The sequence below is a fragment of the Neofelis nebulosa genome, chromosome 1, assembly GCF_028018385.1.
Source record: "Neofelis nebulosa isolate mNeoNeb1 chromosome 1, mNeoNeb1.pri, whole genome shotgun sequence".
Classification (NCBI taxonomy): domain Eukaryota; kingdom Metazoa; phylum Chordata; class Mammalia; order Carnivora; family Felidae; genus Neofelis; species Neofelis nebulosa.
Window position 1 is genome coordinate 37,662,270 of NC_080782.1, and position 288,358 is coordinate 37,950,627.

The 288,358-nt window shown below is 38.2% G+C and overlaps 1 protein-coding gene and 2 long non-coding RNA genes across 4 annotated transcripts; 2 read left to right on the plus strand and 1 right to left on the minus strand.

Annotated features, from left to right (window-relative positions):
- Positions 1-2,589: 2,589 nt before the first annotated feature.
- LOC131509632 (uncharacterized) lies at positions 2,590-9,508 on the minus strand. Its single transcript, XR_009260624.1, has 3 exons — positions 9,373-9,508; positions 5,882-5,969; positions 2,590-2,968 (listed from the first exon to the last, which is right to left on the minus strand). It is a non-coding gene; the product is annotated as an uncharacterized LOC131509632 (long non-coding RNA).
- A 16,086-nt stretch (positions 9,509-25,594) lies between these two features.
- On the plus strand, positions 25,595-26,446 carry LOC131509652 (uncharacterized). The gene is made up of 2 exons (XR_009260645.1): positions 25,595-25,714; positions 25,966-26,446. It is a non-coding gene; the product is annotated as an uncharacterized LOC131509652 (long non-coding RNA).
- A 35,705-nt stretch (positions 26,447-62,151) lies between these two features.
- On the plus strand, positions 62,152-242,377 carry PARP8 (poly(ADP-ribose) polymerase family member 8). Of its 2 annotated transcripts, none has more exons than XM_058719380.1 (27): positions 62,152-62,396; positions 62,484-62,585; positions 63,537-63,591; positions 159,903-159,940; positions 167,495-167,584; positions 168,178-168,248; positions 170,361-170,438; positions 172,448-172,542; positions 182,309-182,369; positions 182,876-182,966; positions 188,567-188,633; positions 194,789-194,914; positions 195,444-196,008; positions 197,740-197,790; positions 197,893-197,988; positions 207,769-207,861; positions 214,765-214,890; positions 216,163-216,228; positions 218,763-218,830; positions 220,570-220,618; positions 221,712-221,824; positions 222,060-222,132; positions 223,362-223,431; positions 223,981-224,054; positions 225,212-225,281; positions 226,139-226,223; positions 237,728-242,377. In XM_058719380.1, the coding sequence occupies exons 1-27, from the start codon at positions 62,294-62,296 to the stop codon at positions 237,828-237,830; spliced, it is 2,679 nt and encodes an 892-aa protein (XP_058575363.1). In that variant the 5' UTR covers positions 62,152-62,293; the 3' UTR covers positions 237,831-242,377. The 2 variants fall into 2 exon arrangements, with proteins under 2 accessions (XP_058575363.1, XP_058575371.1); XM_058719388.1 differs by lacking the exon at positions 62,152-62,396 and adding an exon at positions 158,327-158,363 and having other exon boundaries at positions 62,557-62,585.
- Positions 242,378-288,358: the final 45,981 nt, after the last annotated feature.

Consider the following 288,358-nt stretch of genomic DNA (forward strand, 5'->3'; position numbering starts at 1 on the left):
AGTAAATATACATTATAAATATTTTTATTTCTATATCACAGTGGGACCATGAGTCCCTTATTCCTAGCATGAATACTACTTGTCTTCAATCAACAGACTGCTGAGTGTACAGTGTTTGCTAAACTAACTGAGCACTTAAATTTGCAGTGCTTTTAAAGTGATTTTTTTGTTTATTTTTGAGAGTGAGAGAAGGGGGAGAAAGAGAGAGAGAGAGAGAGAGAGAGAGAGAGAGAGAGAGAGAGAGAGAGAACAGGAGCGGGGAGGGGCAGAAAGAGAGGGAGGGGGACAGAGGATCTGAAGTGGCCTCTGAGCTGACAGCGGAGAGCCTAAATGCAGGGCTTGAACTCACAAACCAGTCTGAGAGATCATGACCTGAGCTGAAGTCAGATGCTTAACCAACTGAGCCCCCAGGCATCCCTACTTGCAATACTCTTAACCTGTAAGGTGTAACTGACCCACTGAGGATATTGTTAAACTGCTCTTTCTAATTTTCAGATCCAGTAGGTCTTGGGCAGACCCCAAAATTCTGCAATTCTAGGGATGATACTCATGTTACTGGCCCAGACCACACTTTGAGGAATGAGGCTCCAAAAGGTCCAAGAGACCTATTTCTTTTAAAAATCTGGAAAACTGAAATTACTAAAAGAACATTTCTATCCTATTATGGGTGCTTGGGGGATTAATGAGGTTACATCGGTAAAGCAACTGGCACAAGAGTTTAAAAACAATGAAACCTATTAATTGGATAAACAAAGACATCGTCTTTTATGGTGAATTTTATGTTGCTGAATTTACTTAGAGCAGAGAATTTGAAGGGTTTGTTATGGTAGCATGGGCACGTTGGTATGAGTTTATTGAAAACATTAAACTCTAGGGGCACCTGGGTGGCTCAGTTAGTTAAGTGTGTGACTCTTGATTTTGATTCAGGTCATGATCTCATGGTTTGTGAGTTCGAGCTCTGTGTTGGGAGCCTGCTTGGGATTCTCTTTGCCCCTCCCCACCCCAATCAATCAATCGATAAATGTATAAATAAATAAATATATAAAAAAGAAAATATTAAACTCTAGAGATATGAGACTTCATTCCAAAAGTGAGAGTAAACTTATCAGTGGCTTTCAGTCATGGTAATGACAAAGTAAAAGCAATAATTTCATTCCGTGAAACTAAAGTTTTGGAAACCAAAACATTTGTGCAGTAATATGGACTAGACTTGATAAGGCATGCAGGTTAATGGTGGAAATAATGAAAATGTGGAAAATGAGAGGCCAACAGATATTGAGTGCCTACTCTCAACCAGGCAACATGCTCTACAGGACGCTGGCTGTATGGAAAACCATGTGGGAGACTTTCAGAATGTATGCATACACGTTCAGTCTCATTTCTCACCAGAATCTCTGCAGGAAGGTCCAAGCAAATCTTTTTAAATGCTCTTTACAGCCTCTCTTTCTCATGACAGGTATACCAGTTCGCCCACCAGACTTCTCCCCTAAACTCCTATGAGGAGACCACCATTCTTTTCCTTCACCAGTTCTCCTCCTCAAGGCTGGCCATCTTCTTGTCCTATCTCTCAGGGAAGAGGCAAATGGTTATGGCCAATATCCTGCCCTCTGCTCCTCTGACAGCCTTCTCTTTTTATTCTCAAAAGTCTAGGTTGAAAGTAAAAGATATTTTTAAATTAGCTGTGTTTCCTCTTTACCTCTCTGTTCAACCTAAATCCTGTAAGGCAGTTAAAATTCCCCAGAGGTGTGGACAAGAAAGAGGTGCACACAGTTTAATATTTCAGGGTCCTTTCTCACTACAACAAATGGCCTGAGTCAGGGTGTGATTCTAGGACTGACTGAGTCCCAAGTACTTATTTATTATTCCTACTATGCCCTGCTGCCAAGCATTCCAAGCTATCTAGGAAAAAGCAATTAAATTAATAATAACTTTTGCTTTTCCTTTTCTAAGAAAGGGAAGAAATAGCAGCCTATATTTCATCTCCCCAGAAATATACCTTGAAACATTAGGAAATACAGTGCCATAACCAGAGCAACATCTTTACCTCGAGCTACGAAGGTCTCACCACTGGTTCCATCTCATCTCCAACTCCTTGGTTCATAATATTTTTGGCCCAACTCAGATTTTTAAAACTGAACATCACCTTTCCTCTAGATCTTTCTCTCCTACTTCTGCCTTTTCAAAGTTTCTCTTGTGTCACTTATCTGCCTTGACTGGATCAGATCTCCCTTCTATCAGAGCACAGTTTGTAAAGTTTGTTTACTTTCAGCTTTGCTGAACAGGAGAGTCGAGTACACCCAGTTTAAGATCCATGCATTAATAGTCCTATCACAATCCTGAATCCCTTTTCATAATTGGCATTTCATCAGTATGTATGTTCTCTTAATATATATTCTTTTAATGTTTTAAAAGCATATAGTATTGCATTGCCCTCTGATCTTTTCTTTAGACCTTCTCTAAAATATGTCTATGATGATTGCCTGGGAACAGTGATTCTCAGCTCTAGCTACACATTGGAATCTTTTGAGAGCTTAAAAAAAATATTGTTCCTTGGGCCTAATTCAATCAGAATCTCGGGTGGGACCGAGTATGAGTTTATTTTTAAATATCAAGATTGAGAATTGCTACTTTAGATCATACATTAATTCAAAAATGTCCCTTCTTTTCCCCCCAAAACACAAAAGCGAAACAAACAAAAAACAGCCTCAGGGCATAGGTTTAGCTAAAGGTTTAGCCCTAGAAGTGTTTGGAGGCCTCGATGTTGGAGGGCTCCCAAGAGAAAAATTGGAAAGTCACAGAATTGGAAGACATAATTCAACCAAGGGTATTTACTCAGCTACTAGATACTGTATTTATATTCCTCATTTCAGCTAAATCTTGTCAGCCTGGAGGAAGTACCTTTTGCTCAAAATCAATCTTTTAGTTGATTGAAGATCAATGACTTGTGTTTCTCAGGTCTGCAAGAAGGCTGTGGGGAGAAGAGCAGGATGAGGCACACCTCAGTTATAGGGTCTTCTCACTCTGTCATTCACGTGGCCCCTGAACTTTTCAGGGTAAAGATGTCCTTTTCAGGTTTATTAATCAAGGGCCCAGAATCTCTACATAAGCCCCTGTCCCAGAGGCCCTGGCATAGGAACCTCATGAGGTAGCCTATAGTTCAGAATTTGGGATTTGGCACTAGGAAGCTACTCCTAACATTGCTCTTTATTTTGAGCACATCACTAACCGATATGTGCCTCCATTTCCTCACAGATCAAAGGGAGGGGGGATCAAGTGCCATATGTACCTCAAAGGTTTTTGGGAAATGAGACAATCATATGGCTAAGTGCTGGAAAACCTCCTAAGTACAATTCAAACCAAAAAAGTGATTTGTATCACTGTGATTATTTATGAATGATGAATTTGGCCATGTTGTTCTATTTTTTGCCAACTTTTGAGACACAATGGAATTTAAAAAGTAAAAATGAGGGGGAAAAAAGGCTCATTGCAGTACATTTAATGATACGAATGCAATGAAAACAAAAATAATAAGTTGCTTTATAGGAAAAGAAAAGAAAGACATCCTGAGTATTTGTGATGACAATGAAAATTTGAGGGCAGGAGAAACTCTTTTTTTATTTTGCCTTATTTACAATAAGACAAAATATTTCTCCTGCTGAAATGTACCTGTTCTCCCCTTAGCAACCTAAGCATTGTTTAGGGAAGAAATGGCTGACATTTAATTTAAATTGAATTCTCAAAACTCCAGAAGGAACTTTTGTCGCTTCTTAAGCCAAAATAAAAACTCAGTCTTTATCCTTATTACATTCTCCAGGGAAATTTTAGCTCCTTGGCGTAGCCCCTGGGACGTGATGCTGAATAGCTGTTTGGCTGCTTTGGAGAAAAAGATCTCAAACTTCCCCTGAGATACTTCCCCTGAGATACTGCTCATTTCAGATATTTATACACAGAATGACTTTATTCACAGAATAATTTTTCAAAAACGTGTTTTCCAAGTGATCGATAGTATTAAAATTCTGTATCAGAAATTACTTACTGCTAAAGAAATCGACTTCATAACAGACCAGGAAGATTGTAAAATGTTTTATAAATATCTAAGGCTTTCATCACAAACAAGAAAATAATACACAAGGGAAAATGTGTTCCAAAGCCACCAGGAAAAATTGTGTTCCATTAATTCCTATCATGGTTCCTCCTCTATTCTGTTTGCCCCCAACATTTATAAAATTAGTCAATACTATATGATTTTACTTTTATGATTAACTTTGGATGAGTATTTATAAAGATCAATGAAAACTTTCCTCCTTAAAGGTAAAATTGCACATTATTCTATATGCACTCAATAAATACTTGTAAATCACCTACTCATTTGAATCACATGAAATTACCATTTTCATGAGTCAAATATAATTCAGTAGCAGCAATCTTATATGCCTAATCTCCCACAGACTAACTCTTGTCAACCACTTTTTCAAATATCAGGTTGTTTGCATTTAACTTTTAAATATCTAAAAAATGTTTTCTCATCTATGTCAAAAGTTTAGCTAAGTTTTTTTTCTTCTCTCTGCTTAGAGTAGACATTTCTACTATATGGCAATTAAGTAATATTTCTTCATGACTATTTCAATGACTATTTCGAGTATTTAAAATTTTTTTCTTTTATAATTAAAATTTTTTTCCTTATAAGTCTTAATACTCTTCTTTACAACCTGTTGATTTTAATTACAGTCCTTTGGTGTTAAAGAGAAATATCTTGAAGATAGGTAAATTGAACCAGAATGTTTCAGATTTACTTTTTTCTTGGATTCCATATATAATCTATACACATGTAAGTCACAAATTAGCTAACAACATTCTTAATTCTCTAATCTCATTTTCCAACCCTGTTCATGCAAACTTGAAAAAGCAAATTTCCTAAATTCACACTACAACAGGTGCTTAGTCAAGTATTTTTACCATTCAGTTAGTCAATCCTACTCTTTTCCTTCCCCTCCCCCCACAACAGAAAAAAAAATATTGGAAAATGTTTATTTCACAATAAGAAGTATATGGATTTTCCTTTCAGTCACTACCAGAAATCACAGAGGTTTTAATAATGTCTAACAAAGATATACTTAAGGTCTTTGAGCATCTTTCATCATGGATTAGTTCAACTTTCATGATTTTCTTCTCACCATCAAACCAACAGAACCTCCCCAAACACTAAACAGGAAAACATTACAAAGATGTACGTTCAAATTGTCCTTGCTTTCCCTCCACTGCCTTTTCCATTCTATGTTCTATTGTGTAGTTCACATTCTAAGACCATTTGTCTACCAAATTATGCTTTCAAAATGTTGATATCCTAGACAGCCTGTATTTCCCAGAGGGTAATTCTAGCGCTTTCCCTTTACATTTACTAAAGATTCTTTGCCAATATCATGAGCCCACTCCTCCCTGTCCAATTTTCTGCCCTTTAGTTTTGGTTTAGACATACTTAGAGATTGTTTCTTCATTCTCCCTACTCTCCTCTTGGGCAAATGTTTTTCCTTCCCTAGAAGTTTTATGTGGACTTTATCTAACAGCTATGCTGACACTTTAAACATGCAGTTCTGCATGGCCCTAGTTCTAATGTCAGCAGCTGCTTATGGATGCTCGTCCACAGATATAACCATTTCTCTCTTACGTAGCCAAATCACCCTTGATATTTCTTTGCATGTATTTACTTCCCACTCTTTCCCCCAAGGGAAGGGGGACAGGGGAGAGTAAGTGGGAATGTAGCTTAGAGCAGGGAAGAGGGAGGGGAGAGGGCTGAGAAGGGGAGGCCAGAATGGAAGGATGAGAGAGAGGACAGTGGGACAAAAGTAGAGAGTTAATTGCTTCCTCTGAGTCTGTTACTTACAAGGAGTGCCCCCTTTCCAAAGGTTCTTAAGGCCAAGGAAGCATTGTGACAGTGGTGACAGAAAGATCAGTGCTGCTCCAACAACCAGCTGTGGAAATGAGGTAGTGAAAGAAGAACATGATATTCAATGTTTAGTTCTTCACCCTTTTAGGGGTTCTTTCTCACCCACTCCCCCATGGCCCAGCTCCAACTAATGCAAATACCCTCGCTGCATAATCTGATCAGCTCTTGGAATTCACCTCCAATGTTTTCATATACTCTTCATACTGAAACTCATATCCTTTACATTGAAACTCAACACCAAAATTGATAACATTCTTACACTGAATATTCTTGTCATTAATCCACGTCTTCAATAGCATAATTTTGAATAACAGCCGCATAAATTCACACTAGTTTTCTGTTGGATTGTCAAAATAAAGTTGGATATCAATAGTTATATAGCTATTTTTAAGAGCTATATAACAAACAGGAGAATTAAATTCGAATAGCGTCTGTAGACGTGAAAGAGTAAAATCTGTCTGGAACAGAAAAACTGAAAATTAGCTTAGATTGGAAAAAAAAAAAAAAGTATCCTTGCTGTTAATCAAGCTGGGAGGACACAGATGAAGCCCTGCTTTCTGAAAGAACAGGAAACTTTTTTCCAAGGTCAAGCAATCCCTATAAACTGCTATCATGATCTCTTCTTTCTGTGACCGCTGCTTTGTTACCAATGAGGCTCTCGGACTTGCTTTGCTATCCCCACCCACTATTACTGGGGACACCCAATTGCTAAATGCCCTTGCATCATGACAGCACCCAAGCCCTAGTTAATTCCTCCTTCTCCTAATCCTGCTTCAGAAACAGCATCTAAGGGAGACTCCAAGGTCTTCCTTCCCTTCAAGCTTCCTCAGAATCCTTCAGCAGGAATCTAAGCCTTTCCAAAGACAGTGCCATCATCTCCCCCTAGAATTTTTTTGGGGGGATGGCATATAAATTGTCAGAAAAAAATGTCTTTTAAAACAATCAAAACCCTTTGAGACATAATCAAATAAGTATCTGAGGCTTCGTAACTTCATCCAAAACTGACAACTTTCAATAATAAGTAATAAAAATTTTCCATAATAGAGACATAACTTTTCTAAAAGACTTGACAGTTTGGTTAAGAGGAAATAAATTTCCATCTAGTGTTTGATTTAATTTTTTAACAAGTTAACTCTGAGGTTTCTCTTCTGTGGAAAGCTTAGGAGCTTAGGAAGTACCCAAAACAAACATTTATTTGCCTTTACTCTTCAAATAGGTCCCATGTTGTATATATTTGATTCAGATGTATGTTCTGTGTATGGCCTATTTCTGATGTATCTATCATGTTCCATAATTTCTACCTCAGCATTATACACTGTAAATTCAGAATACATTTTATATCTGATGGGAAAACCTGTCCCTCCCTCCCATTCTAACAAATACATTTTGTTAAAACTTGGTTGAATTCCAAAAGAAAATTATGTTAGAAATGTTCCCCATTGTAACGATCAAAAATGACATTAAACTTCTAAATTAATTCTGAGATAATTGAATTCTTGAATAATTGAACAGTCTCAGGACTTCTCTTTTCCAAATATTATTTTGTTTCTCAGCAAATTTCCGTTTTTAAAGATACATATACAATATTTTTACTATTTTATTTTATTTTTTAAAAAATTGAGGAACACCTGGGTACCTCAGTCGTTTAAGTGTTGGGCCTCGGCTCAGGTCATGATATTGCAGTCTGTGAGTAGTTCAAGTCCCGCGTCAGGCTCTATGCTGACAACTCAGAGCCTGGAGCCTGCTGCAGATTCTGTGTCTCCCTCTTTCTGTGCCCCTCCCCCCACCCCTCAAAAATAAATAAATATCAAAAAAGAACTTTTTTAGGGGTGTCTGGGTGGCTCCGTCAGTTAAGCCTCCGACTTAGGCTCAGGTCATGATCTTGCAGATGGTAAGTTTGAGCCCAGCATCAGGCTCTGAGCTGTCAGCAGGAGCTCTGAGCTGTCTCCGCAGCCTGCTTCAGAGTGAGAGAGGGAGACACAGAATGTGAAACAGGTTCCAGGCTCTGAGTGTCAGCACAGAACCCATGAGATCATGACCTGAGTCCAAGTTGGATGCTTAACGGACTGAGCCACCCAGGTGCCCTTTGCTATTTTAAATACAAAATTTATTATTTTTCTCTAATAAAGATAATGTACATGATAGAAGTTGGAAAGTACAAAAAATATATGGTCATACTCCTCATGCTCCTACTCGGCCAAAGTATCAACATTATTCAGTGTTTTAAATTTATATATATATTTTCACATTTGTATTAAATTCATGTTTCACCATTATATTCAGTTATTAATTTCATTAGTATTTACAAATTTTCTTAAGCTTTCTAGCTGATCATATTATTATCTAAAAAGATTAATAATTATATCCCAGCTTCTTAAAAAATTCTATTTTATATTCCTATGTCATGTTGTGGTAAGCAGAATAATGGCCTTCCAAAGATGTCTATGTCCTAATCACTGGAACCTGTGAATATGTTATGTACGTGGCAAAAGGAGATTAAGGTTACAGATGGAATTAAGTTTCCTAATCAGCTGACCTTAAAATAAGGAAATTATCCTGATGGTCCCAATCTAATCATGAGTCCTTAAAGGAAAAAAAAAAAAATCTTTCTCAGCTTCAGTCTGAGAAGGATGTGGTGACAGTAGGTCAAAGAGATGAGTCATTCAAAGGATTCCACCAGCCATTGCTGTTTGTGGAGAAGGAGGAAGGGAGCCCTGAGCCTAAGTATGAGGGTGGCCTCTAAAAGCTGGAAAAGCCTTCTGCCCTGGAGCCTCCAGAAAGGACTGCAGCCTTCACAACACCTTGATTTCACACAGAAAGATCCGTCAGGCTTCTGATCTATGGAACTGTAAGATAATACATTTATATGCTTTATGCTACTAAGTTTGTGATCATTTGTTACTGAAGCAATAGGAAACAAATACACATGTCTTCTTACATTGATCTGAACAATGTTAAATAATAATGTCAAATTTGGGGTAGAGAAAGATATTAAAGTTGAAAAAAACAAATGAGGCCGTCCTCTCTCAGCAACAAATGATCTAAGAATTCTCTTCTACTTCATTAAATTTAATTAAATTTCTAACCTAGTTTATTGATCTGGCTTTTAATGAAACATTTTATGCTTCATATTTCATCTCTCTGGTTTACTTCATTTATTTTTATGCATTAATTTCTTGAAGTACCATTTTCAAAGGATTATACAAGAGTTTTCTTCATTCATTTTTTAAGAAACTTTTCGTTGGAATCTTCTCCAGTGGGTTTTTATGTGATATACATGAAATATTGGCCCCTTCCGGTACTTTGGTTATCGTGTCTCTCTATATTTACTATGACAAGAGTCACGTGTAACGTACATATTCTCACTTTCACGTCTTAACATCTCTCACATTTAAGCTGTCTCTAAAGTTGGAATCCATAAACAGTACCTATAGCTAATAACTTTGCCCCATCATCCTCAATTTCTTTCCCTACAGATTCCCAAGTCATGGATGCAATGAGTAGGGTACCGTCTTCTCAGTAGCCCTTCCTCTTCCTTTTTGGAATAGCACACTGCTATGTAAACCACAGTGGCCCACCCCTTCGGAACTAACAGGAGTAAATAAAGCAAGATTCTGTTTCTCCTGGGAATCTGAATCTTGAATAGAATGCCATGGCATTCTTGAAGTTGAGTTACTGGCACTCAAAAAAAACCTCAGTTTCCAACTGAGATGCCGAAAGCTGTTGTAGTTCTATTTTTTTCTGAGGCTTGGTTATCCTGTTTTTCCTTCTATTGTGTGAGCTAAGCAATATCCTTTTAAATACGTTTATTTATTTTTACCAGAGGCATTTTCTAATGTTTTCAACCAAAGACCTCCAACTGATAACTTGGACGACGTCAGGGAAGATGATATATAACATCTGACACCTATTTCTGGATGTAATGGATTATTGCAAAAGTGTTTCATTTTGTTTTGTTTTTTAATTCTTTTTAACCTTTATTTAGTTTTGAGAGAGAGACAGAGCATGAGCAAGGGAGGAGCAGAGAGAGAGGGAGACACAGAATCTGAAGCAAACTCCAGGCTCTGAGCTGTCAGCACAGAGCCGGAGGCGGAGGTGGAACTCACGAACTGCCAGATCAAGACCTGAGCCAAAGTTGGAAGCTCAACCGACTGAGCCACCCAGGCACCCCCCTTCTTTTGAATGTTATCTTAGTTAACAATCTTTGGTTCTAGTGTAAGACTGGAAATAACAAGAAGGAAGAAAATACGTCAACTAAGTAGAGAATATGTCAACTAAGGCATTAGAATAAGAAGAGATTCTAGTAGGATCTCCACAGTGACTCCAGTGTTACCAAATGTGCCTTCCAATGAACTCCTGTTTCCTCCCAGAGTAAGAGACTGCTCAATGGGGGTTGGAGTGAGATTAATGGAGTGGTATATCTTTTGCTTTCTATTTTACAGTAAGGATGTCAGCAAACCTTTCCCAAGGCAGTCCTATGCAACTCTCAAATTAAAGAAAAAGGCTGTAGCAGCCACATCTATGTCAACTCACTCCAGTCCTTGAGTGCTGAATGGTGACATATAAGTGAGGGTGACTTCCGCATGACGTAGCTTAATAGTCTACATGGCAGACAAGGCCAAGACATCCAATGGCAAGGAAATGAGTGACAATGAGGGCAGCCCTAGGGGAAAAGGCCAGAATGACATATTGGCATCAGACATGCTAAGTGATAGACATTAGGAAATAAATTAGATTTATAGTGGATCTGTTACTTTGGGTTCTTTTCGACAGAAGAGCCTCTCTCTAAACCATTAAAACACAACCACTGTCTTGCCCCCCAATGAACATTTATAAATCTGAGTTGTAAATCCCTTTTACCGAGATTAATCTATGGTAGAAAAGTTTCAGAGACAGGAAAGCAAAGGATATACAACTTCATTCATCATGAAGGGACAATAAAGCAATTTTTTTGAAATGTTACTCAGGCATCTGTGATAATCTCAGGAAAGATTGGAATATCTCATCATAAAAATGTCAGAAACCAGGATAGCTTAGAGAAACTGAACAGCTGGAGAGCTGGAGTTCATGTACCTTCCTTCTGTAGTTCTACCACAAGTTTAATTTAATTCACAAAACTACGGATATAAATATGTGAGAAATAACTGTGAAAGGCTTTAGAAGAACAATCCTACCACAGGGCTCTCATGTCTATAACACTTTCTAGTTTCAATGTTTCCTTTTTCCGTCCTTAGATTTCCCTTTTTTCCATGTAAACTACGTTACTCTTTGATTTTCATTCTCTCCCTTTAGTGTTTTTCTCTTAAAGTTTTTATCATATTTTAAATTATTTTATTATTCTTCAAAATTATTAAGGTTAACAAGTATCAATAGTTTCTTTGTTGTTATCTGTCCTTTATATACATGATAGGTGAGATGTAAAAGTAAGTTACAAAAAGTAGGGTGAGTACCTCTTATTTTTATAAAAATAGTGTGTATATATAATAAATTTATACACCAAGATCTACATTTAAATACCAGTTTGCAAAACATGTGAAGGAAAGAGGAACAGATAAGTCAAATGACATCACAAGGAAGTAATTAACCAAATTCAGAATATGGGAAATTGTTCAGAAGAATGAACCTAATTTCTTCAACAATAAATGTCATAAAAATTGGTGGAGGGAGAAATAATCGATTATAGACTTAAAAATTTGGTTTTCACAGGGGTGCCTGGGTGGCTTAGTTGGATGAATGTCTCATTCTTGATTTCCGCTCAGGTCATGACCCTAGCATTGTGTGATCGAGCACTGCATTGGGTTCCATGCAGAGTGTGCTTAAGATTCTCTTTCTCTCTCTCTCTTGATCTCTCTCTAAAATATATATAAAAAAATTTTGGTTTGTCACAAAATCCTCATAGGTATCCCTATTTGTAAAAAACAGTAACTATTAAAATACATTTTTGAGAAAATCAGGGAAATCGTATTAAGAAATAATTATTAACATTGCTATGTGTGATAATGGCATTGTGGTTGTATTTTTACATTTTATTTTATTGTTTTTTAATTTTAAGTTTTTATTTTAATTCTAGTTTGTTAATATACAGTGTTATATTAGTTTCAGGTGTACTGTATAGTGACTCAACACTTCCATACATCACCTGGTGCTCATCACAACCAGCACCGTCCTTAATCCCCATCACCTATTTAACCCACCCCTCCCCTCCCCCCCGCCACCTTCCCTCTGGTAACCATCAGTTTGTTCTCTATAATTAAGAGTCTGTTTCTAGAGTCTCTGTAATTAAGAGTCTGATTTGTCGCTCTCTCTATTTTTCCCCTTTGCTCATTTGTTTGTTTCTTAAATTCCACATATGAGTGAAATCATATGATGTTTGTCTTTCTCTATTTTGCTTGGCATTATGCTCCCTAGCTCCATCCATGTCATTGCAAATAGCAACATTTCATTCTTTTTTATGGCTGAATAATATTCCATCACATATATATGTGTGTGTATATATATACAGACACACATACATGTATATACATACACATATATGCATATATATCACATCTCCTTTATCCATTCATCAATCAATAGACACTTTAAAATCTTCCATAATTTGGCTGCTTCCATAATTTGGCTATCGTAAATAATGCTGCTATAAAATAAGGGGTTCATGTATCCCTTTGAAAAAGGTTGTTTTTTTTTTTTTTTTTGTATTCTTTGGGTAAATATCCTACTGTAGTGCCATTGCTGGATCATAGGATAGTTCTATTTTTAACTTTTTGAGGAACCTCCATATTGTTTTCCAGAGTGGCCGCACCAGTTTGCATTCCCACCAATAGGACGTAAGTGTTCCTTTTCTCTACATCCTTGCCAACATTTGTTGTTTCTTGTGTTGTTGATTTTAGCCATTCTGACAGGTGTGAGATGATATCTCACTGTATTTTTTTAAAACCCATCTGTGAGAGATGTGCACCAAAGTATTTTCTGGTAAAATGTTATGATGGGTGAAATTTGATTTAAAATATTCCAGTATCACTTGTCAAAACTGTGTGTTGAGCTGAGGGGGTGGCCATAGGTGGCAAGATTGACAGAATGTTGATGATTGTTGCACATCGATGATGGGAACAAGGAGATATGTTAATGCTCTCTATTTTTTAAATGTTGAAAATTTCCATAAAAAGGTGATGAGTTTATAGATGACTAATCTTTCCTTCTCAATATTTTCTAATTTTTTACTACAATGATGTGTTAGTTGCACAAGAAAAGTTTAAAATATTTAAAAAGTATGTCTTACATTTTAAATGTATTCCTATTTCTAATGCAATTTGTTCATCCTTTACGTGCTGCCAATTTTTCAAGTTTTGAGAAATGAATTTTGACATTTTCAGGAAAGGTGCCATCTTCCATCACAAGGGAGTTTTAAAGTTCAATTGAGATCACATTTCTGAAAATACAGTATAGCCATCACAGTATTATACAAATGTACTATAATTTGTTATCAACTTGCCTCTTGCTTTTCTTTTTTTTTTTTTTTTTTTTGTCTTTCCTTTTTTGTTATTACAATCCAGACTGTTAGCACACATATACAAGCATGTGGACTTTCATTTTATATTCCAGCATGTTGTCCGATATTATTTGGCTTCAGAAGTTGTTTTACTTACTTCTGGTTCTATTCTCTTTTCCCAGGATGCAACTTAAATCTCCTTTGATTAATTGCTGTGTGCAGGGTAATTATCCTCGGGTAACTCTTCATATTTCTCTTAAGAGTATGCCCGTTAGAAATTCTCATCTTCTCCTCTCAATATAAAGCACCACGTTCTTAAGAGGTAAATAGATGTAAGATATTTTGGAGCATGGGAAATACTGAGGTAATAATAATAATTAATCATAACAACAATAGTAGCCATTTCCACTCTGTTCAATTTCTCTCGTTCTGCTTCTTCCATTTGTGTCGGGCCCTATTGTGATTGCCTGGCTCCTATGATCCTCATTCTTCCAGGACTCATGGTTCATTCCATGGGGAATGTTAGTCTTATTTCTTGGACCCTTTTCCCCTATTGAATTATCCATCCATATACTTCTTTTCTCTCTCTGCCTTTCAACTGTTGGCATTAGACAAAACTTCTTTACTAAAAACGGCCTATTGTTAGTTGCTCTTTGCTCTGTGCATACTGTTTCATTTGCAGCCATGCTGTCTTTCTTCATGTCACCTCTATCACCAGAAACCCACCTTCTTTGTTTTCTGTTTCATTTCTGGAGCCTTGACTCACTCTGCTACATGGTTTCATGTGGCCTTTTCTTTTAACAGCTGTTGCAGTGGAAGTAGTCAATTTATTTCTTTATACTCCCATTTTATTTATTGGCTTCAGACTGGCCTGATTATGTCCCTCTCAATTTTGTTATGACCAGTTACTTAGAACCCATAGAGCCCACAAGGGGACCCTGGGGGATTGTAAATCCAACTCCTTCATTTTAATGATGAGAAACCAGAAGCTCATGCTTCCTGATTTCTGGTCCAGTACTGGAATTCTTTTCATGACACCTCAATTCATCATCCATGTGAACAGTCATATTTTATATTTGCATAATACTTTTGTCCTTGCGATGGGCTTTCACATCTATCTTTTCATTTGCCTGTAGTTTAAAAGGCACTTCTGACCACCTATTTCTAATGACAGCAGCCACAACCTTGGGATGTTTCTGCCCCGTGACTTCACATGTCTGTTCTGGGCCGTTGGGTAAGAGCACAGAATCCTGCACTGTGTTTTCTCAAATAAGTTCTTACTGTCTGGAGAACAAATTTTGTTATGTGCTCCATCATTGTAGTAATATTTGCCTTTAGTCCTATCTAGAAGCATTAAAAATGTGCATAATATATATCCTTTTAGATCTTATCTTAATAAACATCACTTGTGGTGGAGGAGAGATAGATGAATAAAAGAAGGGTTTGCTTCCTCCCAAACAAGCCCACCAAGAACCTCCTGAAAAGAACTCAGACAACAATCCAGATGAAGTAGGTTCACTTCAACACCAAAAGCAAAGCAACTGAGAAAGATATTCTTAGATGTAACCTTTCTGTAGCACTAAGGTTTTCTAAACCTTTTCACAGGTTGATCTCTTTTGTTTGTTTGTTATCTCTTTTTTCCTTCTCTGGGGTGACCCATTCTAGCCGACACGTGATTCTTTTTTCTAGAAGTTAGTTATGTCCTTTTCTTCCAAACAGGTAGTGCTTTTTGTTTTTGTTTTTTGCCTATAGCATACATCCAAAAGGATGGGAGGAAAAGAAACCTCTTTCATTCTGCTCCCCAGTCAACACAGGCAGGAACACCAGTTTTCACCCGGGCACCTGCTAAGGAGCACCTTGTACGGAGGCGCTTAGCATGTGCAGATCAATGAAGAAAGGAAAGATCTTGATGGGACTTTCGTGGCATACCCACTTTGCACAATTTCTCACACAGCCCAACTATCTCCATAATTTGTTCTACCCGTTTAAGAAATTAACCAGTTGCTGATAGACAGTTTATCATTGAGACCACATTGTCTTCACCTTGCTGCATATTGACCCTCAATACAGCCCCTTAAGGAAAGCAGGGAACTTTACAAAGAAAGTGGTTAAGAAAGAGAGAAATTAAGCCATTTGTTCAAAATCACCTAACAAGCTGGTGACAAAGCCTGAATGAGCTTGAACTCAAGTCTCTGGCTGAGAGTTCAGTGCTCTTTTCATTGAAACCACACAGCTTCTTAAAAGTAGATCAACCTTAGTAATAAAACTTGCATAGTGCAGTGTGACTGATAAGCTAGTTGGAGACCAAGATACAGCACAGGAAGCACTTGGCCTTGCATCCTCCTGGTCCCCCTCGTATCTTTTGTTTATGTACTGACTTGACTTGGGCAGCAGGCAGGTAGCACAACAGCTGTCAGAATGAATTGAGGCCACGATTTTATGTTGTTGAATGTGTTGAGTCATTTCCCTTAGTTCACACATCTGCCTCACTCTGTCTTCTAAGTTATTATCATGCCTTTAATCTCTCCTTTATTTTGACAGTTGGGATTTTTTTGGAGACATTATTCAAATGAAATATTGATTCTCATTTATGAGACCCTAATCCTTCCCCAGTGGAAATGGCTATTTCCTAGATACAATAGTTAAACCTACAGGATTAAAAATGCTTTTACAAAGACATTAAAAAGTTGTTTACAAAAAGGATGGTTAATTTAAGAAAATAGAAATTGAAACTTGAAATGACTGCCATCAGCTTTCTCTAATGTTTTTCTCTAATCTTTTTTCCTGAGATGTAAATCAAAATACTTTTTTTTTTAAAAGACTGTTTTCAGGTGAGGATAAAAACAGCCAAAACCCTGAATTCGTTAGTAGTCTTATGATTCCTAGTCACCAACTATTTTTATATTCTTTTGTGAGATGGTTGTTATCTTTCAGCCCTCTCTAATACTGTATGTAACTAATCTCCAGGTAGAGAAACTCTAATTTCTCTGTTGTTTATCATTCCTGATTTTAATCTTTTATTTATCATTCCCTGATTTTAATCTTTTATTTGATAAAAACCCAGATATTTTATATGTAAATATTAGTAGTAGTCTAAAAATGCCATTTCTCAATGAACAGGATGCATTAACTTGGAAAATAGAGAATCAGGTAATCACCATTGAGGAAATCAGCAAATCGAAGAGTCCTATCCAGCTGGAAGGAAGTCAGACTGGGCTATAGCATGAAAATATTGGAGAAGTTTGTTGGAAGGGCAAGACCTAATATAGTTTACCTTTACACTTTTAGGAGATTTTGCTTCTTGCCTCTGCTTGAATGCCCTCTGTCATTTATTATAACTGGATTTATTGTTTCAATAGTGTTGTACCTGGAGTTTTGACCACAGTCAAAACAAACAAATCACTGGATATAGCTGAAGCCATAGATAAATGACATGGCAGATATTCGTGCACAGATTTGCTCTAGTGCCCTCTCACATTCTTGTACCATCAATCTAGCTGGTGCTCTCTGAGGGTCATCAAAGGTCAACATACTTTCAATAAGGTGTTTTTTTTTTTTTTTTAATTTCAGTAAGGTTTTAACTGAAAGGTGCCCTTAACGTTCAGTAAACTTCAAGCATGTTTATAACCAAAAAGCCACTCCCCCTGTGGAATGATCACCCTCTACAGAAGTCACCCAGCCTGTGTCACATTTCCCAACAGTGCTCGTGCTCGATACATTGACCACTGATTCCCATAGGCCCAGCTGCTTCCAACGCTGATGGTCCAAATAATCTCAGTTGTCTGCCTGGCCTTGTCAAAGTCATCTCATTTCCCATCTTTGTGTTTTTGCTCACACGGTTTCTACGTGGAAAGTCCATACGCATCTACTTCATTTTCCACCTCATCATTCCACCATCCATATGCTCTCGGGACTATCCATCATCAGAACTGCTCTTAGCTGACTCTCCACCAAAAAGCTTTCCTTGAACTCATCCTGAAATAACATTTTTTTTCTGCTAAATTACCATTTGTCATATATTAGTGCATGGCATCTCTAACTATCATGAATTGGAACAGATGAGAGAAGATGGAACTGGAAAGGAAATCTGCTCTTTGAAGGTAGGCCCTGGGGAAGCAGGCCCGGCTGGAGGTGATGTACAGTCTAGATGATGTTTTCAGGATCTGAAGATGGTAACAACCAAAAAACCAGTGTGAGCCCAGACAAGCTGCCAGTGCTGGTCCTAAAACTAGGTATTTGAATGAATGGACAAATCAGGTTGGAGAATTGTGTCAGTAAATAGAGGAAGGGCAGTCAGGGGTGCAGTGCAAGACTATTGAGGGAAAATGGCTCAGAGATAGCAAGACGAGGGGTGCCTGGGTGGCTCGGTCAGTTGAGTGTCTGACTTTGACTCAGGACATGATCTCATGGCTTGTGAGTTCAAGCCCTGCGTTGGGCTGTGTGCTGACAGCTCAGAGCCCGGAGTCTGCTTCAGATTCTGTGTCTCCATCTCTCTCTCTGCTCCTCCCCTGCTTGCACTCTGTCTCTCTCCCTCTCTCTCAAAAGGAAATGAACATTAAAAAAAGAGAAAGAGAGAGATAACAAGACTAACACATTGCCTAAGTTGTTGAGAACTTAAGGCTATTACTAAATCACTGGATCAATTATATGAGCATAAGACAACACAAGAACATAGCTTAAGTCAAGATTAGCAGTAGGGTAAACTAATATTGAGTCTTAAAACACTGAGCTAGAAATATTTAAATCCTTGCCAAAGGTAAATATAAAGGGCATGTATTGGTTCAGGGTGAATTTCAGGTCTTTTGTAAAGAAGGCTAGAACAAAAATATTCTTTTCCACTGAAAGGGAACAGTGAAGCATAAAACCCCAAATTTAGCTGCAGGTTCCATCACCTGCTGATTTGTGTGTATGGAACATGAAAGGAAGGCTCAGAAACAAAAGTCTGTAGGAAAAAAATAGAAGGCAGCATTTACTCGCAAAGAAATGTGAGGAAGTCAGACTTCAGAAGAACAGGCCCAACAAATTAAAAAATAGGACAAGTATTTTTAAACAAACAAACAGTATGATGAAAGCTCAAGTTCTCATCAGTCTGTTCATGGTGGAACACAGCAATTTTATCGTGGTTACCATATTCACCAAGTTCATAACCTATCTTCAGACAACAGCATTGCGAACGTCAAGGATAAAGTCATTTTCACTTAGGAGTTAGCAACTTTCAGGGAATACTCAAGGTTTCATTTGGAGGACAGAACTAGGCAGAGAGATTCTTTTAGTTTTTATTTATGTAAGAGTGGAATGTTGAGGGATTTTTTTTTTCTTTCGTTAGTGGTGAGACATGGGGCACATGCTTACACTGCTGACAGTGCCAGGTGTCACTTTCTGTTTTTGCAGTCCTTCCTGTGGTCATGATTCCCTGCCCCCCATAGGACACATTGGTCTGCCTACATTTGCTTAGCAATTTTCTCAGTTGTTATTATTGATTTCATATTTTACTTTGACCCATTTTATTTGTGTAAATATAATGAGAAATATTGATTCACATAAAATTACCACCTTGTAATTTTTCTTAATGAAACAATACGATACTAAGACCCAAGATTCCACTTCTGGTTGTAGGTTTATAAAGTCTTTCTGGTTTTAATTTATTTCTATGTGTTTATTAGCTCAGTTGAGAGCAGACTATACAACCCAGTTCACCTCCACCCGATTGACAGCACCTGTAATTGTAAGGCTGCCCTTTTCTCAAAAGATACTCAGATTTCTCAGAATCCACACCCTGCCAAAAAGTGACATTCTTTCCCACCTATAGAGCTGAGATTCCCTAGTCCATCAGGGCAAGTACCAGGTGAGTTTCCAGAAGCATGCTATAGGCATCGCTCTATATGCAAAACAAAGAGTTGTTTTTAATTACTGAATTTGTCTCATCTACTTGAGTGTAATTTGCAGCCTGATTATGTTAAAATTTTATTTTTCCCATCATATGATGGTAGAAAAGAGGACAGATTCTTATTGAAGCAATACAAATAACTATACTCTCATTTAAAGTAAAAGTTTTTAAGGGCATCTGGGTGGCTCAGTCGGTTAAGTGTTGACTGTTTGTTTTGGCTCAGGTCATGATCTCACCATTCATGGGATTGAGCCCCCATGTTGAGTTCTGTGCTGACAGCCTGGGGCCTGCTTGGGATTCTCTCTCTCCCTCACTCTTTCAAAATAAATAAATAAATATTTAAAAACTGTTATCTTCCACTAAAAAGAAGTTTTTATTAACAGTAAATTTATATGTTTGACCATTGTAACTAATTTATACCTTTGGTATATTAATCTCAAAATTTTAAATTTCCAAATCAATTATAAACCTGTCAACCCAGAGGTATTTTTGTTGATGTCTTTCAGAACCCAGGACATAATATTCTGACTTTAAAATGTTTATTTTCTATTTAATGGTGGAAAATAATCTATATGATGACAAACCAATCTAGAAGTAGTTACTTCTATAGTGGATACAGGAAATTTTTCTATATTTATATTAAGTGCAACACTCTATTTACCTATAATTAAGGCTTTCTAAACTCCTCTTTAGAATGACTAAAAATGATATTAGAGAGGATGGTCATGTTGATGTTTAAAGCTGGTTCACCATTCTGTCTCACTCTTATACAGAAACCTGACTATTTTACCACAAAAATGCATATTTAACATTTAACATTTCTTGAAAGGATTTAGAGGATAATCCCTATTCCCTCAGATGGCAATACTGCTATGCGTGTGAAAGAATTGACTCCAGAAGGACTATTTCTAATCTGGCAGGACACTGTAAAAAAACACTAGAAAACAAAGTACATGGTGCATGTTAAGCATATTTATGATTTCAAACTGTCTAATTGCCCTAGTGTTCTGAAAAAGTAATTAGATTTCTAGTTGGTCAAGAAGCCATAACTGTCTTGACTCAGGCTTGCTAAGACTCTAAACCTAAGGAAAAAATGGGCGACAAACTCTTGGTTTCAGCTCCAGTCATGATCTCATGGTTTGTGGGGTCAAGCCCCACATTGGGCTCTACACTGACAGTGCATGGAGCCTGCTTCTGATTCTCTCTCTCCCTCTCTCTCTTCCGCTCCCCCTCTCATGCTTACTGTCTCAAAAATAAATAAATAAACTCCAAAAAATTCTAAACCTGGAGGAAAAATAATAGATTTCAAAAGAAGTATCATAGGATAGAAATATGAACATAAGTTATAAGTCCCTAAGGGCAATGGATGATAGAAGCATAAAACAAGCATAGCAATAAGAAACCCTGATCATCAGATACAATAAGATAAAATGATTATTAAAAGTGTAGAATACTTGATTAAAGAGTTATTCAAATTTATAGCAAAAGCAAAAACATTATAAGTACCACGACTAAATGAAAATCCTTCACTATCTGGAAGAGAATAATTTTTTACTACTTTTACTAACAGCAGGCTGGTATATAAAGGTTGATTTATCATTTTATCAAAAAGAAAACCCAAAACTATTGCTTTTTTTAGATCTATATAAGAAATTGCAGTAAAAGGTTCAAAAGTCTTTTTTATGTTTTATACATAAACTCATTAATATTGGATCAACTTACCGGGAAAATTATAAATATTTTATTGTTCATTTAAACTCATTTTTTTTACAGGTATTATAAACTATAGTAAGTAAAGTTTATCTCCCTCAGATATTCTATAATTATTACACACCCCCCAAATCTGTATTCTTATTTATTTATTTATTTATTTATTTATTTAGAGAGTGAAAGAGAGAAAGCGGGGGAGGGGCAGAGAGAGGGAGAGAGAGGGACGGAATCCCAAGCAGGCTTTGGGCTGCCAGTGCAGAGCCCGATGCAGGGCTTGAACTCATGAACTGTGAGATCATGACCTGAGCCAACATCGGACACTTAACAGACTGAGCCACCCTGGCACTCCCTAAATTTGTATTCTAAAGTCTAATTGCATATTCTGGCACAACAATAACAATTTTGCTTTTAGAAAAAATTACTCCCATTTTGCCCTGATAAACAGAACATATTAAGATCTTGCATGCACTTTTCCATACATTCACACGGACTTAAATTCTTAAAGAATTAAAGAATGAACATATGTAATAATAGGTGCTAAAGGTATTTGTACATACTGTTCATTTTCTTATCTGATAGTCATTCTATAATGTATAAAAATAAGGGGCATGGATGTTAAAAGTTTTGCTTGCATATACAGAGATTATTTATTAATGATCTCAGTATAATATTTATCAAAGTTCTCAAAGTTAACTAGTATAACAAAATTCCATGTAAGCTGACACATTACATAGAAACAAAAATTTATATGAAAATTTTGTCAAATATTAAATTTGAAAAGTTGTTCCCCAACAAGGTAAGAGTGATTTTACCTACACAGTATAATGATTTGTAGCCCTGTCTCAAGTTACAGGAACAAAATCTCTTAAAAGACAGTAGTTATTATAATTCAATTTAATTGAACCATAAAGCCAGTGTGGGACACTTTGAGAGCACTGATTAATTAGGGTATTTTATAAATTAGAAAAAAAAATGCTTACATTAATTCTAACATTGTGATAAAGTCTTGAAGAAAACATAATTTATTTAAACCAAAATTATTACACCATATACATTTATCCAAGGATTTCCCCTTATTAGGAATCTTACTGAACTTTATTTTAATCAAATAGAAAAATCTTTCAAATTTTGTTTTAAAGTAACAAAGTCATGGGATGCCTGGGTGGCTCAGTTGGTTGAGTGTCCAACTCGTGATTTTGGCTTAGGTCATGATCTCAGGCTTGTGAGATCGAGCCCTGCATTGGGCTCTGCACTGATGGTGTGGATCCTGCTTAGGATTCTCCCATCTCCCTCTCTGCCACTCCTTGATAGGCACACTCTCTGTCTCTGTCCCTCAAAATAAACAAACTTTAAAATAAAATAAAATAAAATAAAATAAAATAAAAAAATAACAAAGTCCTTAGAATTTTGTGGCTCTTCTCAGGCACCTGCCTTCCCTTGTTTCTTATCCTTTAGCGTAGCAACCAAATTCATTAATTCAACTCGGAATTAAACCTCAAAATTTTTGTTCTTCTGAATTCAGTTCAGCAAATCACCTGTGTTTATGTAAGTAAGCAAATGAAAACAGCTCTATCAAATTCAAGACTTGTTTAACTCACTTCTTTCATTTTCTCTAGACATAGTAAAATATATATAAGAATTTGTTCAAAAAATGTTTATATCATACAACAGGAGGTCATTATTAAATTCTGGGCCAGCGATGATTTTCTCCTTATTTTATTATATGCTTTATGCGTTGTTTATTTATAGTCCTCATCCAGTCAGATTGTGGGTCAAGTTAGGGACATAATTATTGAGGTTAAGTAATACCTTATAGTTGGTATACAGAACATTTCTTGCATCTTCTTGTGACTCACTTTTTATATAACTGTGAGATTTTCCTGGTTTTTGGGTTTTTTGGTTTTTGTATTTTTTGTGTGAGGAGAGAAAAATTTGCACACTTGAAATTCTAGAGTTTTCAGACGGGCATGCAACTCCAGATTAATCAAAAGCAACAATTTCCACTACAAATTGTATTTAGGCTCACTAATGTTTGGTTTCGGCAAATTAAGCAAAACCCTCTCAAAAGTTAGAACTCTCCAGGGTGGCTGGGTGGCTTAGTTGATTAAGCATCTGACACTTGGTTTTGGCTCAGGTCATCCGGGGTCATCCCAGGGTCATGGGATCAAGCTTTCCGAGGAGCTCCCCACCCCTGTCGAACCCCCCATCGAGCCAGGCTCTGCATTGGGCACGGAGCCTGCTTGGGATTCTCTCTCTCTCTCTCTCTCTCTCTCTCTCTCTCTCTCTCTCTCCCTTCCTTAGCTGTTGCTACAACAGTAATTTGAATTGCAAGAGCATAAGAATCACCTGGAAGGCTTATTAAAATGCACATTTCTTGGCCCTTGCTGGGCAGTATGTGCTTCAGTAGGAAAGGTCTGGGAAGTTGCATTTCCAAGTTCCCAGGTAATGTTGGTAAAGCTGGACTTGGGGACCATTTTGAGTCCAATGTTCTAGAATGTTTGCTAAACGACCAATTTCTGTGCCCAATTAATCTGCCAAAATTTCCTGAGAGGGGGAAAAAGAAATGAAGAGTAGTAACACTTAAAAACAGACAAACCGCTATAAAGTCTAATTAATCTTTCTTCGTAAGAATGGGGGAAAATTGTATTTCGTTTCACACCCACAAAAAGCTTTAAAATCTAATTCATATGTCAGAAGGAAGCATAGAATGCAAAATTTACCGACCCAGATCTCAAGGGAAGATCAGAGGCTCAGAAGCTCTCCATTCCAATGAGCACAAAAATTTTGAGCAAAAATTAAAAACAAGGAGGATGCTGGAAGTTATCAAAATTTTGGATATAAGCAGACCAAAAAAAACCATTAGAAAAGTCCTGGTGGCTCAGTCAGTGGGCATCCAACTTCAGCTCAGGTCATGATCTCGTGATCCATAAGTTCGAGTCTGTGCTAAGAGCTCAGAGCCTGGAGTCTCCTTCAGATTGTCCCACTCTCTCTCTGCCCCTCCCCGACTCATGCTCTGTCTCTCTTTGTCTCTAAAAAATGAATAAACTTAAAAAAAAAAAAAAAAGATTAACAAAAGGTATGAAAGACTATCTCTGCTAGATTCCCCAACACTTTCACTCAAGAAAGAATGTCTCTCCTAATATTACCCAACGAAGTGAAAGAATTGTGGCCTGACGATAAATTCCCAACAGGAGTCTTGGACGTGGAGGCCCCAAATCAGAACATCTAGATTATTGAGGCTTAGGTATGGGTTTTCTGCAGCTCAGTCCCCAAGCTCCAGACCATTCCAGGCTCATTGTTTTCTGTCCTTGCTATCTAAGAATTCTAATGTTTTTGAATTTCTTCCATTTCTCCTAGCAAGACATAAATACATGAATACAGTATAATTTGTCATTCCTGCTTCCTTGAAATTTTATTAAGAATTTCAGAGTAGAATAAACTGAGGGTTACTGGAGGGGAGGTGGGCAGAGGGATGGGTTCAATAGGTGGTGGGGAGGAAGGACTGTACTTGGGATGAGCACTGGGTGATGAATGTAAATGATAAATCCCTAGATTCCACACCTGAAACTAATGTTACACTGTATGTTAACTAACTGGTATTTAAATAAAAACTTGAAAGAGAAAAAAAAAAAAAGAACTCCAGAGTAAAAGAATCCTTTACTTTCCAACCTTTGTTACCTAGTGGTGTGAAAATAAGGATGAATGGTCGTGAGTTCTTTAATCGCCTCAACACAGGCTGACCCTATCAGTGGTATAATGGAGGATAAATTGGAACCAGTGTCTCTGGGGTCACAAAAATAGGCTGTGCAGAGTGGTTCACCATGGTTTGTTAACAATTTTCAAGGAATTTAGCAATTTTCAAGGAATTTATGGTTAAATCTTTGCCCTTCATAAAAACTGTGATGAATTTTATAAATGTAATTTGACTTTGCCACTTCAACTGATATAAACAAATTGCTTTACATATTATGCCATAAGAATGTTCCTCCAGGTCAAGAAACAAAAAGTTACAATTGTTGCATAACTGTGTAATTTTTACATGTAGATATAAATAATGTATATGTGTGTATATGTGTATGGGTATATGAATGTATATATGTGCATATAACTAAATTCTACAAGTAATGTAATCATTCTCCTACTGATGGAAATTTACCGTGGTCCCATATATTTTGCTGCCATAAAAAAAGCAGCAATAAACATTCTAACTTTCCAGAAGATGTGTTCTTTCACACTGGTTCTTTAATCTCCATAGGCTCAAGTCCCAAAAATGGAACTGCGAAGTCAACATGTTTTTTGTCTTTAAAAATAATAATAATAATTACTACCAGATGACTTTACAAAAAGTTTTCAATTCACATTTCCACCAACAATGTATAATGTTTGTATCCCTGAATCCTCACCAGCACTGAATTTTTTTAATATAATCTAATGGAATTAAAAAAAAAAAACATAGATTCCCTTTCAATTTGAAATTCCTTGATAATACTGAAATTAAACATCAACGTTATTCCTTTAATATTCAAATGCTGAAAATATGTATAACTACAATCAATGTCAAGAATCGAATAACCAAGAGTCCTGGTAAATTATACATCAGAATTCCTAAGCGAACACAGCACTGGATGTGGAGCTGGAAAATTCCTATATAAATCCTAGCTCTTCCATCTACCACATTGAAAATGTGGGTAACTTGTTTAACTTTTCTAAGTTTTAGTTCCTACAATATCTAAATTGGACTAAATCACCACTCCTACTTCTTGAGGCATTGTGATAATGTGGATAATGTGACGATGTTGAGGAGTATCATCTGCTGAAGTGGTTAGCACGATTCCCGGCACCTAGAGAGCAGTTAATAGACATTGTATTACATTGTATTAGTATTACAAGGATGCTTACCACCTTCTGATATGCTTTCACTCTTTTTCTCTCTAGGATCTTGAGTGAAACGTGGTTAAAGAACAAAGCGGAATGATGTCAACTTGATGACCTCAATGTATTCACATTTGAAATACCTTAAAATATTTTTCTGGCAACACAAAAGACATCTGCTGTCTTAAGTTGGCACTGACACTTTCTTTAAATTATATATGCAACAATATTACAGTGACATCGGCAGCATCAAAGAAACAAAAACCAAAACCCAAACAGAATGAAGCAAAACACAAGAAAGCACATAAACCTTAATGGTGAGTTAATTAAATTCTTAATGGTGAGATGGCAATGTTTTGAGTATTACAATGCCTTCATAAATGAATAGGTAGCCCCTGTGAAACCATGTTATTGGTTCACCCATTCACTCACTATTTTTACATCTTTGCTCTTTGTCTCTGTAAATTCACTAATTCTTTCTGATGTTATGTTCTCACACTCTGAGCCATTTTTATCAATTTATAATAAACTTGATCGAATAGTAGTTTGCATTTGTTTATCCTTGGTTGGTTCAAAGCACTTGGTATAATTTCCTTGAAATCATCTCCTCCCATTTCACAACATTGCATTCTTTTCAATTAATTCCCAATAAACTCGTAATTGTCCATGCTCTGTTAGAGCCAGCAGTTAATCTCTGTTTAAGCTAATGGGTTCAACGTCTTCAACAAACAAATCTTTCGTGAAGGCTGCTGACAACCCAGAGTATTAACTGAATCTAGTTTCATTATTTCTCACTTTCCTTGATCTTTTTCTCTCTTATTGTTTGGGAAATAGTCATGGCATTCTGGTACTAGTATATAATATGATAAGGACTAGAGAACACAGTGCAAAGAGTCAAACTATTCTCCTTAAAGCTGGTGTGACCCTTCTTGTATACCAAGCCTCAGATGACAAGCCCATAACATGGGTAGTAGTACTCTCTAAACTCATTTTCAAGCATGAAACCAAACACATCTGACAATGTATGATTTCACTTGTACCTTATACAAGTGCCAAGAATAAGAAGTACAGTTGTATCAAATAAAATTATATATTTTTCAATTAGAATTAATTTTTCAAAATGGAAAAACTTAACCACTATTTTTATTATAAAAGTAAATGTACTCATCATTTTTTAAAAGTACAAAGAAAAAGGGGAAAAAAATTACCAGCTGTCCTACATCCCAGAGACAATCACTGTTAACATTACAGATGTGAAATATCCAAACATTTGGATAAAATAGATAAAATTATTTTTTCAAAAAAAAATACTAGACATTATTTTGGATAACCTATTTTTCTAATTGTATAGAGCATAAAATAAATGTCATCACTTGACAATATAAACTAACCTATTCTTTTTTTTTTATGTCTATTCCTTTATTTGGAGAGAGAGAGAGAGAGAGAGAGAGAGAGAGAGAGAGAGAGAGAGAGCAGAGGAGGAGGAGAGTGAGAGGGAAAGAGAGAATCCCAAGCAGTCTCCGCACCATCAGCACAGAGTCTGAATTGGGGCTTGAACTCACGAACCAAGAGTCGGATGCTTAACCTACTGGGCCACCCAGGCACCCCTAATCTATTATTTTTTTAATTTTAATTTTTTTTTTAAGGAGAGAGAGAGAGACAGAGCATGAGCAGGGGAGAAGCACAGAGAGAGGGAGACACAGAATCTGAAGCAGGCTCCAAGCACTGACCTGTCAGCACAGAGCCCGTCGCGGGGCTCCAACTCACAAACCAAGAGATCATGACCTGAGCTGAAGTCGGACGCCCAACCAACTGAGCCAGGCGCCCCCCTAATCTATTCTTTTAAACAGCAAGGTACATTTCATTGTATAATATATGTAATATACCATAATGTATTCACTGAGGCCTCAGGAGGGGAATTTAAGTTGCTTATAATTTTCCTATTACAAATAAACATTATAAAAGTAATCTTTGATGGGGCACCTGGGTGGCTCAGTCTTTTGGAGTCCGACTTGGGCTCAGGGCATGATCTCGTGGTCTGTGGGTTCAAGCCACGCGTCAGGCTCTGTGCTGACAGCTCGGAGCCTGAAGCCTGCTTCAGATTCTGTGTCTCCCTCTCTCTCTCTGCCCCTCCCCTGCTCATGCTCTGTCCCTCTCTCTCTGTCAAAAATAAATAAACATTTTTAAAAAGTTTTTTTAAAAAGTAATCTTTGCAAAAATTTTTTCTATGTTATTTGTGTAGGAAAATTACTAGAAAGAGAATTGCTAGATCAAAGATTTATAACAATTTAAATTTCAAGATATTGGGACTAACTGTCCTTCAAAATATTGTACAGAACTGTATTTTTGAGTTTCTTTCCTTCATTTTCTCCATAGCCAATCATTTTAATTTTTTCCAGTCTCTGAGACAGAAAAGAAATCCAGTCCAAAAATATACAAGGGAGATGAATAGATAAAGAAGGAAACACAAATGGCCAAGAGAAATAAGAGATGGTCAAAGTCAGTCCAATCAGAAGAGCTAAACTTTAAAAAATGCAACAATATTCACTGTTAGCAAGTGTGTGAGTATTAGACATTCTCATATCCCATAGACATGGTATTGGCAGGAATACAAACTAGGGCCTTGTTTTGGAAGCATATTTGGTCACAACAAAAAATATTATTCGTATATTCATTCCACAGCAGTTTCATTGAAGAATTTATCATAGAGATAATCTTGAAAAAGTACAGAAGCCAAGATATGTTATTAATGTTATTGGTAGAAGATTATTTAAATAAATTATAACATATTCATACAGTGCAGTTTTTAAAAATAATATCTTGAAGATAAATTGAAGAACTCAACCAAGCTTTCATAATATATATGCCTATGAAATTATTATGTTGTATACCTTAAAGTTATATAATGTTATTTGTTAATTATATCTCAATAAAGCTGGGGAAAAAATGTAAAGCCTAGATTCCGAACATCCTTTTGTATAATTCCAAAAGAGTAAGTTATATTTCAGGGCACCTGGGTGGCTCAGTGGGTTAAATGTCAGACTCTTGATTTCAGCTCAGGTTGTGATCTCACGGTTCGTGGGATCATCCCTGCATCAGTCTCTGTGTGGACAGTGCAGATTGTACGTGCGTTTCTCTCTCTCCCTATCTTTCTGCTCCTCCCCTGCTCTTGCGCTCTCTCTCTCTTTCTTGGATTTAAAAAAAATTTTTTTTAATGTTTACTTATTTTTGAGAGAGAGAGAGCACAAGCCGGGGAGGGGCAGAGAGAGAGAAGGAGACACAGGATCTGAAGCAGGCTCCAGGCTGTCAGCACAGAGCCTGATGCAGGGCTTGAACTCATAAACCGTGAGATCATGACCTGAGCCAAAGCCAGACGCTTAACCAACTGAGCCACCCAGGCGCCCCAATTCTTGGATTTCTTTTACCAAGTGCATGAATTATATTTTTATGTCAGCCTGAGGTATTAACTAAATAAAATTATGAGCCATTTTTGTCATTTTCCACTTTTGTGTATAAATGAAGAAAACCGAGGCTTGTCTTTTTTAAATTTGATCGTTCTAAGTCTGTAATTTTTATGAAATCCTCTGCTAACTTCGTAAAGTTTAGTGCTCTGCTAACATCCTTTCACAAAGACTGTTTATGTTGTACAATAACTAGTTGCTCAAGACAAATCTTATAAGGTAGATACAAAATGTGGCATGCATCTTCTGGGTCAAACTAATTTCATGTAATGAACAAAATTGTGTAAATATCAAATTATAGGACCTTCATATGATCTATCAATCTACCGAGTTAAATAGCTGAAATCACTTCCAAAACAAATCCTTTTGCAGTCAGCAAAATGAAGCAATTACATGAATAAGTTTTTCCACTTGGCCTATTTTTCTGCCCATGGTTATTAATCAGTCTCACTGACTACATTTTCCATTTTACATCCACTTTCAGGCACTGCTCCAGGTGGCCAAACATTTCACATTACGTAAATAAAATAAAACAAAACCTTTGCCCATTGAGCAAATGGATGTACTTCAGATCTAATTCTTCCAGCCTTTCTCAAATCATTCAGAAAACACAATATGGATTCTATAAAAGGATACTCAATATTTTCATTTTATTTGGCTAACTGGAATTTGTTTAAGTGAAATTTTGCTCCAACCGATATTACCCAGATAGCTGAATTAATTTAGGTTGATGGCCTGTTTTATCTCATGGCTCTTTGATACCTTTGGCTCGATTGTTTGTTGCTTTGCCTTGTCTCTTCTTCCGAATTCAAAGTCTGGGAAATGCCTGTTTGGAACAGCTGTTTCACATACTGCCTCTTTCAGATGCCAGTTCTTAACCCTTGCTACATATCAGAATGACTATTACTTTATACTACTATTCTAGACGCAATCAGGTGGTGATTCAGATTTAACTGGGCCAAAGTGGGGCCAGGGCAATTTTTTAGAGCTCCAAATGTGATTCTGTTGTGCCCGTACATCCTGGCCCTCAAGCAGGGTCAAATATTACTCTATGTTAATGATAGGTCTCTTAAATTTAATCCAGGTCCTTATAGCTGATAGATTTCTGTAGGCTGATCTGCCCTGAGTGATAACATGGCTGTAACAAATCTACTCACAACATCTATGTTTTTCATAGGAATTCCAGTGTTCTAAAGATTAATGGTTTTTAGGCCTCAGAGCGTTTTGTTTTGGTTTTTTGGGTTTGGGGGTTTTTTTGAGAGCTTTAAAAAATAATAATGCTTGTACCACTCCCAAAGTCTAAAGTGTGACCTGGGCATTGAGATTCTTTAAATTTTTCCCAAGTGATACTAATGTGCAGCCAAGGTTGAGAATGACCATATAGGGCCAAGATACTTAAGAAAATTCAAGTCCTGCCTTGTCAAATGCAGTTTCCCTCTTTCCCAGAGAGATTCCCAGGGGATAACTTAACCATGGGATAATGACCACAGGAAATAATCCACAACTATTATATATATACACACATATTCTTCTTTGAACTTTGGCTTGGAAATATCTGTGTTAGAGTTCATTTCTAGAACTCTATACAGGGACAGTCCTAGGGGAAAAAAATGAGACTAGAAAATATATTTTCCATGGCCTTCTCTTAGCTTCTTTTATCAATTCTCCTCATTTCCCTACCCAGGAACTTTTCTTACATCACAGTCTCTGAGGGCTTTGCTCTCAGCTAATTAGCTAAGACATTAGCTTTCAAAAGTATAAGATGTTTTCTCACAAAGATGTAGAGTATCTGTATTTAATAGGACAGGCTATGGAAAGATTTTAATTCTTTCCAGGAACACTACATCTTCTCACCCTATTCATCAGAATAGTCAGGTTTCTAGACCAAGATTGAAATTTACTGTTAAAAAATAAATTCCTATATGACTTTTCTACAGCTCTACTATGCTCAATATTGTCTTGATTATAGCAACAAAAATTCTTGGTAAATGGGGATATCGATCACCTCTTTTCCTGTATCTCTCCCTTTCATGACTGGCTCATAACCATGGCTGCTTTGGTCTGAATGTTTGTATCCCCCAAAATTTGTCTGTTGAAATACCAACCCCCAAGGTGATGGTATAAGGAGGTGGCACATTGGGAGATGATTAGGTCATGAGGACCAAACCCTCAGGAATGGAACCAGTGACCATAGGAAAGAGACCTCAGCCATCCCTCACCTTTTCTACCATGTAAGGACACAGGGAAAAGACAGCAATCTGTGATTGAGGAAGTAATCTCTCTCCAGACACTGCATCTACCAGCACCTTGATCTTGGACTTCCTAGCCTCCAGAATGGTGAGAAATAAATTTCTGCTGTTTATAAACCACACACTGTATAGTGATTTGCTATAGCAGCCTGAGTAGACTAAGTAATGGTGAAGGTCACAATGTTGTTGTTTTTTTTTAATTGTATTTTAATGCATTACTTATTGCTGTTTCTGCATTTTTAAGTAGTTTGTATGTATTAAGAAACATTGGAAATGCAGAGAAAATAGTAAAGAATGAAACAAGAATCACTGACAGAAATGGTCACAATGAAAATCTTAACCCACTCCCTTTCAATTTGTCTCTCTGATTGATATTGACACCTATTAATGTCAAAGGAAAAAATCGGAGATTCAGTCCTGTGAACTGGCTGTAACTGTAAGACATTTGATAGTGTAAGACAAACATGAAGCTCAATTCTAGCCAGACTCCATGCAGATTAACCCTCTTCTGCTAAGACATCATTTGAGATAGAATAAATATAGTTACTAACATACAACCTTTCTTAGTTAAACCACAATTCAGTTATGCTTCCCTGACTTGTAGCAGTTGGATTTTGAATGATCACAGAACATGTCTTGAATAATTTCTAAAGATGGTTGATTATTTCTTTTGCAATTTGCTTCTTCCTTTTTAAATTCAATTCTTGGAACATCAGTATAATTTGGGGGTACTTTTCTTCTCATATTTATATTCTCTCTCTCCCAAAGTTGATGTATACTTCCATATTTATGTATTTGAACATTGTATGGAAAAATGTGTAAAACAATGAGGTTATACAGTATATGCAAGTTTTTTATACTTCTATTTTGAAAAGTAATTGAATACTGAATATATATATAAACTAATATTTATAAAATACGGATAAGATACACACATAAGTAATGAAACAATAATATATCTGCTTTGACTAGCCCCTCTCTTCCTCCTCTTCTCAGTCACTTAATGGGTCCTAAACTGGTCTGTTCTCAGACCCCTTCCAATCTACTCACCTGGTCTATTCTGTATTTAAGGAAAAAACATTTGCAGGTATATTTGACCTCCAATTCTTCATTAGGTTAGCCAGTGGGAGGTACTGGGAAAAGGCAGGGTATGATCTCCCTGTCTCCTGTGGTGTCTCCAGCAAAACTTGTCCCTCTTTTGCTGGTCTAATTCCTGACAGATACCCTCTCCTTGCATGAAGCCTGCTCTCCTAGACAATGCTGATCTTAGCTCTACTGGCTGCCAGAGATTCCAGTCTCTTGAGTCTGAGAACACTTCTCCCACTACTCTTCTGGCCCTAGGGGCATGACTGGCTTCCTGTCCCCAGTAGCTGACTCAAAATGCCTGGTTTGACTTTCATAATCTGAGTAACCAAATTACCTGTTGTAATCACCTCTGCTTGAAAGCCCAAGAAATTTCTGATTTGTAAGTGGATGCTAAAAGCTCTTCCATTTCTAGTTTGCTAGAAAAAAATTATTAAGCTTTATTACTTAATTTTATTGAATTCACTTTCAGCATTTCCGGGGATAATGATTTGCTTTTCCTTCTTTAACTTGTTAATGTGATAAATTACATCTATAGGTTTTTTCTATTGTTAAAAATCCTACATAGACCAAGTTTTCATACTACACTATGAATTTTCTAGGTCACTATAAGAAAGAAAATTTGCTGAGTTCTAATTTAGAATTTTTACCATTAGATTCATGAGGGAGATTGGTTATAATTTCTCTTTATTGTACACTTATTGTATAATGTTGGTATCAAGATTATAGGGACCTCATAAAATTAACTAAAAAGAGTTCCTTCTTTTCCCATTCTGGTATAGTTTTCGTATGACAAGAATAATACATTCCATTGACATTTGTAGAGCTCATAAGTAAATATGTCTGGGCCTTATGGCTCTCTTTTTGTGAGAAGAATTTTTAACTTCTAAATCAAATATCTTTACTGGTAAGAAAAATTTTCAAGTGCTTTATTTCATCTTGAACATTAATAAATTTGGACTATGAAAAGTCCTTAGATATTATTTCCTTGACTATAAACTTTGCTAATTTTCTTTATTTTTCTTTTGTACATCTTATCAGATATTGCCTCTATTTAGTTCTTAATCTCTACTTCACATATCCGTCTCCCCTCCCTGTGCTGTATTCAGGATAATTTCCTCATATCTAACTTCCAATTCATTATTTTATCTTTGGCTCTATCTAATCTAGTACTTAACCTCTCCATTAAGGTTTTGATGTTCATTATATTTTTTATTTCTAAAAGTTCTCTTAAATACAGTTCCAAACTTGCTTAATACATGATATATATACTGTTTCTAACTTCTGTTACCGACACATTTCATTGATTTCTTTAAACATATTAAATGTGGGTTTTATGGTTACATAATAATCCTAATATCTGAAATCTGAGTAGAGTTCCTTTATATGTTTCTGCTCAGGATGCCTATTTCCTTATGAGTTTTTTCTTTTTTAAGTTTATTTATTTTTGAGAGAGAGAGAGAGAGAGAGAGAGAGAGAGAGAGAATGAGCAGGGAAGGAGCAGAGAGAGAGGGAGAGAGAGAATCCCAAGCAGGCTTCAGACTGTCAGCACAGAGCCCAATGCAGGGCTCGAATCCACACACCATGAGATTATGACAGCCTAAATCAAGATTCTGACGCTGAACTGACTGAGCCACCCAGGCTTGCTTCCTCATGAGTTTTGTGATAGTTTATGTTTCATTCTGTATTTAATGGAATTTTGGGTGTAGTAATTCTCTGAGACCTGGAATACATGGATTTCTCCAAAGATATTTTGCTTTTGTTTTGGCTAAGTTCTTAGAAATAATACCAAACAGGGACAATTATAAAATACATTTCAGTTGAATTTTTTTTTTTTTTTTTGAATCACGGAGATCATGAGAATTTAAACTACAAATTCATGTGAAGATGTACTTATGATTTCCGCCCCCTCAACCTTGCACCAAGTTTGGGGCAGAAATATTTCCTAATGCCCTTCTGAGGGGCACTTATTTTTTCTACTTCATTCTTTCACTGAAAATATAGTCCTTTAGATTCTGGCTTTAAATAGGTTTCTCTATAAGACTGCTACCCTGAGCAGGCTCTAAGCTTTGTCTCCCACTTTCCCATATCTTGATAACCATAAAAATGGAAAGTCAGGGTTTTAAGGACAACACTGTTTCATGGAAGTCTCTGGTGATGGTGCTTTCATACCTCTCTGGATTCATGTATTCTCCTCATGATCTTCCTATAAGGTACACCTTAATACCTTGGCAAGTTACCAATACACTTTTAAAAATGGCATGTGCATTTTACCTGGTATTTGTAGGATTGTGGTACAGAAAAAGAAATCCCCTGCACCTTGAAAACATTATGTAAAATAATTTTTATTGTCATTCATATTTTTTTAGAGCTGTGCTTTTAAATGTCTGCCCAGCATTTTGTTAGATCTTTTTGGTATGTATTTAACTAATGTGCCCCTCTTCCCTTTGTGCTGTGGAAGTGAAGGTTGTACTCAACTCTCCATTTTAAATAATGTTGCAATAAATATCACTCCCTATAGCATTTATGATTATTTCCTAGGGAGTAATTAGTGAATCATGGCACATGAACAGTTTTGATGTTTGAGACACCTATTTCCAAATTACATCCCAGAAATTACAGTACCAGTTTATACTCTGATAAGCTCATGTGAAAGTGCCCATTTCACTGCACTCTTACCAAGAAAAACTATCACTATTTTTATACCTATAAATCTGACAAGGACTTTAGCAGGCATCTTATTATTTCAATTTGTATTGATTTGATTACTAAATTACTCAGCACTTACTTTATCATCCACTTTCAAACACAACATAAAGATTTTTTCTCATTGTTTTCTATGTTAATGCAAACGCTAAATCACTACTTTCTTCGTCCAAAATTATTTCCTAAGCAAATTATACATGCCTTATACGTATGTTTTCTATTAGATTATTCTCCCTTATATTTATATCCTGTAAAATCTGTTAAAATATATATTAATTATGAATGATTGATCAGAAATAATATCTTCATTTGGGAAATTTTCTCTGTAAATCTAAGTTTCCATAAATCTTCCTTTGAACAACTCTGCAGAATTTCCTCTAGTTTTAATATTTGCAGATAAACATTTCTTCCATTTCCTATTGCTTCTGGTCTGCTGCTCTCTCCTTTTTCTTTCATAAGGCAAATAAAAATTCTAGTTTCAGATTTTGTGATATATTATTTCTTACTCACAACCTCCCACAACACTTTAAGGATTCAAATTGACCTTTTCTCCCATTCTTCTTATTTCCTGCTACCGGTATGTCAATACCTAGGAAATCTCATCAAAGATGTAACTGTCCATATCCAACTGACTCATTCCTTCTTTCAAATTGGTCTTCCTTATTCTCATTCAATTTTTTTTTCAGTAATATAACTTCTTCAAGCATTTTACCCTCTAATTCATTTCTCCAAGCAACAACTGTAGCCCTTACTTGTCCTTATTCAGCAAAAACAAACAAACAAACAAACAAACAAACAAACAAACTGCACTAACCATGGAAACAAATGATTATATCAAATCTTCTATATCATATCTTCTCCCTCCTTCATATAAGTTGTATGTGACAAAATTAGTTAATCAAGTAAAAGCACCACCTTTTTTAATGAGAAGGAGCAGATACTGGCTATTATCTCCAGTGGTGAAATGGGTTATTCAGTCCCAATTAAAAATAGAGACGACAGAGACTGAGACCAAGATTTTTAATTTAAGATGTGCCTGTGATGCAGTTACATTTGCCAAAGGAAACGGCTTCAACAGTTGGATGCAGGCTTCTTCTCTCTTCTCTCTGAAAAGAAGGGAGGAAACAATAAACTTACAGAAATAAAAAAGATGCCACCTAGCTTCTTTCACCCCACCACGTTGCTTTCTTGTAAACATTGTACAGAGCAGTTAGCATTCAAAAAGTCAAGCCTCCCAGTTCTAAAAAAAATTTAAAAGACCCATTGTGATTTTATTTCAGAAGTTTTATCAAATACTATTTACAATGCTTTTCTTTTTGCTTCATTAAAATCTGATTAACAATATCTAAAAACTTCCACTTTATTAACAATCAATAACATCTCTTTTTCTGATCAGCATTTTTTTTTCCCTATTAACTTTAGAAAATGAGAGTCTGGAAAGTATACTTAACTTTTTGATCCTGAGATTTTATATTTTCAAACTGAAGTTACTTTCCTCTTGCACTACAGAAAGTACTTAAGACAGTTTAGATAATATTTAAATGCTCTTGGATGAAATGTGCTTAGTGACCAAAGCCAATCATTATACAAACCATGTGTTTTTCCATAGCAAATTAAATGAAATGAAAGAAGATGACAGTTCTAATTAGTAATCCTGCTTCAATAGTACACAAATTAGGAGCATCCGTATTCTATTATATTTATAAATTCCAGGACTTCTCTTTAATTAGAAACAAAATAATTGATAAGTAAACAAATTGTGTGTGATAATGAAAGAATGGACAGATCTAGAAACCCAAATTGCCTGAAGAGCTAACTAAGTACTTTAAGCAAGATGCATTTTTATTTCCATAACTTTGTATTAAACTTCAGTGACAAATAAGCAGAGTACACAGAACATAATGAATACTTGATGAGTCAGGGTTATCACCACACAATAACAATATGATATATAGTTTATAGTTAAAAAGTGACTGCTCCGTGACGCCTGGGTGGCTCAGTCGGGTAAGCGTCTGACTTCGGCTCAGGTCATGATCTCACAGTTCGTGGGTTTGTGCCCCGCATCGGACTCTGTGCTGACAGCTTGGAGCCTGGAGCCTGCTTTGAATTCTGTTTCTCCCTCTCTCTGTTCCTCCCCCATTCATGCTCTGTCTGTCTCTCTCTCTCCTTCAAAAATAAATAAAAACATTGATTAAAAAAAATTAAACACGTGAACTCTAAAAAAAAAAAAAAAAGTGACTGCTCCTAAGACCTATGAGATATTCAGGGAATGTAAATAGCATATGAAGAGAACAATACACCAGTAGGATTTAGTCTGCTACCTACAGGAACAGTATCTAAATTGTAAGGATTCCCTTAGCTTTTGAACAACCTCCACTCGTGTTTGGATTCACCCCATAATCACGGTCTACCTTTCTGGTAACATTGCTGAATGAAGACCCATGCTTGGGTCTAGTTTTTACTAATTTGACCCATTTAGATTTCTTTAACTGTGAATTTTCTTTTTATGTTACGGTAAACATACATTAACTAATATGCCAACGAGTAGAGTGGAGGATGGACAAACTGCCAAAGAACCATGGTGTTTTTTTGTTCTTTTCACAAACCAGACACCATAACAGAAAACAAATGTAAGAACGTGTGTGGGTCCAGTAACCTTCCGTGCAATTACACTAATTATTTCAAAGTTCGTATGAATCAATATTTTTTGAATATTTACCAGATCTGTGATGGCTTATTTGATGTGTAACTTGATGGGACTACAGGGTGCCCAAATATTTGGTGAGACATTGCTCTGGCTGTTTCTATGAGAGTGTTTTTGGATGAGATTAGATTCAAATTGGTAGATCAAGTAAAGCAAATGGTCTTCCCAAACATGAAGCCTCATCTAATCTGTTGAAGGCCTGAATGGAACAAAAAAACAGACCCTCCTCCAAGTAAGAGAGGATCAGCTTTTCTTCTGCTTTCAACCTTGAACTGAAACATCAGCTCATTTTGGTTCTTGAGCCTGCCGACCTTCTAACGGAAACTACACCATTGAGTCTCCCAGCTTGTGGACTCATTCTGCAGATCTTGGGATTTGCCAGCCTTCATAATCATGTGAGCCATTATATGTATATCTTACATATGTCATTAGTTCTCTAGAGAACCCTGAGTAATACAAGGTCACTCACAGAATGTTAGAATTTTGACTGGGAAATAATAATGAAAATGACTTTTTTACAGTGTTCTATAATCTCCTACTATTTCTTCTTCATGTGCTGTTCTGGTTTGTGTGTGTGGTTATTGTTATAAGAGCAGAGGTGAGCAGGGGTGTTTCTCACGACCTCTTTAACTTTCTCTTGTATACTCAATTTCCTGACCAGTTCATGCTTTCCTCTTGCCCGTCTCAGTAAGATCTGGAGACAAGTAATAGATTAGCTCACAGTACCTATCTATTAAAGATGAATTTATCTTCCATCAGTCCGATTTTTTGAAAAGATACTGGTGAAAGTGTTTCATATTGTAACATCAAAATCGTTAACCAGATTCCAGAGCTAGAGGACAGGTTGGCTCCCTGCATTCTCAGATGCTTATAAGGAAAGTTGTATCCACTAAAAAACCAAAAAATACAATTGAGGCAAAATCTCTTACTGCATATCCAACAGCTATTTCTCTTTTCTCCTTCATAACGGATCCTGTTATTGTTTAGGACTTTGGTCTCAAATGATGAATCATGAAGGATTTTGAGATAATATGTAATATCATTTCTCCTTTGCATGTTATTATTTTAGAGGCAAATTTGTGATGTATTTTTGACCTCTGGGGTGTAAGAGGGAATATTTTGAGGATTCTTGGAAAGATTTTACCCTTAATTTTTAAAAAAGAGGGTGGGAGGTATCTTTTCCTCCTTTCTCTACCTTCCTATTTTGGAAACTTCAAATAAATATAGGCTATCTAGAGCTGCAGCCACTGTTTACAAATGTGAGGGGACAAGCCTGATGAAGAAATTCAATATTCTGAAGAAGTCAGTTAAAGGATGGAAAGAAACTAGTTTTTTAAGATCCCACTGGGCCACCAAACCAACCCTGGGGACCAGCTACCTTAAGAATTCCTGTTAAGTAAAAATTAAATGTTGCTCTGTTAATAAGGTTTTTTACTGGTTTCAACCAAGCACAACCTAACTGGCATGATCTAACATAATTAGTTATATATGATAATGTATGGATTTGTCTTTATTTTTCAAAAGTTCTTTCTTGTTCTTAGCTTCATGCTGAGTAGCCTATCTCTTTTGCATTATAATTGCATTCTGTTGATTTATATTATGATGTTTTTATTGACATTCCCATTGATTTAATTCCCTATGGTTGCCTTTGCTTGCATAGTATAATCTCCTAACATACTTTGTTAGAAACATAAAAAAATATTTCCTTTATGCTAATGGTCTAGAGTGCTCTATAGAAGCTCACAAAAGCTTGTAGTAAAATGCTTCTTTTTTTGGCAAAATAACATGTATGTATGTGTGTGTATATATATATATATATAATAACATGGCAAAATAACATATATATAACTATATACACAAAAAATAACAAATAACATATATATGTTATTTTTCTATTTTTTTATTTTGTAAAGAAATAACTCTTGATTTGATCCTGGGCCACTATAGAGACTGAAGTCTTATCAATGGAACAAAACATGACAACATGAACTGCTTGTCATGAAATTAGTGCTACCCAGTTAACTAGTATTAACTAGGAATAATATAGATGGACTTGAGCCAAAGCAGCTCCTAAAGGCACAGAAAGCTGCATGAACTTATTCTCTGAGCTGCTGCCCCTCCTTGATCCTCATCTCTGTCTTCACGGGAAGTTCTCTATGTCCAGCTCATGAATGAGGGAAAAATTGAGACTGTTTTATAGAAACACTGCTCAATATATCAGTGCCAGCCCAAAGTTGACAGCTTAGGCATTATAGCCCACTTGAGTGTAATCTTAAGAGATACTTCAAGCTATATATTTGGTTGTCCACTGTTCCTGCAAGATGAGTTATTGATTTATGCATGGTAGCTAATAATTTAGCTAAATGATTAGGGACTTGGAAGGAACAAGATGGGAGGACTGGTAGTAATGAATTTGAGGGAAGAAATATGTGGATGAACCACTGAGAATGAGCTAGAGTATGAGAACATTTATGCTTAATATGAATGCTTACCAAACTGTCAAGAAGATTATCAATCAGATATGTAGGTGTGAAACAACCTCTTTCACCAGGCACATTGCTTGTTCAGAAAGCTTATGAACAAAGCAACCTTAGCCAAAGAAAGCTTAGCAACAAAGGCAACAGAAAACGTTCATAGGCTCAACAACATAACTTGTCCCTCACCAAGCCAATTTATCTGGCAAGACTATTACATGTCCAACATGCAAGCAATAGTGAGCAAGGCTAAGCACTCAACAGTGTATCTTGGGCAAACAAACTACTTACCTTTTGGCAGGATCATTGATAATATTTAATTCCTCTGTCACGGTGGCAACAGGGAGTTTCATAACTGGAATAGATAACTCTTCTGAGATTACATTGTCTTTATCTACACACCATGCTTCTCTGACCACCACTCCCCATGGGCATATTAAATGCCTTAAATGCTGCCACAGTCTGTGTTTCTATACCACTTGTATGCAAGGAACTCTCTTTATAACAAAATAGTAGATACACATTGAACATGCCGGTCTCACCATTTATCCTATGACCCCAAAATAACTCTTACCACTGTCTGGTGAATATTCTGTTAAAAACTCAATTCTAATTCCAGCTGAGAGACAATGGCTTGAAAAGTTGGGCTGATGTTAGAGGATGTGGTGTGTGTTCTAAACTAGTGATCAAGTATGAGCTTATGTGGGTTCCCCATAGAGCAAATACAAGAATCTTTGATTTGTGTTCTGGATGTCAGAGTGACACCTTTCACCATTACAATTACCAATCCTTTTAAAACTTTTGTCTCTTACTCCTGAGATTTTAGGCTTTACTGAATTAGTACCTGAGGGAAAATACGCAGCAAGATTCCTTTGAATTTGAGGATGAAAGCCTTTTAGGGTTCTTCATGCTTCTGGACAAACAATCAAAAGTTTAAGAGGCAGTTATATTGTTGGCTGGGGAATAAAATTTGACTCTAGAAGGGAATTGAAATGGCAATTTCTGAGAAAAATTAAAAGAACACAGAGGCAGGATGGTGCCAAGGTGGCTCATTCTGTTAAACCACTGATTCTTGGTTTCAGCTCACGTCATGATCTCATGGTTTGTGAGATCCAGCCCTGCATCAGGCTCTGCGCTGAAAGTGTGGAGCCGGCTTGGGGTTTTCTCTCTCTCTCAAAATAAATAAACATAAGAAAAAAAAAAAAAAGAACACAGGGGATCTCCTTGGATAGCTCCTAATTCTGCCAAGTCCTACGAGAAAAATCAATGAAGACCTAATGGTCGAAACTTGGAAGCAACCAAGATGTCCTTTAATTAGTGAATGCGTAAATAAACAGTGGTCCAAACACACAATGGAATATTATTCAGTGATTTCTATAAAATGAGCTATCAAGCCACAAAAAATTCTTGAAGGAAACAAATGCATTTTACTGAATGAAAGAGGCCAGTTTGAAAAGCTTATATACTGTAATATTCCAACTATATGACATTCTGGAAACCACAGAGTCAAGTAAAAGTATTAGTGGTTGCCAGGAGTTTGGGGAGGGGGAAAGATAAGCAGAACAGAGGAGATTTTAGGGTACTGAAACTATTCTGCATGACGTTGTAATGGTAGATGCATGACATTAGACGTTTGGCAAAACCCACGGATCTACACAACACAAAGAGGGAAGCTTAATGTAAAGTAGGAACTTTAGTTGATAATAACGTATCAATATTGGTTCATCAGTTTTAACAAATGTGCCATACCAGCACAAGATGCTAAAAATAACAGAAACTGGGGATTGAGGGAGATGAACAGAAAGAGAATACACAGAAATTCTGTGCGTTCTACTCAACTTTTCTATAAACCTAAAACTGCTGTAAAGAATAAAGTGTATCAATTTTGTTAAAACAAATGCCCACAGCAAACTCATGCAAGTAGATTATAAAGGATATTTATGTTAAGAATGAAGATTTGCGGGCACCTGGGTGGCTCAGTCGATTAACTGTTGGACTTTGATCTTGTCTTAGGTCATGATCTCATGGGTCTTGGGATGGAGCCCTGTGTCAGGCTCTGTGCTAACCATGTGGAGCCTGCTTGGGATTTTCTTTCTCTCTTTCTCTCTCTCTCTCTCTCTCTCTCTCTCTCTCTCTCTCTCTCCGCCCCTCCCCTGCTGGTTCTCTCTCTCTCAAAATAAATAAAACTTAAAAAAAAAAAAAAAAGGAGTCTCTTCTTTAAAAAAAAAAAAAAAAAGAGAGAGAAAAGGAAAAGAATGAAAATTGGTCACTCTACAGTGGAAAACTCTGACTATAGAGATGTTGGCAGAGGGCACACGGTCACAGCTGCCAATAATGACCTGATGATCATCCACAGAAACAAAGGCCTTAACATCCACCCACATTTCTTGCGTTGTCTGGTATATTTCTATTTTATACGTATTTTATATTTATATATCTTAACAAAATTTCCCTCTTCTTTCTTCTCTCTTTCTCCCTCTTTTTTGCGTAGGATATTTTGGGGGTGGTTAGCTTATTTTTAAAACCACGTATGACAAAATATCAAGATAGTATAGTGATTGGCTTAGAAGAGGAATGGACATCACCCAGAATTCTTGGATTTGGAATAGTTGCTGTGACCGATGAGATTTTTCGTTTGTTCCCTTGTTGAAGAGGGTGTAGCTAAATATTCAGTTGGTGAAAAAATAGTTGCATCTCTTAGTATGAAGCATGAGTTTTAGTGTCTAAAAAAGAGAAAAGTTTATGGTGATGAACAAAGCATGAAGTTTTAATTTATTATTATTATTAAAGTATAATTGACATACAATGTTATATTCATTTTAGGTGTACTACATATTAATTCGACAGTCCTACACATTACTCAATGTTCACCATGTGAGGTATAGTCACCATCTGTCATCTTACAACATTATTAAAATATTATTGACTATATTCCCTATGCTGTCCTTCTCATCTCTGACTTATTTATTTTACAACTAGAAGTTTGTACCTCTTAACCCCCTTTATCTATTTCATCCATCCCCCCACCCACTTTTTCTCTGGAAACCACTAGTTTGTTCTTTGTGTCTAACAGTCTGGGTTTTTTGTTTGTTTGTTTGGTTTTTGTTGCTGTTTTTTAGATTCCTCATATAAGTGAAATTATATAGCATTTGTCTTTGCCTGACTTATTTCACTTAGCAGAATACCTTCTAGGTCCATCGATATTGTTGCAAATGACAAGATCTCATTTTTTAATGGCTGAGTAACACTCCATTGAATAGACCACATCTTCTTTGTCCATTCATCTATCAGTGGACACTTGGGTTGAAAGCATGGATGTTCTTATTATTTGAAGCTGTTGTATTATTTGTAGCTATTGTAGAAATTCCTTAGTCTCTCAGTCTTGATGGGAGCAAGAGACCACCTCTTGCTTTAGAAGCTGAAATGTCAAATCCTCGCTTTCCTAGCCTCCTTTGCAGCTAGGGTAGCAGCATATGATTTAACTTCTGCCAATCTGTTTGCCTGCGCTGAATTTTGACACAGGAATTCATAAAAAAGAAACAGCTTTAGTTAAGCTTTCTCTGTTTCTAGTGGAGGCAATGCAGCAGCTGCTAAAGCATCTGTTGTATAGCGCACAGTGGGAGCGAGCGGGAAGGGTGGTTAAACAGGTGGCCTGGGATTGAGCAACAGGTACAATCGTGGTGTCTGCGAACTGCAGCATGAGTTCCTAGAGGTGTGCCAGTAGAACTCTGGTCAAGTTCTACAGCATGGTTGGGGCATGTTTTGTGGCTCGTTAGCTTTGAGTCTGGTTGTACAGCCTTTCAACAGTACCACAAACACCGTGATATTTCTGATCAACTTATTTACTGTTGAAGTCAGAAATATTAGGCGACTGTGGTTTATATTTTTAGAAGTCCAAGATCTACAAATGTAACAGATGCTCTGACAACATTTGTCTTTTTAAGTTAAAATACAACCTATGTCACAGAAGGTAGAATGAGCAGAAATCAGCAAGTTGAACTGAGGAGAGACCAAAAATATCCAAGCCTGTTTGGTCTTAAAAATGTAAGTGGATGAAACTTAGGCTTTTAAGTAAGTAGAAAATACTTTAGATAAAACACAAATAATAAATTAACATTCTCATTATGGATTTTTGTACTAGAATTTTTACTCTAGACTTTTTTCACTTGTTAAAATATTGACTATGTTGCAAATCCTTGAAAATGTGAAATATAAACCTCGGTATTTTCCAAATGTATTTGAACATGGACTATTTTATTTACTAAGTTAGCATGCGAGTGCACTGCTAGACAATGGCAAATACTAATATAGATCAATTATGATCTAACATTTTAGTGCTAATGTATTCTGATAATTTGGTCAGAAGGAACAAAGGCATAATTCAAACTGGCTCATATAATAAAGAGAATTTGGAAAATAGTAAAAACTCTTACTAAGTTAATGCCAAAGTTTAGTGATGACACAAAATAAATGCTTCTTGTCCTTTCTGTATCTCCACTCTACCTTATTATTACCCATCTTATTTATTGATTGAAATTCCATATCATCACTGGGTAACTACCTCATGCTTCCTCTGATATGTTTGGAGAGAAGCTATTTCCCCCTCAATCACTGAATGAAAAAAACTGTGCTCCTTTCTGATTCGATGAGCTGAAAGCACATGCCCCTTCCTGTGCCAATTGTCATGACCAAGAATTCAGCACGGGTGTCATCCCACTCAGATGTTGCCGTGGCTGAAAACTTCATCGTCTGGTTAGGAGTGTGTGCATGGGGGAGGGAGCATATTGAATGCTTGGGAGGCCACTGTATATATTTCCAACGATGTCCACCACATATATTTCCATTTCAGCAAACTTTGCCATTAGGATACTGCTCTAACAAAAATCAGAGGAGCAGAGCCTAGAGCCCCCAAGTTTTGTTGATCTGAACAAAATGAGGCTGCTTGCAACTGGATAGTTTTGAATCTCACATGTACTTTTATGCCCTAGTCCAAATTTACATTAAACAATTTCCAGACCCCTATGTTTAGCATATTCTGCTTGTTGGTCTATATATGTGTATATTTTGTATGAGATATAAGATATTTATATTTATATTTATATTTATATTTATATTTATATTTATATTTATATTTAACATGCACATGCACACACGCTCCTACATATAGTTTGGAGGGCTTCACATTATACTGTTTTTCCCAAAGAGTGAAAAAAAAGGGACGCCTGGGTGGCTCAGTCAGTTAAGCAACTGACTCTTGATTTTGGCACAGGTCATGATCTCATGATCATGAGATCAAGCCCCATACTGGGCTGTGTGTTGACAGTGCGGAGCCTGCTTGGGATTCTTTCTGTCTCTCTCTCCCTGTCTGTCCCTCTCTGCTCTCTCTTTCTCTGGAAATAAATAAAAAAATATTTTGCATTCTGGATGAATTAATATCTTCATGATTTTGTTTATTTTTTTCATAATTTTGTTTGTTTATGGCTTAAAATAATAGAAATTTATTTCTGATAGTTCTGGAGGACAGAAGTCTGATATCAAGATGTGAGCATGGCCATACCCCCTCTGAAACCCATGGGGGAGAATCCTCATGTCTTTCACCTTCTGGTGTTTGCTGGCGATCCATTAAGTTCCTTAACTAAAGATACTCCACTCTCATCTCTGGCCCTGTCATCACATGGCCTTCTTCTCCCTTTATGGGTCTGTGTCTTCACATGGTCATCTTGTATCATTTTAAACACTACTTTGAAACAAACAAATGCTTTCCCTTAAATCTGGTCAACTACAAGATATAAAAATATATTCGAGATGCAATTTGTTTCTCAGGATCCTGTACAGAAACTTAAAAGGCCCCTATATTTCAGAATGTACCTAACATGGGTAATTGCACACACACACAATGGTCTACAATTATCGACCAACCGACAGAGAGAACAACAGGGTGTTACTGAGAGATGGTAGCACCCGTGTTTGCATTAGCTTCTACTAGTTCTTTCTTCTGTATCTGACATGTTTCATGTCACTGTTACTTAGCTACTGAGCTAATGTGCCTATATCTATAAGGGGTCTCATGTGAGCCTGTAAATAATTAAAGACACATTAGCTCCCTGGAGGGCCCACATGCCTCCCTGAATAAGCCAAGATACCTAGGGACCTAATCATGCAATTTCCCTAAACCACCTAGCTTTGAGGAAGAAGTCACATCACTCAGCAGTGAGTATTATAATTATTCACAGCAGTTTGCCTGGTGCGATATAACATTCAATTTACAGAATTAAAGGTAATGCAATTCAAAAGAAAAATAGCTGGTTTTAAAAAACGAATAGCCACATCAACTACTAGAAGTGTCTTTGGGTCAGAGCCTCTATATTAGGGTTTCGGAAGGCTTATGTTTTTAATTAATATCCTATTCGGCTTGGTAAAATTTCCATTGAGCTTCCCCAAGACAAAACAAATCGGAAATTGATCTTTGATTGTAAGCCAAAAAGCAAAGAGCCAAAGAATTGAGACAAATTTTGAAGAAAGAGATTTATCGGAACTAATCATCTCAAAAGGATAAAGAGTAATCAGACAACAAAGAACCGAATATAGTACAAAAACCCTATGACATACACTGGGAAAAAAATTATTAAACTTTTTCAAGAGGAAACGTTTAACCTTCCAGAGAAAAGAATTAGCAGTTTTGACTGTAAAAGAGACAAATAAAATACCAAAGAATTACTGAAGTCTGTAAGATGAAGCTCTAAATGTTCTCAAAAAGAGATCGGATGCTAAAGGGTAGGGTTTAGTAAGAACAGGCAATAGAGGAATAGTATCTTCTAAGTTGGGAAAGAAAATAATTGTCAACCTAGAGTTTGACAACTGAGTAAACCATCATTAGATGAATAGGAATTAAGATATTACCAAATGTATATGGAGAGATTTAACTCACAAATGTCAATATAATTTGACTGTTGAAATGTAGTAAATGGACACCTGATAAGCTTCTTGGGAATTAGTTCAAAGCTCTTCAAAGCTGATGTCGTGTGTCCTCCTTGAACACGTGGAGCTTTGCACTTGATGTAGAAGCGATTCTGTTTCGTCTCCAAAGAAATCTCTGCAACTTCACTCCCCCAAGTGTAAGTGTAAGAAGTGAAGGGTTTTATTTTTGGTCTCTGTTCCCTGCTTATGAATATGCATATTCGCGTTACACTCGGGCTTCTCTTTGAGTTACTTAATTCCAGAGACCATCTCTTTCAAAAAATCATTATAGTCTCACCATCCATGTAGACTTGTGCTAGTTAACTTGGTTAGCTGTACTGACTGTATGATAGTTATTTGGTTGACACCTTTCTTTATAAAATATATATTATATATATTATATTATATTATATTATATTATATTATATTATATTATATTATATTATATTTATTATATTATTTAGATGGGGAGCCCTAGCTACACTCAAACTAAGAAAATATTTTCTTTGGTAGTTTCTGAACACTTAGACACAATGACTGTTAACTCCTCCTTCAGCAAACAAACCAGCCAAAATAAAAGTATTTATAAATATAATTTAAAAAATTTTTTAGGGGCGCCTGGGTGGCGTAGTCGGTTAAGCGTCCGACTTCAGCCAGGTCACGATCTCGCGGTCTGTGAGTTCGAGCCCCGCGTCGGGCTCTGGGCTGATGGCTCGGAGCCTGGAGCCTGTTTCCAATTCTGTGTGTCTCCCTCTCTCTCTGCCCCTTCCCCGTTCATGCTCTGTCTCTCTCTGTCCCAAAAATAAATAAAAACCGTTGAAAAAAAAAATTAAAAAAAAAAAAAATTTTTTAAGGTTTACTTATTTTCGAGAGAAAGGGACAGAGTGTAGGCAGGGGAGGGGCAGAGAGGGAGGGAGACACAGAATCCCAATCAGGCTCCAGACTCTGAGCTGTCAGCACAGAACCCGACTCAGGATTCAAACCCGCAAACCATGAGATCATGACCTGAGCCAGTCAGTCGCCCAACTGACTGAGTCATCCAGGCACCCCCATAAATATAACTATTTTAATCATACTTTCGGATGGTAAATAGGATAGCCCATGAAGGGCAAATAATATTCGGGGGGGGGGGGAATGATTATTTCTTAAAAACTGGTGCTGAGAAAGAGAAATGTGTGGTGTGGGGAATGTGAGAAAAGCCTGAGTGTAGATAAATCTTACATTTATAGAACAAGAATTCCTGATTGTGGAATGAGTAGGGCATCATGAGATGCTCTTTTTCCTCACTCAGTGTCTGGCACACCACAGTAACTTCTTACAAAAAGTTAAAGTTACATTATATGACAAGACAGAGCCCGTCGAAGAAACTGGACTTTCTGGATGGGCATGAGACAGTGTGGATCTGAAAGCGGTAGGGAAGGGAAAAGGAGATTCCAGGTGCTGCAGAAGGCTTGTGGTGCCTTTCCAGGAAAGCTGGGTTGGTGTTAAGATAAGGAAGAAGAAGGGATTTTGAGTGGGGAAACAACAGAGAGCAGGATTTCTTCATCACAGACGGGGTAGAGGGGCCTCTGAGAAAACCTGTCGGAGAAAGAAGAGTTGCTGTGGAGGAAGGATGTGGGAAGAAAACCCAGTGAGTCACGAAGAAACGATAGCATGCAGGAGGGCGGAGGCTTTGATCAGTTAAGGCTGCGGGGAAAGGAAGGGTGTGAAACTTGGTGGAACTTGTTGGCTGCATGTTTTCCAAAATAGTTAATTCCAGCAATCCCTTGGTCTTTGCCAGCTGAGGAAATAGCAGACTAGTGGATGGAAGACCTTTCTGGAAGAAAAAAGCTCGGTGCTGTCTTTTAAAAGCTAGTGCAGAAAAATAGTAATTATGAGGTCCTGCCACGTCCATTAGTTTATTAAACATACATCTCTATCTATCTACCTCTCTGTCTCTATTACCATTATTTCATTTTACTTTTTTTTCTCTCCTTCCCACCCAACCCTTTCGAGTACTTTCTAGACCTCTGTGTGCTCCTTGCTGCTGGGGAGGGACGTGAAAAGATAAAGCAGAGAAAAATGTTTTCCTGGCTTTGGTTTCCTAAGTCAGAAGCACTCGGGGTAGTTTCCTGCTAGAGAAGGATTCTGGATGGAGAGGATTCTGGACTTAACAAGATATTTAGAGACAGAGCAGAACTTACCCCAACTTCTCGTTAAAACAAAAACAAAACCCAAAATACTTTGGGTTCAAACTGGAAGAAAGAGAAGGGAAGATAATGAAAGTGGAAGGAAGTGTTAAGACCTAAAAAGAGAGATGGGGCACCTGGGTGGCTCAGTTGGTTAAGCGCCCGACTTCAGCTCAGCTCATGGTCTTGCCGTTTGTGAGTCTGAGCCCTGCATCAGGCTCTATGCCGACAGCTGGAGCCTGCTTCCGATTCTGTGTCTCCCTCTCACTCTGGCCATCCCCACCCGCATTCTGCCTCTGTCTCAAAAATAAATTAAAAAAAAAAAAATCTAGAAAGAGAGAGCCATTCCTATAGAGTCACCCTGATGGGAAGGAGGAATGTTACAGCAAAGACCTGCAAAGGGGCAGAGGGGTCGCTGGGGACCCAGGAAGTGGAAGCTGAGCCAGCAGGCTCAGCCTTCACTTGCATTAGCAGACTAGTTGCCTAAGGACAGTTGGCTGAACTTACCCCTCTGTGACCCCTGGTGCAGAGTCCACCCTTTGGTAGTGTAGTGCCTGAGATCACCGGTGACCCCTATCAGTACCCACGAGGTGGATAATCACATCTCTACCATGCCACTGGATGGAGGGTGTGGAAGGTATGGAAGGGAAAGTCTTCTTCCTGAACCCTGGTAAGACACACCTCGATGACAGAGCCTATCTACCGAATTCAGGTAAACAATATCTAGATGCATCCCTAGAAAATTGGGTTTTCCTGGAGAAGTTTGTTTTAAAAAGAAACATTTTCTTTTAGAATTGAGAAAAATAAAGTAAAATAAAGACCCCACTTATTGAAGTGTAGCAATGTTTGCTTTTCCCCTTTTTTTGTTGTTGTTAGTTTCGAAACTCCCTCTGAGAAGCAAGTGATTGTTTCAAAACCTGTAATTTGAAACGAGGCTAAATTTGTTCCCTTAAAAATAAAACAACATGTTTTGAAATTATGCCAATAAGCTATGTTATTAAAAAGTGTTTAAATAAGGCAGAAATATTCATAATACCACCATTCAGAAATAATCGCTCGTAACATTTTTCTGTGATTTCCAGGCACACTATGAAACATAACCATTCAGATTTAAAGAATCTGACTTTTCAAAAGTTTGCTTTCAAACTGTCCCTTCAACTTATAGGGAATGAGCTGAGCATGATGAAATGGGAGCCACCAGGAAGGCATGAAGACATTTTTGTATGTTTAAAATTGGTGATTGTTGGATCAGGTTTTCTTTTCAAGAAACCTGTCATTGTCTAGGTCATCCCAGCAATGGCCTGGTGGAGTGTTTGCCTCATTTTTATTGATTTATTTTGTCTTTATTGTTTCGGTCAGTCAACAATTAACACAATAATGCTGAGTAACAAAGGCACTCCAGACTCTGTGGTTTAAATTTTTTTTTTTTTTAATGTTTATTTATTTTTGAGACAGAGAGAGACAGAGCATGAACGGGGGAGGGTCGGAGAGAGAGGGAGACACAAAATCGGAAGCAGGCTCCAGGCTCTGAGCTGTCAGCACAGAGCCCAATGCGGGGCTCGAACTCACAGACCATGAGATCATGACCTGAGCCGAAGTTGGCCGCTTAACCGACTGAGCCACCCAGGCTCCCCGAGACTCTGTGGTTTAAAGCAAAAATCGTTTGTTCTTCTTCATGTGTCTGTGCCCGATCTAGGCTGGGGTAGACCGGGCTTAGCTCCAAATGGCAAGATGAATCCAGGTCTAGCTTACACGTTTCTTATCCTTCTGGGAACCCGCAGAGTACCTAGGTTTATCTTCTCATGGTGATGGCAGAAGTGTAAGAGAGCAAGTCCAAACACTAGCACATTTCCAGCCCCTGCTGGTTTCATACCTATGAACAACCTATTAACCAACACATGTCAGTGGACAAATCCAAAGGCAAAGGCAGCAATGTACATGTACTCCACTTGGCAGGAAGCCAAAGAGAGTCACCCATCCAACACACTAAGTAGACCTCTCCCCTGCAGATTAGAGGGCAGAAGGGTTTTTGAGTGAAAAATGGAATCGATCCTGTTAGATTTCAATACAAACATTGGAAATCGTAAGCTCGCTTTGTTAATTCTTGAAGTAATTGTATACTATTAATGTGAATGATACTTACATTTTGATTTACACAAATTTGCCCAGGACAACTTTTTCATGGATGACTTAATTTCATAAGACAGAAGAAGAAAAATCCATTTTTAGAATTTATTCTCACTAGGTTGTTCTGTGACCACTTTTCCATGATGGTAACTAGTGATAGCAATGCTAATTCTAATCCCTGGTTCTGTTATAAACTTTCTTTGTAAACTATAAGACTTTTAAACAGGTAGAGCAATCATTTTAAACACACAGTATTTCCCACATGGGGCAGTAGAAAGGCCAGAGACCCCAAGGGAAGAGAAGGTCAGATTCAGGGAACTAAGACTCTGTGGACTGATTCCAGGGATGAGAAGCTAGGGGAAAAGGAAGAAGGCACTTTGCTGTGATGTCAAGAAACAAATTTGCAAAAGTCTGTCCACTGGGAACACCTCATGCTTTCATTAAAGCAAAATCATAAATGAATAACAACCAAGTAACTTTCAAAGGGGAGTGCTCCAATGTACTTCCTCATTTCATCCAGCTTGCATGTGCGATGCCACCCTTTTATAAGTATCTATCTCAAGGGGGAAAAAAAAGAGAGAGGGAGGCAAACCATAAGAGGCTCTTAACTATACAGAACAAACTGACGGTTGCTGGAGGGGCGGTGGGTGGGAGATGGGCATTAAAGAGGGCACTTGTTGGGATGAGCACCGGCTGTTGTATGTAAGTGAGGAACCACTAAATTCTACTCCTACACCAATATTACCCTATCTGTTAAATAACTAGAATTTAAAGAAAAATTTGGAAAGAAAAAACAAAGCGTCCATCTCAACCACCCCAAAAGAAAACTTTTCCCTTCCAATCTCTGTATGTATATATGTATCTGTGTGTGTCTTTCTTCAATAAACTTTCCTCTCTCTCTATATTCCTAAATTTCAAAGAAATGCAAAAAGCCCACTTAGGTCAAGTCTCTACCATTAGACAAGACCACACCTGAAATAATCTAGACAGAAAAGACAAATACAACTAGAGTTGGCAACCTTTTTTGTTGGAAGCTTGCCGATGTCAACACTTCAGGAGGCTGGTGTGCCAGGAGGCAGGAGGAAACAGACTTGTATTCTGTGGGGCATATGAGCAACTATAATAGATGTAAAGTGGGGCTGCTGTTGGGACCACACCTGGTCCCGATGGAATCAAGTTTACGTTGGGCCTGGCCTAGTTCTAGGCTAAACAATTGGCTGAGGCTGATTTGATAGGACAGGGAATAACTTCCCTAGAACTGCACGCACTCAGTGCAGGGTGAGTGTTTATTGTCACCCTCTGCCAGTTTTGCCATGCAAAACCGCTGTGGAAGGGCTCTTGCCAGCAGATATCGAGCAAGTCATGTCATGTGCTTTCCTTTTCGAAGGAAAGTGTCTAAGATTTTAGTGTTTGAGATTTCTGATTTCCGTGGTAAATACCCCCCACTATGACTTGTTTCAAGCTACCGATAAGTCACTGCTTATGGAGTGAGGAAGAGATGTGTACGATGGGTTTTGCAAGCTTCTGCGAACCAACTCAGCACATCACGGGCTCCAGGGCTTCCCACTGCCTAGAGGGTCCTGTTTCACTTTCTTTACTCCTATTTATTCAGTATTCGGCATCATTGGTGCCTACAAACGTTTTCCCCTGCTTCAGTCTGAGTTATATGCCCTCTGTCTGTGTTTCTATTTTGCATCATGGAAGTGCACCGCCCTTCTTCCCTTTAGCGAGTATTCAGTGAGTGTTTTCTGTGTTTTACATAATAGCTTAAGTAGAAGAGAAACACTGTTGAACATAGCAAATTACTCACGCTCTGAGCACATTTGTTCATCCTCTCAAAAAAGGAAGACGAACAGTAGGTGTGCTAAGTACTATTACTGGGGTAAGCACAGAGGAGGGGGCACTGACTTAGTGAATAAAATGAGAAGAAATCCAAACGGTGAAGAAGAAAATAATCCATTTCTTGATATAATTCAACCCCGAAAGATGAGTGAACACTACAGATCCATCTAGAGAAATGCAGGGAACTGACGCAGTAGGTGATTTTTTTTATCAGACTAGCAAGAGATCTTAAGTGACACTGCCTTCATTCCTCCCCAAGTGCTGTCCCTGAACATGGAGTCAGTATTTGACCTGGCCTACCATATCATAGTACATCATCCGCTTAGCAACAAAAGATAGACCCTTGATCCAAGCTGGGAAGATAATTATATTGTTTTTATTATGAGGTTAATATATAGGTCCTGGAGGGAAGAAGTGATCCTTCCTCCACTGGGTTTACTATGCTGCTATGTTATAGATTTGGGATTACCATAGGGCCATTTTCCTTGTTATTGGAAAGTAAGAAAATGCCAAGCAGAAATGGAAATGGAAAGAGATAAAATTCAAGTTGAGTCCCCAGTTTGATTCCCTAAGTCACTAACTAGTTCTTCTGGTTCTTGTTTTGGTCTGGTAAGCCAACCAAGCAGCTTTTCCAGTTATTTGAGCCAACAAACCAAATCCTGCCTTTGCTAGTTGGAGTTGGAGTTCTCTTATACCATCAATAGTGACCTTGCATGTGATCTCAAAGAAGCAAGACTGGATTATAGCAATGGAAGTACCAGAAATGTACTTCCACAAGGTTGAAGCACTTGAGGAGAACTTAAAAGATCAGGGCATAAATAAAACGTTTGGGAATAATAAGAAGAGTATGGGGCTTCCCCATACTGTCTCACTCAATATTAGCAGCACGGGGGCATCTGGGTGGCTCAGTGAATTAAGCATCTGACTTCGGCTCCGGTCATGATCTTGCAGTTTATAAGTCCAAATTCCACATCAGGGTCTGCGCTGACAACTCAGAGCCTGGAGCCTGCTTCAGATTCTGTGTCTCTTTCTCTCTCTGCCCTTCCCCAGATCACACTTTGTCTCTCTCTCTCTCAGAAATAAACATTAAAAAAAAAATAAAAATATTAACAGCATGTTCCCTTTAGTGAAGAGCAAAAGAAATGGAGGAATTTGGGATGGACTTACCGCCAAAGTGGGACTCAGAAGCAACAGAGAGAGCCATGTGGTCCCTAACACAGCAAATAAGCAATGTTCTCTCAGTTGGGAGAGGCTGTGAGAGACAGGGCTTCTAGCATTGTTCTGAGTGGTCCACTGGCCAAGGAGCAGACTGGCTTCCCACGTATACCTTAACACAATGTAAGCTCTTTTAGACTTCAGTACAATCCCAGGAGAACTGGAGTAGAATTCACAAAAACTAAAGATAAATTTTTTGTCTGCTAGACATGATAGGACTAGAAATAGAACTCTATTTAAGCAATCAAAAGTAAAATATAGCTCCTCCTCCTCTTCCTTTCCTCTTCCATCACTACAATCTCTGCTTCCGTGGTCACATTGCTTCCTCCTCTTCCATCTACACGTCTCTCTAATCTCCTCTGCCTCTTGCTCGTAAGGACATTTGTGAAGGCATTTGGAGCCCAAGAATCTAGGATAAATCTCTTCATCCCCAAATCCTTAACTTAATCACATATATAAAGAGCCTTTTTCCTTAGAAGGTATTATTTACAGGTCCCAGAGATTTGGACCTCACACCTTGAAGGCCAGTAGTTGACTTGCCTATCACACTCAACGATTTGGAGGTAATGGAGCATCAGGTTGGCAGATTTCTGTTAAATATTTCAGACAAAAAAAAGTTATTTGTTCTCTACTTCCAATTTTTTATAACTTTATTTCAGAACAAAGAAACATGGATATCTTGAACAGTTGAAAGTAAAGGAAGAGAAATGTTCCTCCAGGGAAGCACTTGTTCTAGAATTCCTCCATCCTCTTCTACTACCTCAGATCTGTGCGGGTTCCCAGTTGCCACCAAGCATGAGGGGGTTACAAATATGAGGAAGAGGAAGGCCCTGCACAGAGACTTATAACTTACTTATAACAAATGCATCCCAACAATACAATAGAAATTACCAGGTAAATTGGGGAAACAAAGGAGGAATTAGTCAATTGTATATGGAAGTGAGGGAGAACATTTTTGAAAAGTGGCTCCTCAAGAGTAATTAATTCTTACTAAGCAAATTCTTTATTTTTCTTTGCATGTGCTTATCTCATCCTTTTCTTCAATCATAAAGACACAGGAGCCACTGTTCTTCTCAGTTTTTAGATGAGAAAACTGAGAGTTTAAGTAATAACAAATTGTGGTTATGTACCTTGTCCAAATTTACATCGCTAGTAAGTTGGAGTGTCAGAGTTTGATCCGAACTCTTCTACTTCAAAATCTACTTCAATCATCACAAGCCTTTCCTGGGATGAGTGTTAAAAATGCTTCACAACTGATACCACAAAGAAGAGAATGAATGCATATAGTGGAAGTTTTTACCTGACTTGAAACAGATAAACTATTGAAATTACATGAAACACAATTCACTGCCAAGAAACCAACCAATCAACAAAAACTCCACATGGTTAGCCAGCTAAAACTCTTTGGAAATTCCATATATCCTTCTTAGTTAGGTACATTACAAGCTCAAATTAGTTGGAGAGAAACCTATTTAAATTTATTTAATCCACTTTCCCCAAATTTACTTGAATCTGGAACAATTTGGAGGGAAATATCATTATATAATATGAAATTAATATCCAATGGCACACTCTTACAGAAATGCTTCTCTTTTGTGGAGATAGCATGAAATATTCAAGATCATAACAAAAAGAAAATCAATTAATCAATGCATATGTACTGAGTTTCACTAGTATATACTCAGCACTGTGCCAAAGGTTATTTAGGAGCAGTGGAAACATAGAGTAACAGGGCAATCAAATATTCAAGAAACTTAAAACAACAACAATAAAACAGAGTAATTAAGATTTCATGTCATTGAACAATTATTCATTAAACTACTTCCTTTGCATCCTATTAAAATAATTTCCATCAAAAGTTCTTCTGAAGTTATTAAGATGAGTAAAACCAGTTCCTGCCTTCAAGGAACTTACAGTCTAGAAATGGGGAATTCAGGGAAGAAGAAATATTAGTGAATTGGTGAAGTTAGGAAAGATTTTTTTGAGGAAGTAGTTTTGATCTGAAGGAGTTAGCTTTAATTTTTTTTTTAATGTTTATTTATTTTTGAGAGAGAGAGAGAGAGAGAGAGATAGAGCATGAGCAGGGGAGGGGCAGAGAGAGAGGGAGATACAGAATCCCAAGCAGGCTCTAGGCTCTGAGCTGTCAGTTACAGAGCCTGACTCTGGCTCGAACTCATGAACTGTGAGATCATGACCTGAGCCAAAGTGGGACGCTTGACTGACTGAGCCACCCAGGCACCCTTGAAAGAGTTAGCTTTAAGTTTTGTTTGTTTGTTTGTTTTTTAGAGAGAGAGAGAGAATCCCAAGCAGGCTTCATGCTCATCGTGAAGCCCAATGAAAGGCTGGATCCCATCACCCTAGGATCATGACCTGAGCCAAAATCAAGAGTCTGATGCTCAACTGAGTGAGTCACCCAGGTGCCCCTAAATTGTTTATTATTTTTAATAAATAAAAATTTAAAGTTCCTGTCTGACTAAAGCATATCTATGGCAGAAAAGTGATTGCTATCTGGAATATATAAAGGTCTCCTATAAATCAATAATAAAAAGTCAGAAAACTCAATAAGAAAATAGAGAAAGGCTATGACAGTCATACTCAATTATACTTGTACACTCAAAAGACTATACCATTTACCAACAAACACTTGAAAAGATGCCCAATATCACTAATAATCAGGGAAATGCCAACAAAATAAGATGAATATTTTTCATCCTCCCTGCTAAAAAAGATAAAGATTTGTAGTACCTATTACTGGGAATGATGCAAGAATTAGTAATCTCAAAAACAGTTGCTGGAATATAAAATAGGGTTATTTTGAGAGTAGTTTGTTTATACCTATCAAATTTTTAAATTGTCAGTTCCCTGTGATCCAGTCAGTCCACTTATACCAATCTATTCCAAAGAAACTGCTGAAATTGTGCATACAGATATACACTTATCGCAAACTGTTTTAATCAGAAAACATTTTGAAAAGCCTATCATGACTGCAGAGGCATGGTTAAAGTATATTATGGCCTGTCGGTTCAATAAAATTCTGTACGGTAGCTGAGAGAAATGAGCTAGATCTCTTTGCACTGACATAGAAAGTTCTCCAAGACAGTGGAAAAATCAAGTTGCAAAACAACACGTATTATGTGGTTCCTTTTAAATTAAGATGTATATGTATAAGCCGATGAACATATATATGTGGATATATAAATGCAAGAATGAAAAGATTCTCTTGTAACTATTAATACTAATTATCTTTGGGATCAGGAGTGGATTTAGGGGTTTAGCTATGTAGGAATTTTCAAATTTTACTCTCTGTATTAATATATGCTTAAGTAGTTTGCACTGAGAATATATCCATGCAGTATTTATGCACTTTTAAAAATAAACCAAGGGATAGGTATACAACAAAGTAGAATGAATAAGTGTGAGTACAAGCTGAGAAGTGGGAGTTTGTTTTAATGGGATGATGAGACATCTAATTTAATGAGGGCCAAGGATGCTTCTATGGTAGAAACGGGAATTAAAGTTTATGGAGAGACAAATGGGACGAAATTAAAGAGAAGTCTGGAACTAGAAAGAGCAGTTCAGTTTTTCTGGTACAGCTTTGGTGTTAGTTAAGTGTCTTAAAGTTGCTCGAAAGGGCTATCAAATCTCAACGAAACCAACACGATGCTCCATTTGACCTTAGGTTAGGCGATATGGTAAAGACCAAATTGAGACAAATTCCACATCAAACTACCTAAAATTCACTTCCATTTTGTCGAGTTTATTCAAGGGTGACTTTGTTTTGCTCATACTTTGATTGCTAGACCTACCAAATGAGGTTAGGGTAGCAGGATCAGTTTCTCCCAAAGCAATACTGCAGAAAGAATTGCCCAAATCCACTTTATTTAGGAAAGGCCAGTTGGGCCTAGCAGGCATTTTGAATTTTATGGATTTCTGTCCATTACAGAGTCACTGCAAGAAGGCCTTATAGATCGTAGGAAAGAAGTTTGAGATCCCAGTGACTTCCCATTCCTCTCATATAAAATCCCACTTCCTCCCGTTGGCTTAAAGGCTCTTGGTGATGTCTTCCCATAGCGATCCCTCACATTCTCTCTCTCCCTTTTTCACTCTCATTCTACCTCAAAAGCAAATTATCACAGTGCAGTTTCCACGGCTGACCAAGGCTGCTTTGCGTCCCCAGGGGCATTTGCTACTGATGACACCATCATGCATTTGGGAAAGGGGGCTGTTCTCTTGCTAATTCTGCCTCCCAACCTCTTTTCTTAATTCCTAAGAAATAACAGAGGTCAGGCTTTGACTTTTCTTCAGATGTAACTGAGGACTGGGATTCCTTTGGGAAAGGAAGTTCAATGCAGGAAAGGGAAAGATAACTGCCACTAGTAGAGGCTATTTTGAGAGCCTGTAGGCTCCAGGCCTGTTTCAGAATCCATTAAAGGGCTTCTTGTTGGCTTAACTCCTGGCCTGCTGCCATTGGTGAGGCCAGTTTACTCTGAAGCGAGACTTCTGAACATTTATTTTTCTCAAAGTTCAGCTCAACTGCTGAACGTTTTGGAGAAAGGAAAAAGTTAACTGCAGTCTATGTCCCTGCTTCGAGAAGTTAATCAACTCCTTTGTGCCTCAGTTTCCTCTTTTGTAAAATGTGAAGAATTATAGGTACAGCTACTATCTAGGAGTACTGTGAATATTAAATGAGTTAATCTATGTAAAGTATATAGAGCAATGTCAGGCTGTTCTCATAACCTCTGGATACGTGTGACTTATTAATAACTATGTCACAACCATTGAACTTAATGCTACATTTCCATTGCCTTATGCTTCTGGGTCTTTTAGTATAGGTGAAAAATTTACATTTTTCCTCTAATAAATTTTGTTTTTTGGCTTGCGATTGTTTTTCTAACCTGGTGGGACTTTTCTGACTAGACCCAATCATCCAACGTATTGATTATTATCTTGAATTTACTAATAGCACACTACCAGAGTTCTCTCTCATTGTGAATGATTTTTATTTATTTAACAAACTGATTAAGGGCCCTATTATGTGATGTGTTCCTGAATGCATGTGAGTATGTGTGTGCACACAGGAGTGGTTAAGGCAGGGATATAACCTCCTCATCTCAAACATGCATATAGTTTTTAATCACTGTAAAATAAGCTAAATTTTAAATGAGAGTCTGAGATGAGGTCAGGTAAATGAGATATTGGCTGTGGGCAGAGTTTGAAATAATTATGCCATAAAGATCTAGTATGGAACACTGATGCTTTGCATGGTTTTTATTGGAGAAACTTCTCTTGCAACAATGCATGCCACGAAAGTTTTTTTTTTTTAATCTTACCCTTTAACATTTAAAAATATTTAAATATATCACACCTTAAGGGCATGAACAGAGTGAGGTCAGTTTTGTTTAACAAAAACAGGGCAGCCTGTGAGGCTTGAAAAGAAAATCAAATATAGGACAAATCATAAGAAGCCCTATTTTTTGAAGGGAGTAGTAAACCAAGAAGTGATCCAGACAAAAAACATCAGGTAGGTTTAAGACTATTTCAAATTTATTTGTAGTAAGGGTTTTCCTTGGAGAATGCGAGCTTCGTGGATGAAGAGATAACCATCAAATAAATTTGGGGGAGTTGATAGATCTTAAGCTTTGTAGAGAAGTGAGAGCACAGAATGATAGGGGGAAGTACAAGTGATACCCTGTGGAAGAGAAGGAAGTGCTTTTGGTAGCCAAGGGGCCTACACGCCCAGGAAGAACATGAACCTGCCCTACCCTACCCTACGCTGGAAGTTTCAGAACAGGTCTGAGCAGAAAATGTACTGCATTGTGACTTTGACATCAAAGATGGCAGTGGTCCTGAGTGCAGAGGAACATTTCCTCTTATAATTCATGATGAATGTGATGTGTTCTAGGCTGTTTGACAAATCATTTCATGTTTTCTTTTCTGCAGGATAAAGGATTTGCAACACTGGAACATATGATTTCTCATTGCATTTGTCTCTGGAATCTTAAGGTTCTGTCAGGGGTGATAGCGATTTCTAATTCTCCTAAACATCATGTTGCCGCCTAATCAGAATCCAAATTGGACTGATTAAGGGTCTGAGGCAGTTTGTCAACTCCTGCATACTTATGCTGATAAGGAAGTTGGCTAAGATTGTGTTACACGTAAAGAAAAGAGGCTGCAAGGCACCACTGTTCATGCATTCAACCAACACTTAGGCCTGCCTCCTGTATTTCAGGCACTGCACCAGGCCCTGGGAATTCAGAACCAGCTGAGACATGGTCTGCTCAGGGAAGCCTTCTCGGTGGAGGACAAAACAACAAGAAAAGTGCCATTGGAGGCCCGTCCTAGGGCGTATGGCAATATAGAGGCAGGTCGGCTACATCAGCCCTGCCGTGTCCTTAGGTAGAACAGGGAGTAAGGATCAGAGCGGTATCTCACTTCTAAACCAGACAACAAGATTGTAGGAGCTTTCCCCCGACCGGCAAAGGAGTGGCTTTTTAAAACAAGCCAGATATCCATCTTCTAGGGAGACCCTGGCACGTGCTCGTTGCCTCTGCCAATTTTTTGTGGACGGAAATCCCTAGGAGGGAAGAGCTCGTGACTGTTTGGAAGTAGAGGAAGTCCCTCGAAAGGGGCTGCATTTCCTTAAGGGTGTCCCAAAGGGGCTGAACTATTTCCATCTGGGAGAAAAAGACTCCGGCAGGGAGGGCACGGGAAGGTGTATGTCTGGAGGCGTGTCAAGGCTTTTTCCATCTTGCCTGATGGGGCAAGAAGGAAAGATTTGTTCGTTTTATTTATTTATTTTCGATTTTTAAAGATTTTTTCTTTTCCCTTTCCCCTCCCTCCCAGCCACTCCGGTTTGGGTTTTCCATATGACTCATAATCCCTTCCGAAAGTGGAGTCGAATTCATAAAAGTGGTGGAAGGGGGGGGGCAGGCTGGGAGCCCCGGGGAGTCTTCACTACCTACATTCCCACTCAGCCCCCGGCGCGAGCGGCGGCCGGGGCGGGGACGCCCAGCCTGCGCCGGGGATGGCGGATACTATTCACACCCCGGCGGCCGGGACCCGGTGACTGGGCGCGGGAGGGTCTGCAGCGGGCGGCGCTGCAGCAGCAGCCTCGGCACGGCCGCCGCCGCCCGCGGGCGCGAGTGTGCGCGGGTGTGGAAGGCCGGCGTGCGGGCCGCGAGGGGTGTGCGCGCGTGAGGCGGAGCGGGGCTCGCCCCTCGCCGGCGCCCGCCGCCCCGCCGGTGATCGCTCTCCGGCCGTCTCCAGCACCTTCGGCCCCCCACGGCCGTTGGTCCGGGCGGGGGAGGGAGAAAGTGAGACTCGGTGTCATCACCATCCATTGTCAGGAGGGGAGGAAATTGGAATCCAGCAGTGGCGAGCAGCAGCTGGGCGGTCACATCTGGGAATGCAAAGCCGACCTCCCCCTCCTCCTCCTCCACCACCTCCTCCTCTCTCACCCAGGATCACTTCCGAAACCACTTCGCCTTCAGCCCCTGCCTCGGCCAGAGGTTTCATTTTTAACTGAATATTTGCGAAAGCTGGAAGCGTGCGAGGGGGGTGGGGTGGGGTGGAAATAGCGGCTGCTTCTTTTCCAGGGATTTATTTAATGGGGATGTGTTCAAGGCAAGAGCGAATTCAGAAGGATATCGACGTCGTGATCCAGAAGTCCAGAGCCGAGAAGGACTGCCTGTTTGCAGGTGAGTTCTCGCCTTTCCGGAGCCTCCGACCCAGAGCCAGCTTCCCTTGCCCGCCCGCCGCCCCCCTTCCCAGTTTTCTGACCGCGACGTGTGTGGCTCGGGCTGGGTTGCACGTCCCCGTTCCGGGGTTCATTTGGCAACAGCTGCTGCAGCGGAGCGGCAGCCAAAAGGGGGAGGGGGCGCCAGCCTCTCCCCTACTCCCCTCCCCCCCCCCCCCCCCCAGTCTGGGGCGCCCACCAGCTCTGGGGGCAGAACCACCGTGGCCCGAGCCGGGGTCTAGCCAGAGGGGCCGTGCGTGGTCTTTTTACCCCCTTGTGGATGCCGGAGCGTCCCAGCCCGCCTCCGGGCTTTCGGCAGCGGCGGCCGAGCCGGGAGGGGAGGACCCGCGGGTTTGCGCAATGGGCTGAGCGGCGGCGGCCGGGAATGGAGCCCGCTGCGCTGCGCTACGCTGCGCTGGCTGGCTGCGCCCGGCGCCGAGGCCCCCGGGGGGCAGCGCTGGCCGGGTCTCCCCGCCTTCAGCTCCAGCTAGTCCCCACCGACTGGCAGCGCGTTGCCCCGGAAAGAGAAGGGACTCCCGGGGTTTCCGAGGCGCCCTGCTCCCCTGCCTGGGGGTCGCCTTTCGTCCATTTTGCTCCCCCGGGAGAGGGATCGGATTTTGCTTTCTCAGCCGCGAGCTCCGCGGGGGCAGCTTCCGGCTGCCCCTACCGGGAAATTCCCGCCGTTGCCATGGCACCCGGCACTTGTTGCGGGGGGCGGCCTCCCGCGGCACCTGGCCCGGGGTGCGCAGCATCCCCTTCGGCGTGGCGCGGAGAGGGGACCGCGCGGCTCTCCAGCCCACGCCTGCCGCCCCGCCAGGCCTTCCCTTGGCTCCACTAAATAGGGGGCCCAAGTCCTGACCGGGGTTAAAAACCCAGTTAAGGGGTAGCTTTTAACAGGACTTTTCCGTTTCAGATTTCAGATACTCAGACTCCACCTTTACTTTCACCTACGTTGGCGGCCCCAAAAGGTATTTGTGTGTATAGAGTTGCTTCATTTCCTGTTCACAGGCTTGTGTTTCCTTTGTTCTTAGCATGTTCCTTGTTTGGGTATTTTTTTTTTTTTTTTTCTTGTTGCTGTCCTTTAGCCACATCCCGAACTTGAGGTCCCTCCGTTTTAAATAACAGAGGGGAAATAAATATGCCCGATTCAAGTGTGTCTAAGATCACGCCACAGGCAATGAGCAGAACTCTTGCACTGTTCATGTTCTGCTGTAGTAGCTTCTTGAGACGTTTGGGGGTTGATGGAGTTAAGCGGGTGCAGAACCGGAATACTAGGTATGAAGTGAAATACATAAAAGATGAAAGATGTCACAAAGTAGTTCGATCACGAATAATAATTTTCCTGGTGAGTTGGGGCTGCATGTTTCCATATTTTCTGAAGGTTGACATAAATATTCAGTCTCCCAATTCTCCATACCTTTTTTTTTTTTTTTTTTTAAGGAGTGGTGTTTTGTTTTTCACATTTAGTTTTGGAAAGAATTTGGAAGTTCTGTGTAGCTGGAGTGTATCACTTCTCTCTCAAGGGGGAGGTAGGACAGATGCCTATATTAGTAACAGATTGTTAACAGTGTGAGAGAAGTCCAATTCCAATTTTGTATTTAGGAAGTAGAGTTACAATGAAAGGTAGCCATTAAAATGTGACTTGCTGTCTTCACTTGTTAAGTTAGGATTTTCTGGGACACAGGTTTAAAAGAGCAGTGGCCACATGTGAGAACTGTCAGAGATTTAGCCTTGCTGTTAGGACATGACACGCAGTATCATTTGATCACATTCCAAAATGTCGCTTAGCTAATGGAAATGTTTATGAACATACAAATTGCAAAAGAAGCTTTCCTCTGTAAATACATTTTTTTGAGGTTGGAATTAATGTGAATCTTTAAAATGCTTAGGATCTGTGCTGAAGTCTAAATATCAAAAAAGCTTTAATTAAGACGGTTATCACGTTTCCCATATGTACAGCCTAAGCCTCAGGATTGGTGTATTGATTTGATTAACTAGTTGAAAATATAACACATATAACATATGTACTTACTGCGAGAGAATAAAATTACCATACTTCTTAATGTATTGGGGTGCTGTCATCTTTGTAATTATGAATAAAAAGAATAATCGAGAGGAGATTCAGCTGAATTAATGCTGCTCCTGCACTGACTGTCCCAAGGAGGTTGGTGTATATCCTTTTGGATTATTTTAGCAGTTAAAATACACTGTGTGGCCCATTGAACACATTCTCTCCCATTCTCTCCCAGATATCTATTCAGGTAGATATCTACTTGAGTAGTCAGTTTCACAGTTAGGTTGTTCACCCAGTGAGAGGTGAGGCCTGGGGAATGCTGTGGGTCGGTTTTTCAAATAACTAGCTTATTTTCAGTAAGACTTGAGTTCTTTTGGGCTCAGTTTACTTACCTGTACAATGAGGGAGTGAGCCAGACACTTAATCTCTAAGATCTGTTAGATGCTGCAGTAAGATTCTTTATCAGCAAATTATTGAACTGGTGTTAACACAGCAAGGGGTGGAAAAGGTATGAATGCCTCCAGGAGCAAAGCCAGGGGGGTTGGGATGAATAATTAACTAATTAAGATAACATCAGTTTTCACTGTAGGAACCCGTACCACGGTTGCTCTTCAAGTAAGAGAGGTTTCCTTTTCTATGTAATCCTATTAAGGGATAGTATTTTCTTCTGTCTCTGATTTAAATACCTGGGACTTGTGTCTGTATTGCAGAACATACCGTTTGTTAAAGAAGAAAAATAACTCTTTGGGACTGTTGGTTTGATTGCTTTGTCTCCCCAAAAGCTTGTTCTCCAAAACAATATATAAAAGGTTGCTTTAGTATAATAATCATAATCCCTTTCATGATAATCCTTAATGGATTTATAGCTAATGGCAAAGAAGACATTTTTTTCCTGAAGAGAAAAATGCATTGTTTTCATTAACTACATTAGAATCTGAAACTATGTATTTCTCGTTGTGGCATGTCAGTTGGGCATTTAAAATTTTTTAAATCTTGCTGTTTTGATTTAAAGTGCTTATCAACTTCTGATATTCCATTAAGAGTGTCCTTTCAGGTAAGCTAGACTTACTTCACCATGAAAGGAGGTGGGAATCTTAAGGAGAGATAGTACATGATTATCTTGAATTCTTTAACTATCATTTTCTCTAAACCATTGAGGACATATTTAAAGAATAATTTTCAGTTCAGGTTGTAGATAAATTAAGCCATTGTCTCTTTGTCACACATTCTAAGAACAAGTTACACTTTGTTCTAAAGGCAAAGGTTGACCTTACATGCTACTATTCAAATAAAGAAATACTATTGAGAACTTTTGTTACATGTGTATGTTTTATGTTTCTGTGGATAAGAGGAAATGCCCAGAGGCAGCTGTGTCTGGGCTGGCCAGTGGCCTAGTGAACTGGCCTTTTGTGTGGAGGTTGAAGTGCCCGTTAACATTTGCCCTTGTGCTGCGTCGGTGGTCGACTTTCGGTGAGGAATGAGGGAGAGCCGATGGTCAGCTGGGAGACCGAGTTCAGTTAGTTTTGCCTCATGGGAAGGTACAAGGAATTCTTCTTCTCACTTTCAGATGTACAAACTGAGGCTTAGAGAGTTTAAGAAACATGCTGAGATGTACTCAGTTTGGTGAAGAAGCTACGGAGTAAACCCTGTTCTGTCACACCAAAACCTGCGCTACAGTAGTTTTCTCGGCCTCCTTGACCATGGGGACGCTTTAACATTGAAAGATTCTGTGGATACTTATTTGCGAGTGATAGTTTTAGTGTCATTTCATTGAGAAATAATGAGAAAGGAGGTGTTAAATGTTACGAATTTGGTTATTAGAACCATCTTCAAGTGCTTGAAAACATATGGTATGTATGCAGCCTAGATCACTTTATTCTAGCAATGCTCCTTGTAACACCTCTGATTCCCGGGTTCCTTAGAGGAACTAAACAGCCGTCAGTGGTTCAGGGCCTGCCATGGGCACCTTCTCGGCACTGCTGCTGGTTTCAGGGGTGTGCCAGCGTCTGGCCTCAACTCTAGACAGTTTGGAAGTTTATGCAAAAGTCATTCCTTCCCCATACTTGTCATGCTTCTGATCTCCTGCCTCCTCCTTTCTCCCTTATCGATGGACAATAAAATCCTTAAGACCCACAAAGGTTTGGGGTTCTTCTGGTCCTTCATCTCACTTGCCATCGGTCACGCAGTTAGTGGTGGGTGACACAGAAAGGGTAAAGTGGGTAGTGACAGCTACTAGAGACGGGAGAGCAGGCTGAGTCAAGAAAGACAAGGATTGGGCAAGTGAGCCTGATGGGCCTGGCGGTGGACCCTGGGGGGTCCCTGGGGGATTCCCTGATTGTGAGCTTCCAGCAAGGAAAGTATCGTGAGGATACAACTGAGATTTTAAAAATACACAAATAGTGTTGATAGTAAAAAAAAAAAAAAAAAAAAAAAAAAAAAAAAAAATTGAAAAGAAGAGATAAGCCAACAACAACAAAAAAGAAACACACGATTTTTCCATCTTCTATTAAAGTATTAGAGTTTATTCTTTCAGAAGTTTTTATGTCTGTGTTCATGTAAAGCATATACATCCAGATTGTGTTATACTCTTTTGAGACCTCACTGTTTTTTTCACCCAAGAATGTAACAATGTCTTTCTTTTAGAAAGGACATGAGAATACAGAAATGTTTGCTAAACGGAGTTTTCTAATCAAGGAATATGACTGCAGGACAAGAAATCTAATATTAGAAATTACTAATAAGTTAGAAACTTAGTATCTGGCAGAATGTGCAGAGTGTATATACATATATATAGTGTATATATGTATATATATATACCCATATACCTTTTATTGTAGGGACAGACACTCTCTCACGTGGTCATTGGTAGAGTGGCATCTTTGGAAGTGTGTCCCGCCCCCCGCCCCATCTTTTAGGATTTTCTGTTCACGTAAATGTTTTAGAACATCACGTGTAACACTAACAATAGTGTCAGCAATCCCTCCAATCACATGCTACCTCTTCTTTCTCCTGTGCCTTTGCACGTGCTGCAGAACACCCGTCTACACCCTGTCTTCCCACCCCTTCCCCGCATTCATTGTTGGATCTTTGCTAAGCCAAATTCCCCTCTGAGAAGCCTTTCCTGGCACCCCCTTGCCTGTCCCTGTATTATTTTAGTTTTTTTGTTTTCATATTTATTTATTTATTTATTTGTTTGTTTGTTTGTTTATTTATTTATTTTGAGAGAGAGAGAGTGCGTGCATGAATAGGGGAGGGGCAGAGAGAGAGGAGGGACAGAATCTTCAGCAAGTTCTGCGCTGTCAGAGCGGAGCCCGACATGGGACTCGATTTCATGAACAGTGAGATCATGACCTGAGCCGAAGTCAAGAGTTGGGTGCTTAACTGACGGAGCCACCCAGGTGCCCCACTGCTAGATACTTCTAAAACCATGTTGTCACATTGTGTTGTTAGCACCTGAGTTTACTTGATCGTCTGTCTGACCTTGAGCCTCTGGGAGGTAGGGCCTGTCCTGTTCACTGCATTTTTCCCTTGCCCCTAGCTCACTGCTTAGTACACTATGTTTTCTGAACAAGTAGATATTGAATCAATCATTATAGGAATGCTAAAAGGTCTTTTGGCAGGTGGGGAGCAATTTCCTAACTAAATGACTAGGTATAGAGATCATCACATACTTCAAAAAGCCCCAAATCTGGTAATGTCACTTGCAGTGGACTCTCTTAAGAATCCAAAAGTTGCCTTGCCAAGTTATAAGCCCTGTGGCATGCTCAAATGCTTTCAGGGGACAGGAAGATAATGCAGTGGCTTAACATTTGAAGAGAGTTATGAAGACTGGCACACTGGAGAGTTTGGACTCTTAAAAGTATTTAATTGCAGTTTAAAAAATCAATAGCACTTTGGTGATCAAGCAAATTTTCTGGGGGCCCTAAATCACCTGGGCTCCCAGTGTTGAATTTCTTCCTCATGGGATGTCATGGAGAGAGACAAGCTACTTGATTGCAAAAGTGCATTTGTTTTGACTTTCTTAGAAAGGAGGAATGTACAAAGGTGTGCAGGAATGGGGACATTGGGAGGGTGGCAAAGTAGAAAAAGATCATCTGAAAAAGATTAATCAATTTCATTGTGAAAGAATTACATACTCACTCTAGAAATCTTGAAATATACAATTATTTTGAAACTATCAAGTGCTCCTTAAGATGTCATAAGGGAAAGAATGATCATTTTTTAAAATCAGAAATTACCACATTCCTCTTGGCAATGGGGACTCGCTTCCCATAATCTTATACTGTATCAGTTGCTATTTTTTATAGTGTGTTCCTTGGAGCCCTGAGAACAGACATTGGAAATTGGGGTGCCTGGTGGAAGGGAGTGCAAAGGAAGCCGAGTGAGGGAATGAGATCTGGGCTCTCTCATCCCTTTGTAGACTATAGCTGCTTTGGCTCTTTTCTGTGTACGGTTTTTTTGAAAAAACTTTCATTGTTAAATGAATTTCAAAACCACTGACCTAAAATAGCCACCAATTTTTAACACGAATTTAACTTCATTGAAACTTACATATTAAAATATTTAAACCCCATTTACTTCACGGGTCAAGATAATACTCTTAATCATCTTTTTGGTCACAGTCTCTGCTATGCCTTTTGCCTACTGTACATCCTATGTTTGCAACAAAGACGAGTAGGTATTTTGTCAGCTATTTTACATTTTATAGCTAAAGAAACTTAGGCTTAGGCCATTTAAATAGCCTACAGTTAGTATGAAGCAGAGTAGGGATATATTTCAGTGTAAGTCAATGTTTATGTAAGGTTGAGGGGCATTGGTTGAATTGGCATGACTAGGATAGTTGGGAATGTTTGAGGTTGGGGAAGGATTGCTTAGTGGGATGTCAGCCAGGGGCAGTACTGAACATTCCACTGGTTGGCAAGGGAAGTGCCCGAGCCCAGCGCTGGGCATTAACAGTGAGAAAATTATGTACATTGGCTGTGGAATCCTTACACAAATATTGGGCTGATCCGTTTAAATTCCCCATCATTTCTCTCGGCAGCATTTTGAAAAATACATATAAGTGAAAATTTATCAGTCCTAAAAATATTTTGTAATTCTATGCACAGATTTGCTGTTGGATAGATTGTGCTGTAGTTGATAAATCTTGCTTTAAGACAGCTGCCACTGACTTAGTGTGGAATTGTAAAGTTATTGGCGTGTAATCTTTCTTTTTCATTCTCTAAATTTTTGAAATCTTATTTTCCATGTACCCCCAGGAAATGCTAATAAGAAATAGGTTTTTATTAACAAAATAAGGCTTGTCATTCCTATTTTATTGTGACATAATTTAGGTTTTCTGTTCAATTGTCTCACTTAAATGGTGGACACTCAACCCAGCCTCTCAGAACAACTCGTGATTTCCTCGTTAAAAGAAGCTTCCCTTCCCAGCCTTTCCCTGGTATCACATCATTTGAACCTCAGGTCTCATGTGTCTCACCTTCCTCTTCATTTCTTTCCGCTTCATATGCTCCTCTGCTGACTCTTCCTTTGAAATCACTGTGGTCATCTTCATCCTTCCCAGGGTCCACATTTGGTCCCAGCTGTGATCACCTTGACTTACGTGAGTCACTTTAACCCAGTGTTTAAAAATTCTAGATTAACAGCCCCTCACCCATCCAGTTCATTGATACCTGAACTCTTTTAAGGATGAATTTAACCGTAGCATTTTTTCTGCATGGAAGCCTTCAAATGTGACCAGGGTTTTCTCCATATCCAATTTAAGCCCCCATTCTTGGCTTTCTAGGGCAACCTTCCTATCCAGTCGTATGCATTTCTTAGGCTTCCGCTGTTTGTTTATTGACCTGGTCTCTTCATTCAACAGCAGGTTGTATTTAGTGCATTAAGAATGCACAGCTGTTGAAGGTTTATTGATTGATAGATTCTGTGTCACAAAATACGCTTGCTTTGGATATCATGTTCATGATTTTTATTATCACCAATGCCAGTTCATTTAATCTTTTCTTTGACCACAGGTGGCATCTCTGTGAAAATATATGATGAATTTATGGTCAAGAAGGGGATAGAGTAAGATCATGAGTAGGACAAACAGAATAAGACAAAGTGAGATCTGAGGAGGATGGGATGAGAATATGAATAGTTCTGGGTAGTTCTCGGTTCATTACAGAGTAATGGCAACAACAAGTTTTGGATGTAGTTCATTTGCATATCAGTGACATCCCAGTTTATGGCTGACACCTTCTTGGTATTAATGGTGGTGGGAGGGGGAGGGATGCCAAAGCAGAATGTTAAATTTAAAAGGGAATCATCCACTTAAACCTTTGTGCAGTCAGATCAATTTTCTCTGTATAGGAAGTAGCAGAAAGCTAGCTGCTAACAGACTTTCCCCAAGAGGGTTTCTTTCTGAACATTTTGAAATGTAGACGGAAAAGATCTTACTCATGGCCTGCAAGTGTCCTTAGGATTTGTCAACCAACTCAGAAGTGCTGTAGTTATTTGGGTTTTCATCATTGTTTTGTTTAAAAAACAAGTATAGGTTGTTATTACAGGAATCCAAGAATCACTTATAGAATATTTACTGTACACAAAGTGTAGATTGGAGCCAGAGACTCAACGTAACTACTTTACATTTGTTAGGCTTTCACAGCTGTGAAGAAAAAAGTTCAGACAGAATTGGAAAACAACAAAAATGCTGTTAAGGACAGAGCTGTGTCAAAGAGAGAATGTAAGTCAAATAAAGAAAAAAGTCACAAAAAATCAATATTCTGTTTAAAGACTAGAATTCTGGTTCCCAGCAGAGTGCCTAGAATACAATAAATATTTCCTATTATTTCATTAAAAAAAAATGTTATTTATTTTGAGGGGAGGGGAGAGACAGAAAGAAAGGAAGTGAAAGAATCCCAAGCAGATCTGAGCTGTCAGCACAGAGCCCGGCGTGGGGCTTGATCCCACGAACCATGAGGTCATGACCTGAGCTGAAATCAAGAGTCAGACGCTTAACCAAGTGAGCCACCCAGGCGCCCCTTTCCTACTACTTCTTAAACGACAGTAATATTTTTCTTACATTATGTGATAACATTCCCAAACTGTTTAATTAGGTGTTAGGTGTATGGCCAAATATGTCTGGGAAATGCTGAGATAAACAATATTAAACCTTTCTAATGGTTGGCATTTTAGAGCTTTTTATATATTACTGTACATTATGCATATCCAAGAGGTGAATGAAGTCTTCAGGCTTTCTCAGACTTATTTGAGCACAGATCTGGAACGTCTTGAGAGAGTTGTTTTGTGGAAAACACTTTGGCAAACTCTGAGTCTTAGTCATTAAGAATAGTTTTTGAGTAAACAGCAGTATAGTAGAAATAGAAATTGCCGATTCACATTGAGCGCTGAAGAATTTATTTTCGGTGATTTTTATAAAACTTGCTTTATGACCAGGAAAGTTTTGGTTAAAGGCATTTGGCATTTCGTGCCACTCACTGTTTTGTATGAGGGTTTATTTCTCTGTGTTTGTCACTTTGTCCTCAGTCATGTTGAATCCATTTATAAGGGCTTTCAACTATTCTTCTTCACAGCCTTGAAGCCAGCAGGACCCAGTCTGGTGCAGGATTAGAAGTCAGCCTCATAAGGAAGTGTTTGAGATAAATAATGATTTTTGTGTAGCAGGAGTACTCATTATATCCTCTTGAATTCTGCCACTTTGACTGCAGTAGGGCTTCTTAGTGAGCAGTCTTTGGTGGAGTATATACTTTCGGAGAAATTCATGGTAAGGGAAATCTGGAATTTATCTAAATGTTTCTTTCTTTCTTTCTTTCTTTCTTTCTTTCTTTCTTTCTTTCTTTCTTTTTATTTTTATTTTTGATAAATTACATCTAGAAATCAATGAAAATATTTTATACAATGTCCACCCAGTGACCAAATGAGAAATTTACTGAAGGGGTTTTAAAATCTTTCTCAGAGTTTTTCCAGCATTAGTCAGGCAGCAAAGCAGACTCTTTTAATTTTTCAGACAGTGTCAGCCATTAAACTTTAGGAAGTCACCTTACTTTCGGTAATGCATGAATGGAGAATGAAGCCAATGCTTTATTTATTTTTTATTTTTTTATTTTTATTTTTATTTTTTTTAAATTTTTTTTAACGTTTATTCATCTTTGAGACAGAGAGAGACAGAGCATGAACAGGGGAGGGTCAGAGAGAGGGAGACACAGAATCTGAAACAGGCTCCAGGCTCTGAGCTGTCAGCACAGAGCCCGATGCGGGGCCCGAACCCACGGACCGCGAGATCATGACCTGAGCCGAAGTCGGCCGCTCAACCGACTGAGCCACCCAGGCGCCCCTGAAGCCAATGCTTTAAAGTGTACTCCTGTGGACTCAGGGCCAGGTGTATATTTTAAATGATGCATGTTAACAGTAGACTCATTCTTACATGAAAAGTCCATAGCTGTGGTGATTCAGGGAAGCCAGTGGAACCTCACAGATACTGGGAATCCAGTAAATTCTAGGTTTTTCGTTTGAAGTCAGTGCGCAGAATCTCAACTGAGTGAATTCATGGTTGTGATAATATGTTTGTCAGTCTGTATGTTTCTGTGGCATTGATCTTCTTAAGAACAAAGTCTTAGATATTGTTATGGTGAAGATCTAAGCAGGATGTTAAGATCCACTTCATAAGGTAGAAGCTGCTGCTGTCATCATTTCTCATTAAAATGCACCACAGCTAGATCTGAAAAAAAAAAAAAAAAAAAAAAAAGGCCCTCTAGCTGTCAAGCAGTCATCACTTTATTATCACCACAGAATTTGATATGATTTCTCTAGTGAATGGTCAAATTCATTTTTAGTTAGCTGGAAAAAAGTTTGAATAATTCACTGTGAGCCAGAATCTTTCCTGATTCTTTTTGGAGCAGTCCATCCTTATGGGAAAACCAGCCTAGAATGGTGATTTAATTAATTCAATTAATATGAGAATTGCATATTCTTGGCTGAATGTGACGCCCAAATGATAAAATTTGGACCAAGAAAGATTTTATTTTATTTTTTAAAAAGTTTATTTATTTATTTTGAGAGAGACAGAACACAAGTAGGGGAGGGGCAGAGAGAGAGGAGGACAGAGGATCCGAAGCGGGTTCTGGGCTGACAGCAAAGAGCCCAATGCAGGGCTCGAGCTCACCAACGTGAGATCGTGACCTGAGCCAAAGTCGGCCACTTAACCAGTGGAGCCACCCAGGCACCCCAACCAAGAAAGATTTTAAACTTCATTTTTTAAAAATCATACTAGTTTGGTTTTCTTTTTAAGATGAAGTATAATTGACATACAGCATCGTATTAGCTTCAGGTGTACAGCATAATGATTCGATATTTGCATGTAGTATGGAATGATCACCACAATATGCCTGATGAACATCTGTCACCACACGTAGTTACAAAATTTTCTTTCTTGTGAGAAGGACTTTTAAGATCTACTCTCCTAGCAACTTTTAAATATGCAATACAGTGTTATTAACTGTAGTCACCATGCTGTACATTATGTCCCCATGACTTAATTAGAACTAGAAATTTGTACCTTTTGATCCCCTTCACCCATTTCTTTTATCCCCATCCCCATTTTGATTTAATATGAGCTTTCTGTGTTGACTTCCTATGTCACTGATGTAAAATTTCCAGTGTTCTCGGGGCGCCTGGGTGGCTCAGTCGGTTAAGTGTCCGACTTCGGCTCAGGTCATGATCTCACGGTTTGTAAGTTTGAGCTCTGCGTCGGGCTCTGTGCTGACAGCTTGGAGCCCGGATGGACCCTGCTTCAGATTCTGTGTCTCCCCCTCTCTCTGACCCTCCCATGTTGATGCTCTGTCTCTCTCTGTCTCTCGATAATAAGTAAACGTTTAAAAAAAGTTAAATTTCCAGTATTCTCAATTCTTGATGTCCAACATACACGAAATCCTTTCCAGCTGTAGGTAATTGGCATGGAAAAATCTACTTAGGGCAGGAGTTTTGCAGAAGCTTTTTTTTAAAACAGAAGTGTGACATTTCCTGTCTTTGGGGTACATTCTCGGAAATGTTACATTTCAGACGCACTTTTAAATGAAAATACAGGTACTTACCATTACATACCTATTAGAATGGCCAAAATTCAGAACATTGAAAACACCAGATGCTGGTGAAGATGGGAAGCAACAGGAAGCCTTGATTCATTGACAGTGGAAATGCAGAATTGTCCTGTCATTAGAAGACATTTTGTCAGGGGTGCCTGGGTGGCTCAGTTAGTTAAGCATCCAACTCTTGACTTCAGTTCAGGCCATGATCTCTTGGTTTGTGAGTTCGAGCCCCGTCTCGGGCTCTGTGCCGACAGCTCAGAGCCTGGAGCCTGCTTCGGATTCTGTGACTCCCTCTCTCTCTGCCCCTCCCCAGTTCGTGCTCTCTCAAAAATAAATAGCCATTAAAAATAATAATAATAAAAAAAAGAAGACAGTTTGGCAGTTTCTTACAAGAATAAAGATGTTCTTACCACAGTGTCCAGCAGTCACACTCCTCTGTATTTACCCAAAGAGGTTGAAAACTTAAGTTTACACAAAACCCTCACATGGATATTTATAGCAGCTTTATTCAAAACTGCCAAAACCCAGAAGCATCTAAGGTGTCCTTCAGTTGGTGAATGGATAAATCAACTGTGATACATACAGACAATGGAATATTATTTAGCACTAAAAAGGAATGAGCTACCAAGCCTTGACAAGACATGGAGGAAATAATTCCTATGACTAAGTGAACAAGACCAATCCGAAAGGCTGCATACTGTATGATTCCATCTAAATGGCATGCTTGAAAAGGCAAAAATATGGAGACAGTGAAAATATCAGCGGTTGCCAGGGGTTACAGGAAATAATGAATAGGCAGAACAGAGAGTGTTTTTAGGGCACGAAAAATAACAATGGTGCATACATGTCATTATACATTTTTACAAATGCATAGAATGTACAACACCAAGAGTGAGCCCAAGGGTAAACTATGGACTCTTGGTGATAATGATCTGTCACTGTGGGTTCATCATTAGTAACAAATGTACCACCCTGGTGGGGGCTGTTGATCATGGGGGAGGCTCTGCATATGGGGGATAGAGGGTATATGGGAAATCTCTGTACACTTTGCTCAATTGTGCTGTCTCCAAACTGCTCTAAAAATGAAAGTCTATTAAATAGCCAGAAAAAAAAAAAAGTCAGGTGCTTGCCAAGACTTTTTCAACTTCTAAATAAGGATTCTGATCTGTAGAAAGTTTAAGAACTTCTTTTTACATGATACAGGCATGTAAATTTGAATTAGGAAAATATAAAATTAACGATTTTTATTAAATAAAAGTGCCTTGGCATAAAACTAAAATGCATAGCCTATATTATGGATTTAGTATGCAGCTAATTACATAGCAGACAGTCACCATTTTAAATTATGTTTCTATCAGTTTTTTCTAAGTATACTAAGCAATAAATAATCAGTATTCCAAGAAATACTAACAACTATTACAGAAATTCTATGCCTGTTAATTTTTTAGTTGCCGTAGAAATACATAATGCCGGTGAACTTTTCAAATAAAATCAAGTAGGAGTTGGTGCCATCAGATACTTCTGTGGCTGAATACTGAGCGTAAACACAAAACATATTTGAAATGTGTACGTTGTTGTCTCTCTTGCACACGTGATGCACGGATGCCCCCACAGACATTTGTGTGCACATACCTGCAACACGTTGAAGTTACAATGCGTTTTAAGTTTTCCTCCTAAACATGCAAAAATAACCTAAATTGCATTTGCAGACATTAAGAAAATAATAATATACCTATTTCTTTCTCCCTAACCACCTCCCCACCCACAACATGCACATACACATGCACAGGCACACAGTTCTCAAAGATAGAAAGTAATGAGAACTTCATCGCACTGGAAAGTTTTTGTGGGCAGGAGGAGTAGGCAGGTGAGGGACACCTCATAGTTTAAAAAACTAATGATTATGGCTTTTAGAACCACCACAGATATACATACAATTCTTGTAAGTCCAGCTTTAAATTGGACCATGTTTACAGATTAATTGTAGTCTAAATATTTTTCAGGGTTTATGAAATTGCATTTTATAGTTTCCAAAGGAAATATTTCCAGTGTTGGTTGAGTTATAAGATTATTATTTTTTTAAATGTTTATTTTTGAGAGAGAGAGAGACAGTGCACGAGCTGGGGAGGGGCAGAGAGAGAAGGAGACAACAGCAGAGATCCTGATGTGGGGGCTCGAACTCATGAACCGTGAGATCACGACCTGAGTCGAAGTTGATGCATAACCGACTGAGCCACCCAGGCACCCCAAAGTTATAAGATTATTTTAAACATTCTTTGTAACTCATAACATTACAGTGCAGTATAACAGAATGAACAGATTGATTTGGTTTCCTTTTAAATAACCAAATGACTTAACCTCTTTGAAAAGTCTTGATTTTATCATCTGTGAGATGGCGGTAATATTGCAAGGTTTTCAGGATTGAACTTGATAATATGCTTGGGTCCTGAAGACTACTGTCAGGCTCAGTGGTTTGCTAGAAGGAATCACAGGGCTCAGAAAGCTGTTATACTCACAGTTATAGTTTATTATAGCAAAAGGGTACAGAATAAAATCACCAAATGGCAAAGGCTCATCGGGCAAAGTCCAGGAGATGGGCACAAGTTTGCAGGTGTCTTGTCAGTAGAGTCCTATGGACACACTTAATTTTCCCAGCAGTGATGTGGGACAGCACAGGCAAAGTGTTGCCAACCAGAGAAGCTCACCCGAGCCTGGGTGTTCAGGGTTTTTATGAGGGATCAGTTACAAAGGCATGTTGCACCTTTATGAATTGACCTCAGCTACTCAGAATCCAGCCTCCCAGAGCAAAAATGGTTTCACCATACATCACATTTGTTAGCATAAACTGCCTGAGCAAAGTGGTATTGCATGGCCCAAGACTTAGGGCATACAGAAGCACTCTTACCAGGCAGAATATTCTAAGGGCTCAGAGCTTATTTCCTTGGAACTGGCCCAGGGCCAGTCTTGAAGACAGGCTTTTCTTGGGAATGTGCAGGCGTTGAGCAACCAAGGCTTGCATTAACCCTTTCCTGCACATACACTGATGTGTCCAGCTCAGCACCTGTCAGAGCAGGCAGTACTTGATATCATTAGTTAAGCACTAGCCCAATTCCTGGAACCAGGACCTCAGGAGTAGGCAGAGTAAGGAAAAAAAAAATTGCCCCCATTTTTTGGTAGGACAACTGCTCTGACTGGTTTGGAAATATAAAATTTTCTCCATTTCTCTACTATCATTGAATAACAATTTCTAATAAAAATTACATTAAATGTACATAAAAGTAAAAAGTAGCAATAGCATATGTTTATTTTTATAATTGCATGCTATTTTTTTTCCCCAATAAATAACAAAGCGTATGTTCACTCGTTTAATTGTGTGCTGGGTTTTTGTTTTTGTTTTTTTTTTCCAGTGTCACAAAGTGCAGGGCTAAACTTTTATCATTTTTAGAATCTAAAGGTTCTCCAGACTCACTTTTGGCCATTATCAGGTCACCACAGCATTCAGTGATAATGCTTTTCCTCTCCACTAGTCTAGATTCCTGATCTTCACCTACAGTTCTAGAATAGTTAGGATTTTTATTTATTTATTTATTTTGAGAGAGAGAGAGAAAGAGAGCGCGCGCACGTGTGTGTACATTCACAAGTGGGGGAGGGGCAGAGAGTGGGAGAAGGAGAGAATCCCAAGTAGAGAATCCACACTCGGTGCTGAGCCCAACTCGGGGCTCGATCCCATGACTGAGATCATGACCTGAGCTGAAATCAACCATCAGACGCTTAGCTGACTGAGCCACCCAGGTGCCCCTAGAATAGTTAGGATTTTTTATCTAACCTGAAAAATTTTATGTTTTTGTTTATATTCCTTATTTGCTTACCCTTGTATTTTTTTTTTCTCCATTCTTTACCTGAGTTGTGTAATACTGGAAATTAAGTAGTTTCTCTGGAAAGGCAGCTGAAATGTGTTTTAGGGCCACCACAAGAGCCTTTGTCTTGCAGGTACCTTGCAGTGTCCCAGTCTCCCTGATCCTTAGGAAGTCAGGGTATATTCTGATACATGCAGCAGTTTCTGCTGACTTTTCTTGCATTTTCTGACATGTAACAACCTTCTCTGTAGGGAAAAACCTTTTTCTGTTGTTGCTATCGTTTTTATAGGGAACAACTTTTAATTTCACGGCTGCATCATCGCTTTGCCCAATAGGCAAGTGGTGGTTCCAGGGCTGAGTGACACAGGGTAACCATGAGATGAAGTGCAATAGTCTGTTGAGGGTCAAGCTCTCGCTTTTGCTGATGCTGGCAGATAAATGTCACAACTTCCTCCTACACAGCAGTTAGCTAAAAAGTTTCTTTCAATATATGTATGTATGTATACGTAAGTGAAAAGCATGAATTTTGTTATCAAGAAATAACTGAACAAAGGCTCACTAAACAACTGATATGGGATAAACAGATCCTAATTCTTGCTTCTAAGTTACTGTCACATTTTTGTCCCAAGCAAATTTCTCATTTATTCCATGGAAAGGGTAAATGAGAAGCTGTTGGAAGGAAAAGGTGGCTAAAGCAACTTTATACACTGGATTGCCTCAACATTTACATTTTTTTAAATGTGTATTTATTTTTGAGAGAGAGAGGGGGACATTGCTGGCAGGAGCGAGGGGCAGAGAGAAAGGGAGAGAAAATCTTAACAGGCTCCATGCTCAGCGAGGAGCCTGATGTGGGACTCAATCCCACGACTGTGAAATCATGACCTGGGTGGAAATCAAGAGTCAGATCCTTAACCGACTGAGTCACCCAGGGGTCCCAACAGCATTTACATTTTTAATTAAAGTATCTGGTTGATAATTTAAATTAATTTTAGGGGCGTCTGGGTGACTCAGTTGGTTCAGCGTCTGACTTCGGCTTGGGTCATGATCTCACGGCCTGTGGGTTCGAGCCCCGTGTCGGGCTCTGTGCTGACAGTTTAGAGCCTGGAGCCTGCTTGAGATTCTGTGTCTTCTTATCTTTCTGCTCCTCTCCCACGTGCGCTCTCTCTCAAAAATAAATAAATATTAAAAAAAAAAAAGTTAATGTTAAGCCGTGTTGTAAAGGGAAAGATCCTCAGATTCTCTGGGAGAAGGTGTTCGTGACCAGATATTTACCGTAGGCTCACCGCTTCTGCCTCCTTCCTTACCCTGCACCCGTGGTCTGTAGCCTTACTTTCTGTAGCCCCCTCCCCTCTACTTCACACCCCCTCCATGTTCTCTATAAGCTCCTGGTGTTTTATCTTTTTCCACAGTGACTCTCAGGGCTCTTGGAGTTGCTATGACACGTAAGGTGGGAAACAGTGTGGCTGAGCATAGAGGTCATCTGTGAACCAGCCGTGTTCCCTTTGCTCCTCCATTCACTCTGTGTGTGTCTGTCTTTGTGGAAGTCTGTGTACGATTTCTGTGGAGCAACTATTATCACAATTAAAGCATACCGCCTGGCAAATACATGAATTGATTTCCCCCACACCCCCCAGAAAACTTGCTTAAGTGCCGCACACTCAGAAAAGAAAAACACTGTTGTCTCATAAAGTATGTTTCACTTTCATGTACCTTTCCTCTGCTAGAAACTAAGGCCGCCCTGCTTGAAGGGTTAGCCTCTCAGTAATCTGGGAGGCCATGTGTAAGAAGACAGAATTAGAAAATCAGATTTAAATTAAAAGAGTAAAATCTTCATCTGTCTGGCACAGATCCATCAGCTCTGTATGTTTTTATGACCTAAGGGCATGCCCGATTTTCATAAAAGCAATGCATTAGCATTCAAACAAACAAGCAAAAATTATTTTTGATACCCTACTTGAAAGGGTGCATGAATACTTTAAGTGTATTAAAAATTTCACAGATGGTTGAAATTGTATAAAATGCTGAGTTTTACCTTTTTTCATGCATTAAAACAGACCTTGTTTTCTTAATAATGAATTTACGTAGATACTTTCCCTAATAATAGGACATTAGTGAGTCTTAGTTCCAACTCAAAAGAATATGTATTTCCATAGGTATACTAGAACAATCAAATCTGTCTGATTCCATTAAAAATCCTACTTTTTCCTAAAATCTTAAAAGAACTTAATGTCTTAACTATTTCTTGTTTTATTAAAAACAATTGTTTTAGGGGACGCCTGGGGGCTCAAGTTGTTTAAGTATCTGGCTTTTAGTTTCCTGTAGGCTCAGGTCATGATCCCTTGGTTTATGAGTTCAGGCCCCACAACGGGCTCTGTGCTGACAGTGCGGAGCCTGCTTGATATTTTCTCTCTCTTCCCCTCCCTCTGCCCCTCACCCGCTTGTTCTAGCTCTTTCTCTCTCTCTCAAAATAAATAAATACATAAATAAACTTAAACAAACAAAAATGTTCCAGTGAAATACAATTGAGCAATTGAAATTTGTTTTCCCAATATCTACAAGCTTTTTTTTTTTTTTTTCTTTTTGGCTTTAAGTGTGTTTGGCTTTGAATTCAGTTCTTCCATTCTTGAAGGTCTGTTGTGTCACTGATCTATGAGGCAAACGCCATTTAATCATCCTGGATGTGGGTGGACGGTGACTTTTAAGCATCTTTTATTTCTTGTCCCTAAAATGGTGAGGGGGGCGGGGGTTGGCTTTGGGAAGCTGGAAAAAAGCGATAGTGAACATTCCTCTTTGATCATCTATAGTAAGTTTATTATTCTTATAGCTTCAAATAGTCTGAGAGCTTCATATAAAACTTAATTTCAGTTTCAACTAGTTGTGAAGCACTTAACCCAAAATAAAAGTCTTTGATTTTTAAGTTGTAGAGGAGACTCCAGAATCAAAACAGAAGTTTCTTTCATCCTGAAGTTCTTTAGAGTCTGTGAGAAGGCCTGAGTGAAAAAGCAAACTGTTTAGTTTGGTCATTAAGGGGGAACTAATTAATTCAGTGGTTACTGTGATTGGAAACCAAATAACCGAGCTTGTTAGAATCATTTCTAAAATGGCACAGACTTTGTTCAGGGACGAGAGGGAATGTAAAGACATGGCTTTGTTAAATACTTTGGTGGTTTAAACCTTTCTTTGTGTTTTGTTTTCTTCTGTGCTTGATTTCGTAGTTATTATTTCACATCCTCTGATTAGTGCTTTGGCTGCAAAGCAGTGTAACTGTTGCTCATGGTACCCTTGGTCATATGGGCAAATGGCAGTACTGATGGTGGGGTATTGCTGTTTGGTCAAGGCTGTGTCATTAGAAACTTGTTTTCCCAGATATTCAGTACATCCTCCTCTTCTGCTGAGTGGAGAAACCTAGATGTGAGGTGAGGCTGATTGAATACACACCGGGGTGGGGCTAACATTTAATGTCAGCTTCTTTGCTTGTCAATTGTTCGTTGCCTTTAAATATGAACAGAAAGGGTTACCACCAAGAATATGAAAGTAACATTTGCTAAGCTAAATTTTAATGAAATCATTTTGGCTTATTTATAGTCACTTAACATTTTCAGTTCATGTGTTAATATTAATTCTACTTACTGGAGAGAAAGTACAGAAAATGTTATTCAGTCTGATAACCACCTTGTTACTAGAGAAATGTAGAAGTTTGGCATTTTAAATATCGGATGTTTTAAGTTAAAAAAAATTGCCAGTGTCCTGTAGCACGGAGAGATAAATCTGTGCCTGCTTGTGTCCCTTTAATCTTTCCCTTATAAAATTAAGCCTAGAGGCCTTATACTATTTTAAATTTTCAAAATTAGGTCACATAAATGTTGTGTCAGACTTGCAATTCATAAGTAGTATCCTTATGAATAGGAATATAGGATATATTTATATCCTAATTGCTTAACTGTGGACCAGAGGTGAACTTAGAATAATGATGGTGTTTTCAAATGTTAGTAAACTGTTTTTCTGTGATCTCATATACAAGTGTGATGGCTCCCCGCCACCCCCCCCCCCTCCTCCCCAGCTAATATTAGAACATATGGTCTGATACATGTGAGTACATTTGGGGAAGGCAGGACAGAAATCAGGATTGACCTGGAAAAGACTTGGTCCCAGTATTTGTGGATTAGGAGGGGGAGGGACCAAAAAGGAACTGGAAAAGCAGTGACCAGTAGACTGAAAGGTTTAGCAGCAGAACTGGGGTAGCGGGGCAGGGGCAGGGATTTCTCCTAAAAGGTTGAAGAGAGTTCCTGTGGTCACTCCCTGCTGCAGGGCTCAGACTGAGAGCCATCCACCTAGGAAATGATTTAAACACCCTGTTTCTAGCTGGAAGGTGAATGCTTTATTTACTTTGAGGAAGATGTTTGACCCCTCAGTAGATTCCATCAATTTCAGATGTAGTGTAAATACATTTTCCCTTTGGCTATTTAACAAGGATATTGAGGATTAATTGTATTTAAAAGAAAGTAGCTCTTGAACTCCGGCATGGAACTCCCAGGAGATGAGGAGCTGTTTATCATTTCCTCCTCATTCATTCTTTATTCATTCATTTAACAAATATTTGTTGAATACCAATTACACTGAAGACACTATAACAGGTGCCCTAAATGGGAATACAAAGATGAATGATTAGGGTGACTTCTGCCCTCTTTATATTATGTGTTCATATTTTATTTTTAAAATTCCCAATATGTGTAATTGTGCTAGGATATAACATTGCCAATCTCAGCAATAGTTGATCTTTGACCAATATCACTGACATATATATTTACTTTGTAAGTTCATTTTTCCTTTCCAATTTTAGAACTACTCTAACTTCTACTGTAAAAGATGTACAACATAACTTCATGTTTTTTTCCTAAATTATAATCCGTGCTATAAGAACTGTTTTTTCTTATTTAAAAAAAAACACAAGTAATACTAGTAAACAAACAAGAAAAACAGCTCCTTACACTTTACTTCTTCCATTTAAGATACATCTATCATATATTTATTTATTTATTTTTACATGTGTCTTATTTTACATAGCACGCCTAGAATCATTTGTTACTTAATGAAAATATTACTAGGTAGAGGCTTAAAAAAGTTTCTAATATTTATATTCTTTTTAAAAAATTTTTAAAGTTTATTTATTTTGAGAGAGAGAGAGAGAGAGAGCCAGGGAGGGGCAGAGAGAGTGCGAGAGAGATAATCTCAAGCAGGCTCAGCACTAGCAGTGCAGAGCCTGATGGGAGACTTGAACTCACGAAATGTGAGATCATGGCTTGAGCTGAAATCAAGAGTCAGAGGCTAAACCAAATGAGCCACCCAGGTACCTCTCTGATATTTATATTCTTTAACTAGCATTACAAAGCATGTGTTAATCCATAGTTTGAATTAAAATATGTTAATTATCAGGGACATGAACTTAAGATATTTCCAATGAATATTGATAGGATGTTCTAGTACAAGAATGCATGCCTTTTTTGGGAAGGCTAGTGAAGATTTCCTAGCTTAGGTGATATTTATTTATTTATTTATTTATTTATTTATTTATTTATGAGAGAGGGGCAGGGGCAGAGGAAGAGAGAGTCTTAAGCAGGCCCCACGCCTGTACTCCAGAGTCCTGATCGTGGGGCTTGATCTCATAAGAGTGAGATCATGACCTGAGCTGAAATCCAGAGTTGGACACTTAACTGACTCAGCCACCCAGGAGTCCTTTAGGTGACTTGTTAGCTGGTTGGTTCTTGAAGTTCATTGAATAATGAGTGAACAGTTTTGACTACCAGCCTGAAAATGTTAATCTTTAATTTCAATCAGAGCAAGTGAAAGCAGATAAATTAATAATGTGTGCCCGATTCTCTATTTTGGGTTTGAAAAGATATAAAGACTCTACCTCCTAAATTAGGATACAAGGGAGGAGTATTTCTCTCCTTGATTATTTCTCAATTTGGAATTGTGTTTTTGGAAAAGGAAAATAATAGTGCTGATGTCAGTAGCCTTTGTCACTGCCAAATGACGTAGATACGTCAATGTTTTGGACTAGTTGTATAAAACCATAATTAAGCGTGTAGTCTCAGATGAATATCTGTAAAGATGTACGAATGCTGAGCTAACATGAAAATTATGGGTTGGAAAAACAGTGCATTGAGAATAATAAGTGGTAACTAAAGTTATATATATATATATATATATATATATATATATATATATATATATTCATTGATTCTGTTTCTCTTCAGTTTACATAATGTCATAAAACTGATAAAGTGCCTAAGTGTAGACTTGACAGAGAACCAGCATCCAACTGCTGCTTAAATCACATGAGCCTGTCAGAAACGTTATGACAGTATTTTAGGGATAACTTACTGTTATTTGTGAACCACGGTCAGGAGTGACTTCTAGGACTCATTTGACTTCATCTTTATAGCATAGACTTTTAAAAATGATTATATCCGTATGGCTGCTTTGAAAGCCAGTTTAGTAAGTGTCACAAATGGCAGATATTTCTCTTCCTGCCTGCTGTTCCTTCCCCAGAAGCAGGGTATGGGATGAGGTCTCTTTGTAGGTGGTGTGCTTGCTGGTGAATCCGGGGACTCGTGGTTCTTTTGCATTTCCATCCAGTGAAGATCAAATCTTAGCATTTCTGTTGCTTCAGCTGGTCCATTTATAGCAATTGCTCCAGACTAGTTATCTGTATGTTTCTTTTTCAGGAATGCAGGTTTTCTGATATTCCTAATCATTCTTTTTGTATTTAAAAATGTTTTTAGTTGATTAAAGAATGGGGATCAGCAATCCAGGAATTCCGGAATGCACAGCAGTCTTTCAGGGCATGGAGTACCACAGGAGAGCTGTTTGTCTTGAAATCTGCGTGTGTCAGGATGCGCTTATTTGCTAATGACAAAATACTCAACTCAGATTGGCTGAAATAAAAAAGAATTTTCTTGTTTATGTAGCTCTAGATTGGGTGGTAAACTGGGTTTCCGAGTTGACTGGATTAGGGCTTAACAGTGTCTTCAACAACTTGGTTTCTATCCAGAGGTCGACTCTTGCCTTCCATGTCGGCTAGTATCCCTTCCTCGTGGGATTGCGAGACCGCTGCTGAAAACTCCAGTGCTTTTTCCTCTTCCGTATCCAGAGAGGGGAAATGCTTTCAAAAGCTGATTATTTTAGGCCTCAATTCCATTCCCATTGCTAGAGTCAGGGGTAAAATTAGCTGTCCTCAAATTAGCTACCCTGAGGAAGATAGGATATGATGATGAATAATAGGAACATTTCTAAGAAAAAGGGATTAGATGTTGGTGTGACAACCCCGAAGTCTGCCGGAGAGAGTTTTTCCACCTCCATTTCACAGTTTATTTTTCTGTTGGGCCTTGGAAAATCTAGGGAGCAGTTGGACTTATCTTAGGCAAATAAGTGTACTGTGTGATGTGAGGATAGGCCAGTCTGACACACAGCGTCTGTAGCACAAATGAAATACCCTCCTGGATTTGAGTGTGCCGAGGGCAGACTTCTGTAACCACTATTTTTGCCATGAGCTCCAAAGAACCCTGTTGAGAGTGCATTACATAAGAAGAGGCCTCTCAGGAGATAGAGATTTACTGGGAAATAGATCAGAACATGTCATAATGATTCACCCCATTCCTGTGCAGGTGGTAGAGATCGCGTGTAAATATTTTATTCTTTTAGATAATCTTCCACAATTCATTTGAACTTGATGTGATTGCAAACCCACATAATGTGACATAAAGTATGTATTAATACTTTCAACCAATAATGATAGGAATAAATATCAGGTAATTCTCACCTCTTTATAAAATGTAATTATGAAAGTTCTCAATTAATATTTATATAACGCCTAGAAGTTAATTCTAGCTTTACTCTTCAAGTACTCATCAAGTGACATTTAAATTCTTTACAGAATTAAAACCATTATATATGATGTGTGACTAAATACATTTTATTCCTTTTATTATAGCCTTGTCAGTTAAGAAAATTAAGAACATCATGGTACATTACTGGTTGAGCTATGGTCCAAGAAAATGATCAAGAACAAGAAAATGATCACATTGGTATTCTTGATCTCGGACAAATATCATTCAGAGCTGCTTCCTTGTTTGGGCCAAAGGAATTGGGCTGGGTTTGGGAAGATGTTTAGATAGGAATAATTTTTCTTGCTGAGTTCTTCAAGGTACGCTACATTGTTCCTTTGGGCTAAGCTACTGTTTGACCCTCTGGCCTTCTAGGGAAGAGATTCTTTAGTGTACTAGATATCCGAGATCAGATTTCCTAGGAGGCTGACTTGCTTGAAACTTTAAGCTGGCTACTCTTGTCATTTTTCCCACCCTATCCACTCCTGTCAGCCATCAATCACAGCATTTGATATTCTTGGTCAATATGAAAGCTTTCTACTTTCAGTGAGCATAGCCTTCTTATGTTGCAGTAACCAAATACTTGTGAAACATGAACCACTTAATTCTGCCAAGATTTATTTTCCTGTTACTCTCTATGTTCATCTTTGGCTCATGGAAGCTCCATATCATTACCTGGGGAGCCAGATTGAAGAGCTTCCTTCTTGCATTGCATTATCTGGAAATACACCCTGCTTATTGTACATTTCAGGTAAAGAAAGAACCTGGAGAATTCTACATGGGCCTTTCATTAACTCTACCTAGAAGTGATACACATCACTTCCATTGCATATCATGGCTCACATTAGTCATGTAGACCTACCCACCTATAATGGTTACAGTGAAGAGAAGCAAAAGGAATATTGGTGAACATTGCTGTACCTGTTGTATTTTTCTATGACCTAGAAAATGTAATTTCTGCATACTTGGTGAGGTTCCTGGGGACTAATTTATCTCTTCACCTCCTGCCTCACTTGGTAGAAAGGTCTCTTGGAGTCCATAGACCTAGATAATTCCTAAATGAGGCATATGTCCCACCATGCACCTGGATTGTAGTTACTTATTGGAAGATTCTTTTGGAAACGTTCTAGCCAGCGGCTGCTGGTGCAGACTCAATAAGGCTCATCAGTTTCTAGCCGATTGGACTTTCCCTGAGGTCATCTTCTCCTTATAGTCTCACACCCTTTTGCTTTACAGTTGGGAGCTGGGGCCAGTGAATTATGTGTGATGATGGCAAAAAGATAAAAGAATTTTCATTTGATGCCTTCCGATCTTTCAGAAGGTAGAGGTAGAGGAAGAGAAATTAAGAAGGTTGGAATGGTTACTGTGAAGATGTGTGGAGAAGGGAAGAGAGATCCCCACTGCTTTCTTTTCCATCCTTTGGCTTTTGTAAAGCTGACTGTTTTTGCTGTACGCCCTTTTTCCCCCTTTTGCTGGTCTCTACCAAATGCCTGGTTATTCTCTCTTATTTACTGAGGACTTTGACACACGGTTTGCCCCTTTCCTGTCAACTCCATATTCAGCCAGCACATGAGTGACTCCAAGGATCCGTATCTATGATCTACTTGATATCCACAGGTCTCTTAATTCTTTGATGATCTCCACACTGGTATTTTCAAATCCTCCCCGTGTTAGCCACCTACTTCATGGTCACACTCTGCAACTGCTTAGCCTCTGGTGTATTTAACCCACACACCTCATTCTCTGATATTGTCAGTGTTCCATCTTTCCTGCTCTCCTATTATTACTACCCCTTAATTGAGACCTTTGATCTCATGGTCCACTTAGTTTCTAGTAACTTCCTCCTAATTCCTCCCTTCCCTTTATAGCCATGTTTCATTTCCAAAGACACATTTGGCAATATCCTCTCCTCTTTTTATGTTTCTGTGGGAAACTACATCTAGCTAAACTACTTCTAAAGACTGATCTACCTCCTCATTCCACTCCTGTGCCTGGGCTGGTTAACATTTCTTCAGGTAGATGGGGCGCCGGGGTGGCTCAGTCGGTTAAGCATCTGACATCGGCTCAGGTCATGATCTCACGGTTCTTGGGTTCAAGCCCCGCATCGGGCTCTGTGCTGACCAGCCCAGCCTGCTTCGGATTCTGTGTCTCCCTCTCTCCCTCCCGTCCTGCTCACGCTCTGTCTCTCAAAACTGAATAAATGTTAAACAAAACAAAAGAAAACATTTCTTCAGGTAGAGACTCAGGAGCGACCACTAACGTGCAATCTCTGACCTCAGTGGGCCCTCACAAATCAAGTATTGCATAAATCGTAGAAAGAATGGGGAATAGTGAGAAACAAGCACGGTCTGTTTTCCTGTTTTCCATAGTAGTTCCTCTTCCTCTTTTTACTACTCTTCTCAAAACTCTTTTTCCTCCACCTCTTCCAGAACACATTCCATCAAACTTCACATTAAAATCGATAACCAAAAGGGAGCAGTACTTTTTACTTATTTATTGCCAGGTGTCTACAACCCCGCTGTGCTCTGGAGCATCCGTTGCTCCCATTGGAAGAAGCCTGTGGCTAATATGCCAGTGCCCCCTCACCCCCGTCCCCAGTTGTGCTCTGGAACACACCCATTCCATGACTGATCCCTCTCTCACTCATCTTCTCAGTGGCTTGTTTCAACTTTAAAAAAAAAAAAAAGTTTAAAACAAGTTTACAAAGAAAACCTCCCTTCCAATTCTGTTTTTGCTCCTGGCTTCCTCCCACCCAAAGCCAGTTTTCTGATGGAAGTGTTTGTGTTCTTTTCTTTACATCCTCAGCTTGTCTCCTCAGCCTAACAGCAGTCTATATTGGTGGCAGCTATTACTTGACTTGTGCAGCTATGGCCTTCCGCAAGATTAATCATGCCTTCCATTTGGAAATGTTCTCCTGTCCAGGCCTCGGTGATGAACCCCCCGTTGTGCCCCATGTCTCTGACTTCTGCATCCTGCTAGGGACTCTTCTTCCTGTTTCCATTCCATAAATGTCAGCGTAACTGAATGTTTCCCGCCTGTTCTCCCACCTTTGTCCACTCCAGACATTCTGGGAAATCTCCATTAACCCCCTTGCATTCGGTTAATCTCTGTATTTTCGTGTCCAAAATCCTTGACTCTTTGCTTTTAAACACTATGATCTGTTTTTCAGCCCAGATCTCTCTTGTGTGTATCCCCCTCTCACAACTTGGACATTTTAAGAATCTCCACGCTAAGTATATAAAAAATGAATCTCATCTTCCGCTCCCTCCCAAGTCCTTATGCCATTGATTGACTCCACTTCTTGCCCATATTTTCCCATGTGAAAAACTTGGGTGCCATCCAAGATGCCTTTGTCTTCCATACACCCTCCATATATAATTAATCACCATATTCATACTGATTTTTAACTCCTTAGTATCTGTCAAATGGCTGATATTGAATGGCTAGTACTTTCCACCACGACTCCTCTACCTTAGCTGTGACCACTGCCCACAGTTCCTACTTTCATCATTCCAAAAGCCTTTTCCAAATCCAGCCTTGCTTTATTCCATTCCATTCCATTGCACCCACAGCAAAATAATCTTTCTTAGGTATATATCTGATCATATTACTTCCTCCTCCTAAAGCCCTTTCTAATTTGTCCACTGACCACAGAGTGAAATCTAAACTCTTCATCATGGTATTTATTTATTATTATTTTTTTAATGTTTATTTTTGGGTGAGAGAGAGAGAGAGTGAGCAGGGGAGGGGCAGAGAGAGAGAGAGAGAGAGAGAGACAGAATCTGAAACAGGCTCCAGGCTGTGAGCTGTCAGCACAAAGCCCGACACAGGGCTTGAACTCAGGAACAGCTAGATCATAACCTGAGCTGAAGTCAGACGTTTAACTGACTGAGCCACCCAGGTGCCCCTCCTTGTCATGGTATTTAAAAGCCCCTTTGTGAGCAGGCATCGGTTGACCCTCCTGGCCATAACTCCCTAGTCCCTACCACTTTACTTATTTTTGATAGTTATTTTTATTTTGCATCTTTTATTTTATTTTCCTGTTTGCTTTGATTTCAATTTAGGTGTCATTTCCTCCAAGAATTTTTCCCTGAGGCACTCAGAATTAGATTATATCTCTCCTAGATGATACTCTGCCACATGGGGATAGTGATCACATAATTAAAATTCTCTGTTTATGACTCTTATCTTTACATTCCTTAAGGGCAGGAATAGTTTCTTTTTCACCAAGCACAGTGCCCGAGTTAAAGTAGATAATGAAAACTTTTCATTGAAGGAATGAATGCTGTTGGGACATAATTAGACAGGCCTATTGATGGGAAATTCTCTTGGTTGCTTTTTCTTACTTCCATAGGATGGTAAAAATTAATACTCTTTACCCTCTAATTATTTGACTAAATCTTAATTACCTTTCAAAATTCAGCTTACCTAGTCACACCTGATCAGTCGTCACCCTGTCTTTTTTTTTTTTTTTAACGTTTTTTATTTATTTTTGGGACAGAGAGAGACAGAGCATGAACGGGGGAGGGGCAGAGAGAGAGAGGGAGACACAGAATCCGAAACAGGCTCCAGGCTCCGAGCCATCAGCCCAGAGCCTGACGCGGGGCTCGAACTCACGGACCGCGAGATCGTGACCTGGCTGAAGTCGGACGCTTAACCGACTGCACCACCCAGGCGCCCCCAGTCGTCACCCTGTCTTAAAGGCACTTACTTTGTACTCATGTGGTACCCTGTGCTTATTTGTTTTAGCACTTAAAACCATGATATATAATTACTGGTTTTTTCTGCCTGTATTTCCTTCTTTAAATTCTTTGAAGCAACAGTTTGAAGTTTTTTTAATGTTTATTTATTTTTGGGGAGACACACACACACACACACACACACACACAGAGAACAAGAGTGGGGGAGGGGCAGAGAGAAACGGAGACACAGAATCTGAAGCAGGCTCCAGGCTCTGAGCTGTCAGCTTAGAACCTGACGTGGGTCTCGAACCCACTGACTGAGCCGAAGTCCGACATTTAACTGACTGACCCACCCAGGTGCCCCTGAAGCAACACTTTATATTGTTCTTGCCTGTGTCTCTAAATGATGGGCCCAGGAAAAGGGTAGCTCTTAAAATTTTTATTGTAAGGGTATTGGAGACCGCTGTTAGGAATTTTTCACTTAAATTAAACCTAGGAGTTCTCAAGATGATTACCAAACTAAAATGCCATTGGCAGATTTTCAGCCAAATCATCGGTTGATAATAAATGAAAGAGGTATTTAAAAATTGTTTTCGTAGCCTTTAATTGTTTATCACAACTGACCGTAGATGCTACTACCAGTGGCCTCTCTCAAAGTGTGAATAAGCACAGGAAGTAGCTATTATGGCCTCGGTGTTTTCTCATCTTTTATTAATTCAACACTACAGTTGAAAGTATCCCCCAGGCATAGAATGGATTACATGTAGCCAGCATTTTGAATCTGAGCCTTTTTCTGAAGCCATTAGGAAATTAAGTCTGTCCAGGTGTTCTGATTGTTTTGACGGTCTCAGGAGGTCAGAACCGCTCTCGGGATAGAACATAACTACATTTATAGAAGAACATGTTCAGAGTCTGAAGTGATATGATAGAATTCTAAGCTTGTTTGTTTTGTTATGTTCACATCTATATTGCCCATGATTTTAGAGTTATGCCGTACTTACTCTAAAAACTTGACCATGCAGAAAGGTATGAAAAGGAAAGAAAAATTGCTTATAATCTCTGCACCCAAAGTTAATGTGTTAGCAGTTTGATATATCTCCTTTCAACTTTTTTTTTCTGTACCCATACCATGCGGCACACATGGGTGCAAGTTGCTCCTCTCCTTCTCATCTTTAATTATAAGGAAGGAATATCCTAAATTCTGAAGTGGTATTTTGCAAGTAGCCTTTTTTCATAACCTAAATCACTGTTTATAACCATTTATTTACCATACTTTGTTTGAGGCAACATTTTTGTTGCTTTCAGTAGCCTGCTGTGAACAAGGATCCTTGGACTTCTATTTTCTTGCACTTGTCGCTTTCCTCATAATATATTCCTAGAGTGACAATTCTGAGTCTTTTGATGCATGTTGTGAAATTGCCCTCATGAATGTGACACCAATTTACATGCCTGGCAGCACTCTCATGACTTAGCTCATGCAGCATGCTCGAATTCGTTTTTGGTTTTGCCAGTTACACACACACACACACACACACACACGCGCGCACACACACACACACATGCAGTTGAATCTCATTATAATTTTAATTTGCATTTATTTGATAGTAAATATATTTTCTTTAAAAGATTTTTTTAAATGTTCATTTATTTATTTTGAGAGAGAGAGAGAGAGCATGAGCAGGGGAAGGGCAGAGAGATAGAGGGAGAGAGAGAATTCCAAGCAGGGTCTATGCTGTCAGCAGATGCTTAACTGACTGAGCCCCCCAGGCGTCCCAATGGTGAATATATTTTCATGTTTAGTTTATTCTGCTAGGTTTGATCAAAGTCCACTTGAAGGGTCTCAGAACCGCATTTCCGGTGGAGGGATTTTAGCTCTGCTTATAGAAATTTTGTGTCCTTGAGGCATTTCCTCAGGGTGGCTTCAGGAACCTTATTAACTAGGAGTATGACAGTACGGCTTGAGATTATCTTCTTCTAGAAACTGGGACCATGTTGACCTGGTTATATAGACTCTCTAGAATAATCAGCTCCCTAGTGTAGAAATGTAACATCTTGACAATACTGAACTGTCAGTGTCGGGCAGGCCTGAGATTTATGTGCGACCGTGCAGTGCCTGCAATGCTTAGAAAATGAAAAAAGTCACAACCGAGTCCAGGTTCATGTTCAGTCATTCAGACCTCTTGAAGTATTAACCTAGGTTGTAAATGACTATTGGAGTCTGACTAGTTTAGCTAATTGGATATTTATTGGACACACTTCATAAAAGCAAATGGATAGATTCTGTAATCTGTTCTAGTAATATGCACTAATTAATTAATGATTACTATTGTCAATAAAAAAGCAAAATATTTCAATAAGCTTTTCTTTTATGGCTCTTTTAAAAAATGTGGTCACTTTTTTCCTTTGTTAGTGTTCAATTTTGTTCTTTTTAATTTTTGTATCCTTGCTTCATTGTAGAGTTCAGAAATGGATTATTTTCTAAACTCTTCCTAATAATAAATTATTTTGATTTAAGAATTACTCAGCAGATATGGGATCATTATTCTCAGAAGGACTGAAAGTTGATTTACTTTTGAATATGCAAAATTCAGGCTTTAGTGTACTTGAGCAATATTTTTGTGATTTAAAGCTGCTATGAGAAATATAAATTTCAGAAATTTTCACTTGGGTGAATTCTAAATTATTCCCTACCATGACATTATTTTGATATATTTCAGCTGAATATACTGTTTATTTTTGAACAAAGACATGATTCAGGTGAAAGAAATGCATGCTGTTTATTGTTACGAATTATGTAGATCTTATAAATTCAGTCTGTACATCAGTACTTAGAAGACATAATTTGATGCTTACACAGAGGAGATGGAAGATTTTGTTTTAAATGAGGATAAAGAAAAAGTTACTTTGAATTAATTTCACACAGATAATGTAGCAAAGGAATGAGTAGAATCAAACTATACCATAGCTCCTTCTGTGGGTTAATCTTTTATTACTTTATAGTCATCATTTGAGCTGCCTTACAGAAATAATAATACAAAAATTAAATTGGAATTCTTTTAAACTTTATGGTCTGAAAGCTGAAAAGTTTTAAGGTTAGTTTAAACTTGCATAACTGAAAAATTGTCCCAAATTTTAAATTCAATTTGGGCATCCAAGGTACCATATTTTAATGTATGTGGAACACCATCCTTAAATTTCTTGAATGATTAGCCCATAAGCTTCAATTTGAAAGGATGAAAACCGGAAGGCAGCTCTAATTATATTATCTAAAAACAAAGTAGCAATTCTTTCTACCCATTAGCTATTTCCCTTTCTCTTTCCCCCTGAAATAATGTTATATGCTTATTTCTCATTTACTCATTAACCCTTTGTTATTTGTCCTCTGCCCTCACTTACCTGTCTCCTTCTTTGTGTCTTCTTTATGTAAAATGTTTTTCCTCTTGATTTACAACGTTACTCCTAGTTTGTTTGTTTGTTTCTTTAATCACTTCTCAGGCTTCAGCATTTCTACATTTATACTTCATCTGCTTGCCCCTTTCATAATTGACTCTGTATCTGTTGCAGTTCCATATACTTTTGCAAACTTAGTTGGCTATCTGCCCCGGAGGAGTCAACGTTCTTATCTCTGTGCTCTTGGATTTACTGCTCTGGCCTTGGGAGTTCTTATTCTCACTTATAATAGTGACGCCCAGTTTGCCACTACAACTGTCACTCAGGACATTAAAAAGAATGGGTCATCTCCTTCTGAGTCAAAAACTGAAGGGTTTTTGGAAAGCTATTAAACAAGATGGCAGAATCTTATCTGGAAATCCTCTCTTTTATTTGAAATCCTGGCCAACAGTATCTGAAAGAAGAAAATCAGTACTTTAAGTCAAGGTGTTAGTAAATTAAAAAGACTTATTCTAGAAAAAGTTAAAAACCGAAATTTTCTTCGTGAACATGTTGGTGGTTATAGATGTTGGTGGATACTCAGAGCTGTATCTTTTAAGTAAATATTCTCGTTTGTTACCCATAATGTAGTTTAGTGTACGGCTTATTAACTATAACTAATTTTACTAATAAGGAAAATAATCACTGTGTGGGATCACTGGCACTGCTTTTCTTTTTTTTTTAAATCTCCTTTGTATGCTTCTGGTCACTGCTTTAAGTATCACACAGAAAAACCCCTCTGTTTCTCTCCCTCTCTCTCCCTCTCTTTCTCATAATTAGGTTAATTCTACTAGAGATTTCTCAGTGCATTGAAACTGCAGTTTCACATATTTGTGTGTGATTATTTGATCAAAATTTAATTTCTTTGTCTGGACCATGAATCTACAAGGGGCTTTGGGGTCATGTTTGCCTCAACTTTCCCAGGGCAGCATAATGCCTGGTACACAGTAGGTGCCCAGTGGCTCTTTCTTAGTTATTTATGTCAGTTACTTATTTCTCAATAATTGAAGGAGTTAGTGCTTCATGATTAAATTAGAGATTTAGATAAGAAAACCTCTGAGAACAAAATGTATAAATGTGTAAATGGCCGATTGATTTACTCATCTGCCACTCCAGCAGACACAGGCACCAGGGAAACAAAGATGAATTCAACATGACTCCTGCACTTTAGGTGTCTATACTAATCTAAAAGCTTCTCCTATATAGAGGGCTTTCTGGGAATCCTAGAATGTCTATGAGCATTATAACTGAAATACTATGAAATGAATTACCTTCTAGAAGGTTGTTCATATCTCCTTTTTATTCCTTAGCATCTTTTCACTTAAAAAAATTTTTTTTTTTAGTGTTCATTTATTTTTGAGAGAGAGAGAGAGAGAGAGAGAGAGAGAGAGAGAGAGAGAGAGCGAGCATGAGCAGGGTAGGGGCAGAGAGGGAGACACAGAATCCGAAGCAGGCTCCAGGCTCTGAGCTGTCCGCACAGAGCCCAACGTGGGGCTCAAACTCACGAACGTGAGATCATGATCTGAGCTGAAGTCGGATACCCAACTGACTGAGCCACCCAGGCACCCCAGCATCTTTTTGCTTCTTATCACTGTGATAAAATGACCGTTTGCCTTAGATGAAGCCAAAATTATACCTGAGAGTTTTGGGGCACCTGGGTAGCTCAGTCAGTTAAGCGTCTGATTCTCGATTTCATTTCAGGTCATGATCTCTTGGTTCATGCATTCAGGCCCCACATTGGGCTCTGTGCTGACATTGCAGAGCCTACTTGGGATTCTCTCTCCCTCTCTCTCTGCCCGTCCCCTGCTCACATGTGTGCACCCTCACGCCCACATGCTTTCACTCTCTCAAAAATAAATAAACTTTAAAAATTATACCTGAGAGTTTTACATGCAGGAGAATCTCACTAGAAATGAGATTCTTCCCCCTACAGCACAATGGAGGACAGGAAAGAGGCCAGAGACCATTTCTCAAAGACCATTCCATCAGCCTCTTATCCTGATGAGACTTTTGCTTTACCCTCTTCCTCTCTGAATGGAAGGAAAAGCCATTAGAGGAGATAAAAAGGAAGCAAAAAAAAAAAAAAAAAAAAAAAAAAAACTTGAAAAGAAGCCATGGGGTCAGGGGTTCTTTGAAAGGACTTAGGGAAGGACAAAGAAGACTAGGTGATATGTAAGATGTGCTAGCTCAGGTGATCGTCAGCTTCTATCTAGTAAGTCAAAAACGTACCAAGTGAATCTACTCAAGACATTTCCTCCTGCTAGGAAGACTTAGAAAAAGATTTTACTTAGTTTCACAGAAAAAAAAAAAGTTTCTTTGAAAAGAGTCTTCCAACTTTGCCTCCTTGGAACTATAGCGGAAAGGTTTTTCCACATCCCTGTGTTCAAGAAATGAGGACACTGTGGTGTCATTGGATCCTGTGTGTGTTTCTGGAAGCGGGTGATTAACCTACTCTAGAACCATGATCATGTCGGTTTCATAGAGTCATGTCAGTTTTATTCTTTGCTGACTGTACTCTTGCCCGTAACATGGCAGGACATGAGTAGTGTTGCGTAAGTATGTGTTAAATGGCCGACCAAAAGAATGAAAGATTGAGAAGGGCCTACAGTGCTGAAACATGGGAAGGATCGGTTGTTGACCCTTTAGATCCCTCCCTGGCCAAGCCCATTACCTAAATAACATGGATCTTGGCAGGATTGGAATCTGAAGAAAATATCACTGTACCAATGGTTTATTAAGACTTTACCAATTTCAGAGTGTCTGTTTATACATTTTCCATATAATCATTTCCATAGCTGCCTCCCAGTTTCCTAGTGGACTTGAGCACAAGGTTAAAAAGGTGTTTGGATCGGAGAAAGCATATGTTTACCCTCTTCATTAAGACATCAGCACCTGCTCAGGATTCCTCCTAAATTTGGTCCTAGGGAGACCCTTGTAGGTCAGCCAAATTATACTTCCATTTCCACTGTCAATACGACAAAAAACCAAGTGTGCTTTGCACTAAATCTTAAACAGGAGTGTTGTAGGAACCACTTGAACATCTGTTGAATGTAGGTTCAGATTCAGTAGGTCTGAGGTGGGCTAAGATGTGATATTAAACAATCTTCTAGGTGAACAGATGCTGCTGGACTGTGTAGGGACCATATTCTGAGTAGTGGCAAGTTGCTTAGGGCACTTTTGATGCCCCTTGTCTTTCTCTGGCTGATAACATTCTTGATAGGGTAACGCCACTGAGTTAAAGTGAGTGAAAGTACCGTAAAGAGACATCAATGGCTTATGGAACCTATCTTCATTGAAATTTCGTGAATTAAACCAGACTAAATTTCTGAAACCAGACATTTCTGAAAGTCTAGCTGTAGGCACTCTGGTGAGAAAAATGAGGCTTTCAGATGTGGTTACTGGTTTAAGGTCAAAAAAATGAACTAAGTCTTAAATCATCAGCATATGTCCTCTTTCTGCTCTACCAAGGGCCAGATGTGCTGGAATCAGCTTCCAGAAAAAAAGAATTACACTGGTTTAGGAGTGAAAAAAGCTGATATTTTTTTATCTTTTGCCACCATGCTGAAAAAAAATCTTTATATAGTTCCCCTCTTTAGAATTCTTTAAGACAGTAAAGCTTCTTTACAGTGAAAACCAAGTTCTATCAAACTATTGATTATTCTGTAGATTACTTCATTCAGAGTTGGTAGATAAGTTTGCACATAAAAAACTCTTTTCCTTGGGAGGCCTGTGGTTTCCAAACAAAGTTTTTTTGTTTTTTTTTTTTTTGCTTTTCTGTAACGCGGTGAAATTAAGAGACTTAATTTGATCAACTGCAAGGAAATAAAACATAACATGACCTAAATTTACTGAACAATGCTTTAAGGCAAGTATTTAAATTAGCAAGAATTGGAATATATGTTTGTTTTTCTCCCATTTTAGCAGTGTTTGTAATCTCTTGAGTGTTGCTCATACTTAGTAACTGAATATTTGTGTCAGGACATCATTTCTCAAAATTGTATTTCCCCCCTGTGGATACAATATTAAATTCATGTAGTAATGCTAATTCACTACTGTTTCATAAACTTCCATGTCCTTTTTTAATCTGGCACAAGCCTTCTCTCAGGATAATCATTACCCTCTAGCAGTTCTCACTCTCATGCTTGAAGTCGTTACTAGACAATCCTCCGAATAGTACTCCAAACCCATCTAAGTATCATTTAAACATTTTTTTTAATGGCATTGGAGTTTCTGAATTTCTGTATCTATGAGACAGTGGAAATTCCCCAGAATATGCAATGGAGAAGTTTTTACAGTTTAATTCATATCCAAGTCTGACATTGTTTGAATACCCTCATTCTCATTTTAAATGTGATTTATTTTTACTGACTGACATGGATGCAAGTCACAGATTGTAACTTTTGGAGTTCAGTTGACTCCAGCCTCTGTTGCTATCCCTTTTCTCATCTATTTTTTCCCTCAGTAGAAAGGTAAGATAGAAAGTGTTTTATATAATTATCTTTAATAGTGGATGCAGTTAATGGTAGTGGCTCCAAGGATGAGGATAAGTGGATGAACTGAAGTGAATCTCAGTGGCAGAACAGTGGGATTGATGTTGATAGTAGGTGTTGATTGGATGTGAGAGGTGTGGACTGGGGGAAGCCATTCAAATACACTCGTAAGGGTAGTGATTTGCTTATTTGGGGATAAAGCCTTTAGTTTTTCCAACAAAAAGACTACACTTTTTATCTCAGTCCTTTTTATAAATACTTACTTGCTTTTCTTTGGCATAGTTTCCATGAGTGGCATATATCATATATGACATTCTGATTATGTGATTCCACTTACAGCTTGAATCATCAGATTTGAAGTGACTGGCTACTACAATTGGGTTTTTTGAAATCTGGAAAATTTGTAAGGTCACTAAAATGATAGAAGTTTGCTTGGAAAGACCATCTAAAGCACATGTTGATTAGTGACTGCAGAATAAACTGTTTACTCTTCTGCAATATGCGGATAGAGATAGATAACCACATGTGGGAAGATCTTGTGTTGCTCAAGAGACTACAGATAGGGTACATATTGAGAATTTTTGTTTCTGTTTTTGTTTTTGTTCAGTAACACAGTTCTACACAGCATTTAGAACTTCTCTTCTTGTTTAGAAAGTTGGTACCTTTTTATGTCCTAATTTTATTTTTATTTTTTTAATTTTATTTTTTTTAACTTTATTTATTTTGAGAGACAGAGCAAGGAAGGGGCCGTGAGAGAGGGAGAGAGAGAATCCCAAGCAGGCTCCGTGCTGTCAGCACAGAGACCAATGTGGGGCTCGAACTCACAAACTGTGAGATCATAGCCTGAGCCAAAACCAAGAGTTGGATGAATGTTCAACCGACTGAGCCACCCAGGCGCCCACTAATGTTATTTATTTTTTTTTAAATTCAGCAATTTGACCTTGTTTTTATAGCTCTAACTCATGAGAACAATGGGTGTAATTATGGAGCTGTGATTGTTTTAGTTTGTTTTTTGTTTTGCCAACTAATGTTTTGAATAAAACACCATTCAGTTTTCCTGCTTTTGGAGATGAATCTGCAGCATATATGATTTGAAATCTAATGAAGATCTGTTCATCTTTAGTTGTACAATTTATGTAACTGTTCTTAAATATTGTCCTGTCAGAAATAAAATCATCTTCTGTTGATTTTTAATTAAATCTTATTTAATGTCTCTAAGAAAGGACATTAAAGTTTTAAAAAAGTAGGTAGTATACATAATCATATAACTGCCGTAATCAGACCTAGTCTTCTAGGACAATAAATAACTTGATTTGTGAACACTGATAAAACATGAAAGTAAAATAATCATTTAACTCAATAAAGTCCTACTTTATTGGCAGCCCGTAGAACAGAACCACATTTATAGTTCACAGCTGTCTGTTGAAATGAAAGCATTTTGAAGTGACAAATTTCAAGACTTCTCATTTTGTTATTTCATTCTTTAACACATTTTTATTTCTAAAAAGTATTTTAAATTCATTCTATGGCAGAAAACCCTGGTTCACTCCAAACTAAGAAGCTAGTAAATGACACCCTTCTTTCTGACATTTCTAACCTCTGTAAAAAGAAAAAGAAAAAAAAAAAAAGTATAAAACCCCAAACATCATTGTTACAGCACTGCTCTTTTCCCCCACCCACTTTCTCTCGGCTTTACTCAACAAAAGTAGTAGGAAGTGTTGTTGTTGTTGTTGAGACTGTAGTCCTGTAGAAGTAATTGAGGCATCAAATAATGCTAAGTGCATCTCAGGCTCAGTTCTCACTGCTGAGAACAAAACTGTCAAATACCTTGATCTCAGTGAGCTTGCTCTTTGTTCTCTGTTCCTTTGATGTGTCTCACCTTGGGGACATCCTCCTGGAAGTGTCCTCTCTGAAGAAAGCCTCAAGGAGAAGATGCCCTCGGGTGTGATGTTAGGGCGACATTGACATTTGTACACTCCCTTAGGATTGGGAAAGTGAAACAAAGGCATGGTCAAACAGTAGGATCTTGGAATTACTCATGTCTGGCTTCGAAATTTCAAAATCTGTCTTCCTTTTTTTCTACCCTTCAGACTTTAGCCTGTTACTTAATCTTTCACTTCCTTAGGCTCATATCTAGACTATGACAGGATGGCAGTAATAACTTTCTTAACTAGGGGAGGAGGAGGAATATCTGACTATGTTGGTGTGAACTTGTAAATATGGGAAATGAGTGTGCTTACTCAATTATTGTTACTGTGTTGATCTTAATTGGATTGAAGGGTAAAGAGGAGAGGTTGAAAATCTTATGGGATCATAGGGTTTCCCTGTCTTAAGGACAGAACGTGTCTTACCTGGTTCATTTTGTGGTAGTTGCCATAGCACCTCACATGGTGCTCTTCACCAGTGAGATGTTGGTGGATATTCAGGAACGACTACCCAATGATCAGCCCATTGATCTAGCAGCTTATGTGTTGCAAGCCTTTGAGGGGCTTTATCTTTATGCTGGACATTGGCGTTTGAATCATAGGCCTTTTCAATGGAGGCATTACTGTTGCCTTGAAAAGATACTCATCTGGAGACCTCATGAAATTTTCTTTTGAAGATTTTATGTCAAATATGGGAGGCCATTTCTGTTTTTACATTTTACTAGTTTATATTTGACTTAAGACTTTGTTTAAAATTTTTTTTAATTTTTAAAAAAATTTTTTTGCCTTAAGCCTTTGAACTTTCAGGGGCACCTGGGCGACTTAGTCAGTTGAGCGTCCGACTTCGGCTCAGGTCATGATCTTGCTGTTCGTGAGTTCGAGCCCCGAGTCGGGCTCTGTGCTAACAGCTGGGAGTCTGGAGCCTGCTTTGGATTCTGTGTCTCCCTCTCTCTCTGTTTCTCTCTCTCTCTCAAAAATAAACAAACATTAAAAAAAAAGACTTTGAACTTTCAAAATATTCTTAATGTAGGGATTGAAGTTTTTATTTTTTTAAGGAAAAATACTGTCATTTGGGGACGCTTACTAGAAAAGAATAATGGACCGCGTCTCTAATTTATTGATTCTGTAAGTTTTTATTAGCATCTCTGTGGCAGGCACTTTGCTGGCAGCTGGGAATGTAACAGCAAGCACAATGAATGGCTAGGTTTCATTATGCAGTCTGGCAAAAGATAGTCAATGAAGTTTCTAAGTACTCTTATAGAAAATGTGATATAATAGTTAACAAGATCCCTGTTTTCAACAAAACTGTAATGAAGCGGAGTTGATAAAACTTAGTTTAATGAAGAAATTTGATATAAGTAAGGTATTGTATGATATTGACTTATACGTATAGTAGTATCTCAAAGAAAGGAGAAGCTGCATGGCCCTGAGTGATGCCTTGTATTTTTAAAGTTGACTATAGTTGAGAAAAAAATCAAGAAAGTGAACAGTGACACTAAAAATGGTTAGCATTTTTCGGGCACTTACATGTTCCAGTTACACACACACACACACACACACACACACACACACACGTATGTCTCGTACATACTTTGAGTTAACATTTTCAGTTTTGAGCTTTAATTCTTTAAAATCTTGCGTTATCATTTACTAAAACATTGTAGGGAGTATTTTCCTCCTTTATCTTATCACCTCAATTATACCATAAATGTAATGATAATATTTTGAGAGACTAGGAAGCCATATGACATAAAAATGACAAAGTCTTATAGGAAACTTTTGTGTAATAAATGTAATATAAGAAAGTCCTTATTTAATAGCAGTTAGTGGAGAGAAAATGAGTTTAAAAGAATGAGCTTTTAAAAAGCTTTTGGTATTAAACACAGAGAACAAACTGGAGGTTGCAGAAGGGAGGTGGGTGGGGGGATGGGTGAAACAGAAGAGTGTGAAGAGGATGAAGAGTGCACATGATGAATGGGGCGCCTGGGTGGCTCAGTCGGTTGAGCATCCGACTTCGGCTCAGGTTATGATCTCGTGGTTCATGAGTTCGAGCCCCGCATTGGGCTCTGTGCTGACAGCTCAGAGCCTGGAGCCTGCTTCAGATTCTGTGTCTCCCTCTCTCTCTGCCCCACCCCTGCTTGTGCTCTGTCTCTCTCTGTCTTTCAAAAATGAATAAACATTAAAAAAAAAGTGTACATGATGAGCACTGAGTAATGTACTGAATCAATGTCATGTACACCTGAAACTAACATAACACTATGCTAATTATACTAGAATTTAAAAAAGGCAAAAAGCTTGTGGTAGGTATTTTAATATTGTTGGCCTTTCGTGTCAGATAATCCCTAGATCCCTCATTGTTCCAAGTGCGGTTCCAATTTTTCATTTCTCTCATCTGTCTTTGAGAGTTTGCAGTGCTGAGGAAGTAAGGCATTTGATGCCTTTTCTATTCCCGTTTATTCTTAGGGAGAAGGCACAAGCGTCCCAGATTCAGTGTCTGAGCTGGAGCAGTCTTCCGTGTCACATAGGTGGGGAACCTGAGATTTAGAGAAAGAACTTACCCCAGGTTACATAGCCCCCCAGCCCACGCAGGGCCCACACATGGTGTGCAAAGCCACCCTTTCTTACTCCATTCTCATGACTTGTTCACAGCACATGATTTTTCTTGGTGGGGAAAACAAATTTAAAAGGCAAGCCCTCCTCTCCCCACTTCTGATTTTTAGAATCCAATCTTTTTTGCTTATTGTAAAAAAACAGGTCTGAAGAAATGGACTTAGGTTTCCTAATCTTTCATGTTGGAAACCATTAAAAGGTGGGAATGAATTAAAATCGTAATCTGCTTGTTTTAGTGGTGGACTTGGTGAATACAAAACTATGGCTGTGGCAAAATATGCAGAGAGCTTGGACTTCCCTTTATTGCCAAAAGACCAGTGTCCAAAGACTAGTAGAAGAGTAGAATAAGGAAAAGCTTATTTGGTTTTGCATTTCAGCTCAGGAAATTTCTTCCTAGGGAATATAGTACTCATTTTCAGCTTCCCCAGATTTTATCCTGAAGTTCAAAGTCTACTAACTGCCTAAGCCTTATATTTACAGTGCCTCGTCCATGGCCATCCGAGTCAAACATACTGTTATCTTGGACAGCATCTTTGGAATTCTGTGTTCTTCAGCACTCTCTTGACTATTCAGAGAGTAGGACCTTATTGGTGGCATTGTACCGATTCGGCCTGCATGCGTGCTTCCCAGTTTTTAAATAATCTGATTGTTTCATTACATTTCTTACTTTTTCTCCACATCTGACTCAGACCTATTAGAATAGTGAAATCTGAGAAGAGTCTAGATCAAGCCATTTGAATTAGTTCGTTTGTTTTTTGAGTAAAGTGGGAGTGAGGAAGTAGAGGGAGGAAGATGGCCCATCCACTGCTACTTAGATAAGAAGGGTCGCATTTGCAAGGATGTTCTCCAACAGCGGCTGTGTTGGCTTTCAGGTACTCAGTCTAAAAGCTGGTTGGGTGGGTGTCACCGGGTACATTACGTGGCTTGCTAAGATGGTATGTGCCCAAAAGCTGGCATGGTAAAAACACTTACGGTTTTCAGCCCCTGTCACAGTGCTGGGGATCTAGCTCAGCCAGAAACATTCCAGTCACGGTAAGAGTAAATTCACAGTACTTTGCAATGAATTTTCAATAACAGATAACAAATTTGCAGTAACTTTGTTGATGTCCACGGATTAACGCCTCAGTATTTCACAACTTAGGCTTTTCTTGTATGAGAGTTTCTGTGTTAGATTATGTGAGGTCCCCTCAGTTTTATTCTTTGCACTTTTTTAAAGTAATCTCTGTGCCCAACGTGGTGCTCAGACTCAACAACCCCGAGATGAAGAACTGCATACTCTACCGACTGAGCCAGCCAGGCGCCCCTGAACATTGATTCTTTGAACATTAAGTTTCCATATTAAGACGTGAATTATGGGAGAAAGTATCTACTATATAAAGCAGGATTTAAGATTTAGTTGATTATGTATTGAATGAAATGATTTTGTTGTTATTTTGAACCTTATTTAACGTTTATCTGATTTGCCCTCTTAAACTTACATTAAAACTTTTCCTGTAGCCAGAAGTTGTGTTACGGGTGCATTCCACAGACAGGGTGTCAAATCTGCCTTAGGCTGAAGAGGCTGGCCTACTTCAGCCTTTGAGACTCCAGGTACCTCAAAGTCCTTCTCATTCTAGATGGGAGATCTGATATTAATTGATTCCTGCAGCCAGTTCTTATGTGTATGTATCCCAGTAATTCTCCTTGGCATATATAGATTCTGATCACCAACTGACTATCAAAAAAAGGTCATTTTAACTGTCTTTTTTCAGATCATAATCAGAAAATACTGCCTATTTTTCTCCATCTTTGAAAAACTACCCTGACCTAAGTGAGCACAGAGCCATTTACTTTATTTTAAAGTTTATTTATTTATTTTGAGAGAGAGAGTGTGTGTGTGTGAGCAGGAGAGGGGCAGAGAGAGGGAGAGAGAATCCCAAGCAGGCTCCACACTGTCAGTGCAGAGCCTGATGTGGGGCTTGAACTCATGAACCGAGAGATCATGACCTGAGCCAAAATCAAGAGTCAAACACTTAACCAACTGAGCCACCCAGGCACCCCTTACTTTATTTTAATCTTTACTCCCTAAATGCTCACCTCTAAAGGTAGCCAACAGCCAGAAGTGGCTTTTGAGCACTTGAAATGTAGTGGAATTGAGATATGCTCAAAGTATAAACTATGCACCAAATTTCAAAGATTTAGTATAATAAAAGGAATGTGAAATATCTCACAAATAATCTTCCATTGATCATATACTGGAATGACATTATTTTGGATATATTGGGCTAAATGTATTATTAAAATGGATTTTTATCTATTGTTTTTTTCTTTTTAACATGACAGTTTAAAGTTACATCTGTGGCTTGTAATATTATTTCTTTGGGACAGTGCTGCTTTAAAATAGGAGTACAAGAAGAATTGTTTTTTTAAAATGGTTTGGGGATGCTGCATCTGTTGATCTGTTTGTAGAGTTGTGGGATTATTATTTTTTTTTTTTTTAATTTTTTTTTTTTCAACGTTTTTTTAATTTATTTTTGGGACAGAGAGAGACAGAGCATGAACGGGGGAGGGGCAGAGAGAGAGGGAGACACAGAATCGGAAACAGGCTCCAGGCTCCGAGCCATCAGCCCAGAGCCTGACGCAGGGCTCGAACTCACGGACCGCGAGATCGTGACCTGGCTGAAGTCAGACACTTAACCAACTGCGCCACCCAGGCACCCCGAGTTGTGGGATTATTTTAAACCAGTGTAATTTTTAAATTTATAATTACTTAATGGATAACTTCCTTCTAAAGCAAGTGAAAGCTTTAGTATTGCCAATATTATAATCGGGCAGACCACAGATGGCCAGTACAGTCCCTTTATTGCCATTCGGATTATCTTCTCAACACACAGATTGACACTAATGCACACAGTGGAAATGTTTTGGTGGAAATTTTTGTTTTAAAAATCGAAAAATGTATACTTTGTAATTATTGTCATGACTGGTACTGTAATGAAGCTTTGCTCTGGGTTTTTTTTTTTTTTTTTTTTTTTTTATTCTTTGATGAGTTTCTAGACACCAGAGTAAATCGAGGGGTTTTCTACATGTGAGTGAGATGTAGTTTTTCTGCATCTATGTGCCTCACTTGATTATAGGAGAGCAACCACGATAGCTAATTAGCTTGCTTCTCTTTTAATTGCCATTTCCTAATGTGTGACACAAGTGAGAAAAGAAAAATAATAATTTGATAAAGATGACTGACTTATTTTTAGTTAACTGGGCTCATTTTCTTTTTAAAATCGGAAAGCTGCAATAAACCATATAAGAATTGGAAACGTAATTACGTTGAGATAAATTATTGAAAATGAAGTTTTTAAAGCAAGTACTTTATTACTTTCAGAAATAGTTCACTGATTAAGACAGTTGCTCTGTCTCATCATGGCTCAGGAGAATGTGTGATTTTAAAAGTAAAGCATGAAAAGAACATTGGTGATGCCTCTGGCCAAACATTTAGGGACTATTTTCTGTATTATCTGGCTCAGCTGTGAAGGGTAAAGGGGAGGAGTCCGTTTACTAACAGAAATGGATGAAATAAAGTGATCATCTAGGTATATTATTTCAAGGCACCAGGGTGCAAACTAATTGGAAGATAAACATAATAGAGTTTCTGTAGATACAACATAGAAAAAAGTATAGGTGATAAAGTAAGATATAAGACATATGGAGATTACCAGCTGAGGAACTAAAAAGGCATATGTTTCCAAAGAGTCAGCGGGACAGGGCTGGGACTCGATTGTCATCATAAAGTAGCTGCACGTACCTTGTTATGTGTTGTCATTTGTCTGCATTTCCTTAGTATATATTTTTAATTTGGTCTCAGGCAGTGGGTCTTACAATGTGGTTCAGGGTTTAGCTGCATCAGAATTATTGAAGTGCATGTAAAATGTGGCTTTCTAAGTCCCACTTCTAAACAATTGAATCCATTTTGCTGGGTGTGATGCCGGGAAATCTGTTTTAGCTTGAATCCCAGGAGCATGCTGAGATCACTGAAGATTAAGGTGCGATAACTTCTGTGAGGTGTCAGAGTATATATACTTGGCGAACGTTTTCCTGACACGTGAAGTATTCAGCAATAACTAAAATGACCGTGCACCACAAATGTGTTGGGATTGGTATAATATATAACTCTAGCTAGCCCTGAGCAGCATAATGCTGGGATTTACAAAGCACTTTTTGATAATGTGATTGGGGATCTGTAGTCTATATCAGTGATGACCTGTCAGTGCTCCGTTTCCTACTTCTTGGGGCTAAGAATACTCTGATTTCTCTTCAGATTGCATACCAATTCTTGGGGCTAAACAAGTCTTCTGTTGGTACAGTATTTTATACCTGTAACACAGTGGCCAGCATATGGGGCATTAATCCTAAGCAAAGTATGCTCTTTACCGTGGTGGTTGCCTGTTGTGACCATGTCAGGGATGGTATCCTTGTCTCAGCCAGGGTTACCTGTGTTACAAAGGAACATCATACACACTGCTTCTGCTGCACTTACAATATTTTTACAGCAAATAGCAAAATGCTGGGACTCAACTGGCTTAAATATGAAGGAACTTTATTATGAAATACCAGCACTACAGTAAGCTGTACTCAGGCATTAAGTGATGTCATCAAGGAACCAGTTATATAGGCTTCATCCTAAGGCTGGTTTTCCACCTGTTTTCAGGATGGCTGCCATTAACAACTGGTATTTTGCTTGCTTACTTGTTCAGATTCAACAGAAGGAGTGAGGGGGACATCTGTCATTTAAACCAGGAATTCAGATCCTTTTCCTGCATTCTTACTGGGCCAATTTGGAACTAAGGATGGGGCCATTTTACTCAACGTCTTGGAAGCAAGAGAAGTGGATACTTGAAAAAAATTAGGATTTTTTTTTTTTTCTCCACGAAGGAAGAAGGGACACTGTAAGCAACTAACATTGCCTGTTATATAGACATTTCAGTATATTTCATGACAACTATTACTGGTAACTTGTAAAGTTGGTAATGCAAACTTTACAGATAAGACAGTATAAATGTGATGATATGTAATAGTTGATGAACACTACCTGTATGTTGGGCACCATTCTAAATACTTTTAATATATTAACTCATTTAATACTGAGAGCAGTCTGCTAAATGAAATACTACTGCTATATCTATTTAATGGATCAGGAAACTGGGACATAGGGAAATTAAGTGACTTGTCCCAGGTAACTTAAGGAGGAAGCAGCAGGTAGGGATTTGAACTTTCTTTTTTTTAAAAATTTTTTCCAACGTTTTTTATTTATTTTTGGGACAGAGAGAGACAGAGCATGAACGGGGGAGGGGCAGAGAGAGAGAGGGAGACACAGAATCGGAAACAGGCTCCAGGCTCCGAGCCATCAGCCCAGAGCCTGACGCGGGGCTCGAACTCACGGTCCACGAGATCGTGACCTGGCCGAAGTCGGACGCTTAACCGACTGCGCCACCCAGGCGCCCCGGGATTTGAACTTTCAAACTGGCTCGAGCTAACTCTCCTACCTGCTACCATATGGCTGTCAGAACAGGTGCTGGATGATGTCAGTCAGCTTGCATTGAATATGGTCTTTGAGAGCTGAAGAGTCACGGTATTCATGAATCAAGGTTATTATCTTTTTTTAAAGTTTTTACTTATTTATTTTTAGAGGGAGAGAATCCCAAGCGGGCTCTGTGCTACCAGTGCAGAGCCCCACTCAGGGCTCAAACTCACAAACCGTGAGATCATAACCTGAGCCGAAATCAAGAGTCGGATGGACGCTTAACCGACTGAGCCACCCAGGAGCCCCTGAATCCAGGTTATTGTTACAACTCTACAGCTTGCTCCTGTAGGTGTTACAATAATTTCAAATTGAAATAGAGTGATTATTCAAACCAGAGGTAATAATAGTAGCAATAAAGTAATGATAATGATGATGATAATAATAAATTAACCTATGTTTCAAATATAAACCCCTCACGGTGAACTTATCTTTGATTTCACCGTTATCTGGGATAGGTGACTGTTAAATTTCCTAAAACCATGCGTTCATTTCTCCCACCTTTGCATTCATTAAGCATGATATTCATTTAGTCAACCAACATGTGCGTTTCTCCTAAGTATAATTGTCTATGTAACAGTGATTTCAAGGATAAATAGACATAGCAACTTTGCTTTTAAAAAATTGATGGTCTGATTAAAGAAAAACAACAGGTAAACACATAGATCTAAGATAGAGTAAAGATTACTGAAGTAAAAGAATGGAGAAGCTATCACAGAGACAAGAGGTCTGCAGGTTGTTGGGAAATGTCAAAAGTTTGGAAATGTTCTTGGACAAAAAAAGATTCTGGAAGATGAAGTGGGTAGACCCAATTAGGAGGATTAGAAAAAAGCATTTAAGTGAAGAGCATTTACAATGGCACTGGGAACTGAAGAGCTTCTTATTAATTTTTTGAAGTTTATTTATTTTTTGAGAGAGAGAGAGAGAGAGAGAGCGAGACCATGAGCCAGGGAGGGGTAGAGAGAGGGAGAGAGAATCCCACAGCACAGAGCTTGAACTCAGGGCTTGAACTCAAACCAGGAGATCTTGACCTGAGCTGAAACCAAGAGCTGGATGCTTAACTGATTGAGCCACCCAGGTGACCCAAACCAAAGAACTTATATGTTTGGTAAATATAAGTGAAGCGCACTGTTAGGTTCTGAAAAAAGGATTGAGAGGATGGTTGTAAGAGTTTAGGTTAGACAAGTATTTTTGGAATGTTCAAATTTTTAAGATTCATTGAATTTTATTTCATTTATTTTTATTTTTTATTTTTTTAGAAGGAAAGAGTTTGTGTGAGAGAGGGAGAGGGGCAGAGGGAGAAAGAGAGAATCTTGAGCAAGCTCCGCATTCAGCTCAGAGCCCAGCGTGGAGCTGCTTCCCATGACCTGGGATCATGACCTGAGTGAGCAGAATTCAAGAGTTGGGCACTCAACCGACTAAACCACCCAGGTGCCCCAAGATTCATTGAATTTTAAATCTTTAAGATTGGGCACCTGGATGGCTCAGTTGAGCATCTGACTCTTGATTTCGGCTCAGGTCATGATCCCAGGTTGTGGGATCGAGCCCCAAGTTGGGCTCCACGCTGAGCATGGAGCCTGCTTAATATGCTTGCGCACGTGCACGCGCTCTCCCTCTCTCTGAAATTAAATAAATAAATAAGCAAACAAATAGTTAAATCTTCAAGATACACTTGTTTCTGTATCAGTTTGTGGCTCAGAAAGTGTAAAAACACCTTTAACTTCTTGATTTTTAGTTTAGATTTAGAATCTTTATTCGTTCAAGACCACTGATATTTGGTAGAACAGATAAATTTGGGATTGTTAGCCATATTGTCACGTCTTCACTGCATGTAAGTAAAAGAATTCTTTAATATTGGATGTGTTTCAAAGTACTGAAGAAGTGTGTTATTTGAAGAAAATCATTAATAAATAATTTTATGTTCAGAGTGAAGACCCTGAATTATTCACTTTACACATATATTTTGATTACAGCATACCAGAAATTTCTTTTCCAGAAGACATGATATATATTTATTTAAAAAAAAGTTTAATGTTTATTTATTTTTGAGAGACAGAGCACAAGCAGAGAGTGGACAGAGAGAGAGGGAGACACAGAATTCGAAGCAGACTTCAGGCTCCAAGCTGTCAGCACATAGCCTGACTGGGGTTCGAACCCATGAACTGTGAGACCAGGACCTGAGCCGAAGTCAGATGCTTAGCCGACTGAGCCACGCAGGCGCCCCTATATTTACTTTTAAACCCTTGGATTACCCTATATCAATTTTGTTATAGTGGAATTATTGTATTCCAGTGTCATGTGGTTGTTTCAGATTAGTAAAGGTATTAATTTTATTGAGCATCTTTGTATGTCTCTTTATATACTTGAACTAGATTCTCTCTTGGGTATATTTTAAAAGTGGAATTGTTGGGTTAAGATTGGCTGATACTCAAAAATTGCTTTCTAAATTGGTTGTATTTAATTTATACTTCAGGTAGAATGAAAGTCACCATTTCCCTCACTCTTGCCAGTAGTTTATGTTACATTTTAAAGTCCATATCAATATTATAGTGTTGAGGTGCCTGAGTGGCTCAGTCAGTTAGGCAGCTGACTTTTGATTTCAGCTCAGGTCATGATCTAACAGTTGTGAGATCGAGCTGTGCATAGGGCTTAAGATTCCCTCTTTCCCCTCTGCCTCTCTCCCCCTCCCATTTGTGCTCTCTCTCTCTCTCTCTCTCTCTCAAAAGAAAAATTAAAAAAAAGGAGTGTTAAATCATATTCCATTGTTATTTTAATTTGCATATACTAATTATTACTGAGTTGGAACATTTGTTTTCAAGTTCATTTATTTGTTTTGAGAGAGGGAGAGAGTGAGCAAAGGAGGGGCAGAGAGAGGAGAGAGAGAATCCCAAGCAGGTTCCACACTCCCATGCAGGAGCTTGATGAGGTGCTTGATCCCTCGACCTGTGAGATCATGACCCAAGCCTAAATCAAGAGTCACTTGCTCAATCGACTGAGCCACTCAGGCACCCCAAGTTGGAACATTTCTTAAGTTTGTTGAAAGTTTAAAACTTTATTTCTGTGAAGTTTTATGTTATTTTACATATCTTTTATTGGTTTTAAGTATTTTCTTAATTATCTTTAGAAATTTTGTTCTGAATAGTTGGTTTATGGGATGGAAAACTTTTCACGTCTGGTATCAATTTTCATTTCCCTGAAAAATCTTTTAATCCTCTTCCTATCCCATTTGGTTATGTCTGGAGTCTTTTGATTGTAAACTTCTTGTGGTGGTTAATGTCAGAAACAAACCTGCTTGATAATTTCAGTGGTTAGGACCAGGGTTTCGAGTCGAAAAGTTTCAGTTTGAATATAGGCTCCTCATGATCTTGAGTAGTTAATCTCTCCGATTTCTACGTAGAAACAATAACCTGCTGTAGTAAAGTCACACAAACACAAATCCTTAATTCAGAGCTCAGAACTGTACCCGCAATAAATGGATGCGATAATAAGGAAAAACAACATCAGTACTTAAAAAAAAATTTTTTTTAACGTTTATTTATTATTGAGAGACAGAGAGACAGAGCATGAGCAGGGGAGGGGCAGAGAGAGGAGGAGACACAAAATCTGAGGCAGGCTCCAGGCTCTGAACTGTCAGCACAGAGCCCGACGCGGGGCTGGAAATCACAAACCGTGAGATCATGACCTGAGCTAAAGTTGGACGCTCAACCGACTGAGCCACCCAGGCGCGCCCATCAGTACTTTCCATTTTGTCAAATGCTTTATGCTTTCAGAGTGCTTTTATTTAAATAAAATGTGGTTAATCTGAGCATTTCCTAATTCATATTTTAATAGTCCATTGTGCTCCTAGTAGCATAGAGTGATTGATTTCTGCAGTTTCCATATACTGGAATGCATATGTCTTACTTAAGAAATCATTACTCAAGGGTTTCATAATTTACACAGAAATCTATATAGCTGCTTTTTTTACTGGGTAGTCTTTTCTAAGTGTTAGATTTGCATGTATTTATGTAGTTCACTAAGTCAGTATGTTCTTTGTGAACGGATATATAAAATCTCTTTATACACATTTATAAGAGCATTTATTGATTTAATAAATCAGACACTTGTCAACCAGGCATCAGTGTAAATTGTCGTTTATGTATAATGTAAGCATGTGCCTTAGAGTACATAATTCATCATTCAATTAACATAAATATATGAGTAGTCAGTATTTACCTCCCATGGCCCAAATCCTGCAGGAAAGAAACTTTCTTTGATATATAGAAGTTACAGTTGTTGTTCATTTGATGATGCTCTTAGTGTGTTTTTGTATTTTTTGCAGTGTTTTATTTTATTTTATTTTTTTTTAAAAAAAATTTTTTTTTTCAACGTTTTTTATTTATTTTTGGGACAGAGAGAGAGAGACAGAGCATGAACGGGGGAGGGGCAGAGAGAGAGGGAGACACAGAATCGGAAACAGGCTCCAGGCTCCGAGCCATCGGCCCAGAGCCTGACGCGGGGCTCGAACTCACGGACCGCGAGATCGTGACCTGGCTGAAGTCGGACGCTCAACCGACTGCGCCACCCAGGCGCCCCTGCAGTGTTTTAAATTTAGATTTTTTGATGCTCATTTCACCGCAATAATTAAATAGACTTAACAGCTCGTTAGAATGCATAATTTTTTCTCAAAAACAATGCAGTAATTGCTGAAGGTTTGATTAAAATTCTTGATTAAAATTCATCAAAAACCTACTTAATGTCTGAATATAATATTTGAATGATTTTAAAACTTGATCTTTGGAATGTATTCTTGGAGGGCAAGAGAGATTGATTGATTGACTGATTGATTAGGGGACATATTCTACTGCTTTTCAGGGAACAATAGCCAAGTGTAGACACCATACTACTTGCCAAGATTGTCTTCTGAAAGCAGTCTTTTGACTGCTTCTTTTGGATTTGAATGAATGGTGGTTTTATCCTGCTTTTCTTTGCTCTTATCTGTTTTTGGTATCAGTGGGGAGTTTTCTTAAAACTCTGTTTTCATTGAGGTAAATGCATATTTAATTACAAAATCAGACAGTATGAGCTCATGATCAATATGTTTACTATATTTTAAAATAATTCACTTTAACTGCTCTTTATGGATTTATCAATTTTAGATAGTTTTTGTTGAATACATGTTATATTAGTATTTATCTCTCTTTTATCTCTTTACCCTATAATCTCGATATAGCCATTTCACAATTTTTGGTTGCATGAATAATCAACATTATATTTACAGTGACTGTATCATTATAACTATATATATATAGTATATATATACACGTATATATATATACTATATATATATACGTATATATATATAACTATATAACAATTTTTTATTTTTCCTAGAGTTAAAAATTGCCTATGAATTTTTTTCCACTAGCTTTTATTTGACTATATATCAATTATTTTTTAAAAAACTATATTAGAACATTTGTCATGGCTGTCAGTAATTTTCTCAAATGGTCAAAAACATCAAATAAATTATCAGTGACTTATCCCTTCCCACTTCCTGTCTTTTCTTGAGGCCTCCTTTTTTCTTGAGTCTGACCTATATTCTCTGTAGATTTGATATGTTATTTTAGGACATATATTCTTTCAGCTGCCAGAAAAAGTTTTTGTTGAAAGTCATTTTCTTGAGTCTGGGAATGTCTAAAAAAACTTGATTTGATCCTCATTTTAATTGATAGATTTAGAAGGTATGGAATTCTGGCTTAGAACTCATTGGTCCTCATAATTTTGTGGACATTGCTCCAGAGTGTTACAGTGCCAGTGCTTTTGTGTAATTCAGTATCTTCCTGATTGTAATTTCTTTAGATGTAACCTGTCTTTGTATCTTTCTGGAAGCTTTTCAGAACTTTCTTTACCCTTAAAGTTTAGAAATTACCAATGATGTGGTTAGGAGTAGACTTTAAAAAAAAAAAAAAACTGACTTGGAATTCACAGCCAGTGTTTTTAATGTGGAGGCCCCCTTTTTTTCCTAGGAAATTGTTTTGTCTTATGTTTTTGATAATATTTCTTCACCTCCTCCAACTCCTTTTTTTAATGAGCCTCTGTGTTTCTATGTTTTCATCTTTTCCATGTCTTTATCTCTTTATTCTGCCATTTCAAGGTTTCCTCAATTTGATCTTCCGGCTCTTTTGTTGAATTTTATTTTATTTATTTATTTTTTTTTTTAAATTTTTTTTTTTAATGTTTTTTTATTTATTTTTTTGAGACAGAGAGAGACAGAGCATGAATGGGGGAGGGTCAGAGAGAGAGGGAGACACAGAATCGGAAGCAGGCTCCAGGCTCTGAGCCATCAGCCCAGAGCCTGACGCGGGGCTCGAACTCACGAACTGTGAGATCGTGACCTGAGCCGAAGTCGGACGCTCAACCGACTGAGCCACCCAGGCGCCCCACTTTTTTTGAATTTTAATTGCCAGTATATTGTTTTTATTTCCAGGGTTCTTTCTTAATTTTTTATTATTTTCCTTTTGAAAATACTAAAATATTTTCTTCTTATTTTATGTACGGATCACACTCAGTTTATAGTGGGATTACATCCCAACAAACCCATCATGAATTGAAAATATTGTAAGTTGAAAATGCATTTAATGCACCTAGCCTGCTGAACATCATTAACTTAGCTTTGCCTACCTTAAATGTGCTCAGAACACATACATTAGCCTATAGTTGGCCCAAATCATCTAACACAATGCTCTATTTTATAATAAAGTATCTTCTGTAATTTATTGGATACTGTCTGTACTGAAAGTGAAAAGCAGAATGAGAACAGATGGTTGTAAGTATTGGTTGTTTACCCAGATGATCGCATGGCTAACTGGGACTTGCAGGCTCACTGTTACTGCCCAAGCATCACGAGAGAATATCGTTCTGCATATGGTGAGCCTGGGAAAAGATCCACGTTCAAAATTCCAAGTATGGTTTCTACTGAATGCTTATCACTTTGGCACCATTATAAAGCCCCAAAATTGTAAGTAGAACCATTGTAAGTCAGAGACCATTTGTACTTAAAATCTGTATTTCTCTATATCAACTTAGTTTCTTCTACTTCCTTTACTGTTTCTGTTTTCTCCAGGTTTCCTTTTTTGTTTGTTTTGGTCTCCTACATTCCTGTTGGAGGCTTTTCTCAAATGTCTAGTGATCTTTGCCTGTTGACATTCAAGAGTAAGGCATCGGGTAGACTATAGTGATCCTATAAGCAGCATGATGGGAAGAGGCAACAATAATCCGTGTAACTCCAGCATGCAGTAGCCACATGGTTGAGAGGACTGTCATCTCAGGACTCATCCAGAAAGAACAGTGTCATTAAGCCCTACCACTGTTGCTAAATATAAAAGAAAGGGAAAAATGGAGATATAGAAAGGCCAAGAGACCAAGAGAGAGAAATGAAGACAGACTAAGAGTCAAAGATGAGTGGATGGATTGTAAGGGTTTGTGTACGAGTGTGTATACAGGAGGAGAGGGAAGTGGGAGAGAGAGAGAGAGAGAGAGAGAGAGAGAGAGAGAGAATACATGATAATGATAATATATATTCAGGGATGTTTGTGAAATGAACTTAATGACCCTTCAATAGAGATGAGCTGTGTGCAGTGTTGGTAGAAAAAGAATGGCAATGAGGGAAAAGTCACATTAGTAATTATCTGGGGTTAATTATTTATTGTGTTTTTATTTCATTACAGCATTATTCTTAAAATACTCCTTTCTCAGATATTTACAGGTGATCAAATGAGCACCTGAGGTATAAATTGAATTTTTTTTTTACATTTCATGGATTTTTGCTTAGATTCTGTCTTCTACTAATTTTTATCTCTATTTTGGGATTATTTATGAGGCAGCGGTTGCTGGTGCCTTGGTACTTTATAATAGCAATAGTAATAGAGAAGTACTCTCATACTTCTTATTTATATTCTTTTAAAAAGATTCTTCTCTTAGAAGAATCAGAGATTAGAATGGATTCAACACCCAGTGGTATCCAGATCTCATTGAGTCCTGCTAATTGTCATTTTTGTAACTACTCCTTTGTTCTGGTAAGAACCTTTTTAGAGAAAGATAAGGAACTGCTTGTTTTTGTGTGTTTTCATGTGCTCCTTAATGGCGCACAGATTCTTGGATTTCATCTTTTTCAGAATGTCAATATTTAAGTATAACGTATTTAGCAGTGTAACTCTGCTATTGACTTTTGAAACAACATAATTTTGTTTACATGTCTGTAGCCCACGTATCTGATGGAAAATTATTATATCTGAGATGTTTTGGTTTGAATGAACCTTGGTGTATCCACCTCTATCTCTTACCTTGTTTCTATCTATATATCATATATTCACATACACATATACGTGTGTGGTATATATACACTCAAATATATGTATTCAAATGTTTCCTGGCATCAGAATATATAAGTATGTGTAGCTACTTTTTAGAAAGTGAATGGTTTCTTGTTATTGATCGTCTATAAAATGGCATATTGATTCCTTCTTTGGTGAACATGGCTGTATTTATGTATCTTTCCTCCCTTATCCTGCCTCCTTAGAGCTTGGTAATTTGGCCTATAACAGAGCTAACTTTTCTGACACCATTTGTTTCTCACGTTTCGAAAATTATTGTCTATCAGACATAGATTCCTACCTTTCTCCATGCAAAGAGAAAACCAGTTTTTGTTCACAAAATCACCCTTAGTGAAAATGATTGAAAAACAAATTAGTTTAATCCAATCGTGTACCTTGCTCTTCTTGCCCACCTTCCCCCTCCTCCCTATCCTGATTGATTCACGGCTGGCTGTAGGATGCACATCTGGCCTCTAAAAGGAGTTTGCTGGAAGTGACTCCTATGCTGTTAAGAAGGAAACACACAGGAAGCCTTTAGACATTCTCATGTCTGGATGTAATGTTGGGACTGCAGCAGCCACCTTGTGCGCCACACAGGAAGTTAACCCAAAGGTGAAACTTGGTATATCCTAAGAGAGAAAAGATGGGAAAAACTTGAGTCCTTGATGACATTGTTGAGCTGCTGAATTAAACAATTAAACAGTGGTGGAGTACTTCACTCTTACCCCCCATCCCCAACACCTGTACTCCCAACATACATTTCTATACTTTTTAAATGTAAGATAATCATGGTTTTATTTTGAAAGTCAGTTCAGTTTGGACTTTTGACACTTGGCAGCCAAAAGCATCTTTGGTGAAACATTATTACTGGTTTACCTTTTATTGCTGTTTTCTGTAGTGATTATTAATAGACCTGCTAACCCTCTTTTGGCTTTAAAGACAGTGGAGTGAATGATAACCAGGTTATTATTTATCTAGCATCATTGCAATTATGATAAGCCTTTGGAGAAGTAAAAATCTAAAGGGTTTTTCTGCAAAATTGATTTATCTACTTCCCGAAGGATCTTATTACTTCTTCCGTCTCTGACAAATACATATATTACAATATGATTTTCTTCTTTATCAATTCTAAGTTGTATTAATCTTCACTTTGTGCAAGATGGTTTGAAATGGACTACAAAGTTGAATGGCAAAAACTAAATTATGTCCAAAACAATAAGAACAAACAATGCATGCTCACCTTTGGCTGTTGATTACCATTTTGTAGACTTATCCAAGCTATACATTTAGAAATAGATATTTGGCATTTCATTAAAAGCAAAGAACTTTTGGAAAAGGTTTTCTGTTTCTCCACAGTGAATATATTCTGATTTGTGAAGCACATATAAAACAACAAAATGTTCATGTTTTTCATTCTCTGATTATTGTTGATTGCAGAAACAAAATAAACAGGAACATTTTGGAATCTATTCAACCTCATATTGATTTTATGTTAATCTATGGAGATATTTTAAGAAGCATACAAAATGGTAGCAGTAATTAAAGATTCTTGGCAAAACAACTTACCAGGTTTTTAAATAACTGCCGTTTGTTACTTCTTCACTTATTCATTCAATAAGCCCCGACCGAGGACCAGGCTCTACAGGCCACCCTGAGTATGGAGAAATCCCAGGCCTCAAGACACTCACAGGTCAAGGGCCAGATAAAGAGGCAGACGTTACAGTGTATTCTGATTTTACAAGTGACAGTATGGACAAATAGGGAACCATCGGAGCATAAAGGATGGGGACCAAATACAGAGTTGGAGAAGAAGGAAAGTGTTTATACTGGTGTAAGGAATATTTAGAACTGGAAAGTGGGAGGCACAGAAAGTGTTTCTAAAGTTCTTATGTTAATATTGTGCTTGATGTTTATCATGTTTTTATGTTCATGGCAAGAGATTTATGTAATAAATTCATTGCAGTCATATCATAGTAATAACAACAGCTAAAATTTGCTGAGTGTTTACCAGAGTGGTTAAGAGCACGCGGATGGGATTTTGAATCCCCCTTCTTTTTTTTTTTTTTTTGTCTTTAATGTTTATTTTTTGAGAGAGAGAGCGCAAGCGGGAGAGGGGCAGAGAGAGAGAGACACACACACAGAATCTGAAGCAGGCTCCAGGCTCTGAGCTGTCAGCACAGAACCCAGTGCGGGGCTTGAACCCATGAACTGTGAGATCATGACCCGAACCGAAGTCAGACACTTAACCCACTGAGCCACCCAGGTGCCCCTTGAGTCCCCCTTCTGTAAGATGCGTGCTGTGTGACGTCAGGTATAGGAATTGTGCTATATGTTTCTCAAGATGGTAGTATGTGTGTCATAGGGCTGTTGTGAGGTTGTTAAATCTCTAAGGGATTAAGAAAAGTCCTTGGCATTTCTTGAGTGCTCAATAAACTTTAGCTATTATTGCTATTATTGGGATAATCTCACGTAATGTTTTCAGTAATCTGACAAGGTAATGCGGTCGAAGGAGTAATGGCCACCACATGTCCACATCCTAATCCTTGGGCCAGTGAATATGTTCCCTTACACGATATGACGTCTTTTGAGAATGTGATTAGATCAAGATTTTGAGATGGGGAGATTATCCTAGATGACCGTAGTGAGCCCAGGGTAATTACAAAGATCCTTAGAAGAAACAGGAGAGTCAGAGTAGCCGATGTAATAAAGGCAGCAGAAGGGGAGAGTCCGGGGTTTGGAGCTGCTGGGCTGTTTACTGTGAGGGTGGAAGAAAGCACCATGAGCCAAGGAACGTAGGCAGCCTCTAGTAGCTGGAAATGCAGACACCTGATTTTTGCCTCAAACCCCTAGGGGGAATGTGGCCCTGCTGACAACCCCATTTTGGCTTGGTCACACTCATTTTGAAATTGTGGCATCTGGGAATACAAGATAATAATAAATTTGTTTCAGTTCAGGCCACTGAGTTTGCGGTAGTTTGTTATGGCAGCAGTAGAAAACAAATGCAGATTTTACAGATGAAGAAACGAGCTCTGGGAAATGAAGTTTCTGGCAGGGTTCCTGGAGGCTCTGGGGTGTGAGGAGGAGGGCTTGAAGGCTGATAGGCCTTCCCATAGAAGTAGTTACCGGGGAGGGACTTGGGCCTACAGTTGTGTATAGCCTGCAGCCGGCTGGTTTTAAGCCTCCCTCCAGCTTACTGTGCCTGAGGTCCTGAACCTCTCCGGTGCCTTAAGATGGCAAACGGCCTTTCTTCTCGTGAGGTCCATTCTTGCAGGTAGCCCACTACTTACCTCTTCCACTCTCCTAATTTACTTAACTTTTTTCAAAAGTGTTGGAAAGTTTCTTTCCACTGATGGCTCTTCTTTTCTTCCTGTCCTTGTGAATTTATGCACACGCCTCCCCCTTCCTTCGCTCTCATTTTGGTAAGGGTTCATCAGGAAACCGAAATCACTGGTCAGCCAAGCACGGTCCACCCGAGCAGCATGTTAATTTTTGACCTGTGGCAGGGCCTCCTTTCCTTTCAGCTCCCTCAAAAGACTGCAAACAGTAGCATGAATTCAGCCAAGACTAGCACAGTCGAAAATGTCTCACGCGGTCTTCATGAAAGCACCCACAATTCTTGCTCTCTTTAGTAATCTTTCCATGCAGCCTTTTTTTATTCAAATACAATTAACTCCATATAATCTTAATGGTGGAACAGTGGGTAGGAGAGAAAATGCTCCTTACACACCCTGCCAAAATAGTCATAATGAATAAATTTCATAACTTTGGACAAATTTTTATGAATTCTCTTATATTTTTATGTGTTTTCTAGGAATTTACTCATAACTTCCACAAATTCCTTCTCTCTCCACGAATTCCTTCACACTTCTCTGGCTGTGTGTATATCAGTGTCCTCATATTCATCAAGACCTCTTCTAAAAATGAAACGTTGCAAATAAAGATGACCAAAATCGGTCACTTCGTGAGGAAAAAACAATGTGATTTCACCAAAATTTTTAAATGTTTCTTTTTAAACAGTTATTCAGACCACTGTGTTACATGTTACATGTAACAAGGGGACCCAGTAAATATGAACTAAGAGAATATTTTAAAAAGCTAGCATTTAAATTAAAATACACAGCATGTCTACCTCTTAACTTATATTAGCAAATTCCTGTGCTGCACGTGAGTGGAAATTGTAACCGTTAGGCCTTCACGGCACAGAAAGGACCAGGGTTGCCTTCTCATTCTCATGTAATGTATGAGACCGATTCAAGTTTTTTTCATCTGTTCTTTAAAGCTGAACACTAGATTACATCTTTATTGTAAGTTTTTGGTTCCCAGCTTTCTTCCTGTAATTCCATCCCTCTTTACCTCCTGCTTGTGAAAGTATAGTTGAATGCATGAAACCGACATTGTAGCAAGAATCTCAAATTTATCATGCCTTATAAAAAGGAGTAATTCTGTCCTGATCTTTGACACGTTTCAAAATGGCTATATATGAGACCCTTGGGCTTCCGAAACACGGAGACCAAGAATCGTCAAATTGGAGCCTTTTGTGAAGAAAAGAAGCTGTTATTCCGTACTTTATTTAGACTTCTGTGAAGTTACAAAGGAAGACAGCTTGATGATGTTGCACAGAACTTTCTAAGTGAGATAATAATTAATACGACTTAGGGTGGGTCTGATTTAATAGTTGTGTCAATACAGTGAATGTCATGGGTTTTTACTTGCTCATCAAAGAGGCTCTGCAACAGTAGATTCTCAGATTAAAGGAATTGGGTAAAATGTTCAGTTCCTTGCTACTAGGGAATGTAAGCTGTGTTTTAATAAATATATTGCAAGTTTATGGCGTGTTTTCATTACCTTTATTAGTTCATTTGACAAGTAGCAATTGCATACACTCTGCGCATCAGCCACTGTCCTTAGTGCTGTGTGCACAGCAGTGAACAACGCAAAGTAGGCAGGGGTAAGGTCATGTCAGGCATTTCTCAGGAAATTCGAATTTTATTCTGACTACAAGGGAGGCCATTGGAGAGTTTTAAGCAAGAAAGTTACATAATTTGTAAATATGTAAATGACTTACATAATTTATAAACAGAGCACTTTGGCTTCTCTGCACACCACGGGTAACTTGGGAGAAGCAAAGAGCGAGTTAGTTGGAAGATGGGATGGAGGCATTACCAACGTTCAGGGGAAAGATGATGGTAGCTTGCCTTGGGGTTAGAGAAGAGGAAGTGCAGAGCAATGGATAGCTTCCAAAAGTGGTGTCAGATGTGGGGGCAGGTGAGGGAAGGAAAGAGTAATCATGATTGCCTGGTTTTTGGCTTGAGCAAGTATTTAGATGGTAAAGATAGAGAAATCTGGAAAGGAGCAGGTTTGGGAAGTAGGGTAGGGAATCAACAGCTAGGTCAGATAGGAAGTTAGATTTTTACTGTGGAGTTTTAAGTGTGAAGTCAGGGTAAGAAGGATGGATTTGGAGTTTATTGAAATACAGGTGATATTTAAAGCCCAGGAACAGATGATGTAACATTTATGCAGATAGAAAAGAGAATGCAAGACTGAGCCCTGGCACATTCTATAATTTAGAGGTCAAGCAAGATGATGGATTCAGCAATTGATACTAAAGGAAGGAGTGTAGACATAGAAACCAAGATAGAGTATGGTGTCATGGAAGCCACGGAAGGAAGTGTGGCCCAGAAGGGAACATCATTGACTGTCCAGTGCTCATGAGAGTACAGCAGTGATATAAGTGACCATTGGATTTGGGGTTATGGAGGTCATTGATTATATTAACAAGACATTGATAGTAGCTCAGAAAAATTACAGTAGATTATACTAGAGTGTGTTTGGATGCTGATGGAAATGATCCAAGAGGTAAGGAGAATTTGATGATGACAGACAGGGCGATTTCACACATGAAGTTGTCAAATTGAGAGTATAATTTTTGAGAAATTATATAGTTGTGACCAGTGGAAATTGATTTTAACATCTGGGAGTTTGACCATCGTAAGAACGTTGGTAAAACTTGATGGATTTTCTAAATTTTGATAGTGATACACAGATAAATTTACCTTAATTACTTTTTTCTCCCAAAGAAGTAATCTTGTGTAATGTCTTTTTTTTTTTTTTAAGGATAACAGCTCTTTAAAAAAATTTTTTTGATGTTTATTCATTTTTGAGAAAAAGAAAGAGCATGAGTGGGAGAGGGGCAGAGAGAGAGGAAGACACAGAATATGAAGCAGGCTCCAGGCTCTGAGCTGTCAGCACAGAGCCAGATGTGGGGTCTGAACCCATGAACCGCAAGATCATGACCTGAGCCGAAGTCAGACACTTAACCAACTGAGCCACCCAGGTGCCCTTATGTCTTCTTGATAAAAAAACAAGAGACGTATTATTGAATAAATAGAAAATGCTTTGAAAACCATGGAGAAAGCTTATATATTTTTTTAATCTTTAAAGTATGACAACAGGACTTTGGACAGAGAATATTGTCAGTATTTTGGTTGTTTGTTGTAGACTTTAAGAAAAATCATATTAAAATGTGTATCCTTTTCCCTCTCAGAAGTTAAGTAGTTTAAAGATAAAGAGGGAAATTATGAAAATAAATACTTTCACAGCTTCTCCAGAGAAATAAAACCCCTTGGAAACAAAACATGCAAGTACATCCTCAGAAATGATTTTCATCACAAGTCAGAGTCTGCTATAGATCAGTTTCATATGCCAGCACCTGAACTTTTAAGAGACTTAACCTGTAGTGTCTTAATTTTTTGTTTAAGTTTATTTCTTTATTTTGAGAGAGAGCGAGAGCGAGTGCGCGTGCACATGTGAGTAGGGGAGGGGCAGAAAGAGAGAGGGAGAGAGAGTCCCAAGCAGGCTCTGTGCTGTCAGTGTAGAGCCCTACCTGGGGCTCAGTCCCATGAAACAGGACATCATGACTGGAGCCGAAGTCAGACACTTAACCAACGGAGCCACCCAGGCGCCCCCTGTAGTGTCTTCTCAGGTATAAGTGTTACAAACTATAAAATCATCAGGCACGTTATTTGAAAATATTTGACATATTTCTATCCTTTTTACCTTTCAAAAGGAACATGTTTAGGAAATCTTCCTTTTATTGCTCCAAAAGTGTACTTTGCATTGCTTACATTATGAGAGACATTAAGCTAACTCAGGCAGTTGTTTTGCATTCAGTAGGGATCTAGGCCATGTGTCAAGGGAAGTTACGTGTTTTGGGCCCCACTTACCCCTCTTGTTTTCAGTTCCTCAGGCTCCAAAGTCTTCACATGGCAATTTGGCTGCAATTAAGAAAAAGCCCATAATACCATTGGCTTGCATGAGAAGTTTTTTTTTTTTTCCTTCTCACGTAGGTCTTTCCCGGCTGGTCTGCTCTGGGACTCAGGCCCTTCCGGCTCGTCCCTTCCTTATGGCGCAAGGTAGTACCCCTGTTCCTGACAACAGGGAAAAATGGAGAAAGACAGCAGCAAAGGTACATATACCAGCTGCCTCTTACAGGAGGGTCCCAGACCCTGTTACCAGATACTTTTGTGTATACCATATTGACCAGAACGTGATCATATCATAATTCCTGGTTCCGGGAGAAACTGAGCACAGGGTCTTGATTTGGGGCAAGCATGTTCCAAAGCTAAGCATCAGATTTCTATAGAAAAGGGTCTGAATAAATATTGGGGCCAAAAAGCAGTATCTGGCACACCCTGACACACCAAGGTCTGTATTTCCATGAAATAGACCATGCTTTTGAGATCATCTTTCCTTTTTCCCTTCCCCTCACCCTTGCTCTTTGACATGGATCTTTGGTATTGAGAAAATGCCTTCCCTTCCTCCTAGCCGAGCTGTGCTAGGGTGCAACTCTTACTGGGCAGAGTCCGGGCTAGATCATGGCTCTCTTGGGAGCCCTTAGCCTGGAGCCCTTTTGCTGCACACAGTTTGCACAACGGTACATGGCCGTCCTGTTTCCTTGCTCTAACATCTCTTCTGTGTCCTCAGCGTCTTGTGGGGAGAAGAGCGGTGTAATGATCTAATAAAGCGATTCACCTGAGGTAAAAATAATTGGTGTTTTACCGTCTGCAGGGGTTATATATGAAATATTTTTGATTTGGAATAAAACTCTTCCGGTCCTTTAATATCCCTGTGTCCAAAACTTTTCAGTAGCAGTTTTCCTGCTCTTAAGAGAAGTCTGTCTCTGTTGTTAGCAGCAGTGGGTGCCTCCCGTGTTTCAGAAAACATGCCATTTACACACCAGTGGGGGCAGGAGGCTAAACCTGTGTGTGTGTGTGTGTGTGTGTGTGTGTGTGTGTGGTAGAGGTAGTCTTGGCTTTTGTGAAGCAGTCATACCCTGATAGATGATTTCTTGAAATATGAAAATTGGCCAGCTGTTTAAGAAGCATTAAGCTAATTGTGGCTTGTGTTACAGTCCTTGCATTCAGTAATTTATCTCAGAGTGTGTCTGAGAAATGACGTTTTGCTCCCCCAAGGAATCTCTATGCCCAATGTCAGGTTTGACCCCGAGATCAAGAGTCACATGTTCTACCGACTGAGCCAGCTAGGCACCCCCAGAACTGACATTCTTGAGAGACCATTCAGTTCACTGAATCCTCCCATTTTCCCTGAAATCCTGAAGTCAAATACCTGTGACTTCTTTTTTTTTTTTTTTTTTTTTTTTTTTTTTTTTTTTTTTTTTTTTTTTTTTTTTCAACATTTTTTATTTATTTTTGGGACAGAGAGAGACAGAGCATGAACGGGAGAGGGGCAGAGAGAGAGGGAGACACAGAATCGGAAACAGGCTCCAGGCTCCGAGCCGTCAGCCCAGAGCCTGACGCGGGGCTCGAACTCACGGACCGCGAGATCGTGACCTGGCTGAAGTCGGACGCTTAACCGACTGCGCCACCCAGGCGCCCCTACCTGTGACTTCTTAACTAGTTGTATTGTTCTGTGCCTTCCTTTGTCTGTGGTTAATTAGTTCAGACAGGGAGGAGTATAGTGGAAATAGCCTGTACTAATAGGGGGATGAGATGGATACTATCTCGTGGCTGAATCTTTCTCCCTCTTTGGTAACTTTGTAGATGTTTTTTGAACACAATAGGGTCTTAGCCAGAAGGGGTGAGTGAATTCATAGAAACGTCTTGTCCTTAATGAAAAGAAAAGTTCTTACTGGTTGATAAGAAACCACGCTTTGTATGCAACATGTAGCGATTAAATAAAAGTGCTAAAGCTGGGTTCTGATTTTTCTGCCTTTCTTTTCCAAGCAGTTCTTGGAACATACGCTTTCCTTTTTTATGTTATTTTATGTTTTCTGTTTATCTGTATCATGCTCTAAAACTTTTGTAGCTTTGTAATAGTATTAAGGAACATGACTAAGTAGATGATTCAGCTTTTATTTTTCATGTCCAAGCTGTTTCCTTTTTCATTGTGCCCAATTAAAATATGTTAACAGTTTTCATAATGAATGTTTCAGTGTAATATTTGAGGAGGAAGGACAGCTGGACTGAACAGATTTCATGAAAGTTTTAGGGATTACCGAAATCTTGAAAATTACAGGCATACCTTAAAAAAATTAAAATTACAGGCATACTTTGTTTTATGGTGCTTTGCAGATATTTCATTTTTTGCAAATTGAAGGTTTGTGGCAAGTCGGTGTTGACCAAGTCGATCGGCACCAGTTTTCCAACAGCATTTGCTCACTTTGTGTCTCTCTGTCACATTTTGGTAATTGTTGCAGTGTTTCAGACTTTTCCAGCATTATTATATTTGTTATGGTGATCTGTGATTGGTGATCTTTGATGCTGTTATTGTAATTATTTTGGGGAGCCCTGAACTGCGCCCATATAAGAGGACGAACTTTATGATAAATGTTGTGTGTGTTCTGAGTGCTCCACGGACTGACTCTTCCCCATCTCTTTTCCTCTCCTCGGGTCTCCCTATTCTCTGAGACTCAGCAATATTGAAATTAGGCCAGTTAATAACCCTGCAATGGCCTCTAAATGATTAAGTGAAAGGAAGAGTCACATGTCTCTCACTTTAAATCAAAAGCTGAAAATTATTATTAAGCTTGGTGAGAAAGGCACATTGAAAGCCGAGATAGGTCAAAAGCTAGGCCTGCTTCTTGCAACGATTAGCCAGGTTGTAAATGCAAAGGAAAGGTTCCTAAAGGAAATTAAAAGTGCTACTCCAGCGAACACACAAATGATAAGAAAGCAAAACAGCTTTATTGCTGATGTAGAGAAAGTTTGAGTGGTCTGGATAGAAGATCAAACCAGCCACAGCAGTCCCTTGAGCCAAAGCCTATACGCAGCAAGGACCTGACTCTCATCAGTTCTGTGAAGGCTGGGGAGGGTGAGGGAGCTGCAGAAGAAAAGTTTGGAGTTAGCACAGGCTGGTTTATGAGACTTAAGGAAAGAAGCTGTCTTCCTAACATAAAAGTGAAGGGTGAATGAAGCACCAAGTGCTGATGTGGAAGCTACAGTAGGTCACCCAGAACATCTAGCTAAGATAATGAAGGTGGCCACACCGTATGACAGATTTTCAGTGTAGATGAAACAGCCTCATACTGGACGAAGATGCCATTTAGGACTTTCATAGCTGAATGGGAGAAGTCAATGCCTGGATTCAAAGCTTCAAAGGACCAGCTGACCCTCTTGGTAGGGGATTAATGCAGCTGGCAACTCTAAGTTGAGGCCAGTGCTCTTTTACCATTCTGAAAATCCTAGGGTCCTAAGGAATTATGCTAAATTTATTTTGCCTGTGCTGTATACATGGAACAACAAAGCCCAGATGACTGCACATCTGTTTATAACACGGTTTACTGAATAATTTAAGCCCACTGTTGAGACCTCAGGAAAAAAGACTTCTTTCAAAATATGACTGGTCATTGACAGGGCACCTGGTCACCCAAGAGCTCTGATGGAGGCGTACAATAAGATTAATGTCGTTTTCATGCCTGCTAACACAGCATCCATTCTGCAGGAGTAATTTCAGCTTTCAAGTCTTATTATTTAAGAAATACATTTCGTAAAGCTTTAGCTGCCATAAATAGTGATTTCTCTGATGAATCCGGGCAAAGGAGATTGAAAACCTTCTGGAAAGGATTCATCATTGTAGATGGCTTTTAAAAACATTCCTGATTCAAGGGAAGAGGTCAGAGTATCAGCATTCATAGGACTGTGGAAGTTCCAGCCCTCGTGGATGACGGTGAGGGGTTCGGGACTTCAGTGGAGGAAGTCACTGCAGGTGTGGTGGAAATGGTAAGAGAACTAGAAGGAGAAGTGGAGCCTGAACATGTGACTGAGTTGCTGCAACCTCATGACAGAACTTGAATGGATGAGTTGCTGGTTCTCCTGAATGAGCAAACAAAGTGGTTTCCTGAGATGGAATCTGTTCCTGGTGAAAATGCCACAAAGACTGTTGAAATGACAGCAGAGGATTTAGCGTATTACACAAACTGAGTTGATAAATCAGTGGCACCGTTTGAGAGGACTGATTCCAATTTTGAAAGAAGTTCTCCTGCTGGTAAAATGCTATCAAACGGCATCTCATCTACAGAGAACTCATTAGTGAAAGGAAGACTCAATCATCATGGCCAACTCTTGGTTGTCTTATTTTAAGAAATTGCCACAGCCACCCTGGCCTTCGACACCCCCCACCCTGATCTGTCAGCAGCCATCAACATCGAGGCAAGACCCTCCGTCAGCAAAAGATTACCACTGGCTGAAAGCTCAGATGGTGGCTAGTGCTTTTTGACAACAAAGTATTTTTTTAATTAAGGTGTGTACATTGTTCTTTCAGACATGATGCTTTTGCACCCTTACTAGGCTACCGTGCAGTGTAAACACAACTTTATGCACTGGGAAACAAAAATTCGTGATTTGACTGGCTTTATTGCAGTACTTGCTCTCGTGCAGTAGTCTGGGCCTGAACATGCATTGTCTCCAAGTATGCCTTTGTGGATATTTGTTTTCCTCTGCCATTAATTTCTAATTAAAGGCATTGGAAAACTGGAGTTCTAAGTAATTAAATCTTACAATAAGCCCAGCGTATTAACGATGTTAAAGGATGCTGTGGTACAGACTTCTGTGTGATCACCAAATTCCTTTCTTCCTGGCCACACGGTGAGACTACATTTTTTCCGCCTCCCTGGCAGTTAGCTGTGATCATACACTTGAGTTCCAGAGAATGGAGTGTGGATGGAAATGATGTAGGTCCCTCCAAGGCTTTGCCCCTGAAACTTTTCGTCATGACTTCCATGTTTTGTTTCTTGCATGTGGATTGAATGCGGAGGAAGATGAAGCCTTTGCAGATTGTGGGGCACAATAGTTTAATAAGCCTGGGGCCCTCATTGACTGTGTGGCGCAGAATCTCCTGCTCTTCTCCATATACTGTGATATGGATGAGAAGTCGACAGCTATTGTGTTCAGCTACTGAAATTTGGTGTAAGAATCGATATCAAAAGGTATATGCTTCTCAGCCCTCTTGGGACCTTGGAATCCAGCTGTGTCTTCTGGAGGAAATAGGATGTAGTGAACACAGGACATTGCCTCTCTCAGAGAGAATTTGCCCGAATTTTCAGATATGGATGTTTTGTGTATTTAAAGATTCTACACATCTCATGTTATCCCAGACCTTTCCTAACCCTGAAGAGTAGTGTGAGTTGTGTACTCACTAGAAATGCTTGGGACGGTCCAGCATCAAGGAGGCATCTCATTTCACTTTAAGTCATGAATATTTCTGCAGCAGATAATTAACATTGGTAATTGTATTGTTTTATAGCCAGCTTACTGGAATGATCTGTAATGTGGCTTGGCAACAGTCAACAGCTATCAGATGTCATTTGAAATAATTTACTGATTAGAGATAACTTATTATTTCTTGCTCAGCCTTTTCACCGTGAATGTTAAAGTATATTTTTGCCTCTTAAATATGGTAATAGCTTTTACTTTGCATGCAAATATGGGCAATAAGCTAAAAATTCCTTTCCCTTATGAATCAACTTTCAGATGCCTGTAATGGATGATGATTTTTTTAATGTTATCATTTGGTTCTCAGATGCTTGTTTTAAAAATTTACTTCAGAGTCCTGAAGTGAAGTCCTGCGTTAGGAAGCAATGGATAGATACTAAATTTTTCCTTGTACTCTTGCCCAGGGGCTTTGAGTTCAGTGTATCCTCTACTAGGGATAGATTGTTCTGTCTCACTCCTTAGATTAAATGGTTGCCTTTTCAAGACTCTGGTGATGATGATAATCATGATGACAATGATGGTGATTTACCATTAATATGGGTTAAGTGTTTGGATAGCAAAGGCCAGGGGTCTTTCTTTTCAGAAAAAGGTGATGGTTTATTCTTGGCCGATTTGTATTTAATTTCATTTAGGTAGTTTAGGTTTGCACCAATACTGGGCTCTTGTGCTCATTCTATCACTTTCTTGCTATCTGGTATCAAATCAATCTGTTAACCTCTCTTTGCTTTCTTGTTCACTCAAACCTATAATGTGGAAAGTTACGAAGCCCTTTAAAGCTCTATGATGGTGTGATACATTGAATTTATGATTTACTTGTGGCGGGTAGTACCTTTATCCTTGGAGGGGGTAAATCCTACAATTAGAGGTAAGAATAAGTTCTTGAAGAAGGAAAAAAAGGGGTGCCTGGGTGGCTCAGTCGGTTAAGTGGCTGACTTTGGCTCAGGTCGTGATCTCGCAGTCCATGAGTTTGAGCCCCGTGTCGGGCTCTGTGCTGACAGCCCAGAGCCTGGAGCCTGTTTCGGATTCTGTGGCTCCCCCTCTCTCTGACCTTCCCCCGTTCATGCTCTGTCTCTCTCTGTCTCAAAAATAAATAAACGTTAAAAAAATTAAAAAAAAAAAAGAAGAAAAAAAAACAAAAGAGAAAACTGAATGAGAAAAATAAAGGAAACATGAGAAAAAGTATGCATTGTTGAAGAATATTTCCAGATTTCCCTAAACAGGTTTATTTCTATTCCTTATTAGATTAAAAAGCAAAACAAAACATGGGGCGCCTGGGTGGCTCAGTCGGTTAAGTGTCCGACTTCAGCTCAGGTCGTGATCTCATGGCTCTTGAGTTGGAGCCCTGCATCGGGCTTTGTGCTGATAGCTCAGAGCCCGGAGCCTGCTTCAGATTCTGTGTCTCCCTCTCTCTCTGCCCCTTTCCTGCTCACGTTCTGTCCTTTTCTCTCAAAAATAAATAAGCGTTAAAAAATTTAAAACAAAGCAAACCCTTCTTTTAGGAGGAGGGAAGGGAAATTTTTAAAAGATTTCAGAGGTTTAAGTCCTAGAGACATTGAAATATTTAAAAAAATATATTTGTGAGGAACTTAGTTCCCCTTTTAAATTTTAAGTTAGAGGATTTCAGTTTCTCCAGAAGAACTTATCTCTTTGGGTCAATCTCCATATGCACAATGACAACCAATAAATATTCTTCAAGACCAACTGTAAAAATTCTCAAAAATGTGATTGTCTATTCAGATCACATGCCTTTCCTTTCTGCTTTTGCTTTTGGAATGAACAAACAAATTTATACCATGGTGAAATTCTATCGTATGTGTGAAAATTGATTCTTTACTTTTACCTACCTTAATAAGCACACAGAGTGCTAACTTTTCAGTAGATGCATTTAAAATATATTATAGCTAATCAAATGTTAAAGTGAATTACAGCCAATCAAATGGGTTTTGTTGTTTTGTTCCCTTTTAAATGACACAGTACATGAGCCAGCACAGCAAAGGAAAAAAATCGGTTTAGTTATCCTTTAGTGAAAACAGAAGTTGATTGATTCAGAAAAGAATTTGCAGCTACATGAATTGATATTGACGATTTGATATGTTAGGTGGGTAAGAATCACAGATGTGTCCATCAGAAATGACTGTCTATGATATGTAGTGAAATGTTAGATCATTATTCCCTCTTCTATTCATCTGCCTACAATTTAATCTTTTATGATGGAAAATGTAATTAGGTGCTTTTTTTTCTAAATTTTTTTTTTGGTAAAAGCAATACATATTACAATTTTGGCTGTATATGATACTTTTATTTAAAATTTTCATTGTTATCATTGTAGGTAGAATGTCTGAAGCTCTTTGATTGGAATAGTAGCTTAATACCATTTAAATAAATGTATTTGCTCTTCATAAGGCATTTTACATCATTTATGTATGTGCATATTAGCTAGAGGTAAATGCCCACTAATGTCTAAAGTAAGAAAAACGATCAGTGAATTATTTACCTTATTTATACTTTTAACAAGATACTTACACATAGGTTCAAACAACAGTCTTATATTTGAGTCATCACTATCAATCTGGGAGAGTATCGGCCAACTCCTAAACGCTAATGGGAGCACGTGTTCAGTGAGGGCCTGTCTGTAAATTTCAAACGTAATTTCATGTGTTTACTGTTAATAATGGCTGTTAATTAAAACAAATTAGTGGTCTACATAACACAAATTAGGGAGTAATTTATTAATTCACTAAATGTTTTTTCCAGGGCAGACATTTTCAATTGTTTACACGGCATACAGCACTGGTCATAAAACAAGGGTTTACAGCTAAGTCACGATAGCGGTGAAGGTCGGTTAGGTCTTAAGCCAGTCTTTCTGATAGATGATCAGTATGTTGGTGGTTGTGTTTCAAAACAGCTCTGCTAATGTTGGCCTTATCAGTCTGCTTAGATAGTTTATATAACTCGGTGCATATATACATTCCTTCAAATTGAAGCACCCTTTAGAGCCTGAGTGGTTTCTGGTTATGCCACCTATTCCTATGGTGTTTCCATGCCTCTTTGGGGAAACCTGGAAGTTTGATTGCTTTACATGTGTTTATTTTACAGCTTACTATGTTGTTTCAAGTTGTCTCCCTCCCTACTTTTTTATTTAAAAATGTTCTTTTCGTGGTGTATCAGACAAGTCACTTTTTCTCTTAGTAGGACGTGGCATTGGGACTGTTTCAAAGCTTGAGCGTCCCTGTTTCCTCAACTACATAGTAATGGTGGATTCATGGCATCTTAAAAGATGATGTGATTATGTGTTACTTAAAAGGTGTTCAATAAAAATCTGTTGAATAACGTATGCAGAAACTTTCATTAGCTATCTTCCAAGCTTTATTCTTTTTTTTCATTTTATAAATACGTTTGTACTGATAAGAGTACCTCAGATTTGATTTCAAAATCTGAGAGGGGAGGCTGTTTCTTCTCATTTAACCACATTGATTAGCATCACCAACCACTGTAAAGCATGTTGTATATTGCCAATGCTTTCTCAATTAAAAATTCCCTTGGGAACAAAGCACCATTTAATAAAGTTGGCATAGGCTCAGAGATGATTCAGAAAGTTCCTTTTCCTAGTGCGGGAAAACTCACAAGGGAGCTGCTTTGTATGCTGGTCTCATTTAGACTTGCTGGCTCCTGAATATTCTCTCAGAAGGGCAAGACCACCAAGGATTGTACAGACAAGTCATGTGCAAGCCTGAGAGGCACAGCTCAGGGCTTGTCACTGTGGATCATCTTTGTCCCCTTGCTGTAGACCTTTCTCAAAGGGCAGATGCCAGGCACCTCTGTTTGCCCAAAAGGGCAAGACTTCTTTATCTGGAGGGGAAGGGCAGAAATGTACTAGGGAGGGAATTCACATCTTAGAATAATACATCACTCTGTGTTTTATATTTCTTTTTGTGGAAATAAACAAAAGAGTGGTCATTAGAAACTACTCTTCCATATAAAGATAAGGCATTCCCATGTTATATGGTAAGGATGGCATTTATAGTCATAAATCAAAATAATCTGGAATTTCTAAGGGCCTTTTAAGTTGGCAAGAAAACCACAGCCACGTTCTTTGTACTCATGTTTTGTGAGTGACAGAGGATCGCATTGATAGCAGTTTTGGTAATCATTTTGTCCTTAGCTCCTTATCAGCTGGGCTGTAGTATTTTTATGACCACCTCCCCTTCTTTTAATACACATCTGAGCTACTTCCTTGTACAAAGAGCTGTAGGCACATTTGGACATGTTGTGAGTCAGCCATGGCTCTTGTGTGCCAATACTCCCTTCTGTTGGAGTGTGCCCAGTGCCCAGGCCTATGGCTCCTGTTTCCCATGGGGTTTGGCTTCCTCTGGAAAAGATGGACACTGATCCCCTCAAGCTGTATCCCTCTTTTCATGGCCTTTTGTGTGTGCATACTGTGCTTTGATCAAACTTGTGGCAGGTGTTTTGGTCAAACTTGTGGCAATATATATAAATATATATATACACATATATATATATGTGTATATATATGTGTATATATATATTTTATGATTATTTATTTTTGAGAGAGTGCTACTGGGGGAGAACCAGAGAGGGGGACAGAGGATCCAAAGTGGACTTTGGGCTGACAGCAGACAGCCTGATGTGGGGCTTGAACTCAGGAACTGTGAGATCATGACCTGCGCCAAAGTCAGACGCTTAACCGACTGAGCCACCCAGGCGCCCCATTTTTTTAAGAATTTAAATACTTCGGGTAATCTACATGACTTGTAGGCTTGCTTTCCATTCTTCTCAACAGAATATGTTAAGGCAGATTATGATTTGCACCTTCCACTGTGCCACGGGCTACAGATACTGCAGATACCTAGAGGAGTAAAATATAATCTCTGCACATGGGAAGGTCTGCATTCCACATTTAGTTGGGAAGCTATAAGGTTAAAAAATGAAAATCTTGAAGAATGGGATGGTGTGTTTTAACTCCTTCACCCTTTTCCTTTTACTCATTTACAGATTTCTATGGGAAACTTGGTGTCCCTGCACCGATGGCAAGTCACATGCCCTTGTTTTATGCTCCAGTTTATGGTGTCATCCTCCTTCAGAGCATTTGTCACGGCTGTAGTTTTCATTCATTTGGGTGACATTTTTACTGTATTTTCTTTGGCCAGCCTCGAAACTTCCTGAGTCCAGGGGCTCTGTCTTTTTAAAATTCAGCTGTGTTGGTACAGAGCGGGTCTTCAAGAATCATTCACTCCATAATTGGCTGAATGATTGTATGCGTTCTGATTATTAATGAATGGTGAGAACAAATTAATTGAATATAGTTTCTTCTTTTCACTCTAAGTATGTCCTTTCTTTCAGGGGCTTAATATTTGCCATATTTATAAAACCTCTTGTGTGCTTTAAAAAAACATTTTTTTTTGTTATCTACCTATTGAGAGAGAGTGTGCACATGTGCGCATGTGGTGGGGAAGGGCTCAGGAAGAGGGAGACAGAGAATCCCAAACAGTCTCCATGAGGAACCCAATGTGGGTTCGATCTCACAACCCTGAGATCAGGACCTGAGCTGAAATCAAGAGTTGGATGCCTACTGACTGAGCCACCCAGTTGCCCCTAAAACCTCTGGTGTGCTTTTAAAAGTTCTCTTTTGTTTTGTAGCATTTTTAGTCACAGTAGAATAATCACTGTGAATTGTTTCCTCAGAGGCATGTTTGTAAGTGCTCGGGTGCGTTGAGATGGTGTGTGTTTGAGAAGGAACGTCTTGGGGAGTAGAGCTGGACAGACACGACCATTGACAGCATTCATTAGTTCTGTGTCATTTTTCTGGGTGGAAATAACTAAAGCTAAAGTATTTTCCTTCCAATTCTAATGAATATTTCTAAGCCATTATCTTGTTTCTTCTATTAAATGAAAACATCAAGTTAAGTTGTATTGATATTTGCAATTTTAGATATCACACTGTGTCTAAGTGATGAATGGCTGCTATTACAATTAGACTGACTTCAAAGAATGATCTGAATTTTGAGTTATCTATGAATCAGCTCATTAAAAAAGGTAAAAATGATTCTGTTGATCTTAACACTTTGAGTTCTGAAAAACATTTGTCATTTGATATGTTTATATAATCCTTAAATTGACATCATTTTCCTATTCTTTTTCCTCTCATATTCTGAGTGCAGTTTAATTGATGGCAATCTTACCACAAAAAAACTTTCGCTTTTTTGTCAAACTATTTTTGTGTCAGGTTCTTGTTTTTGTAGGAATCACTTTCAAAATTAAGGTCCTGCGGTTTTCCTCAGTTCTTAAAAAAACACACAGAGCTTTTTCTTTTATTCTGTGTTTTCTTTCTTTCTCTTTTTACTTTTCCTTCTTTCTCTCTTCTCTCTTTCTCTTTGTTGGTACCCACATGAGACTTTCTGCTACTCCCCTCCCAGAATTAGTTGCCTTTCTTTTCCCAAGAATGCCTGATATAAAAATGTGTCTCAAAGAGCAAGTAAAACCAATACTTCAATGTCAAGGAAGTTGAATATTTTTTGAATTGATAACCTCTGCAATAAGATTTAAAATGTTTCATAACTTATAAAGTATGATTTTTAGATCACTCAAAATGAAATTTTATACGGAGTATTCTAGAGTTTTTCCATACCCTCTCATATTGGAGCTATCTATATGTTAACTTGGAAAAATATTTAATAGTGTGATGAGAGAAAGGGAAGATCTTCACTGATACAGAAAAAGATAACCAAGAAGAGCTCATTTTTATTAAAATTGACTGAAGATTTAAAACTTTTTTTCTCATAAATATACTTAGGTATGTAGTAATTTTATGGCCCAGTCTTATGGTACATATGTAAGTGTGTAGTTGTTGAACAGTGCTCCTCTTCTAAAGTGTGAAAATTTTGGGGTGCCTGGGTGGCTTAGTCAGTGAAGCGTCCAACTTTAGCTCAGGTCATGATCTCACAGTTCATGAGTTCGAGCCCCACATTGGCCTTTCTGCTGTCAGCACAGGGCCAGCTTCGGGTCCTCTATCTCCCTCTTTCTCTGCCCCTCCCCTGATCGTGTGCATGAGCTCTCTCTCTCTCAAAGAAGAAACATAAAAAAATTAAATTGAAAATTTCATTCATTAAAAAAAAAAACAAAATGACACACGTTTTTTGCTTTCATTGCTTTGTCAACTATTAACTAAGTAAAAGTTTATTTAAAAAAAAAATTTTTTTAATGTTTATTTGTTTTTGAGACAGAGGGAGAGAGAGCACGAGTGGGGGAGGGGCAGAGAGAGAGGGAGACACAGAATCTGAAACAGGCTCCAGGCTCTGAGCTGTCAGCACAGAGCCCAATGTGGGGCTCGAACCCACGAACCGTGAGATTATGACCTGATCCGAAGTCGGACGCTTAACCGACTGAGCCACCCAGGCGCCCCTAAGTAAAAGTAGTTTAAACAGTCACCTCATCATTAAAAGAACTTTCCTCTGATAGCTAATATCAGTTTGCAAAACTGATGCCAAATAGAATTAGACATGTCTCCACTCACAAAAGCTGCTTTGCTAAGGAAACAAAATATAGAGGAAAAATAACTTTCTTCACATTTTTAAATACATTTCATGATTGGTTTAAATTGGTTGATTTCTGACTAGGAGTAACAGCTGGTGTTCTGCTGCATATACATATTAATAAATGTACTGTACAAGTTGTGGAAGTGGCAAAATTTAGTGGAAGGCCTCTAGATCAAAGGAGACCTAAGTTCTGGACCAGAACTTCCTGCTCTGTACCCAAAGACAAATTGATAGACTTCCCTGAACCTTGATTTCCTTACTATAAAATAAGAGGCCCAGATAGGATGGTCCATTTTTATTACTATAATTTTATGAGTGTTATGGGAATAAATTTTATTTCTCTTTGCAGTTCAGAAAAGTAACCCTGTTTGAATTATTTCTTTTCAGTTAGGTAGGAATATCTCCTGCAGGCATCTTCCATCCAGCTCTTCCAGATTAGCTGCCTCACATGTTTTTCTTTCCTTTTCTTACCGATAAATTTGGACTCCCTCTTGACGCCGATGACAACTTCAGCATCCTTCTTGTCACCTTGCAGACTTTAAACATAAAAATACTCATTGGTTTTAAAAGGCAAAAAAAAATGTATATATTAGGACTATTAAGCCTGGCCTTGAAACATTTCCTGTCTTGTATTAAATGTCTATTACCTGAAGAGGATTTATTTTAGGATGGAAAGTGGGAGAAGAAAGGAGCTAGACACATTTGAGAATGCAACTATGGTCATGCAAACATTTTAAAAGCCTTCTTAAAGGGAACACATGGAAATGTATTAACTAAGGTATTAAGAAGTGTTACTGCTTGTCTGATGCTCATTAAGGCAAGCATCTGGGTATATTTTCTCTTCTTAAACTGAAGTATATTTTTAAAAAAAACATAAAACTTAGAGTCATCAGTACAGATTGTATAAGAATTTTAACTGGATTTTGTTTGGTCTTAGTTTCATCCTTTTTTTCTTTGTCAGTCTATGTAATTTTATAAATGTCAAACTATTTTTATTTCTTGAAAAGCTGATATGACAGAACTGAGTCTGTGTGCTGATTATTAACCAGTACTTTAGCTGATGTAATATTTATTCAATGCCAAAAATCATTGAGATATCTTTTGTTATAGCTTAAGTGACTTCCTTTGAAAACAACTCCATACTTTTAGAATATGAATAATTTCTTTTGTTAATAATGATCGAAGGTGAAATATAATAGATGAAGAAATAACTGGGATCACCTGAGTGGCTCGGTTGGTTAAGCCACCAACTCTTGTTTTTGGCTCAGGTGATGGTCTCGTGGTTCTTGAGTTCGAGCCCCGTTTTGGGGTATGTGCTGACAGCATGGAGTCTGCTTGGGATTCTCCCTCTCTCTCTGTCTCTCTGCCCCTCCTCTGCTTTCTCTCTCTCTCTCTCAAAATAAACAAACTTAAAAAAAAAGAGAAATAACTGCGTAAACTTAAGCATATTAATTACAAGACAAGATTGTCATCTGTGGAGGAAAGGATACCTGGTGGGCTTTTACTTACTATGGGGCAGTAATGTTTCTCTGTTGTTTCTATTTTCAAAAATATTTTGAGGAAGGAAGATTAGATCTTGTTGCAAAATACTCTGAAGTTTCTTGCCATAAAGCTTACAAAGTCACAAGAGGAAAAAGTCAGAAAACTTAGCTCTGTCTCGGTTCCACATGGAAATGCACGAATCCTTATAAATTTATGTTTCTTCATCTGTAAAGTAAGAGTGTGCATTGGGCGATTAAAGACCTATATTCCTCTCTAATATTCTGTGAAATCAAGACATTATGTACATTTCCCCCCCGCCCCCATTTCTAAAACCTTTTTCCTTTGGCCTTTAGAGAGTAAAATCAAAACAAAGTCTCTCCATTTTGAATTTCTTTTTTTCAATTGATTTCTCTTTTGTTCGTCTGTCCAAAGGAATGATAATGTTTGTCTGTTGGACTTGAGTCAAATGAAAATGCAAAGTAGGAAAATCATAGCGTTGTGCCTTTGCTTGCACAGGTCTGGCTTATGTAAATCCGAGAATTCTGGTAGAGTTCTTAAAATTTATTTATATGCTAAAGAAGATGTGCTTGTTGAACCCTGAATAAAGGATCACTAGACAGCTTTTTATTCCTTCCATTGTGAAGTTATTTTCATCTGATCTTACTATGATGGGAAATGTTTGTTGTCTCCTACAGATATTTTTCTTTTCTTTTGTTTTTGGGATACAGTCATTAGGAAAGCATAAAGTATAGGCTTCAATGTTTAGGTATTTAGGTATAGATTTCTTACTATAATCAGTTAGGTATTTGCTTAATTACAGAATGTGGCCTCATGAGTCATCCTTTTAGATATTAAAAGTTAAAATATGTGTGTGTGTGTACACACAATTTATTATCCAGAATTTTTGAATCCACAAGACTCTGAATATTGAAACAAAATTACTTTGTAAGTTTGGCCCATTAGTGGCAAACTGATCTGAACTGACACAATATTATTTATAGTGGGAATGTTCATGCGTTTCTCCAGATATAGTATTGTTTTTGATGATAAGGTGTAAAATGTGCACTCTGTTACCTTTCTAAAATATGCATAACTCTGAATTTCAAAATACATCTGGCCACCGGGGGTTCAGAGAAGAGGCTGATCTTTGTCATCATTCTCAAGGGATTATTAGCATGCGAGCGTAAGAATATTGCTTTCCTATTGTTGCTGGCAGTGGAAATACAATACAGTAAATAGACAATAATTAAGTTCTTGCCCCTGGAAAAGGTTGGAACTAGAATCTGGAAAAATAAACTGCATACAATATGGGAGAGAATCTTAACAAACAGAAAACATACGATAGTACTTATCCATAAAGATTAGTACATAGTACTTACAATTTTTAAAACCAGTTTTGTGCTTGCTATAAATGCAAACAGGGTTTTATAAGATTTGCTAAACAGGGTTAAAAAGAAATTCTGAATAGAAACAGTTGATACACAGACTGATATTTGCATGAAAACAAATTTAACAGATGCTTTGGAAACATTGGATATATTGTTGAGTAAATTGGCTTTGAGGGCAAAGTAGTGAAAAAATTGTTTCTTTCAATGACAAATGCAAACAACATACAATAGTTTTTACTCAGCAGATAGTATCTTTTTTCTTTTTTGGTAACTGTGGAAATGAAACTGAATGATTCTCTCATAGCGATGCTTTTTTTTATCTGTGACCTATGGTCATAGAAGACTGATTTAAAATGGACGAAAAACTTGCTCCTGACCTAACAGATGGTGTCTTGTACTCTCTGGTGGGCAACTTGACTTTTAAAAAAGACCTGAAAATTCAAATTGCTAATATCCATACTTTATGAAAATTATTTTCTTTTGCTTGAAAAAGTCTCTTTTAATAATTCATGATGAAGCAGTTTTTTAAAAAGCTTTTAAACGATTCTGTGACTGATTGACTTGAATGTAATATTTTATAATTAGTCAATATTTGAAAGATTATATTAAGCTTTAATAGTAGTATTTATGCTTAAATTTTAGTTGAACTGTATTCAGGGATAGAAATAATGGGGTTAAATAATTTAGAAAACAACTCATCATTTATTGACTCACAGCCTCACAATTTGTTATTTGTTACTCACAAAAAAGGGTATTTTGTCAATATCCATTGTAGAATCTAATATCCTTACTATCATTTTCCATCACTTCTTACCATGTGAGGCTTCATTTTATTTTATTTTTTTAAGTTTTATTTAAGTAATCTCTACACCCAATGTTGCAGCTCGAACTCAGAACCCCAAGATCAAGATTCTCATGCTCTTCCCATTGAGGCTGCCAGGTGCCTGGAGGCTTATTTTTAATATTCAGCATGATAACTTGTTTTCCTACCAGATCGGGTGCCCTACAGTTCTCTACAGATCTGGTTCTCACACTTGTTTATCTTTTCTTTAAATCTATACTCCTCTTCAATTTCTAGTATGTTCTCAAGTATTATACACTTAACCTCCAAAAGCCATCCTTAAATGGCCTTGTCCTATTTGGGGCATTTCCTTATTTTCCTCACACTCTGTACATTAACTGATTAACTGTACATTAACTCTTCTAATGAGGAAAATGAACTTAAGTGAACTTTGTTATGAAAAGTAATTTTGGAAGCATTCGGAAAGTTGTGAGGGAACCTATCATATAATGGTATTAAATATAAAAAGACAGATACAAGTGACACAGAGGCTTTTAACATTGAATTTTATCTTCCTTAAAGAAATTTTTTTTAATGTTTATTTATTTTTGAGAGAGAGATTGAGAGAGAGAGAGAGAGAGCGGGGGAGGGGCAGAGAGAGAGAAAGATGAGGATCCAAAGTAGGCTCTGGGCTGACAGCAGAGAGGCAGTGCAGGGCTCTATCTCACAAACCATGAGACCATGACCTGAGCTGAAGTACGACGCTTAACCAACTGAGCCATCCAGGTGCCCCTATCTTCCTTTCTTTTTTAAATGGAGGTTTTATTTAAGATCCCATAAGGATATTTATGTTTTTTTTCAATTGGTATGTGTGAAATTCTTAAGAATTTATGAAGGATTTCTTTTTTTTTTTTAATTTTTTTAAATGTTTATTTATTTTTGAGACAGAGAGGGACAGAACATGAACGGGGGAGGGCCAGAGAGAGGGAGACACAGAATCCGAAGCAGGCTCCAGGCTCTGAGCTGTCAGCACAGAGCCCGACGCGGGGCTCAAACTCACAGACTGTGAGATCATGACCCGAGCCGAAGCCGGATGCTTAACCGACTGAGCCACCCAGGCGCCCCTATCAAGGATTTCTTGAGGGTAGAGATGGGGGTTTGGAAATCTCATGACGGAAATTTTATCATTTTCCTTCTTACTGTCCCTCTGAAGGAAAAGAAGGAGTGAAGAGAAGAAAAGATCTTTGTGATGGTGCAGAAATAGAGTATCCAGTTCTCCATTTGCTTTGGACTATCACTGGATGATTATAATGATGATAATCATCTATAGTCAGCCTGTACGTGATAACAGAGGGCAGCATGTACGTGAATTATTTGCTGAAAATTACATAATCATTTTAAACAAGTCACAATTTGTCAGTAGTATATTTACTGTTATATAAAATTAGGTAAAATTGATTTTTTTCTTATTTCATGTCCTTAGAAATGTGTAATTCTCAACCATATTGCAAATGTCCCCAGGATGCCTAGTATAAATTTCCATCTCGGATTGACTGAACAAAAACAGTTAATGCTCTGTATCTCTTGTTCTCTCTCTTTGCTTTTCTCTGTAACCTGAGAAATTTCTTCATTGACTTAAGTGAAGCTAAGAGGTTTACCTATTTTTAGAAACAGAGAAGTGACTTTTCCACGGGTGCTGGAGTTTTCCCGTTTTCTTCCGTGAAATTCATAGTGCCAAAATCAAGGACGCCTAGACACAGATTTAACCATGCATTGCCTAGAAAGGGAAGCTGAGACAGTGTGATATTTATGCCCACCCTAAATTCAGACTATAACAAGATTATGTATGAAGAAGCCAGTGTTAGACAAACCTATGTTCTAGAGCCTTAATATTATTAGTATCACTATAATGTATTGCTATAATAGAAATTAATCATGAACAAAAAGGTTGGTTGTGACTGGAAGAACATTTTTATAAACCAGATTGATGGCTGCCTCTCTCATGTGGTAGTGCTATAATAGGATTCAGTGTACATTTGTTTGGTGCCTGGGGAACTATCTGAACAGAATATTTTCTGTAATTTATTTAAACATATTTGCATGGCCTGCAAATATTGAAATTTCAAGACCTTCAAGTCCCCTTTATTGTTTGTTCAGATTTTATCATCAATGTTGCAAATACCAAGCGTAATATTTTCATGATTTTTGAGCATGTTGAATTACAGATGAATGTCCTTGAACCCTCTGCATATAATGTATAAACACAGACAGTATGACTTCTTTGTTTTCACTTCATAACATGATACAGTATGATAAAATTCCATTACCATGATTTGTTTAATGCAGACACATTATAGGCCAAATTATATCCCTTAAAATATTACATATGTAAAAAATCTTTTCCATGAGTGAATGGCAAATGTTACTCATCTCTCATAAAATCCGGCTTATAAAGAGACTCAAGTTAATTGGATTTAGGTGGTTTATCTTTGATACAACATACTTGTTACTCTATCATATTTTAAGAGTCATTCATTGTCCATAGCAAGGGAGCTATTTGTATATTTTGAGTACCTCTTAGGATGCAATATGCATATATTGAGTATCAGGCTCACAACAGTGGATAAGACAGAGAAATTAGGTCTAGTAGGGGAAAGAAGCATTGATTTCATATTCACCCCAGTTATAGCTATGAAAAGTTTTAGAAGGGGTTCATCTAGGGCCCTATGACGGTGTCTACTAAGGAGTGTTAAATCTTGTCTGCATCAGATTGGACAGAGTGGGGTGAAGTTGAGAGGAAGGGCTCTTGAAGGTAAAAATGTGAACTGCTCCCTGAAAGATGTGGAAGATCTAGCCAACAGATACAGAGGTATTGCTCCCATTTTATTAATGACTGTACTTTTACTTGCATTGTGAAATATAATTTATAAATTAATTCTAGTAGTTTTCCTCTATAATTATACTCGATTACTGCTAGTGAAGTTTATTCCAGGAAAATCTGGAAGAAAAGAAAGCAGACGTCATCAGCGATAACAACCATCAGTGATTCAACAAACCTTCTCCCCAGAAAGCATACCCTAATACCCTTCTCCCCGCCTCAAAAGTCCTATACAACTCGGAATAGATGTATTAATAAAGGTGTTTAAATCCAAGTTTTTTTAATCAGAAATTGGGTCACAGTATTATTAGATTGCAGTTTTACTTTTTCTAGATTTTACTTTTACTGGCTCCAGCACCTTTGCAAGAGACATACCATTATCTATTTAACCAGCCCCTACTTGTGAACCTTTTAGTTACCTTTAACTTTCTCACAGTCCCAAAAATACTTGAAGCAAAGTCTACTCTATTTATAAACTTGGTTTGGTCAGCTTAATGCCTATATTACTACGAAGTAAAGAAGGCATTCATTTGTCAATACCAGAGCTTTTCGGTGTGAATTTGCATACTAAAGATGGCTCAAATGAGAACTGGGTACACACACATTTAACTGACTGAGATATATATTCTTTACTGAAAGAAAACTCACTTGTAATGCCATAAATGGGAGTAATTTGCATTATGATCAGTCTTTTACCGCTTAGCTTTTATCCCTGCAGGGTATGAAGATCGCTGAGTTAATCAGAAACCCCTTTAGAATCAGAATCTGCAGGGTCCACTGTAGAATGAATGCTCAGTGTGCCAGTGGAAAACATTCAGGATCTTTTATGCCCATTTTCAAGTTTTTGACAGTTTTCTTTAGAGTCTTCCTCCTGAGATCACAAGTAATTTACAAAGGTAATTCTTCATCCAAAAAAAGCCCAAAAACTGCAGCTAGAGTGTTAATTGGCCATAGAGGCCTCCTCTAGATTTGCAAATGTAGAACCATGAGCTGTTGAGGTGATAGAATTAATTTCTCTCCAGAAATTTTTATTATAAACCTTGGATTGGGCTTTTAAAAGCCTCTATTATTTGCTTCTCTGAGGCTAGGAAAACAAAACCAAGAAACTCTCTCCAAGAGATTTCCTCTTTAGTACCTGTGTAACTGGGTGAATTTCCATCTGGTTGAGGCTCCCAACATTTGCTAAGGTTCCTGTTCTGACTGACAGTGACCTTTCTTACCTTCTTATAACTTCGGGAACCTATCTGCCAGCCAGGTGTGTTAGGCCAGTTTTCTTGGGGGAGATTTGTAAACTTAACCCTTGTTAAAAACTGAACTCTTATCTTTCAGTAGTTGTCACTCCTGATTATGCGAAAATCATTTTCAAATATGATATTCTCGGGGTAGCTTTGGTTACACAATTGATTTGTCCAAAGTATTCTGCCAAAAAGACAGGGCAAATTGTTACTAAACCTATGGGAAGAACTATATGGCCATGGAAAGTAAGGATGCCCATTATTCGTTTCTGAAATCTGGAGAGATCAGTGAGAATTAGATGCTCTTTTAACGTGTTTTGTTACTGGGGTGCCTGGGTGGCTCACTTGGTTAAATGGCCTACTCTTGATCTCGGCTCAGGTCATGATCTCATGGTTTGTGAGATCGAGCCTAACATCGGGCTGTGTGCTGGCAGTGTGGAGCCTGCTTGGGATTCTCTCTCTCTCTCTCTCTCTCTCTCTCTCTCTCTCTGTCTCTCTGCTCCTCCCCCACTTGCTCTCTCTGTCTCTTTCAAAAATAAATAAACATTTTTAAGTGTTTTGTTTCAATTTGAAACAGCAGTGTCCACCAAATTGAAAGGTGTAGCTTAAAAGGAAAAAAAAAAGATGAAAGTCTTACTCATATATCATTAGAAGACAGAATATTAAAAGCAACAACAGTATCTGAAAAAATATCTGCAATTAAATGGTACGCATCCATTAATTCAATCTTATGGAATTCTTATTTCCTTGTATCTAGGGTCAGTGGAGTCTGCCTTGATGAAGTCTTCTCCCATAGGAAAAATCCAGAGACTAATTTAGTGTTTAATTTAGACGTATATTCAAAACTGGCATTATTATTGTAACTGCTTTGTTCAACTGCCGTTTTCCTTTGGTAAAACCATTTGCGTGGCTATTTTTGTGTTATGTGTTTGTTACTTCGAGGTTGGCTTTTAGTTACATATTCACTGGCTTAAGAATGAATTGCATTTGTTAATTGAATATCTAGTAATCAATTAACTTTGTGGCCAAAATATGTCAGATTTAAATACAGTACCCTTGTTTTCAAATAATTATACTTTCCACATTAATCTTGCGAGAACAAATCATTTTTCAAAAGCTTAATGAGGAGTGAAAGACTAATTGATTGTAGCAAGCACTTAGACGTACTGTTCTACAGTCTACAAGTATTCCCACTCTCCTGTTGAGTTGCTAACTTCCCTAAAGGCTGTAGTCTAGAAACAAACAAGAAAAACAGTGGTTAGGACTATAGCTTTTCAAATCCCACTTTCTAGAATATATATTGAAACAAAATAACAAACCAAATGCATATGAAGGACTAAAAAAATCATTTATCCATAAGGGAAAAAAATACTGTACCTTAAAGAAAACGACCATAAAATAATAAGACCTTTGAACTCACAAATTTTGTTGTATAGTATCTAATTTATTACAATTGTTTTTGGGTCATCAATTCTATAAAATGTATGAATATTACTTAAAATCCTAAATAAATCACTAAAGTATATACTTTGTAATGATTAGGCAAAAATCACAAAATTAAATTAAGCCTATATGTCCGTTGTTTTTTAGTTTAAATAGCTTGCAGATGTTCACATTAAAGCGTCTCAACAAGCCTAATAGGTCTATGTATCAGTTAAGATGATTTTGGTTGTAAGGAACAAAGAATATTTTATGCTGGTTTAAAAGAGCAAAAGGAAAGTTATTTGTTCATTGAGAAGTTCATTGATAAGGAATTTAGGTTTAGTTTGATCAGGGCTCTGCCTCTATCTCTGAAATTACCTAAGCTCTGCCTTTCTCTGTTTACCACGGGTGTTAGGCTACCAGGGAAACTAGGCTTATCTGATTGGCTTATCCATTTGCTCAGCTCTTTTCTACCCCCGGTGAAGGGATTCTCCTCTTGCAAACCCAAGGGCTTCCCTATCCAGCCGGGAGGGGAAGGGGTAGAATGGATAGTGAAGAGCTCTACTACAGAATTATTTTGCATATTCTCATGCTTGAGTTTTGAGAAAGGAAAGGAAGTTGAGAAATATTTTCATTGATTGTCTCCTCTTATTACACAAGCCACTTTCTTACACTTATCATCTTCCATGTAATCCTCTTGACAATACTAGGAAGTAGATGTTATCTCACTTCACAAATAAGCAGAAGGTTAGCCAATTCTTTTTCTCAGGCTCACATGGCTTGTGAAGGTATATTCTAAAGTCCATGTTCTTCTGTGCTCTTCAGATTGTAAACTAAATCACATTTGCTAAGTAATTTTGTGAGGAATGTTATTCCAAGTCGGAAGATCGCAAAGGATTTAAACATTTATCAATATCCATTCATTCCACAATTACAGTGTTCCTACTGTGTACTAGGTGTATGTAGTTGCTGGGATATTATGGTTAGAAGTGCCTTCGAACCGTACAGATTTAGTAGGAGAAACAAATGTTAATGTCATGCAAATAAGTATATAATTACAAACTCTGTAACTGCTCTATAGTAAGATCTGAGTCTGGGAGAGGTGATCACAATGTTTCTTTCTAGGAGGTGACATTTCAGTTGAGATCTGAAGGCTGAGAATGAATTAACAAGACAAAAGAGGAGTGGGAGTAATGGGTTTTTGGAGTGATGGTGGGGTTCAGAGCCAACAGCCAAGATAGAATTCTTGAAGACGTCTTTGGTGCAAAAAGGTGATTTATTAAAGCTTGGTTACAGGACCCATGGGCAGAAGAGCTACAGGGGGCTGTGCAGAGTTACTGCTTAAATACTGTGGAGTTGGGGGAGGTAAAGTCAAGAGGAAGTTTCTTAAAGGGCTTTCCCTATGCTAAAGAGGATTTACAGATTGTTGGAGGCCTAGCTGTCGTTAAGCTAAGGTGGTTTTTCCCTTTCACAAAGCATTATCCTTAAGATAGTAGGGAGTTCTGGAGATTAGGCTGTTGATAAGATTGCCTTTTTCTTGTGATATTACTAAGATATTTGTAAACTGATGGAGGTTCTATCAATGTAACCGTTTGTTTTCTGTGCTTTCCTTTGTTCTTGAGCAACCAGGAGTGCCTGAGGAGTGTCAGGCACATCTCACCTCTGTTGGGTGTGGGTGTGGGGGGGGGGGGGGGGCAGGGGGAGGGGTCGTGTCTGATGCATGCCTAGAAAGTAAAGTGAGTCCTTTTTGTTGGAGCACAGAGAGAACACAGGGCAAGGCTAGGATGAGGCAAGTAGATAGATCGGATCCTGCAAGGGTCTTCAGGTGGTATTAAGAATTGTGCTGGATATTCCGCAAGAAATTATCTTGGAAGGAACCGATCTTGGAGATCTTAAGTCTTTGAGAAAGTTGGTGAGGTGGTATTTTAGTATTTATTGTCGTTATCTCTCTGAATAATTTATGGTGTTTTCTTAAAACATGTTTTTTTGCCTCAACAAAGCCATACTTCATTTTTAGAATTCTTCTATCTTATTCAGCTTTCCAGTCCTGGCATGTTGTGTAAATCATTTGTAACCACTTTAAACTTTTTATAACTGTTTATAACTTGAACCTAGATAGAAAACAGTGAAGGTGGGGGTGCCTGGGTGGCTCAGTGGGTGAACCTCCGTGCTGGGTGTGCAGCTTGCTTAAAAAAACACAAAAAAACAGTGAAGGTAAAGGTATCTACATTTATCGAATGAATATTTATCAAATAGTATTGAATTAGTTGCGAACTGCTCAGAGAACAAAAGTCTAGACATTAAACTTTGGGGAGGAAATATAGAAATAATATATATAACTAATTTAATGTTGGTGACTTGGTGTTCTCTGTTCACTGTTAAGGTCTTGTTGGAACTGCACTTGTGACCTCCCTTTTATTTTTGGTTACAATTAAAGAATAAGAGAGAAACAAGACTTTATTTAAATATGCAGTTGGCTCTTTTCATTAGACTAAGGCAGTATAAAAGGAAAATTTGCTCATACCATATGGTGTATTAATATCATAAATAAAGCATGCATCTGGGTTACAATCAAAGTTGGACTTAGGTCCTTCAAGTTCATGTCTGTTGACAAGATGGTTTACTTGGAATTCTGAGCACTTGACCTATAGTATAATATTTAAGCCTGAAGCTGCTGACTCAACCAGTTCCCTAAATGTCACACAAATGAACGCCATTACTTTAATCTTCTTACATCACTTGCTGAAAGTAAAGCTTTAAAAATTATCAAAATAAGACTTGAGAGTAGGAACATATGTATTATTGAGAAGCTAACTGAATGTGTAGTGGGCAAACATCATCATCCTTTTATCTTTGTAAAGGATAATGTAAATTGTGTTATACCAACAGTTTATTTCATTGTTGGGAAAGATGTGTCTTCTCTTCTGGAATGTAAGCTTAGTTCTCTTGTCTCCGTGTTGAAAGCTCTAGAAGAAAGGCAGGGCAGAGATATGTGCGTGGTTGTTGTTAAAATCCTTGACTAAAGCACGCTTGCTCCTGGCATGGAATATATGATGTTGAAACAAATTCCTGCTCAAACATTTTCTAGTCCGCTTTCCTCTTCTGTCTAGAACTGTCTATACTTACTTTCCCGTGTAGTTCTTTCCTGACAAGTAAAAAACTAGTAAACTACTGATCAGTTTGAAATGCTAATATTTCTACTTGTTTGTATTGAAAGTAACTGGTACTTCCTTTTTGGTGGGGGAGGGGGGGCATCTGAGAGATCTTCCCTTATTCTGGGCCATTGAATTTCAACTCATGCTATCAGGACTGATAATAATGCAAGTATCACCTTTAGTATGTAGATTTGAAAATGGCAAATACGGAGAACACATATGATCTGGGCATTCAGAACCCACTCTATTCTGTGCATCACGAAAAGCCTGCGAAGAGAATGTGAGGAAGAGCCGGACACTCACATGCATGGTGGTGTGGACCCCCAGGGTGAACTGTTGGGTACCAGCATTTGTTGATTTTCATCAAATATTTCAACACTTGCTGAAGCGATATGTTTTCTATCAAGGACTGTCATGGAATATCTAGTACTTTTGGAAAAATATATGATTTGTTCATTTATTCAGAAATTATTTATTGAGTGGTAAGACTGTGTCAAAGCTCTAGGAATTTGTGGATGAAAATGCTTGGTCCATACCTTCAGTCTATTGGATAGTTAATGCCAAGATGAAGTGGGACATAGGGGAAGAAATGCCCAATCTTCCTGGATTGTTGGAGAAGTTTCATAGGAAGTTGTCCCTGAGATTGAGCCTTGAGGAGAGAGGGGAATGTGTTCCAGAAATTAAGTCTATGTGTGGGAGTAATAATAATGATAATATTATAGAAGAGGATCACCTGGGTGGCTCAGTTGCTTGAGCATCCACTTCGGCTCAGGTCGTGATCTCACAGTTTGTGGGTTCAAGCCCAGCATTGGACTCTGTGCTCACAGCTCAGAGCCTGGAGCCTGCTTCAGATTCTGTCTGTCTGTCTGTCTCTCTGCCCCTCCCCTGATTGTTCTCTCTCCCTCTCGTTCCCTCCCCCTCTCCCCTCTCAAAAATAAATAACTAAACATTTTTTTTTAATTAAAAAAAAATTTAAAAAGGATATTATTAATGAAACAGCTAAGGTTTATTGAAAATTTTGTGATTGTTTTTTCTCTTTTCTTCTCTTCTCTTTTCTTGTCTTTTCCTTTCTTCAAAGCGTTTCACGTGTATTAACCGGTTTACTCTTCATAGCAACCCTAAGAGATAGTAGACTACAGATAGGAAACTGAGTCAAAAAGAAGTAATTCTCTAGCTCACAGTCAGTCTAGCACGCAGTCACACAGTTAATAATGACGGAACCAGATTTCACATCCAGAGTCTAGGGCAACTTTGCTTTGTGTGAATAAAATGACCTGTTTGGTAACCGTAGAACTTGAAATGGTTAGAAGTTCAGGTCGCTGGGTATTTGACAGGGTTTTGGCTGGTCAGATTGTTATGGGTTACATTGTGAACAGCCTTGGAAGACATGCTAAAGAATTAAAATTTAGAAGTAAATTAGAAATGCACATACCAGGTCCTACCTCACATCTAGTGAATCAGAATTTCCCTGCTCCAGAAAGTATCCAAGGGTTTTGTGCCCTGATATGGTCAAATAGTGAGTAGATCTATAGTTTCAAACAGCAAGTGCTGCTATTATTTGCCCCAGGTTTCTTGGTATTTCGTTTGTTGAGTTGAAAAGTAAGGTAGAGAATGCAATAAATCCTATTTTGTATGACTTGGGTTTAATTTGCTTGCAGAATATCCTATTAAAAATGTGAAAAATAAAAAGCTGCCTGCCTGATTTGGAGATAGGGAATTTTTTAGTCTCATGTATGGCTGGTAGGAGATACTCATGGATATAGTTGAGATTACTCATGTGAGAAAATAGAGCAGTCAGCATGGATAGAAAGCATTGAAATATGAAAGCAGCATGAAATTTGAAATATTGTAAATGAAGAAATTAAGAAGAGCATCTTCAAATACCAGAGGGAACCCGGGGAGAGATGGAGTTTGGGAGCTAAGGAAGGAGGGTTTCACGATATCTTTATTTTTATTAAATGCATCAGAGAATTTGCGTAAGAAAAGGACTAGGGGGAAAAAAAAGACCAGGGATGTTGTGAAGAAGCAGAATTTTGGTGGGGTGGAAGCCAGATTGGAATGTACACTTGCCAGTAGGTAGGTAGTAAAAAGGGCTTAGATGACTCTTTGCAAAAACTTGATTTTAAGAAGGAAAGTAGAGTGATAATAAGAAAAGGCTACAAGGTAAAAATTACTAGCTTTTCCCTCTTTTTATTTAATACTTTTTATAAGATTGAAACAATACAAATACAAAAGATAAAGCTCCCTTTCATCCAAACACCAAGAGATAAGAAATGTTGAAATTTGTCATTATTTTTCAAGCCATGCTTCTATGAATATGTATTTGTAGTAAATATATATCTGTGTGTTTTTAACAAAAATATGTTGTAGCTGTCTAAATTTTCATATGTACCTTAATGTACTGGAAACACGTATCTCTTTCATTACATGTTATTTTACACCATTACCTTTTCAGAGTTGCCTGGTGTTGCATTGTGTGTATAGAATAGTTTACATAATCCAATTTTTGACATTTTTGCTTCTCTGGGTACTTCTTCATTTTAACAGTGCTACCATTAATATCTTAGTGGGGAAATTGTTAACACTTTCATAATTATAGATTTTTTATTAATTTCAAATTGTGGAACAAGGTCCCAGATGGAGCCTTCATTTACGGGATCTATAAATCAAGTAGATGGACCAGTCTTAGATAAAAGCATAGACATTTCCATCTTCCTGGGTGGGAGGAGAAAAGTATTAGCTTATAGGTGGTTGGTAGGAGAAAGGATGAAATAGCCATATGATGCTCTGTTTTATCTTCATGCGGATAGTTGAAAGGGCACGTTGTTACAGGACGTTGGAAAGTTGTGAAGGTTTGAAAAAAACTACCAAAAAGAAAAAGCACAAGAGTATATGAAGGGTTACTGGGCAAAGTTGTGCAGAGCTGGCATTGAGCACTCCATATCTGCAGGGGTTCCAGATGCCTTGGTTCCACTGTCCTCTCCAGGGGCATTCAGAGCCCAGGTCTAGGGAGTTGAGAAGGCCAGACATGACTTATCTATGGTTTGGTGGTTACAGGTGTGGTAGGTGGTCGGCATGGGCAAAATAGGGGTACACCATGAAGGAGTTGAAGATGGTGTGGAGAGAGCAGTTGGGTCTCTGCAGTCACATGAAGAAGAAAAAGAAGCTTGAAGGGACCATAAAGAGCACAAAGGTGAAAGAAAGCATGGGGATTGGCGGGTGTCAGTGAGCAGGAATAAAGGACTGAGGGCTGAAAAGTTATAAAATTGTGGCCCAAAAGTGGGACACCGAGTTGAGATTTTAGAAGGAGAGCAATTACACTCCAAGTCAAGGTCCAGGGGGTAGCCATGGATCTGGTGAGCTAAAATTAAGGGAAGATGAGGTCATGGAACCATATGCAGCTCAGCGTTGCCCATATGGATGTGGGTGATGTGAGGATTTTTAAGTAAAGAGGAAAGAGGGCCCTAGAAATTCCTAATCCTGGATAAATGACAAAACAATTGGTAGCGAATAATGGTAAATAACGAAGGTGCTATAGCTGGTTGGCCTGGATATTTAGAAAATATTTATGGAAGGTAAAACTGATAATAAATGCGATAATGAATCTTTTGGGAAGCAAATGGCATCCAAGGAGCAAAATGAGCTTCTAGCATGCCAAAAGTCACCGTCTAGCTTGAGATGCAGGAGTTGGTTGAGGAGATGGATAGCTGGACGGTGTCTTTTTCACCCTGTAACACTGGACATTGGGGAAGACAGGTGCTGGAGTGAATTTTCTTCTGGCGAGCTCGCAGTAGGTCTGTGAGTGGGGTAGGGAACATAGACCCTCAGGTCTAAGCTGTTGTCTTGCAAGTGAACATACAGAGTTGAGGCCTGTACTCATAAGCATTGTAGCCAGGATGGAGGGTTGCTTGCCAGTAGCTGCAGTTTTTTGTGAGTTTCTGATTTTGCTTTTTTTCTTTTTTCCACGTAAATTTTAAAAGTGATCTAACTGGGAGGAAAAGGAGCTGTAAGGACTGGCTTCCCAGAGAAACTGTTTTAGAGAGTAAGGTAAAAGACCCGGTGAGATTCTGGGTTTTGCTTGCTCTGCCAAAACCCCCTGGGTGTAGCTGAGAAAGTATGAGCTCAGGATCCAAGATTCTTGAGTTTGAGGTATCAGAAACGTTATGGGGCCAACAATTAAAATACAGCCACTGAATCCAGTACCTCTGAGAGGTCTTCGGAATCTAAAGTCATTTTGTCTTCACACCCTTCCCTGTTATGTTAAAACTGCCCTTTTCATCATCTCCCTACTGTTCTTAAAGAATTTCCTTATATCTGTGAACTTGGGGACTAGATATAAACTCCTATTCTTAGTTCTTTGCAGGCATTTCAGGAGAAATAGGAGGGTAATGGAGTGAGTGGTGAGTTTAGATAGAAGAATGACCTTATGAATGCTTTTAATTACAGGAGTAAACAAATAGAGAAACAAAATACAGGATTAGGTAGTGAACACACATCTGGGGGCTCCCCCAGGAGCTCCCTTACAGGCTTGTGGCAACAGAGAGAGGTCTTTAGTTGGGACAGTTGCTTTCAGAGGAATAAGGGATGGAAGCCGCCATTTTATTTATGTTGCATGTAGTATTGACCACATAACGACCACCTTAAATTTCTCTGGCAAAGCACCTCGGTGTAATTGTAATTCAACATATTCTAAAATTTTGAAGCCATTTTTTCCTGAATCAGAATTCAGAGCTTGCTCCACGGTTTTCTTCCTTCTCCTGTTCGCCTTCCCCGTTCATTTCCTCATGATAATTTTGGCTGCTTTAGTATTTAGCATGTGCAGCACATGCTATGTAAGCCTATACATATACTATTATACCCTTACTCCTATATCTGTTTAAGCTTGGTTCTTTGCCTTTTTTCTCTTTTTCTGGCCCTGTGTATTAGGTCCTTTAGTTTAATCATCCGTGTCTGCTTGTACTAGATTGTTTCCCTAAGAACTCTGTAAGCCACAGAGTGAAACTGATTTGGATTTTACAGCCCTGGTGATTTTCCTTCTGGTGTACTACCAAGAAAGTGCTATAGCACAGGAGCTGATGAGTCATTTTGCTGGGCTTTTGCTTTCTATTTTGTCTTTGAAAAATCAGGTATGATCATGAACATGGAAATGTCTCCTAACATCATGAGGGTAACACTACCATAAAGTAAAAGCGTCAGTGTTAGTTTTGGTCCCCGATAAATGGAATACATTGTGATTTCAAGTAAATTGAGTTCCCCCATAAAACATTCATTCATGTAAAATTTCGTTTCTCTAAATTTTCATTGCTTGTACTGGAAGCTGACTAGAATTACTCGGCACCTGCTGGTATGTGTCTGGCGTTGTCCTGGGGGCCTCACACCTGTTAAGCCATTAAATCATCACAGCAGGTTTATATGGTAGGTCTGGATTCTCCCATTTTACTGAAAAGAGATTGAATCTGAGCGTGTTGAAATAACTTTTCTTATGCCACTCAGCTAGTAAGGCTGGTATTCAGGATCTCTGTGGCTATGACTGCAACATGCTTCCTGATTGGAGATAGACATGGGAACGTATTAAGGTTTCATTTTGGATTTATACATTCATTTGGATTAGAAATGAAGCCAACTGTTGTTGGTTGAGATGGTAGGCTGTTGGGAATTAATTCAGTTTAGTACTGAGTATAATCTCTGGCAAGATCCCAGTCTTCTGTCACATAGTACTGCCAGATGAAGGGTTACCTTGATCGTCAATAATTTCATTTCTACATAGTATAGTTTCATTATCTAAGGAGATGAATTGTGGGGCAAATAAATTCATTGAGGTCATAGTGTATATTTCCCCCAGCTTGTTTGAGGCATCACTGGTATGGTTATTTTATCTTTTAATTCTTGGCATTTGATTCAGGGCCATGATTTCCAAAGCTGGTCTCTTGGCTGGGCTCCAACATCTGCCATTTGTTCCTGCGTTTTCTCCTCCCCGTTACATACCTCCCCACTGATCGTTGCTCATATTTTGCCACTACGGTAGCTTTTGAATCCAGTCTCCCTCTTCTTCAGTCTGTCCTACATATTGCCAATCATAGCAGTTTTTTTCACAATACTCGTTTGGCCTCAAAATACTATTGTGCTTCATGGCACACTCTGTGATTCCATTTATATAATGTTCTTGAAATGACAAAATTATAGAGATGGAGAATTGATTAGTGGCTGCCTGGGGTTAAGGATGTTGAGGTGAAGGGAGATGGATTTGACTTTAATGAGGGTAGCACGAGGCAAATCCTTGAATGATCGAATAGTTCCGTAGCTTGATGTATGGTGGTACATGATGCAAATGTGATAAAATAACATAGAGCTATACTCCCTTTACCTAATGTTGATATCCTGCTTTTGATATTGTACTGTATGTATATAACATGTCATTAATGTGGTAACCTGGATGAAGGCTACATGAGTTCTCTCAACTATCTGTGCAACTTCATATGAACCTATAATTATATAAAAATGAGAAGGAAAAAATACTGTTGTGCTTTAAAATGTTTAAGTTCCCATGTCTATCATATTCCTTGTTTTATATTCTTTGTTTCCTCCTGAATTAATCATTCAAAATCATCTCCTGATTTTTTGTCTACCTAAATCGTAGTTGACGTTAACATAGTGTTTGTCTTTTATCAGGTTACCAAGAAATGCTTTTTGAATTCATTGATCAATTAAATATGCTTTATGAAAGAACCATGTATCAGTATTTGGTCTCATTACAAACCATCTTGTTTTCCTTCTCACTTCCTTATTCATTTTTGTCTCTGCCTAATCTCTTTACGGGGACTAAGCAGCAGGCCAGGGATTTGATTGGTGGAGACTTGGGCTTGCCTAGAGGGGTTGCACTGCCTCTGGCCATAGTCACATTGCCCAAAGTCCAGTCACAAATTCTAAAAGGCAGTGGCTCATTGAGGGCTTACGACTTAGTTATAAGGGCTAGATGAGTCAGGAAACCCAGGATATGGACTAGGGTGAACCACAACCATCCATTCATTCAGATTTACTAAGACTAGTTTTATGGCACAGTGTATGATCTTTTCTGGTGAACGTTCCATCCATGTGTATCTGAAAGGAAAAGGATATTCTATAGTAATTAAAATCTATTTCGGATCTTCGGTCTTCAGTGATTTGGGTGGGGGGTGTCTAGTTCTATCAATTACTCAAATTGTGATTGTGGAGTTGTGCTTTTCTCCTTTTAATTCTGTCAAGTTTTGCCTCATGTATTTTGAAGTTCTGTTATTAGGTGCATACACATTTATGATTGTTGTGTCTTCATCCTGATGAATTGACCCTTTTATCATTATGATGATCTCTCTATCTTTGTCTTGAAGTCTTCATTATTAATTTAAACACGTGAGTCTTACGCTTACCATTTGCATTGGTATAACTTTTCCCTCCTTTACTTTGAATCTGTGCCTTTATATTTAACGTGGATCTCTTAAAGACAGCATAGAATCGGATCTTGCTTTTTCAAATCCATTCTGGCTGGCTTTACCCTTTAGTCCATTCACATTTAATGCAATCCTTGCAATTGTTTTTTAAGGTTTGCTTGTTTGTTTGTTTGCTTGTTTGTTTCTTTGTTTTGTGGTTGTTCTAGAGATTACAGTGTATATCCTTAACTTTTCTTAGAAGTTATTGTTTAGGGTTAGTATTATCCCATTTTGAATAAGATAGAGGAACCTTGAAACTACATAAGAGCATTTAACCCCTCCCAGACATTATGCTATAATTGTCATGTGTATTACATTTACATATGTTATAAATCCCACAATGAAGTGTTAGAATTTTTACCTTAAACAAGTCATGTATTTTTTTTTTTTTTTTTTTTTTTTATTTATTTTTGGGACAGAGAGAGATAGAGCATGAACGGGGGAGGGGCAGAGAGAGAGGGAGACACAGAATCGGAAACAGGCTCCAGGCTCCGAGCCATCAGCTCAGAGCCTGACGCGGGGCTCGAACTCACGGACCGCGAGATCGTGACCTGGCTGAAGTCGGACGCTTAACCGACTACGCCACCCAGGCGCCCCAAGTCATGTATTTTTAAAACAGTAAGAGAAGAATCGTCTTTTATATTTACAATTTCTGGTACTCTTCATTCTCTCTGGATATTTGATTTTCTGATATCATTCACCTGGAGAACTTTGGGATTTTTTCTGCCTTAGGTTTGCTGGCACAGATGTCCACAATTTTCTTTCATCTGTAAGTTTTTAAATTTATCTTCATTTTTAAAGATCCGTGGCCTGGATGTAGAATTCGGGGTTCATAGTTCTCCCCCAGCTTTTCATCATTCTACTGTCCTCTGTCCTCTACAGTTTCTTATGAAACATTGATTCTTATTGTTTTCCTGTGTGTATTGTGTCAGTTTTTTCTCTTTAAAAATGTTTCCTTATATTTGGTTTTCAGCAGTTTGCCCACGTGCACCTGGATGTAGCTTTCTCTGCATGTAACCTGTTTGGGGTTTTCTGGGCTTCTTCAGTCTGTACATCAGTCTTTGACTCAAACTGGGAAATTGCCAGCCCCCTTTTTTTTTCCTGCAGTGTTTTCTCTCTCTTTACCTCCTGAAACTTTAGTTATACAAAATGTTTGCTCTTTTACTAGTGTCCAAAAGACCCTGATGATCTGTTTTTTCTTCTTTGGATTGGATTTTTCATTTTTACTTCCGTAAACATACTTATAATAACTTTTTTAACATCATTGTGGGCTGATTCCAGCACTTGGGTCAAACTTTCCCTTGAATATGGGTTAGATTTTCCTGTTTGTTCATATGTCAAATAATTTGAATCTTACAGGATTCACTTTGTGAATGATACTTTGCAGAGATTCTGGGTTTTTTTGTTCCTTCAAAGAGAATTGATTTGTGTTAACAGGCAGTTAATTTGGCTGAACTTAAACTAAATTTTGACTTTTCTCTGGCAGGTGGCAGTTCCACCAATCTCTTCAGAAAGCTAATATTGAATATGTTCTGTGTGTCATGCAGTAAAATAGAGGACTGTGCTAAAAATAAAATAGACACGGACCCTAACCTCAAGAGACTCACAGTCTAGCTGATAGAGGAAAGTGGAGAAGTAATCGTGATAGCTTCCCATGTGTCATTGAGGTAATACCTGAAGGCAGTAGGGTTACTGGGGAAGGAGTTGTGAAATTGTTAAAATGCAATTTAAAAATTGTTTTTAAGGCAACCCAGTCCTCCTGAGGTCTGGAGATAGTTCATTTATTCTATGTTGTGACGATGAGACATTGGCTGATGAACAACTATGAGTTACGCTGTCATCCTTTTGTTAAGTCTTTGAAGAAAAGGACATGTTTCAGAATCACAGCAGATTGTGGAGAAGCAGTATCAAAAACAAATGTTTAAATTCTGGACTGCCGTACCAAACAGAAAGAATACTTTATTTTGGGTTAAAAGAAGGTGATTTGATAAAATCTGAGCAGATGACACAAGTGATCATGGATTAGGGAATATTAGATATTGCTGAGATTAAAAAGACCTGTCTGTACTCAGAGTACCACTGTGGGAAGAACGATACTTCAAAAATCATTTACACTCACAGAAAATATATCTCAAAACTCTGTAAGTTTCTGATGTCAAAAATCAAAATATTCTTCCTAATCTGTTTTGGATGTTTGTTGTTCATCTATAAAAATGAATGGGTAATATGACGGTTTTTATTTTGTAAAAACATATATTCCTTAGCAGTAACTTGAGCCTTTCTTTTCTCTTTTTTCCTGTTTTAACAGTGTATCCTATTCAGTACATGTATCTGAAGATTACCCAGGTATGCGTTTTTTTTTCTTTCTGTTTTTATTACAAATACTTGTGTCGTGGTTTCTTTGAATATTTTTTTTTCTTTTGGAGGTGGAAAATGTATATAAATATATCTGGGAGTGAAGCGTTGGCAGGGGAAGACTTAAAGATCCAGAAAAATTCTGTTGGTGGCCTGTGAAATACATGTCTTACCCTGAGATGCAGTCCAGAATCAAAATAGTTTCCTGATGAAAAATAGTTTACTTGAGCCCATGTATAGCTTCAGCCTATATATATTTTTCTCATTGCAAGTAAAAAAAAAAAAAAAGATTCTCTGAACTGGTTCAGTCATTGGCTTTGAAACATCATTTGAATCCTCATAATGTAAAAATAATAGGTAAGGATAGCAGCTAAAATAATAGGTAAAAATAATAGTAATAGCAAAAAATAGTCCTGTCTTCATTTCTCTAAGTATATGTCTCATTAAACAATTCTGACAACGATCCTATGACATTGTTACCATAGCATCACTTTTTTCCTCATGAATGATGACACAGCTAGTAAGAGGAAGAGCTGGGTTTTGAACCCAGGAGTCCAGAGTCTGGACTGTACCACTGGACTAGGCTAGGTATCTTGTTTATGTAGTCTCACTGAGTGTCTGTTACTTGAAATATATTACTATGCCCACAAACACTTCTCCCTAGAAAACAGAATGTAAGACCACTGCAGATCCATTTTTCTATCAGTCAAACAAGGGTTTTTCTTCTAGGCCATGGTCAGTCCTGTTTTCTAGACACATGTAATCTCATCAGAGCCCAAGCTGTGTATGCCAACATTTTAGTCATGACAATTTTCAGATATGTAAACAAGATGTTTCTCTTTAGTATTTTCCTCACAAGTGATATCTATAATTTTATCTTGAATAAGAACATAAGTATTGTAGACTTAATGCAGAAAAAAATACAACTTGATTTCTTTACCTCAGAGAAAAGAGTATAATGCAAGCATCTATTGTTTATCATATTTTGTAGCAAAGAACAGCAATTTTTTTTTTTGATGTTTATTTATTTCTGAGACAGAGAGAGACAGTGCATGAGTGGGGAAGGGCAGAGAGAGAGGGAGACACAGAATCCAAAGCAGGCTCCAGGCTCCTAGCTGTATGCACAGAGCCTGATGCGGGGCTCGAACTCACAAACCGTGAGATCACGACCTGAGCCGAAGTCAGTCACTCAACCGACTGAGCCACCCAGGCGCCCCAAAGAATAGCAAATTTTAACTGCCTGTATTTCATATATGTTTTACTCCAGCATTCAGACTTAATAAAATCAGGTGGTCACCAAACTAACTGTTGAGATCTGTCAGTGTCATAAATTAGAAACCTAATTCCAATTCTTACTCAAATCTAGCCATTTTATTCACATACTCTGCATGATTTGGATCATATTTTTCTGTGTAAAATGACTAGATTGCTATAGGCAACTTTGATGATCCATACTTTGAGTACTTTTAAAAATGGTTAGTTCATAAGATAGTATGAAGATGTAAAACTTATTTCTTTAGCATTCATGCTAGTATTTTTTGTGGTTGTTTGCATCATGCATTTAATCTTTTATAAGAGGGGCGTCTGGGTGGCTCGGTCGGTTAAGCGTCCGACTTCAGCTCAGGTCATGATCTCACGGTCCGTGAGTTTGAGCCCCGCGTCGGGCTCTGTGCTGACAGCTCAGAGCCTGGAGCCTGTTTCAGATTCTGTGTCTCCCTCTCTCTCTACCCCTCCCCTGTTCATGCTCTGTCTCTGTCTCAAAAATAAATAAATGTTAAAAAAAAAAAAAAAAAAAAATTTAAAAAAAAAAAAATTAAAAAAAAAAAAAATAATAATCTTTTATAAGATCAGATGTTACATTTAAAAATAATTTTGTGAGTCATAAACTCCAGTTTCAGTTATTTTGCTATGATCTCCATATATGTTAAGCATATTAGTCTTTAAAACTTTTGTACAGTTTTACAAGGGGAATTATTCATTATTAAAGAGATGGCCTATTTTTTTTAATAGTAGTATAAAAAGAGTTCTAAACAGATTTCATTGGAAGAAGGAACACAAGAAGTATTTACAAAGAAAAATTTTTTTGTAGAAGATTTTGTAATCAGCTCTCTCCCTTATGGTATAGGATGTTTTTGATACTGAATGTTTGCTAAGTGTGTTAGGAAAATAAAAGCTCCAGTGTTGTGAATATTATAATTATTGTGCTTCTCATCTGAGGCAGCTCCTAGAGATGTCAGTCATGAGAGGACTTGAAGTCAGAGTGATAGAGGTAATGCCACAAATCAAAGCCACGTTGAAGACAGTAAGTGAATTATTCTGTAGCACAGGAAATAGGGCAGAAGATGCCCTTAGTAAACGAAGGGAGCCAAATGTTTAGCTCCCTCTTGTGGCCAAGAGGTATCACTGGCTTTTTCTCTCTGTGCGGGAGGTAGCCCCTTTAGGAAATGCAATATACAAAAATTGAAACTTAAAACACTAGTTATCATTTGTGCTTTTTAAAAATAAGTTCCCTTCTTGGAGAAAGTCTGTAGCGAATTTCCACTATAATTTCATTTCTAAAAATAAAAGGAGTGTAAATGAAACACAAGTTTTGGTGTGAGAGAGATTAATGCATTTTGGGGTAGAATTTTGAATTGGCTGATGTAACCAGTACACTGTATACCAAGTATTTTCATACACATAATAGAAGAGACTCTAAATGCCACTCTGTGTATAAGCAGAACAGAGGCTATCGTGACCATTTATAATTGAAGCAATGTGTCAAGAGAGGGTAAAGAGTATTTCCCAAGAACATGCAGTTTGGTGGTAAAACCAAGTCTGTAATTTAGTTCTGATTCCTGTCACTTGTATGAAAGAAGCAGTGGGAGTTATTTTTATGGAGTGTTCTTCAAAGTGAGTATTACTACATTAAAAAAAAAAATTCAAAGTGTTACTATGACAATATTTTACCCATTTTATTAAATTTTAATCTACATTTATTTGCATTAAAAGTTCAGTTAATACACTTGATTTCTCAGGTAGCTAATATTGCATACAAATTATGTTTGCTCTCCCTTTCCGGTATTCATCCTTGTGTCTTTTCTGCCATTACACTGCTAGAACTTCCAGAATAATTTTTAATGATGATTGTGAAAGTTGGCAGCTTTGTCCTTCTTTTCCAAAAATTAGTGAGCGTGTTTCCATCTACTTTCAGAAAACTAGTTTTCTCGTTTTACCAAGTCTTTTTTTTTTTTTTTTTTTTTAAGAATGAGTTGTAAGTCTTGATCAAATTCTTGCTTAACATCTATTGAGGTATCACGTACGCTTTCTCCTTTGAACAACAAGGTTGTTTAGCAGGCATCTTAATGTTGATCCGTAAGAACCGTATGCATCTTGCCATATATTTTGCTGTTAAAGAGTTGGCATTGCTGAAGAAATGCAGCTATTCTTTGGCATTTGCTAGAACATGCCAGCAAATCTCTCTGAGCCTGGCATCTCTTCAGGGATGGTTCTGGGGCAGTTGTTATTTTTCTGCCGTGATTATTGTCTGTTTTGTTTTTCTGTTTCTTAGTCACTTTTAAACATGAAAGCTCACTGTGTTGGTGAAATGTCCCAACTTCTGTAGCAAAAAGTTTTTTATCTTATTCGGCCTGTACATCTGAAAATCTGCCTCTTTGTGGTTATTTCTCCTGTCTCGCACCTATTGTTTCACATTTGTTCTTGTCTTTTTCTCCTTTTGGTTTTTCTTCCCCAAAGTTTACTTATTGTAAAAATCAACTCAAACAGATAGCTTTTTATGTTGTTTTTGAAAATTTCTAAGCCTTGATAGTAATTACTATCAGTAATCGTGGTAGTACTTCATTAGTTCCTTCTGCTAATGTTCCTCAGTCTTTTCCCTTCCTGCTTTCTCTGGATTATATGGTTGAATGATTAGCTCATCATCTAGCTTTGAAAATTTGGAACTTGCTTTGCCCTGTGGAAATATATGAGCATAATCCTCCAGATTCAGGATTATGGCACTTTGTTTATTTCCTTAGGAACAGATTTATCACTTCATAATTTTAATTTATTAAGTAACCTGTGCCACCTATTGAAATTCATGTCATAGTTTTGTTTTGTGTGAACAAAGAAGATCTTTATTGAGTATTAAGTATACTTTAAGTAACATGTTCATAAATGCAATGTTAAATGATATGTGGGCTTTTTTAAATGCAGCGAAGAAATAGAGCAACCTTCTGGTTTACTTGTGCTTCCTTATGGAATTTATACTGTAGACAGATTTTTGCTTTTTGAAGGCAAATATATTACAAGTCACAGATAATTGGCTCCACTGGAACAGAACAGCAGAATTTTTTCTCATCAGTTCCCACCTTTAATTAGGAGGCTCACCTACTGGTGGGTGTGAATTTTCTCATCCCTTTTTTATGTTTTACAACATATTGTGATTGTTGAGTGACAGCTTTTTAATATTAAAAAAAGCATAGCAAAGAACTAATGTCTGAATTCGGACAGTTTTACCACTTACTTGCCGTGTGTAATTTTTTTTGTTTATTTATTTTTGAGAGACAGAGAGACAGAATGAGAAAGCAGGGGAGAGACAGAGAGAGGGAGACAGGACCTGAAGTGGGGGCTCTGCGTGACAGCAGAGAGCCGATATGGGGCTCGAACTCATGAACCATGGGATCAAGACCTGAGCCCAAGTTGGACACTCTAACCGACTGTGCCACCCAGCCGCCCCTTAATTACTTAAATAATTTGGGCAAATTGTTTGATTTCTCTTAGCTTTGGCTTCCCCATCTTTAAAATAGGGATAATAGTTGATTGGTTTGAAGGTTGATATGAAATGTATAAATATTATATAATATAACACTCAGGGGAGATATCCAGATTATATTACAAAGCCAATATAATTATTATTATAATTGTATTATTTTTCTGAAGGTACATAGTAATGAATAATGGAATGACTTGGCTTAAATTATGTTGCCTTTGAAATAGAATGGAAAAATAGTTTCACAGATGCTTTCTCATAGCTCTCTACCCATCTTGCCCCAGTTGTCCATGGAAGTCCCAGTAATGGCTTGCATAGTCTGGTAGGGCAGGGAAGAGAAAATAGTCACATTGTTAACAGCCTTTAATAACGATCTATAGGTCCCTACAAAACTTACACGTTAAGGAACCTAGCTGTCCTCGGAATTTTCGGGGGCAAAAAAAAAAAAAAAAAAAAAATTGGCACCTCTGGAGTCAAGTGGGAGAATTCCAGAGAAGGAATTTGAGTTTGAAAACATTCTATTCAGTCACTGACTCATTCTGTTACCTTAAATGCATTCCTTATCCTTTTTATGTCCTACTTCCTCATGTCTAAACAAAGATGATTTTATTATTACAGATGTCAAAATAGTTTGAGGAAGGTTTAGAAATGATTATTTAAAGAACAACGAAAAGAGAAAACAGAATTCATTCATACAGCTGGGACGATCCTCAAAGAGCATCTGCAGACCTTCACTTTAGAACTAAAGCAACCATGGGTTAGTTAAAAGGGATCAATAGCTAGTTGGTAGTTGGGTCTAGATTTTATGTGCTTTGTCTACTGTCCTACGTTTCTGTTTTTCACTCAGGTATATATATCTCTTTGATCGGGCCTGTGATGTCGTAATGATGATTTAATAGATATTGGCATGAAACCTGAGAACATTTTGGCTTGGGTAAATTTAGCCAGAAACAGAAATTGAAAGTGTTCAAATGCCTAAACACTAATCAAGATACAAACTGGTAAAAAAAAAAAATCTCTTAGAAAATGATGTGTTTGACTGCATAATCCTGTCTTAAAGCATTATGCAACGTGTGTTCATTCGTTCAATTCAAATTACATTCTCTTGAATCAAAGCTGACTGCCTTGTAGTGTCAACACCACGTAAGCCATTGGATCCATTAAATTGAGTTATTCACTTCCTTGTTTTCATAAACAGAATGCCCTAATTTACTTTCCTCTTAAAGATTTAGTAAAATGCTCCCGTCCATGACACTGAGATACTGCATGATACTGTGCGCACTTTGTGGATTTTTGGGGATCTCCCCTTCTAGGTGGTGGTTAGCTATTACTTTTTTCCTTTAATGCTCATTTTTATTTTTAATACTCCTTTTCGCCGTAAGTTTGCTTCAAGGAATACATTATCTACAGGGAAAAACTAATTGAGTTGATTCAGTAGCAAATAACTTTGAATCAGTAACCCTCTGAATGAGGGTTTAAGAAATTGAAATACTGGCTTTAATAGAGGGGTTTACTCTTCACCTCAGAGTATGAGGTCATTGACAGAAGAGACTCCAGATAAACGGTCAAAGTCTCAACCAATGTGATGAAACAGTAATTAAAACAAGTTTATATTAAACCTGTTTGTTAATCTGTGGTCCCACTTGATAAACACAAAAATCTCACACCCTCCTCAATGCTACTTGAAAGTGAAACAAGGCAAAATTTGTAATTAAAACAAAGTAATGAGGCAAACCTGTTTTGTTTCAAATCTAATCCACATTCCTTTCCTCTCACCTTCCAGAATTATTAGTAAAGCCTTATGTCTATTGAGAGTCTTTGAGACTATGCTGTGAACACATCACTCTCGACTCACTGCACTCAAGGTCTAAACACAGTGCAGATGTTTCTTTGCAAATAAAGTAGTGACTTTGATATCTATCAGTTAAAGATCGTGTTCTCACTGTACTGACACAATATTATGAAAACTTGGCTCAAGATCTTTTATCGTGTATTCAGTCAGTTATCAGAATACTCATTTCCTTTTGCAGAAATTGATAACAGGTTTCTATTATTTGTTGGGAATATTTTACACTTTTTATATTTTATACAGTGTCAATGAGAGTATTATAGGACCATAATTAATGAATTGGTGAAGCGTTTGGTAACGAACAGCGGTCTCACAGATGCCCAGTAATTGTCAATGAACAAAGTAGAATAAATGGCTGTGTGTTATATTATATGCACAAAGATCTGTATTTTTAGGGAAAAATCCTAAATTTATTAAAATATTTTTTTCTGGAGAAAACAAATAATGAAGAAAAAAGCTGTGGAATAATTTAATGTTTTCTGTGCATTCAACTTGCTTAGTATTATTTAATGAAATTAATTTATGGAAGAAGAAGAATTGTGAGACTTAATGTCATTTAAAAATATACATTAGAGTAATATGGAGGTATGATTTTCAACCAAGGCTTTGGTTCAGTTTTTTTAATGACTTGATATTGAATTTTTTTATTGCACCAAATGTTCTTGTTTTAGCTTTCTCCCAGTATCTGCTTCCTGTTTGGGAACAGTCCCTATCCACAGTCTGTATTTCTCTAGGAGACACAAGTGTCTTTGAAGAGGCCATTTAAAATTAAATCACATGTAAATCTGTGATAAATCATGTATACTTAATTTTTTCTGAGATTAACCAGAGCAGTAGTATGTGCTTCCTGAGTGATGGAAGCGATGTGGATATAATTTAACTTTTTTTAATAAAGGGTTTGGTTTTTTTGGTTACCATGCCTTTAATTGCCCATATTTCTTTGCAGATAATACGTATGTGTCAAGTTCAGAAAATGATGAAGACGTATTAGTTACTACGGAGCCAATTCCGATAATTTTCCACCGGATAGCAACAGGTAATAGGAATATACTGTTTTTTTAAACTCTAGATTAATGTTTTCTTGGCTATAGGTAGCTTTATTTATTTATTTTTGTTCTTTTAGCCCATGTAGCAGATATTTATCTCCAGCATCTATAAATCTGGTGTCCCATACAAATTTTCTGTCTAACTTGCATTAGTTTGTTTTTCAACAGTTTTTTAAACACATAAATTTACACTACTTTAAAAAAGCCCTGTTTAAATGCATTGTGTTGATATTTTTTCTTATGAAAATATTCCATGCATAATGACACTGGTAGACAAAATGAATATTTAAAAAGCTTACTTAAGGCAATGTAGATCCCATGAAATACATAAATGAGAGCTGAAGGGGTCTGTGTAGTGGCACTTTGGTTTGACCGTATTTTGATGGGCAATGAAAAAATCAGAATAGCTTATGTATCATGTAACTTCCTAACATAATATAATTATAAAACATTCCTTAATCTTTTGGCAAAGAGAGAATCACCTGAGGCGTGTTTTTATACTGAAACTTATAAATATTTGATAAATAGCCTGCTGAAAACTAAAGTGATGTATTATAAATGATGTTTTATAACTTTCTTTCAGAATTAAGGAAGACAAATGACATTAACTGTTGCTTATCCATAAAATCAAAATTACAGAAGGAAAATGGAGAGGTATGGAGATTACATTTCGTATTTTATACTTTATTCAAAACAGAATACATTTTAAACTTACCTTGTATTTATAGTTAATATCATTGCTATTTAGGTTAAGACTGTAGGGGCGCCTGGGTGGCTCAGTCGGTTGAACTTCGGACTTCGGCTCAGGTCATGATCTCACTGTCCGTGAGTTCGAGCCCTGCATTGGGCTCTTTGCTGACAGCTTGGAGTTGGAGCCTGCTTCGGATTCTGTGTCTCCCTCTCTCTCTGCCCTTCCCCCATTCATGTTCTGTCTCTCTCTGTCTGAAAAATAAATTAACATTTAAAAAAATTTAAAAAAAAAGACTGCATATAGTGTATGAAGCACAGGCTTGTGGCCAAGAGACTTAAGTATAGGGAAGGGTAGTGACCTAGAATTAACCCTGAGAAGGAAGCTGCCTTTAACAGAAAGAATGTCTGGCTTAAATCTAAATCAAGTGCACACAAAGCTTAACTTATTCTCTGTATTTGGTCAAGTAATGTAGTTGACTGAGGAGCATCTTCTGTAACTTACAGTTCTAACAGCTGCATGTGGAACCCTTACCATTTCATTTGTAAAAGGTGATCTCTTTACCTAAGGTAGCAAAGAGAATGGGTATATAGTCTTATTATTAGTGGCCAATGTTAAAACAACATCAACGACAAATTCCTGCTACCCCTTCCTCACCTTTAAAAAATCTGCTAGAATCAGTCAATAAACACTGGGGTGTTAAAAAAAACAAGATGAGTGCAACAGGACTGACAATTTTTTGCTTTTCAAACTACGCACCCGGAACAAACTCCCCCCCCCCCGCCCCGCCCCTTAGTATTGTATAGTTCCCTCTACTCTCCTTCATCCACAGCGAGAACCACAGATTTAGCAATACTGGCCCCAAAACCCAAATCTGTTAGCATTTTATAAAACCCAAATTCCCTTTTGTAGGTTTTTCATTTTCCTTAAGAATTTGAAATTTGGTCTAGAAATTTAGAAACGATTCCAAAACATTGGGTTGATAGATTCCTGTGTCTAATGGGATTTGCCTTTCTCCTAATTATTTTAACAGAGCCTGCCGGGTATGGGAATATCATCATTAGTTACTTTAGGTAAAATTTTACTGTTTGAACTTCAGACACAAAGCATATGTGGTTCCATTAATTAGAAACTCAGACTTCAAGTTCAAGCATATTTAATTAAACATCCTTTTGAAATCTGAAATCTAAAGTAAATAATTTCTGTATGTAGAAAGTTCTCTTCATAATGTAATTCATATTTATTTTCATAATTTGATTTTTATATTATTGGAGTTCGAGTGTCTTTTATTTCATACCATTATGTAGAGTTGGCAGTGGAAGTGAGCACGGTCAGGGATAAATAAATAATGCTGAGGAACTTTTTTTTTTTAATGTTTATTTTTGAGGGAGAGGGAGAGAGAGAGAGAGAGAGAGACAGAGCATGAATGGGGCAGGGGCAGAGAGAGAGACACACACACAGAATCCGAAGCAGGCTCCAGGCTCTGAGCTGTCAGCACAGGGCCCGATGCACGGCTTGAACTTGAAAACCACGAGATCACGAGATCACGACCTGATCCAAACTCTGAGTCTTAACTGACTGAGCCACCCAGTCGCCCTAGGGCTGAGGAACTTTTTAGTAAACAATTGAATCAGTATGAACTCAGAAACTACGAGATCATGACCTGAGCCGAACTCTGAGTCTTAACTGACAGAGCCACCCAGGCGCCCCAATGCTGAGGAACTTTTTAATAACCAATTGAATCAGTATGAACTTGTCAGATGTTTTTATCAGAACAAAACCAAAGTTGTAGTTGATGACACATAGTTTTATGTAAACATCAAATAGTAAATTGTACAACTCAAAATCAATGAAATAGAACTTTTAAAAAAGATGTACAATAAAGCTTACTACACTGACAAAACTGTCTCTTACTGCCTTTTGTTTTTGGCTTGTACTACACCACACACGTTTTTTATATAAAATCCATGTGATAAGCAAGCACAAGACCTATCTATTATGGCCACTTGCTACTTTCTTTTCAAAAGAAGGTAAGCTAATCTGACCATTAAAATTCTTTTCTTAATCTGTTATTTAAGGAGTCAAGACAAAATAGTACGGTGGAAGAAGATTCCGAAGGTGATAATGATTCTGAAGAATTTTACTATGGAGGACAGGTAAGCACATCAGACCCATCAAATACCCACTCGCAGAGTTCGCAGTAGCCCTTACGCCCTAGTGGAAATCTGTGCTTGTGATCTGAGAGACCTGTGTGTTAGTTCTTGAGCTAACTTGGAAACCTATATAATTTCTCCGTTTCTCATTTCTACATATTTTCAGAAATCAAGGTTACTTTTGCAACTCTTTGACTGTAATCACTCACACTGAAGTTGTCTTGCTTCATCACTGAGATTTTGCAGGCAGCAGCATTGTATAATAAAATAAAAGTTTTTTGACTTTTATATTTCTTTTTTTTTTTTTTTTTTTAATGTTTTATTTATTTTTGAGACAGAGAGAGACAGAGCATGAATGGGGGAGGGGCAGAGAGAGAGGGAGACACAGAATCGGAAGCAGGCTCCAGGCTCTGAGCCATCAGCCCAGAGCCGACGCGGGGCTCGAACTCATGGACCGCGAGATTGTGACCTGAGCTGAAGTCGGACGCTCAACTGACTGAGCCACCAGGCGCCCCGACTTTTATATTTCTTAAGCATATTGGGCTCAGTCATTATTTTGAAATGATGACACTTCTAACAAAAGCATGGATGGATGGTTAGTTTTAAATAGATGATTAACCTTTATCAATGTTGATGGTCCCTCATTACTGAGCATCCTTAATGTTTGTATTCATTGTCTTTTCCTCTTACACTGTTGTAAAGTGTTTGTTGAAACATGTTGATGAAGAAACATCATAATTTATGTATATATGAGAATGGCATAGCCGCATATATAAAAGAATTCACTATTTTTCCAGGATCATGTTAAAATTTTAAACCGTGGTGTTGATTTTAGGATTTGGCTATGTAAGGCATCTTGTTCCGTTTCTGTAAACTTTTTTAAAAAATTATTTTTAAGTTTATTTATTTTGAGAGAGAGAGAGAGAGAGAGATTGAGAGATTGAGCTAGTGGGGGAAGGGCAGAGAGAGAGAGGGAGATCGAGAATCCCAAGCAGGCTCCATCTCACAAACCATGAGATAATGACCTGAGCCAAAACCAGGGGTCAGACCCTTAACAGACTGAGCCACCCAGGTGCTCCATGTTTCTGTAAATTCCTTGATCAAAAAGCTTTGTTATGTTTGTTTGTTTTTTTAATTAAAAAAAGTGTTTTTTTAATGTTTATTCATTTTTTAAGAGAGAGAGAGAGAGCTCTCTTGTGAGCAGGGGAGGGGCAGAGAGAGAGGAAGACACAGAATTTGAAGCAGGCTCCAGGCTCCGAGCTGTCAGCACAGAGCCTGATGCGGGACTCAAACCTATGAACTGTGAGATCATGACCTGAGCCGAAATTGGACACTTAATTGACTGAGCCACCCTGGCACCCCTTGATCAAATAGCTTTGTAACTTGGATAGTGTAATGGGAAGGTAGTATGTTAGAGTGGTATTTTAAAGCCAAATTTATTATTGTGTAGAAGAATGCAAGTCAGTTTACTTTTCTGGAATCAAAAACCAGTAATTTATCAATGGAGCATAAACAAGGCTGCAGAAGCGTGAACGTATACATACAACTGGGCTTCTTCTCTCCAAGAATGCCCGTCCAGCAATGGGATACTTTTCCTAATGATTCTCTAACCAGTGTTGCACTTCAACATTATGCAAAATAATCCTTCCAGTTTGGATTTTTGTTTACACAGCTAGTATTTGCAGAGGGGAAGTAAATGCTTTTTCTCAGTATAGATATTCAGTCTAGAAGTTTTCAGATTATCTGCCAGCCACTACTTCATTCTTTTTAACCTTGATCTTTTCCCCATATCAAGGTAGTCTAATTTTCCTTTCAAGCATACTAAGTTATACTAGACATAGGTGAACCTATGAACTTTAGCGAATATACTGCTGTATTCTCTGTATTTTTCAGTGAGAAATGTTTATGGCACAACCTGCAAGGTAACACCTGTCCAAGAGATGGTTTGTATTTGATTCTTTTGATTCTCTTCACCATCCCTAAGTCATTTCTAAACCTTCCCTTTCCATCAGGTGAACTATGACGGGGAACTGCACAAGCACCCACAGCTTGAAGCTGATTTGTCAGCAGTGAGAGAGATATATGGGCCACATGCAGTTTCTCTCAGGTAAATAAATACCTCTCATGAATAAAAATTGAAACAATTTGGTAAGCCAGTCATTGGGATTTTTCTGTTGCATTGTTTAAGTGGAAGTATTCTTGGGCTTAATTATATTTGAAAGTTCTGAGGACATTCTGCTGTGTTTTTACTTACACAAGATAGTATGTTTATGGCTGTAAGGATTTTTGTTTTGGGTACATGTGGTTTAAGGGTACATTGATGCATTAAAAAATTAGTTAATTTGGAGAGTTAGTTTGATAAAATATCAGTCTTAAATAGCGTCGTAATCAAATCCTGTAATAGATTTAGCCAGCTGGGTCCGTGCTGTTAATCATAAATCAAGGGCACATGCACGTGAACAATAAAAGTCAATAATGCATTAACGACTGAGGTCCAGAGATCACACTGTGATGTGATCTGACCCCAAAAAAAGAAAGGAAAAAAGGGACATAAATTTGCAGAGTGTTTGTTTGAATGATAATGTAGTTTATCTTTCAGTTACTTAATATATAATTTGGTGATAAATTTTGGACCATTATTTATTGCTTTTAATTATTCAGAAGACCCCACTATCTTTACTTTTTTTTTTCTCCTTCATTTGAAAAAGAAACTCTTTCCTGCCACTATCTTAGTTTCCCTCCATGAATCAGATCAGATTATTTCAGATTCTTTCTCTTTGCCTAAAGAGCAGCCTTCAACTTTGCAGTGGAATTCCAGAGCCCTATCCCAGCCTGCCCTGGGTTCCCACCTTGCCCACCCAAACCACAAATGTCCCCATCCTCCAGTTCTCTGTGATCCCTCTTGACCCTGGGCATTTATCTGAACTTGTTTCTTACCAAGAGGTGCTTCACTCTCAACCCCACTGCTGTTGTTATTCAAGCCACAGTCCAAAGGCCACCTACTCCTTGAGCCTTCTTTGAATCTCCACTGCAGGTTAGTTGTTCTGTCCTTCAGACTCCCATCACATTTGGCTCTATCCTCATTTATTATACTTCTCATATCCTGTCATTATTGCTTTACTTCCCCTCCTCATCCTAATTTATGTGACTACTGGGACAGTGCAGTTGGTTTTTAAAGTTTATTTATTTTGAGAGAGAGAGTGTATGCGCCGGTGCATGGGAGGTGGAGGGGGAGAGAGAGAGAATCCCAAGCAGGCTCCTTGCTGTTGGCTCCGAGTTTGGCCCAGGGCTCGATCCCACAAACCGTGAAGTCATGACCTGAGCCAAAACCAAGAGTCAGACACTCAACTGACTAAGCCACCCAGGTGCCCCTGGGACAGCGCACTTTTTGTTGTTCACTTTGTTTTGTTTTGGTTTTTAACCATGCTTGTATTTTGGTACTTAATATAGCCCAGGGGACTATGTGAAATATGGGCTGATGATTCTTGATCAGTTCCAGTGACATCCATAAAAGATGTTCACATTATCTGGTTGCATTCTCTTCCATGGACATACCCAGATTTTGAGAGAGCAAACAAATACTTTAAGTTGGAAAGTACCACACAACTAAAATTTATAATTGTCAAGTGTTTCATTTTAACTTCAGAAACAAACTCACCACCACCTGCAGCCTAAATAAGCTGGGGTTGTATGCACAGATCCACTCTTTCCCACTCCCAGAGCTCTGGTAGGTTGCAGTTGAGTGAGAATGATCGGGATTATATTTGGAAAAGCAAATATTTGCAATTTTCAAGGTTTTAGCAAATGAGCTGCAATTATATCTCAGTTGATCTCTGCTATGGCTCCAGGCTAGGGAATGTGGATATTCAGTAAGTGTGTTAGAACGAATAAATGAAGAAGGCATTAGGGATTTAATCAAAAAATAATCCAAAACAATGACTAATTTTTTAACTTGAGTCAGAATTTGCTTAACAGCTTAAAACTTTGATCACAGTGATTTAATCCCCTCCCCCACTAAAAAAATGGATACAATTAATCATAGAATACAACATGCAATTCGACTTCTTTTCATTTGAAATACGTATTTTGGGGGAGGATTACCTTAGCACATGTTGATTGCTCATATAGTGAAGGATTTTTTAAATACATATTTCCATGCTGTCTAAGCTCTAACTATACTGTTATGTGTGTGTGTGTGTGTGTGTGTGTGTGTGTGTATATATATATATATATATATATATATATATATATATATATGTGAATTTGTTTCTTCAGCAAGAATTTATTAAGTACCAATGATCATCTCTATTAGTATTTTCCATTATTAATAAAATTATTGATAATTTATCAACTCTTGAAATTGGATAAATATTTGGAATTTCATTCAAATGAAATATCTAAAGTCACAGAGTTTGATTTTGTTTCCCTCTTCCGTATTTCACTTACAAGTTTTGATTCAATTTGAATCTTCATGCATATAAGCCATGTTCCTGCCTGCTGTAGACTTACTCTATCTACAGAGGATGTTTCCCGAATATATAACCTCCCAGAGGCCTCATGGTATAAAGTATGAATCACAGCAGGACTAGTCTGATTTACTTGAAATAAATACGAATGAATTTACTGTGTAGGATGAAATACTAAGGCTTGGGCACATGGCAAAGGCAGTAGTTAGGCATAAGGTCCTGGAATCTTCTTCCTTGCAAAGTTCTTAGTCTGTTGAAAACAGACTGTTCTAATTAGCTGTTCTTTTACTTAATTGAGGTTTATAAGAACTTAATGGAGTTTGAAGAACAAAAGTACCTCTATATACATAATAGGCTATTTGGTGTCATTTTTTTTTTTTTTTTTATGTGACACCTAATGAGAAAGGCAGCTAACCACATCTAAGTTCTCTTCAAGAGATGGAAATAACTAGGATTGCTTCACTTGAGACAAAACCTCTTAAAGTCAGTTGAAGGAGGATACAGAAACAGAAACTAATGACCAGTTTATTACTTAAGTAATTTCTGCTGTACATGGCCATATCATTCAAAAGCAGAATCCTGGCTATATCAAACTGTGATTCTAAACATTGGTGACAATTCCAATCCATAGGCTCTTGTATTGGAAGTGAGTTAGGTCTCTGGGAAAAGCACGAAAAACGATTAGTTTATCAGCCTGAATGAACATGTCTCATCTTGAATAATTCAGCAAAATGAAGATATATTTATGTTTTTCATTATAAATTTTCTCCTATAGTCCTGTATTTACAAAAAAAAAAAAAGGATTTGATCAGTGCCATCTGAAAACACTTTGAGGTTAATATTTTTAGAAAGGTGAAGCGAATTACAAGTCACAAAATTCTCATTTAGTCAGGAATGAAATGATTCTGACAATTTGCTTAGGGCGCTTCAAACTTCCAGCCCCTGTGAAATAACCTTTGCTTTATAATTATACCATCTTCTGCTTTAAAAGGTGAAGCCACAGGAGTAATATAAAACCTTTTAAAAATAAAATCTTTTGATTGTGCCTGATGCTTAATGAAGGTTGGAAGATTGCAAGACTGTGACTCTTCTGTGTTTTGATTACTTTCTGGGGATGGACAGTTGTAACAGGGCCTTTGGGAATTGAGCTTCTAGAGGACAGGGCATTCTGAGGAGTTTTTAAGGTTTGAGGTGATGACACTACAGTATTCAGGCTCACATACCTCCTTAAGGGAAAAAGAGGGAGACAGAGAAAGGAGGGAGAGGGGGAGGGAAGGGGAAAAAACCCCACATAAATTGGTACAGACCACTTTCTCTGGGTTTATGTATTTCCATTTGTAGTGACCAGTAAGACCACTTACTGATCTGGTTCCTGCCCTCCGGCATGTGGCAGAATTTTATTTCCCTGCCGCTTTTCATACTACGTGTGGGCACAGCTAGTTTTGGCTAGTGAAGTGTGAGCAGAGGTACCAAAGCAGGGTTTCCTGTTTCCCCCCTGACTCCATCACTCCGGGCTCCTTGGTGACCACAGTGAAGTAGCATCTCCTCTCCGCCCTCTGGTTCCATAGTAACTATGTAGTGTGAGTGAGATACAAATCTTTTTTTGCATTAAACCACTGCCATTTGAAGAAGTTTGTTACTACAACATACTTAACCTACGTTGAAGTACGTCATTCATCAAAAGGTCTGGCGGGGACGTTTGCAGTGTCCTTTCCAGAATGTTAATTCTCCCAGCCCCACCTCTAGAGCCTTCAGAAAAATGGTCTGACTGAAAAGCAGGGAAAGTGATGACAGGAGGCACATAGAAGAAACAAAGAGGAGAGTATTTTCCAAAAACGCTGGCCATAATCTAGATGAAAAGCTTCAGAATGTCACCTCCCAGACAGTCACTTGTACTTTCTTCAAGCAAAACCAAGATTTTTTTAAGCTGAGGGGGAGTTGTAGCAACTGTAACCTCTTACACACTATCACTTTATATGGGCTTCCTTTTTTAATCTGGAGCTAGTTTTTAAATTCTCTCAGTCCTGTTGCCTTTTAGAGAAACTTCAGAACACTTTGGATACGATCTTGCAAATGCTTTCATCTGCCAGATTTCTTTCTGACTACTGAGTTTGCATATTTCTTGGCCCATTCACAAACATCTCTCCCACACTGAGCAAAAAACACACATTGAGTAGGCATGCGGAGACAGACATGCAAGCTGTTGAGTTTCAGATGTCATAAGAAGGTGTATGTTTCTTCACAAAATATGTTGCTTCTCCAAATATAACTGACCAGTCATTGGCTACAAGAATTAACTAAATAGTGGGGCGCCTGGGTGGCGCAGTCGGTTAAGCGTCCGACTTCAGCCAGGTCACGATCTCGCGGTCCGTGAGTTCGAGCCCCGCGTCAGGCTCTGGGCTGATGGCTCGGAGCCTGGAGCCTGTTTCTGATTCTGTGTCTCCCTCTCTCTCTGCCCCTCCCCCGTTCATGCTCTGTCTCTCTCTGTCCCAAAAATAAAATAAAAAACGTTGAAAAAAAAAAAAAAAAAAAAAAAGAATTAACTAAATAGTGATAGAGTTTTATTTCCCAAGGACCTGTGGTAAAGTTTCGTGTATGCATGTGTACATGTAATTCCCTTGACAGCTAAAAAGGGAAGGTTAAGATATCTAGAATATATTTTGATAACCTGCACAATCACTAATTTTGATCAAATAGTATTATAAAACATCACGACAGTATAATGAATAAGCTATATATAGTTTTACAGAGAATGAAGGACCAGCATAGACGGTCTGACATTTAATATATTGATTATGTAATGTATGTTGTATCTCATTAAAAAGGATGCTGTCTTGGTTAGTTCCATTAAAAAATAAAAGGGCGAATTGCCAAGATTTCATGTAGTGCCCTCAAAAATACACATTCATAGAAAAATGTATTTCATACATATGTTCTTAAATGAACTGTCACGTGTTAAGTACCTAACATCAAATGACCAGATTTCTGCCCAAAGAGTAGCTCAGAGGTCTGAAAAAAATTGTGGAATAGTCCTTTCTCAGTTCCAGGGTGTAACAACTACATCAGATCATTTCTGTGTTGTTCCCTTTATCTTGAAAAAGTATTCAGGTTCAATTTGATGTGATCTTTTCACAGTGAATAAATATAGGCAGTACATGAAATTATTTTTAGTTATTATAAACCCAATACAGCATTCAGGACACAATCAGATATCTGGCTTCACAATTCAAGTTGCATTCATATTTCAAGCTTTTGACTTGATTCTGCATTTGCTATTCATGAGATCCGGGGCAACTGAAAGTTATTCAGATATAGAAGCAATCCTGATGACTGGGTCGCTGCATCTGGACAAACTGTAATCACGCTTTGTCATCTCACAGCGGGAAATGTGAAATTACTGGCATTATATAAAGAGGGCATCACAACGGAAATTGGTTTGCATATATGCAGAGCTGTTGTGAATTCTCTGAAGTGTGGCATAAAAACAAAAAGCGTAACTATTTACAGATCTACACCTGCAGAATCCACTTAATTGCAAACCTTTAATGCCTCTGCCTCCTTAGAATTCTGTGTTTGTGCTCTGTGGTGGTGAGGGGAAAGCACTTGTAAACCTTTATTTCCTTCTTTTTGTTGTTGTTGAAATAAATTGATAGTATTAGACATTGGGAAGATACTAACCACAAAAGTATGGAAGAAATCATATAAAGAATATTTTAAAATTCACATATTAAAGGTTTTAAAAGAATACATGCCACTGTCTCATCATAACTGTGTGATAAATTCTGCTGAAGTCTGGAAAACTCTGAAGAAAGCAGCTGTGGGTAAGGTTCTTCCTGGTGTTTGTTGTCTGTGATTCCCTTCTCTGCCCCTGAGTGCACCAGTCTTACCATTGTAACTAAATCCAGACAGACGTTATTCTCCCTTGTGAAGATGGCAATGACGAGAGGAAACAAATGCCTGGTGATGATGAGGATGTGGGAAATGGTCACTGTGATAGCCTGCTGTGATTGCAGATGGCCATAACTTTTTAAAATAGTAATTAAATAACATACACAGTTAGTGTGTGTATAGTACTAAAAAACACATATACTTAACATATATAGTTAAATAATATATATAGTTAGTATGTTAAATAACATACATAGATATATATATATATAGTTATATATATATATTGTCATACATAGTGTATGTATATATAATTGCATAGTTTTCTATGCAATTGTATTCTGTTTTCTATTCTATTCTATATAGTTATTATATATATAGTTCTATTTGAATATACTTCTATTATTTATTTCACCCAGTAATTCTAGAAATTATTCTATGAGAATACAGATGCACATAGATTTTTATCTAGAGACTTTTTTTATCCATATTTATAGTGTAAAAAACATCAACAGCAACCGAATAATTGTATAATTGTTTTGTTATACAATTGTATTTATACAAATACAACCATTTTTTTTTTTATAATTTTGAAGAGGATTTTATCATATAGAAAAACACTCATTTTAGAAGAAGTGATAGAGAAGGACAAAAATTTTTGTATACCACATTATCCTTGTACATATATTTCCATATATATATCTTTATGGAATGAGATGTAAAAATAACTGTCTCTGAGTCGTAGTATGACACATTGCTTTTTGTTTGTTTTTCTGTTTCTGGCATTTTATGAAATGAGCCTATACTACCTTTATAATCAGAAAAAAGATATGTTTTTAGAAAACATAACATTTCTTACAAAATAAGTTTTACCCACAATCTATAGTTAACATGTAAATACTTTTTTTCTTTTCTTTTTTTTTTTTTTTTTACTTTTTTGGTATTTCGATTTTACTTAAAAACATTTTTTCATTTTGATGTATTTTTGGTAATCTGCTTGCTCCAAATAGTCCATTTTGGAACATTTCCCTCAGGGTAGGAAATATTTTTATATAAACTTCTTGAATATTGGGTAAAAAGATTGTTTTAATCATACCAGTGTGCTATAGTTTATTTCTTTCCTTATTATTCAATATTCATTTCTTACCCCAATTTCTGCACCTAACAAATATCCTCCTGGGCAAAGGTTCCCACATATTTGTTACAATTTTCACCCCACTTAAACATCTATTGAACATCATTAATAATTGATCCTCATCATTACATTTAGTGGTTCTTCCTTTTAACTTACCTAACAAAAGGTACTGGACTTTTATGTTTATGAATAATTTGCTGACGTTTAGGGTCCGCAAATTATGACCACTGGGTCAAGGGTCCTGTTTTTGAATAGCCTGTGAGCCATAGATAGTGTTTGCTTTTTAAAAGGTTTAAAGAAGAACAAAAACAAAGATGAATATGTGACAGAGATCAGAAAAGGCCTGAAAACTAAAATACTGTCATGACCTTTGCACAGAAACTTTACTGACCCCTGAACCAGAGGCATTAAAGAGATGGTTTATTTCCTTGGTCCTTATTCTTTTAAAAAAAAATTTTTTTTTAATGTTTATTTATTTTTGAGACAGAGAGAGACAGAGCATGAACAGGGGAGGGGCAGAGAGAGAGGGAGACACAGAATCTGAAATGGGCTCCAGGCTCTGAGCTGTCAGCACAGAGCCCGACGTGGGGCTCGAACTCACAGTCTGTGAGATCATGACCTGAGCCGAAGTCGGACGCTTAACCGACTGAGCCACCCAGGCGCCCCTCCTTGGTCCTTATTCTTGCCATAGTGTCTGTGTAATTTCATAAATAAATGGGTAGATCTTTGTATCTAAATGTGCATGTCAAATCATGTCCTAATTTGCATAAGGTTATATTCTTATCCTTTATGAATAACACAGATGTTTTGATCCATGCAATGTTTTTGAAAAATTAATTCCTATGTGAATCATTTTTATCCCTTTTGTTCTTTATGTAATCTAAAAATATTATATGAAAGAACAAAAAGTATAATTTCATAAACAATGAAAACGTGGTCAGGGTTTCGATATATTTTTAAGGGGGCAATGGAGAAACTACAGAGGCTAAGTTTTTATATTGTAATATGCTGCTTTTTGTGTGTCACAGACATCAAACATCACAAACCCCTTTGATTCCTTTATCCGTCAAATTACAAAAAAACATTTAATCATTAAAGATGTCTTCTCTGAACCCCATACAAGTGCCACAGTTGTGTATTATGTTAGCTTTACTTGAATATATAATACACAGAAATTGTCATTGAGTACTTACTGTGTGCCAGATACTATACACAGCTTTGAAATTGGACATGAATTCAATGCCTGACTTCCCCACTGACTCCTTATCTGCTCCTTGGTATCTGATTTCAAGACTCTAAACCTCAATGTCTTCATTTACCAATGAGGATAATAATCGTATCCTTGTCATAAGGCTTTGAGGACCTAATGAGAACATCCATTAATAATTGACTTGGTTTCCAACAGAGTGATAGTGTATTGAATATTGAACTGATTAATCACCTGCATAAATAAATAGAATATATGTGTTTAAATCTTGGCTATCTACAAAGTGATGATGGGTAAGTTAGGGACTCAGTTAATGCATATAGGAGTTAGAGGTGGTAGGTAGTATCTATAGTGCGCTATGATCACATGTAGGTAAAATCCTTAGGTTAATTTCTGGCACATAAGTGCTTAATGTTTATCATTTCAGTTATCTGTATAATTCTATCCCGCACTGTGTATAACCTTTGTGACTTTGTAATTTTATAAAAATATAAAAAATACAGATACGTGTATAGAGAGAACATGGAAAAACTATTGTTTTTATATTCTTTAATTAACTTTAAAAAACTCTGCTGGTTTCCGCACTACCTGGGCTGGAGAAAACGTAGTTTTCAGAATGTCTTCATGTGGCACATACTATTGTTACTTGCTTTAATTTTGATGTATCAGACTTTTAGAGCTGCCTGTCAGAACGTAATGACATTTAAGTGGCAGAACACCTGGGTCCGTTTCAGAACCACTGATGTTTAGCATGGAAGGAAAAAATCGTGGACATGCTGTTGTGACAGTAAATTATTTCCCCACCCCTTCAGAAACTCCTTTTTGAAGTGCCTTCGAAGCAGCTCTTCAGAGAGCACAATGAAAACCAAGTGGTCATATGAGAAGATTGCTTAATTTGCCACAGAGAAATGGGGATGTTTGAACTTATGAAGCAAACAATTCTTGAATTTATGTATGCAAGTGTTTGTACATATAAATAGAAAGATGTCTAGATGGTATAAATAGTCACAGAAGACAGCAGTCCCACTCCATGGAGTTAGTTAATTCGTGTCCCCGGTCACTTCTGAGCTGTTGGCAGAGACGAAGGATATGAGTTCTTAACTGAATTTTTGACTTAACTTTGCACACATTATCTTTTAAGGACAAGGTAAAAATTAGTGTGAATCTTTGCTTTCAGGGAATATGGAGCCATTGATGATGTAGATATTGACCTGCATATTGATGTTAGCTTTCTTGACGTAAGTATCACTTTATAGAATATGATTGGTACATTTAAACACTTATTTTTACTGTCGGAAGAAATTTAATATTTGTTTCTCTTATTAGTTACATACTGATTTTGTTAAAGTGATTATAAAGAAATACTATGGCTGAAGAAACAGATTTGGTATACACATAAATAAATAAATAAATAAATAAATAAATAAATAAATAAATAAATAAATGTTTTATATATATATAAATACATACATATATATTTCATTGTTTCTTTTAATATATTCTGAAACTTAGGGGCTCTTATTATAATATTTCATTATATCTTAAATTTTCACTTTAATTTTCAAATGTAGGAGGCAAAAATTAAGAATACTTTGACTTTCTTTTCCAAACCAATAGGTTTTGAGGTAATTTGTGAGCCTTAATGATTTATGTATTTCTTCAAAATCAAAATTTTTTTTCATTTTGGGAAAACAATTAAGAATTTTAAAAGATGACTAATTCGTCTTTTGACATATTTGCACAGGAGGAGATTGCTGTGGCTTGGGAAGTAATTCGAACAGAACCTATAATTGTCCGACTACACTGTTCACTTACACAGTATTTAAATGGTCCAGGTTAGTTTTCCTTCTATGTATTATTTTAAATATGAATTAATTGTGCATTAAGCAAAATGTTCATCTGGTAATTATGAACATAATTGGCAGCTATCTTGATAATGGTATTTAAGTATACTTGCATCCTGACAAAGGTGGTTTATTGCTTTTGTAATTTAATGGAAACAGAAACATGTAACATTTTAGTTTTAGATTTCAGAAGTTCACAAGTTGCTGTGAAACAAACACAGTAAAACCTAAAAGAGAACTTTGCATACAAGCTCAGTAAGTATATTTTGGATTGCTCTTAGATTTAATTATTTTTGCCCCTGATTCTGAGATTTAATTTTAATGTTTACTTATCCCACCTCTGATTACTGATGAATTTAGTGTAACTATAAATATAACCTACTTCTATTTTTGAAAATAGAGATCTTAGTAATATTTTTGTTTTCCATTATCTTTTTTTAAATTTTTTTAATGTTTATTTTTGAGAGAGAGAGGCCAAGCATGAGCAGGGGAGGGGCAGACACATACACACACACACACACACACACACACACACACACACAGAATCAGAAGCAGCCTGTAACCTCTGAGCTGTCAGCACAGAGCCCACCATGGGGCTTGAACCCATGAACCGTGAGATCATGACTTGAGCCGAAGTCGGACACCCAACCACCCAGGCGCCTCTTTTTTCCACTGTCTTAAGGGATGATTTCGTTCTTTCTCAAGTGATAACTATTTACAACAAAGGATGCTGTTATTAAATCTTGACAAGACTTACTAGATTAAGATATATTTCCCATACAAATACACATGCCTGTGCATGTATTCAGATGGGCGTGCACGTGTCTACACATGCATACACACACATACGCTGTATCTACTTGTGTCTTCCAGTTATATACTGCCGCACAACAAACCACCCCAAAACTTAGTGGCTTAAAACAATTTACTGTCTCTCTCTGTTGTTTGAACTCAACTGGAGTCCCTCATGCTTTTGAAGTCAGATGGTAGGTGGAGCGTATGTCCGTTGAAAGGCTCTGCTGGGTTGGATGCCCAAGATGCTGGACTTTGAGATATCTAGTAATTGATGCATGTATCATCTTGGATATCAGCTGGGGCCTCTTGACTTGAGTGTTGACCTTGCATCCACATGGCTTCTTCATGTGGTTTAGGCTTCTTGTAGCATGATGACTGGCTGTTGTCCAAAAGCAAGTGTTCCCAGAGACAGGATGTGGATGTTACCTGGAAAGAAGCACAGTGAATCTTCCACTGGATTGTATTGATCAAAGCAGTTGAAAACGCACCTAGAATCACTTCTTAAAGTCATGGCCATCTTCATGTGTACTTTACTGTGATGTTGGCACGTTTTCCTTAGGCGTATTAAAGAACTTATATCTACTGTTAGTTCTTACATAAGAAAAATATCTCACCTTTCAAGTTGATGAATATATAGGAAGGTCTCTCGTTTTGAAAAAGTTTCTGTTGAGTCACTTCTTTTCTGTTTTTGCATAATGAGACAATGATTTCTACTTCAGTAGTCAACGCTTCATGTAAATAACATGACATGATTTAACACCAGGCAAAGACAAATAGATGTTACATATTTTTATTGTGATTATTTAAAAATGTATAAAAATGTATAAAAATGTAATAAGGAAGAAAAGAAATTACTCATAATTCCTCTATACTGAGAACACTGTAAATAGTTTGGTGTTCCTCTTTTCTGTGCACACATGGTTTGTTTTCATAAAGTTAACATTGAATTGTAGAATTACGCACCTTAATGTAGTGTCATGAAACTGTCTTCAAGTCATTGAATTTCTAAAATAGAATAATTTATAATCTCTGCATAATATTCCACCTTCCAGGTGTATGTGTTTTTGCGGTTTTCCTAGATACTCTGCTGTATGGCTGTTTTTTTCCTTTCTTTAGGGATTTGATATGTGGCCACTCGATTTTATTCTGATGGTGATTAGAAGAAAAAGAAACTCTCATGTCTGACCTTTTTTTTTTTTTAATTATCAGAGTTAGAAACAAAATTGGGTCAGTTCATCTCTGCTCACCCTATTCCGTCTGTGTGAGATGAAAATGTGGCATACTTTTATGTAATCTTACCAGTGTTACTCAATTTTTAAATATAATCTTGAATTTTAGGCAGAGATTTTTCCTTCTCAGCATCTCTTTAAAAATTTGTTATGTTTGCATGGTTTTATAAATGTTCTAACAATTATATTCTAATTCCTGTTTAGATGATTTTATTGTTCAGTACCCATTCTTTGGTATTACAACTCATCTATAATTTAGTCTTCCTTTTTTCATTTTTGGCAGTTGATTTGCCTATTTAATAGTTTGTAAACCAAAGAGACATGAGGGTGATGCTTCCTTTTTTCATACCTGAGAATGACTCTCTGTTTTGTGAACAAGACAAATTTGACCTGGTAGAAGTTGACGGGGTCATAATAGTTGCCCTAAAAGAGGTAAAAATACTTCAGAGACCTCTGCCAGTTTGTGTCTCAAGTGTTTTAATTTTGTTCGTTTGTAAGACACCGGTTTTGGTGTTAAGTTTGTGTTTTGTTATGTGTACTTATTGGGCTATTTTTTTTTCTTTTTTTCCTTAATGGTATCTTTTATGTATTTCTTTTTGATTGGTACACTTCAGTCTTAACTTACCTCACGCAAGTTTTATGACTAATCCAACATGTAGACTGACCTAGTTAACAGTTCTTTTTGAAAGCATTTATTCCTAGGTTTTGGAAATGTATGAATAATACTTACTTGAGCTGTAATATTTGGCCAGGGCTAATCTGACAGTATATCTGTTCTTACACCTCCTAATCCACTCTAATATTAAGGATAAGGATTATTTTCATTGTACATGAAGAAATACACTTGAAATAAAAAGACATGAGTGCTATAATTCTTATATTATGTATTTTCTTCACAGTTATTAGTGTCTAAGTCTAGTTTCTGATCTGAAGCACAAGACTGCTTTTAGTTTAAAGTGGTAAACAGCCAACATTATTAAAACTGTTTTTCTGTGCACATCATCTCATCAATAGTACCTCTATGTTTACATGATCAGAGCGTTAGAATAATTTCCAAATATCTTAAGCAGCCCTCACTTACTGCCTTTCCAATGTAATATTTACTTTTCCGTTAAAGGAAGATTTGCTTGTTGTTTTTAGTTTTATATATCAGTATAGTTCTGTGCTTTTTGTTTTTTTTTTTTTTTCTGCCTGAGGTCACTAAGTTTAGCTAAATTTAATCATGAGTACTTGTTTGCTAATTGTTGGCTTAATGGGACTTTAATATTCCACTTTTAGTTATCAGAAGGCTATTTAAAATTTTTTATAAATATTAATCCAAAAACAATTTTAGATTTACCAAAAAATTGCAAAAGGTAGTACAGCATGCCAATACACTCCACATCCAGTTTCACGGTTTATTAACACCCACTGAACACATTAAATGCAACTAATTGTAATAGTAATGTAAGTTTTATCACTTGAATCTTGGAACATTTTTGGAAGTAACATCCTGTTGTTACTCTCTCTTTCGGTATATTCTAAAATTTTGGTCATTCAGATTTTAGATCAATTGAACCAATGTTTGTAACTTACATTTCCCTATATGATTTATCATTTTGGTAAAATGTTGACTCTTATTTTTTAAGCGTTCACGGTATGAATAAGTTTGGGTCTTTGTGTCATTAGTTTGTAGGATTAATTTATATATTCTGGATGAACATTTGTATCTATCATCTCTCTTTTCTCTATCTGTGTATCTTACACAATTTCTTCCAGTGATTATTTCAGTTCTTCTAGTGCGTTTTAGATTTTTCCACATTTTATTTTTAACCAGGTCCCTTTTGTTTGTCTGCCTCCATCTCCCCACTTTTTTCATCTGCCTGTGAAGAGATTGTGCCTTCTTAAATATTTTTTTATAAATTTTTTTAATGTTTATATATTTTTGAGACAGGGAGACAGAGCATGAGCGGGGGAGGGGCAGAGAGAGAGGAAGACAGAATCCAAAGCCGGCTCCAGGCTCCAGGCTCTGAGCTGTCGGCACAGAGCCCGACACGGGGCTCAAACTCATAGACTGTGAGATCATGACCTGAGCCGAAGTTGGACACTCAACCGACTGAGCCACCCACGCACCCCCCTTCTTAAATCTTTTAAGAGAGAGCACAGCATGTTCCAATTTTATCTTTCTCTTAAAAAAATAATTCCACCAAACTTTCAAGATGTTAGGATTTTTTATTCATTGTTGAATTTCTGTAGTCCTGGGTTTGGAACAGGGGGGATTAGAGTGTCCACTCTGTTCCTCACTCTATATATAAGGATTAGAATGCTTTCAGGAAAGGAACTGATAACACCAGTTTCTTTGATCAGTAGAGTGTTTGTGTCCCAGAATAACAGCCAACACGGGGGTGAAGCCATTGGGGATACCAGTTTGGTTTACACTGTCGAACGTGCATAGTCTGTGAATGTCCTTTTAACAAGACAGTTCACTACCTCCACTGATCCAAACCACAGCATCTCTTGTCAATTACTCTGATAAGTTCCTGAGCGATCTTGCTACTTGTACTGTGTTCTTTACAAAGATCCTACACTGCCAACCCACAGTCCTTCTCAGATCCCCTCTCCTAATGTGGTACCTTGTTCACTTCTCTCTGGCTCCACTGGTCTCCTTGCTGTTCCTAGAATATTGAAGTACATTTCTTTCTCAGGGACAGTGCCCTGGTGATTTCCTCTGGCTAGGACACTTCATCCTATCTAGTGTTGGAAACTACTATGCCCAAATAACCTTTACTCCAAGACCCTTTCCCTTTTTTCTTTTCCTCCAGAACCTTTACCACCATGGGGCATTCCGTCTATCTAGCTTTTGTCTGTCTCCTTACACTGCACCAAGGCTTCATGGGGCAAGGAGACTTGTGTGCATGTTTTTTTGTTTGTTTGTTTGTTTGTTTGTTTTTTGTTTTTTACCATTCTATCTATAGTGATTGGCAGAGTGGACACTCAGATATTCTTTAAAACCTGTGAATAATGAATGGTGAGTGACTTTCTTTGACAGTTTATTAAATTCACAAACATCATAGTTACTAGCTTACAGAAATGCATATACCTGGTAAAAATATGAAGCACATGACAGGCTACCCAGTGAAAAGAAAGTCTCCTATGCCTCGTCATACATTGTTTTATTGTAAAAACAAAAAAAGGTTGTGTATGTATAAATATGTCTCTTCTCCACTTAAAGAATCATGTACAAACTGACAAACTGTCCTACACATTGCCATTTACACTGCTGTATTTTTTGGCCATTCTTCATCATTATACATATTATACATTTATATACACATATATTATGCATTAGTACATGATATGTAATGACCATGAATGATCTCCAAAATAAATAGCAATGTATGTAGGAGTGTGTGTATGCTATTTTTAAATATGTATGTGTATATCACTATGTATTGTGTATTATATAATATATAAACATATATGTTTGTGTACATACTATAGTTTATCATATATATTACTTTGCAGTCATTCCTGGATGATGGTTCAGTTTTAACTCAACATTTTGACTGATTATTTTTTCCTTTGCAGTGCCCACTGTTGATGTCTTTCAGATTTCTACAAAAGAGCGATTTGGATTGGGACATCAGCTAAAAAAGTAAGTTTCCCAAGAATAAAAAATAAATTTCTATTTTGCTCAACCCTCTCCCCCCATTCTTATTTAATAAGAGCTTTTTGAAGTGAGTGCCTCCGGAGAGGAGTTCATCCATTACCAAGAGCTGCTTCAATAATTTAGCTGGCAGAGCTCACCTTTAGAACAAGGCTGCATTCCTTCTGTTTGCCCACCCAGGTCCACTCTTCGCCCTCCAACACCCTGCCCTCTCCTGTGGAGGCTGATCTGTGGGGGTGCAGGTTCTAATGCGTTGCTGTGTCTCAAATGTGACCAACAGAGGAGGAAGCAAGTATAAGAAGGAAGTATTTATTGCCTTTGGTTTCCACCCTAAGAGGTCCCCTTGAGTTGACTAGTCCTTCAACTGAAGCTTTCTTTTCTACTCTAGGCCACAGCCTTTGCATGACTGACTCTCTCTCTTACTGGATTCTATTACTAGTTCCCCATGCTTGCTCCTGGGGCCTAGAGGTGGGAACAATTAGTAGCCACCTGCCCTGGGCTATTGTACTGTCCTTAGTTCCTATACCTACATTCTTGAAACATTCCATCTTTAAATAAACCCTTTAGTTTCTCTTTGGACCTTGACTAAAGCAATGAATTTATAGTGTATAAACAAAATTATCCAGTCAAACTGACTTTTAAAACATACTAGCATATAGTCACAATACAAATTTGTTAAATCCTATCCTATACGTCAGCTTTAAGAATTTGTATTACTGGAGAATTCCCAAAGGATTATTTATTCTTCTGAATATACAAATTTTACATCAATTTATATTAAGAGAGATCATTAGATTATTGTTATGTTTAAACACATGGTTCACACCCTCCATAATGATGCAGTTGACGTGTTCATCTATACTTTAATGGATTTTAATTGAGCAATGTTCTAAGAGAAAGTACTTTCAAAAACTTTTTATTTCATTGACTAAATAAGGAATTTATTGTGGTCATTTTACCTGACCATTACAGATGTAAAAGGAAGCTTATGTGGGGTAGGTATTAAGGGTTGTACATATTATAGAGCTCTAGAATCGTCTAAGTTTTTATGAGTTTACATTGCTCAAATGTGAGTTATGTGTGGGTTACATTTGAAAGGAAATTAAGATAAGGGAGTATTCTCGCAAATTCTTGCAGATTCCTACTGTTAGGTTTAAATATGATCATATAAAAATTGGATAATAAACCCTTAACATTTTGAATCGTACATCTCTAAAACTAAATTCAACTTACAACATACGGTTAACACATAGAATGTGATCTCTATAAGGACTTTTGAGTCCTTATTAAAAGAAATATAAGACTGAGGAATTTTCTCAGTTTCCTGGACGGGGATGAGGTATGCTTTTCCAGTGGAACTGGTTTTGTTTTTTCAGTTAGATTTTGTTTTCTGTGTTGAGCCAGTATCTTACAGGTCTTGGAGCTAATGAGCATGGAGCCTGCCCCTGTGTTACGCCATCCAAGTTGGCACATAATTTTATTCCCCCTCCTCTGATTTTCTTCCCTCTCACCCAGTTTTCTTCCTGTTGTTAATTTTTTTTTTTCTATTTTGATTAATTTATTTTCGTAGAGCAGTTTTAGGTTCACAGCAAAACTGAGAACAAGATACAGAGATTTTCCATATGCCTCCTGCCCCCACAGGTGCATAGCCTTTCTGCTATCAGGGTATCCTAGTGGAATGATACGTGTGTTACAGCATGAACCTGTATTGACACCTGATTATCCAAAGTCCATGTTCTTAACTTTATGCACTTTTGTTATGCACTTAACCTTTTTTTTTTTTTTTTTAGTGAAATGTTGATCCAAATAAGACAAGAATTATAAAAATGCAGAATATATAACTTTATGCCCCTTAATGATGTCTGAGTATATCGTTTGGGCTCAGAAAAAGAAGTGATGTGTAAATTCCAACTCTGAAAAATTAAGGAAAGCTATGTTCTATGTTTGCTGTTTAATCACTTTGTAGAATATGTAACATTTTATTAATATTTCCATCTAAGTGGTTAACATTTTAAAAAAGGTTACTCTGTGGATAAATTTTAGTTCTATGGACAGTTTAGTATATGGACTAGAACTTTTTTTTAATGATTCCTGATAAATTTTAATCTAACGTACTTTTCCTTCATTATAAATAACAGTTTGACTGTGATCCCTTCTGGTCTAAAATTACATGATTTCAAAACATCTGAACTCATCTTCACCATAAAGTAAAAGAGGAAACTGAAATATGTTTTCCAGAAACATATAGCAAGTTAGGAAGGCAGATTCAAAATCTAGCCCCTTTCTCATTATTGCTCTGGTTTGTTCTCGGCAGATAAGGAACACATCAAACTTTTTCTGTGATTCTTTACCTGGTTTGTTTCTGGCGACTAGACCAGCGTAACAATTGCAGCAGCAATGCTAATGCAGTGCTTAATGTATGTCAGGTACTGTAGTAAGTACTTTACCTACATTAACTCACTTGATCTTCACCACAACCCTGTCCAGCAGGTACTGTCACTATCCACACTTCCTAGATAATGAAACCGAGACCCAGAGAGATTAAGCAAGGTACTTGTGTCACAGCAGTAGAGTCAGAGTTTGACATCGGATCAGTATTTTTGACCCATCCACTAATCTGGTTTTCATATATTCGTAGCTGTCCCTTCGCTTTATATTAGACTTGGGATATATTTTCAGCACAGAATGAATATAGGGAGAATGTGAAGGCATTAAAAGAGGGGCCCCTGGAAGAGGGGCGCTTGGGTGGCCCAGTTGGCTGATCTTCTGACTCTTGATTTCAGCTCAGGTTTTGATCCTAGGGTCGTGGGATCAAACCCAGTATCAGGCTCTGCTCTGATACTATACTATATCTAACAGATATACTACCCTATATCTAAGAGATATAGTATAGTGATCAGCCTCATTAGAATCTCTATCATGCAAAGGCTAAGTGTAACAGAGACCATGGAAATGATTTTAAACTGTGTATGACTTAATACTGAATTTCCATTGATCAAACTTAAGTTGTTTTTAAAAGGAAAAAAAGTGTTGCAGATATTTAAATTTAAATACATACAAACATAAAATTAGGTTCAGAGTCTTCATATGTTGTGTTTTCACTTAAAACAAAATTCAATTTATTTTTTTTTAATTTTTATTTAATTTATTTTTTAAGTTTACATCCAAGTTAGTTAGCATATAGTGCAACAATGATTTCAGGAGTCGATTCCTTAATGCCCCTTACATATTTAGCCCATCTCCCCTCTCACAAACCCTCCAGTAACCCTCTGTTTGTTCTCCATATTTAAGAGTCTCTTGTGTTTTTGTCACCCTCCCTGTTTTTATATTCTTTTTGCTTCCCTTCCCTTATGTTCATCCGTAAACCAAATTCAATTTATAACTGAGGTGCAAATCAAAATAAAGTGCTCAGATTTGGATTGTAAAATCAGTACGTTAATTTAATCTGATGCATGATACTGTTTTGCCGAAGTTGTTCTCACCACCACCGTCTGCGTGTAGTGCGGGCTCCTTGAGTGCCTATTCCTTTTGGAATCAGCACGAAGAAAGCAACAGTGTTGCCCTTGTGCACTCTCTATGCTCTATTTGAACTACCTTGGAACTTTTGTTGATGTAGCTGACTATGACATCATCTGGTGTAATTGAGCTTTGAAGTCTTTTTCTCTTTTATTACCAGCCAGTGGCAACTGTAGCAGCTCTCCGTGGTGCCAGCATAATAGTAAACACAAACACCAGTGCCAGGACTAAAATCTCATGGCGGCTCTCCATTATGCGGAGGTGGTCCTTACACCAGACGTGCTCATGTGTACATTTTGCACTACCATTAACTTTAAACACAGCATTAACTTTCCTGTAGAACAGTTAATTCCCGCCTTTTGAATCCAAGAGCATCTAGGGATCTGGGTGTCCAAGTTTAAGAATTAACTCATTTTAGATGTTGAAGTCACACTTTAGAAATGCTAATGTAATGTGAAAATTGGAACTTTAGCTACTGACTTGTTATATTTTTGTTCCAGTTAGTCTATCAAGTAAAAGAGAAACATGGACTAGGTTTCTTAGGGAATGGTACACAGGAATGGCAATTTCCCATATGAGGAAAAGAATCTGAATCTGCCTGGTACAGAGGGTGGGGTCACTGGGGATTTCAGGTTAGGTACAGGGAAAACCGAAGACCCTAATATTACTGTTACATTTAAATCTTGCTGAAATCTTGAGTGAAAAAAAAAATCTTCAAAAATTAAGTGCAAAATAAAGATTTCCATTGGTCTGAACTCTAAGGTGAATTTACTGCAAATTTGGAATCCTGCATCATTGACTGCAGTTCTGTCCCCTTCTTCCTCACTACCTCTGTGGCTTAGGAAGACCTCAACTTATTCCATAATGGCTGTTTCTTCTAAAGATCTGTGTAGGAAGTCTGAGGTTATACATTCTGATGATCTGAGTTAATTTGATAAAACCCGAAGGGTCTTGAGAAATTGTCTTAGTGCTAAGGGTCACACCTGTCCCTTTTGAGTGAGTTGTTAACATAGGTCAGTCCATATGGGATCAGCTCTGCCACTCATTAACCAGGTGAAATTGGGCAGATTTCAACCATTAGGCTTATTTATGAATAATAGCTACTACTGTCTGGGGGCGTTAAGAGTTAAAAGAGAAAAATAATCTGTGTATAAATTACTCCTTGGTATATTATACATGGTAAATATTGGTACCATTTTTTGCTCCAAAAGCAATCTGTGTTAGAAGTAACTGAGAGGAGGGGCACCTGGGTGGCTCAGTCGGTTGAGCGACCGACTTCGGCTCAGGTCATGATCTCAAGGTTTGTGAGTTCGAGCCCCGTGTCAGGCTCTGTGCTGACAGCTCAGGGCCTGGAGCCTGCTTTGGATTCTGCGTCTCCCTCTCTCTCTGCCCCTTTCCCACTCGTACTCTGTCTCTTAAAAATAAAGAAACACTAAAAAAAATAAATAAATAATAATAATAAAAAAACCCTGAGAGCTGAGAGGAACATGAAAAGTAGGCAATACTGAATTCACTTTTGAAAGAAAATCAAAATGTTTATTGTATACATAATGTTTAAAATATTATGTCTACTTTAGTATCAGCCTTAAGGGACCCTCCACCGTTTCCACCTGAAAGGTGAGATACCGAGAAGTTGTCGCAGCCTGGGAGCCTCAGAAAACAGTGCTGTGTCCACGTCCAAAATGGACGTTCCAGAATTCTTTGCCATAAAACAGTGATGTGCGGTGGTCTCAACTTAGAAAATACTGAGATCAGAGTTAGCAAATTCCTGCTTTGTGATAGTAACTAAAAGCTTTTAGAGACACACACATTTTTTTTTTAAACCACACTGTATTTAAAGGTGAATGGGCTGTGCTGAAAGATAAGATTTGCTGATTATGTATTTCTCCATAGAGTCAGTTTTGCATGATTTATTTTTACTTATGGTTTTTGCAGTTTCATTTTATTTCCCTTTTTATGAAGAAAATTGCATAAGCAAATCAAGTGAAAAGAAATTGACTTTACTTGTATCTTAATAGATAAAAGCATAATTACTATCAAACATTTTTTTAAGACTGTGTTTCTGGCACCAGCAAAAGAATTGTGAATATTCTTGTGGCTGAAGAACTTCGGCTAAAGTTGGTCCTAAAGGCTGGCATTCTAAATCTCTCTCTCTCTCTCTCTCTCTCTCTCTCTCTCTTTGAGAGAGAGATAGAGGGAGGGGCAGAGAGAGAGAGGGAGAGAGAGAATCCCAAGCAGGCTCTGCACTCACAGTGCAGAGTCTGGTGCGGGGCTTGATCCCAAGAATCACGAGATCATGACCTGGGCCAAAATCAAGAATTGGATGCTTACCCGACCAAGCCGCCCAGGAACCCCTAAATTTCTTTAAAAGAACATCCTTTTATCATTTATGTTATTAATCTTATCACAGTAATTAATGAGTTATTAACCAAAATGGCAGTCAAATCATAGAAATTTTCTGTATAATGCTTTCCTACATTTGGAGACATCTTGTATGATCCTAAATTAGAATCTCACCAATTACTGTGCATTTATTTTCCTTTGAGAAATACATGCTGTACGTAATACAGAAATCTCGTATTAAATCACCTTGGAACTGTGATAACAGACTTACTTTGGATTGACAGAATCATGCAGACATTTGTTACACAGCAGTGGAAACAGAGCAAAGAAAAATCCAATTGCCTGCACAGTAAGAAGCTGTCTGACAAGAAGGTGAAGTCCCCCCTGCATTTATTTACTACCTTGCGCAGGTAGGTAACAGATGACTTCACCATGGTCTTAACTGAATTCTGGGCGTGTGATGCTCCATGATTATTGTACTTCAAGCATTCTTTCTATAGCTGTGGCGTCTGTTTATTTTCTGTGTGACTTCAGAGAACAGACTGTTACATCCGTTCCATCAAAAACATATATTCATTTCTACATTTAGAGTTTTTGTTCTCTTAACGTGAGTTAAATATACTAAAATGGCATTCTTCGTTTTCTAGTCACATAGAGTTTTCTGTACCAAAATTGCTTCTGTATAGAGCTCTGAGATAGATAGGAGGGGGGAAAAAAAAACCCTGATAATCTTGTTTTGCTTTCCAGGAAAAAATATAATTCAGTTCAGTCCATGTGATCCCTCTACACATACTGTTGGTTTCAGTTTGAGCTGGATGGGCTGTATTTAAAGCAAGGCGGTGTTTGTAGCAGAGTTGAGGTGATAAAGCCTCACGGGTCTTTTCCATGGTGTGTTTTACTCGTGATTTGCCCTGTACTAATTGTTGTTCAATTTTGAAGGTCGCCAAGTTATCCTCCCCCTGGTTGTGGTAAAAGCAAATCCAAGCTGAAATCCGAGCAAGATGGAATCTCCAAAACACATAAGCTGCTGCGGAGGACTTGTTCCAGTACCGTCAAGGCTGACGACGTGTGCTCCAGCAAGTCGCACAGGACCTTTGGTCGCTCCCTGTCCAGCGACCCCAGGGCTGAGCAGGCGGTGACGACAATTAAGTCGCACAAACTCTTGAACCGGCCCTGCCCTGCAGCTGGCAAGCAAGAGGACTGCCTGGCGCTGAAGTCGCATAAACTGTTGGCTCGGTCTTGTTCTGGAGATCCGCGATGCGAGCACAACGCCAACCTGAAGCCCCACAAACTGTTGAGCAGGTCTTACTCCAGTAATCTCAGAATGGAAGAGTTGTACGGACTGAAAAACCACAAATTGCTCAGCAAGTCTTACTCCAGCGCTCCCAAGTCATCCAAGACGGAGCTTTTCAAGGAACCTAACGCAGAGGGCAGGAGGCTCTCTCTTACCTCAGGGCTTATTGGTATCTTAACACCCTCTTCGTCGTCATCTTCCCAGCCTGCTGTGCGTAAATACTTTCATCTTGAGTTCGTAAACGTTAGCTAGGGTGCAGGAGAGATTTTTGTTTTTGTAAGATCTGGTAGAGGAAAGAAGATGTTTTGTCGTTCTTCTTTTTTTTTTTTTTTTTTAATTTCCTCCTTTTGCTTTTTGGAAATCATTTGGCATACCAGACACGTGCAGCTGGTGCTGGAATGTTCGTTTTGATTCTGAAAAAATAAATGTAGCTGTTGATTTAAGGTCTAGTCCAAATTCCTATTATGGTCATGAATGCTGCTAAAAATGGAAGGAAGCCCGTTGGATCCACAAAGCCTATCCTTTTAAGCAAACATAGCATTTTAATGTTTTATCAAGTAGGTTTATCTGTTCTCTCGTTTTCTTACATAAGTGATGGAGGACAGAGTTTGACTAATAATTAAGTTCAGAGTAGTGTCCTTCCTGTTATATATAATATATAACATATAATTATATAATATATAATAGTATCTAATATATTTATATTTAAATTATTTGTATATAAGTAAATTTGCATATACATAAATATTATAGGGATATAAATATATAAATTAGGAAAACTTCACCTGTGAATCGTAACTTCTAAAGAAAAGAAACACTTGCATCCGTATCCCAGAGCTTCACTTAAAGCTGCTCTCAGTGTCTGCTTTATAAAACTGAAGTCACTTTATCCTGAAGTTTTTCTGGGGGAGATGGGGCCAGAAGGTAACTGTATTAACACTTAAGCCCTTTGGTGTGGAATTTATTGGGAGTCAGTCTTACACGAAATTTACCTCTAGAGTGATCAACATTACAGCTGATTTCAGATAAAGAAACAAACTTATTTTATGTATATTAATTACATAACATAGTTGATTAAAAATGTTTTCTTTTAGTAAACATGTGTGTATGTTGGGGCAAGGGTATATCTAACTCTTAACCATTAATATGGATACAGCTAGCCATAGATGAAATTGAAAACAAATAAGATACGTTTTCAGAAAGTTGTGCTGCTCTCATATAGATTTATTTCTAAAATTACATTGTAAATGATACCGTAAAATTATATTTGCGTTAATAAAATGTATTTAAGTATGCTGATAATTTTAGGTGGACATCCTTAAAAGCCCATTTCTTAACAGAAGTTAAGGGCATATAGAAAATAGAAGTAAGGGCATATAGAAATAGAAGTAAGGGCATATAGAAAATAATGTCAGAGTGGTGCATACTAGAAAGTTTCTTCCCATGGTAGTTTCACCTAAGAAAGAGAATTTCACATATTCTGTAAAAGAAAATGTCTTCCTGTCTTCCTGTATGATTAAGCTTAATACAGTACAATAGTTTAATGTTGTACCCCTTCAGCAACTGTCTAATTTTTCCTTGGAAGAATAATTCTCATTGTAAAATGAGATTAAAGTAGTCTAAATGAGGAGGTGGGAGCATTTGACGATGAGTACCAGAGGAAACGAGCTTTTGTGTACATTTAAAAATACCATTTTTACTAGAGATCAGAAATTAAGAATACTATTCATTTAGCTTAGACAAGACTTGCAGTAGTAATGGCAGAAAGTATATTATAATAAAGAAATCCTAAAGTCTTGATGTCGTAATCACTGATTTAATTCCTGTAACAGGTGATCTTAGATAACACTTGTATTCACACTGTTGCAAAAAGTCAAAGGCGTAATTTATATATGCTCCAAGTTAAAAAATTATTTTCTTCTTTTACTTTTCTTTTTATAGCCAAATGGTGCCAAATGCATTCCAATACGAGATCGCGGCTTCCTAGTGCAGGTAGGAGCCAAGCCATCCATTGCAGAAATATTTTAGCTTTTGATGGGTTTCCAAATTATTTATGAACTTGACTTCATTATTTCTCTTTATTGTTTTATCCAGACAATTGAGTTTGCTGAGCAGCGGATCCCTGTATTGAATGAATACTGTGTGGTTTGTGATGAGCCACATGTGTTTCAAAATGGCCCCATGCTTAGGGTAAGTTCTCACTGATAGAATACCATTGTTGATACAGAATATAAATGAAAAAAGGTTGAGACATAAAAATAAATAAGTAAATAACTTTATAGCAAATGCTCTCCTACTGAGGAAATTATTTAATACACATAATGGTAATAATTTTGAACAAGTGAATCACTATTTCTGAAGGAGTCTGTGAAAGAGCAAGTAGTTTCATATTAGTAAAATATTTCTTACTGTATTTCTTATATGTGCCTATCTATCATCTTTCTTTCCTTCCATCTATTTTTTATCTATCTGTATCTTTATTAATATCAATGGACATAGATCTAGATGGATAGAGAGATACATATAGATACAGGTGTATATATACAGGTGTATATATACAGGTGTAAGTTTGAAAACAGTGTTTCTTCAAACCACACAATTTCAAGATGCTTGAAGGGTAGAAGTTAGAAGAGGTATGCAGTAGTATGCATAGAGTCAGAATAAAGATTTCAAGAAATGCCAGATCACTGACACATTTGGGATGTTATTGAAGGAGTATAGAAATAAGAATCAAATGTGTGTATGTGCATTTTGGGAGGAATTATCCAATCTCAAGTGGTTTTTTTTTTTTTTTTTTGCAATTTTTAAATTGAGATAAAATCATATAACATGCAATTCACTGTTTTAATGTATACAGTTCAGTAGGTTTTGGTGTGTTCACATGTGTTGTGCAGCTATTATCACTGTCTAGTTCCAGAACATTCCATTCCCCACCCCCCCCCCCACAAAAGAAATCCATAACTGTTAGCTGTCATTCCGAATTTTTTACTCCCCTCCTCCCCTGACAACTGTGAAACTATTTTCTGTTTCTATGAATTTGCCTCCTCTGGACATTTCATATAAATGGAACCATACATTATGTGGCCTTTTGTTTTTGTCTTCTTTCACTTAATATAATGCTTTCAAGATTCATCCACGTAGTGTGTATCAATACTGTATTTCTTTTTATGGTGTAATAATTTTACATTGTATGGATGTAACTGTTTGAGGGACCGTTTGAGGGACTGCCAAACTATTTTTGACAGTGGCTATACCATTTGTATTTCTACCAGCGGTATAGGATGGTTCCAGTTTCTCCACATCTTCTCCAGCACTTGCGATTCTCCTTTTTAATCCCCCCTAATAGCCATCCTAGTGTGCGTGAAGTGGTATCTCGTTGTGGTTTGGATTTGCGCTTTCCCTAATGATTAGTGATTTCGAGCCTCTTTTCTTGTGCTTATTGGCCATTTATACATCTTTTTGGAGAAATGTCTGTTTTTATCTGTCGCCCATTTTTAATTGGACTATTTCTTTTTTGTTGTTTTTAGAGTTCTTTTTTATTTTTAAAGTTTATTGATTTATTTTGAGAGAGAGAGAGAGCATGCACTCATTCAGGAGAGGAGCAGAGAGAGAGAGGGAGAGAGAGAATCAATCCCAAGCGAGCTCCATGCTCTGCGTGAAGCCCGACGCAGGGCTCAGTCCCATGACCGTGAGATCCAGAGCTGAAATCCAGAGTCAGAATTCAACCAACTGAGCCATCCAGGCGCTTTAAGAGTTCTTTATATATTCTGAATACTAGATTTTTGTTAGATATGTGATTTGAAGATATTTTCTCCTATTTTATGGGTTTCCTTTTCACTTTCTTGATAGTGTCCTGTGACACACAAAATTTTTTAATTTTTATGTAGTCCATATTTATCAATTGAACTGTAGCCTAATTCCTTTTAAGTGTTTTATAGTTTCTATCTTACATTTAAGTCATTGATCCTGTTTGAGTTAATTTTTGTGTATCGTGAGATTGGATTTTAACTTCATGCTTTTGTATGTAGTATCCAAATGCCTCCACACAGTTTGTGGAAAAGACCTTCTTTCGCCATCGAATGATACTGACACCCTTGTGAAAATCATTTCGCTGTAGATGTGTTGGTCTCTTGTTGGACTCTTAATTTTATTCCACTGACTTGTATGTGTGTCCTTGCACCTGTACTACACTATCTTGTTTACTGTAGCTTTGCATTAAGTTTGTCAGCAAGAAGTACAAGTCCTCCAACTTTGTATTTCTTTTATAAGATTGGATTTCACTATTTGGAGTCCCTTGCATTTCTGTATGAATTCTAAGGTCAGCTTGTCCATCTCTGCCAAAAAAGGCAGTTGGAATGGCTTTGCCCTGGCTCTGTAGGTCAATTTGGGAAGTATTCCTGAGTTAACAAAAATTGTAACCCTTCCAGTCCATAAGGAACACAGGAAATTTTTCCATTTATTTAAATTATACCCTATTTTGTAGTTTTCAGTGTTCGGGTCTCACACAACCTTGGATAAGTTTATTTTTAAGTTAGTTCATTCTTTGTAATGCTCTTGTCACTTCTCATCAACATTGTGCTAGAGGTTATAGCCAGGGCGGTTAGGTAAGCAAAATTATTCGAAGGTATCCAGGCTGTAAAGGAAAAATGAAAATGATCTCTGTTTGCGGATGACATGAGCGCTGTGTGCTAGGCACTGTGTGTACATATTTTGCATATTGCTTCCTTATTTGATTTTCACAGAACTCTTGTGGTTTGTGTATTTTTGTGCTCATGGTACAAATAAGGGGATTAAGATTGAAGGAGGTTAAGCAGTTTGTTCAGCATTACTCAGCAAGTATGGGTAAAAGCTGGACTTCGAACCTGCTTCTGCCTCATTTCAAAACTGCATCATAAATGCTTATTGAAAACTCCCTAAGTATAAGGCACCATGCTAGATTCTGCTGTACTTTTTAAGAGAAATTTGTCCTGTTCTTGGGAATATGTTTGAAAAGACAAATTACAAAGCGTAGAAAGAGACAATTCTATTAGAACTTGTTTGCATTTCAAGATTTAGACTCTAAAAAAACATAGAATAGCCATTTATGATCATAATCATCTGTCAAATTGTATGATATATTTGTTTATGGGAAACCTATATAAAAAGTTTTTCTTGCTACTCATACACTATTTTTTTATCAGTTAGCTTTTCTCTTGAAGAGATACAATGTTATTCTGAAACCTAAATTAACTAAATTAGCATTTGTTTATTAAATATTTGTGCAAGTTTGTTATTTTTGTGTGATACATGGAAATGTGTAGTTACAATGAAAATAAGGAGAATGCTTTGGTCACGTTAGTTTATCCCATTCAGGAGGTCCATTTATACTTTGTTAATGTTCCTCTGTGGATCCTGGCCCATTGCTTGATCTAGGGCAATGCAATCTTCACTCCAGAAGATAATAGTAATGTTATTAATGCCACATGCTTTTGAGTGCTTTTTATGTGATCGTGTGTTGAACTTGTTTTACATGGATTATTTAATTGAATCCTCATCATAACCCTATGAGGTGGGTATTATTATTACCCCTGCTTCACAGATGAAGAAACCAGTAATTTATTTAATATCAACACTGCTGGTAAGCGATATACACAAGATTTGAGCCCCGGGACAGTGGCACCAAGCCATGGTTCTTAACCGTAATGCTATTCTTGACTCACGTATTTGAACTGACTACTTTTACATCCTGGAAATTTACTACACGTTTCACTGGGAGTTTGCTCTTTACGGTTCAGTTAATGGCAGCTCATTCCTATAGTAAGTGATAGAAATATCCTAATTGCTATTGGTATTTTCTGCACCTTGCTCCCAGTTTTGTTTTACCTATTTTATTCTGCACCAGTGAAGTTGGCTGTTTCTTTGTAGAAGTGGAAGGGCTTTTGTAAATAACGATGTTTTCTAAATAAGTATAGCTAGCTATCAGCTGGTTTTCTTTTGCTGTGATTCAGACTCATACTAAGGAAATCAGAAAACTTACTTGGGTTTTTTAAATAGTTAGGTAAATGACAGATGAAATCAGGTCAGGAAATGAAAGTCAAAGGAATATCTGATCTTCAAAGGAAGAGAAGTAAACAGAAAGAACTGCCTCTTGATTGTTTGAAAACAGATGTTGAACCTCAATCAGGCATACTCATTTATTCTGCATCTTTCTTATATTTACATTGCAGTATGTTCTACTGTAATTTTAATAGAAATGTGTAAAATTATTACAAATAAAATTTCTTATGGGGTATATATTATTAAAATGACTCATTGACCATTTATTCAGCCTAAAGGATGCATTACAAGCTGCAGTGGCTCCCAGAGATGTAAAGAGGATAAGTTATATCCCATTTGGTGATGAAACAGGTTAGATAAAACTCAGGCTTCCATAGAATTCTGTGCCTAATGTTCATTATGTTTGTTAGACTTTTCTCTTTCCGAAGCCAAACTGTGTCTTATATTTTTTTCTCTTTTCTCTAAGCATGATTATTTATCGGATTATATAAGTCCTCTTTTACTACTATTCCCCAGAAGTCCTAACATTTCGGTCACTACTTGTACTATTCTGTCACTTTACTCAGAGGTCGGGGTAAGCATGTCCTACCTTCTGCAACACAGGTAACTACACTGTTTACTTATTTAGAAATACCACAAGGCTCCACTTAACGCTTTTGTTCACGAAGGTTATAAATATCATTCCCAGGCATGAGACCTGACTTGTAATACTTTGAATCTGCTTAAAATTCATATTAACATCACAAGGATGGTCTAGTCCTAGATTTTCCTGGGTTTTTCCATTTGACAATGCAGATTGGATTATGATCAGAAAACCCAACCCAAACCAAATCATTGGTTCTCTACATTTTGAAATCAATTAGAATGTTAATGCAGCAAACTGGGAGATGCTTTAAAATGCTTTAAAAACACTTCATCAAGAGGTTTTGGAAAATGCGAAAACAAGAACTTACTGCCAGACTCACCAGTGTTTTATCAGCCTGTAACTTCCCAGTGCCCTTGTCTTTTTGTTATACTCACTCTGAACACCATGAGTCAATGCAACTGTTGGTCTTCTTTGAACCCTGCATAAGGGCTGCTGAACCCGGTGGGAGAAAACCACGTACGTGGTTGTGTGGGTTAGTGTCCCTACAGTTAGAAGTTTTTATCACTGGTACTTGGCAATCATTCTGTGTGTCCCTGCTACTAGACTTTCCCATTTCCCTGATCAACATGGGATATGAAAAGTAGGATCTCATTCTCTTCTCCTGTCATGTGAAAACGTTCCACATTGCTTGCTCTGGATGGACTGATTAGGCCCGAGATCCTGCTTCATTATTCAAGAACAACGCCCAATCCTATTAAAGCAAAGTCAGCTGAGAAACCCGACAATCTGTATTTTTGTGTATCCAACCTTGCTGTGGACCTTAGACAAATGTTTGTAGCTTAAGTTCTTATTTTCAGAATGAATGAAAAAGCACATCCTGTCCCCTCCTCACCCCATCCTCCCATCCCCCGCTCCATGTCTCAGAAATAAGATTTCAAGTTTTGAAATACAACCTAAGATAAATAACAATTATACCAAAAAAAACCTTTAATTCAGAAATATGATTTTTTTTTAACATCCAAATTGAGTAGAAGAAATTGATTTTAAAGCTCAAACAACAACTTAAGTTATATGAGACAGTGGAGAAGCTTAAACATGCATGGGCCTATCTTACTATAAATCTGTCTTGATCTCTGTGGGATTCCTGTCTTTCTTAATGGACAGTACCTCCCCCCGCCCCCAGCCCCCCACCCCGCCTTGGAATGTGTCTCTCTTCCAAACCATGAAAAGAACCTGAAGCATAAACTATAAAAGTCAGAAATACAAAGAGCTGAAGGCTTGTAGGTTTTGAGTTTCCAGTAGATATTCTTCATTATTCTCATATGTGTTCAATACTAGTTTTTTAATTTTGAATTTTTATTTGCGCTGCTCATTTCTTTTTTAGCAAGAACAGTTTTAACAATAAGTTAAGGGTTTGGATGAACTATGGATATAAAAATAAAAACACTTCTTCATAATAAGCCTCAATGAAAATTTTCATTAAAAACCTATTTTTGTACACACACTGGGTTACAACACACAGAAGACACGGCTTATCCAAGTTCCCTAATGCTGTTAATAGTGAAACAGCTCTGTATACCTCAGGGGGAGTTTATGAACCTTATCTTACTTGGTTCTCTTTCTCGGTCCTCTGCTCTACTTGATGTGCTAGGTGTGATTTTTTTTTTTTTTTTTTAAATCCCTGTTTACAGATAGGAAAACTGAACTGTGCACATGTGCCTCAACTGGAATAGTAACCAGTTTCTGGTTACTGTTCTGTATATTGGGCTTACATGAAAAACTTTGTTTAAACAGAAAGAGGATGGCAAAAAAGGGTTTGCAAACCACTCACCAACACCATGCCAAGTATAAATACGTAGCTAGATTCTCTTGAGGTTTATCATTTCTATTTTCAGTGGGAAGTGATTTAAATTCATTGAAAACACAAAGTTTCTACAATGCAGTTAGGTTCTAAAATATTCTTTAGGGCTTAACCATTCTTGAAATATGTTTTCACTGCTCACATTTAAATTGTTTTGATTCAAACAAAATTTAAAATGTATGTTAAAAACTTCTAAAATAAATCTCAGGGACACATAAAGTTCTCCATGTGTTTAAATGGTGTGTAATGAATATTATATTGCAAAAAAAATTATGTATGTGCAATGGCAAGAAGGACTTGGCATGGTTTTATAGTTTAAATTATAAGAACTAACTGCTGGAGGGCAATATAATAACATGAAGAATAGGTAATATTTTGCAAATGGAAACTTATTGATTGTAAACTCAAAAATAAACTCATAAATGTTGTACACGTTTGGTTATGTTTAGGCTTATACACTTTATTAAAGTGTATGTGTAGTAATAGCTATTAAAGGATCATGTTCTATTTTTTTAAATATATTTTTGTAAATTTGGGGGCTTATTTATTCATTCATTCATTCATTCATTCATTCGTTTAAGTAATCTCTAAACTCAGTGTGGGGCTTGAACGCACAACTTCGAGATCAAGAGTTGCATCCTCTACCAACTGAGCCAGCCAGATGCCCCAACTATGTTCTATTTTTCATTAATGCTAGAGTTTTTTGTGTAAATAGTATAGTAATAGAATTTGTTGGGGGCAGGGGATTAGCTGAGAGTCAGCTAACATGAAAGATCGCTAATCCACTATATAAATCTTATGTTTCAATAGGGAAGAATGATTTGGTTTCTCTTTCTTGAATAAGATATCCTTTCTGTGAGCAAGGAGATGTCTAATCTTGATTTACTTAATATGACTTGAGAACTTTCTTTTAGGGTGCTATGTTGTGTTGACATTTTGAACTTCTCAAATAAAATGTGGATAAACATGGGAGAAGGGAAAGTCAAAGGCTTACAAAACCTAGTTTGTAAATTTTTATCTCAAAATGAAACTGATTTATGTCTCAAATACTGTCTTAAACTTTCTAGTAAAGTGAGCAATAAATACAGAAGTGTTAGTTTAACGATTCACTAGTATTTACTTAGGTCAGTGTTAACCTATATATGTTAATCACCATATTACTACCTCTATATTTGCCATTTTACAAAAAGGGAAGATCAAATTATTTTTGTAAGAATATAATGTGCAGTTTTAATTTTTTAGTATGGTAGCAAAATTTCTTTTTTCCCCCCAAATTTTCCAGGGTACCTGATTTCCTTCTTCAGACAGTTGCAGAAACAGGATATTCCTATAAATCAGCTTCATACATTTTAATCAAAAAGATGCAAGAAGGGAAAAGAAGTGTCCATAAAGTACTCAAGCCATAGCTTTATCATCAGGATTGTAGGTTTATTATTTAAAGTAATGGGTCCATTGGTAAGTCCATGTGATTAGGAGATTTGGATATAATCATGTCTGGGAGGGGGATGAAAAGGAAATGCAAAAGACAGCATTGAAATGTTTATATATTACCCAAGATAAAAAAAAATAAGAGATCAGGGGTGGAACTGGTGAAAATTATTTGAGACACAAACCAGGGTGGCGCATGAATCTCTAGGATTGAGGACAGAGTGGGCTGATAGAGATATGGAACAATAACTATTATATTTTTTCCTTAAGTCTTTGAAATTTTTCCTAAGTTAAAATTATAAAAGTTTATCCATCCAATCTAATATAGGACGAAGTATTTTCTTTCATCTTTATTTCTGTTGTTTCAAGCAATAATCAGGTACTGAAAAAGGTAGTTTCTTTTGTTTTAAAACATTTCCTGGAATCTGTGTGTGAATACACATGTACATGCATACATACATACATACATACATACATATTTGGATGATCACAAAGTAAGTGTAATTGATTACCAAAAGTTCAAATGACAAAATAAAGCCAATTGTTACTCATATACACTAAATAAGCTTTATCCTATTTTTAGCTTTGGGATTGATGGATTTTATTCATAAAAATGTATGGTTATTTGACAAGAGTAGTATTAAAAACACCATCTGTGTCCCTGTCTACTTCCTCAGAGAACACTGTTGAGTAGCTGTTACATGAATAAATTCCTAGGGCTCTTTATGATTGCCACAGTTTTATCTTCACCCTGGACCCTCGGTGGTATACTGTTCCACTATCCTCAAACATCAGTATAGTGTTTGGCACTACACTAAATGTACAATCAGTAGTTTCTGTTACTGTTTCAGACCATATCATGCTCCTAGAAAGTGAAGAGAAGAAACAATCCAATGTCTCTGGGAAAAATTGAGTGTGAGACTTACATACACATAGATAAACACACAAAAAAATAGAAGATAAAAAATAGGTTAAACACTTAAGTAAACAAAAAATTGCGGAAATTGAACAGTCTGCTCTAAGTATATCCATCTATGTATAGCAGTGTGTATATAGCTTGAGTATGGATGAAGAACTTTCTCCAATTAATTTGCTCTCATAGGTAGTTTTTCCTGCTGTTTCTGAAATGTAATCAAACTGCACTTTTAAGGAGGACGAAGGAAATATATCAGTTCCTTTTTCCCTAAAATTCTTTGGGGAACGTCAACCAGAAATGTTTGTGATTGGTCATGCTTATGTACACAAAGCCACCACTTGGGCCCTTTTTGAATATAAAGGGTGGACCACAAAGGACCATACTTCCCACTGGATAAGCACTAGACCAAGTGGTCCTCAGAAATGAGTGAGCTTAGAAGCAGTGGCACTAACAAATGCCTTTTGTCTGCTAGGCAGCGGCACCATGGATTGTATCGTTAGGCTTCATCAGCTACCTAATGCAATGTAACTCGGGAGATAAGATAAATCAAACAGATGACACTATATTAGATTTGAAAGATGAGAACTTTTCCAAAGCAATTGCAGAGTGTATATTTCAGTGCTGTTGACTTCAGGAGGTTATTGAAGTCACAAGTCTTTGCACCAAAACCAATCTTTCAAGAGCTGGGTAACAAGTAAGCAGAGTCATGCTTATTTCTTCCAAAGAAAACTACCTAGGGAAAAGTGGAATTCTTCTCTGTATATTTATTTTACATAGCTGTTCGGTTTAACCTCATTTTTTAAGGATATCACCAGCTTAGGTGTCTGCCTTTTTTTATACATCTCAGATGCAAATGTGTATTAAGCAGGAGAGATGTATTTTCCATCTACTGCTGAAAAGTTCTGAGTGCAAGTGCCTACAACTATTTGAAATGGATTTCTTATATTGGTGACTCTGTATCACTAGGTGATTATTTACCAATTGTTACCTAAATTTAGAAATGTATTAAACCAAGTCGTAGGATTCCTTTCTTTTTAACATTCTGAAACTTTTGCATTATTTATTACATGGAATGCCATAAATTTAATTTAGGAATTGGGCAATGGAAAACAGTGGTGTAACTCATTCCCCTTTCTTTTGTAGCCCACTGTGTGTGAACGAGAGCTTTGTGTATTTGCTTTTCAAACCCTGGGAGTAATGAATGAAGCTGCTGATGAGATAGCAACTGGAGCTCAGGTAGTAACACACAATACTAATTATTCCTTACTCTGATTTGAAAAACTTGTTCTGACCTACTAGTTTCCTTCAGTCTTTTGGACAAATATTTGATAGTTTGACGTTAGATTAAAAAACAACCCGCATTTGATTTTTTTTTTTAATAGATAGAAACTCAATTTTGCTATCTTCATCTAGTGAGTGTTTTGTCATTTTGCCATTGCCAAGGGAAGAAATTAAACCCACATTCTGTTGTTTAAAAAATAATTGTGATTCTTTCACGGTGAAGTTGAAATATCGAAACACTTGCACATGTATTCTGTAAAATTCATTTGTAAAGTTATGGTACCATAAAATGGAATCTAATTTATTCCTGAAACTTAGGTGAAAAGATAAAGGGCAGAACATATAAGAAAAAGCATCCAATTTTACAATAGCAGTGTTTACGACATAGGAAGGCAAATAAATATAAAAAAAAAATGAAACAACTTGGAAGTAGAGAAGCATTCCATGTTTCCAGAAGGAAAAAAATATTATAAAGATGATAGAATTTACTTGTTGCAATTCTATCAAAATTTCAATTGATTTTTAAAATTTATTCATGGAACCTAACTTTCTAATAAATCTATAAGAAAAAAAAATCAGACAAAACATAAAAAAAATATGAATGTTAATTAAGGGAGGCTAGACCAAGCACATACAAAAAAATATTATGCAATCTTATATTTAAAAAAAAATACAGTACTGGCAAAGAATAGAATGTCAAATGATCCCCAAAACAGATCTTGTTAAAGATATACTTAATATACTTTAAAGAAGGCATCATATAAAGTTGTAAAGTAAAAATGATTTAGTAAGTGGGAACAAATGGCCTGTAATGTGGGGTGGGGGGAACAGATTAGCTCTTTACACTGTTGGTAGAAACAAATTCCCAATGGCCTAAAGAGTTTTGTTTGAAAATACCGTATACATACTAGAGGAGAGTAAACAGTGTGTCAGGTTTATTCGTTTATGCCGTTTCAGGAAAGCATAAAGGAAAACACCAGCATCGAGTCCATACATATTTCACGTTTTCTACTTGAAAGAATAGTGAACATTAAGAGATAATTATGAAAAAGTTTATTTTCCCTCAAACATAAATGTATAAAAGCACATAAAAATAGAAAACCATGAAGATCATAACGGATTATTAGAGGAAATGAACGCACGATTCACAAATATGGACCTATAGTTAGTAAAGAAACATAAGAAAATATTCAGCTGTATTTGAAATCAACAGGAAACTAAATGTGAAAAGAATTGCCAATCTGTCATTTTTAAAATTTGCAAAGATGAGTGGGAACAAATGATCATATAACAGACATTCTTTCAACAAGTACTGAATGCCTGCTATGTAACAGGCATTGCACCAGATGGAGGTACAACGGTAAATATGGATAGCACCCGCCTCATGGATTTACGTACATTCTGTTAACCTGATTATTTCACTGATTAACTAAACTGAGATATATCCACCTGAAGAAATATTAAGGAAAACAGTTGTGATGTAATGAGTTACAAATGAGAAATAAAAATACAACCAGTATAACAGTGATTGTATGTCATGTGGCAAAAAAGATTCCACGATTAAATTTCAGAAATACAGATTGATATTGCCCCTACACCCAAAATGCACATATTTGCATATTAAAGGCTCTCAGAAAAACGGAAACTAAGAAAATGAGTAGCCACTACTTTAAGGGTTTCTCGAATGTGTCTGACCATGTGGGTCTTTTTTCTTTCCTTATTATTTTTTTTAATGTGAAAGTTTTTCTTACCAACTGGAACTAATATTGCTCAAAGAAAAGATAGTTTACTATATGCTATTTATAGCTAGGTAAAGATGATTAAGCTTTACACAGGTGTGTGTGTGTGTTTGTGAATATACATGCATGTATTTTACATGAATAGTGTGTGTGCATGTGTGTGTGTATTTATATATGTATATATGTAATAGGTATATGTATGTATGTATGTATATAAAATTATTTGAGTGGTAAAATTAACATTTGTGCATTTTAGTGGATGTAAATTGTCCCTCAGACCATTTGAAAAGGGAAGGATTTAAAGCCTGGAAATAAGAAAAATGGATTAGAAAGAAAATTAACATCATGCCAGCAAGTAGGCTAGGCTGATAAAATATTAGATTAGGTGCTTTCCCCCCCTTATTATACATACATCTCAAAAAATAATGTTTGCTAAAGAGAGATTAATTTTGGATTATACATGATAGTTATAAAACACAATTACTCGGCCGTGTCAACTTAGTGGTTCTACTCCAAAGTGGAATATTCTTTTCGCTACTTTGAAGCAAGTACCCAATATTCTGTTTATAATTCCAAAGATTAGGTGGAAACAGATTCTCTTTCTAGTATATCTCAGTAGTCCTGCTGCATCAGTTGGCGCCTACATTTTAAATGGTTCTATGAGGCTGCAAGAACATTCCTTAGGGGGACACTGAAGGAGGCTATCCTGGAACGAGTGTGTTTCAGCAGCTAGGATTCCAAACACTCAAATACTGTTTCAACAAAAACAGCTCCATTTTGTGTGTGTGTGTTGGGATCTCATATAAATGATTAAGAAAAAAAGAATCCATATTGAAATGTTTGAAGGCCATCGATCTTCAATTTTCAATACGCCTCTTTTACAGAATACGTTATATATCCGTAGGCCACTCCTGTACATGCCTTTCTTGCTCACCTGGACTTGAACTTTCTCATTTGCAAGTGCTCCTAGGCCGCCTTTACCTGCGGGGGAGGGTGCAGAGTCTTGCTCTGCCAGCTGGGTTGTGTGTAATGGCCTGTGGCAGCATGTGATTCTGTAAGCCCACAGACCTCTGTTCACTCAAGAAATGGCCTAATTCCCATTGCCTGAATTCTGTATTTCTCTATCCTAAGTATCTTAGCCTCCAGATTGCCTCTTCAATTATATTATTTGGGCTAAGAGGAAAGATGTGTGTAACCTGATGGCTACGCCACTCACCATATGTGCTGAGGTCCTATTAAGAATCTCTCATTTTAAATGCTGAGAGTGGGGAAATACATGATTTGTGGTAGAAGAAATCATAGTCATTTGTTAATGTTTATTTTTTAAAGTAGACCCTTTCCTTCATTGAAAAATTAACACATGCAGACGAATACAAATCCAGTGTTATACAAACCTTTCCTTGTTCAAAAATTCTGAATGCTAACTTCTGCAACAGATAAATCATAAAATTACAGTGGTTTCGGATGATAGACATTTTTATTTCTGGCTTACGCTGCTGGCCAATTAGAATGTTTGTTAGGCAGCTTTCTGTGTGATGATTGAGGGAACTGGACCGTCTGCTCTGCTGTCTAAAGTACCTGTCCGATAGTAGAGTGGAGAGAAAAGTTGAGAAGGTGCACCTGTTGCTTCTTCAGCTCCACCCCTTCCCGCTGCCAGTCCATTGATTGAGGTGATTGAAGCTAATCATACAGCCTGACCTGGACAAAAGGGGCAGAAATGTCCCACGAAGAGCAACTGCCCCCAGTCAATAGCTCTATACCCAGGAAGCCAGGAGTAGGAGGCTTTGGTAGACCGCATGTGATTTTGCTATGGTAGTTATGCTATTTCTTGGAAGTTAGCTTAGGACATATATTAACATAAATAATTCTAATTAAATTCTCTACCCTGACATCCATTATTTCATTAGAGTTTGCTTGACTCCACTGGTGAAATTATTGGCAAAAGAATGCATATAATTTTTGGTAGTTTTGATTGTTTTGAAGCTTTCAGCACAAGATGTTTAATAAATATTTGATTGAAAGAAGGAACATTGTTCAGGTTATTAATTATTGTATCTGTTTGTATCTTTATTCTTGTGGTAAAAAACACATACCATAAAATTTACTATCATAACCATTTTTTAAGCATACAGTTCAGTAGCGTTAAGTATATTCAACTTGTTGTGAAACCGATTTCCATAACTTTTTCATCTTGCAGAACTCGAAACTATATCCATTAAAACAACTCCCCTTATGTAAACCCCCTTCGTCCAACTCTGGTAACCACCATTCTACTTTCTGTTTCTATGAATTTGACTACTTTAAATACCTCATAAGTGGATCTTAAAATATTTGTCTTTTTGTAATTTCACTTAACATAATATCCTCAAGGTTCACCCTTGTTGTAGTATGTGACAGAATTTTCTTCTTTTAGGCTGAATAATATTTCCTGTATGTATTTTCCACATTTTGTTTATACATTCAACTGTCAGTGGACATTTTGGTTGCTTCCATCTCTTGGCTATTATGAATAATGCTGCTGTGAGCATGCATATGCAAATGTGTTTAAAGTCCTTCTTTGAATTATTTTAGAAATATATCCAGAAGTGGGATTGTCACTGCCAGCAGGATCATATGGAAGTTCTGTTATTAACTTCTTGAGAGGCCTCCATACTCTTTTCCATGGTGGCTGCACCATTTTATAATTCCATCAGCAGCACACAAAGACTCCAATTTCTTCATGTGCTTAACACTTATTATTTTCTGGGTTTGTTTGTTTGTTTGTTTGTTTGTTTGATAGTAGCCATCCTAATGGTTGTGAGGTGATATCTCATTATGGTTTTGATTTGCATTTTTCTGATGATTAGTGATGGTGAGCATCTTTTCATATGCTTGTTGGCCATCTGTATGTCTTCTTTAATGAAACGTCTATCTGGGTTTTTTCCTATTTTTAAATTATGTGATTTCTTGTCGAGTTGTAAGAACTGTTTATATATTCTGGATATTAACCCCCTTTCGGATATCTTATTTGCAAATATTTTCTCCCATCCTATGCCGTTTCACTCTATTGATTGTGTCCTTTGATGCACCAACGTTTTCAAGTTAGATGCACACCCACTAGTCTGTATTTGCTTTTGTTGTCAATCCAAGTAATTGTTGCCAAGTTCAGTGTCATGAAGCTTATCTCCTATGTTTTCTTGTGGGAATTTTATAGTTTAAGGTCTTAGGTTTAGGTCTTTATTACATTTTGAGTTAATTTTTATGTATGGTATAAGGGTCCACTCCAGTTTTTTGTGGATGTAGTTTTCCCACCATCATTGTAGAAAAAAGTATCCTTTTCCATTGAGTGGTCTTAGTACCCTTGTCAAAGATCATTTGACCCTATATGCAAAGGGCGTGTACTTTTATAAAGCTTCAGTTGCAGACCGTGTCACGTAATTCTCGAAAATTTTTATAAGACAGTGCCAATTCCCTCTCCACTGCCAGAGTTTCAGAAGAAGCTATTTTATTTTACTGATTATTCTTTTTTAGGAGTTTTTATTTGTTTTTCTTTTATTGGGAGACCAGATAATGCTGAAAACAATTTGTATCTGGGTTAAAGTGCATCGCTCTGGGGTAGAAGGAATGTGAGTGTGGGTATGGAAGACAAAAAGGATTTTATTATGTCTTTATTATATCTATTGCTTGGAAATCCTATGTATACACACACCTATAAATAGAATAGTGTGTTAAAAACATACTAACAGTTTCAGTCCTACTGTTCTCTGAGTGAGTCTTGGGGGTATGTATGTCTGTGTACTTTGAGAAGTATTACTAATAGATCATATACCCAATGGAATGGTTTGAGTGTTGCTAATTATTTTAGGTCCCTGGCATTTCTGGATGCTGTGATTGGGTGGCTGTGTTTTGTGAGTATACACACAACAGAGTGAGCCCTGCCATTGTTAGGTCACAGTGCTCCTTTCATTAACCACAAGAATCAAAATTTGTCTTACTCTTTGTGTGCATTTTTAAAATGCCTGTTTAAAAACTTTCTCGAAGTATTTTTTCTCTATAAAGATTAAGCCCATTGCTTTCCTTATGATGTCCCTGTCTTCACACTGGCACACTGTCTCCATTTAGACAGTATCTGTTTTCTTAATTCCGTGGCCAGAAGCTTATTGGTTTGGGGACTGGAGAGGGGGCCTTGCCCTTAACTGTTAAATAACACTGCCTCTTAGTAAATTGTGTGAAAAGGCCATAGAAGAACATAGGAATAAAACCATCATATTTAGCATACGAAGGTCATTAATGGCCTGAGGCAAAGAGCTGGAAGAAGTCAGATGATGTCAGGAGCTTCACTCTTCTTAGAGCATGTCAGACTCATTTCCTGCATCTGCAGTTTCCATCACCCGGAACAGTTTCTCCCCAGAGTTAGGTCTCCCTCTCTATCTTTATTCTAGTCTCTGTTGAAACATCACACCTTCCTAGCCACTCAGAAACAGCACCCTCTATTGCCTTAGTCTCTAATGCCTGCTTAATTTTTACAGCATTCAACATGACCAGAAATGTATTTAAACATCTATTTTGTTTAACTGATTTGTTTTATTATGCATCTTCTCCATTAGAGTGTAAATTCCACGAGAGAAAGGACCTGTCTGTCTTGTGCACAGAGCCTAGAACAATGTTAGAGCATAATATGTGTTCATGACAAAGGGATATTAGGACATAATTGGGAGCAACTTATTTTATTTTATTTTATTTTATTTAAATGTTTATTTATTTATTTTGAGAGAGAAGGATAGAGCAGGGGAGAGGCAGAGAGAGAGAGAGAAGGAGAGAGAATCCCAAGCTAACAGCACAGAGCCCATTGTGGGGCTCAGTCCCACAAACCATGAGATCATGACCTGAGCTGAAATCAAGAGTCGGGTGCTTAACAGATGGAGCCACCCAGGCACTCCAACACATGTCAGCTGTTTTAAGTTAGTGGTCAAGTTTGTGCAGACTTGATCTGAAGCCGTAAGTTACAGATCTGAGAAGTTGATAGCAGTGCTGAGGCTTTCCTGATTAACTTATGCTAGGTACCATGACAGGAAGAAACAATGGCAGAGCACTTGATGAAACCCAAAGGATGGTAACTATCTTATGTATGTATTTCAAGGTGGTAGATCTACTAGTGTCCATGTGTAGGTCTGCATTGGAATCTCCTAGAAAAGTTGTCATTTTCGAGCCATATCCTTCTGTGGTAGATCCTAACGATCCTCAGATGCTGGCCTTCAACCCCAGGGTGAGTACTTACCCTCGCGTGCCCCTCCCGTTTCCGGTAACAGCAGCTGAAATTCTAATCTCCTTAGCTTTCCTCTTTCTATCTAAATCCCTCCCTTGGCAGGCACATCCCTGACCTGCTGTGGACTCTGGATCCATTTAGTAAATACGGTTCTTCTAACACAAACTTGGTTTCCGGCCTCCTTCGGTCTTTCCCATATCCTGTTACTTTCCCTGTCTTTCCGTCTCTTAAAATCATTTTTTAGAACTTCATCTTTATGAACCTAGACCCATTTCATCCTCTCAAATTGTGATCTTTACACATCCCATCTGCATGGAAGGCAGGTAAACAGCTATAATAAACTGGTTTGTAATGGCTGATATGATTAATTTCATTTTATATTTTTTGAGATTCTAGCTTAGTGTAACCTCATTTTCAGGGTCATGGGTAAAAGGACCGACTTGTTTTTCTTTTGTATTTTTTGCTTCCTCATCCCTTGCCTTCCCCCCCTTCCTCCCCTGTTATATGAAGGTTAGTGGAAGTTTAATTCATGTTGATCAACTAACATTTCTTCAGAAAACAATTTCACAAATATTCGTGGAGATTTGGTGGAATCCTTCTAAAATAGCAAAATCTTCAAATTGCATGAGAGCTAAAATTGCCTTAGTTTCTATCACTGTTCATCTTGAAATCATTTTCCAGAAACAATGGCTATAAAAAAATGTCCTTGGAAAAGCTTTCCCTCCTTCATAAGTGACAACGGTACACGTAGTTACAGTGTGCTTGAAGATGAATCATCAGTTAAGTGGTGTCATTTATACACCTGCTAGTCATACTCTTTTGGTAATAATCTTTCAATCAAAAGGAAATAAAAACAAAATGATTTTGTAATATTTAAAGTGGATTTTGGATTTTAGAAGGACTCTATGCTTACTTTATACATCATGGCTTAATTTTTTTAGTGAAAGTAAGAATCAGGAGCCCAATATCTTTTTTGTATTTATAGTTTTCCCCCTGCAGGCTAAACATGATTTTATGTACTTATACATAAATAGGATTGTATTGTTTAAGTAGGATTGGCATTGTTTTCTTTTTTCTTCTCTCTAACTCAGTTATATATCCTACATCCCAAAACCATCTTGTTGAAGTCTTCTCTTTTATGTACACAACAGACATTGCTTTCAAATTGGCTCTGGTGGAAAATCCACGTACAGAAATAATATGTTTCTCTAGTAATGCGCAGACTTGCAAAGGCTTATAGTGATTACTATTTTTTTTTTTCTGTTCAAACAGAAGAAGAACTATGATCGAGTAATGAAAGCACTGGATAGCATAACTTCTATTAGAGAAATGACACAAGTAAGTATATCACCTTGTGGTTTTATGCAGTTCAGTTTTGCTGGAGTAAAATCATATTTTACAAATGTCTGAGAGTATTGGCTGTGTAGTGAAATGTAGACTTTTCTATTAGATGGGAGTATAATTAAAATAATTTACAGATTAAAATTGTGTTGTATTAGGATGTTTTAATTAAATTACACCAGTGTATTGGTGGGCTACCACAGTGACTTTTGGAGGGTAATTGCATAATTATAATCCTCATTCTCTCTGCAGGAGTTTGAGCATATGGAAACGTGTCAGAATATCTTAAGGCAAAGGTTAAATCTGGTACCATCTTCCTAGACTGTCAATTTTCATTAACAGTAGCAATTTTAACACATATTTAATGGCAAAATAAAAACAAATATTCTATCAAGTGTAAATTGTGCATAAATATTTTAGAAAGAACACAGATTCTCAGAACAACTTCAGAGGACACAAGACTCCCAGAGAGCATGAGTTTATGTTTTTGGTCATTAGAGAGCCTTTGGTGAAGTTTGATGAGCAAGGATTGTGGCTTATTATGAAAGTCTAACAGATCACTGGGCTGTAGTCCAGCTCTTGGAAAAGCACATACCGTTGAATTATTGAGGCCTTTCCACTGCCAAAGATTTGGAGAGAGGCTTACAACTCATTATTATAAGTAGAAATTAATAATCCATAATTGACATCAGCACACATTATGGGTTTGGTTTGCATATGGTGGTTTCAAGGCTTGCACTGCCCTGGAGGCCTTGGAGGCTTACAATAAATACTACCCTGGGTCATTTGCTATCTTTGGGGAAAGAGTATTAGATTCCTTCAGTCTTGAGGCCCACAAAACTTCTGTGTCACTGCTCCCTTCTCCCCCACCATCACCCTTACTCTACTTGAAAATATGCTCCCAGAGTACATCGTAACATTCCCAAATTTGAGATTTCATTCTTTTGATAGTATTTATTCCATGTAGTCAAATAGGCATCAACAAACAGTGTGTGTCTGACGATGGTAAATGAGGAGATCTTCAATTCACCCGTTATAGTATTTGCTGAAAAGCCATCATGCTTTCTAGTTGTTTTTCTATGTCCATAATTTTCTGTGTTACCTGAATTCCTTTTCAAACAAATATTTATTATTTGTATAAGGCAAAGAAAACAATAAAACACATTTCCATTTAGGGAGAAAAAAGGACCTGTTCCAATATCTTACATAAAGTTCAGTAAACATTTTTGTGTCACCAAAAACTTTGGTGGTAATAGGGTATTTATACGATACCCTAGACCAGGATCATTCTTGGATAAAAATAGCTACAAAATTCTGACTCTGGGATCAGCTCTCTGCCAAAATTTGCTTCCTTTATTCTGGGTCATGTGTAAGCTATTTTAAATAGAAGGCAGTGGAGACGATCAAGAGTCAGCCTAGGAAGTCAGAGGCGTGTGTTGTATAATTCACTCATCGATGATGTGGCCTGTGACCTTGGGCAAGTTGCGTAATTGCTCGATGCCTCAGCCTCTTCACTGTCAAGGTGGTAAATAGTAAATACCAATGTGGCATCGCCTTCCAGTGTGCGCTTCCTAGGGATGCCGTCAGGGTTCACTGCGTCATATCTTTAAACCTCTCCCAATAAATATAACATAATACCGTCCTATTTTCTAGAATGTACTGACCTTATAGACAGACCTAAATTGCCACAGACAGATTGCCTCTTGTTCTCTGAAACGGTTAATTGTCTGGGTAAATTCCAGGAAATACTTTCAAAAGAAGGGCTCTTCCTATGTAAATTTTGTCCAGTTTTTTCCTGTAAAGCTCTAGACCTAAGTCAGGACCCTAGGATAGGAGCATGAGTAGTAGCTATGATACAAGGTTTGCTTTGATGTTAGTTAAAAGTTAAAAACAGTCATTTTCGAAGAGAAATGGCACCCAACACTTGTTAAAGGTGGTGAGATAGATTTTATTTGAGGACTGGAGTGGGAAAGAGAGACTTGCAGCTTGAGCGAGGTAACCTCTGAGTAGGACCAAGGTGACTGAGGTTTTTAAAGTGAGTACAGCAAGGGACCAAGAGGGGCTCGTGGAGTAGTGAAACTAGGAAGCTGTGGGGAACAGGAAAATTGCAGCAGGGGGATAAGTAGAGAATTACCGGAAGGTTGGCAGTGTAGGTTGGGACAAGATACCTCTTGTGGTTGGGCGGCATTATATTACTTTGAACAGAGACTCAGCATGATGCCCGGGATCACCTTTAGGGACATGGCCTAGTACCAGGAAGCCAGGCTAAAGCTTGATGAAACCTCTCTGGGTAACAAAATGTTGGCGCAAGTCCATTGTGCTATGTGGAAGTTCTGAGTTCACCTGGCCTTGTGGGGGGAACAAGAAGGGTAAATTGTTGCTGTTTGTTACCACTTCACAGCCACGGGCTTCCGGGTTTAACTAGATTAGGTACACCTGTTCAACCTGATTTTCCTGTTGCAAAAAGGAAAAACAAAAAGGAAGAAAGGAATTTATGAGAGAAATCACGAAGTATAATGACTTTTTTTCAGGCACCGTATCTCGAAATCAAGAAGCAGATGGATAAACAGGACCCCCTTGCTCATCCCCTGCTGCAATGGTATACAATTTTAGTTTTCCTCTTCATTAAAACGGCATCGTTTTCTACTGCCTGCTTTAAGCGGGGAGGGGGGAGGGGGAGGGCCCCATTTTACGAGGCCTGCAATGCTACAGTTCTGCAAGCCTGTGAGGCCTGGTGATTTTATAATCAGAGTCCGTAATGACTCTCACTTTAATTGAAACTTGTATATCACAAGGGGAAGAAAATGCTGTCCTACGCGCTACACAGGTATACAGTGTATTTGATGGCAGTTTGTCCGTTATTTTAAAAAATGTGATTAGCTGTATTCTAATGGTGAAGCCGTTTTGGTTCATTTAATTGTCTCGTTAAGTGAGGACTGAGTGACAATACTCACTGTTTCAAACACTCACTGAAAACCTTTCTAAAATGTATCTGTCGTACGGTTCACTCCCTTAACAAGGACAGCATAAACTTGATGAGCTCTTTGTTTGCCGGCTGCAGGTGATGCCCTGCTCAGAGTGAGCGTGGTGAGGGGCAAGGCCTTAGTCCCACAGGGATCCTAGGAGGGCTGAGCAAGAAGAGGAGAGTGGCTTGAGAGCTCCCCTCCTACCATGCCTGCCACAAAACCCTTTGCCCTCCGGTTTCTTACTTGCAAGATGAAAACAATAGTATCTACTCCCCATACCTACAAGGGTTTTATGTACAAGTCTCTTTGAAATCACTAAAAACTTAAAGACTGGAATTCATCACGACCATCATGCAGTAACACAAATGTGAAGATTATGAGAGATTGATTTGCATGAGATTGATTCTATGCTACAACCTTTTTAAAAAAATGAAAAGATGAGCAAAGGAGAAAACATGCGTCTGATTACTTAGCTTTCACTTAGAATCTTACAGTGAGCACTTACTCTAATAAGACTTTAAAAATTAGATTTGGAAGTCTTTCTTCTTTGTACCTTTTTTCATCTTATTATTAGAATTCTGATGGATCGAGTAGAATAAGACATAGTTTTCATTTTAACTTTTCAAATTCTCACATTAAGTCATATTCAAAATGAAGGTAAAAATCTCAAATACTGAATCTTTTTTTTCCACCCCCTGTAGTCAGCCTCTGATTGTCAACTTTTATTTGTGATCATTTTCTTCGGTTTGTTAGTCACTCATCTTTCAAGGAGAAGAAAATACCAAAATGTTTTAGAGTTTTCCCTATTATTATTTTCTGTACTGAAAAGCATAAAATCATCAGTTCTTTCAGATACCTGAATTGAATTTTTTTCAACCTCAGTGTCTAAATATGGTGAATAACAGCTTGTGTGTAAACCACTGTATATATCAGCACAAAGATCCTCAAATATTTAAAGAAAGAAAAAGATCTCGTAAAAACTCATTCTTAATTAGACAATGTAGGGAAGAGCCAAAGAAGCGGTTGTAGGAATCAGCTTCTAATCTTTGTATTTACGTGATCGTCATGTGAAAATATATTTAGAAATGTTCATTTTGCTGATGTCTGAGGGTGGTGATGATTAAAGATCACACTTTTAGGGTGTAAGGAACTACTTCGGCGTTCTCAGATAAAAAATATTATCTTTTTTGTTACATGAGCTCTTTCAGTTGTGTTAGGAACAAAGCAAACTGATGTAACTAAGTACAAGGATCACTCAGTTTAGTTAATGTCACAGCAAACGTTAGTTCCATTCACTTGCCAACTAAAGAAGAAAACTTTAAATATATTTGGCATGTATTTGTGACTGATGGATTATTTTAATTAATTTCAGGGTTATTTCAAGTAATAGGTCACATATTGTGAAACTGCCAGTTAACAGGGTAAGTTGTTTTTTCACATATACATACAGAAATGGGAACAGTCCTGACTAGTTGGGAGAACTGACCCTGTGATGTTTAGGCAGCCTCTCCAGGAAATGGAAGTAATCTCAGGTTAGGCCTCATTCTTCAGTTTGAAATGACCATATGGGCACAAGCTCTAGGTTTTCCCAAGAAATCAAATTCAAATTCAGGCTGCTGCCCTGAACTTTTAAGTGAGTAAAAGGGTCAATATGAAATCATTTAGTTATTCCGCAAGTGATAGGAGGAATCTGGAGATTGAGCAGAGAAAGGTATTGTGGTTTTTATTTTTATCATTGTCAGTTTCTTGTTGTCAAGAAAGATACTGCCTTATCAGCTTAATATGCTTACAAAATAAATGAAAAGCCAATGGACTGATTTCAGTTGTGATCATTACCTAAGGAGATCAGTATCCAGAATCTCAGCTCTCCTGTCTGTGAAATCTCTAAACTGCGAGATTCCTTTATATTGTATTCCTATACAAATACATTCCTAAGTGAAAGGGCAGCAATTAGAAAATTTGTCAGGCAACTAATTCAAAAGATTCTGTTTTAATTTCTTTCCATGAACAAAGGGGAAACTCTATGTGAATGTAGGCAATTTCCAGATTTATAAGCATATGCAAATAAAGCATGATGATGGTAATTTTTGCAGTTTTAAAATCTTGAACTAACTTTTCTTTTCTGCTTAGCAAACTCAGATATTTCCCCAGTTGAATAGCTAGTGGATACTTAGGGAATTCAGTAATAAAAGTCTCAAAAAGAAACATAATTAGGAAGGCAGATCTGCTTGGACACGATTACACAATGTATTCCAAAGCTAAATATAAATGACTTTGGATTGTCTGTCTCCTGTTCCTTTTCCATTAGCCTAAAGACTTACCCTTCCTATCAGCAACTCCATATGATTTATCATTTATGTAGGTTTTTTTTTTTTTTAATGAATGGTCCTGTTAGTGTAAATTCGTGTGGCTTGAATCTAGATATTTCTAAAGCCAGTAAAATTTGAAATTGTCATCAGTCTGATTCTATGTTAATTTTGACATGTTTTCATTTGTCATTATTTTAAATGGCAGCAACTGAAATTTATGCATACTCCACATCAGTTCCTTCTTCTCAGCAGTCCACCAGCCAAAGAATCTAATTTTAGAGCTGCTAAAAAACTCTTTGGAAGCACCTTTGCATTTCAGTGAGTATGGTTTAACGCTGATGGGGATATAGCTTCACCTCGGTCTTCCAGAAATGTGTGGGGAGGAAAACATTCACTTGTAGTAGTTGGCTGTGAGCACTGAGTAGTCCAGTGCCTGATACTTGACTTGGAAATTCAGGACTTTCTGAAGGTACATGATTTATCATACTGTGGCTACTTTAGAGGATTATTAATGTTTGGTTTTACCTTGTCCTTCCCCTCCTCTGTGCTTTAGTGGCTCACATATTGAAAACTGGCACTCTATTCTGAGGAATGGTCTGGTCGTTGCTTCTAATACTAGACTGCAGGTAAGGTTTCTGGATGCTTTACCAAGACCATATATACTTTTGTGTTAGAGTTCAATAAGCAGTCCTGGTGTTTTGTTCTTATGTGAAAAGGGGTAAGCAAGTGGGCTTCAAAAAATTACATAGGATTTTTAAAAGGCGTAAGTAATGTTCACAAAATAACTGAAGCAGAATTGACCTATACATCATATAGGGATGGAAAGGAAAAGAAATTGAATTCCCTATGAGAAAACAGTAAAGTCACTTTGAGCTTAAGTAGAAGAAAAATTATCATGCAGAAAGTAAAAGCGTACAAGCATTCTGTTGCTAATTCAACACAGATTTCTTGAGCACTGCCCAAGTGTGAATACTTTAAGAAAAAGTAGGGCTAAGAGTTAGCAAAATGGAGATTGGATACCAAAGCGCTATCTGTTGCCTGCTTTACCGTCTCTGGGGCAGCACTGGGAGTTAGCAGGATATCGCGGGTATAGTGCTCATCTTTATTTATTCCCTTCATCTCCAATACCCTACCTCACTCTCATTCAGCTGATTTTCATCTGAGGATGGAAAGAGGTCAGGAAATGAGACGCTCAATCCCATCACCTGTGCCAGATCTCACGCTCTGTGACAGTTGAGATGATACAGTTAAATGTAAACGTCCATAAACACACACTTATTCAATTAGTATTCAGTTCATACTAAATAGGGCACAGGGGTTCTAGAAGACAGGGATAATGAGAGAGAATTTTAATTGTTCTGAGTAGTTTCTTAGAACAGTGGAAGAGTTTCAGTTAATGAAACTGTAACCTGCAAGGTTAGAGGCGATAAGAACGGGATTACAGTGTTGTGTAATGAAAATGTCAATAGGCTCCTTTGTGGCTATACTAGCATGTGAGTCCTAATCAAAACCCTCACCATATATAATGCAGTATGGTTTGTTTTCAGTATTTTGGAGTCGAATATTTTGGGTAAAAACGTTACTTTATAATAATTCACTGACTTTGTCATAGATCAGGTGGAAAACTCTAAAATTAAAGATTTTTTTTCTCTGGCCATCACTTTTTAGGTATCAACTCACTGAATTTTGAGGACAAAGATATTAGTAGTCCTATTTTCAAATTAGTCCTTTAGGAAATAGCTTTATCATTTTCTAAGAATTTATGCTCCAACATGAGACTAATTTTTCTTATGTAAAGTATTAACCTTTGAAACCGTTGGCTGCCCACTTTCTCTCCCACTTCTTCCCCTTTTAGCTCCACGGTGCAATGTATGGAAGTGGAATCTATCTTAGTCCAATGTCAAGCATATCTTTTGGCTACTCAGGTAAGCGTGTGTTTCATTTTTACTTTTAAAATTTTTTTGAGTTTATTTATTTAATTTGAGAGAGAGAGAGCGTGCATGCATGCAGGTGAGCAGGGAAGGGGCAGGGAGAGAGGGAGGGAGAAAGAATCCCAAGCAGGCTCCATGCTGTCAGTGGCAGAGACTGACACGGGTCTCGATCTCACCAACCTTGAGATCTGACCTGAGCCAAAATCAAGAATCAGACACTTACTGAATGAGCCATCCAGGAGCCCCTTAAAACCAATTTATGAATTTTGTAACTATATCGATTTCTAAATATAGCAAGAGAATTTCCTATCCCTATTTTCCATGCAATTTTTTTTAAAAAGCTGTATTTTCTACTTCCTAACACTGTCAGGACTTCTAAACCCACTGACTTTCCACCCCAAGTCACAGGAGCTGGTCCTTCAGGAGCCCATCGTGATCATTGGTGCCCCATGCAATGAAATCTTAGGCAAAGTGTCAAGGGATTGTATTTGAGGGGCATGATACAGCTTTGTTCCTGAATTACTCTTTTCTTGGTGTCCTCAGGGATGAACAAGAAGCAGAAGGTGACAGCCAAAGACGAGCCGGCCTCAAGCAGTAAAAGCAGCAGCACATCACAGGTGTTGTAGTGACTCGAGTGGCTGATGTGATGAGTGAACGTTAGCCTCATTAGCCAGCAGGACATCAATAAGTCTGGCTTTTTAAGTCTTCAGAGTCATTGTAAATAGTCATTACGCATGAAGGAACAAAACTTACCCTCACGTGTAATAATCAAAGCGCCTTTATTCAGTAAACACTCAGCAAGTATTTATTAAGCTTCTCCTGTAATGTTTTAGAGACTGCTAAGCATTGGGCTATAGTGATAATAAAAAATAGATCGCAAAACAATAGAGAATTCCTTTGGGAGCTTACATTCTGTTGAATGGCTGTGAATGAATTAAATATAGATTTAGATAGAATGCTAGGTGGTGGAGAAAAATGGAGAAAAATCAGGGAACAGAGATGTTTAATACCGTGAGATAGAAGATGGGACCAGAGTGACTGTCCCTGGGCTGGTCAGGAAAGGGTGCTCTTTCTCAGGTTATTGTGTGGAGACCTATAGTCAGTGAGTCCATGAGCCCTATGGGAGGAAGAACATTCCAGGCAGAGAAAAGAGCAAGCACAGATCCCTTGTTGTTTCAGAGGAAACAACCATTCTGGACCAATTAAAAATCTACTTAATGAATAATGTGACTTTAAATTGAAAAAAAAAAAAAAAGGATAGCTAACTTAGTATCTAAAAACAAAGCAAAACTACAGATTTTCTACATGAGATTTTTCTGAAACGCCTGCAGCTTAAGTTAATGGTGCTGTAAGAATGGGTTGGTTTTAGGTTAGTTAGATGATCTGGAATAACTGATTTTAATGTTTAAAAAGACCATGCAATTTTAATTTTGTTTCCCTTGAAACAAGGATGCCAGGCTTCCAGTGAAAATAAATTTGAGTTCTAATTCTATGATGTGATGCTGTTAAACTTTAATTTAGCCTTTTTAGTTCACTTATCTTGAGAGTGATTTGATAATGATTATGTACAGAAATTAAATGATATAACAAATATAGCTTGACATTAAGAAAGAATTCAAGGATATTACTGCTAGTCTAGATAGCCGCCCCCCCACTTTTTTTTTTAATCTGGAGCTATCTCAGGGGCTATTATTTTTTAACGATGATGAGTTCTCTTTTCACTTGAGCAACTGCCCCATTTTCAGTCTAATTTTTAAATTCTTTTGGAATTTAGTCACAGAAAAAAGGACAACAATCCCAATTCCTGCAAAGCCGTAACCTAAAATGCATCGCCTTATGTGAAGGTACGTTGAAAGTTCTACAAACCTTGTAGCATTAATTCTCTATGTTATATGTATTTAGGAATTTGAGTATATTTACAGAATGCTCATAATGCATTAGTGACAGCATTATTCCTCGTGACCTTCTCTAAGGGCACAGATGGGAAACAGGTACAATATAGAGTGTTAAAGGTGAAAAACAAAGTGTCACTGGCAAGAGTTCAAACAGTGCTATATTTTATTCTTGGCAGATATCTCAGAATGGTAATTATATTTTCCTGATCAAGTATTACTAATCTCTTCTGTTAATATGCCACCTTCCTCTTTAAGTTGGCTTTTGAATGTATAATACCATGGAAAATTGGAAAGATGAACCAAGCACCAAAAAGAGAACCCAAATAGGTCTTCTGTTTCTACACTGAAATTATTCATTTCTTCTGAACTTGGGATAGAAAAATCGATAGGCGATTTGGAAAATCATACACTTTTCTTTGTTCTTGCTATAAAATCTGACCTTGACTAGAAAAGCATTTTTTCCTTGTGTTGAGAGTTTTCAGTAGCCACTCTTAATTGCCTTTTAAGTGTTCAACCCTTGATAGTTATATGGGAGACCAAGTTGTTTTCCACATAGTTCCCGAGTCGGGACTGTTTGCTTTTGATAATACACAAGTGATTGCTTTCCTGTTGTTACGCTGATGGTGTTTAAAACATAAAATTGTTACATGACATTTCATTGTTTTTACTACATTTTTGACAGCTAATTAGGTTAAACAATTTTTCATATGCTAGTCTGTGCATGTTCTTTTTGCTTTTAGATTCTAAGAGCCAGGTGTATAGTAACTTAGAAAAAATAGTTCTTTACTTTTATCTTCCACTTACAGTGATAACCTCACCTGACCTGCACAAACATGGAGAGATATGGGTCGTCCCCAATACTGATCATGTCTGCACACGATTCTTCTTTGTGTAAGTGTAAAGGTTCACATTTGTGTCTTACTGTCTTCTCCATGAATGAGATAGTAGTGACTACATTTCTTTCTTTTCTTTTTTTTTTTTTTTTTGGTCATTTTAGCTGCCAATATATAATAGACAGCTAATTTCTCATTATATTAATGTTTGTTTTATTTTAATGAGCTCTAAAAAACAGAGTGATATTTAAATGTTAATTTAGAAGAACTGAAGAAAAACATCCTGTCTCTTTAACCATTTATGTGTGCATGTATGCACACGTGTATATATGTGTATATATACATACACACAGATAGATGTAACATAGATATACACACACATACACACATATCTTTATCTATGGACTTAAAAATACGATAACTGGGAATGAAGAAAACAATAATGAGAATGCCCTGTCCTTATGAAAAGTTGATGCAGGACATACTGATGTGGAGTTTTTGACACAGCTGTATCAAAAGAGCTGTATGAAAATGTAATAGCATTAGTTTTCAGCCCTAAATAAATAATAAGTCCAGTAAACCGGTCTGATGTTCACCCATCTTTGTTTGACTCCCAACCCCTTCCCCTGCCTGTTTCTTCCTCATCCATGGTCCTATCACAGGAAACCCCTCGGGGAAGAATTGAGCATATCTGTTTTATACTTTTATGTAGTCTTCTAAACAGAAGATGGAAAAATGCACTGGGTCGCTTTATAAGCCATGTCAAAATGACTGCAGCAAGATTGCTTCGATGTATAATGTATCTGTAGGATGCTATGCCTACAGCATTTGATCTCTTACCTAATGGACAGGTGACAATGGAAATTTTATGAACTGCCTGGTTTTCTTTTGGATAATATGAAAACTGACTTTCTTATGATACTGATTTACATATTATGTATTTATATATCTTCTGTATTTTTGATACACATTAATACATAAGTTATGTATTGTGAGACATATATATATCTATAGATTTTTTTTCTTAATGCCAAAGCAGCCATAAGTGTTGTAGAAAAAGCCTGCTTTGGTTAGACAGTTTGTGTCCAGGCTCACCAGTTAGATGATGTTAACCATGCTGCATAACCTTCCTAAGTTTCATCAGTGGGTACAGTACAGTATCATCAGTAGATATGGTAGCACAATATATCTACCTTAAGGGGCAGAATCCCAACAGGAAACCCGTGGCCCATGAAAAATACTGTAATTTCTTTTTTTTTTTTTTTTAATAATAATATGGATTTATTTTTGAGAGAGAGAAAGAGAGAGACAGAGCCTGAGCAGGGGAGGATCAGAGAGAGAGAGAGAGAGAGGGAGACACAGAATCTGAAGCAGGCTCCAGGATTTGAGCTGTCAGCACAGAGCCTGACACGGGGCTCAAACCCACAAACCCTGAGATCATGACCTGAGCCGAAGTTGGACGCTTAACCGACTGAGCCACCCGGTCACCCCCAAAATACCATAATTTCTATCATCCACAAGTAAGTTACTTAAAAAGGTGTGGTTTATAGGGGAACCATGGTCTAGTGTAGTAACCAGGATCTAGTAACACCACAGCTGTTGTTACTACATATACTTAGGGCCAAAAGGACAAGAACAAGAAACAATTATGAGACCTGGCAGGAGAACCCTTTCTAGTTCAGCAGCTTTGAAAGTCTACACATAGCCCGAGGTGCCCTTGTGGATCTGGAGCTAAGGGAAACCTGGACTTTGTCCTCCTGCCAAGGTCCTGCTGGGACTCCCCATTTCCTCTACCAGAAAGTAGAGGGCCAGGGAGCATACTGAGAGAGTCCCTACAAATTGGTCTCCTGGGTCAGAATGCAAGGTAGACAAGGATGCCATGTGGGTCTGGAGGTTCCTAGAGAAGCTATCTGCATGCTAGCTTAAGGTTATTATGAGCACAAAGTTGGTGCTATGCAGATCTCCATTGAAAGGCACTCATTAAATACTTTTTTTCCCTCTTTTTTTTTTTTTTTTTTTTTTTTTTGCGAGAGAGAAAGAGAGAGCCTGTGCACGTGAGCAGGGGAGGGGCAGAGAGAGAGGGAGAGAGAATCCCAAAGCAGGCTCCATGCTCAGTGTGAAGCCCGACTCAGGGCTCAATCTCACAACTGAGATCATGACGTGAGCCGTAATCGAGGGTGGGATGCTTAACCCACCGAGCCACCTAGGTGCCCCTCCCCTCTTCTTTCTTTACCATCGTGACTGTTATCTTCTGTGAGAAGATTGGCTTTCCCAAAGACACATCCAGTCCTGAAGTTGTTTCATTGAGTGGCCTTAGGATTTAGAAAGTAACTCCAAAGTCCTCTCCTTAGCCTGATGTTAATTTATCCCTTTTAGTAACTTGCTAAAAGTCAAATGTATTGAGCCAAATAATCAACTTTAGATATTTAAGTATGCATTCTAGCATTATTTCTTCGAAATTTTACATAAATTATATGTAAAATAAATCTGTAGGGATATATGTGTTGGGTGTATATTATGTGTGTGTCTGGAGAGAAGGATATCTGTATTTATTAGAAGAAAAATTTGAGGAAAGACCACCTGAAGAAAAGAGAACAAAATTCTTCTAGTATATTTGGATACTTTACAAATAGTATAAAGAAAAAAAATTCTCTTAAGATAATGATTTTAATTTCTTTATAATTTTTTTTAATGTTTATTCATTTTTTTGAGAGATAGAGACAGAGAGAGAGAGAGAGAGAGAGAGAGAGAGAGAGAGAGAATGAGTGGAGGAGGAGCAGAGAGAGAGGGAGACACAGAATCTCAAGCAGGCTCCAGGCTCTGAGCTGTCAGCACAGAGCCCGACGTGGGGTTCAAACTCACAGACTGTGAGATCATGACCTGAGCTGAAGTCAGACACTTAACCCACTGAGCCACCCAGGTGCCCCCTATTTTCATTTCTTTATAAATGCAAATGTGATTTCATCCTTTTTCTCTGCACCCTCAGGAAAGAAGGGACTAATTAAGGAAAATTGATAAGATTCAAACACATCAAAAGGAGAATCCATTCACTAATTAATGTACATTCTAATTACAACCATCAGCTTCTTTATAAAGGATATAATCACAGAGTTCTGTGAGTGATGTGCCTCCCCAGTGAGTGGTAGCATCTAGGAAAAGATAAATTGAGGAGAAAGAAGTGAGTTATCACAGATATACTGTTATCAGACAGAAAATCTTATTTTCTTATTATTTTATTCTGGTTTTTTTATTAACATTATCTGATTCCTCATTCAGAAGTCTGACCTGATAGTAGGATATAAATTAGTGTTCCTTCTTTTTTATCTATTATTAAGTGAAACTACTAAAATATTTCAGTAATTTCCATGCTAATCTGATTTCTAGAATGGAGATAATAAAACACTAACTTAACATCCTATTCATACTCTTTCCAACAAGTAAACAACAACACAGAATGAAGGAAGAATTGTGGGGATATTTTAGGGAACAGACTGCTACATCAAAAAAAAATTTGAAAATAAAATTTAAAGGAAGACATCACTTAGAAAAAAAAGAATAAGTTCAAAAAAATTTTGTTGGATAATTTCAAAGTGAATGAACTTAATCAAATTTTAATGCTTTAGGCAAAATGTAATAATTAGATGTTTTGAACAGATTGTAACCAATTTTAAGTGTCTAAGGATTCCTGATAAAGTTTGATTTCTGATTGGGCTTGAGACACATGTACACAAAGGCATTAAGGCCAATATTTAGAAATATGACAGCAGTTTTTAAAAGGGGCTAGAAGCTGGGCTCGCGGAAGCAGAAGATACAAAAACCAAATGGATATATTGTACTCTAGTTATATGCAACAAACATGCCTGCTTCACAGTGAATGGGGAATTTTAGAGCAAGAGAAGGAAGATTTACTATTGGTATTTCCCATTAATAGGATTATTAAATAATAAAATTGAGGATAAGGTAAGTGATAATTTGGCAAGTAAACAGGTGTGTCCAGTGCCATGCCCCACCCCCCCCCCCACCCCCCCCCCCCCGGCTAACCCTCACCCCCACCCCATCCTGCCATAGTGACAGCTGTTAGAGGTAAGAGTATATGTCTTCTCCCTCAGCTCTCTGGGACCCAGGAAAGGTTAAGAACTGCTAGGTTTGTATATCCTGCTTATTTGATGTTACAACCTGTTTCAGGCTTTAGCGTTTCTTTGATTTAGAGCAGGTAGATCTTCAAATGAATTGTTTCCATATGTTGCCTATTAGATAAAGTTAAGGTATATACACTCCCTCCTATTTTTCAAGACATACCAATAAGTTCAGAAACTTAAGAACGGGAAGGACCAAATCAGGTAAGTCTGCAGAGAAGGGATTGGGTATTTTCAGGTTTCTGAGTCAAGCAGATCTCAGGGCTAAATACGTTTCAGGAATTCTTATCCAAAATCTATCTTCTAAGGTCTAGCACAAATATCACCTCTTCCATGCAGCTCCCAGTTAAAATTAATCTTTCTTCCTGGTGTTCTTACACCCCACATTGCAGAACTTCCATCTAAAATTCAGTTTTTTCATTGTATCTGACTTTTCCATGAGGCTATCAACTGCCAAAGGGCAGACCCCTGCTCTTGCTTTTCTTTTTTCTTTAAGATTTTTTTTTTTTAATTTTTTTTCAACGTTTTTTATTTATTTTTGGGACAGAGAGAGACAGAGCATGAACGGGGGAGGGGCAGAGAGAGAGGGAGACACAGAATCGGAAACAGGCTCCAGGCTCCGAGCCATCAGCCCAGAGCCTGACGCGGGGCTCGAACTCATGGACCACGAGATCGTGACCTGGCTGAAGTCGGATGCTTAACCGACTGCGCCACCCAGGCGCCCCTAAGATTTTTTTTTATACTTTGTTTTGAGAGAGAGAGAGAGAGAGAGAGAGAGAGATGCCTGCATGCACAAAAGGAGGGGCAGAGAGAGAGAGGGAGAGGTTGAGATTCCCAAGCAGGCTTCCACATGCAGCTCAAACTGTGAGAGATCATGACCTTAGTCAAAATCGAGACTCCAAAGCTTAACTGACTGAGCCCCCGAGGCACCCCTACTCTTGCTTTTCTTTTACTCTCCTACAGGCCCTGAAGCACTTCCCAAGGTACCCCATGCGGAGATGCCTGTCAGTACATTTTTAATGAATGAACAAAAACAGAGCTGAAAAGGACAATATTTTGGATTACTAATGTATGGTTTTTACTTTTGGTCAAAGTTTGAAATATATCTAAAGAAGATACAAGAAAAATTTGTAAAATAAGAACTGTATAATGGCCATTAAATGAAAAGAAAGAGAACTTTCATCATTATTTTGCAAAAACAAAACAAAACAAACAAAACCCACAAACAGTGTTTGAATGGGAACATAGTGAGTAGACAGACAACTTATTTGTAAAGTTGGAAGACAAACCATTTGGTCATGGCTCAGTGACACTGTGTGACATAAGCTGTGAGACATCAAGCTGATAAGATCGGGAACTTTGCTTTATCCCCAGACTGTAATAAATCCAATTTCTCTGTCTGCAACCCAGATTCCTTTCCAAGATTTAAACTGCCACATCACTCTCCTGCTTAAGATTCTTTCGGAGCTGCTTGCTTCTTATAAGACTAAATCCCGTGTCCTTTTACAAAGGGAACCACACAACTCCCCAGCCCTTTGTTCCTCCTTCAGCGCCACCGCCTTAGAAAGTCAAGGAGATCCAGTCCCCAGCCTCATGCTCCCCAGATCTCATTGCCCACAATTTCTCTCCTCCAGATGTTATGCGTCACAACCTGAACTGTGCACTACAATTCCCACACCTTCATGCTTTTCTTCTTTCCTTTCTCCATTGAGCTTGGATTCTCTCTTCCTCTCTACCCTCAAAGTAATTTATCTAATTCCTACGCATCCTTTAAATTTCAACATATGCCTTCCGTTCTTCCTAGAACTTTCCTAGACTCCTTTGTACCGTTCCTTAGTGTTACTGTGTGATGCCGTGGGCATGTTTTTGTCATTGGGTTATTCTTCCTTATGCACGGTCTTCTCCATTATTCTGTATACTTCTTGAGGTTGTGGACTGTATGGCTCATTTGTCTTTGTGTGCCCAGCACAGTGCTTAGCAGAAAAGAAGGAATGAATGAAATGCCCACATTTAACTGCTCGCTAGGTATTTCCCCTCGAGAAGTCTGCTCATACCTTAAAATCAGTGTGTACAAAGTGGACCCCATTATTGCTAAATCCCCTAATCAAGTTCTCGGCTTTCTCAATCTCTGCAGTCATTTTACATCAAAGAGACTTGAAATCTGAGCTCTTGTTCTTAATTTCTTTCTCCTTGTGCACTATAGTTATCAGCTCCCCGTATACCTTTACCGTTTTCTCCTTTCAGTACCTTTGTTTCCATGGATATATCATTCTCTGCCCCAGAGTCCACCAAAAGATTACTAGTTATTCTCCATGCTTCTCATTACCCCTAATCTATCTTGTACAATGCCAGATTTATTAAACATTAAGATGATTAGACTAGTGATACCTCTTCATTGTATAGAAACTGAAATCAAAGGCAAGCAAAGAGAAGAAAATCACCTGTAATATCCCCACTTGGAGTTAAATACAGCTAATCTTTTGGTGTATAGTCTCCATTTCTATGCATATAAAATTTTAAGGTCATACTATTTATATCACATTAATATTCCTAAAGCAGAGTGTTGATTATACCTTGTTCATACAGACTGGTAGTTTTTAACAAACAAAAACATGGTATTCTGCAACATAGATACCATTTTACTTTCCCTCAATTCTCCATACAAAACACTGATTGAATAAGATTATTATCCAAGGTGTTTCTTGAGAGCAGCTTGGAATTATTTTTCCCACTACTGTGCCTTTGTTCCGTCAGTCCAAATGATGGGCCTTCTCCCCAGCTTAGCCTTCTCTAATCTTCCAAGCCTAACTACATGGTCTTTTCCAAGGGGTCTTCTTGACATCCCAGTCAGACATGATTTCTGTCTTTAAGTTTTACTCACTCTTTTTTTTTTTTTTTAAATATTTATTTATTTTTGAGAGAGAGACACAGTGTGAGCAAGGGAGGGGCAGAGACAGAGGGAGACACAGAATCAGAAGCAGGCTCCAGGCTCCGAGCTGTCAGCCCAGAGCCTGACGCAGAGCTTGAACCCACAGACTGCTAGATCATGACATGAGCGGAAGTCGAATGCTTAACCGACTGAACCACCCAAGTGCCCCTTTACTCGTTCTTGCTCATCATAAAATTTGCTTGTCCTTGATGCCTGCCTTACAGTTATTTGCATAACTTTATTATCTCCCCTCGTAAAGTGCAAATTCTGTTCACAAGAAACAACACATAGCAAATGAAAGCAATGACAAAAGACTGCATGTTCCAACGTAATGAAGAAATTGTACGTGAGTTGTGACATAGACAATGCTGTTACAGCATCAGATATCTTTAGGAACTTTGGGGAAGTGCTGGATATCATTCGATTCACAGTGAATTTCTTCTTTTTATTGCTAATGAAAAATAGTGCTATTATTTCTGTATTCCAGATGCAGGGAGCCTGGAAACAAATTTACGTGTGCCATTCTTTAAAACTGTCGCAAAACTGCTACATCAGTTTGAGAATAGAACATGTCAATACATTCAAAAGTTTTTATCCACGAAATTTTGTAACATACCCAGAGAGTTCCAGACAGCTAAATTCCATCTGTTGTCTTATTTTCCTTCTCATAGCTTTTTAGGCAGATTGGTTTATTTTTTATTAAAATTTTAGTAATCTTCTTATACTCCTGGGAACATAAGTAATTTTAGACTTCTTTTAGATGGTTTCATTTTTCCTTCTTCAGAAAACCCTAGTCAAGTATATCATTTCCCTATGATATTATTCTTGCTCCATTTCTTTTTTCTTTTTTTTTTTTATTTAATTTGTTGCTTTCTGGGCATAAATGAACTTCACTGTTAACAACTGAGTGTTTGTCTGTAATACTAATAAATAGTTGCAAAGTATTCTGTATGCCATATTGTAATAAGTGCCCAAATGCTACTAGTATTATGTAGATATGAATTCTGCCAGTTGACCCAATCAAATGGTAGTTTGTCTTTCCTTTATTATTATATATGCTTCATAGTTTAAGACACCTGGATGCCTGGGCCAGTTTTATCCTTCCAACCCACAGCTGTTATGCTTTCTTGTGGGATTCACAGACAGTGGGAAAACATGCATTTTTCTTAATACTTTCAATCTCAGTCCCTCACTCTTGCTCTCCCCTCACCCTGTGCTCTTTGTGTCTTAAATTATTAGCATTTATTTAAAGAATGTGAGTCTCGTCTCCTTTCCACTAACTACATATGCTTTTAAAGTGTTGATGAACACATAGTATTGGGGGTAGCAGACCCTTCCATTTGGACATAGGGTGTCGGGGGAGTGGGACATGACTGGAGACAAAGTTTTGGTTTGAGTCCTGCAGGACCTGGTGTGCCATGCCAGTCTCATTGGATTTTGTCCTGCAAGTAAAGTGGAGGCCATTAGTATCACTGTAGCAGAGCAGAAAATAGTCTTAGGGGAGAGATGATGGGGTAAGTGTGGAGACAGAGAGATCAGCTATAATGTTATTATAATCATCTAGGTCAGTGTTTCTCACCACAGAAGAAAATGTGTTTGACATCGTGACTTGGGAAGAAACAATGTGTCCTTTGTGTGGTGCATTCAGTGTTCTGTATCTTATTCTACCATAATCTCATTGACAAATGCTAGCCTGGACAATCTAAGTTAATTTCGGAACCCGCTAATTGTACATAACCTGAAACTTGAAAATCCCTTATTTAGATGAATGATAATGAAGGCCTAAATGAAGGTAATGGCATCAAATGGAGAGAAGATGCAACCGGGAATAATTAAGAAAACAGAAGCAAGATAACTTGGTGACTTACTGGAATCAGGCACATGGAAGAACCAAGAAGGACTGAAGTTACCTTGTTGGGAGAGTGGGTAGACAATGGTACTCCAAATTGAGATTTTGTTAGGGTAAAAAAAAAGCAGTTTCAGGGTAAAAAAAGTTAAGTTCAGTTTTGAATACACTCTATTTGTGATTTCTGTGGGAAAATTACAGTTAGGGAAAGGTGTAAGGATTAGAGATATAGTTTAGGAATCAGCATGTGGGTGACAATTAAAGCAGTGGGAGGGATTGAAATAATTGAGATTTTGCAGATCATGAGAAGAGAAAACACTGAGAGTGAATTGTGGATAAAATCAGCATTGAAATGGGAGGCCACGGAAGAGGATGCGGTGAAGGAAATTGAGAATTAATAATCACAGGGCCGGGGCGCCTGGGTGGCTCAGTTGGTTGAATGTCCGACTTCGGCTCAGGTCATGATCTCACAGCTCATGGGTTCGAGCCCTGCATCGGGCTCTGTGCTGATGGCTCAGAGCCTGGAGCCTGCTTCGGATTCTGTGTCTCCCTCTCTCTCTGCCCCTAACCCACTCGCATTCTGTCTCTGTCTCTCTCAAAAAATAAATAAACATTGAAAAAAAATCTTTTTAAATAATAATAGTCACAGGGCCAACGAGGAAGTGAAGAGATAGTATCACTTTAGGAAAAAGAGCAGTCCACTGTATCACATACTGCACACATAGCAGGTAAAGTCTTGTGAATTCCTCACCTAGGAGGCCGTGGGCAACCATTGTCAGTACGCTCAGTAGAGTGGTAGGATCAGACGAATGACTGCAGTGGCTTGAAGACATGAGAAGTTAGAAGGTATTACAGACAAATCTCAAAGGTCAGCATTAAGTTGGAAGGAATACAGATGGTAGTAGGTAGACTGGGTCTCAGTTAAGCCAAGAATACCCTATTCAACTTTGTGTCCTGTGTACAGAGGACACATTAGGTGTCTAGACCCTACTATAGATGCCATAGAGCCAGAATAAACATAAATGCATATTGGGAAAATGAGAAGAGCTACATGTGGACTGTATGTGTAACTGGTACTATGGTTTTCTTTGTGTCTTCCCACTGTCCTTTTGGCAGTGTCTTTGCTTTCTAAAATCCGGATCCTGGAGGAACTAGCTGGATTGACTTGGTAAACACTATTATCTCCCTCAGAATGAGCCTGCCAGCCAGTTTGCCTCTCCAGCCTTGGCTCAGTATTACGGATGGCTTAATTTACCCTTAGTCCTGTGGGTAGCCGGGATTTGTGTAGAAGCCAGTAAAATGTATTTTACTTGCCCTGTAAAATATATCTTTTACATAGTTTGCCACAACGCACCAAATTTGATTTGGACAGTACTTAAAGCATTTCACTTGAACATTTTCCACTTAATTAACAGAACACTTACAGTTTGATCTCCTGACGAAATAATTATAACTGGGCTGTATACCACATACCCCTTTCTTTTCTTTGCGGTGGTGTTTCACTATGAGTGTGTGTGTGTGTGTGTGTGTGTGTGTGCGCGCGCGCATATTTATACGGAAAGAATTAAACAAGTTGATAGGCAACCGTGGGTCAGTTCTTAGGAGTCTACATTCGATATAAATACAGTTATCACTAGGTGTTTAAGCAGTGGGTTATGTAAGGACCTGGGTTCTCATTGCTGTATGCCCTCCATTTCATTTCCCTGTATTGTGCTATTTCAGGAGAATTTTTATGTGGTTAGGAAAAGACAGTGGTGCGCATAAATCTTTGAGACTGCTTACAGCCCTGGTTATCTATTTTGAAGTAATTACCACTTCTCTAAAGCTTCTGTCTTGAAGTCATTTTTATGAAATAAAATTAATTCATCACCTATTCTACTTCTGACCGTTATCATGGAAGTTTAAAAATTCATTCTTGGAAAATTCTTATTGCCCAAGTAAGTTTATTTGAGGAAATGAAGAATCATCTAAAACGCAATTATTTCTTTTTAAAGGACTTTGCAACTGCTGTCCTTTAATGTTCTATTTTCACTTCTACAGCTTAGCTACACTTGGCGCACTTGCGTTCTAATGTGAAGTACCAGCATTAAGTAAGAACGTCTTGTATAGTCCGACTACGTAGAGCAGCCAGAGATAAGAGAGAAAATGCAGCACTGATCACAACAGAGTGATGATGAGAGGGCAGGCATGGCAAAAGAGCAGCGGCAGAGAGTGAAGTCATTTCTAAGAGTGTCGCAGATGAGAAAACAAATAAATGATTGAGGCTGGAGTGGGGCTGGGAAGTTTAGAAGCTAAAGAACGCAAAGCCGAAGCTGGTGTTTCCTCCACGGTAGGCTTCGTATAACAGCCACTGTGGGAAAATGTTTGCAAGGCCAGGGACACGGGTGCTTCCAGCATCACAAGCCGTGCTTTATGTGGGGGTGAAAAAGTTGAAATTAAGAAAGGAAGGAAGGGGAAATCGGGGCCCGATTGAGCATAATCATGTGTTTAGTAATGCAGACACATTATTAAATCCAGCAGAGAAATGACTCCTTTGCTATTGATTCCCTTCAGTTGTACTTGGGGTGCCAAATAGCATTTCTAAGGTGGCTTAAGTGATTTTTGAATGTTTCGTCTTTTTAAATGTCTTATGTTTCTTTTTTGCATTTCAGCTATGAGGATGGCCAAGTCGGAGATGCAAATATTAACACGCAAGAAGGAGGCATTCACAAAGAGATCCTTCGAGTAATTGGTAATCAAACCGCTACTGGGTAAAGGACCACCATTTAATTAACGTGATTTGAAAGCCTTCCTCGGGTTCAAAGCTGGATTTTGAACTGAAGAAGATGATAAAATAATTTATTGTTATTATAAACAAAAGTAACCCTTTGAATACTGATTTTTTTCTTAGTATTTCTAAGTATCTCATTAAACATACCTAAAATGGTATACAATTTATCAATTGTAGGGTTATGGAATCTAGTAATAAAATTACAACAGCACTTAAACTTAAGTTTGGGTTGCTCACACAATAAACAGATTGAAAAAACAGTTTTGTGCTGATATTTTTATATTAAACTCTTTAATTGGAAATTTGGTATTATATACCGACATTTTAGGTTACCAAAATAGAACTGAGAACATTTTATAATGACGTCTAAATCTATACAATACTTTGCAATAAGTATGTTTGCACATTCCGATGTGCTATTTAATTAGTGTTATGAACATTCAAATGTTTGGGGAGGGGATATTTCCTATTCTCCTGTTACTTTTTTCTTAAACAAAAACAATTAGGTCTTAGATGCAGTGCTTTGCCCAAGAGTATGTAATGTACATATCTATAGATTCATGCATCAAAATGTGTGTGATGGTGCATATATGTGTGTGTATACACATATATGTGTATTGACAACAGTGATGGCATGGCTCCATGATTCCATTCCCATTTAATGAAAAGAAAATAATATTCAGTAAGCAGGAAATCTGGACATAAACCAAGATATGAGTCAAATTTATCACCATTCATTCACTGAAAATATTTACAAACAATTTTTCTATTTGTTTAAATAATTTTTCCTTCAGTTAAGATTCAACTTTTATAACGTTCTCTAACAATTATAATTTGGGGAACACAGGTGCCCCAGGTGGACTAAATCTATATTCAAATGATTATATGTTTAAAAGAAGGGCCTCAGAATTTAAACAAACAGTATATATTTTTTATTTACTACAATGGAACATTTTTACAATTTATTTATACCACACCAGCATTTTTATATTTTTTCATCTAATACCTCTGCTTATGTTTTTTCGTATTGAGAAAGAAGACAAACTTTGAAGTTTCTTTTATATTAAAAGAACACAAATAGATTTATAGAGAATAATAGCACCAGCTCTCAGCATTTTCCTTTCAAGAGTCATGTGCTCATCAAAATCATTTCTATTTCTTTGGGTCCTGAAGTTATTCTTGCTCATTATAAGTTTTAATTGACAGTGTTTTATTTCCTACGTGATATCTTTGGAAAAAGGCCATTCATGAGAGCAGTTTAATTAACAAGTCTGCCACTCTATTCAGACCCTGAATCAAGGCTCATATCTGATTCTAATTTATTTAGAAAGGAAAAAAAAGTAAAAATGTATAGTCATTTGCAAGTATAATGTTATAACTTCTGTGTTTATTTCCTTTGGCATACAAGGTGAGCAAAAAGGTCACACGCATCGCTAAGGGTTGCTACTTAAGTATTTACCTATTGTTTGTTTCCTTATATTGTAAATAATTGATAATGCCACTTATTTCTGCAAAAATAGACTTGAAGCGGTTGAGATATTAATCATTGTGATGGGATCCACTTAAAACATTGATCCATTCCGACTTGGGCCTCCAAACTCAAAGCCAGACTGAGGCATAGTAGGGCATAGATCTAGCATGTCACTTAGTACTCTGTGACCAGATATTTGAAGACTTTCCATGGGACAAGTGGACGACTTGCTTCTTTCTGCCAAGACTCCCCAAGTCTCCCAAATCCCTTTGACTGCGTTTTAAAAACATTTTTAAGCGTCAAAATTACTATTTTCCAATTAATTTTGTGGCACGTTCTATATATAATATAGTTGTGAAGACGTAATGGCAGGATTTGGAAGTTGAGGTCTTGGAACCCCGCCTGTGTGGCCACTGGCAGCACTGAGGCAACTCCAAAAACGCCCTGTAGCGCTCCCCACCAAGCATAGTTTTCGAACCGCGGACCTAATCCATTAAGGTTTTACTTAACAGTTGAGTGATCTACGAGGAGTGTAGTATCAGAATCTGAACTGGAATGGGTGGCTTGGAGGACTCAGGGGAGAGTATTTTAGGGAGGAAAAACTGGAAGAATGCAAACCTCTACCACCAGTTTAAGAATATAACTTGGATGTAAATTTTTTAAAAAATGAAAAGAAAACAATAAAAGTAGATTCACCTCTTAGAGCAGGGGAAGCAGTTGATAGTTTTAATGCCCACTAACTATTACAGACAATGGACATCTGTTATGATAATAAGATGTCTCCAAATAGTAACTAACTGAATGCTATTGCAGTGCAAAATGACAGATTTTAAGTTTGTTTTGAAAAATTAAGTGTCAGAATCTCTGTAAGCAAATATTCGAAGTATGAGAGCCAATCTTTTAATTGAACGTTTTTGATATTGGGGTTACTATAGTATACTGATACTTACCTTCATTTTTAAATAATCCAATTTCAGTATTAATTAATAATATTCATTAATATTCATCAATAAATGAATCATGCTTCCAAGTAGGTCTGTAAGATTTAGAAGTTTAAACATTATCATGCCTTGATTCAGTCACCCCATTAAGATATTACCCATTGACATATTTGATGATTCCAAACGTGATATTGTATTGTATTTATATAATATTTGAAGTCTGTTCACTGATGCTTTGTAACAGTTGTATTAATTGTGTAGTCATTACTACTTAGCATTAACCCACTGAGCAAAGGTAATCATTTATTTTCATTCTTGAAGTAGGGAAAGAAGAACCTTAATTCATTAGTTCTGCTTTTTCCTACATTACTGATTTTTGTAAACATTTCACTATGAGTGATTTGTCCTTTTCATTGTCCACTGTATTGGAAAAAAAAAAAGAAAATGAGTGAACATTTGAGAAGAGAAAAAAGTAGTAATATACTTAAAACCTAGTGCTATAGAATACATTATGGTAAGGTACCTTGGGTGCCTTAGATTGCATTATGTTGAAATGATTTTTATTTTTATTTTCTCTTCAGCAAATCTCAGTCAAATGTTGGATTTGAAGGTGGTTTTTAAATTTAAAATTTAAATGAGTGCCACCTCCTCAAACTTAGTATCATTAATGTGGTGTAAGAAACCAACCCAAAAACCATTGCTAATGTTCTGAATATTTTTCATCGAAAAATTTAAGAGTTTAAAAAAGAGATCTCTCAGTTATTCTCCACTTTGCGAAAAGAAGGGAAACTTTTAATACGCAATATCAATTTTTAGTATCATTGAAAGAATTCTAGCACTAATAACTTGCCAGAGGGCATGGTGTCGAAGAAAGTTTTAAGGAAAAATCATCATCTTTGTAAATGTCTGGATGCCTTTCATCAGATAGTAATTTAATATGTCACGAAGGGCCACTCAACCTTGGACTGTCTACCATTTAAATATGTGGATTTCATAGTAGCACTTGAAGCACATTTAAAAAATACTAGGATGTTATTCGATTGTTCCGCTGAATTCTTCATTCTAACACTACCTCAAGACAATTGACAGACCGTTTGTTAAGGTAAACTGGGTTTCCCGTATAAGGAACACATAAAATTTTGCAAATGGAAGTTATCAAGTAATTCAACAGTCAAGACTGTGCTGGACATAGATATTGTCAGTGACCTCTTGACAGTGCAGTAATACGGATATTTCAGTCACTGGTGATGAGCGACATAGCTAACTAACACCCAGTGAGTTATGTGAAGGGGTTTCAAGTTGCAAAATCTGAATATAAGTAGTCCCCTTTAAGATTGGTTTTCTCCACGGGCCAATTTTATGTCCATTCACCTAAGCCACAAACAATTGCCCACTTACAGTTAAAGGATTAAAATACTCAACTGCTTTGCCAGAGTGGCAGACTGAATATTCAATTATTTTGGCATTGAATGCCTGCTAAATTTTTGTCAGATTAAGTATAAATTTGATGTATGTTATTGTCCAGTCAATTTTTCCTGGAGATTTTGTATACACTATGATATATTAGGATAAGTTTTTGTAGGTTGAAAGAATTTCAAGTAGTTTTTAGACAAAACATATCCATGAGTGTGAAAAAGCTGTGTTGAAGAATAGATTACATTACACATTTACCAGCAAGTCAGTAAAAAAATAGTGCTTATTTACATAGTCAACATAATTTAATGTTCTAAAAATATTTTCTTCAATCTGCCCAATATTTAATGTATCATTTGAGATTTTTAAAAATGCAGCCACTCCTTTATGTAAACATTAAGATATGCCTATGTTTCTTTAACTATCCAGCCTTCTTTACAATAAATTTCTTGACTTCTGTGCACAAAATAGTATTGCAACCTGCTATTTAGCCTTTGGTGCCTTAGAGTTATTATAAATATTTAACAATATGTACATAATGTAAATACTGCCAAGAGATCACTAAGGCCAAATATTTTCTCTATTCACTTTTTATTGCACTTGCTTTCTATTGCTACTTAAGCCTCTTTTATCCAGCTTTGTAATAGTTCTAACATTGTAGCCAATGTAAATGTTTACTTTCAATAAATCTGAATTTGTTCAACAAGTACGGTATATGTGGGCACTATTTTGAAAACTCGGTGAGACCTTAGCTACTCCTCACGATGAATCTTGCTTCTGGGGACTAGATATTTGAAGTTCTCCACAAACTCTAAAAATGATGTTGCCCTTTTCACTTGTAAAGTACTTCCAAAATAGGAGGGAATAAAAGAAAAAACCCATCTTGTCAGCATTGCCCCAGATAGTCGTGATAGATTTAATTGGTCATGTTAATTTCAAATTCTGTCAAGAAACAGAGGATTGAAACAAAAGAGTTTTATACGTTTTGTATATATGCTTTGTAAACACCTCAGCATACTGTCAAAAGGAGCACTTTATGTGAACTATCTTGAATTTTCTAACCTGACTTGATTAGTAATTGGAAAATGATTTTTAAACCACTACTTTTTGTAACATACATCTCATTAACTGAGTAAGACCTTAGTCCATAAACAAATTTGGTTTTCTAAACACATTAATAGTAAATATGAGGAACTAAGTTTATATTCTCATAAGAGATAAAGTAATTTTTTTTACTCCTGTTACATTTATAGCTGAGAAACCATAGATAGCAAACTTCTGTTTATGTCAGTTACTCTAGAAATACTTAAGAGTCTGTGATGCATATTGACAGTCACGATATTCTCATATATATATATATATATATATATTCTCATATATATATATATATATATATATATATATTCTCATATATATATATATTTTTTTTAACGTTTATTTATTTTTGAGGGACAGAGACAGCGTGAGGGGGGGAGGGGTAGAGAGAGAGGGAGACACAGAATCTGAACGAGGCTTCATGCTCCAAGCTGTCAGCACAGAGCCCGACCGCGGGGCTTGAACTCATGGACCATGAGATCATGACCTGAGCCGAAGTCAGACACTCAACTGACTGAGCCACCCAGGCACCCCCACAGTCACAATATTCTTACAAGAAATAGCGTTAGAATTTGTGTTGGCCTTAAGGAGCCTTCAGTCTGTTTGTGAAAAGCAAAAACATGTTTGGAAATAATTCACGAATCACATAAAAACAACACTATTGAATGGAAAAGACCAAAATGCAAACACCGCTTAGAAGAACAGATGAACCACATCATAGCTACGGGGGAACCACCATGGGAGACCCATGGTGTTAGCTGGCCCCTCAGTATCCCATTGGCCTTCCCCAACCCGAAGCCAAGGCTTTCAAAACAAAAAGGAGAGGAACACTGGCACGTGATGAGAAGTTGGCTTACAGATGCAAGGGTCTTGAGTGAACCTACAAAAACTCCCAAATAACTTGAATCCATTCAATTAAAAACTGCAATGCAAGTGACATTTTGAATCCTTTCATTAGTGTTAACGAGTAGTGTGTTACTAATTTGTTTACTTATTCACCGGATACTCTTTGTAATCCTTTTGCAACAAAGTTATAATAATTTACTTGCATGTCTGTTTCTTCTTTGTTGTAATTAATACATGTATTAGAAAGCACTTAATTTTTTTAATTTTTAGCTTTCGATTCTTCACATTTTTGATAATCTCCTTGTGACTTCTCAGTCTTACTGACTTCTGGAGCTTCCATTCCCTCTGACACATACCTGCATTCCTCGTCACAGGAATATAGTTGGCAAGAGTGTATTTCTACATCCTAGGTTAACTTAAAGTCCCTTTAAGCCTGCTCTTTTGGAAAGTCAACGTTGAGGGTCCCTGAGGATTGTTGAGTATTTATTTGGCCTCTATTTCTGTTCCCAACCTCCAGGTCTCTCTTTTTAATTATTTCAGATAGTAGTGACTGCTAACTTGTATCTAAGAACACTGAAGATTTCAAAGCTATCAAACATACATAGTTTAAAAATCATGTATTCTTGAATTTCAGATAAGAGAAATTTTGATTACATAGGATTTGCTTTAGCACTTTATAATTTAGAAAGCACGTTCACGTAGATTGTCTCGTTTACCCTTCAGAGTAACTATGAAATGTGTTAGCAGATTTCTTTAACTCTTATAGATAAGAAATTAAATAGCCTATCAAATGGGTCACTAGGCTCCAAACCTAGGATCAGAGTTTCTGAGTCTTCCTCTCCGTGCTCTTTCTTTCTAATAAACCTTGTTTATTATTTCTGAGATCCCAGATCCGCAAAACAGAAAACAAGTGTAAGAATTTCAGTAGACCAGGGGGGGTGAGTCAATGAAGATTTAGTTCTGATTGCCTTAAAGAACTCTACCAGGGAATCATTAAAACCATTCATCGGCTAGGTGTGATCTTATTCTGGAGAGCCTGGAGGGAAAGAAGTCTGCACTTGATGTAATTGCAAATGGAAAAATCATTGTCAGCTCTGGGTGAGTGACATCATGGAGACGGGGTTTTGGAAGTATGCTGGCAGCCATGTTCGGAAGGATCTCTGAGAGAGGCAGAAAGCAAGAAGCTTTAAATTGGTTTTAGTAATTCTCACAGGTACAAGGGCCTGAGAGGAGGAACTGAGAGAAAGAATGGGTAGACAAGACATAAGACTTAGGAAAAAACAGTAAATTGGTAAACAAGAGGTTCAGTTTCCATGTTAGCATACCTTAATATAACTTGAGAATCATTTTCCTCTGAATTTTTTATTGGAGATACCAAGATTCTCCTACTCCTTTTAGTATTGGGGAAAGAGAGAAGAGGTAACTCAAGAGCGTCTCTCTACATCAAGTCTGTAAACACATATCCTGCATGTGAAGAAGGGTGTGTGTGTGGGGGGGGGAGGATGTTCTGATCCACAGGGGAGCATGTTTGTGAATGCACTTCACCCTTCACCCTTCACCTATGAAACCTATAAATACTGAGGTTTGTAAGTAGTTGCAGTAGGTTAATAAGTCCCATATCTGGTTTGGTATGATATGTCATTTCCTGGATCCATTGAATTGTGTGCATGTTGTCAAATTGCGTGTGTGTGTGTGTGTGTGTGTGTGTGTGTGTACAAAGCACTATATCCTAGGAAATACTTAAGATTCACTGCCCAAGATGATGGTACCTTCCTCTACATGCTCCGCTTGGAAGACACTGTCCACCGTGAATGGCTCCAACTCCCACCTGCAATGATGATTCCTAAGCTGCAGCTCTTGATCCTGTCTCTCTCCCGGGCTTCAAATTGGTAGGATCAAATGATGGTAAACAAACATCTCTTCCTCAGTGTTCCAGAGATAACTCACTGGTGTCCCCACCCCCCCGCCATTCTCCTCTCCTTTCAGACTTCTCTCAATGAACCAATGAATGGCCACCCCATCCACCTGTTTACTCAAGCCGGGAGACAAGTCGTTTCCTGTTACCCTCCCTTTCACTCAATCCCCACCAATTAATAGCCAAGCCATTTAATTTCTCTTTGTAAGTGTCTTGAGTGCGTTCAAGTATCTTGATCTCTCCTGTGACTTCCTTTGTTCACTTTTACGTGGGTTATATCAGTAACTTCCAGTGGCTCTCCTTCACTGAATCTGGTGCCTTCTACCCAGAACAGATATCCAGCCAGCACATATGAGTACAGCCTTATGATTGCTAGGATACTGAATACCTCTGTATGTTAGTAAATAGACACTGACTCCAGTGGCACATCTCTGGAGAAAGCAACTAAAGGGTTAACTCGGGAAACATCAGACCTTCCTGCCCTTAGATCCCTGCTAAATAGGCTACTAGATACTTTTAATATCACAACTGGCTTCAGCCCCTTTCCAAAGGCTCTAGTTAAAGTGATCTTTCTAATTTTTTTAATGTTTATTTATTTTTGAGAGAGACAGAGACAAAATGCAAACGGGTTAGGGGCAGAGAGAGAGGGAGACAGAATCCGAAGCAGGCTCCAGGCTCTGAGCCGTCAGCACAGAGCCCGACGCGGGGCTCGATCTCACGAACTGCGAGATCATGACCTGAGCCGAAGTCTGATGCTCAACCGACTGAGCCACCCAAAGTGCCCCTAAAGTGACTTTCTAAAATGCACACTTGATTTTGTAAGCCTTTTACTTAAAATCTTTCAACGTCTCCTAACATATCTCTCAAAATAAAACTTCTGGCCCCTTCTCTTTATTCCCTCTCCAGCCTCATTTTTCACCACCACCCCTGCGATGTTTATACTCAGCACTGGAGCCACACTGAATTATACGCAGTCCAGAGAACAGCCCATTTCTACTCACTTCCTCTCACATGCTTTCTTTTTGCCCAAGACCGCCCCACTCCCCATTTCCAATTTTTACCCTCTTAGCTTTAATCTCTTCTCACTTCTTTCAACACCTTCCCTCTTACTCCCAGACTGGACCAGATGATTCTTCTAAATCTCCGAGTATCTGACCAGAGCTCATCTATCTCACTTAGCACACAATGAAAAAGTTTATTGACTGCCTGCTTCTTTCTTCCCCCTAGTCACCCCTCTTCTTTGCTACCAGGCACAGATTATTTTCGGTGCCTTAGTATGTACATAAAAACTAACTTGCAAATGTCTATCTGATGAAGATCGTCTTCAAATACAGTGACCTTAAAGCCAAAAATCTTTAGAATATGTCTTATAGTTGGCACATAATATATTCATAAGTCTAAACAGCTACTCAGCAGGAGGAATCTAACAAGCCACATCACCATCACCATAATCGTTATCATCGTCATCATGGGCGCCAGCTCCAACTCCATCAGCTAAAGAAAATCTAGAAACTCCTGGATGTTGCTAACATCTACTCTCTCTTGTCACCCTTAACAAGACCCTTGGACCAAGCAATACCTGGATTGGAAGGTCATTTAGAGGCCCCAGAATGAAACAGAAGACCGGATACTTGCAGATTTATAATTTAATGTCAGTAATTTGCCTAATCAAAGGATCATTGCTTTGCTAAATAATTACCTTAAATAATGAGCTTCTTTAGCATATTTAAGAGTTCATTTACAGGTCATTAACTACTTGACATACATGGAAGAGAGATACTTTAAGCTAAAGTACTAATCCTCATTACCAATAAAAATAAATCAGTGATGGAATTAAGTACATCTATAATTATAAGGCAATGGTGAAATAAGGTTCCTTCTAAAGGAATTGCTTGCTTCTAACATGGTATAAATTGTAACGAACCTGAATTTTATTATACTTACTACTTTGTGACATCTAACTAAATTTTTGCAGCTGTGTAATTGGGAACATTTCTATTCTTTATGTGTTTCTGGGTTAACTTCTGGGATACGTATTTCTTAATAGTTGTAGGCTTATAGCATAATCAATATTCTAGTGCTGAGCTCCAGCAGCCGTAAAGCAGTGTAGCTTTCTGCAATTTATTATTATTTGGAATCTTTTCCCCTGAGTATATGCCTATTGCAAATCTATCCATAATTCAAGGCCAAACTCATGTACCCTCAAGTACATGAATACTTTCTGGATCACCCAGCCATAAATGATGTCTCCCTGCTCCAAATTCCTGCAATGCTTTATTGTTTTCTTGGAGCACTGACATAGTTAACACTGTTTCTGGTGCTTTTTGTGTAAAAAAAAACTGCATTCCTGAACATCATACTCTACCTACCACCACCATTAGTCCCTCTTTGCTAATGTTAGGTTAATTTCCTAACTTTAATCTAGTAAACATTCAGTGTTTAATTTTATAAAGCCTTGTAATTAAATAGCATTTTAAAATTTCTGCTAGCATTATTGAAGAAAGTGACAAAGAGTGAGGCCCATCACTTTGGACGGAAGGTGACCGCAGTCCCTCCCCATTTCTATCAGACCTTTGCCACTTCTGCTACCTAACCGGGATGATTTGGGAGAAGGAACAGCACAGTGTTACCATTTAGCTACGTAATATAACAATGAACAATATTGATCCACCACTTTCCATTCTCCTTATGGGAGTTTCCTTAATTTGTAGAGGGTGAAAGGGACTGGTCACACGTTGCTCATGAGGCAAGATATCAAGCTACATATAGACATTCAAAAATCATCAGACACATGCATGATTTGCTTTTTAGTAAACAAGTTTTTAAAAAGTATGTAAGCAGATAGTAAATTTCATAAACAGTGATTTTTGTTTTCTACTATTGTGTGAGTGACATCTGTTTCCAGAGATCAAGAATGCTAGTTCACCTTGCATAATTCTAAGAATGAGGGTTTGGAACGGTGCACCAGCACATTTTCCCATTTTCCCATCGAGATAGCAGTGCCAATGGCTCACTGACTACCTTATTTCTGTCCAAGGCATCTCCATTCCCGAAGTGACCACGTTGAAAACAATTTCCCTTGCCCACTACATCCACTCAGTCTCCAAGAACTGTCAAATCTCCATGCAAAATATCTCTGCTCCCCTGGAATGCAACAATATTCGTCAGTTCTAATACTTTATCTATTCAAAATGTGTACTTTTTAGCCCAGTGTGGACTCCAGTTTCTGTGACACATGTTCTCCAGATGCTTGTTTTTATCTTCAAGAGGTGGTTCCTGCCTTAAGAGTCCACAATCACTAAGAGAGTACAGATTGGGGCAGTTACAATTCAGGATGCTGCACGATGTGACAGGTGGGGACATGGAAGGAAACCTCTCATTGACTCATAGACCTCCTTGTCAAGGTCCTGTCCTGCCCTTGCCCTGCCCTGTCTGGATGTTGTAGTTTCTCGTTACTGCATGGACCACACATTCTAACACAGCATCCAAGCTCTGAAGAAACAGAACAGTTTTCCACCTGGACATATGTATCACTTCAGATGACTTTTATTTCCAGTCAAACCAGGATCCCCATTAATCCCTGAGTCCAACACACCTTGGACTTTGTTAATTCTATGTCTTTCCTCACCCCCATTTCCCTGTGACTCAAATCATTCTACCCGTTACAACCATACCATCAGTTGGTTTTAATCTCTAAAAATCTCAAAGGAGGGGTACCTGGGTGGCTCAGTTGGTTAAGCATCCAACTCTTGGTTTAGGCTCAGGTCATCATCTCATGGTTCGTGGGTTCGAGCCCCCAGTTGGACTCTGCACCGTCAGTGCTTGGAATTCTCTCTGCCCCTCCTCTTTCAAAGTAAATAAGCAAACTTTAAAAAAAATCTCAAAGGAAATCCTACCTCTTCTCTGAAGCCTGTCTCCAGATGCAATGAATCTTTTTTCTTCTAAATAACGTTACAGCCATTAGTTTGAACATTTCTTGTCATATTCTGCTATAGTTAAGAGCAACAGCCTTGCCTCATTTCTGCCACTGGACTGGAAGCTCCTCCAGATTAAAACACACACACACACACACACACACACACACACACACACACCCTGTTTATTTTTTTGGCATCCTCCAAGACCTGAATAAGTTAGCAAATATTTTTGAATGAGTAACAACATACAATTTGAAGATTCTGTGGCAGAGCAGTATTGTTGTATGCTAAGGGCACTTCCTTAACTAGTTTCTGCCCATCCATCCCAATAGCACCAAACCACGAAATGGGGATAAATTAGTATGTCTAAATCTCGTTTTACAAATTCAGTACAACAAGATGCTATTTGTGCCCCTAGCAACTAGAAATCCCCTCTAGGAAAAAGGAAAATAGTTAAACCTCAACTTGGGATCCTGGTTCTCTGTTTCCTATTCTGTCTTGAAAATACAGCTATCTTGATATCTTCCTCACCACCTGTTTTTTTGCGTCAAAGCCTGTCCAGGCGGGGTCAGGATTAGTGTGGTTGTTGGCTAGAGAAATGAAACAAAAAGGTAGGGTAAACCCGTAAGACTCTCCTTTCCCTCTGAACTGTAGCCCCCAGGCTCTGCTGTCTCTCCTCTCATTCTTTGTAGGGATAAACTTACTGTTTTGGCTTCATTTATGAAATTCCCAGGAGACACACAGAGTGAAATTTCCTTTGCCATATTAGATGAAGATACTTGATTCCTTTGATTATCCTTGGGACTACTTTTTTTTTTTTTTGCCTATGGGCAAAAAATAAAGAGGATTGGGAAGGGATCCCAAATAAGCTAAAGTCCTCTTTCCCAGTTGGGAGAGTCCTCAGAGCATCTGGGAAGATTAGCCATGCGTTTTCCTCTGTTGATGTGGGTTGAGGAGTTGGGCACCAGGAGGGAAGGTAGGAAGCTGCCTTTCATTCCTTCCATAGCCAACAGAGCAAAGGAGTCCAGGTCAAAAGCAGCAGGGAAAGTGGGGTAACAATCTTGGAGCCCTCTGATCCCAAGACGAGTCTCAAGAGAAATTGATTTCTCAGCCCCCTAGCTAGAGGCCTCATGTTAACCCTGACTCTTATTTCCCATGCTACTTTTTAGAAATGATATTCAGCTTGTTTAAATGCCCACTTAGTTGGGTTTTGCTTGTAGCAATGTCACCATCACCTCTTTCAAGTCGTCTAGCTATTCAGGTGGATATATATATATATATATATATGCATATATACATATATCTCATTTATAAATATTATAAATATATATTATATGTTACAAATTATATTATTATAAACATTATATATTATAATACTGTAAATATAAATATATGTTATATATAATATCTATCTGCTGTTTTTCATTTTATTTATCTATGCAAGTGCTTTTCTCAGCCTGACTGCAGCTGAGCTTTTACCCACACCTCCACAAGCGTCCTCCAAGCCATGTGTGCTGACATATTTTCAGAAACGTCAGTCTGGAAGGTGAGAAGGTGAAAGGCTGGCCCACACTGGGTTGTGACACTGCTGACAAGCTGTCATCCTCTTGGGGCTTGCAGGCAAACGGTGAGCGAAGTGAGCACGATTTAGGAATCTAGGAAACCACCATTTTCCACATAACCACCAGCAGACCTCACAACAGCAGAGAGATCAAAGTGAAGAGGTTTAAAAGCAGTGACAGGGACTGACATTTAATAAGATTGGCAAAGGCAAGAAGTTAAATATTAAGCCCAGGCTGTAAGATATCAATTGTTCTTCACAACAGAACTATCTAGTGTGTTTAATTGGCAAAAAAAAAAAAAAAAAAAAAAAAAAAAAAGCCTGTAATTCCTTCATCAACCCTTTGTTTTCCCAGAAAGTGCAGAATGGGGTCCTGAGCACAGAATACATAGTGGAGACTCTAATTAATTAGACTTGTTCACCCTGGGATTTTTAGGCTCTGCATAATTTGACTGTTCTCATCAATCCAACCTTATCGCCCACTAGCTGTCCTTTCCTGGCACTCGGACCATGAGCCTGTCTGCTCTCAGGTCCCAAGTTTCCATCCTTGCTCAGAAGGCCCTGGGTACCAATCCCAATCTATCTATATCTGCAAGCCCAAGCTAAGCTCTGTCTCCTCCATGAACTCCTTCCACGCTGTGATCTGCATTGTTTAGAGATACATCGTGAGGTTGTTTTGGTTTTGGTTTTGATTTGGTTTGGTTTGTTCTGCCTAATATTCTGTAAAGACCCAAGAAGAAAGGAAATATCATGTATACTTTAGCTTTCTGCAAAGTTTAACATACAGTAGGTACTCAATAAACAATTATTGAATATAATTGACCAAGATAATTGAGTGTTGCGAGAAAAGAATGAGATTTGAGGAAGACTGGATATGTAGCCAAGAAAAGTCCTGTATAGCATTACTTAGTCGTTCCTACTTTGTCTACCCAGCACCCATATGTCCTTCCGTCTAAAGTTATCTCCCTGATCCAACTATTCATTCACACTGATGTCTCCTTATGTCTTCTGAGACTGAGGCCCTGATGTTATTCATTTCCCTCATTAGCTCTAGTCCAGTGCCTGCTACAGAGTAGGCACTCAGTATGTGTTCGTGAACGTGCCGACTTCCCAGGGCCTTTCACGAATTCATGAGTGAAAGCAGCAAGATCACATTTGGGCCTCTGAGCAACGCCTCTCACACCGATCAGGGAAGTCTGCCCTGTGATGAAAATACTCCAGTGGGCCTAGTAGAAACACATCCTTGGACCAAGGATTTGGGTGCGTGGGGGAAGGAGGAGGCAGGCCTTCTAAACAGGGGAACTGCATGAGGGCCACACGAGAGTGAAACAGAGTGAGTGTGCAGGGGAAGGGAATAGCTTTCCATTAATTTTATTCCCTTTTGGTGCTTGGAGCTGTGTCTTCTTTTGGCCTCCTCTCCTTTTACCTTGACTTTGCCTTTCTCATCTCTGTTTGCTTTCCTTATCTTCTCCACTCTCCCTCTTAAACTCCAATAATTCTGAAATGCAAACTGAGGGTAGACAGAGAGCCAAAGAATCAGGAGATACCCTAGATGGGTATCTACCCATCTAACCACCCTAGATGCTTACGTGGTACATAAAGTATAGATTTTCCCCAGCAAAATGAATCAGGGCTGAAAATAAGGCAATTTTCTAATAGGACATAAGCAACTTAGTGCATTTCAGTATTGAGTAGAACTAAAAAAAAAAAAAAAAAAGTAAGTAGCTAACTAGGCTTCAGGTTCTCTGCTGGACACTGGGTGGATACGAAGGAGGTCACCTTGAAGGGCTATACAGTCTGTGAGGTCTTGATCGATAAGAATGATAATGATGATTATTAACGCTACGTACAAGGCATTGTTCTCAATACTTACAATAAGCTTTGTGGTTGATCCCATTATTATCCCATTTTACATATTAGAACAATGAGACAAAAGGGCATGGGGATTTGGCCAAGGTCACATATTCACTGAATGGTGGAACCAAGGCCATCCAACTTGACTTCACACTCTTACCTGCCCTGTGATTTTGGCTCCCTCTCTCTGATCAGCACAATGCGAAGCACAGAATCCACATGCCAAAGGGTTTGCTGAACTGAATCACTTTTATGCAGTGTTTATAAAAAGTTTTTATCCATGCCTTTTGAATTAATTTTGGCATTTATAATGGCCCAGAAAAAGACCTTGGCCAGTGAGAGGACCTCATAGGAACGAAAAGAACAGCTGCTAATATAAATGCTACTCACAACACTTAGAGAGTTTTGCCAACAAGTTCAGCAGAATCCTGGGAATGTCTGCTCTAGAAGGCCTTGAGATCAATTCCAGTGCCCTATCCTCTGCCCAGGCTGCTGATGGCAAATCAAATGCTCCGTTCACAGAATGTTGAATGAGCATCTCCACGAGGGGCCACTGGAACAGGCTAGGTTCTGCAAAATGCAGCAGAATAAAACCCAGAAATTGTCATACCAACTCACATGGCCTGGGGTGCAGTGACTTTCATCATCCTTTGCACTATGAAGCTTTGGAATAATATCAGACTTATGAGGTCCAAAGCAAAACATCACAGAAAACTCAATACGTATATAGGACTCATAGATACCTCTATGGGAAGTGGAGGCTATACTCTGTATTTGGTTATCAAGAGATTGAGCTGCCATCCAAAGTATTTTCTCACGGAGCAGTGTGTCAGAGTTGTGGAGGGAGCCATGAGATTATAAAGATTATTTATCTATATGATCTTTTATCCATCAATGAAGTCATCGAGGATGGATGTTGGCCACGTATTACATGCAATCCCTAGGCAAACAGTTGGGAATGCAGAGGTGAAATAGAATGAAATGCTCCTATACTCATGAGGGCAGGAAAACAATTTTTTAATTTGTTCATTGCTGTGCCAATCCTAGGCGTTTTTGCCCTCAGATTCATTTTGCACCCTTGCACTGCTCGGCTGTGTGTGGGAGCCAAACCTCCTAGATTTCTCATGCTCCTGTTTTGACTGGCTTCCAGACGGTCTTGACAATGGGAAGCACTAGCAGGAGACTGGGGAACAGAAGGGAGGAGACAGGAATTTCTCCTTCCATTTGTTTCCCTGGTGGCCTCTCTAGCAGAAGCTGTCTCTCCCCTGTGGCTCCAGCTAGCACCTGCAGGCCAGGCTGTGTGGTTCCAGTTTCTGAAAGGTGACCTCCACCCCCGGAATCTTGTAGGTGTCTCCCTCTTTTAGCCTCTCCAGTCCCAGGATGGTGCCTTCCTGGTATTATTAACTTCTGGACTGCGTCCCCTTGCCCTGTTTGGATTCGCATCTTCTCTACCACCCGAGTAACCAATACCCTGAATTAAATCTCTTCTGTTGTAAATACTCACAGTGCTTTCTATTTTAGACCCTGACTAACACAACTGCTATCTTCCCTGGGCTCAGAACAGAGCAGTACACGTATTTATTGGTCGGTATTTGTTAAATGAACAAACTGATTAGTGGGGGGAGACACACAAGTGTACAGATGTTTATAATATATACCGTAAGTATGATAAGATGGACATGCACAGGAACAGGAAGAGAAGTGCTTGGGATGTTTTGAGAGTCTAGGGAAACTGAGTTTTGAAGGAGGAGTTTTCAGGTGAACAACAGGTAAGGCACATTCCAAGAGTCAGAATCTACAGGAAGAGAGATAAAGAGATAGTAAGGAGAAGGGATCTATGGAGTATTTCTTCAAGCGTGAGATGTGAAGTGACTGAGAATTATGGAAATCAAATTTAAAAATGATCAGCTCTAGACCACAAGAGACCTCATGTCCAAACTAAAGACTTTGGATTTATCCTGCAAAATCATTGAACAAGTTTCAAGCGAGGAAATTACAAGAACACCCCCCAAAATTCGATATCCCTGATATGCCCATTTCAAAAACAAAGCAAACATTTCAGATTACTTAATTTTTCCTTTCTTTGTCCATTGTTTATTTTTGTCACAAAAAGCAACAGTTGCTGACATATTGTGTCTAGTTAAAGATGATTTTCAATGACAGTGGATGCTTCAGTGTGAAGATGCCTTCATGAATACTGATGAGTTAAGAACCTCAGGGTCTATGCTGCTCCATTAGAATAAACATCAACCACGCTTTGTTTTGTTTTTAACCACTGATGCATCACCTTACAATGTCAGAGGTGTGCCTCCTTACAGGCTGCCAGATGGCTGCCATGTGCCAGTTGCCTAAAAAAACCCTACAAAAAATGTCATCTACATCGAGAATTATCCAAAAATGAGAAGAGAAAACTACAGAGTATCAGGATGCTGTGTTTTTACAACCGTATTGGTATGGACACTTTGCTAAGTATGCTAATATATAGATACAGCCCCAAATGCTGGAAGCAACGCCTGAGCCATTACCTGTGCGCATGGAGGAGTAAGGAAGGGCAAGTCGTGATGGCTTGGATCTCCGAAGCCCATAGCTTCTGTGTACCACCAACTTTGAAAGGATTTTTACAATTATTTTCTTACTTCCTTGCTCCTCGAACTTTAGATACAATTGGCTTAAATGCCTAGGTCGATACCTTATGGGAATTCAAAACCTAACTGTAGATTGCTCATGGGAACAGGTCACCTTCGCCTCCTGGTTCCTGACAGGTGCTATTTCTGCATCGTCCGTGTTTAGAGTCAGAGATGGAGCTCAGCCGTTCCCTCGCTTGCCACACACACATTGGGGCAGTACTGCACTGCATCACCAATGATTTCTCCCTCAGCACTAACAAGTTGTCCGGTTCTGGGAAACCTGGGTGGTTCAGTCGGTTAAGCGTCCGATTTTGGCTCAGGCCATGATCTCACAGTTCCTGAGTTCAAGCCCTGTGTTGGGCTCTGTGCTGACGGCTCAGAGCCTGGAGCCTGCTTCGGATTCTGTGTCTCCCTCTCTCTCTGCCCCTCCCCTGCTTGCACTCTGTCATCTCAAAAATAAATAAGCATTAAGAAAAAAAATTGAAAACTAGTTGTTCAGTTCTTTCAGCTCTCTCCCCCTGGGGTTTTCTCACTGGCTCTTCACGGGCTACTCATGCCATTGTATTTCAGCTTCCTCACCAAGAAATTTGCATGATAAAATTTTCCAACTTCTTATATGATTGCCTTTTATTCTAGTTTATCCACCAACTGTCATCCTAACAGTAACAAGGAAGAAACTGCTTAAAGAAGTTAAGCCAGCGTAAGGGATCAACATAAGTGATCTTATCATTAAGGTTACTGCTGTGGTTTAAACATCATTAGGTCCTGGCTCCCTTGAGACTCTGATAAAAATGTTGGACTGCCATCTCCTTGTTGCCAGATGGGGGTTGAAATCTTGGTTCACCACTCAGCCTCTGTAGGTTTCTGACCAAGTGGATCCCTCCTTACGGTTGGGTCGAAATGAGAGTTATGGTTCCCCATGGGTCCCCATGGATGTCTACCAGGTCAGTAGGAGTAGGAGTGCCTTGTAACTTGCTCCCTACATGACCTCCATGAAAACCACAGAAGGAGGTTGCCCTCATTACCACCAGGCCGTGAGAAAACCACTGGGCCTTTGAGGGTGTGGGCAAGGGTGGAGCCAGTTGTGGGGTGTTTTTGGTCGGTTGGTTGGTTTTGTGTGCGTGTTTTGTTTTCTGTGGTGCTTGGATACAATACAGTGATCATTGTCTAAAACTTCTCTTGGCTAGGCTGCCCCTGTCCTGGTCCTTTGGTTAGAGAGAGCAGGCTTTAGTTGGGGCTTTGTATCTGTTAACACACTGGGTTTCTGGCTTCCTCAGATCCAAGCCTAGAATATACAAGGAAAAAAATCCCCCAGAGAACTCACCAGTATTTTGTCCATTGAATCCCCAGGTCCTTAGCCAGTCTAGCTGCCTCCTCTCCATGTTCCATAGACTTCTTATGTTTATTTTATATAGACTACCAAGGTTTACAGCTGTACATAGTGGAGGAATAGGAAAATTAAGTCTACTTCATCTCTTGGGAAGTAGAAGTCCACTTCTCCAATTTTTGTGAGATTTTTGTTTTTATTCTTCCATAATTTTCTGCTTATGATTTCTACATATTGAACTATTGAATGATCATTGATATTTTTATTTCTTACCTAGTTATAGTTTAAAATTATGAACGATGTCATAATGGTTGTAGATATTTTACCATATTCTGATGGACTTTATTTTGTTTATAATGTTGACATGTGGAAATTTTAATCTTTAGATAGTCAAATCCATATGGTAGTTTTTCATGTGAAGTTTTCTTTACATAAAGCTTACAAAGTCTTTCTCTATCGAAATATAAGATAAACATTTGTAGATATTTGTAGATGACTATTTGTAATTTTTAAAACTTTATATCTTTTTTTTTTTTTTACTTTTCACACTTTCATCCACCTAAAATTCATATTGTTCTATAGCGTGAGAAGAGAAATTCTTTGAACTATGGTTTCAGAGGAAGAATTCTTGATTGTGTTGGAGACTTGAAAATGTTCCCAATTATCCTCAATTCGAGTACAAAATCTTGCCACAATAACTACAGACAGTATCATTGATTTATTCCATGTGTTAGCAGCCCCAGTGATTCTCCACCGTGTGTCTGCGTTCATCTCGGTTCATGTTGAGGATGATGGGCAAGGGACCTTTGCCTGAGATGTCGCCCTCAGGAAGATGGCCATGTGGAAACCCTGTGTGGATGATGGTGGATGTCTTGAGCTGGTCAGTCTGAGGATCTTGGTTGAACCATGTTGCGAAGTCTCCTAACACTCCACATACCATTCTAAGCCCAGCAACAGAAATGACCTCTACTGAGATATTAATGAAGTGATTTACTTCAAGCATCTTGATTTGAAATTAAGGATGCTTTGAAAGATGAGCAGGTGTGCACTATACCTCCTTCATTTTCCTTCACAAATGTTAGTCTTTGTTAACTCCAGGGCTGGGGCACCTGGGTGGCTCAGTTAGTTGAGCAACCAACTCTTGATTTTGGCTCAAGTCATGATCCCAGGGTCATGGAATTGAGCCCTGTGTTGGCTGAGCATAAAGCCTGCTTAAGATTCTCTTTCTCCCTCTCTCTCTTTCTCTCCCTCTGCCCCTTTCCCCTGCTTTGCGTGTGTGCTCTCTGTCTGTCTCCCAGAAGAAGAATAAGAAAAAGAAAAAGAAAAGAATTCTAGGACTAACCCGAGGTTATTTCTTGCCACTCTTTTGGAGGTTGGGGATCTTTATAATCATCTCCCAGAGTACAAATGGGCCAGTGTGGTGTTGCCATCTTGAAAAATCAGGGAGAGATTCTGTGGTGGTGCTTACACCACTGAAAATAAATCCCTCAGTGCTCATCGCCTTTGTCTTTTTTTTTTTTCTTTTTTTGTATGTGCTTCTATGTCTTCACCAAAGCCATAGACTGAATAAAACAATGATTTTTTCTTTGCTTAATACATCAAATTATAGAGAAAGAACTCGTAATTCTATTGAACAAGGGTAACTCAGAAATAGAGTAAAAATAAAAGGAATCTCATTGCTGAAGTGAGAAAAAAATCAGCACTGCTATTAAACATGACAATTATAAAGGCTTCATAGAAGCATAGAAGATATTTCTGGGGCGACATTAAGTGCAAAAAGCAAGATGAGAAGCACATAGTTTGCTCACCATGTTAGGGAATAAATTCGAATTATGGCGGTAGTAGCTTTGAGGTGGTTTTTCTCTCTTTTCTACACCGTTTATAATGTTGCATACATATGAGATATCCTCACATTATATCATAACTTGTATTTTATTTTTTCATAATTTTTATTACTGAGGGAAGGGTTATTATATTATATATAAGATATAAAAAAGCAGGAGTTTCTTTGATGTACTTTGTTGCTCGTTCCCTGGGGTTACCGACATAGTGACTTTGGATGAAGGTTTACATAGGCTCCTCCTATAACAGTGAAATATTGTTTTATTGAACATTGCCTCATCACTGCCTCCATTTTTATTGCTACACAACCCAAAGGTGGATTAAAAGTAACTCAAATGTTACAGCACTTTAGAAGTTTCTTTGCTATTTCATAAGCAGTGCAGATAGAAGAGAGTGCAAGATAAAGAGTGTCTGCTACTTCCCAGAGTAGCCCTTTTGCTGTTCTGTCTTAGCTATGAGAGGGATGTTTAAAACCGATGAAACCAGAAAGTATCAGCAGAACAGGTTTGTTTCTTTTGGGTGTACTTTTCAAAAAGGCCTCTTGCTAAGAAGCCCAGGTGACTGTATTTATTTATTTATTTTTTTAGAGCCAACTAGAGCCTTCAGCTATGCCAAGAATTACTTGGGAAACACACACACACACACACACACACACACACCCCAGAAGCATTCCATTCTCCAGACGGCAGATTTTGGTGCAGGCTTGGGGCAATGTGCGTGTGTGTGTGTGACTCAACGGCAAGAGAGTTTCATGCTTCACAAGAGAAACAGGTAGCAAAGTCCAGGAGTTATTGCAAGCTGGGAACAGAAACATGTAAATAGTTACAAGACAAAAGATTGACACTTCGTAAGTAGTACATGAAAAATAAGAGAAAATTCAGGTGCCGACCCAAACACACACACCCATATACACACAGACACACAGCTGAAGGGAGGGGTGATGTTAAAAGGTATTTGGCAAAAAGAAGAAAAAAGCTCTCTGGAGCCAGAAGAGGGACAAACAAGGTATAAAAAGAAAACAGAACGGGAAGTAGAGAGAAACTAGGTCCACAGTAGGTCCTGGTCATGACCCCATGCCTCTGGATAGAGAACATTAATCATTCTCTCTGATTTCCCAGTTGCTTAAACACTCCCCCCTCCCCCCAAGAAAGACCACTCAGGGGCCATTGGCCCAGGCACTACCCAGGAGGGGGACAGTCCTCTGGTGGTGATCCGTGGGCACCTATGACAGAACACAGCGAATTCTCACCTCTGTGTTGTGTCAGCTTCCACTGAGGTCATTTTAACTCTGTAGCCGGTCCTTTCATCCACGTTCCCTGATGGGTCATTTACATGGCACACCAGTGCTTCCTGTTAAAAATAGGCACACACATTTTTCCAGTAAAACTACACTATGTATTTTTAATTTAGAAAAATGAAAAGGGTAATGTAAATTTTCCAGACTAGCATTTCTCTAGGACACATTTACCTAACCTTTTTTTTTCTTTCTTTTTTTTTTTCCTGCTTGCCTCACTATTTTTCCATTTACACTAATCCCTAAATGCCAGTGGTATTCTGCTGTGTGTCACTGTTCACCTGACACGTTTCTTGGGAGGGGACATTCCGTTCGCAGGAACTTGCATCATGCCACTCTTGGTGCTTCCATCAGATCCGACAAATGTTAATGTCGCAACTGTCACAATAACATTCAAATTGTAAAAATAAGTATTCGAGGCTTCAAGCTTCAGAAGTAACCGTTGAGATACTTCTCTTACAACCTTTCAACTTTAAAAGCATTCACTGTTTTGTTGGCTGAAGTGGGTTTTACAAAGCAAAAAGGTAGAAGCAAGAGAAAAAAATCGTTTTGAAAGTTTTTATCTATATGCACTTTCCCACTCACACCTTTCTTTCTTCCTTTATTTTTATTTGCCTTAAGGTATTATTTGTAGTATGTTGGAGATATATTTTTTGCAGTGCTTTGTAAAGGAAAAGCTGAAAAGTAGGTATGGTTTCATAAGATTGATTTTTTTCTTACCTGGGGTTGCATGAGTTGAATTTCTAATACAGTGTCATTCCCTATATGTATCATTTTAGCCATTAGCTCAGGAAAAAAAAACATGGCTACGTTTCTCATTTTAAAATGCATTGTGGTTGGGGCTCCTGGGTGGCTCAGTGGTTAAGTGTCTGACTCTTGATTTCAGCCAAGGTCATGATCTCAGCGTTCCTAATAGTGAGCACTGTCTCGGGCTGACAGCATAGGGCCTGCTTGGAATTCTCTCTCTCCTTCTCTCTCTGCCCCTTCCTTGCTCTGAAAAATAAATAAATCAAATAATTAAAAAAAATGCATTATAGTTGTTCTCTTGAACTGAGTGGGACTTTGTTTTTTTTTTTTTTTTTTTTAATGTTTATTTATTTTTGAGACAGAGAGAGAGCATGAACGGGGGAGGGTCAGACAGAGAGGGAGACACAGAATCTGAAGCAGGCTCCAGGCTCTGAGCTGTCAGCACACAGCCCGACGTGGGGCTCGAACTCATGGACCGTGAGATCATGACCTGAGCGAAGTCGGACGCTTAACCGACTGAGCCACCCAGGCGCCCCTGAGTGGGACTTTGAAAGTACTCTTTCCGCAAAACATAAAAACATCCTGAGGCTAAGACCAGCCTGTGTCTATGTGTGTGTGTTTAGGGATGCGTTCAGGATTCCTGGGCTGAGTTGTTCACAACCTGTACTCCCGCACAGAGCTCTCTAGATGGTTGTGTGGGCACCTGTCTCTATACAGCTTTGAGAGTCTGGATGTGGGGAGCACACACAGGAAACATTAAGAGAATGGTGACAGTAGATCGGCTCAGCATGCACCCCATTTTTTAAAGGGAAGAGAACGGCAGAATGTATAGCGTTCAGTCTATTGTGTCCCCACGGACTGACCTCCAGATCACTCTAAACTCAATTTTGAATTTTATCGAATTTTACGTACTAGGCACAGAGCACAGAAAAATGACTACGTATTATAACAAATTACAAAACCCTTTAAAGAGTTCAGTGTCTCCCTGAGTAAAGTAGATTTCTTATCAATTCGGTAGCTGCTCACAGCAATTCCATGTTGGGATCATAGCAACCTAGCCTGGTCTAGGAAACCTAGACGTTCAAGGAATATGAAGCCTTTCAGTAAGATGTACTGCTACTTTTACTTCCTTGTAATAACAACCTTCTCTTGTACTTTGCAAGTAGACTGGTGATAATAAACTGTATCTCTTCACCCTAGTTTGTGTTTATTTAAGTGCAATGATATTTTTCTATGCTATCTACTCCTCACTCTCTTTACACAGTCTGAAGCAAATAAGGCAAACACAGCTCCCCCTTTCTCAGTACAGATCACCTGGGCCATCTGGAATTTCAAACACCATTTCGGATATTGTTATTCTAGGTTCTGATTCAAGCTTCACATCCGTTTCTAAGGAGAGACCTCACTGCGTGGAAGATCGACAGAGAAGACCTTTTAGGCCCCACAGACCCTTTTGTGAGCTCTGTTAGGTCAAAACTATTTTCATAATGATACTAAGATGTCACTTCCCTTCACTACTCTCGTAGCCGTTCAAGCCTACCATGGCTATTTTCACTTGGAAAATAGTTATTTTTCTTAAAAATTTGCTAATTATGATTTATGTAATGGTTAACATGATTTTAAATACATGACTGCATTCTTGTTTTGAAATTTCGCAGTTGTATTTGTTACTACAAGACATGAAGCCCGTATGACTTAAAGGTTTTTGGAGCCCTCAGTAGCTTTGAATACATTGAAGTGAAACCAAGAATCTGAAGAACTGTTCTGAGTTTCTTCTGCATTCATTTAATCCTCTCTTTCTGTAAAGAACCTTCGGGTAGCTGACTCTTAGTTATGAGGTACTCATCACATTCTTCTTTCCTATTTCATCCACAAACCCCGTCTTTCTCCCTGCACCCAACCCAGGTTCCCCAGGTATGTGGAACATACCCACAAAGGTAACCCACTCAATTGTGCCCCGAAGGAAATAAGAAACCAGAAGAAATGAAGAAAAAAGGCTAGTGTAATAAAAAGAGCACAGGATGTAGTCCGTTGGGGGGTGAGGGGTGGGGGGCTCTAATCCTCCTATCAGGAGAGCGTGTTACCGTTCCTTGTCTGTAAAATGAAAGAGGAGATTAGTTATTTTCGAGGTACATTCCCCAGACCTCATGTTTCTGAAGATGGGACAATGTTTCCAAGCGGGGAACTGGGTGCGTAGACCTCCTCCTCCCCGGCTTCCACCAACACAGAGCCACTTCCAGACCGTCTGACATAACAGGATTTGGGATAAGACTTCATCTGACAAAAGAAGAGTTTGCATTGACAACGTTTGGAAACGACAGGACTGGAAGATTTCCACCAGCCCTCACAGCCCCACCTTGACGAGCAGTGGCTTCCCATTAGAAAATATGTCAACCTTGACTAAGACAATGTAATTTTGTTTCTCATCCTCAACTTCATGCATTGAGGAGATTTGAATGAATTAGACATGGCGGCTGTACACAGGTCCTAAGTGAAGAGGCCGTGGAGAGAATTTTCCTGTGCTCTGCTGGTGACCTGTGCTGCTTTGACATCTGAGCACAACCCTCCAACCGGAATCTCACTCCAACACTTGGCTACACCCTCCTTAATTGTGCCGCTAACTTCACAGAAGCAATTTTACCTGGATTTTTAAAAATATGTTTATTTATTTTTGAGAGAGAAAGAAAGAGAGGGAGACAGAGGATCTGCAGCTGGCTCTGTGTTGACAGCAGAGAGCCCAATGGAGGGCTCAAACTCATGAACTGTGAGATCATGACCTGAGCTGATGCTGGACACTTAACTGAGCCACCCAGGGGGCCCCAACCTTGGTTTGATAGAACATGATTGAGTAGAAAATTCAGGAACTTGTCAGAGAAGTTTCTTTACTGCATTGGACCCCCTGGAACGTTTGCTTTGCTGTTGAGGTGAGGAAAAAAACAAAAACAAAAACAAAAACAAAAAACTGTAAGATCGAAATAACTGTTGAAATGCAGGAAGTTTTTAGAACAATAACAAATTAGAGCAATAAAATATTGCAGTGAAGTAGCCTGTTTTTTTAACGTTAAGAAGGCTTCCTTATATGTTATTTCAATTTTTTTCCTCAATAAAATATTTAGACAGGATACTGTCTGCCTTGACAATGTAAATATGGAGCCACAGAAATGTGGAGTCACTGGTGTGGGTTCCCTAGGAAGAGCACAATAAAGAAGACAGAGCTAGGATACAAGAATTTGGACACCTCCCCTGACTTCTCTGTTTTGTGTTCAGGAGAATGGGTCTTCTCTGGATTACTAACTATGCCAATGCTAGGAGGTGGCCTAGAAACAGGTTTTTACAACATGAGGTGTTTCCTGAAGGCACTACTCTCTTGGGCAGAGAGACCGCTTATTTTCATCTCTGCCCACCTTCTGCCCCCAAAATCTAGCTCCCTCTTTTCTTGTCAACAAGCATCTTAGACATTCTAAGTGAAGTAGTTTCAAATAAGCTGTGACTGCTGTTTGCATAAGACAGAGGTTGTGCTTTTCCACTTCCATTTTATAATTTTAAATGCACTTTGAAAAGCCCTAGCACTTGCGAATGCGTATAGTTGAAAACGTAAAGAAATGCATGATCCCACAGTCTTGGGCTCCCCAGGAGACATCCCATGCTGATTTCAAGGCCAGATAAAATTGGGTTTGAATTCAATTTCTCTGGAAGTGGCTGTTTAAACTCCTATTCTCTGAGAGCTTTTTAAAACAAACAGTAGCACTTTTGTTAAAAACAAAGTCACAAGATTTAAAAATCTCTAATGGAATACAGTCTGCAAGCGAATTTGAGATTTTTCCCATCAATCATAGCTGTGTCACTTTCAAGATGTGTTTTTCAATATAGCTCTCTATAAATTTATGACATTCTCTAGGTTGATTTTCCTCTCACATAATGAGTGCTCAATTTTTCCTGGATCATGAAAAAAAAACTTGAAAATATAAGTGATATTATAAAATTCAGATTCTACACCATTTGCTGTTTCGCAGAAACTATGAATGTGTTAGTCATTTCCTGCAATTATTAATGACCTTAATGTGATCACTTGATGAAAGTCATGCTATCTTTGTGATTTTTTTGGTTCTTCTGGGAGGCTTTTTTGTTTGTTTGTTTGTTTCTTTGGACCAGTTCTATGGTGAACTAAATTAGTTAATTTATGTCTGCTATTTCAGCTCTAAGTTACACATAATTCATTTTTGTGTGCTTATCTGGGAACAATCCATTATTGACTTAGTTTGGAGTAGACATAATGCACCAATCTTAGTCATCAGAAATATGTCCTACTTAGAGAAATTTTCCATTCACTTTATTTCTCAAATGCACAGACCACTTTGAAAAGTCCTTATCTACAAACAACAGAGAGGAGTGGTTTCACACTCTAAGAATTTATCATAAGTCACTGGAGAATTTGACATATCCTTATACATCGAACTTATCTGCCTGAAGTGAATTTCAGCGTAAACCCTTAAATGATTAAATGAAATTCACCCAACCATTTACTTGCATAGTTTGGAGATTTGTAACAAAACTGATGGTTATATTTTGGGAAGAAGAAATATGGTTTCGATGGCTGGTCTGACACAAAACAAAACAACCCACTTTAAGTGCTTACAGGCATATAGATTTAGAATGGATATGAATGATTGCTTTTCTGCTCCAGCTTTAATTTCTTACTTTTATTTTCTCTTTTCACCTCTCCTCCCCTACCACATAATCTCTACCTTTCTTTGGTCAATTTGCTCCTGTATGTCCAAATGTACACTATTTCTGGAGGAGACCTCAAGCTTTTTGGAACAGGGCATTATAACTTCTTTCCACATTGTTCTTCCACCTTATTCTAAGAAGATACAGTCTAAAAAGTTGACACTTATCTAACAAAATATTCCATCATTTAAAAAGATTCTCAAGATTCTGTCAGAAGGACATTGCAACTCTTTGTGAAAACCAAAAACCAAAAACCAAAAGCAAGAGAAGTATTTCATGCTCTATAGAGGTAGAGTTTTAAATAAGACTTTTGATTTCCTGTTGCATTAGTTTGCTAAGGCCGCCGTTACAAAATACCACAGAATGGCTGGCTTAAACCACAGAAATTTACTTTCTTACTGTTGTAGAGACCAGACGCCTGAGATCAAGATGTCGGCAGGTTTGGTATATTCTGAGGATTTTCTCCTTGGCTTGCAGCTGGTCTTCTCGCCGTGTTCTTTCCTGGTTTCTCCTCAGGGTGTGTGTACCCTAATGTTTCTCTGTGTGTCCAAATCTCATCTTCTTACCAGTCATGTTGGATTAAGGCCCACCCTAACAACCTCATTTTTACTTAATTCTTTAAAGGCCCTATCACTAAACAAAGTCAGATTCTGAAATACTAGAGGTAGTGTTTCAACATATACATTTTGGGGAAACACAGTTCAGCCTGTAACACCTGTGTTTTGGTAGAGCCCTCTTCAAGTAGCCACAGTAGATCTGTTCTAGTAGGACCTGATTTTCTCTTCATATAAACATTAAAATGTCCATTAGCCTTTCTATCATATCTGTGATAAGAGTGGCATTATCATTGGAAATTAGAATTATCATTGGAATTTCCTCTTTGTCCTAGGATGGGTTAACATCCTTAAGTATCCTAGAGGACCCTGTAGGTATAGTGTTACTGTTCTTTTTTTTTTTTTAAGTTTACTTATTTATTTTGAGAAAGAGAGAGCACGCGAGTGAAGGAGGGGCAGAGAGAGGAGACAGAGAATCCCAAGCAGGCTCCACACTGTCAGCGGAGAGCCCAATGGGGGCTCGAACTTGCCAACCATGAGATCATGACCTGAGCTGAGATCCAGAGTCAGATGCTTAACGGACTGAGCTACCCAGGCACCCCTATAGCGTTACTGTTCTGATTTATTTTGATTTACTTCAAGTGATATGCTGTACTTTTGGAAGGGAGTGTCCCCAGCAGGGAGGACTGTTTAAAGTCAGATATTGAAGACTTGGTCTTCTAGCTATTTGCAACACACCAGTTTATAGACTTCTATATTTGCAAAGGAAGATCTACACTTAACCAGAGCGAGAAGCCAGATTAGAAACAGTTACCTGCTAGATTTGGTTGTATATTAGACTGTGTTAGGACCTTCCAGAGAAATAAGAACTAATAGAAAATCTAGGTATTTATGTATCTACCTATGTATCATCTATGTATCCATCTGTCATCTACCTTTATTTATTTTAAGGAATTGGCTCACATGATTGCCAGGCTGGTAAGTCTAAAGTCTGCAGGGCAGGCTGGCAAGCTTGAGATCCAGAGAAAAGTTGACATTGCCATCTTAGATTTAAGGTCAGTCCAAGACAGAATTCCTTGCTTTTCTGGGGACCTCAGTCTTTTCTCTTAAAACCTTCAACTGTTTGGAAGAGGGCCACACACATGATGGAGGATAATCTGCCTTGCTCAAAGTATACTGAATTAAATGTTTATCACATCTAAAAAAAAATTCCTTCACAGCCACACGTAGCCACATGGTGTTTGAACAAACAACCATGTACCATAGCCTAGCCAAGTTGGCACATAAAATTAAACATCACAGGTGGCTACATTGATGACAGCTCATTGTGGACACCATGTCCAAAACCATGGCTTATGTTTTTGCTGTAAGTTAACCTCTCTTAGGCATCGAATGAAGGTAATGATGTCAACTGATCTGTAATACAGCCATCTTAATGTGGAAATGATCAGTGCTGGAACGATCTCTTCCACACGGACAACTACCTAATGAATGCAAGAAGGCACTCCCAAAGAATGAGTATGCATTGTGAATGTTCAACTGCCTGAGGCACAGAACCGTACTACATGTTGAATGCCCTGTATATCATAGAAGACATGATTTCCACCCCATAATTTTATAGCAACGGTTCGTATTTTGGAGGTAGAGGGTTTCTGAACCCTTTCTTTGAATGAAGTTTGGAAGCATAAACAATGATCAATGACATGGAACGATAACATTTCTTGGGTGTAAGTGGCTTCTTCACTACTCGCCCCAATCTGAACCTCAACCTGTAATGTGATGTCATTACACTGACATCATAATGTAAATGTAAGGAATTACATAGTTCACACGCAGCCAATATCAAGTCTTCAGAACACAGTTCCAAAACAAGAAAATAAAGCTAAACTACTCTGTGATAACTTGAAACAGCTATTGCAAATCCTCTGCCCTCTAACTAGCACTTTATTGTTTCATCCTTCATGTGTGACCTCATTGGTCTCAACCTATTTTTTCCATTCTTCACTAAACCCAATTATGTGCTTTCTAAGGCCACCACATTCAGTATGGTGTTGGTGAGCAAGCTTCTTACTTGGAAGTTGATTCTATCCAGTGGATAGACTTTAGATCTTCTCCTTCTGACTTACGGGGAGATATAGTTCCAGGAACATGCAATTAGAAGAGAAATGACAGACAAGACAGAGGTGTGGAGGTCCCAAAACAGAATTACTGCACAGCGAGGGACGTCTGTATTAGTAATAATGAGTCAAACTCATTTAATTTATATTTAGTAGCCTCTCTTTTAGAGAGCGGTTGAGCATGTTAGCAAGTATTTTAGAGAAGTATTTGGAGAGTATTCTGGAAATACTTTAGAAGAGTATTTTAGAAAGCTTCCCAATAGATTGATTACCATTGTTTTTTTTTTTTTTACAAGTTTTGGCACCCTTATGGGAAAAGTCAGTTTAAAGAACTTCATTTGCATCAAACTAAGAATGCTGATTATATAACCATGACCGTTTTATAATAGTCTATGAAAGTACACCCTTTTCTCAGTTAAGCTCAATTTCAGAATTTGAAACACTGTATGTGGCACTTGCGTTTGAGGGGGATCTTTCACCATAGTTACAGAAACACAGTTAAATGGGATAATCTGTCATTAAAATAAAGAAAACACCAATGATAGCCAGAGCTACAGTCACTAAATGCTTCTGCATCAGACACTGATCTAAGCAGTGTCCAGTAAGAGATGATTTAACCTCCCTCTGAGGTAGGTGACATTCTGCTTATATTTTGCAGCTAAGGAGACACCATCACAGGAAGCTCAGTAATTCAAGATGGCACTGCTCATTCTTGCAGAGACAATATTAACACACAGGCAGCCTGGCAACAAAGTCCAGCTTAGGTACTCAAGGACCTGGAGTCATAGGCATCCAGAGAAAAGCTGTGTGAACAAAGTGGGTCTTTGTCATTGAGGGAGCAGTGCAGGTGGATAGGTAGTTAAAGGACAGGAAGCCTTACAGGAGCAGACACAGCTAAACCCTACTCACCGCTCCCCCCCCACCCTTTGGAGGACAAAGGTACAATTAAGGGCTGAAAAGGACCGTCAGAGCCGGAGTGACAGTGTCTCAGGGGCAGTTACAGCATCGAGGGGCAGAAAAATGGAAACCACAGTCAACTGATGCAGGATCTCAAGTTGAGGCCAAGTTTGGCTCCTGATCCAATAGGACTAATTGAACCCCACTGGAGGCTCATGAGTGTGCAAAGTGTATACAGGTTATACTTTGAAGATCATTGCGGGCGTGGTTCCAGACCCTGGCAATAAAGCAAATAGTGCAATAAAGCGAGTCAAATGAAGGTTTTGGTTTCCCAGTGCATATAAAAGTCACATTTATACTATACCGCCATCTATTAAGCATGCAATAGTATTGTGTCTACAAAGACAATGCATACACCTTAATTTAAAAATACTTTATTGATAAAAAACGCAAACCATTGTGTGAGCTTTCAGTGAGCTGTAATCTCCGATCACAGATCACTGTAACCAATACAATAATCATAAAAAAGTTTGAAATATTTTGAGAATTACCGAAATGTGACCCAGAGACATGATGTAAGCAAATGCTGTTGGAAAAATGGAGCCGATAGACTTGCTCGATGCAGGGCCGCCACCAAACTTCAACTTGTAAAAAATGCGGTATATGGGAAGCACAGTAAAATGAGGCACAAGGTAGGCCTGAAATGGAAATGACTTTGGAGAAATAAATGGTTTTGGTAACTTGGCACTGGGGAGCGGGGAGACGCTGATTCAAGAAAAGATCTGGACTGATCAGGGTGCCTGCCCTGAATGCTATTTGCTCTGAGAACACAGGTTTGGATTTACATAAAACTTCTTAGAGCCTTCGAAGGTCATGTTTCCCACACTGAATGCCAGGCGCCCCCAGAGAACCTCAGGGAACTCACAGAGGCACAGCAGGATATGTTGACTTTTTGAGGGAAACAGCAATATATAACATCTTTCAGACACAAGCAAGTTATCAGCTTAGGGACATTCACAGTTTCAACATTAAATAGCGCAACGTTCCTTTTAATGATGCTATATTTTTGAGAAGCGGATTTTTCCAAAGCTGCTGTGATAAAAAGCGAGTAGCAATGCAGAAATCAATATGAAAGAGGAAATAAAGGTGGCAATGGCCAATCTGATTGCAAGGTCTCAGAAGCTGTGCTGTGCCCAGGGGGCATATGCATTCCACCCATTAGTATGTAGTTGTGGTTATTTAAAGATGAAGTAAAATATAGGGTTTTTTTCCCATTTGTTTGGATTAAGCTATTTAAAAAAACATTAGGTAATTCATTTGCTTTTGCCTCTACCATGAAAAAATGACACCAAAGGCATCATGAACTGAGAATTTGCAAACCTCTATGTTAGGAATCATGCCTGTTTTGTATCCTACCAACTAAGGAATGATCTTCAAAGTGTTCTAAATCTATTGTGTATGAAAGAAAGTGAGAGAGGGACAGAGAGAGAAAGAGAGAGAGAGAGATTTATGTTTATTTAGGGTACATTATATTTATTTTTATAAAAGGACTATTTAATTTATTTATTTTTTATTTTTAAAAAATGTTTTATTTATTTTTGAGAGAGAGAGTGTGGGCGGGGAAGGGCAGAAAGAGAGGGGGACACAGAATCCGAAGTAGGCCCTATGTGGGGCTCAAACTCACCAATCATGTTAAAAAAAACAAAAACAAAAAACAAAAAACACCTCACCAACTGTGAGATCATGACCTGAGCTGAAGTCAGACATTCAACCTACTGGGCCACCCAGGCGCCCCAAAAGGACTATTTAATTTTAAAGGCATAAGTGATGTTTAATCTCACCTCAAAACTCCTGCCTATTCCTTACTAGTTTGCCCCCACCTTGGTAAAATGGGATCACTATCCCTTCAGAAGCCAAAGCATCATCATTTATTCTTTCCTCTCTACTACCCTCCACAGCAAATCTATCACTGGGTCTTATTGCTTCTGCCTTCAAAACAGAGCTCAAGTCCACCCATCTCTCTCTCTCTGGCCTCACTGCCACCCCCTCCCCCAAAACACGTTCTTTCCTCCCCTAGACGTAATGTCTGTAACAGCCTCCAGTAGGCCTTCTGCAAGCATCCTTCCCCTTTCTCTGTTCTCAGCAAAACAGCGTCAGTAATCTTTTGAAAATATAAAGGGAATTAGCTTATTCTTTTACTTAAAACCTTCAGTAACTTTTCATTTCACTTTATTAAAAAAAAAAAAAAATCAAAGCTACTTACCGTGTATGACTTAAGCCAAGCCCACGTCATTTATCTATCCTCTGGCTCCCTGACTTATCTCCCCATCGTGCCCTCAGATTCCATACCCAGCACACTGGCTTCTTTTAGTTCTGCAGAAACTCTGAGCTCTTCTCCCACCCAAGGCTTTTACGCCTCTGTCTGGAACTCTTCCAACCGTCAGCACCATTATGACCAACTCCTTGCATCCTTTGGGTAACAACTTAACTGTGATTTCTTCAACAAAACCTTCTCTGACCACAATGCCATAAGCAAAGTCCCTCCACACAGTCAAAAATAAAATCTTCTTCATGGCCTGAACTGATGACAGTTTTTATTTATAGTTGGCCATTTACTTCTTTGTCGCCTGACTGGCCCTACTACACTGTTAGAGCAGGCAATGGGTCTTTGTACTTATCGGCATATACCTAACACCTAGAAGTGTGTCTGGTATTCAGTAGGTATTCAGTAATAATTGTGAAATAAATGAATGAATAAATGGAAGAGTAAATGGAGTAAATGGAAGATGTACTCCACTCCACCAGATGTGTGGGTTGGGATATGGGGGTGGTCAGCTTGATCTGTCCTACTCTGCTGGCCATTGCCTCCAGCCAGGTCTCCTGACCGCTGGCCCTAACATCAACTGCAAGGTGAAAAGTAACGCAACAGGGCACAACCTGAAGGCAAATTCAGGAACACAGACAAGGTAGCAGAATTCTCTTTCCTTGAATAGCCTTTTAAATCCCCTAACTTTAAATCCCCTAAATTTCAGATTGTTGGGGCGCCTGGGTGGCTTAGTTGGTTAAGCGCCCGACTTCGGCTCAGGTCATGATCTCTCAGTTTGTGGGTTAGAGCTCTGCTTTGGGCTCTGTGATGACAACTCAGAGCCTGGACCCTGCTTCAAATTCTATCTGTGTGTCTATCTCTTCCCCTCCCCTGCTCGCTCTCTGTCTCTCTTTCTCTCAAAAATAAATAAACATTAAAACATTTTTTTTAAATAAAGAAAAATTCAGATTGTTTTCTTTGGAACACTTTTTCCTGCCCTACGAACATGGCTATTTTAATATTTCTTAAATGGTTTCTATATATACCATATATAAGAGCTTTCTTGAGCAACCATTTCCTTTATGCTATCCTGGGTTTTTGTTGTATATAGAAGTGCCATTGGGGTGCCTGGGTGGCTCAGTCGGTTAAGTGTCCGACTTCGGCTCAGGTCATGATCTCACAGTTCGTGAGTTCGAGCCCCGCATCGGGCTCTGTGCTGACAGCTCAGAGCTGGAGCCTGCTTCATGTTCTGTGTCTCCCTCTCTCTCTGCCCCTCCCCCATTCATGCTCTGTCTCTTAAAAATAAACATTAAAAAAAGAAGTCCCAGAAATGATGTTCATAGGAACAGCATAGGAGCAAGATTTCTGGGGATGTCTGCCACATAGAACATGGAGGATGTTGCAAAACAATTATTTTGGTTTTCTGAAAATCAATCTTATCTCCAAATATTTACTCTGTTACAAATGCCATTATGGTACTGGAAAAAAACTTGATTTGGTGCCTGAAAAATGATGGGAAATTTGGGCAAAGGTACACAATAACTGTCAGGAAGAGATTTTGAAAGAACATGCATTTGCATTATACGTACTCAAAGTGTTTTATTAGTTTTCATATTTTAGTCTTAGTAAAGCATGTGTGTATATCATCATTAATTTAACATTTTATAAATATGTAAATATTTGTTTCCTAAATACCAGAGGTAGGGCTCTAGAGTAAACACCACAGAGAAAAAAAAACACTTATAATACCTGGTTTTACTCACTGGGAGTTTACATTCTGAGAAATTTAAACATTTATATGTACAATTTATATGTACAATTTAGACATTTATATGTACTATGATGTCATTTGTAATAAAACTTATACTGACAGAACTGATAATAAGTACTGTAGAAAAGTAGGGAAATCAGGGATTTCTTTGAATTCTTTTTCTTACCGGTTTTCTTGAGGTATAATTGACAGATAAAAATTGTATGTATTTAAGGCTTACAACATGGTATTTTGATATACATATCTGTTGTGAAATGATGACCACAATCAAGTTAATTAATCCACCCATCCCCTTGCATAATTAGTATACTTTTTTTAATGAGAAAACTTAAAATCTAGTCTCTTAGCAAATTTTAAGTATACAATACACTGTTGCTAGCAGTCACCATGCTGTATGTTAGATCTGTAGAACTTATTCATCTTTTAATTGAAAGGTTGTACCCTTTGACCAACACGTCCCCATTTCCCTACCTCCCAGGCCCTGGCAACTGCCATTCCACTCTCTGTGCCTATGAGTTTGTCTTTTTTAGGGTCTCCATATAAGTGAGATTGTGCAGAATTTGCCTTTCTGTGACTGGCTTATTTTCATTCAGCATTATCAGGTTCATCCACGTGGTCACAAATGGAGAATTTCTTTCTTTTTTATGGCTGAGTAATATTCTACTGTATGTAACTATCACATTTCTTTAGCCATTCATCAGTGAATGGATGTAAGTTGTTTCTGTATTTTATTTTTAATTCTTTGAATTTCTGAGAAGGCTGTGGAAAAGAGGGGCCTTGCTGGTGCTTGAAAGGGAGATTTCTTTGTAAGTAGAATTTAAAAAAGTATTCTATAAAGAAGAAATGGACAAGGAAATGGCCCTCTTGGGAAAGTATTAGCAATGGATAAAGAGAGACAGCAACTTTCAGAGGTATCTGCTTATGACCTAAGCTGAAGGATGGTTCAAATAAGGAGCAATTATCTGCAACTAACATCCACCTCAAGTATCGGGGTCCATTCAGCACAAAATAGATCGTGGTAGCCATGGCCCTCTCATCTTTACCACCCCTGCTTAGCAGAAGAACACTGGGCCCTTCCCTGACACTCTTTTTTCTGCTTAGACAAAAATAAAAGTAAGAAGGTAAGTAGAGAGTTGCCTCATTGATACCTCCTTAGAATGTGTAAGATTTTGTACAGAAGACCCTGGATTTCTTCCGAGTCTCGCCTTAGACTGTGGCCTGGTCCATGTTGCTCTGTGATGATTAAACACCCAAGAAAAGAATGTTCCTGAGCAGATAACGAGAGTTTCAGTGACAGAGTAGCTACCAAGTGTTTACCTTAACAGCATTTACCAGAAGAATCCTGGATCAGTATCTCTCAGTGGGAGCTTCCACTTATCTTCTTAGAAGATTGTTCCGATTAGGGAAAATTGTTTCAAAGGAAGGGATGAATTCAGGTGAAGCTGGTGACAGAACTTAAGACCGCTGGCTGCAACTTTTACTTTTGGCATGGTGTAATTTTTCTCCTATTTTACCTAAAATATTTTAGATTTAGTAGAAAGCTGGAGGTTTAGCATTTTATAAAGATCATTCAAAATTCAAAAGAGACTCTCCACAAGATAAAGAATGGCAAATAACATTGTGTTTGCACCTTCAGCGTTCAGTGGGAGGATTCAATTTAATCTAAGAAATGCAATTAAAACGTAAGTGTTTGCACCCAGTTTAAGTCAATAGTCAATAGATGTTACTCCGCATAAGGTACCATAAAAATAGCGGTGGAAGATTTGAAAAGTTCAGTGCATGGTCTCTGCCATCACGGGGGAGAGGAGACATAATCACAGGAAATACAAAATATATAAGGCACTATGTAAGCACCAAGTTAAGTGATTCAGCAATTTAAATTTAAAGACTGAAAGCCTCATTTTAATTGCAAATTACCTAATCGCATTTTCATGTTTTACAATAAATGAGATGAATTTCTCTACAAATTGTTCTTTTCTTGGAGAGGCAACTTGGCCTGCATAGTCCCCGCCTAGTCCCGGCCAAAAGCCAGGGCCCAGCACCCCTGGCAAAAGCATTGTTGTTCTGCAGCCACACAGCCCCACTTGCACCTTCTGGGTGGGATAGACTGAGGTTTGCCTCAAATAAAAAAGTGGAATATGCAGTTATTATGGATGTCCAAATTCTGAGATACAGAAAAGATTTCCTTTTCTCTGGCACAATGAAAACAAGCTATTATGTTTCCCCAGTAAACAAACAAGAGAATTAATTTGTAGGCAATTACCCACTGGTGTTTAAAATCATGCTCGGAGTTTTGAAGTATTTGGACATGAGGACGAGCTATGGCTCAAATGTATGGTTCAAAGACTGGGAATCTCGGGGTAGATTTTGTAGAGTGAAGATATGGCTAATTTTCATTACCTAACATACAATCAGCATTGGCTTTGGGTGTTTTCCCTGAAAAGCAAGAAAGCTAAACTGTGCACAAGAGTCCTATGTTCAAGTTATTATACAAGATGAAATTTTCTGGGTGAACTATATAGATATTGTTTTAAATATTGGGAGAGTAATTTATGTAAGCGTGAGCCCAAGTTCCACTCACTGCTGGGATTCTGAAACGTTCAGGAATGTCTGATAAGCTGATCAAATGAGCAACACACAGGTATTTATTCACTTCTTTGGTTCACACAGGGGAAGTATTTGCTTCAAAAAAATAGGAAGAGGAGAAATGGGGTGGGCACCACGGTGTCTGATTCAGGTAAGGGTCCCATAGGAGACCTGTTGTACCTCTGCTCAGTCTGTTGGCCACTTCCCCTTTTTTGAGGTTTACTCCTGTTTCCTAGAGGCTGATGCAGTGCAGACATATTTGTATTATATAATCCTAGCCATGGCTGATTGGACCTGGAGTAGGCATCTTACTCAAGATAGCTTATTCTGATTTTCTTTCCTGAGAATCTGGAATTGAAATTCCAGGAGGTCCAGGAGGTCTCTCTCCACAGGACTGAATCATATAAACCATTGAATTGTAGTCACAGCCATACCGTGTGCCATGTGAGGGAAAAGCAGCGAGAGCTGGCTGGCAGAGGGCACAAGAAGAGTGAAGTAGATACACCAGAAACTTGAGGTAACAAGTTGTGTCCCAATGGTTCTCAGTGACAAAGGGTGACGCAGGGAGAATAAAGTCATTTTTACACTTAATGTGGAACTACCCCTGGCACAGACACCAGTAGTCTCACGGAAGTTCCAGAGAGCAGTGGCAGTATAAGGACACTTGGAGGATCAGGTGAGTACTTGCCAAAAGGAAACAGTGATGATGACTTATGAGTGACGCCTGGAGACCTCAAGACAAAAGAGCGTAAGGTATGCATCCATGAGAGGAGGAGAGTATGAGTCACTGAACATTGGGTAAATAGAATTAAAGAGACCCTTTTAGTGCCCATGATTGGTCAGGTCTAAGGAAACTTGCAACCATATAAAAGCAAGGGCTTTGTTTCCGGAGCAACTGCCTTGCAAACAGCAAGCAATGAATAAAGCATAATGGTTGTTTTGTTTTGTTTTGTTTTGTTTTGCTATCCCAGATGGACTTGAATCTTGAAATAAGAAGTGTCACTCAATGACTAGGTAGCTTTGGCCAAATCAATTACCTTCTCGGGACCTCATGTGCTCATTTGTAAAATGAGGCATTTGGACATGATGATTCATGTGTTGTTTTGGGGTCTGAAACTTGTGTTTATGTGAAACTAAGAATATCCTACATCCGTTCTCCTTCTTCAAAAGCATTCACAAAAGATATTTTATTGTGGCTCATTCATTTATTTTGGTGTTCCCCTATGCTTACAATTTATTATCTGTATGTATTTTACTATAAATCAGGATTTGTCATAATCTTTCTTATAAGCTGAAGTACAAATGGACAATTTTCTTAAGACAGGATTTCAAAACAATAGTTTTTTTTTTTTTTACTACAGATTTTAAAAAAAGAAATAGTGTGGTGAAATGAATCTTTCCTCTATGAGGTATGCGGCCCAAAATTTATTATAAACTTGCCTCTGGTACATGTCAGTGACTGAACATGGGAAGACTAGCGTAGCTGTTGTTGAAAACCTGATTTGTGTTTGCTGAAGTCTTCCAGGAGCCCCTTGAGTGGAGACCTTCCTAAAACTCTCACCAGTGGTGGAAACGCCCCCATAGAGGCCTGAGAAATGAAAGGCTGCTGAAGTAGTGGAAGAGAGAGTATGATCAATACACCTAAATCTTTGATAGGCTATGCAAGGTTATGCCTATCATAAATCCTAGTTTGGCAGAAGAGTCAAAGAAAAAAAAAATAAGTAGAGACCCAAGGATTTCCACTGGAGAAACAAAGTGAATCAGAAATAGTGTAAGGACTATCCTACATGGAATTAGTATGGTAGTTTCGACCTAACCTTAGGAAAACCTTGAAGGAGGCAAAGTGCATTTGGAAGTATCTCCATTGGGCTCTAAAAACTACAGGACTTCTTTTCCAAGATATAATTTTTTATGTGTTAAAGCACCATCCTGGATGCATGGATATGCCTTGAAAACAAGTTGTAGAATCGTAACCCTTACTGTAGGATGAGAATTATTCAACATTTCTGGATTATTCTCTTTGCTGGAGCCACAATGCCCATGTATTGTACAGAAATACATAAATGTAATGGCAGGTTAAGGACTAAGTGCCTTAAGATAGTAAATGAAAGAAGGGAGGGAGACAGAGAAAGGAAGGAGAGGAGGAAAGAAGGAAAATTTAGAATGCCAAAAAAGTATCAGACATTCTGCCGGAATGTCTATAAGTGTGATTTAATTTTTACCATGAGAGAGACTGAGAATCATGTGGAATAAACATGGGAGAAGAATGGAGATTTTTAAACAAGGTATTGAGTATTGCGGAGACAATATTACTTCATCCTCAAAAGGTTGCAGGGACAATGATGATGAATGTGTAAGTTTTTGCATACTGCTGGCCCCAGAGTAAGCCATCTTTCCCATCTGAGGTTGATATTCTTATGCACATTTTACAAATCTGGCATCTGACAGGGAGAAAGTTTCAAGTCCTTTGCAAACCCAGCCTTAGGACTTCAAGTCCAGAACACCTTGGCTTACCTGGGACTTTGATCAGAGAACCCAGAGCAGAAGCGGGCAGAGTGAAAATGGCCCGCCATTTTTGTACCTCTCTTCTCTTCACCACACCTCATATGATCCACAGGACTTCATAGAGCCATTAGTATGCTAATAGTCTGTCCCTTTGGTAATGGCCCTTGAGTGATGCTTCACCTTCTTCCGGTTCCCTTCAAATTGACCTGTGAGCTAGTCCCTGAGTGAATGCTCTGTCATGGAAAACTAGAGAAGGCACTTTATGTTAGGACACTATCTTATGATAGTGATTGGAGAAACCACCACCCCAACCTCATCTCAGCTATTACGATAGTTCAAAATAAATTTTAAGTTCTCGAGAACTGCCAAGTTTCACATTCTTATAATAAATACACCTTCATTCTCCACACACAGGGTTAGGCACCAGACCACACAGCCACTGGGAGAGATGGCTGGCTGTCTCACTTGCAGCTCACAGCCTTGGGGCATTGACCTTTGGACCAGGCCAAAGGTAACTGTTGTCCAGCTCTGGGTTCAGGGTGATTTTCTCCACCTTAATCAATTAGTTACCGTTTATTGAGTATCTCCCAGAAAGTCAAAATTAGGTAATAAAAAGACATAAAACACCATGGGTTGACCTCAAGGGCTTTCTAATAAAGAGTACCCAAAGCAAAGTCAAGGAAAGTTTCCAAACATCTGTGACTGCTTGTTGTGCTCTTTCAACTAACTCTTCATCTGTAAGAGTGATTCAAGCAAATCAGTCAAAAAGTGGTAAAGATTTGTATTTGTTTTGGTAATTTCAGCCACACAGAGCACAATTAGACCAGGGGATATCGAAGGGATCAATAAAGAATGACTCTGGATTCCTTTTCTAGCCTTTAAACCTATTAACAGATAAAATAGAGTTTTACAAGGTCCATCATCAAAACTGCCCCTTAAAATATAGTTTTGATCCAGCTGTGAGTAGCTGTGTGATCTTGGCTAGGTTACTTAACCTCTCTGGATCTTGGTATTCTATTCTATAAAATGAAGAGTCTACAACGTGTGACATATTACGTGCCTAGATCTTTTTTTCAGCTGTAACTATGAGCTCCTGGGGCCACTCTCCACAAAATAATGTTTTTGTCTTTAATTATCATGATGACAGGTGTGTGGACTTGGCCTCCAGGGCAACCTCCAGTCCTTACTGAAGTTTCAGGCTTTTGCAACTGCAGAGGGCAACTGTGGGCTTTGCGACATGGAGGGACCAGGAGGAAGGTCCCTCTGACCCCTCAGGGCGCCTGTGAGATAGCCCTTAAACTAATGGGCCCCAGCCTACATCTAACAGTGATCATGGCTTAATGAAAATAGATAGAGAGCCACAGAGAGTTTCACCTTCTGCTCTGATGCTAATTTGAACTGTTAATTTAGGCAAGTTATTTGCCCTGTCAATTTCATATCTTCCCCCTTCACCAACAGGGAAGAATAACGTTGGTTCTAATCATTTCTTTGGATCATGTGAGGATCACTCCACACTCCCTGCACAGTACCCAGATATAAGATGCCTTTAACATCTTTGGAGGATGGTGGTGGCGGTGTGGTTTGTGATGGCAGATCTCTGTTTAGAGTATATATGTCACCCACTGGCCTCTCCACGTGATTAATCTTAAAGGACCACTCTTAGCGTGCCTCTTCTTTGCTCCAAAATCTTCTACAGCTGCCACTGCTCGACAAAGGCAATCTCAGTGACCTGGGGCCTCAAGCCTGATTACTATGAAAGTCACAGAGACCATTTAGACTCAATATTGTCAGCTCAGCAGTTTGCAACTGTGTACATAAAGTCCTCTGCACTTCTTTTCTCCGCTGTTTCTTTAGAGAGTTCCACGAGGCTGTCTGATGACCTAATGCATTAGCCTGGGGTTCTGATCTCTTTGTATTGCAATTCTGCATCTGTCTTCCACTGAAGAGCTTCCCACCTGACGCTGGTGTAGCTTCTGTCCCCAAATGTCATTAGGCCCCTTCTCCAGGCTCCATTCCCAATGCTTCTGCCTCCTCAGCTCAGGCCTGTATGACTACCAGGCTTCTGCTTCCCGTCAGAGCTGCAGTCACAGTGCTGAAGTCCTGGGCTGCCATCCAAGGTCTTCAGCAGTCTGACCCCAATCTACTCCAGCTTTGTTGCCCGCCTCTCCCCCTTGGTAGGTTATTGCTCAGGCTGAAAGTTAAAATAACCGCTTAGAAAAATCCCTGTCTTCCCTCCCCTTTTGCACCTGTCCAAATCTTAGCCATGTTGCAAGGCTTAATCAAAACCTCCCCTGCTCTAAGAAGCCTTGCGTTGCTACCCCACTCAGACTCAATAGCCCGTTTTCTCTCGCCAGCAATAACTTTTACTTTTTTACACTCTGCTTCTGCCACTGAAATGCTATCACAGCTGACGTTCAAAGGCAAGACTTGAGTCCTGCTATAGACTTTGTAAACCCTACTATTTAAATAAGTTTTTTTGACTCCTTTCCCTAAAGCCCAACTAAAAAAAACACATTACTTGCAACAAAAGGTGGTACAGAGTGAAAATACAGAATAATTTTGTTTTAGTTGATACTTTTTTTTCAGTAGACCTACTAGTGTTGGAGTGACGGACTAAATACAGTCAGTCCCTGTTTCCACATTGTTGACGATACTCTTTTCCCATCTACCTCAGAGGATTCTTCCAAACTCTAAGCGAAGAGAGTGGGAAAGAAGGCAAAGGCAAAGCCAGCAGCAACGGTAGTTATGCTTTTGATTCTGCCTTAAATGCCTTGGAGACTAACAAAGGTGTGGATTACTCAGCTGCTTCTTTCCAGGGACAAGGACAGGGTTGCATAAAATTATTTGATACATCCTTCCCTTTGAATCGAGGGGATGCTGTGACTACCTTGATGTCTTAGCTCATTTAGGTTGCTATATAGCAAAATATCATAGGCTGGTAGGCTTAAACAACAGAAATTTATTTCTTACAGATCTGGAGGCTGGAAAGTCCAAGATCAAGGTGCCAGCAGATTAGGTGTCTGGTGGAGTTCATAGCCCACCATCTTTCTGCTGTGCACTTACATGGCAGAGAGAGTGAGGGAGCTCTCTGGGCTTTTATAAGGGCACCCTTATAAAAGGGATGCACCCTTATGACGTAATCACCTCCAAAGGCCCACCTCCAAAGATCATCACACTGGGGATTAGGTTTCAACATATGAATTTTAGGAGACACAAACATTCAGTCTATAGCACTTGACCAATTGAATACAGCAGAAGTAACACTGGACCACTTTCTGGCCCAGTGTTTTCAGGCACTACAGCTCCTACTGTTTCGTACACTCACATCTGAGACTGAGCTGCCTTATGAGAGGAAGCCCAAGCAGTCCATGGAGAAGTCCATAGGGAGAGAAAGAAAGATCTTTGGCTGTACGCCCCAGGGGAGCTTCTAGCTGACAACCAGTCCAAGCTCCATGTAGATGAGACATCATGGAAGTGGAATCTCCAGCCCTGGTCAGGCCACTCCAGGGGATGCTTCAAGGGATACAGTTGGGCTGTCCACAGAGAGCTCTGTCCAAATGACATATTTTTTAGCAAAATGAATAATTGTTGTTTTAAACCACTAAACTTTGGGTTGTTTGGTAGGTAGTTAGAGACAACCAGAATACAGTTGGAATGAATTCCTGTCTTTCTGGTTGAGATCAGAGTTGGTTGAACTGACCTGATTCCCTGATGCACTTCATGATCACACTGCCCCAAATCTTACCAAAAATGTGGATATGCTCACATCTGGAATTTTTGCAAAAAAAAAAAAAAAAAAAAAAACGTTAAAACAACACAAAAAGCACCAGGCCAACTTTTTAATGAATGATCACAAGTAACGCTGCTTTAATTTCTCATAGATATTCTACAAGCTGGAAGGAGAGCATAAATGCCATTAAATGATGACTGGCCTAGGTTTCCCCTTTCCTGTCATGACAGGGCATGTCAACACAGCCGTTAGAAATGGAGTCTAGGGAGCTCAGGGCTCAGGTTGGGGAGAGTGTTTGGAAATTAGCAATATTTCTACCGTTTCAGGGCCTGGTGGGGAATGTAAGGATTTGGTGGCATTCTACATTCACCAAATACTTAGTGAGCTTTTACTACACAATTATGGGTGAGGCACCCTGCTGAGCTTTGGAGGTACAGTGGTAACAAAGAAGATTCTGTCCCTGTTCTCATGGGGCTTACATTAGGTGGGAGGCATGAACAGTAAACAATAACCATCTACCAAATGACTGTGCCACAACCATTTTGCCAAGTGCCATGGAGGAAAAATACAGAGAGTATCAGAGGGCATGCTGGCAGAATCTAACTGAACTTGGCGGTAAAATACATCCTTCCTGAGAAGTGGCACAGACTGAGATCTAGGAGTGAGTAAAAATTTGCCAGGTGGAAACTGGAATTTGCCAGTGAGAGAGCCGCTCCTGTGAGCTGGGAAGGAGCACAGGGATTGGAGGAACGGAGAGAAGCTCTCCTACCAGAACAGACTGACCGAAGTGGGGAGGAACAAGGATGAGGCTGCCAGGGGGTCAGCGGCGGGGCCGTGTGGGTCTTTTAGGCCATGATAATAATTTTGAATTTTAATCTGAAGAGTGAGGTGACATCCATGACATGCTTTCGAATGTGAAATGATTATACTGGGTTTTAAAACAGATAAACACCAGAGAGAAGGTTTTTGGGGTGATGTAAAAAGGGAACTAGATCCATCTTTTAACAAAGGACGATTTTGTTTTAAAGTTTATTTATTTATTTTGGGGGCAGGGAGGAGCAAAGAGAGAGGGAGAGAGAGAATCTCAAGCAGGGTCCGGGCTGTCAGTACAGAGCCCAATGCGGGGCTCGGATCTCACGAACCGTGAGATCATGACCTGAGCCTGAATCAAGAGTTGGCCACTCAACAGACTGAGCCACCCAGGTGCCCCTCATATTGATTTTTTTTAAAAGATAAATCCCAGAAAGAATGTATTTGGGGTAATGTAAAAAATGAACTAGCTTCATCCTTTAATCTTTAATCGTCTAAAAGGACGATTTTTGTTTTAACGTTTATTTATTTATTTTGAGAGAGAAAGAGAGTGAGAGAGAGTGAGTGGGGGAGAGGCAGAGAGAGAATCTCAAGCAGGCTCCGTGCTGTCAGTACAGAGCCCAGTGCAGGGCTTGATCGCATGAACTGTGAGATTGTGAACAGATTGTGAACGGCCACAATCAAGAGAGTTGGACTCTTAACTGACTGAGCCACCGAGGCACCCCTACCAAGGAGGGTTTGTGGGAGAGGAAGTTGGGATGCTGTTGATACCTGACTTCATCTACCTAATGGGTCTGCCCAGAACCTGCCTTCACCATAGCTGACCCCGGGTCCTTTCCATCTACAAAATATCATCTGACTCTGCATCTGAGGTAAGGAAAGACTCCCTCGGGAGCAACAGACTGCTGCTGCAGCAGCTTACCTAGAACTCTCTCTGGCTCCCTCGGGATGGGGAGGGTAGTGTGGCCTCAGGCAAGTAGGAAGAGAAAATTGTGAAGTGGCCTTCTTCACGGGAAGCTGGACCAGTAGCAGATACCCTTTTTGCCCACCGCTGGAAAAAATAGAACTGATTATTCTGTGGGTGGCATTTTCTTTTCCAGAATCAGACTCATCAGTGTCCTGCTGTGGTGTCAAGAGACACTGAGTTGCTGTGACAGTTGCCTTTCAGGGGAGAGGAAACTGGGCACCTGCAGTCGGGTCCAGAAATAACTGATGGTTATATGCCCCAGGGATGGAGCTGCTGGTCTGCATGTTCCCGCCGAATGCTAACTTAGTTATGCCACCATGGCTGTCTAAATTACCAGTATAATTTCAGGGAAAAAGCACTGGTTTGGCCAGAGCAAAAAAAAAAAAATATGTATTTTAAGAAGCACAGGTTTATACCTGAACTAGGACTTTTGGCTGAATATCTCTAAATGCACAAAACCCAAGAAAAAAAATCTTCCCATAGCGATTCATATTTTTTTGTACTTGAATCTGCCTAACCTCAAATCTGTGTAGTTGCTGTAAAACAACAAGTACAGGTTATAATGATTATATTGATATATATTACATTTATAATTATCAATTTAATTTTAGCCATAATCAAATAGGCATCATTGAATAGTAACCATGTGTCTAAAACTGTACTAGCAATCAATCCTCTTATCCGTGATAGCATCTTAAGAATTAGCTTTGTTGGGGCGCCTGGGTGGTTCAGTCGGTTATGCATCCGATTCTTGACTTTGGCTCAGGTCAGGATCGCATGGCTCGTGAGACTGAGCCCTGCATCGGGCTCTGTGCTGGCAGTGTAGAGCCTGCTTAGATTCTCTCTCCCTCTCTCTCTGCCTCTCCCCTGCTTGTGTGCACTCTCTCTTTCTCTTGGTCTCTCTCAAAATAAATAGGAAAACTTAAAAAAAAAAAAGAAGAATTAACTTTGTTTATCCCAAACCTACTTTTCTAATGAAATTTTTTTAGCAAAGCCTCTATGCCAGGTCCAGGGATATATTTGGGAATCCTTTCTGCACGTGGAGGGATGACCTTTAGGTCATAAAGTTTTCTCTTCTAAAGCTGTGAGGTATTCTCTCTTCTGGTGGCATTTAACATACATATTTGTAAATCTGCTATTATTGCAAGTGTGTGATTTTGTATCCATCCTTCCACAGAAATATTTGGACAACTGAATAACACTACTTTTCACGCAGACCTCTCAGAATCATAAAGACAAACCTTAGTGGCTTTAATATTACTCTTCATTTTAAAGGGACCTTCCAATAACAGTGTGATGCCTAGCACGTAGCCCATAGAAGCTGAGATTTCTGAAACTTCTCCCGATATCATCCTTTTACCTTTCATATCTAGCTGGCCAGGGATTTTCCAGTCCTGCAGTGGCTCTCACTACCCCCCAGCTATCTGGCTTGTGGAAAAGCCCTGCAGGATGCCCCTGCCTCCCTAGCCAATCTCACGAAATCTTTACCGCAAATCAGTTGTGAATGGCTCCCCCTCCCTGCCTTTGGTAACTATTTCTGATTCTGTGGCTCAGCCTTCAAGACCCCATTAACTGGTTTCCTGCTGTTCCTCAAAAGGACTCTTCTTGTTTCATTTTGGTTTTCCGTTGCCTCTGCCCCCCACGCTCCCAATCCATCCATACAATCCATGTTTATTTCAGCTGCATGACTCTATTCATGATATTTCCTTCCATGCGTAGCTCTCTTTCCTTTGTTCCGTTATTTAAAAATTTGAGCTTAGGTTTCCCTCTTGCTAAAGGCCCACATTCTGTATGAAGTCTTATGAGATGTGTTAAAGCCACACAAGCAGTGAAGGAAAACATATGATGCAGGGAGATAACAGAGAGAAGCAAGCCAGTTCCGATCACAGACTCAGGAGGATGCAAATAAATATCACTGCATTTATTGCTGAGGTCAGGGTGAGGCACGAGGCCGAATACGGAGACATTGTTTGGATGTTTGCCTGGAGCTCAGTGCAGGTCCCATGCTGTGTAGCCAGGTGATTCTTTCCCTGCCCCAGCAGGATACTGGGGATTCTGCAGAAATATTGAACTAAAGGGGCTCAGAACTAGAGGGGACACCTGACACATTGAAGGAAAAAAAGAGGCACCACATGGAAAAGAGGAGAACGAATTGAATTGAAATTCTACAAACTGAGATGAAGCTCCAGCAACCTTGTATTCGTGAGTTTCAAGAATACTGTAAACCAGGCACATATCCCAGCCAGACGATTGTACGTTTCTTCTCTGGAGAAGCCAAACAACCTCAAAGGGGGGAAAAATCTATTGATACTTGTATTTGGAAAAATCCCTTGATAAAATGGCCAGATCTCCACCCATTTCCTCCATGGTGAAGCTTACCAGTTGCAAAGTCCTGCTCAACCACAAAGGGTTTTGAATTAGGGTTTTATTAATTTTAGGAAAGCCCCTTCTTGAAAGACAGAGATGAAAATAACTATAGAAAGGAAAAGGAATTTGAAGGAAACAGAGGTAATGCTGGGAATGTAAGGGAACGTCAGAATTATGATCAGTTTCCTAGGAGACAAAAGAAGGTTTACATCTGTGGAATAATAGAAGGCTCTTTAAAAAAAATAAGGAAACAACAATACAAAACTTCTGAAAGATAAAAGGTATGATACCTTTTATAAGCGAATTTCATACAGTTTTGGAATATAATGTTGAAGGTATTTTTCAAAAACTAAAACCTAAACCAGCTTGAAAGTAGGAGAGTCCGAATAAGTGAAAACCGGATCACTGCATGATGGATCAATATGAAATAGCCAACATCCAAATAATAGGAGTTCCCAAAAAAAAGAGAATAAAGGAAACTTAATGGTGATAATAATAAAAAAATAATAGACATTTCTTATTTGGAAGGCATGTTTCCAGCCCAAATGAACTCTCTGACAGCCCAATATCTTAAGTGAGAAAGACTCACACCAGCTCATGTTATGATGACGTTTCAGATAATGGGGATAAAAAAAAAATTTTTTAAAGCTTCCAAAGAGAACAAAAATAGAAAGGATAGAATCTTTCTGTCCCATAGAAAGGATAAAGAATCAAAATGACAATAGACTTAGCAGCAGCAACTCTAGAAGCTAGAATATAGTGGGGCAAAAGATACCAAATTTTGAAAGGAAATGAATTCCAACCTTACCTTCTATAATCAGCCAAGTTGGCAGGCAAGTATAAAGTTACAGAAATAAATTTTAATACATAAATGGTCTGATAAAGTAACATCCCATTGTCTTTTCTCATGGGTAGCTATTAGAAATTTTCTTTAATAAATTAAGAAAATAAACCAAAATGAGAGAAAAACAGATCCAAGAAACATGGAATCATGTTTCAGAATGACAGCTCCACCAAGCCTTCAGGGCAACTGGACCAAATTAATAAGGAAGTTATCTAGGAAGATCTTAAATTTAAAGACCACCATGTGTCTGACTATATATTTTTAAAGGTAAAATGCATACAGCCAGAACTAGTTTCTGCTTCTATTGATGGCAAACTAAGCTAAGTCTGTGGATTCACTATAAACACATCTATAGATAAAACGTGACAAATGGCAAAATCCAAACACACACACACACACACACACACACACACACACACGCAATAAGTTGGTGATACTATATCCCAATTCAAGTTCTAGTTTTACAAATCCAGGTTGTTTTCTTCAATTCAACATGGAGTTTTTGTTTGTTTCCCCTAACAGGTCATAGGGGAATAGGGTCATAGGGGAATATGACTTATTCCATAGTCGTAAGTCCATAGTTAATGCTGTGACATGATCCCAGTGAGCCTTTGGGACCTACATACACTATCTCTCCAGTGAGGTCTTTTCTCTCATTCTCTCCTGTTCCTGTTATTAGTGTCCACTGACTTCTCTGTCTGTTAATATCTTCCTTCTGTAATTCCTCCAACACTGGGAAAGGTTCTGGAATGTCAACAATTTATCCATCCTAGGACCATGACTTTGACAAGAACCAGGATATTCTTTCCTAACCCTTCTCCCCAAAGAAGACAGACCTGTCACAACATTGGCACCGCTACTTAATTTTTCATCACTTCAGGAGTTTTTCTAGCTATTATCCTCAAAACGCTGGGGAAAACAGAGATGTTGGAGTGATTAGAAATTTTGTCAATAGAAATTACATCAGTTTCTTTCTAATCTTTTGATCAGTGAAAAAACAAACAAATAACGCAAAGCATTATGGGTTTGGCTGTCTCCAAGAGTTAATGTAGACAGATCTGATTATCTTAAAAACCATTCTTTTTTTTTTTTTTTTTTAACTTTATCTTTTAGTGAGTTTGTCATGTTGATCAATCAGATGAATTTAGCCACAGGCTGCAGGATCAGCTTAATTTCATTTTGTTACACTGTCAGTTTAGAAGTGTCTTTACTTTTTCAATAAATTAAGGTTAGTAAAGTTTCATTCTAAATTTCAGTTGGATAGAATAATTTATACCTGTTTATATGCTTCAGAGGTAGGTGTTTGTAAGCTTTTGCCGTATGGGGACACTTCAAATAATATCAGGTGTTAGTGCTGTAATTAATTTCCAACTAGCAAGTTTAATGAAATTTTCTTCCTCAGTTAGAAAATTAGGTAAGAATGTTTGGAAGTTCAACACCGTATGGCGCAATAAAATACATGTTAGTATTATTTTGAAAAG

Bases quoted from the DNA above. Each gene is read 5' to 3' on its own strand.
- PARP8 (XM_058719380.1), top strand. From the start codon at position 62,294: ATGCAAAGCCGACCTCCCCCTCCTCCTCCTCCACCACCTCCTCCTCTC. The intron at 62,586-63,536 runs GTGAGTTCTCGC...TTTCCGTTTCAG, and splicing joins GAAGGACTGCCTGTTTGCAG to ATTTCAGATACTCAGACTCC. The intron at 170,439-172,447 runs GTAAGCACATCA...CCTTTCCATCAG, and splicing joins AATTTTACTATGGAGGACAG to GTGAACTATGACGGGGAACT.